At 40.4% G+C, this 288,358-nt stretch overlaps 1 protein-coding gene across 12 annotated transcripts; it reads right to left on the bottom strand.

Annotated features, from left to right (window-relative positions):
- Positions 1 to 45,112: 45,112 nt before the first annotated feature.
- On the bottom strand, positions 45,113 to 261,819 carry MITF (melanocyte inducing transcription factor). Of its 12 annotated transcripts, none has more exons than XM_032867370.1 (10): positions 261,552 to 261,819; positions 132,510 to 132,759; positions 77,079 to 77,306; positions 75,924 to 76,007; positions 73,681 to 73,776; positions 65,982 to 66,099; positions 62,734 to 62,808; positions 57,432 to 57,507; positions 53,966 to 54,113; positions 45,113 to 48,633 (listed from the first exon to the last, which is right to left on the bottom strand). In XM_032867370.1, exons 1-10 carry the CDS (start codon positions 261,653 to 261,655, stop codon positions 48,232 to 48,234), a joined length of 1,581 nt encoding a protein of 526 aa, XP_032723261.1. In that variant the 5' UTR covers positions 261,656 to 261,819; the 3' UTR covers positions 45,113 to 48,231. The 12 variants fall into 12 exon arrangements, with proteins under 12 accessions (XP_032723261.1, XP_032723263.1, XP_032723262.1 ...); XM_032867372.1 differs by having other exon boundaries at positions 62,734 to 62,790; XM_032867371.1 differs by having other exon boundaries at positions 132,510 to 132,756.
- Positions 261,820 to 288,358: the final 26,539 nt, after the last annotated feature.

Genomic DNA, 288,358 nt, shown 5'->3' with positions numbered 1-288,358 from the left:
CTCCCCGCACATCCTATCCTCTTACAGCCCTCCCAGAACCACTCCCAGGCGTTGGTGGCTTGACAGCAGCTGCTCTATCTACATGGAAAGTACTTTGCCCCTTGGCCTACACACAACCCCAGCGAGCTCCTACCCACATCATTCGTCTCCCAGCTCAACTGCCACATTCTGTCTGCTTGGGTTCTTCCAAAGGCAGAGCCTGAAGAAAGCACTTGAGCACAGATGGTTTGTTTGGAAAGTGATCACAGGAAGGCAAGGTGGGAAGATTGAGAAGAGAAGGAACAGTGAAAAAAGCTCCAGTGTCAAGGTCATTGCTGTAGGCAACACCAGGATATCTGGAAACCACACAGAATGTTTCTTACAATTTGTTCCTTTAGAGGTGGAGCGATTGGGAATCTGTCTATGGACTTTCATTTCCTCCATCGGGGGGAGGTGGCCCCTGGGGACATCAACTACCTGGGCAGTTCCCCACTATACTTCCAGGTCCCGATGCATCAGAGAAAGCTCTCAGGGAGAAAAGCTGAGAGGCACCACTCACACCATCAGTGGGTCAAGAGCTAGCCCCTGCCTGGCAGCGAAATCAGAGATGGGCAAAGAGGAGGTGACGAATGGCCCCCAGAAGCACCTGCTACTGGTGCTTTGCATAGCTTTCCCCTACCCCTCCAAAGAATGTTCTCCTGGAGCCCTCGGGGCTTAGTCATTCTGATAGCACTTAGCAGAGTGGATTGTGATTGTCTCTTCATTGCTCTCTCGCGCTCTCTCTCTCTCTCTCTAGACCCTGAGTTCTGAGAGCGCATGTCCTGCTAGTTGGAGCTGTTGGTCTATACTTGAATTTCTCACCTGTTAAATGAATCAATCAAAAAAGTTTTCCTGAAGCCACTCCATCCTACTGAAAGTCTGATTCTACATAGTTTGAACACAGATCAAAAGATAAAACTACCAATTCGTTAACACGAAGCTTAAGATCTGCAGCCCTCCCTGTCAAATACACACCCACATAATTTAGACTCTGTTCAAAATGCTATTGTAAAGTTCTTTGCTTCCTGTCCTTTGTAATTTGAAAAGTAATAAATAACAGAGACAGAGGGAGCAAAATCCTCCAGGCTGAAAGAATGTGAAATGTATACCTATGTATTGTTAAGGTCAATATTCAGTATATCTTTAGTACATTTTTTTAAATTTTTGTTACTGTAAACTCAATGGATAAAAAGGGAGCTTTAAAATAATTTAAGTGGCTATCTATTTTTTCCTATTCCAACCTTATTCAAATTAATTTGAAGACTTTTTTTCTCTACCCTTCTTTTCCTGTTTGCTTCATGGGCCCTGACATAAATTCAATACAAAGACGGGTGGTTGTTCAGAGGGGCGGCCTAGAAACGTTAACTGGCTGATCACGGTAACGGTCTCATCCTAATTCCAGGCAGCAGCGCACCTCCCTAAAAGAATCATGTTCCCAAATTTCTATAAATTTAAAATAGAATTCCAGTGTCTTTGACTGAGTATGCCCATTTGCATCATTTTTCCATTTTATAAAACATATGGCTGGGGAAAAAATGTGCATTGCACACAAAAAGGTACACAACTCATATGATACACAACTCATAAATAATCTTGAAAGTTAGAGCAAAATTTTTGTGTAGCTGTTGACTTTTGGAAAAGCGAGGCATGCCATTCAACAGGTATTCATTGAGCACGTGCTGCGGGCTGGACTTGTGCTGACGGACATATTTCTTTTTAAGCGTGCGGAGCCTTTCTGCCATCTTGGACTCCAAAAGTCCATAGTGCTCCAATATGTTAACATCGGATTCTTGTGGAAAGTCAAAGCTAATGCTATCCCACTAATTATGCCTACACCCGAAAATAAGTATTTTCCCCCTTCGAAGATGTTCACTATTTGTTAAAGGCGCTCGTCACTACAGTTAATGTCTGTATTCAGATTTACATTTCAGTTGTTATCTGCTCTTTTTTTTGCCCAGCAGTATTTTACCCACTTCTGTATATGTATTATGTATTACACATAAAATATGTATTATATGTAAAATATATAAAACCTGTATTATATAGAATACATATATAAATATATGGCATATGTAAAATACACATAAAAGACATACATAAAATACACATAATACATTATTTATGCATAAAATACACAAAATAATAAATTTAACACTATAGATAAAATATACATAAAATAAAATTAATAACTTTAACAATTTTGAGTGCACAAGTCAGTGACATTAAATACTTTCACAATGTGTGATAGTCATCACCACCACTCATAGAGCTCTCTCATCATCCCAAACAGAAATTCTTTACCCATGAAAAAGCAACTCTCCATTCTCCCTCTCCCTGATAACCTCTAGTCTGCTTTCTGTCTCTATGAATTTGTCTCTTCTAGGTACCATATATGTAAGGACTCGTACAACATTTGTCCGTTTGTGTCTGACTTCTTTCACTTAGCATGATGTTTTCAAGATTTATCCATCTTGTAGCATGGTCAGAATTCATTCTCTTCTGTAGTTGAATAATTTTCCATTGCAGGTAAATGTTATAGTTTGTTTATCCATTTACCTGTCCGTGGACATGGGTTGTTTCCATCTTTTGGCTATGGGGACAAGACTGCTGTGAACACTGGTGTGTAGGTATCAGAGCTCCTGCTTTCAATTCTATTTTGAGCTAATTCTTGTACATGATTTAAAGTAAGTCCAACTTCACTCTTCTGCATGCACATACCCTTGTCCCAGCACCGCAGGTTGAAAAGACTGTCCTATCCCATTGAAGAGCCTTGCATCTTTGTTGAAAATCAATCGGCCATATATTTAAGGATCTCTCTTACATGTTTGCATTTAGTCCCAGTGGGCCAGTTGTAAAAATTAAGCACTGGAAAACCATTTGATAAATCTCCCACACTCCGCAAAGAGAAACAATCTTTGACATGGCAAAAAACATGGGACTTTTAGCATGGTATTTGCCTATGTTGTTTAGATACCTGATTTTGAAAAATTCACATATTAAAAATACTATCTCTTTGACTTTTTTTTTAGAGAGAAAGAGAACGCGTGTGTGAGTGGGAGCAGGAGGTGGTAGGAGAAAGGAAGAGGGAGAGAGAGAGAATCTCAAGCAGGCTCCACGCCCAGCTCAGAGCCCAACACAGAGCTTGCTCTCACAACTCTGAGATCGTGACCTGAGCCCAAAATCAAGAGTTGGATGCTTAAATGACTGAGCCACCCAGGTGCCCCTAAAAGTCCTATTTTTATTTAGCTCCACATCTAAACATGTCTTGCTACATGTGAGCTAGAGGAATATTGCCTCACCTTGTCACTTCAAGGTAAAGGTCAGTTTCTTTGTATCTACCTGCTGTAGCACTCTTGAGCTCAGGTGAGCTCAGGAATGATTCTATTAGCAGTGACTTGTAACCATCCTGGATAATTTCACAATGAACAAAACATGTTCTAGAATTCTGAGGCTACAAGTGACAAATGGCAGGATCTTTCAGAGTAACAGGTCCCAACTTCCACACTTAGCTGACTCTACAGTCCAGTTGAATTCAATTCCTTATCAATTATTAGCTAAGGGATCCTGCAGACATTATTACGTTAAGATTAACTTACACAGTCCCTGGACCCAGAAGATGTAATGGAAACAGCTACCTCAAACTTCACCTTGAGCATGGCATTTCCCCTTGAAAACTGCCCCAGGCAAAACAGAACAAACCGAAAACCATAAAAATAAACATTGTTATAAAAATTAAAAAAAATAGTTGAGGCAATTCATGGGTAGACCTTCCATAAAGGAAGAGATTATAAAGCCTGGGGCTCAAATGGGTACATGAAAAGATGCTCAGCATCACTCCTCATCAGGGAAATGCAGATCAAAACCAAAATCAGGTATCACCTCCCACCTATTGGAATGGCTAGTATCCAAAAGCCAAGAAATAACAAATATTGGCAACGATGCAGAGAAAAGGGCTTGTGGACGGTTGGTGGGAATGTAAATTGGTACAGACACTCTGGAAAACAGTAAAGAGGTTCCTCAGAAATTTAATACAGAACTACCATATGATCCAGCAAGCCCACTTCTGAGTTGATATCTGAAGGAAATGAAATTACTATCTTTTTTTTAAAGATTTTGTTTCTTTATTTGACAGAGATCGCAAGTAGACAGATAGAGGCAGGCAGAGAGAGAGAGGGAGAAGCAGGCTCCCCACCGAGCAGAGAGCCCGAGGCAGGGCTCGATCCCAGGACCCCGGGATCATGACCCGAGCCGAAGGCAGAGGCTTCAACCCACTGAGCTACTCAGGCGCCCCTGAAATTACTATCTTGAAGAGATATCTGCATCCCCATGTTCACTGCAGCATTATTGAACAGTCAAGTCATGGAAACAATGTCAGTGTCCATTAGCAGATGAGTGGATAAAGAAAACACAATGTATATAAAAATGATGGAATATTATTCAGCCATAAAAAGAAGGAAACCCTGCCATTTGCAACAACATGGATGGACCTCGAGAGCATTAGGCTAAGTAAAATAAATCAGACAGAGAAAGATACCATATGATCTGACTTATACGTGATATCTGAAAATGCTGAACTCATAGAAACAGGGAGTAGAATGGTATTTGCCAGGGGCTGGGGTTTGGGGAAAATAAGAAGATATTGGTCAAAGGATATAAACTTCCAGTTGTAATATGATTAAGTTGTGGTGATGTAATAATGTACACCTGATGACTATAGCTAAAGATGCTGCATTATATACTTGAAAATTCCTAGTAGAGTAGATTCAAATGTTTTCATCATACACATAAAAATAGTAATTATGCTAGGGGATGGAGATGCTCACTAACTTCATTGTGCTAATCATTTTGCAATAAATACCTCCATCAAATCATCGTACTGTACAGCTTAAACTTATAGAAGACACTATATCAATTTTATCTCATTAATACTGGGGGGTAGGTAAGAGAGAGGGGCGTTGGAGAAGAAAGCAGCTCTTAATAATGCTTTGTGATTTGCTTGGGGAAGAGACAGCAGGAGGCCAGGTGTAGGTGGTAGGGGTAGAAAGCAAGAAGGAACACACTTCATGGCTGCTTTATACAATTCTTTGCATTACCGTTATAAGACAAACATCAAAACATTTTAAAATTTGTGACTTTAACATATTAATGACTGAGAACATTTTTGTTAAAACATTTTAAATGTTTATTAACAAAATGTTTAAAATATAATAAATGAGGGGCGCCTGGGTGGCTCAGTCAGTTAAGCATCTGCCTTCAGCTCCTGTCATGATCTCGGAGTCCTGGGATCGAGCCCTGAGTCCAGCTCCCTGCTCTGCTCCATCTCCCTCTGCCCCTCCCTGCTGGTTGTGCTTGCGCTCTCTATCTCTTCTCAAATAAATAAAATTTTAAAAAATAAAATGTAATACAACATTTATCTTAAACATGCATTGCAAAACAAAACAAAAAGTGACAAGTTTGTGCCATTATTTTTAGCTGAAGTTTCTGAAACCTATCCAGAAAGTTGGTAATATCAAATGATATCATCATGGGTTTTGGTGTTGGACAAACACATGTTTAAAGGTGATGAGCCAACTTAAAATATTTCATCCTTAGTTTCCTAATTTGTAAAATGAGGTTATTAATAACCACTTCAAGGTATGGCTGTAAGAAACAAATGAGATAATAAACATAGAATCACTTAGTACAATGGGTAGCAGATGGTCAGGACTCAACAAACATAGTTCTATTCTGAATACGGTAGTTGTCTTTTCTTAGGGAAATGGTGAGATACATTTATATCTTCTCTGGTTATCTTTGTGGAAAGTGAAGCAAGATAATCACCCATTGCTTTTCGCTTGATACAGTCTATGAAGGTAGCCTGTATTATCTTTCCATCTTAAAAGAAAATTGATAAAGGATAAAGCTAAAGTTATAGGCTGGTTCCAGTCTCTCACTCACTTAAGCTCCAGAGAGGAAAATCTGATTAAGAAAATAAACAATTTGTTAAACTTTATAAAAGGTTTTATAAAACACGTGACTTGGTATATAAAACTAAGCACTTACAAGTGATAACTGTATAACTATATTATATCATTAATTTTTCCCATCACATCTCTTCAAATTTATTGGCAAAAATGTTAAGTAAGGGGCGCCTGGGTGGCTCAGTGGGTTAAAGCCTCTGCCTTCAGATCAGGTCATAATCGCAGGGTCCTGGAATCGAGCCCCACATTAGGCTCTCTGCTCAGCAGGGAGCCTGCTTCCTCCTCTTTCTCTCTCTCTCTCTCTCTGCCTACTTGTGATCTTTATCTGTCAAATAAATAAATAAAAATATTTTTTTAAAAGTCAAGTAAAACTATATTGTCATCCCATTTCCCCCTTATTGGCACTCAGACAAGATAAATATTCCATAGAGTGTGAACCAAAATTAAGCTCATTCAAAAAGATCATTACAATCAGCTTCTTTCCTTACAACTAAGGGAGCTGGAATAAATATGAATTTAAGAAAACAATTTTAGAAGTGGAAACTGTCAGTAATGAGTACATTAAAAAATAACTTCTAATGTAATCCACAAGAAAACAGTGAAGAGCCAGAATTTCAACCAAATATTATTAGGTGAAATGAAAATCACTACTCCAAAGGACCAACTCAATACATACCCCATTTTCATCAATAAACTAAGGTATAATTAGTAAAAATATAATGCTGCCTTCTGGAAGAACTGGAAGTTTAGAGCCACTAGTCTAGCTCTTAACTGAGAGGAGAGAACTTTGAAGGTACATTAGACAAAGAAAAGATCTCACATTGGTCTTATCCAGCATTTAAAGGCTAAGAATAAAGACATTTTTAAAAACCCTCTAAGTTTGATATGATACCTAGCCAAAAAGGGTAAAGTTGAGCCTCCTTGTGTGTATATTCGGCTGGAAAAATGGATGAATTAAATGTATTACCATCTGGTAAAAGTCAACAAATTGAGCAAAGAAATTATTATTATCAAAATCAGTCTATGCCTTGATGACTACACTCTCACGTGGGTTAAGCCTCTGCCTTCGGCTCAGGTCATGATCTCAGGGTCCTGGGATAGAGCCCCGTATCAGGCTCTCTGCTCAGTGGGGAGCCTGCTTCCCCCTCTCTCTGCCTGCCTCTCTGCCTACTTGTGATCTCTCTCTGTGAAATAAATAAATAAAATCTTTAAAAAAAAAAAAAAAAGAAATGATTCGGTCGCAGTTTTTGTTTTCTTTAGCACAGAGAGAAAACACCACACTTACCAAAGGAATGACTTCCACCAAAACATCCCCTTGAATGTCTCATTTTGCTTCTCAGTGTCTGGATTTTGGCGTTTGAGAACTAATGAATGGCCACACAATTTCTGGGCACGGATGTGACCCAACTCTGTGGCATATACAGGAATCCGCCGCCCACCCACATGCCTTTGCCAGGACTGGCGTCTCCAGCCACAAATTCTGCCATGGCTGCAACCATGAGAACAACAGTCTTGCTCAAAGTAAGGAGCTCAGAGTAAACCCTGCATATTCAAGGGAGCACGAGGCACGTGATATCCACACAGAGAAACAACTTCAGGTGAGAGATGTGTAAAACGAAAAGAAAACCCAAAAGCCTAAAAACAAACCAACCCAAAAACAAACAAACAAACAAAAAACTACCTTAACTCCCATGAGGGAAAGCATTAAATCAGTTTTCACTGAAAAATGCAAGGCCATTTACATTTTCCTTAATACCGCCTAAGTGTCTATTACAAAGGTATTGAAATACTGTCTATTTCAGAATCACCCCCAAGTGAAAATGGTTTTGAGGTGTCTTCTGTATTCTTTGCTGGGGACTGAAAAGAAATCACTGCATTACCTTGCATTTGCTCTTACACTCATTAGCCTTCGACAGCACCATCGTTTAAGAAATTTATCATCCCTGCTGTCCTTCGCACAATGTATTAGTGCAATACATTATACGAACACCTCACTCTGATGATGGATGGCTCCAACGACGGCAACATCGGGGGACAAATGGGTCTAAGAATAGATCTGGTGTAAGAGAATAAATGTAGAGCTCCAGCTTGGTAGTGTTACTCCAAAATAAACCAGTATTTGCTATTTTCAACCAACCCCTGGAACCCCCTATAACAATCTTTACAACTGTCCTGATTTAAAAAAAAATTAGTCATGACGTTAAACTGATTTTTCACGACAAAGAGAAAAGGTTTCTAAAATTAGTGGGTTGGTACATTGAGGAATAACCTCGCACGAGCTTGATGATAAATTTCAATCGTGGCTTCCAAGAAAACTCTAATTGAGTCTACCTCTCGCTCACTTAAATTTTTCACTAGATTCTCCAAAGGAGAGAGAGAAGATATTAATGTCTGGGGTCTTCAAGGGTATTAGAACCAAAATTGAGTCACAACTAATTAGTCTATACCAAAGTCTAGCTTTCTAAGTGGCCGATGATACATTTTTTCCAAAGCTCAATTCTCCCATTTTCATTCTTCAAGTTCAGGGTACTGTTCTCTCTATTACTTTGCCTAAATAGGACGCAAATATTTTAACTAACTACTGAAATAAATCATTATGAACATTCAACCTCCAAGAATATATGGCAAATAAAAATGCTTCAATGGCCCAATTCATGCATGCTAGAGGAATCTTCAGGGTCACAGACGTCTGTCTTAAAATGGGTATAGAGTGGGGCCTCTGGGTGGCTCAATTGGTTAAGCGGCTGCCTTTGGCTCAGGTCAAGATCTCAGGGTCCTGGGATCGAACCCCATGTCAGTCTCCTGCTCCGTGGGAAGTCTGCTTCTCTCCCTTTCTCTGCTCCTCCTCTTGCTCATGCTCTCTGTCTCTCTCTCTCTGTCTCAAATAAATAAATAAATCTTTTAAAAAAAAATGGATTAAAAGTGCCTGTTTTACAAACGTCCCAGCACAGTCTGAGCACTGGCCCCATTTTCCCATTTTAAGCACTGTGCCTCTGAGAGTGAGTGCCCAGGGATGCCAAGGTCCAGCTTTCTACCCTATCCTATCAGCCCATAATATTTCCTTAACTGGAGTTTTTCAACATTCCTCATGCTAAGAGAAGAAGATTGGGAGGCTAACATGCCAGGCATGCACCATCTCACAACTGTGTCCAATTAGTCTATTTCCTATAACTGCGTTGACACACCAATCAGCTCGGAGTCCGAGTGTAGTGGACTCAGAAGACCCCACCAGCTCCTTTTACTCCATGCCCACCAACATGAATCTCAAAAGAGACTTGGGGCGCTCTGGTCTCTCAGCCTGCTGTAAGATCATCATATTATCTGACCTTAACAAGCCAACTACTTTCCTCCCACAGGATGTTGTGGAGGGAGGAAAAAAAAAAAAAAAAAAAACCCTGCTCTGTCTAGACCACTCGTCTGTGGTGATCAGGGATGCCTCCGTGCTCTGTCATCTTTTCGTCTCTGCGGGGGTATTTCCCCATGTTATCTGGTACAGATTTACTAAACTACCAGGAAATCTTAATTTGGGTGGAAAAGAAACATAGAGGTAGAAAGAAATGCAGACAAGTCAGAGAGACTGAGAAACAGAGAGGGACAGAAGGAAGGAAGGAATGAAAAAGACATGGGTAAGACAAATAAATTGCTGAGCTTCAAATTGTTTTATATTTAATGAGCTAACAACTATCTTAAATCAGAAATCTCATCCTCAGAAGTTGAGAGAAAATATGTTCAATGCCAGCCGAGCAGCATGGAATATCATCTTCCAGTGACATTATTTCCTTTCAAGAAATACAGAACCTTGGCAAAATAAAATATTTAATTAAGGAACATATCATTGTGTCATTGAATGATATTTCCTCCTTTTTCACTGTTAGGAGTTATGAAACCTTTGCTGCTCACCACTTCCATGGTCCTGGCTTGTTCTTCCATTTTTCTCTTTTCTCTTCCAGGTTCTTTCTGAGAACAGGATTTCTGATTTAAGGAGTCGTGAGCAAATTAAATAAAGCAACGGGATGCCCAGTATTAACATACAACCACTGTATTTATTCCAAGATACCTTGTCCTCCAGACTCTTTTAAGCAAGTGTGTCTCAAAATGTTACTTCACCCAGCAATGCTCAAATGTCCCGGGGTTTAGCCGATTTCATTTTATTTATTTTATTTTTTTTAAGATTTTTATTTATTTGAGAGACAGAGATCACAAGTAGGCAGAGAGGCAGGCAGAGAGAGAGAGAGGAGGAAGCAGGCTTCCCGCCGAGCAGAGAGCCTGATGCGGGCTCAATCCCAGGACCCTGCGATCACGATCTGAGCCGAAGGCAGTGGCCCAACCCACTGAGCCACCCAGGCGGCCCTAGCCGATTTCATTTTAAACGCCATGCCCTCTGCACTTAACTGGAGATTAGCCTGTGGTGTTCTCTGTGGGAATCTCACAGCATCTTCCAGCCCCTTCACCCCTGTCACTAGGAATGGAACAAGCATAGGACCACAACAGACACAGGTCATCTTTCTCTCACCTCCTCCCTCCAACTCCTCTGCAGACCCCAAAAGTCAAGTGTTCTCAAATTATCTGCTCCTCTCTCTCCTTTTCCTCGGTATCTCTCTTACTTTGCCATCAATGCTAAGACTCCAGATTTGCATGGGTAGGAAATAGTCAGATGGAGCCTCTCATTTCTGGAAAACGAACCAGACTTCTATTGGGATTGACCTAAATGGCAGAGTTGTACACTGAGGTTTGAAGTAAAAGTTACAGCCAACAAAAGAGCATTCTGATGATTTCCTTTGCCTCTTCTCCAGTCCACCCTGTAGCGAAGGATAGAAATCAGGACAAAGCAAAATTCAGCAGGGAGGCAGCAGAGCATGATGGTTGAGTGGACCTGGGGCACCAGAGGCTGAGCTGCTTTCTCCAACTTCCATTTCATTCGATTGCATAGGGTAACTTGTTAATAAATAGCACCTAATTTACTATTATTCTTGGGCTGCTTGCCTAATATCATCTCCTAGCCTCTATTTCAATGAGAAAGGATAGGTCTGGCCAGTTTTTTAATCTAGGGCAAATAGAAAAGGTGACTTTGTAAAACAAAGAGACCAAGACATGAAAAACCACAGTAAACTATTGTTTTACACCACGGTATATCAATGACCAGGTGCACATGCAATGATTCCATTGATCGGATACTCATTTAATATTAAGTACCCACTATGTGACTAGACCTGGGCCAGGCACTGCAGAAATACAGAAGAGATATGGGACACAGTTCTTTGAATCAAAGAGCTCCCAATCTAGGGGCCAAAACAAGATGGACACCGAAGACTGGGATTTGGACCTATTAATGATTGAGGAAGGTCTGGAATAAGAGATGGAGCGCTGTGGGTGATAACAGTTGGGAAGAGGCTAAAAGGGAGGAGCTTGAACCAAGGCTGGATGGGAAATTTAAGTGAGACTGGCAGAAGAGAAAAGTGTGGGCATCCTGGGAGGAGGCCTCCATGTGAGTGAAGACACAGAGACAGAAAGGGGCATGGAGAGAGCTGAAGATGGAGAACCAGCTCGCTGCAGAAGACAAGCAGATGTAGCTCGGTTCACGACGGTGGGCAACTACAAGCCACTGAAAGTGACCGAGTTCAGAAGAAGCACAAGGAGAGGGTGTAGCAGAGTTGGGATTCATATTTTTATGTACTGTCAACACTGCTTCCCAGATGTGAGTTGTCATTGGTACCTGGGATGACAAGCGGCGACCCGAGAAGAGAGCTATGATTATGAGGAATAAAGAAAAAGAAAAAATTATTGGAAGATTCCTAGCCTCGGAGACTGGAAATTATTTTGGTAGTTTCCACTGTAATGAATAACGTTTATGGAGGCAACTTCAGGAGAGAGATTGTGAAATTCATTAAGGTTTTGCAATTCTGATGTCATAACAAGATGTTTTAGAATCTAGGGCAACATCACATTAGAGGGAGTTTGGATTCAATTCTTCTAACCATTTTCTCTTTTTTGTTTTGTTTTGTTTTGTTTTGTTTTTCCTCTAACCATTTTCTTAATTTGGGGCAATCATGTGAAGATAGCGACCCCATCCAGCTTTTTTTTTTTTTTTTAAGATTTATTTATTTTCCTGAGAGAGAGAGTGTGTGTGTGTGCCCCTGTGTCCATGATCGAATTGGGGGGAGGAGTAGGAGGCAGAAGGAGAGAGAGAATCCATCAGACTTCTCCCCACTGAGCACGGAGCCTGATGCAGGTCTTTATCCCAGAACTCTGAGATCATGACCTGAGCTAAAATCAAGACTCAGACACTTAACTGACTGAGTCACCCAGATACCCCAACTCAGCTTTTTCTTACAAGAAATGTATCCATGCAATGGTTCCTCCATCTCCAGATTAAAAATAAGTAAAAAATTCTTTAGAGTGACAGAAGCTCTTGCATTTGAAAATGATGACAGCTACCATTTTGTTGTGCTCCCAATTCAGTTAGAATCATTGAAATCTTTAATGATATTCTGGAGAAACCTCCTGGGAAGACAAAGTGAAATGGTGAGATGCTTAAGTCCAAAGGGACCTCATCTGGCTCATTAGAATTGCCTTTGTAATTTATGATGCAAGCCAGAGTACCATATAAATTTTGCTCTGAGAAATGAAATTAGTCCCACAAATGTTCCCAACTGAAAGACCAAAAGAACAACAACAATAACAAACAGCAAGCAACAAAAATCAGCAACAAAGAAACCCACCATGAGGGACTATTAGAAATAATCCATTGTCTCCCTTCTGTACTGGTTGTCATACCACGCAATTACTTAAATCAAATAATGTACATTTAGGGGCCATAATATCATTTGAATTCTCTGAGTCTCCATAGAGAATCAGTGTGTAGAAAATCACTGTATATTCCAGCCTCAACTCAAGGACAACAGATTACTGGAGAAAGAAAATATTTAGGTCGGCAAAATAAAAGATGTTTCTTGTTAATGCGTTGCCTTCCGCAAAAACTACCTCTCAGCAGGTGACACAAGACTCTGTCACCTACCAGGGTGGTTAACACAGGTTTAGATCTCAAAGTCTTTCTTCTCCTTGATAGGAACTACTTCTTTAAAAGTGTTGACGAAGATTTCACAGGTTTCTTTGAAAATAATTATTAAAAAAGAAATGGCTCCCAGGCTTTATTCACGCATAGCAATAAGCCTCCGCTGCGAGCAAGTTTTTTAAGTCAAGATTTTTGCTTCCAAAAAATAGATTTGTAGAAGTGCATTTAAAAACCTTATTAATTGGAACAGGCTACAGGCCAATTACTCCAGTGTCTTGAAAACAATCCTGAAATAATAAAATATATAATAATGCTGACTTTTTCTCTTGTTAATATCACCACAATCTGAGAAATCCTTTGAGGCGTTGCACTAAAAAAATGATTTGGATCCTTAATGACAATTAATTACAGAAAATCAAATGCAAGTTTTGAAAAGTAAAAAATTATAATCGGGTAGAGTAGACATCCATTTGGCATCATTTAAACAAGCTATATTTTTCTGGACTGCTCTTTTAGCGTTTTGCCATTTCTTTACTTTTGCCACAGATGTTTTATTTTATAAGTTGGTATACCTCGTCATCTATATAGACTAAAATTTGTAAAAACAGGGTGAATGATTATAAAAACAGCCAAAGGTTAACAAGGCTGAAAGGCCAGATGCCAGCTTCTTTCATGAAAAGTAAACATGTCGACCAAAAATAAAAGAAAATCCAATACAAAAAATTATGTACATTTCTGACTGAAAATGAAAACTCATTATACTAATTAGAATAGCAGGCAAGGTGTTTTTGTAGCCTCGTATATGCATCTCCTCAGGTCCTCTCTTCCCTTCCTGGCCCTACACACACACACACACACACACACACACGCACACAAGCAATTCTTTCCTTGCACAGACAATGTGGTGAGAAGAGAAAGATCTCTGAAGTCATTTCCCACAAAACATAAAATTCCCACTTTTAGCGCCCTCCTCCAAGGGAGGGCATCATCATCTCCAGAAAGCAAATTCTGACAGGCAAATATCCCAACTAGGAGGGAAAAATATTTCCCTGGCTACCACCAACACTTTGATAACTTGGTTCCGTCATTATCTCCCTCTATGGAACACACGAACTCGCTTCAACCTTAGAGTCTCAATCCTTTCACTGGTGAGTAACAGTGTATGTTTCTGTAACAACGCGCTTCCTAAGGCTGGGAAGGGCTTCCTCTGCAGCGTGCCTCATGGATTGTAGGAGCTCTATCAACAGTGGTAGGTAGGGGGATGATGGTAATGATTTATTATCATCACTATTCTGATTAGCCAGTGGGGAAGGGATAGAGAAGCACCCAGCGGAGGCTGCAAAACCCGCTGGATCCCCCACGGCGGGGTGGGGAGAGTGGGAGATAAATACCCCTCCTTGACAAGTTTGCCTGTGGCCAGGCCTCATTTGCTGCTGCCAGAGACGCCATGGTTTGGGGCTGCTGTAACTAAACAGGCTGGCTTCTAACCGAAATTGATCTCTCACGTCCCAGAGGCTGGAAAGTCCAAGATCAAGGTGGGGGAAGATAACGGTGTCTGGTGAGAGCTCGCTTCCTGGTTCACTGCCTTCCAGCTGCGTCTTCCAATGGTAAAAGCAACAAGGGAGCTCTGTGGGGTCTCTTGTAAAGGTACTAAGCTCATTAATGAGGGCTCTACCCTCATAAACCTAAGTCTTTCCCAAAGTACCCCCCCACCCCCGCAATACCATCACCTTGAAAGTTTGGTGTAAACATGAATTTGGGAGGAACATAACATTAAAAGAAAGGATAAAAAAATAACTTGTAGACCCAAATGTATATATATATGCTCAGTGTTCATTTCTCCATGATTCACCCAGAGATTTGTCTAATCTCATAATTACTCACAACCGGTGCTCAGCTCAGGGTCCTGACCCGGTAGAAATGCCAGCTTTGGCATGGCTGTGATGCACATGGGATACCAAGGCTCCGGATACTCCTTGCCTGTGACTGAGGAGCCCAGCAAGAACTTCCAGAGCCTCCAGTTCCTGGACGTGAGGCAGCATTTTCTCACCAAGTGTTCTAAATTTGAATAATTGTTATGCAAGGTGTTAATCGTGGTGAGAAAGACTGGACTAGTCAGACACACCACCGGACCCCCTTATTCCAAGACTTCTCAGAGCCTTTAATGTGCTCGTATAGAATATAAGCTCTCCAGAGAGAAACTTCCTTGATCATCCAACACCCTTTCCATAGAGCATTTCATGGGATTAGTGGTCTCCTAAACACTTAGGAAAATGTTCCGGCAAGTCCCAAGATGGTTTTCATCTTGATTTGCTTCTTTTGTCTTAACTTGCATAGATTCAGGAACCCTGGTCTGCATTATCTAATTAAGGGAGGAATTTAGAAACCTTGTAATCATTCTCAGTAATGTAGGTATGATGTTTAAGGACACAGAACTCTGAATCTTCAACTGAAGCTACAAGTTCTCGGCAGATGCAGAGAAATGGACGACTCACACAAAATCACACACTTGACTTCTATGAAGAAGTTTTTTCCTCAAACTCCCACATAGACTCTTGAGGATCAAGAGGAGGATCTTGAGGATCTTGGAGGAGAGTCAGGACGATTGATGCTGTTCCCAAGCATACTCTCCATGAGTGGCCCCTTTTCAGGCTCGATGGAGAAGGTAGAGTCTCTGTGTTCATTCTTCTCTCTACCCCACAGAGCAGAACCAGGGCATTTGGATTTGGCTGGAACGTGTAGGCTCAGAGAAAGACAGTCTTTTTGCCTAGACATCAGGCAAATGTGTCCAAGTACAGAATATATTTATATCTGAGGAATTAGGGATCGTGGTCTTCAGAAGCAAGCAATCTCTCGGAAGTCTCCTCATGGTAGCTGAGGGTTGATTGAGCTTTTAATTCTTTCAGCTTTCTTCAGTGACCAGAATGTGTTTTATTTTCTTTGTAGACACGTCCACATCCTGGGGGGGCGGTGGGGGAAATGTCAGAATAACGGCCCAGGTACTCTACCCTCACTGGAAAGCAGGTTACTTTAGCCAATTAGATTTCCTCTGTCCCGTGGATAAAACCTGGAGAAAAACAGACTTGGAAGATGGACAAGTAAAGATTCCTGATGACAGTGTTGGAGCCCTGGGGCCCAGGCATACCCTGAAATGGAGCCCAATCCAAAGTCTCAAATTACAGCAGCAGGAATATCTTTTCTGCCTAAGCCAGTTTGAGTTGGGTTTCTAAAGCTTCGATAAGAAAGAACACTCCTGTTCTTAAAAATTCATGCAAAATTTGCATTCTCCTTCATAATACATCCATATTTGTTTTAAAAGAAAAATATGTTAAATTATTTACCTTTCGGTAAAGTTGACTTTCCAGGAAGATGTACCATGTTTATCTAGTGCCTTCTCACCCACCTGACTCATTGCTAAGGACCCCAGTTTTGAGGTGCATGGTTGTGGAATAAGAATGTAAGAGTGCCTTTCTTAGTCCTTTCAATCTTACTATCCCGAAAGTTAGGGAAGCAGAAGCCAAATAAAGGAAGATGAAGAATTGTATCATAGGGAGACTTAAACACTGACTCGTGGCCTCCTTTGCTTGGATCGCCTCTGACTACAATGGGTCTCAAGTTTACTGAGCAGCTACTATGTGCCCCATGCTTTGCATGGGTGATCTTAATTCTCATAACAACATTTGAGGTGGTTACTATTATTATCTCTAGTTTATAGATGAAAACATTCGAGATTCGCTCAGAGGAAAAAACATTGTGCAAGATTACAAACTTAATAAGAGAGCCAGAATCAAAACCTAGACAGCTAACCATCGTCGTCATCTTTATCACCCCATGTACTGTGCTCTAGGCACCTTGAAGTTTTTACATAAATAATTCATCAGATGGATACTATTATTCTTTATACAAAAATGGAGAGACCGATGTGAACTTACTTGTATAAAATCTCAGTATCTTTCACAACCGGATGGTCTTGCTCCAGAGTGTGCAAACTTGGCCAATCTACCCTCTTCTTTCCTTGGCCTTTTAAGGTAGATAGAAAGAAATAACAGTGCTTCCTTCCAAAATAGAAGAGGCCCCAGCATCCTTATGCCATCCCACCCACATAAGAAACCAGAGCTTCTAAAAAAACAGATAAATCCCAATTTTTCATTGAAATCTAAAGAAGCAGAAAATTTGCCACACAAAACCCCACTTGTCTATCACACACAAAATTGCATCTTTTAAACTATAATCTGATGCATGTCTTCTGATTTGCCTGAAGCATACCAGGACTCCTGTAGTTAGAGAGGAAAGGGGCAAGTGAGTGTATTAGTTTCCTATTATTGCTTTAACCAATTACCATGAACTGAGTGGCTTAAAGTGGCACAAATGCATTATCTTATAGTCTGGAGGTCACACATCTAAAATGGGTCAGGAGGGCTGTGTTCCTTCTGGAGGCTCCAGGGGAGATCTGTTTCCTTGCCTTTTCTCCCTGCTAGAGGCATCTTCTTCCTTGGTTCATGGCCGCTTCCTCCATCTCCAAAGCCAGGGCTATAGATCTTCAAATCTCTCTTGGACTTTTGCTCTTGGCCTCTCTTCTTCACTTATAAGGACACCTGAGATGACAATGGGACCACCTAGACATCCAATGTACCACTGTAAGTTCCTTAACTTAATCACATCTTCAAAGTCGCTTTTACCATGTAGGGTAACACACCCCCAGGTTCCAAAGATTAGAACGTGTACATCTTTGAGGAGATGTTATTTTAGCCACCACAGTAGGCAAAGAAGTTTCAGCTTCCCCAGAGGCCTCCAGACACTGCTTCTAGAAAATAATTTCAAGCTTCAGGCTTTCAGTAAAGTAGCAACTGTTTACTCCAGCCCAGGATCTTGGGGAGAAGGCTGTCTGGGAGGGATCTCGGGCAAAGGGGTGGAGATAATTGGCCCTGGCTCTTCTGGGCCAAAGGTCACATTGCCTTTTAACTTAGAGCCTGTTGTGGTTGGTCAGGTGTGGGCCCTGTAGCCACTAATTTCATCTGCTACTTCCAGATTAAGTTTCCAGAGAGCTCTCTTTAATGATTGTGTTTTAAAACACAATATGAATAATGATTATTTCCTTGTTTAGGTCTGAGATCCCTGAGCTTTCCATGCCTTCTAATAGCAAGTGATTTATTTGTTTTATAGCTAGCTTTCTTGGATCCCCGCCCAGGTCATGTTTGAATGGGCGTTATCAGATTTTTCCTATCTTTGTTTTCTTGGCTATTAGGGAAATGGAACTGAAATACCCACAGTTTTCTTTTCAGCCACTTCTTAAACAATGGACTTCACTTCTATAATAAATAAAAAAAATTAAATCTATGTTCATTTCAGTCTCCCATGCAATTCTGAGATATCGTCACTCCCTTGAATTTCAGATTAAATGAAAATAGTTATGGGCCAAAGTAGACTTTTCTGAAGATTGCAGACAAATTATATACATTTTGAATAAATAATAATAATAAAAAACTCTCCCCAACTACATATTGGGGCAAAATTTTAAAATGTCAATGGTGAGGCCTTAACTGAAGTTACTTCCAAAGCTTTGGCCAAATCCTTAGGCATTCACAGAAGGTCCGGAATGGAGTTTAGAAGACAAGCAAGGGAGAAGTGGATTGCTCTGCATAAGAAAATAGGAGACTTTTTGTTTTTCCTTTTTATCTCCTTAGAAAGCAGTCATAGACAATACATAAATAATTGAAAATAAAAGTGTTCCAATAAACTTAGCAAAAACAGGTAATGGACCAGATTTGGCCCCTGGGCCATAGTGGGCTAATAGCTCCTCTAGTTCTTTACACCAATAAGCTCATTTTCACTCATGGCATGTTTTCCCTTTTTGTTTTAGTAAATTAAGTTCTGGTACTAAATTAAACCATATCTCAATAAAATGGGCTTCCTTTGTGTGTTCTTATATACATTAATTTAGAAGCATTAGAAGCATTTAGAAGCATGAATCTCAGGAATCTTCACCACAGCGTCAAAGAAGCCAAAGCACAAAAAAGGAAAGAGCCGTCAAGTAACACCCCAAAGTGTAAAAGTTTTATATTACGTATATTTCTCAGAAACAAATTATTCCTAAGAGATTACATAGGATGAAATTATAAATAGGTTATTGAAACGGAGTCGCGGAGGTTTAGCAGAAACCCTAAGACATGAGAATGACATCAACGTAAGCAGCATCCATCCCTGTTCCATTGCCTGTTGAGAGCACCAACAGACAATAGAAGAGACAGGCCCCAGGATGACCCCAGTCATATGTCCCAAGTACAACTGTGCTCCCTTTGAGAGACAGCATGGGAACGGGAAACCACAGGGACTTTGGGAAGCATTGAGTCCTGGGTTTGAATCCCACTTCCAACTCTTGGAAGCTGTGCATCCTTGAACTACTTGCTTCATCTCTGTGGGTCTCAGTTTCCATCTGCCTCAACTTCAGAGGGCTCCTAAGAGTTACAAAAGAGTGGATATGGGAAGGAAATGGCAGGCACTCAACGATATGCTCTTGCTCTGCCATACGCTATGGTTATTGGATTCCCTTGGATGACTATTTAACCCAAGAGGCTGAAGCATTGCACAAATGTGTATGAGCGCAGCTGCTCATTTAGCATTTCAGGTTTTTATTAAGCAAACTGATAAGACTTATATTCTGTAATTGGTACGTGTTCTTTTTTTGCCTAATGACACTAATCTGTTTTTATCTTAGTCATTTAACTGAGTTTCGTGATTAGCACAGGCAAGGTTTTAGGGATTTAAATCATTTGTTTGATGTTTTTGCTTTTAGGCATGTTTGATTATTTATTAAAATCGATAAAATCAGCTGTGTCAACTAGTTATTAAAACTATAATTCTTTTATTGGCTAATACCAGGAGGGCTGAAGCAAATGAAAAACTGAAACATTACATGAATTCTTGATTATAAAGCAAGCTTCTATAGGGGTGGCCTACATACTTTGCATTAACTGCAGCCTGTTTAGAACAAGTCTGTTCTATCTTTAGTCAATAAGGAGAGGACCAAGTGGGTAAGCATATGCGCGACTCATGTTCTAATTTATGCTTTAAAATAAATACAAGTTTGAAAGAAGCAATGTGTTCTGGTCTTCAGAAAAGAAATATGAAATACGTGCTAACAGAGAGTAGTGAATAGTATCCAAAGATGGCTTCCATCAATTTCTTCCATTCCTGGGTGCACATGCCACACCAATGACCAAGAGGTAGATTCAATTTCCCCTCCCCTGAATCTGAACTGTGATCTGCTATGACCAGTGATAATGGTGGAAGTGATATTCTTTCAGCTCTGTTCAAGGCCTTCAAAGGACCTCTTAAGGGCCTCACTTTCAGTGTAGGAAGCCAGATGTTAAGCTCTAAAGAAGTTTAGGCCAGAATAGTAAATGAGAAGACACACACGGAGAAAGAAAGGACACATGGAAAAGTACTGAACTGGAATGCCAGACAAGCAGTCACATCTTCTACATTCCAGCCCAGCCCAGCCCAGCCCACCCATATGGAACAGAAGAACTACCCAGATGAGCTCTACCAGAATTCCTGATGCAAATTTCGGGAAGGGTAATACTTCATAATTGTTTCAAGCCACTAGTTTGAGGGTGCTCTGTTACTAAAAAATACATAACTTAAATGGAGGCACAATGGATCAGGGAATGAAGACAACTCTTCATGCAAGTGCTCAAAGTCAAATGCCCGGTTGAATGAGTGAGCCTTTATTGACCTAAGATTATTTCTTCCCTCCAAAACAACCTCAGAAGAAAGAGTACCTCTTCTGAAACATTGTAGGGGAAGAGAGAGAAATGCCTAAGGTGTCACACAGTTGTGGAAAAGTTGGTCCTGGAGTTGGCCATGTGAAATAAGAGTGACTGCCAAGAATGGTTTAAAAGCCTTGATGTCATTAATAATGTACTTGTCCATATGAAGAGTTAATTTTTTAGCCAGAAACAGCCCTTAGATCCCTGTGTCTTTGTGTGTGCAGGGACATACCTGCAAAATAAGCAGATCCATTACTAAAAACATAGATCCTACTACCTTCATCTCAATTATGTGAATATTTTAGCCTTTCCTTGTCTCCTGAAAAAAAAATTGCTTTTAACTTTATAAAGAAATTAAATACCTAAGTGAAGAAAGAGAATAGGTAGTAAATACATAAAATATATGCAAATTAAAGCAGTATGATACCATTATCACTTGTCAAACTGGCAAATTAAAAAAATTAATTCCCAATGAAGGCAAAATAAAGACATTTTCATTCTAAAAGACTAAAAGAATTTGTCACCAGCAGATGCTCACTAAAGAATATATTAAAGAGGGTCCTTTAAATGGAAGAAAGATTATCCCAGATGAAAGAACAGAGATGCAGAAAAGACTGAAAAGCAGCAAAAATGGAAAATAGGTGGATATGTCAAAATGGATAGTAAATATACAAAACAACAACTTGAATGTTTAATTTGCTTTTCTCATGTATAAGATTAAAGTGCACAATGTCATATTAATTCATAGGGGATAAATAGCATTAAAGTGGCTAGCATTAAAGTCCTCAGGTTATCCATAAGCAAGTTAAAAATACTAATAATTTACTTTGTTAAGTCAAGAATAGATGTAATAACCATATAAATAACAGAAGAATGTCAATAAAACTTTCAAACTCCTAGAGAAAAATATGAGATGATTTGGAACTCTCTAACCCAAAATAATATTATAAAAAAAAATAAAGGAAAAGAACAGGCTAGACAAATAACATTCTGTAATATATCAATAATTACATTAAGTATAAATGTACTAAATGCTCTATTTAAATGACAAAGACTATTTGACTAGGTTAAAAAACAAAACAAAACAAATTCACTACAAGCTATTTACAAGGGATAGATTAAAAGCAAAATTTTAAAGAGAAGAAAATTTTATGCCATATAAACTAACAAAAGGAAAGTTGTGAAATAACAAAAAACACACTTAAGTCAAAAATACAACTAGAGTTGAGGAGGAACCATTTTAATAATCAATATGTAACCCACCAGGAAAATACAACTATTCTAAATTTATATGTACCTAACAACTGAGCCTCAGACCATGTGAAGCAAAAACTGTCAGAATTATAAGAAGAAATAGACAAATCCAAATCATAGTAGGGAATTTTAACATATCTTTCTCTGTTACTGACAAAGAAAATCAATAAGGTTGCATATTTGAATAGCACAATGAGCAAACCCAATTTGAATCAAGTACAAAGAATACTGCTCAAAAGCAGAGACCATACTCTTCAAAGACACAGAGAAATGCAATGATAACTGAACATACAGGGGTCCATGAAGCAAGTCCCAGCAAACTGGAAAACCCTGTAACCATACAGACTAGGTTCTCTTACCACTAGCAATTAAACTGGAAATAAAAAATATAAGTAGAAAATCCCACATATTCAGAATTCAAGACATACATTGAATGGCCTCTATTTCTAGCTATGATGGTATTGCTTGTTGATACCAATCGTTTTTACAAACACTTGCAAGAACTGAACAAAAATGTAATGACAATGGGCGGATACAATTCTACCACTGTGGATGAGACGATCATAAGCCATTTGGTGGTTGGCTTTTTTGTGAGTTTACATTTATCTTCCCCGTTTTCTAAGTTCAGCAAGCCTTCCATTTTCACTTGACAACCATAAAGAGTTGTTACAAATAAAGCATCGTTAAAACTTTTCCATTACTTATCTTCTTGATCGATAGTTACAATAACACAATCATCCTCATGTGAAGGCCTTCAGCAATGTTTGATGTTATTAAAAATGTATAAAAATATCCTTTGACCCAGCAATTTGACTTCTGGAAATTTATCCCCCAAAACATATTCATGTATCTGTCCAAAGACGGCTATACAAGAGTATATTGTGTGTGTAGATGTATATTCTGAAGTAACTGTGGACGAAATACCAGAAACATCTTAAATGTCCAGTAGTAAGCGACGGCTCAAGAAACTACGATCCAGGCATTCCCACTTTCTGAAACTTTGCTTTATGCCCCTTCGCTTTTATGAATGACCTACATTAGTACTTCTTTTTGCAAATCAAATGAGATCTGAAGAGGATTTTCACTTTTGCTAGAAAAGTTGAAAAGCGAAAATCGTGTTGTGTGTTTTGCAGGGAGCCCTTACAGAGGCAGCACGTCCTGCCCAGGGAGAGAGACCCCACCAGCCCAGCTCCTTCCACGGGAAACACACTCAGCCTCTCAGCATTCAGCCGCCATCGCTTTGAACTGCGTCGGCGAGCCTCTGTGCTTTATCTCCATTTATTTTGTTCATCTGTTAGAAAGATGTGTTCTCAGGTATTGGAAAAGCCTAAGAAGTTATCTTTGGGGTCTGGGAACACTCGAGATTTTTCTGTATAAATTATATGGTAATTGTTTCTTCATTTTACACCACTTTGGCTTACAAAATGTTTCATAGGATGCTCTGCTGTCAGATAGTGGAGGCAGCAAGTACACGGATAGACCCGGATGTCTTTCAGATACTAACAAAGAATGAGATGGGTGTATGTATGCTGATAGACTGTATGTCTTGGGCTAAACATCTTGGGTAACAAGCAGCAGAGATCAATTCTGGAGAGCTTGAGGGAAAACGAAAGAAATCGGAGCATCATAAGTCACAGAATGGCCAGGAGGTTGGAGAGAAGATGACAAATTAGTAGCTCCAGACCACTCAACTTCAGCTTTCACTCCGTCACGTTGTCTGGATATCGTTGTTTCAATCCTCAGTCCTTTGGGTTGAAATTCACTGTGAAGAGAGAGTGAGCTTTGGTCCGGGGTCTCGCACCCAACCCTTGATTACCAGGTGATTTACATTCCCACCAGGAACATGCAAAGTGAGAAAGAAGTGATTCCCCAAGATAAAATCAGGGTGTTATTTGAAAGGGAAAAGAGAATGTTGTACAGAAAAAATTTTAAAAAACAAAAACAAAAACAAAATCCTCCACATATTGTTACAGGAATAAAACAAAACACAAGAGTGTATGTAGAGTAAATCACCACTTGTGTGTTTAGAAATGGGAGAATACATATCACGTATCCGTATTCGCACAGGAGCTCTCTTAAAAAAAATTTAGAAACAACTTAACATCTGTATCCCCCATGAGGGGAAGGACCGTGTCTATTTCCAATGACTAACACACAGGAGACTCAGAATAACTAGATGCAGAATGAATAAAAGAACGTAATTCGAAGGAGGAGAGCAGGGAGAGACAGAGAAACTTCCCTTTCATACATACGTGTATTTTTTGTTTGTTTGTTTTTGGTCCAGTGCCTGGAGTTCTTTCGCAACTACGAAAGGAGGTACAGAGAATTGACAAATAAAACAATGCATACATGTCTGGATTTGAAAATTCCTTACTCTAGGAAGTCTGGGAACTGTTGTTATCAATGACCTGCCTGTCCCCGCCCCCCCAACCGCTGCGTTGTGTACGTGCCCAGAGAGAGGCTCGCAGAAAGGCTTCATTGTCCAGTGGAACGAACCAGTTTCAGCAGGGGAAGCTCCCCACCCCCCGCCCCTGCCCCCCAGCCGCACACGCTGCAACTCAGCTACTCGGTGGCGGGAAATAATGCCTATGGAAAGATAAACAGTCAAGGGTGATTTGGTCATCACACTGGGGCTCCAACTCTTTAGAAGTCTGCACTGATAGCAAAAACATTGCTGAGTGTCTAAATAATTTGAATGATATTAGTAGGGAGACCCTGGGTAGAGGAAAACAACAATGGCTTGCTGACAGCAACTGACAATGGAACAGAATTTTGTGGGCTGAGATGATTGTAAAAGCAAACAATGGTGATATTGTCCTTCTGGTGTTATTGTGTAACGCTGTAATTTATGGATGAAGTGGAATTTCAAACAAAATAAACAGACTTGAATTTGTTAACTAATACAGTAAGCAGAGAACATTCTGTTATGTGAGAAGAGAAATGGGAATGTTTTCTCTGCCCCTGCTATTTGCTAAACAGAAATATGTTTATATTTGGCATAAAGTCTTGCTTTCCATTGTTTTCGCTAGTTTTTCAAGAATATCCTTTTTCATTTCGTCTTGAAAACAGAGATAAAACGTGGGTGAGGGAGGAATATTGTCAATATAGATCACCATACAATTATGTTATAGTTTCAGGAGTTAAAAAATAAAAGATGGTATGTATCACCAGCCGGAGAAAACTTCCCTGCACGTGTCAACTAATTGCCTCTTTCCCTTGAAAATGCAATGCGTGTCTTATCACAGACGCGAGGTGATGGGATGGCTCTTTTTCTATCACAGACCGTTTATGGTGTCATGTAGGACAATTTGCTTTCCCTTACACTTATAAAGGAGGAACCGCTTCTCTCTACACTAAAAACGTCAGGCTTGTGTCTCAGGAAGCATTAATAGTAAGTTATTACTTAAAATATCATTGCTAATGATAAGTTATTATTTATGAACTGTTTATTATATCCTAAAATTATTATTTATGAAAATTAGGATGCTGGACAGAGGGCAAATTACATCTCTTGTGCATCAGTGCTGGAAACAGCATCGGGCATGTGGTAGGTAACCAGCAGATATTTGTTGAATGAGTAAATATTTGATTCTTCTATGGGCAAGGTGTTGTTCCCAGTTGGGGATACATCTGTCAAAGACAAACCTAAGTCTGAGACAAAATGAACAAACACTATTTATTCATAAACTTGCAAAAGAACCCATCAGCTGTCACTTTTCTTTCAGTAGAGATTCAAGGGTGTTAGAAGGGAGAGTGAGCTTTAGAGAGTCAAACAGGGAAGGCTAAGACAACCTCCGATTGGTCAGGGTTCTGTGAAGGTGCGATTTTTGGAAGCCAGGATGATTTTCTATAGATATGCGTGGTGGTTCTAAGTTGGCTACTAATTTGGGGACATTGCTGAAGTGAATGCTAGGGGCAGAGAGTTTCTTGTGGTCAGTCACTTCCTAGAACACTGTGGTATTCAATGGAGTGTATTTTTCATGGTCAAAGTCCTGTGATGTTCCTTCAGGGGAAGCTGCCTGTCACCTGCGTTCTCCCTACCCATACCTCTCTTTCGAAAAACACCCCAAAACCAAAAACCAAAAAAATGCACAAAACCCAAATAAAACCAAACAAATTCTGTCTCTAAATTGGCAAAAAGCCTCCTAGAAAATCCAAAAGTTAAAAAATAAATAAATAAATAAATCCCAAGATTTATATATTCAGAATAGAAAAATGACACCATCACCCCGAAATCCTAAATGCAACAAAAATAAATGAATGATATAAATACAACTATTCATGAGAATTCATCAGATGTAAGTGAATGTGCATTTTTATATTCAAGCCTTATTTCATGTGATTTCAAAGCAAAGACAAAGTTCAATATTTTATTGGAATTTAGATAAGATCAGTAAAGAATGTACCAAAGAATCAAGAGCATACTTTCCATTGGTGTCGCTATGTTTACTGAGCAAAATAGCCACCGTAAAACAAAACAAGACAAAACAGAAACAAAAAATAAAAACAAAAACAAAAACAACTTCCAAATGTTATTTGAAGTTAATTGCAAGGATTCACAACCTTTCTGATGGCTCTGACTTTATTTATAAATTTATGAAACTGCCATCTGGGGGACAGTATTAGTGACCATGGGAAATTTTGAGAAATTAAATAGACCCTTGGCCTCGTGCCCAGAAAAAAAATGTCAGTCCTACACAGAAAACCAGGCAAAAGATAAAAATGATTCCATTATATCTATAACACAATCTTCTTATGGCTTTAGTACAAGTTTCTTCTCTGCTAACAGAAGTCCCTGCAGAAGGTTTAAACAATCTCAACAATTTCATTATGTGAGCGTAGCTAAATCCAATAATGTAAAAGGGTTTAGAGAGCCTTCCCATATGCTCAATTCCATACCCTTTCCTTCTAGGGGAAGTCAAAGAACTTGGCTCTCTGGAAACTGATTCTACTCCGATGGCCCGGAGCACAAATCTTGCTTTGTTGACATCAACGTAAGCTCTCCTGAGGACACACAAAGAAGAGAAGAAGCCATTAGAATTTCTCGTGACCCTGCTCCGGGCCAAATCCAGCTTCGCTTAAATGAATGAAAATGCTTGTTACATGGCCCAAGAAGCCACTTTGTCCATTTGAAAATTAATTAGACCATAGCTGGATGAACAACAGTATGATGCTTTCACAATGTTCTTAGATGGATGACCCTGGCTACGGGCCCAATTTTAACAAGTTTACCCTAACGCTAAAACATGGCCTTTTGGCTCAGCTAGTGCCTACAATTATAACGCTTTCCTGAATGGTAGCCAACCACTAGGCACGATCCCAAAAAGAAAGGAAGCAAAGAAGAGAGTAGCTACTACTTTTCCAAGCAATCGTAATAGAGGTTGTTCTTGAAGGAAATTTTTTGTCTCAAGGAGCCAATTTAGTTACCCATTGCACAGCTGGGTTTGGAGAAAATGGTAAAATCTTATATGTCATGATCCACTGTAGATTATGTCTTCTTAAGAGCAGAGACTCTGTTGTTCCCTGTAGTACTTTTAAGTACAGTGGGACCACATAGAACTAGAAGCATAAAACACAGGCCTGCGTATAAGTCTGTTTTCCAAAATGTCAGGAGGAGAGTGCCCATGGCAGGCTGTGGTTAAGAGAGAAACGTTGGGTGTATAAGACTCGGAGCCGCTCCACTCCCGAAGAGACTAATGGCTATTTTTAAAAGTAATCAGTATGTCGCTACAGTGAAGAAGGTTGTTAATAAATATCAGACATGACAATATGACTGATGCTAATTATCTGTAATGTGTGGCTGAGGCCAAGATAATAGGAGTTGGACCCCTTGTGTGGAAAATAACATCATCACAAGAGAGGAGCAAAAATAGATTTTGGAAAGCTTGCCCAGTCCGCAACTTCTTTATCGATAATAACAGGTCTCAAAAGTTGATTCTGTCCCCCTTAGAGCTGACTAGGGCAAGGGATAGACATCCAACTGCAATGGGGCTGGTTCGTTGGCTGATACGGACCAAGTACATTGCTTTTCTGTCTCCACGGGGCTCTTTCAATCTCTTCTCCACATGCTCTCTCTTTCTGGGGCAGACAATGGAGGGTCCTTAGGCATGACCAAGATGACTAAGAAGGGACGCTATTCGGCTTATGAGGGGAATAGTTCAGGGGTGGAGAGAAGGACAAAGAAAAGAGGTCATGTCAGTTTTAGTTGCTTAGTACTTAGGAAGATTATAAAAGCTGAAGAAAAATAATGGAACAGGCTATCAGGAATCCTCGAGAATTCCTTCCTCTTGTTTACCTCCGACCAGGAATTTATACAATTCAAGTGCTGAAGCAACAACACTTAAATAGACTTTTTCAGTTTTCCTAATGTAGCTCATTGTTTTTGGACAGCTCTTCCTGCCCTCCTGAACTCCAGACCTTCTGTACGTACTTGTACGGCCTTAATGGTTACCAACCATCATCCCTCCCAATGCTCCCTCCATAACAAAGTAATTAGGTCTGGGCTCTGGAACATCTAACGTGGTCAGAAATCTTTTGGTGAGGTGGTTGTATGGGTGTCAAAGAACAGGTGACTCTGGAAAAGAAGGACATTTCATAGCCCTCCTACCGCTTTCATGGAGAGAAAGGACTGGTGTTGATTTATATAAATCTGGTTCAACAGGTGATTCCTTGAATTGAGTACAGAAATCACATTGTGGGGCACCTGGGTGGCTCAGTTGGTTAACCAACTGCCTTCAGCTCAGGTCATGATCCTGGAGTCCCAGAATCGAGTCCCACATCGGGCTCCCAGCTCCAAGGGGAGTCTGCTTCTCCTTCTGACCTTCTCCCCTCTCGTGCTCTATCTTTCTCAAAGAAATAAATAAAATCTTAAAAAAAAGAGAGAGAGAGAGAGAAAGAAAGAAATCACATTGTGCCCTCCTGCGGAGTCACTGGATTTCACCAGATGAAACCTGTCCTAAGTTACATGATAGAATTGGCCAGTTTTCTCTAGAACCTTCAGGAGGTCACCCCTGCGAGCACGAGAATAACCTGATTTCCTGAGGGCAAGCTGGCTATTGTGGGTTTGCCGAGCTGCCGCTCTGTCCTTTCAAGGAAGCCTCCCTTAGTTAGGCTGCCTGTCAGGCAGATTCTGTTTCCATACTTTTGGCCAATAGTTGGAGTGTTTTCATCCACCGCCCAAATGAAAACTTTCACAGAACATTCAACAAGTATGCAAAACATTAGATGGCGTCAAGTTCCTATCTGCTGTATTTTCTCTTCCAGCTAGAAGAGAACTGGCAGAAGGGACCATTTTGACAGAGTGGACTGACCAGCAAAGGATCATGAGGGGGCAACACGGAGACTGCCAGGCTGGCTAAAAGGTCATATAATAAACAGGAAAGGGACACCTGGGTGGCTCAGTCAGTTAAGCATCTGCCTTCAGCTCAGGTCATGATCCCAAGGTCCTGGGATGGAGTCCCAAGTCAGGCTCCCTGCTCAGGGGACAGTTTGCTTCTTCCTCTCCCTCTGCCCCTCCCCCTTTCCGCTTGGCTTTCCCCTCCCTTTCCCCCACTCCCCTGCTTGTACTCTGTCCCCCCATCCCTCTCAAACAGATAAAATCTTTTAAAAAATTTTTTAAAAAAATGAACAGGAAAGATTAAAGAGAAAGTCTTATCTGACAAATACACAAATGAGATTCATCACAGGCAAACTAAAGTATTGAATGTAAAAACAAATCAATAGGGACACCTGGGTGGCTCAGTTGGTTAAGCGGCTGCCTTTGGCTCAGGTCATGATCCCAGCGTCCTGGGATCGAGTCCCACATCGGGCTCCTTGCTCAGCAGGAACCTGCTTCTCCCTCTGCCTCTGCCTGCCACTCTGTCTGCCTGTGCTCACTCTATCTGACCAAAAATAAAAATCAATAATAATAATAGCAATTTGTATTTTTCACGATGCTTTACAGTTTTCAAAGAACTTTCAAGTATGTTCTCATAGTGGAATCTCACGACACACAGCAAGGAAGGGGGTTGGTATTATCACGCCTAGACTGCAAATGCAGAAGCGGATTCTCCAAGGAGCCGGGAAATTCTGCCAGAAGAACCAAACAGAACTGTGGTAAGGGCACACACGATAAGGCAAAGAGATATAGGTTGGAATTTTGGCTCCCACTTTTTCTTATCCAAAGGGACTGGAGCAAGTTGTCGAATCACTCTAGGCTTCGCTTTATTTATCTCTAAAATTGGGCCAATGTACAACAGCCAAACACTGTTCCAAAATACACTAATTATTTTCTCTGCAGCCTCATAACATAGAGCCCCCATTTTTCAGATAGGAAAATTGAGGCAAGTAAAGATTAACTCGCTGAAGATGACACAGCTCGTAAGTGGCATCAGTGGGAATCGGGCTCAGGAGGGCAGCTCATGCCCACGCACCCCCACCGTGCTCTCGTTGGCTGGTGAACAGTAAATCACATCATGAGACTCTGTTGTGTTTGACATAGTGAGAGCTCAACATAAGGTAAGTACTCCTTCCTTGTAAAAAAAAGCTTCTTGTATTTATTAGCTGTCTTTTTTATGCAACGGGTTTCCGCAAGGGGACAGGGGTCAGTTTTGCCCACCATTATAGCCCTAACGCGTAGAACAGTGCCCAACCCAAAACAGGGGCTCAGAAGTTATTCGTTGGTGAATGAATGAATGAGCGAAAGAGTAAATGAAGAAGGTTCAAACTCAGAAGTCTTCTTTGAGGGAGGTGGGAACCAGAACAGAGCAAGAGCTATTCCCTCTGAACACATTGTTCCAGACTGGTGCATCTCACAGTTCCATAGAAATACCACTCATATAAAAGTTAAAAGTCTGATGAAAAGGGGTCTTTGGAAGCAGAGTGAAATACGTGGTTGAGACTTCAGAGGTCAGTCCCCGAGTCAGGCAGAAAGGTGGCAGAGGGCAGTTTTGGGTATGTACACACCTGTTCACCTGCCACTGCTTCCCTCCCCTGCCTTCAGCCTTGCACGTACCCCCACCGCAGCCTCCCTTCCCTCGAGTTTAGAATCTGGCTGTTCCCCTGCACACACCTGGAACCCAAACCTCCTGACTCCTATCTCAGTTTCCTATCATCCCCTGTGACCTTAAATGCCCCCAGAAGGATCCCATAAACGGACTGGGATCCGAATGAAACAACTCGATTGAACTTAGGCAGAGAACTGAGAGTGTCCTTTAAATGCCAATAGGCATTGCCTTTGGCATAACAAAGGAGTTAAAACATAATTAAGATCTGAAGGCTGATTACAGAAATGGGTATGATTATTTTTATTATTTTTCCTCTTTCTATCTTTGTGATAGCATGTGATCAACCTCTGCCATGCTCCGTTGCTTAGTAGCAGACAGTCGGAGTTTTAATTATATACTAAAATAAGCTAAAGAACAGAAAACTGCTTTATGTCTAATACGTATATATCAAGAAAGGCATGTGACAGCATCTAAATTGCCTTAGTCCCTGATAAAGAGTGCCTCCGGTAGGGTTGTCATGAAAAGATCACGAATGGAGTAGGAAAGCATTATTAATAAAGCTGCTACTCTATTTATATGTCCTCCATTGTTTGTGATTCCTTGTTAGAAGCGAGAAATGAATTTTTATCTACCACTAATTTCATCAGGTTTTTCTTTTTTTTAAGTCAGAAGGAAAAAAAAAAAAAAAACTTTTGTCAATTGCACTGCCAACCCTGGTCCTCCAAATAGAATTCTTTTCACTCCTCCAGATCTGCAATTCCCAAAATATTGTATCTCGCAATAAAAAATTAAAGAATTGGTTCATTCATTCTTTCCCACATTCCACGAAGTTGTGTTCCGGCAGCAAACCAGCGGCATTCTCTGCCCTCACAGAGATTAGATTGGGGAGGGGAGGGGAAGATAAGCAATCAGTAAAACAATGAAAAGATCGTCACAGACTATAACAAGGGCTAAAAAGGAGAGTGTATGACTTCAGATTAGGTTTAGCTGCAAGAGACGGAGGATTCAAAATCATTTTGATTAGACCGAGACTGTGGTTCAGCCACAGCAACTTCTTCGCATGGGTATCCCTTCCCCTTGATCCGTGCCTCATCTCTTTGCTTGGTTCAGGTTAATACACTGGACCCGTTGCTCTATGTGTTGAATAATGATTGTGGTCTCAAAAGTTTATTTCTCCTTTTACATTAAAGAAGGCTCTTCAAGGGACGCCTGGATGGCTCAGTTGGTTGGGCGACTGCCTTTGGCTCAGGTCATGATCCTGGAGTCCCGGGATCGAGTCCCCCATCAGGCTCCCTGCTCAGCAGGAAGTCTGCTTCTCCCTCTGACCCTCCCACTTCTCACTCTCTCTCTCTCTCTCTCATTCTCTCTCTCTCTCTCTCTCAAATAAACAAATACAATCTTAAAGAAGGCTCTTCAAAATGGATAAGGCACATGGGATATCTGGGTGGCTTAGTGGGTGAAGCGCCAGGCTCTTGATTTCGGCTCAGGTCATGATCTCGGGGTTGTGAGATCAAGCCCCACATCCTGCTCTGTGCTGGGCGTGGAGCCTGCTTAAGAGTCTCTCTTTTCCTACCCCACCCCCCCAGCTGCTTGTCTCCCTTTCTCTGTAAAAAAAAGAGAGAGAGAGAGAATGGGTAAAGCAGCTTCATGAATTCATCAAGGACCTAGATTTGTTGTTAATCATTCTAAACACATGGCTTCTACTTCATGGTCCAGGATGATGGTGGCCTGGGTTTCAGCCATTGCAACTATAAGAAGGACAAAGGCAAGAAGAGGACCATAATTCTCCCCAACACTTAAAGATGTTTTGGTGTTTCTCCCAATAGCCAGATGCAGCAAGAGAAGCTGGAATATGTAGCTTTCATTCTAATTGATAGTTTGCCCGCCTGGAAATTGTGCAGTATTTATTACCAGGGAAAAAGGGAGAGCAGATAGAGAGACAGGTACCAGATACTGCCATGCAGGGTGATGTGAGGGGCAGTCAGTGATACAGAAGGGGCTGTGTTAACTAGGATAGTCTTAGGAAGGAGTTATCAAGCTGAAACCCAAAGGATGCAAGTGAGCTCCCCATATGGACAGCAGGGAGAGGACACCCGGCGGAAAGAATGCCTTATTTCAAAAGAGATTGACTTAGGCTCACAGAATAAACTTGACCTTATTTTACAAATAATATTATGCAACTAGTAAGTTTTTCTGGGCTGGATGATAGTCTCTTTTTTTCTGTAATTCTTAGTTCTCCAGATTTCAAAGCATGTTACGTGATGGGAATTTTCGAGTTACTGAAACAGCCAACTACTGGCACCCAGTAACTTTGAACCAGGTAGGAAGAGAGTTGAGAATGCATTTAGTACAGACTATTTGATGTATTATTTAGGGGTGTGCCTCTTGGGGGAGGGGAGGCAGCCAAGCCAGATAAAGTGTGCATCTAGTATGTCTTAGAAACCACCGTGCGTGGTGTAAATAATGCTAGATTCAAACAAAACTACCTACAAATTAGGGTATTAAATCACAACTCACATTACAATAACATGATTTGGTTTGGTGTTCACTGGAATAGAACTGATCGTATGGAACTAATGTGATGTTTTGTGTGAATGTCACATTAGTTATGCATTTGTTACATGAGATCGTGGGTGCCAGAATGTAATTCATTGGAATAAACAGAAGAGCCTAGTGGCATTAAAGCCTAAAGCTATAAAGGGGAATTTGCCTTCATTAAGCCTTCTCATACTGTAATTAAGGTGACATTACATCCAGCGCATTTTCTTAATAAATATCTCACACTGACATCAAACAAAGGAAGAAATCAGTAATACTATTTATTTCTGCAGATTTCATGCGAACAAAGATCATTATATAGTAAGTGGTTTTTGTCTAAATATATCATGCAATGACAACACATCCTAGCACTGAATAGAGAGGTGGTGGGTTTGGCTGCATGTGTGTGTATGTGTGTTTCAAGCCTTTCTCTTGACTCTGTTGACCAAACCATGGAAGAGGGAAACTGTGGCGATTCTTATTATGCTTTTGGAGCAAGAAGCTCTGAGGATGTGTGTGTCTTTTTAATAGATCACATTCCCCTCATCTATATGTGTCTAGTTGTAAACCTAAGACCTAGATATGAGACCAAAAAAATCATGTCTGTTCTAGAGCTGTTACAATGTGAGCTTTATTGTCATGGGCAAAGACTATGGCCTTATTACGTCTGTTAACTCCACTTAAAATAAGGTTTGACATAGAGTAGTGGCTCAGAAAGGTTTAAATGAATGAATGGTAACTATCACTCACAGTTTCCACTTATTCAACAGCTAAGTCTCTATCAATGTATTTGATGGAAATGCAATACATAATAAAACTCCAACAGAAATAAGAATTGATCATAAAAAAATGCCATAGAGAATTTTTATTGCATATATCTACCTCTCCCCAGAGACTTCCGTATGAAACCCGGAATATATCTAGTGAACACGGATCTTGGTACCCATCTTTAGGTGTGCAAAAAAGGGAGAACTTGTTTCATTTTTCTAAAACTAGATTTAATTTCTCCTTTGAATCTATCACCTCCTATTAAGGAAGATTAATCTTTGTCATCGGCGAGTTCCCTTCCTTTTCCCATGGGGTTTTTGTCTAAGTTTCCTGCGAATATAGAAAAGAGGCTTTGGACAAAGCAAAGCACTGTGTCTCCATGGTACTCTCTCTCGTCCTGGGTGATGGCTCCATGTGGGTAAATGATGAGTCTTTTCTCATCCTCCTCTGCAAGGTCCTTCCCTAATTGGTTTATTTCCTTCTTTGGTTCCAGGTCTTTCTAGTGGGTGATGCTGTCGAAAGCCCAATCCCACCTCAATACTGCAGTCATCATGTTTTCCTCTAGAACACTGCTTCTTCTCCAGGAACTCACCTGGGAAGAGTTTCATGTCCTCTCAGCTCTCAGATCCCATAAAACTACTTTTGGTTATTTGCGGTTGCCTTAGCTTTTAACTAAAATAACAATGCACAAGACCTGTCTTTCTGTCTTTGCTCTCATTACTCTCCCTCGGACCCCCTAAGCAGAGAGTCTTTGTATCCAAATATTTACCCTATGCAGTGATAGTCTTTTCTATTTTCCTATGAAGAGCCTCCACGGCTTTTCCATTTCTGAAGAAACATTCCTCTTCTGTGTCCATAAGCACAGGACCGATGAGCTTCAACGAGTGTGGGTAGACCAAGGAGAAAGTTACAGTATTGAGGGAAAGTCAGCTAGCATTACAAAAATATTATTCCACTCAGTGAGTGTTCTGTAGGCAGATGAGTGGGACTGAACAAAGGAGGAGGAGGGCAGGGCTGGGGAGTGGGCAGAAACAGGGAACGCTGTCTGGGCTGTGGAGGGACCAAGTGAAGGTTGCCAGAGGCATGTTCTAGAGTTCAAATCTTAGAGGTTGGGATTAGTCAAGGGGACACAGCAGCCAGGGAAGACTAGGGACCACTCACCAGAACTCGAGTAACAAGTTCCAAATAGAGCCAGATTTATAAGAGGAAAGTTTTACAAAAACTAAAACAAAAACAAAACAACAAAAAAATAAGACCTCAGATCTTTGCCACTTGCATCCAGAGTGCATCCATGTTTCCCTGCTCTGGAATCAGAGAAAACCTGGGATCGCTAGATCAGCTAGCTGAGTACCAGAAATAACACTTTCAAAAAAAAAAAAAAAAAGAAAGAAAGAAAGAAAGAAAAAAAAAAAGAAATTAACACTTTCTGACTTCCAAGGCCAGGTCACAAAGAGCCATGCTGTTTGGGTTTTTGTTTCTTTCTTTCTTTCTTTTTTTTTTTGAAACATTTGCTCTGGAGTTTCTTCTTCTCAGAAATGAGCCACCATGCTGGGAGAAACCCAAGCCACGTGGAAAGGCCACGTGTGGGCACTTCGGTCAACGGTCCCAGCTGAGCCAAGCCTTTTGAGTCACACAGGCCAGGCGCCAGACTTGTGAGCGAAAGAGGCTCCAAGTGATCCTAGCCCTTGGCCATTGAGTCACCACCAGTCCCTGGACTCTTCCCAGCTGAGGCCCCAGACAACACGGAGCAGAGAAAACACAAGCCATTCCAGCTATGTCCTGTTCAGATTCCTGACCTGCAGAGTCTGTGAGCCTAACAAAATGAATTTTGTTGTCTGCCACGATTTGGGGCTGTTTTTTGCCTTTTTTTTTTTTTTTTTTTTTAAGTGCAGTAATGGATACGTGGAACAGTCTGGAACCAAGAAAAGAAACACCAGAAAAGTAGCAGGCTGGCTGGAGATGCCCATTGCTTTAATAGAAGGCCCACCCAAGAAAAAACAAAAAACAAATCAGCCTCCATGGCACAGAAGAGCTAACATTTATAGACTATCAGTCCGTGACAGGCACAGACCCTTTGAAATGTACTATTTCAGTGCCGTACGCTGTGCAATATAAGGAGTATTACTTACTGACATTTTATACAAGAGGGAAAAGAGGCAAACAGAGGTTCGATATCTTGCCCCAAGTGACTCCTCAAAGTGGAAGGCAGTGAATCCAAACCCAGTCTGTCTCCAGCACCCATGTTCTTAAACACATTAGAGAGCCTGGTATATGGGCCAGAATCTGTGTGGGTCCCGCAGAAAAATCTGCAAACCTAGAGAAGTTTCTATTAGCACTGTTGATTTATAAGAAAAAACAACTACTGGCCTTTTCCCTCAAGAAACTCTATTTAAAGGATAGGAAAAACCACGTTTGACATTCTCATATCATTTCAAACACTATGATCAAATGCAGGTTGGGCTTTACGGCCACTAGGATATGCGGGCTAGTAAGAGTTGCTTTTTTATGGAGAAAAGACAACTCTGGATTCAAAGAGAACACTGGGATATAGACACAACTGGAGAGAAAAATCACAACAACCGTCAAGTATGAAAAGATATATTTTCATTTCATTTCATTTCATTTCTCTCATGAGACTTCACCTCAGTCCTCTGCAACGGGCCCTGTTACTCCCATCACCAGGACAAGGAAACTGAGACTCAGAAAGCTGAAGGTATTTGTCCAAGAACGTATCACATACCCCATAGCCTTATACAAGGATAACAACAACAACAACAAAAATGCCTTTCTAGACCTCTTTTCCTACAGCGAATCACAACCCACAGACAATGAGTTTGTACAAGTTTTCAACGCCTCCTGTATGATTTTCAGTTTTGTGCAGTGTGTGTGTGTGTGTGTGTGCATGTATGTGTGTGTGCATGTGCACGTCTAACACTCTACGCTCAGCAGTTCCTCATCTCAACCTGGATGTGATTAAAGTTCCGCTGACAACCAAAGAAATAGTCAAGGCTATTATCCAGCCTTTTATAATAATCCCCATAAACAGAAAAAACCTGCCTGCAGGTCTCGCTAACCGAGGTGAGATTACATTTGCCAAGCTGTTTTGCTTCTTGCTGTTACAAAAGGGCAAGTCCATCTCGTGAGCTCCATTGTGGAAATCCACAAAATCCTTATCCATCTTTTCAATTCTATTCCATGATGCTCATATAAGCCACAAAGGGGGAATTTGATTTGCTGTTGCTTAAGCAGGAAAAAAAAAAGAGAGAGAGAGAAAAACTCACTGATTTAGATGACTTGAGTAGGAAGGCCAGTAGGAAAGGGTGAAAATCCTGAAGTAATGTCATTGAAGAAAAGGATGAGGAAGGAGAGAAGGAAAAACAGGAGGACATGGAAGAGAGAACATTTCTTCCTTTGAACCATAGACCACAGAGCATATAATATCTGTGAGTATGACTAAACTGTAAGATCTCAAAATAGAGACTTGAAATAAGTTTCTATCTTGTCCACACAGCTGTCCAGAGCCTGGTGGGGAAGCTTTACTATTGTCATCAGGGCATCTACTCCTTCCAAGGAACGGAGGGCTGCTCACATCTTACTATCCGGAATGGAATAACCTGGTTGCACTGAGTCACAAGGAAGCCTGGAAAGAAAGCAAGCCAGCAGTGTGGCTAGGATCTGGGTGAAAACTCAAAGCATTATATTACTAAAAGGAAGAAGAGACAACAGATATTGGGGGGGCAATGATCAATTTATGCCACGGTCCAGGGGTTGGGAAACCATAGTCCAAATTGGGCCCACTACCTGTTTCCGAATAGCCTGGGAGTTAATACGGCTTTTACAGATGAATATTTACAGTCAATTATATGCTAAAGGACACTAACTTTGAACCCCAATTAAGCAAAATGTTACTCCCTCCCAAAAAGGGATTTTATTCTTTTCATGAGTAAAACTGTGTTGCAAAAATTATACTAGATTATCATTATTCATACTTTGAACCTCATTCATACAAAATCCATGGAAATTTGTTTTCCCCTTCTCATTCACGTTCCAGGATCCTACCCTTGATTTTTCCTGATGGCCCAGAAAGCCTACAGTATTTTCTACCTGGTTCCTTAGGGAAGAATTCGCTGACCACTGTCCTCATCTGGACTGGACTAATTTAGTGACACTTCTGCAACGCGTGGAGGGAAGAATGGGCTGTGGGTGGTATAGGAACCCAGGAGCCTGTGATCCCAAGGAGTCTGGCCGGGGTTTCTAATTGTAGTAAAATGTCCTTAACCAAGTCACAAATCTAGCAACTTCTGTTAGCTCAAGCCCTGTGGGAAAGAGGAATGTAAGAGAAAACAGTCTCTGCACAGCCACAGTCAAAGCTTGAAAGCTGTTCTCTCATGGTGCTCCATGGTGCAGTGCCCTCATATAAGACGCAATTCCCTTAACTGTCAATGACTTGACTGGGTTAGCCCATCTCCCAAACCCATGGCAGGGCCACAGCAGTACACGGGAAGGGGTTGGGGAGGAAAGAGGACTGGGTAACAGCACTGTCTCTAGGGCCATTAATACCAGGGACCACAACCTCCATTCCAGCTCTGAAGTCCCCAAGGACACTACTGTCTTACAGCTCGGTGAAACAAGGATCTTACAGATGACCCTGGGCCATCAAGCTCAGGTGGAATTATGATCATTATATTCTGTCTCAAAAGGCAGGGAATAAAACACTTGAGAAAGTCTATCGTCAAAATAGTGAAGAGACAATTTGGGCCATTTAAAGACACAAGTTAGATTACTTAATTCATATGGAACTCGTACTCTCCCAAGAACTCACGGGAATAGGATGTGATGATGTCCTTGTAAATATATATATTTTTAAAAGATTTTATTTATTTATTTGGCAGAGAGAGACACAATGAGAGAGGGAACACAAGCAAGAGGAATGGGAGAGGAAGAAGAGGCTTCCTGCGAAGCAGGGAGCCTAATGCGGGGCTCGATCCCAGGATCCCGGGATCATGACCTGAGCCAAAGGCAGACACTTAAAGACTGAGCCACCCAGGCACCCTGTAAACATATTTCTACAGTCTCAGCAAACAAATTCTTTCAACCTAATATTTTTTTCCAATCTTATTTATGTTGTGTTATTTAAAAAAGACTGCATACTTATTGATAATATTGTGGCAAAAATTGCCAGTACTTTTCCACTGATTGCAAATATGATTATTTTATATATAAGTGACTGGAAATCAGCTCATTGGTTTAAAGAAAGGAGGAGGAGGCAGAGGAGGAGGTGGGATAAGGCGGAACAGGAGGGGGAGGAAGGGATCAAATGGGCTGTGAAGGAAATAAACAAGATGGCGTATTAAAAAAGAACAAACAGAACTTCCTTTCTGAAAGGTTGTCAGTGCCCTCTGAGGAGGTAAACGTTAACCTGACCCTAAATGATAAAGAGTCCTAGGGTGGAAGAGCAAGAGGTAGGCACCCACACACGAAAAGGACAAGTGAACAAGGGCCATTGGAGGACCACCTTCCCAGTTTTCAGGGCTGTCCCTCTCCCTTTCAGAAGGACAGAGACCACCTGACTCAATGGGTGGAAACATGATGAGGCATGACCTATCAGTCTGTCCCATGCCCCTGGCAACAGTGATGGGTCCCGGGATAAGCACACTGGCCAATCTGGGCCAAGGAGACTCTAGGAGGAGAGAAACACCTCTTCCAGGCTGGTTGATAAACTGCAGGGGTGTGTTTGGGGCCATGAGTCATCCTGCCACATCACCAGGAGAGCCTGCGTGTGAAGGAAGCCAACAGAGAGGACAGCCGAGGTGAGTAGGAGACACCAAACCATTCGTGATATTGTCATTTGAAGATCTGAGGTCACCATGCCGAGTTTCATGCATGGGGTTTTTTTTGTTATGTGACCAGCAAATCTCCCTTTCCAGTTTGAGCCAGACAGGAGTTTGGTTTCTGTCACCTGCAAGAGAAAACACCCTGACAGCAAAGGGGGTTTTTGGAAATAATGGAAGTTAAGAGTCCTTGTGTATTGAGAGGTACTTGTGCTTCAAGAGTCCTCTCAACATCTTGTTGAAGAACTTGGGTCTTAGGATCTCCATGTGGGGGAGGGGTGAGAGCTAGAGAAGTGTTTGTGGAAAACTAGCCACGAATGATGAGGAGGGAGATACAACTCTAGGGAGTGAACACCTTCTTTCCCTCCCTTCCCACTGTCCTGCCATTAAGGTAAAGAAAAATCAAATCGATGCATGTGGGAGGAGCAAGAGACTGGCAGAGGGAGAGCTTGCCCAAACCTCTTGAGATCTACACGCTGGACTACTTGTAGTTTTGTCTGCCCACAATCTCTTTGGCTCAGCATCACTCCTGGCAGTCTGGGTGAATTAACCCCACCTTCCTTTCCTATGGTTCACACAGTTTAGGACGGCTGAGGGAATCTAGAGGAGTGGACTATGTGACCCAGACCTGGCCAATCGGCGTGTTCCATCTCCCCGCCATGGTGCTCTTAGTGGCCTGACCAGAACTGATCCAGGGACCTGACCAGGGACACTGGGAAGGAAATGCTGGCTTTCAGCTGGATTGTTAGGTCCACATGGAGAAGATTCACCTGCAAAGAGGAGCAGAGGATCAAGAAAATGAGAGACAGGCTGACTGAATGCCTTTAAGCCCTTAAATTCAGACACACGTGAAGTGACATTTACCATTTCAACTTTGTGGTCCTATAAGCCAACGAATTCCTCCATCCCTCCAGAGCCAAGTTCCTCTTTTCACCATTTATTTCCAGGCAAAGCGTGGAGGCTGAAAAAAACAAATCATAAAAAAGGTGTTGACTGAAAGAAATCTCTGATCTCTTTTGTAAGGGATAGAAAGATGTGTTAATGTGTTTTCCCTCAGACTTTGTAATATGGCTATTTAAATTCTATAACATTCTTAATACTATAATATACCAGATCCATGACAATTAATGTGGCTTTTGTGGGTTGGCCTACAACCAATTAACTGAACTTTTGAGATATAACCTATCTGATAGGATTTGCCTGCATTTGAAAAAAAAGATATCATTGAGGATCGCCTGGCTGGTACAGTTAGTGAAGCCTGTGGTTCTTGATCTCAGGTTCTGAGTTCAAGTCCCACTTTGGGTGTAGAGATTACTTAAAAATAAAATCTTAAGAAGGGAAAGAAAAGGACAGGAAAGGAAAGGAAAAAGAAAAGAAATGAAATGAAATCACGGAGAAGATTCTGTAAACTCTGAATACCATATAATTCTTCTTAACTCCCTTCCACCAATAATCAGTGAGCAGGACCCAAAGTTATAAACCCCTTGTACTGTAGCCAAGATCTGCCCCCTTCTTCCCACACATCAGGTATTTGTGTGGGATACATGCAGTATGAGGGACTACTTTTTACCAGTCATAGAAAATATATACTGAGGGCACCTAGGTGGCTCAGTGGGTTAAGCTTCTCCCTCTCTCTCTGCCTGCCTCTCTGCCTACATGTGATCTCTGTCTGTCAAATAAACAAGATCTTTAAAAAAATAAAAAGAAAAAGAAAAAAATGAAAAGATACACTGAATGTGAGCATAAGAAAATTTGTATTTCCATTATAAATGATGACATAAATTACTTTTTAAATTCAGGAATAATAATATTTTAATGGGAATAGTTCCCTTAACCAGAATGTTATATTTGCAATGGAAATCCAAACCTCAGCTAATCTGCTTATTCAGGAAGAATTCTTCGGTGACAATGGTTTTTCCCCATAGAATAATAAATAAATGTAAGCATACTTAGGAATAAAAGAAGTTATCTTTTATCAGCTCTATATAATTTCTGTAAGATCTCTGGAATTTCCCAAACTATGTTCTTTGGAACCATGAACAAGTGTTTTACACACACACATACACACAAAATCCTGTGGTCAAATAAGATTGTGAAACATTCAATACTACTGTCAATCCGGAAAACTCTCAGGGCATACTAGCACATTTGAAAATGTGAGAAGTCTCGCAGTACAGATACCTGTCCAAATGTGTTTCACACAGCATTTCCCAACATTAAGTTCCTCAAAATGAAATACGGTGTTTTGCTTCCTATCCCAACCTCCAAACCCTAATTCCCCAAAGCAACTTTGGAACAGCTTGTGGAACTAGTTCCATAAAGCAAAGTTTGGGAAACACTAGTTGAGTGGTTTCTATCTACACAGATTTTGCTGTCTGAATAATATGGAAGACATTTTGAGTGACAATTACACCCATTTGGATTTAACTTCAACTGACTCCATAATTAGAAATTTAAAATGCAAATTTTTCAAAAGCAAACTGCCTTTACCATTTAGAAATGTTGCTGAGACTTACTTGGATTTGCGCACAGTTCTATTACTTTCCAATATATCTGGTATAGGTAATAGGCTCCAAAGACCTATAAATATTGAACACAAATAAGATTAGCCATGTCTAAATTTTATCTCTAAACAAGGGTTTGACAATTTTAATATGGCAAATGTGCTCTGGTTCTTTCTTTTCTTTCTTTCTTTCTTTCTCTTTCTTTCTTTTTTTTTCTTTTTTTTTTGTACATGCCTCTTGGGAAAACTGGGAATGGAATGGAAGCTTTTTCATTTACATTCTGCACAAGATGTATATTATGGATTCATGTTAGTATGAGTGAGGACATGAAGCCGTTGCTATTGAGCCTCAGATGTGGTAGCAAAGAATTAAGAGATCATCACCATCTCTCACTAAATATAATGAAAATCTAACTTTACAACACTCCTCTTAAACGAGCTTGCCTCATGCTACTTGGCTATGCATTAAATCTTGGCATACACAAAAAATAAAAACAGGGTAGTTCTAAAGGTTCATTTATGTTGGCTGGATTATGAAGATTAACTCCTCAGATGGTGTTCCAAGAAAGTCATCAAATGTAAGTATAATTGAAAATAAAAACCTAAAAACCATTTAAATATTGATAGGAAAGTGAACAGACAGGATATAGTCAAGACATCGCTCTTTAGATACATAACATCAGTGTCTATCATAAAGGATTAAAAAGTTTAATTCTCTAGGGAATATAATGGAGATTTCAACTTCAGTAAAGCGCATTTCCTGGGAATAATATAGCATAATTATTCTCATAGCAGAGGCACCCGTGAAGATTATACACATTTAATACAATTTAAATTTTAGGTCATTTGTGCTGATGGTGTTTTTAAAAGGTGATAAATTGGGTTTATTATTCTGTAAAATATTCTAACCCCGGGTCCTAGATACAGGGCAGTCCTCTTCTCAAAAGCACCCTGTGGCTTCTGTCACCTTGCTGGTTCACAGGAATATTAGCTCTGTGCTAAAACGCAGCATTTCTCACAACGCATGCCACCATTGACACACACGATGACTTCGTGAGGTCCAGGGAGTGGGCGCCATTTTCTTAATGGAGGATATTATGATCATACAATCACAGCTACCATTTACTGAGCATTTACTATGTGCAGCCAAGCAAAAATTCTCGTCTGTTTGAATGGACTTCACAAGACCACCACGTGGTCGCCGCTGTTAGGACCGCCGAAGAACGGAAAGGAAATTGAGGCACTGAGAGGCTAAGTAACTTACTCAACACCACAGAGCTGGAAATGGGCAGAGGCAAGACCAAAATTCAGATCTAGCTGCCAGTCCATGTTTCGTCACTTTATGAATAGATTTATCGGTTAAGTGGGTTCACTTAATAGAAAATTTAATAAATCTAAATCTGTGAATATGAAATAAAGTCACACAAGCTGTAGGCAAATGTGTGATGTTCAGGTCACAAGGCTTTAACATATAGGATGTGGGTTTTTTGGGTTTTTGTTTTTGTATTCCTTTTGGCAGGGGTTAGCTAAAGATTAAGGATCCTTAGAGCTTGTGAGGTGATCGTGAAGAGGCAAATGCCAGGACAGGGTTACGATTCTGCTGCAGACCTCCTGAGATGAATAGCTCCAGCCTTCAGCTTACCTGCTTTCGAGGTTGCCCAGAAAACTTCTTCTTGACATAGGAAATCTTCCTACTTTTACATGTTTTTAAGGCATCACATAATCACTTTTCTATGGGAAATAGAAATAATTCAAATAACTCTGAAAAAGAAAGGGCTTGATTATTGTATATTACAATTTAAGGGAAAAAAAATCTAATTTAACAAAAAGCTGACAATCAGGTCAGAAGCATTACGGGAAGTTTCTTGCTCGTTTTCTCCAGAGGTTAAACCAGAATATTTTTAAAAGAGGGCAGAAGTTTAAGGTCTAGCTAGGGAATAAAGACATGTTTTGTCTGACACTTCCCAAGTCAAATCCAACATTTATCAAATGATTCTTAAGTGCTGTATTTAAAAAAAATACAGCCAGGAGCTGGCAACCTGGGTATATTAAGCTTTCATTATTGTAAATTTGTATTTTAAAAACCCAATGTCTTTTTCGTAAATATGCAAGGGCTTCTCTGACAATTTCTCTTCTTATAAAGCCACCTCTCACTAAAACATGTTAAATAAAACTCCTGTACCTAAAATGAATTCTTGGCATCTGGGAGTTTAAAATCTCCCCCAAATTCAGAGGTAGCTGGGGGGGGAAGCTGTATAATTATAGTTCATCTGAGTGCAAGTCACAATCAAAAATGTTGAAAACCGAAAATAAGTATCTTAGAATGGCATTTCAAACAAAAAAAGTACTTACTGGCATTTAAAAATTTTTCCTGCAATTCGTTATTCGTTCCATCGGAAGAAAATGTGCACTGCCATTTTGGATAAGGCAAACAATACTCAAAATTGTCATTAACTAAAAACAACTGGCCACCACTATGTGAAAAACCAAATGCTTTAATGAGGCTATCAAGAACAACAGTTCAATTGTTTCATTAGATACATTAATATCTATCCATAATATACAGTGCTATGGACCATACAGAAATGATTGCTGCGTCCAACAGCAGGGGACTATATTATTAACATTACAGTACCAAGCGTCCGCAAGAGACAGTCATTTGTCTTTTTTTTTTTTTTTCAAGAAATAGGGTCTTTTAATATACTGTTATCAACACCAACTTTTCCCCAGTGCATTTTTAAAAAATATTAATAAGTGCATTCCTTTGTGCTTTATTTTATATCTCTTAACTTCCTATGTATTTTATTTGTTCTTATTGCTTTATTATTTAAAAACAACCAGAAAGAACTTTGTCATCCTGTGTATGACCAGGTTGGTTGTAAGGGTTTTTGGCAAAGTCAAAAGGTTTGGTATTTCCATGGCCTTACCCGGAGGCAGGTGGACAAGTTTGGCATTTTGGTCACTCCATACGGAGGCCCAACCCCGAGTCACAAGTGTGCTCTCAGGGACGGGGGGAGTGGTGTGGATCATTCTCTTGTGGTCACAAACGACGACCCCAAACCACCGCTTCTTGGCTTAACTAGTCCCTAAAACAAATCCACACTCGATTTGGCAAAAAAGAAATAAATAAAACCACCCCCCGAGGCTGCAGCATTCTCCTGGGCTTCCTCACCCGCCACTCCCAGAAATTGTCTCTTAAGAAGAAGGGGATGGGGAAGCAGGTGGCAGTGAGCTCAGGAGTTGCGAAAGTCAGGACAGTGGTACGAGATGCCATGCTTCCTCTAACAGAGCTTTGTGTAAGGTCACTTAACCCTGGCCATAATCCCTGGGCCAGGGGCTCGTCAACCTTGCTCTGTTTTCAAGAACCCTCACCATCAGCTAAAGAAAACAAGCATCATACCGTCGCGATCTTTGATTTCTGCACCCAGCTCCCCTCCCCCCATATAAATATGAAGAGAAAAATAGACAATGCTATGATTGTATCAGTGAACACTATGGTACAATTAGCTGTTCATGCAGATTTGCATCACTATTCTAGGAAAAGAGCTATACAATTAAGGGGATTGAAAGAATGGGAATTAATTTTCCCTACCCCCTTTGGTAATAAAGCTATAAAACTGATCGCATCATCAATGTTTCCAAGGATTCTCATTGCCCGACGTGCATGGGAACTATGCAGTTGATTATTTTCATGGAAGCCATCCATTCATACACCTGACAATCACACCTTCTCTTTGAACCATCCAATACCCATCCGCCAATTCGTATTTGACATTTAAACTCATTTTCTTAAAAAAAAAAAAAAATTCCTCCTGAATAAGGTTTCCTGATGAAAAAAGTTGGCACTCTGTCACTAAAATATATTTAATATGAAAAATACCATCTTGAAACTGTCTCCTATATTACGGTTCAGTCAGTGCTAGTCCAAAAAAGACTACTGCTATATTTAAGGCACTTCATTCTGAATGGATATGCTTTATGCCACTTGCTATTCAATTGTAGGCTGCTACTGAGAAATTCCATTCAACAGCCTGGCTCTTAACACCATATGTCAGCTGTATAAAACACGTAGGCCAGATAGATTACATGTAACACTACTGTTATAACAAAGGACCACACAAGTAGATAATGCACTGAAACTAACTTACAACTTTGCTGCTTGTTGAAACACTGTTACCCAGTAACAGTAATTTGCCAATACAGTTATTTCTCTCCTTCTAAAAATTCAGCAGCTGTTTGCTGAAATAAACCCCAATTTAAATGACCATAATGGGCGTATCAACGCTATGGTGATCATTCTCCAAGAATATTGCTACTTTTATATCACTAAAAATAAATATGTAAGTTTATTTTCTCTAGAAAGCCAGTTTTCGCCTATTAATACTACACCTTAAACGTGTGGAAAAAAACAGTTCCAAGTGAGACGGTAATATACAAAATATTCGCAAAGCTCTCTTTAAACACAAGACCTTGCATAAAAGTTTTCTTTCACGTGGGTACAAAGAATGCGGAAAACCACCAGTGAGTTGTAAAAATATTGAAAACTTTCCATTTTAAGATGCATATTCTTACAAATTAATACAAACATACTGAAAAGAACGATGATAATAAAGAATCTGTACAAATCAAATGAACAGTAAAACATAATTTAAAAATAAAAATAGGAAAGCCAATTAGAAATGTGCCCAGTTTGGTTTTCTTTATCAAAAGTGAAATGGGAGAGAGAGAGGAAAAAAATTTTAAAAAGGACAACTTTCAGTGCTCCTCAATATTTTGAGAGGACACTCATTTCCTTTCGAAATAAAATATATCTTATGGAAAACTGAATCACACTAACTGATGAGGAAAACTGTAACAGAGCACAGAGTGAAGGACAGCAAGATTAGGGCCCATGTGTCAGGGCCTCGCTCTCTAACCCTTCAATATCACTTGCACCTAAGTAAGGGATCAGCTACATTTTCTAACCAGACAATCCTCATGAAATTGGGTGCACTTTTTTTTTTTTTAACAGAATATTATATTGCCTTAAATAGCTTGCAGTAGAAAGACTAAATGCTGTTAGTACGATACTGGATCTTTAAGGCAGTACCAATGAATCAATACATTTACAAAGTAAAAAAAGGTTAGTGTGGATTTCTTCCTTTCTTTCCTCAATCTCTTTCTCTCTGCCTTTTTTTTTTTAAATTTTTGGTTACTTTACATTCTTTCAATTAAACTTTACATTTAATTTCCAAAGATGTCACAGGCATAAAAAAAAAAAATCTCAAACCAAGTTTCCCCTGAATAAAAATGGACAGAAATTTCTCTGATGCAAAATCCTCTTGCTCAGAAAGCTAAAGTCCAGGGTGAATTCAGTTCGCAGATACTGTACACTCATTGTACAATACTTTGGAGGCATCTGTAGTTGTAAAATAGAATATACAAGTCTGTTTCACAAAATTCTAAAAATAAAATATATCCTGGGCTATTGATAAAGCATGAAAAAAACTTTCATATTAAAGGAAAAATTATCAAGAAACCCCCTTCGGGGAAATTATGAAACCTACGAATCAAGAAAGGAAGCAGTTTCGGAAAGTGCAGGGCAGGGCGGCCCGCTAACAAGCGTGCTCAGCTTCTTCCATGCTCATGCTGCTCCTTCGGCTGCTTGCTTTGGAAGCTCCGGGGGACACTGACGAGAGCAGTGGGTCAGTTATGCCAACGGGAGAAAGAGTGTCATCCATCAGGATGTCTTCCAGTTTGGATCCCATTTTCGTGGGGACGCTATAGGCTTGGTTACCCTCGGTCCCCGCGCCAAGGCTGTTGTTGAAGGTGATGGTGCCGTCTGTGAGATCTAGCGTCGTCGTGCAAGGTAGGTCTGCATGGTGCTGAAGGAGGTCTTGGTTGCAGTTCTCGAGAGTGGGTTCTTGCTTGATGATCCGATTCACCAGGTCGGGGGAGCAGAGGCCCGTGGATGGAATAAGCGAAAGTCCGTGGGCTCGAGCCTGCATTTCAAGCTCCTAAAATGAAAGCGAAAACCCGATGTTTCAAGAGGATTTTAGGGCAATCCAAGGACTGTATGTGGTACTATAAGGGGGTATATGTGTCGTTATGTACTTGTTCAAACTCACAGGCTGTACAACACCGACAGTGAACTCTAAGGTCAAGCAGGGACTTTGGGTGATGGTGTCATGCAGTGTAGGTCCACCAGTTGTAGCAAATGTACCACTGTGGTGGGGGGCGTTAGTGGGGGGTAGTCGCATACCTGTGGGAGAGCAAGGAGCATACGGGGAGTCTCTTTACCTTCTCCTCAATCGTGCTGTGAACCTAAAACTTCTCTAAAAGTAAAGTAATAGGGGAGTCTGGGTGGCTCAGTCGGTTAAGCATCTGCTTTCAGCTCAGGTCATGATCTCAGGGTCCTGGGATCGAGTCCTGTGTAGAGCTCTCTGCTCAGTGGGGGTCTGCTTCTCCCTCTCCCTCTGTGCTGTCTCTCGCTCTCAAATAAATAAAATCTTTTTTTTTAAAAAAGTCTTTAAAAAATCTGACAGAGGAAAAACAATCAATTATGAAAATAATTTTTTTGCTCTTTTCAATTAATAAATGCTATTTCTTCCAGTAGAGTATAGGAACCACCGGTAGTACATGACATGAGTTTTAAATGCTACACAGATTTCATTAGGTATTAATACAGAGACTGTCTCCCCCAGATGCTCATATTCCTGAAGATAAATTTTAAAAACACAGAAATAAAAATAAATATAAAAATAAAATTTCAAAATGTGAGCTGATAAAAGAAAATGTTTGGTAAATAATACAGTCCTGGGGTCCCTAAACTCTGAACACATATCCAGGGGTGCTGCAGTGAACTCACAGGGCACTGTGACATTTTCAGATAACTGGAGAAATAGCACACTACTCCAAGAACTACCAAACTCAAGAAGCCTCATGGTCTCAGCAGTAAACTGTGCGACATGCTTCTCCATTGCATATCATTGTAAAGCCAGGTCTTTGGTGGTCGCTGTGATAAAAAGTAAGAACTGCATTAAAACAAACACGGGATGAGAAATGAGGACGGCACTGTCCAACTGGATTCCGTGGCTGGAGAGGTTGTGCAGTGTGCAACAGACACACACAGCCCATTAGTAGGTAATACAGTTATTAGAACATCAAATAAAAATGCTGTTTTTCTTTCGGCTTATATGTTTTGTATTTTCAAATAGCAACTGAGTTGTTAGGACCTCAACATTCATTAAGTTGGTTGGACCTAACAAAGAAATGGTAGGTACTCCTTTGGCCTAGTGCACAGCTAAAGAGTTACTAAGATACGAAGGGTATCATGACCTAGTACAGTGGGTGGGAATGGCAAAACTTGTGGAAGTTGTATACAAGGAACTTAAATTGGAGAAGTGTTGCCTAACTCATCTTACCAGGCCCAAGGGAAGTGTTGTGCTTGGCTGGTTTGTTTTTTTAATTCCAAAAGAAAGTTTTTATAAGGAGGATGAATAATTTCTCTCTATACTTTCTCCACATCCTTCCTATTACGGGCTGAATTGAAAAATTTGTTATGTTCCAAGGTGAGGGTATCAAGCCCCGCATCAGGCACCCGGCTCAATGCCCAGTCTCCTCGAGAGGCTGTCCCTCTGCCTCCCCACTCCACTGTGCTCACCCTCTCTCTTGTTCTCTCTCCCCCTCTCTTCTCTCTTTCTCAGTCTTTAAAAAAAAAAAGAAAAGAAAAGAAAAATTCATATGCTCAAGTCCTAACCCCCAGCACCTCAGAATGTGTGTTTTGAGATGCTGTTTTTTAAAGGGGCAATTAAATTCAATGAGGTCATTTGGGTGGGCCCTAATCTAACCTCCAATAGGACAGATGTCCTTAGAAGAAGAGATTAACATATGATCTCACCGATATGTGGAATTTAAGAAACAAGGCAGAGGATCATAGGGGAAGAGAGGGAAAAAAAATGAAACAAGACGAAACCAGAGAGGGAGACAAATGGAAACAAACTGAGGATTGCTGGAGGGGTGGGGGTGGAGGGATGGGGTAACTGGGTGAGGGACTTTGGGGAGGGCATGTGATGTAATCTGCACTGGGTGTTATGTAAGACAGATGAATCACTGACCTCTACCTCTGAAACCAATCAGACATTCTTTGTTAATTAACTGAATTTAAATTTTAAAAAAAGAAGAAGAAGAGATTAGGACACACGGACACACCTAGGTTAAGACCCTGGAAAGCCTTTCCTGGAAAACCAAAAGGCAGCCTCCCAGAGAAGTACAGAAAAACTAATTCTGCCCACACCCTGACCTTGGGCTTCAGCCTTCAGAACTGCGAGGAGACGCATGTCCCCACCTGACCTGCAGTATTTGTTAGAGTGGCCTGAGTGGACTAATGCAATTTCCAAGTGTCACAGCCTCCCCAGGTTTCTCTTTGCAAAATGCCTTCCAAGCAAGCTCTTTGCACTCTCCCTGAGTATCCCTGGACCCTCCTAAAATGAACCCAAATGACTCTCGGTGAGTGTTCTATGCTTTTCGTACTCGAATATAATAACGACAGAATATAAATGTGAAGTCACCTTGCCACACGAAGGAGGGACAAGCAGCCTCTAGCGCGATCCAGCCACTCAACCGTTGCCCACAAGCCTAGAAACGCACTTTCCTGAAAAGTCACGTCCACTGTGTAGTCCAGATTGTTCTCTGGACGCCGGACACATAACAGACGGGAGCCCGAGATGTCACAAAAGTACGTTCATGTTCCTTTACTCGATCTCCAGCAACACAAGTCTCTTTGGGCGTCATTTTAAAGCCTTGGGCTGTTTAATAAAATTACGGTTCCAAAGATATTAAGGCTTCATGCTCTTTCTTCTGTGAAAATTTCTGCATGCATCACTTGGAGTGAAAATGAAAGGGAGCCCTTAGGCCCAAGCTTAAAACATGCACTATTGTAAATCTACACCAACATGCTAATACGAACAGCTCCCCCACATGTGTAGTTTGTTTTAAAAAGAAAAAAGTTGGATGAAAAGAGGCAAACATCTCATTCTGATCTCTTGTTGTTTAATTAAAAATGTTTATCAGCTGATTAAAGCATTACTTAGATTTCTAAACAATGTGCTAAGTCTCATCTGGAGAACTCAGGCTCATTGCATGGCGGGGCCTCCCTAATTAATAATGTTTTCCGTGATATGCGTTAAGTTCTAGAGGCTATCTCATGCTGTCACCGGAAGAAACCTATGATGCTGTCACCGTGGCATTTCCAATCCCCATTTTTCACAATATTCATATTCCACACAAAGAGACGAGTTTGGATGCTGAAAACAAAACCTAGTTCTCTTTCAAAATAGTTCCTATGTTTTAACAATTGTATAAGGAATAACACATCAGTATACGCTGCTTTTATAAAAGGGTATGTTAAGTTCAAGAGAAATGGACCTATGGCTACTTATGATCATACGAACATAAAACAAACAACAAAAACTAAAAAAAAAAAAAAAAAAGGATTTTCAAATGACATGCAACCTCTGCTTCACTGTGGACATTCTAAGATGCACCCCCTAGAGGAGAATGGTCTTCTGCCTCCCTGCTGAAGATCACTGTCATGTCATGAGAGAAGTGATATTGGGAAATGTCAACCATCTTCTGGGGCGTTCAAAAGGTCGGAGACCATTATCATAAATGAAATACTCTGTTAAAGAGGTTGGGTGTCCAGGATTCACACCACCAGATGGAACACACTGCTGTCTGAAGGGTCAGGCTTTGCTGGCCACAAACAGTTGCACTGGAAACCTGAAAATATGGTAAAAGGCGGGTCCATCTACTCAAGAAGAAGGTACTCTGTTGTCTCTTACTGGTGGACTGTGCTCAAGGTCAGCAAGTAAATGAAAATTACTCTTGCCAACTCCTTTGGTCATGAGCAGGGAGTCCATTTTTCTTTGTCTTCTTCAAGACAGTTTCGGTGGAAGTTATGGTTATGCCCTTACCCTCAGCATGAGAGCCCGAGTGCCTAAGAGAAGTACCATGAGCTCATACTACAGAAGAACTGCCCCATTTCACACTTCATACTACCATGTTTACTCAGTACACAGAATGACAGATGAATTCCACATAACAAAATTAGTATCTCTCCCTCCAAGAATAAGTAGCATGAGTTAAAGACAATAATTTCACTGTCTGCAACGACTTCTAAAATTTTTATCTTGGTAAGATCTTCTGGATGTCTCCAAGTTCCTTATAAACATAGGCTTTGACCATCGGCTGCATACCCCCACCGAATACTGAGGCATCTTGGTATTTAACAACTTCAATTCTTATTCTTTGAAATAATTTTTGCTATTGACTGAATGTTTGTGTCTCGCCCCACTCCAAAATTCCTATGTTGGAATCTAATCCTCAAGGTGATGAATTTGGAGGTAGGACTTTGGGCAGTAATTAAGGTGTGAGAGTCCTCATGAATGGGATTCATGCCCTTATTAAAAAGAACACCAGAGAGCGCTCTCCCACTGTTATCACGGGAAGACCCAGGGACATCGCCTCTGTCTATGAAACAGGAAGCAGGCTCTTACCAGACACTGAATCTACCTGCACCCTGAACTTGGACTTCCTAGGCTAAGGAACTTTGAGAAATAATGTTTGTTGTGTAAGCCACCCAGTCCGTGTTATTTTGTTACCACAGTCCAAATGCACTAAGCCAGTTAGGTTCTATAAAGTGGCTCTGAACCTTGAATTAGTATGTACCAAACGATTGCTTCTAAAAGAAATACGGAGTTAGGTTTCTAGGAGTATCTTAGTCACATTTTCATTAAGAAGTCAACATGTAACCTTGTTCTATGTTTAAAGACACCTTAATACACAATGTTGATTTATTAATATGGAAATCATAGCCAAGAGCACTGGAACTTACCTACAAAGGAAACTTATCTCCAGAAGATACCTCCCAGCCTTTTCGTGCTTAGGAACACCAGACAACTTCAGTAATACTCTTAGGAGCCATTTTAAACAGCAAAATTCACCCATAAAACCCACAGAAATGTGAAAGCCTGGGACTAAGGACCATGAAAAGGAAGCTTATGGTGTGAGCTAAAACAAGACAGCAGGTCATTGCCTTGTTCAACCTTAACTCAGATTAGCCACTCTGCCCATGTCCACGAATGACCATGAGAGCACCATGAATGTTGATCTTGGGCTTGTGGTAAATTTTTATGAGTGGCAAATTCACAAAAAGGCAATCCATAAATAACGAGTAGCTACTGTATTAGGATCATGTAAATCAAGTCTCCCATGGCTCATTATATCCCCTTTCCTCCCACCTCCAACTCAGGGACGTATCGCAAACCCCTCACAACACATGCCCCGTACCTGTATTCTGAGCAACAAATGCCGGTTGGCGTGCTCCAGCTTCTTCTGTCGGTTTTCAAGTTCTTTTGCGCGCTGCTGTTCTCGCTGCAACTTTCGGATATAGTCCACAGATGCTTTTAAGATGGTTCCCTTGTTCCAGCGCATGTCTCTGTAACGAAGAGGAAGAAAACAACCTTTTTCGGGATTCAAGGCACAATGAAAATTCATCATTCCAGGCATTTGATATCTAAAGATACCATAACGATGACACGAGATGACAGGTACCATTCACTGAGTGCTTGTCCTGTGCCGGACACTGCCCATCTCTTAGACATTATCCTACTTAACCCAGACAAGCACGTTGGAAGGGAGGGGCGTGGTGCACGGGCTGAAACAGACACTGTTTGGAGGAGTATGCCCTTGTTACAGAGCCACGACACGGTGGGGTCAGGACTTAAATTTAGTTCTGTTGATTACAAAATTGATATTCTTAAAAACCATATTAAAGAGTTACAGGTTTCTAGGACTATCAAAGTTAACTCATTCAGGCAGGCAGAATAAGCTACAGTTTAAAAAAAAAAAAATTCCGTGAGATCCTACTACTTGACCATGTGAAGCATAAAAGTGGTATCCTTGGATTTTCTCATGAATATTCCCGGCCAAGTTCTCTAAGCTCTCCCCGTCTCCTCATCTATAAAATGGTAATACTACACATGTATGAACAGCCTCGCATGTACATTACTGAACTCTAAGGAGGCCTCTTAGATGAATGTGCTATGAAAAGTCTAGAAGGCAATTCAAGTAACAGCAGACACTGTGTTAAAGGTTCAACAGAATAATTACAATGGCTATCTTTAAACAACATTTACTATGTGCAAGGTATCTTTTAAGGTTTTTTAGAGCTCATTTGATCATATCACAACCACCTCAGTGGCTAGGCACTAATATTGTCTCCATTTTGTAGGGTAGGAAACAAAGGCACAGAGAGGTGAAGTAATTTACCCAAGGTCACACAGCTAGGAAGTGGCAGAGCCAGAAACCTAGAGGATCTGGCTCCAGACTCCAGGCACTGAACCATTCTGTCATTTTTCTTATGTGACTGAGTCCTCAAAAGAACCAGACTAGGAAGGAATATTCTGAACACCCTTGCCTTTTTTAAACAGATGAGGAAAATCAACTGTCTTCCCCAAGATCACACATCTAGTAAGGGACTCTTCTGGATTTCAAATCCAGGCAGCCTGGGCTTGGTGCCTTTCAGTTTTTCATGACTGTAACTGTAATGTACTCATGTATATGAGGAAATTAAGAACACCATTAAAATGTAGGTAAAAGTGAGCTGAAAAATGTAGAGCACTCCAAAAAAATAATTAAGAATGTAATTATAATTACCTAAGTAGTATTTCTGGGGCACATTAAATTAATCTAAGCTCTTTCATTGACAGTGTTCATGATGACAATGACAAGGACAATGAAAAAATAAACAAAAACATCTTCACGATGAAAACTCTTCTACCCCACAACCTACGGCTGCTGGAGGAAGATCGGAAGTATCAGCAGGCATGTGTGAATGGAGGGTCATTAAAACAAGTCACCAAGTAATTGATCCTCCTATGGATTAGATGAAGAACAAAACAGAAGTCCTCCCCTGAGAGGCAGACTTACAGACCCCAGAGAATTCCCAGGGTTCGATCCCTGGGGTCTGAGCACTGAAGATGGCTACCCAGGGAGGTGCCCTGAGATACGGGGAGCACAGAGCTGACTTGTTTAATGTTCAGGGCTGAGATCAGAGTAACAGACACTGTAGCAGCCAGAGAGAAATGTAACCATAATGAAAGATGCCTTAACTAGGCCAGTGAAGTTGAAAAACCTGTACTGACCCATGACACATGTATGCAGTTACTCAGTTTCTAAGAAGTGCCTGTTCCAACCAATTATCTTACTAGGTTTTGCCTCCTTGTGAGACCCAATCAATCAATTATGCTTTTAGGCTTAACGGCAGGGTATTCAAACTTTTTTTTTCCTCGTAATTAGAGAATTACCCTTTTTTTCACACAGAAGTATTAAAAGATCCCCAACATAGAAATCAACAATAGGAGATCTGCTATGGCGGAGGACAGCATATGGGGCAAGACCCTGGTCAGCCGGACTATGTTCCTAGAGCAGCCCCAGAACCTGTTCCAGAAACTGGTATGGAAAACCCCCATTAGAGATTATAGTCCATTTATCTTAAAACAATGCCTACAATTAAAGATCATTATCAGTTCAGATTATAAACACGTAAGTATTCTAATACAATAGAGAAAGAAGATATGCAAATAGAGGCTTTCACTGCAGCCCCATAATTTCATAATACGTTGCTAAAGAGATTCACATGCTACAGTTTAAAAGAATATGCTAAAAAGTGAAAGCTGATAAAGAACAGGAAAATGGGAATTCAATTTCAACTATCATGCAAGACTGACTATAGGAAATGAAGGTCACAGCCCCTTAGTAGGATAAATTTGTGCTGCAGAACTGAGAATCTGAATGTTTTGAGTTTCAAAATGGCTTTCCTTGAAACCTGGGAAAGCAAAATGTTGATGATGGAAATTGTGCTTGAACATCCATCAAGACCACCTTACAATGGGCAATGATTTTATTTTATTTTGTCACAAATTCCCTGACAATAATGTGAATAGCAAATTTAATAAGCCTTGCATGAATAATGCTTGATTTCATCTTTACATTTTATTAGGTAGCTAAAAGGTCATATTCAAAGGCTAATTTCATCGGATGCCTGTGGGAGCCATTAAAATGTATATACTCTAGCCCCTTACTTCAAATGGGCCACTTTCTAATGGATAAAAATTGTGTATTTGTTGTCCTACTTGCTGACGTTGCTGGTAGGGAAATTATCTTTACAACTGTTATCTGTCTGAACAGGGGTGGGAGGTGAGCAGAGACTGGAAGCTGAAACCCAAATTAGCTGATGTGTACTTAAAAGAGAATGAAAATTACTTTTTTCCAGGTTGGTAAAACACAGCGAAGGCATGCAAGTTTTCAAAAAAAATTTTTTTGACCTTTTATCTGTTGACTATTGTTAAACTTGAAGTCTCTAATACCAGCTCTCAGGGCCCATCGGTACTGTATGAGTTGCCCACAAGTAGCCAGCAAATGCAGTCCAAACCACTACTGAAATCTCTGTCCTGCATGAACGGTGAAGAGAATTTTTCTAGCAGCTTGGGGATCATTTGCCAAAAAGTCTCAGACTTCAGAAAGCTACCTCCTTCCAGTAACCTTTGAATGCAATTCAGTTGATTTCTCTCAAAATTTTAGTCTGATGAGACTAACCAAAAGAAAGATATGGGAAATATACCAGCCATGGAACCAAAGGCAGAGGGGGTATTTCTTGACTCTAGTTTCTGTAGCTGTGCACTTTTGCAACATATGAATAAACATTAAGGTACCAAAAAATATATGACGCAGATTAACATGGAATTGTACTCACGGATCATTTGACTTGGGAATCAAAGTACCTAGTTCTTTAATGCGGTCATTTATGTTAAATCGTCTTCTTCGTTCAACTTCAAGAAAAGAGCACAGGAAGGGACGATTAGTAACAGGGCCACATACACATTTAGTAGATCTTGCTAAAGCCAAGTGTGCCTTAACTGTGCCGGCCCAAGGCCATATAACCCAAATAGGTATCTCCCCATTGTTGTCATGTTTTCAGTACTGAGGTTAAAGCACTTCCAAAAAATGGGCTACCTTTGCATAGAACATTATCATTTACAAAGTCCCAAGACTAATTTCTCATTTGATCCTGTAACACCACTGAAATTAGAGTTAGTATTCTCAATTATAAATGTCAATACTACCTGGGGGATATTAGGGACTTGACAAGGACACCTAGCAGTTAAGTGGGAACAGCCAGGACTCAACCCTGAGTATTCAGATTAGGGGGCAGCAAATTTTTACGGGGCCAGATAATGAGTTACTTTTGGCATTGAGGGCTAAATGGCAAAATTGAGGATATTATGTAGATACCTAAAGAATGGAAGAGAAAATACATTTCCATAGACTTTTTTTTTCTTTACTGACAAAATTCAAAATGTGGTAATATTAACTGGATACAATTTTTTTTTTTTTTTTTTTTTTTTTTTTTTTTTTGTGCCATGCAAGTCTACAAGAAGCCCGGGGGGCCAGAATTTAGATTTTATATAGTTTCTACTTATCGCAGAATATTCTTCTCATGGCTTTTTTTTTTTTAAGCTATTTAAAAATGTAGAAAACATTCTTAGCCTCTAGGCTGTACAAAATTCCCGGCTCTGGGCCCAGTGTTGCCCAACAGAAATACAATGCAAGTATTATATTTCCGTAATTTTCAATTTTCTAGTAGTCACACTGAAAAAGTAAAAAGAAAGAGGTAAAACTAATTTGAGTATTTCTGTAAACCCAACAGAGCCAGAATACCATCACTTCAACCTGTAATCTATATAAATAGTAATAAATTAAATACCGAACATTCTTTTCTTGGCACTAAATTTTTGAATCCAGTGTCTTTTTTATACTTCCCAGTGCATCACATTCGAAATGGCCCCATTCCCTGTGCTCAACAGGCAGCTGTATTGAGTGGCGACAGGACTGAGTAACACAAGCTTAAGAGTCAAGCCCAGCTTGTTTCACTACACTCTGTGTCCTGGTGGCATCCCTGTTTTATCAGTTCAGTTGCATCGTTAGCTAAATTATCATCTTCTCAGGGGAAGGTGAAACAGTAAAGCATATGCGTTAATAAATGTCTCTAATTTACCTACTCTGGCAAATAAATTCCAAATAACTTAAGGTCTAACAAATTGGAATAAATATGTTAATATTTCACTTTCAAACAGTATGTCCAGATACATATTTATATTTGACCAACTAGCATTCCATACACTTAGGTAAATAATATTACATGTTACTTTCCCAACAAATTTTTTTTTCCTTAGCTGAGCCATCACTTCTAGGATTCAATCAGTTACTTAAAGTACTGCCTTATCATTAAGCTTTTATAAAATAGAAATAGTGATACTCAATGGTTCTAAAGAAGGAACTTTTAGACCTCTGATCTTCTGACTGAGCTCCTCTAAAACTCTGATGCATGACATGTCTTCTTACTTTTCTAGGCATATAATAATCATAAAGATTCAAACAGCACTGAAATACATAAGTAAAAGTGCCCTATGATCCAGATATGACCACTGTTAAGCTGCTTATAAATCCTTTGGGATGATTTTTTATTCTCCAAACATGCTGTGTACGGGACCCTTTTTGATCTACACTTGCTTAGTGGTGACCTCATTTAGTCTCATGGTTTCCAATACCACATATACGCTAATGACCTCCCAAGTTGTCTTTCCAGCTCAGACATGTCCCAAAACCCTAGACTCATATGTCTGACTACTAGATGTTTCCACAGGGATGTCTAATAAGCAGCCACAATACTCCACATACAAGCTCCTGGTCTTCCAAACTCAAATAACTCTACCTACAGACTTGTCCACCTCATTTAATGTAACTCCCTCCTTCAATTACTTAAGCCAGAATGTTGGAATCAATTCTGCACCTCTCTTCCTCTCCTATCCCGTATATGATCCATCATCAAAATCTGTTGGCTCTACTTTCAAAATATTTCTAGAATCTGTGCACTTCCAACGTCCACTCTACCTGAGAGAAGCCACCATCCTCTTCGCCTGGATGACTGCAATGCTCCTATCAGCTATCTCTGTGCCACCCATGCCCACTGCTTCTTACCCACTTTGATCTATTTAGATTCTGTCAAAACACAACTCAGAGCATCCAAGCCCTTGCTGAAAACCCGCCAATCATTTCCCACCTCCCCTAGAACAAAAGCCAAGTCCGACAAGGATCTGGTTGCTCCCATCCCTCTGACCTCATGTTCTCTTCCTCTGCCTCTCTGACCACACCTTCTGTCATGACCTATGTCCCACCTCCCTTCAGTCCTATGGGCTGCTTGCGAGTTCAACCACTTTAGGACTCTCCACTTTAGGACTTCATACTGCTCTTCACCCTGTCTGGAACACTCTTCCCCCAGATATCTGAATGGCTCTGCCCTCCTGTCCCTCAGGTAGTGACTCAAATTTACCTACGAGCCTCCCTGACAGCCCTATTTAAAACTGAACCACCACCTTGTCCCATGCTCATCCTGACACTCTGTCCCATTGCCTGCACTTTGTCTCCTCACAGAACCTTCTACCATTTGTTTGAATATACACATATAAAAATGCATATTTATTCATCGATGCATTCCAAGTACCCGTATGAATTTGGCACCCAATAGGCCTTCAGTAACTAAGTATTAAACAAAGAATGATACGCTTAAAGTAGGATTACAGTAAAAATGAATAGTATATTATTGACATCATGTAACATTTAGATACACTACACTTCATTGAATGCAATGCCTTCCCTCCCCAGTTATTTTTTATTATAACTTGTAAAATGTTCCAAAACACATAAAAATGCATAAAGAAAAAAGTAAAAGTCAACTTTTTATACTATGCAACACCTATATGCCTAAAGAAATTATCAATGATAAAGGTAAACTCCTAAATCTTCTCCCAGCACATACACATACACATACACACGCACACGCACACACACACACACACACACACAACCTTATACACTGTGATCTTTTTATATAATGAGATACCATACATATTATTCTGCCACCTGGCTCTTCTCACTCAGTCATATATTGTGGACATCATGTAAATCAGGTAAAACAGACCAACTCGCTTCTTCTTAATAGCCAGTGAGTATCCTGTATACGGACATCCCATCATATACTTACGAATACTCTAGTGATGGATACTTAGACTACTTTCAATTCCTCTCTTGCTGTCAACAGTATAATGATCATTTTGGCCGGCGCTCTCATGTACATTTTATTACTGTTGCAATTCTTGCTCCTTACTGGTAACACCACCTAACTATATTTTTTTGCTCATCTATTCTGTCTACCCTCGACTCAAATGGAAGCTCATAAGAGTGGGAAGCCTGTCTGTCTGGTTCACTTCTGTAGAAAAATGCCTCGTACAATATGGGGGGCTCAATAAATAGTTACAAGTAAATAAACAAATATATTATTGTGCATGTTTTGGCAGCTACTTTCACAAGGTTAGTTTCTAGGAGAGGAAAAGTTATGCCAATGGACAATCTAACCTTGAGTGTTCATTTCTAATGGTTAAATGAGATTTTAAAAGGTTTTTTATAGCCCTCAGAATGTGACCTGATCAGGTGTATACTTTACTGACAACCCTAAACTTGAGAGTTCAGATGCCTAAGTAAAGGCAATGTTTTTGACAAGATACAACTTAGTTTCCCATATTTCAGTCAGCAGTAGTTTTGGATAATGCTTAATGATCTTAATTCTAAGTTATCTGAAAAGAAGAAATACATTCATTTGAGTCCAATTCCTTGGAAGCTGGAGGAGACCTTAGAAGTATTAGTGCGAATCTTTTGGTGGAAAGGAGCAAAGCTTCTTGTACCTGATATAGGAACTGAGAAGGGCAGAATCTATTAAAAGAAAGAACTCAGCCCCCTCTGGGACAGAGCGATTCCGTTTCTCAGTATCTAACCTGGAGAAACAAACTCCTCTGTACACAGAGAGGCATTACGCAAATGTTCACTGTGGCTCTATTTGTAGCTGGGAGAAACTGGAAGCAGTATCAACACTTGGTAGTAGTAGGATTATTGAATGTCACACAGTTATGCTGTGGAATAGTACGCAACAGTTGTTAAAAAGGACACAGATAGAGACTAGTAACAGCAAAAGTTCTTCAGGATGGACTGCTGAGTAAGAAAGTCAACAGCAACAAATATGGTTAACATGATACTGGTTGTGTTACAAAAGACACCAAAAAAACACTATTTATTCGCTGTGTGCATGTGTATGTGTGTGTCTTCTTATATACATGGGCAGAGGCTGGGAAGGCCAAGAGCAAACTGAAAACAACAACAATGGTAACAATGAGGATGATGGCTCCAGGGGCCAGAGGAGAACTCTAGCTTTATTCTGTCATTTTAAATTCTGGCTCATTCTATCGTTTTTATGAGGACAAAGTATTTATATGTAACCTACATTCTTAAAACTCAATTTAGGAAGAAGAGGACAGGAGGCCGTGAGAGGAAAAATTCACACACTCGCCAATGACTTCCCACTACCAAACCCAATCTTTTTTTTTTTTTAAACTGTGTAGCCTCTTTTACTTTTGTTTATGAAACAAAAATCTTAAGTTCTCACAGGAAAAAACTTAAGGATTTGATTGAGGAAATTAAAGACATAAAAAATAATTTTAAATGTTGGAAGATTTTCTTTAAGTCACAGTTTAAGTCAGAAATTGGGGAGGGTACCTCACTCATAGACTCCCTTCCATTTCATTTATTTTTTCTTTCAAATCTCACTGGAGATGGTGATCCCATAATCCCCTTTTGTTAATAAGTTCCAGTGTGAGCAACACTTATAATTGGGTAGTTGGGGATCAAGTGTCCCTCTCACCAAACACACACACCAAAACTATTACTATAAATAAGTAAACACTCTTCAGAATACTGGGGGAAATTTCAATTTGATGAGAGATAAAATACAGGAAAACCTTAGTTTCTCTTTAAAACATTTTTTCTTCCTTAAATGTACCTTTAACAGCTATGCATATCAATTTCCTCCCACAAGATTTCAAACAATTTTGATATAAGTGGGAACATCCACTCCAATATCAAACATCATGAACATAAAACCAACTTACTCAAATTGTGATTGTCCTTTTTTTGCCTCTCTTTAGCCAACGCTCTCGCTTCAGATTCTGTGGGAAAAATACACGCTGTGCACGTGAATGAAGTAATTAGAAATGGGAACTGTTTAAGGCACGTAATGACGTATACTACAAAACATCTCATTTTCTAGTTAGATATGGAAACTTACCTTACCACGCTCTAATAATAAAAAAATAGGGTTTTTAAAATCATGATTCTTTAAAAGCTTGTATTTTTTCAAAAGCAATATATATCAAATAAATGCAAAGCCATGGCTTCTATAAAATGGTACAAGACCAGTAGCAAAGGTGTCTAACATACTACGAACATACAAGAAGAAAAGTAACTAGAAAACTATGGAAATTTGCTGTTGATATTCTGTTATTAAGAGCTGAATTTTCTTTTCTTTTTTTAAAAGATTTATTTATTTATTTATTTCAGAAAGAAAGAACATGAGCAGGAGGGGCAGATGGTGAGGGAGAATCTCAAGCAGATTCCATGCTGAGTGCAGAGCCCCATGTGGGGCTTGATCCCACAACCCTGAGATCATGACCTGAGTGGAAACCAGGAGTTGGATGCTTAAGCACCCTGAGCCACCCGATGCCCAGGGAGTCAAATTTTCTTTTCATGCACAGAACTTTTCGTTATTTCTTCCATGCCTTTGTAACACACTGACATGAAAACTGAGGAGAGAAGCTATCATGTCAGATCTCTGACGGTAGAAATGGACTCTTTTTTGTGGGGGGAAACTTGGAGCTAGGTTCCGAAAGAACTTGCTAGAATGAAATGATGACCCTGAGGAACTCAGACCCTACTAGCCTGAGTTCCTAAAAACAAAAATAGGAACAGGGTACAGAGGTGTTTGGTGGCAACTCCATTTGAAAAGATACATTTGCAGTGCAACTTCTGTGAGATCTCTGTGGGGGGATGACTTTGCACCTTACAGAAGGCAAAAGAAAGCAAAAGGACAGTTGTTTGATTAATCCTGGCATTCTGGGACCTCTGTTACTTTCTTTTCACAAGTGACACCTGAAACATTACACTACCACCATTCAGAATTTGTACCCAAAATTAGAAATCTTTTTAGCATAACTCATAGCCACTGAAGCTTATATATGTATATATATTTATTTTATGTGTATTATGTATACCTATATACACATAAATAATTCAGAGCCTGAATTATTTCATTTGGGATGATCAATCCAAACCATTTTCTATTTTTTTTTTATCACATGAGCATTATAGTCAGCTTTTAATTATATACCCTCCCCTTCAGTATTTTAGGTTTTTTTTTCCTCTTTTCTTTTTTTCTTCAGTTTGCCAGCCCTACAACCACGGTTTTCTGCCCGTCCATCTCAACCCAACAACTGTGGGCCAGCTTTGGTCAAGGCAATCCAGTGAACTTCTCCGGCATCTTGTAGCTTCACCCACATCCTCCCCAAGGGGGTAGACTCTTGGCCTTGGTGGGGGGTTGGTTCTTTCCCAAGCATAGAGAGCCCCTCTACAGCCTCAGGATATTCTATAGTATTCTTCCTCTCCTAGTAGCTAAATGCCCATACACGGTTAACAATCCTTCATATTAAACCTTTCTGGTTTAAATCACTATGTGGACTCTGCTTCCTGACTAGATAGATCCTAATGCAGGTGGGAAAGATAATTTTTCCCCTTAGGTCAGACCTGACTCCCAAGCCTTTTCTCTTTTGGCTACTTCACGCTGCCTTTCAAGCTAGCAGTGTTCAGAACCCCAATTCCTGTCCATTTATTCCTTTTCCTGGCATTTTACCCTTTCCCTGTCTGGATTGGTCATTTTCTAAGATAAAAAAGTGATTCTAGAAGTATATAGTTGATCTGCTTCTTTAAAAAAAAAAAAAAAATTTATACCCCCTTACCCATTCCCATCCCTGGCCTTTGTTGTTTTGTTTTTGAACAAACAATCACACATATAATTCCAAAGTCTACTTTGGGGGCACCGGGGGACTCAGTCAGTCAAGCTTCCGACTCCGACTCTTGGTTCCAATTCAGGTCATGATCTCAGGGTTGTGAGACTGAGCCCCACGTCAGGCTCCGTGCTCAGCTCGGACTCCACTTGAAATTCTCTCCCTCTTCCTTTCACTCCTGCCCCTCTCTCCATTCACGCTCTCTTTCTTTAAAATAAATAAATTTTTTGTAAATCTAAAAAAAAAAGTTTACTTCGCACGTAAGTTGTAAGAATTCTGTTCATGCCACATTAACCATATTTTATCATTATTATTATAGATCTCATATAGCATTATTTTCTGAGACTTCACGGTACTTTTCCTTTCTGGGACGATACCCACTTTTTGTTGACTTTCAATGGGTTTTACACAGTAATTAACTTATTACCTCTTTTAACACCCCAAATTGTTTTTTTTAACTTCTCCTGCCACAATCTTCTGAAATATTTTTTTAAAAAAGATACCCTTGAACAAACAGGAATTATTTTGCACCAAATATATAGTTCATATTCTCAGACCGTTCACCTAATCCTGCAGGATGCAAGGACCAAACATTAAAAAGGGGGATGAGGTGAGGGCCATAAAACTCATCATGGTAGAATGCCAGTTCTAATGGAGTTTTGTCATGTTTTAATGGCCAAATGTCTTCCCTAAAGCATTGAACAAAATGGCGAAATAGATAATTTCACACTTGCCTCAGGAACAAACTATACCCATCGCTCCATTTCATAATCTATTTTTTTCTCTGTGTAATAAATCTTTTGCACATGATGTAGCAAAAATAACAGGAGGCATCTAAAGATGTAAGAAATTCATTCTTACCCTATCCTGACAAATGTGGGCTTGAATGTGTGTAAAGGAAAATTCAGACCACGGTTCTCAAACTGGAATGCCTCTAGGGGCTTGGCAAGTAACACAAACACCAGACTGGGTGGCGACATTTTATAATTAAAAGTGTTTCTTTCTGCCTCCCCCACCCCAAAGGGGACAGCAGCCAAAGACACAACAATGGGTGTCATGGCATAACAGTGATGCCTTGGAGTGACAGCAGCCCCAACTCCCAGTACCTCAAGAAATACCGGAAACCAGGATTTCCAAGTATAAATCCTCCATCTTAAAAAATGGTTTCACCACTGCGCAGATCTAAGAAGAAAAGTATGTCTACAAACTGGGAAGAGTCTGGAGGTCACAATTCTGATAACTTTGCTTGCCAGAAAATTAACAGAAAATCCCCAGGAAGAGGCACACTTGCCAGTATTTACCTGTGAGCTCCCTTTTTATGTTGGGAAGGTTGGCTGGACAGGAGTTGCTGATGGTGAGGCCTGGGGGCGGCAGGCCTTGGTTGCCATAGAGATCAATCAGATTTCCAGAGACAGGTAACTAGAGAGAGCAACAATAACAGAACTGAACTGCTTGAAGAATTCCTAGGTTATTCATCTAGAACCCAGATCTATTCCAGACTTGATTTAAAAGAAATGGTTTGAAGTTTGAAAAAAAAAATCATGTTTTAAAACAGGAAAGCATAACCTGTTTACCTTTCCACTCACTTAGATAATGGGGACCTTTAGCTTATTCCTCTGAAAGAAGAAAGGACACAGAATCTCACCCCCATAAGACGGTTCTATGATCAGCTTACAGTTCTATTTTGAGCATGGAGGCAATGGACACTGTGGCAACTCATTATCTAGCACATTCAGCAGCACATAGATGTTTAGGAAATGCTGGCTATTACTGTAAAATGGGGTTCTATGTGGCCTGAATTCTTCACCAAATCAGGTTTTTCATCAAAGTCACCTTTTTTCCTTCCCTCTCTTGCCCTCTCCATTTTTTTTTTTAAATCTCTCTTTATTTTATAAGGAAAACCAAGTGCAAAGTGTTTTCTACTGGAAAAGAAATGGTTTCCTTATTGCTAAAGAAAAGCTCTTTTCCTTGAAACTGAAATCTTTCGTAGAGCCACAAGAGGGAGCCCACTGACTTTAATAAAAATAAAAATTTACACTAAAAAAAAAAAAAAGTAAAGAAATATCTAGCCCTCTCAAGCTAGCTTAGGAGTGCTTTTTTCTCCATTCTGAACTGAATATTTTGAAGTGGTAAACTTTCTGCCCCAGATGCTGATTTCCTTTTTCCGTCTATGCATTTCCCTGCACCTTGTTCATTGAAGGAGTTTGAGGACACCCATGTTTGTGGACATCAGAGGTCCCAGATATTTTGTCTTCCTACCCTCTGAAATAAAGTTCTGATTATTAACAAGAGGGACGGAGTTAAGTGACCTCACTACCGTCAGTGCAAAAGTTCCCTCTTCCCAGCTTAATTCAAACAATTCCTGTAACTATCATTACCAAGGAAGTCTTAGAGCATTTGGCCCATCCTTGATCGGACACTCTAAATTTTACTCTACATCTGAGAAAAGTAACTTGAGATGGCATTCAAGCTGTTTAGTGACCAAGAGGTATCAAGAAGAGATTCTACTGCACACCTTGCCTTCCAATTTCTCCAATGGCCACTAACATACAGATAAAAATACCCACAAAATACAGATACAAATATGTTTCCTTTCACTGGTTGCCCTCGACTGTCTATTCCCATTGCGGCTTCTAGAGAAGTAGTCCATGAACCCAACCCCAAGCTAAAGAGGAGGGAGACGCCTGTACTTTCTGACAGGTAAACTGGACACTTGCTCTAATACAACTGGGTCTGAGAACAGGAAGGACAGACTGATCAGCGGAACGGGTCTCTCTCTTGTCCACTCCAACTTTTCTTCTTTTTGAAGGCAGGATTTATATTACGTATATAAAATGTAATACACTTATTCCACCTCACAGATGCATATAAACAATGCACTGTGAGCATTTAGAATGCCCTTGAAGCACAAGTCAAGCCCCTCTAGCTAAAAACCTGATGACCAGTGACTTTGATTCTTAGCTGTCATTTTGCTAAGTGGTTTCATTTGAGGTAGGTCACCTTCCTGGGGTCAGCCTTGCTCTGCGAGTGCTCAGTTCCATTCTTGTACAACTTAAGACAGCAAAGTGAAATGTATACAAATGTCTTAATACAGCACTGTGAAGACAGCATTAAAACTCATAAAGCCTCTAGGACATCTCGTAACCCGCTGCGGGACTCCCAAGATTTATCCTCTTATCCTTCGGGACTTTCAGATTCTGGAGGAACTACTGAGTGTTAATAAGCCAAGAATGTGGTTTCAAAATTCAGCGCAACAAGCTAAAAAGATATATCCATATGTCTAGAAATACGAATCATAGCTATCATCTTTTCAAATGCAAACTGTAAGCAAAACAATGCAACTGTGTTATGATGATGATTTGTTAGGGAAAATGTAATAGGCAAGAGATACATACAGTAAACTTTAAAAAACAGAACAAAACAAAACCCCTCTAATGCATTAACACTGAATGGATAGATATCTAATTATAAGCTTCTCTGGGACAAGACCATGTTCTCTAAACATATTCTAAAGGAAATGAAGTGCATGTGTACTTAATAAATGCAGAACCATATGAAGGGAGGGAGGGAGAGGGACAGACAGAGGGCAAAAGAAACAAAAACTGGGAATGAGACAGAGACAAAGACACAAGGGGAGGGGTGGGAACTGAAGAGAGAGACACATGTACATAGAAGGGGAGAGAGGCGGACAGACGGGTGGAGAGGCATTCAGGATGGGGGTGGGGAAGAAGAGCACAAGACTGGGGACACCCAGACACGAATGGGATGGGCAGACGCGATTGCTGTGACTGCCATGGATTGACAGCCCTGCCTACCTAGAAGGGAGACGAATTAAAATCTCTGTAATGAGATGCCTTATTGGACACTCTGCTGAGCTCAGACGTCATTACTTTCAGACCAAAAAGCAGCTTATAATCGTCTCCCAACTTCTCTAAAAGATTTCCCACTTTGGCTGCTTTTCCGATACTTGCTGATTAGGAATTGGCAGTATACATCCTGCCAGAATATTTTGCTGCGGAACATTTCTCTGTGGCCTCCTACTCTGGGTCAGGCACAAAACTAGAAAGGCACTTTGTATATGCTGTCTTAATTGATTTTTACAAAAGAAAAACCATGGTTCTAGCTATGTCTGAATAGAGCTTTGTGGTAGGAGGTTTGTATACTGTGTTAATAGCAATATTTGGGGGGCAGGGTCAACTGCTGATAAACCAATTCAAAGCTGCAATTTTCAATTAATCTCCAACTAATTCTAAGCAAATAAAAACCCAGCTGCTCATGAGCCAAGTATGGACACTCAAATTTACGAATTAACAGTGCAGGCTGGCTCAAGAGGCAGAGAACTGGGTTAAAACCTGCCTGTGTTACTGACCTGCTGGGTGATACTAACCTCCCTGAGGCATGCCCCGCCACACACCTTTGCAAAGCGGCAATCCTATTGCCCACCTCACAGGGTTTTGTACGAATCAGAGGTCAACTGGGTGAGACGCTCTATTTAAGTGATCAGTACTGCCATGTTTAGTAATATAATTTTCTACAAAGTACTGTATTCCTAGTCTATTTTCAACAGTCAAGCTGATTTCCACTTTGATCGACTGCACCACGTGCCATGTTCATTGCTAAGTTAATTGCTGTCAACTTCTGCACCGATTTTACCAGACTGCAAAGCAAATCCAAACACGGAACTACAGGGTTGGGGTAACCACCCAGAGTTTGAATCAGGGTTTCTCCATTGTCAGTGGAGGGCATCTGTCAATTGTCTAGAGCCATTTTCAGGTGTCACAACTAGCGGGGAGGGTACCACTGACATCTAGTGGGTAAAGGGATGCTGCTAAACGTCCAACAATGGGAAGGACAGCCTCACAAAAAAAGAACTATCCATCTCAAATATTAATCATGCTGAAGGTAAGAGACTCTGCCTCGAAATGTGCCTTACGTTCTTTATACTAATGGCTGCCATTTGTTGAAGCTACTAAAAGGAAGGTTAGTGAAAAATGGCTTTCTAATTTAAAAATCAGTCACACAGGGGCACCTGGGTGGCTCAGTGGGTTAAAGCCTCTGCCTTCGGCTCAGGTCATGATCCCAGGGTCCTGGGATCGAGCCCCGCATCGGCGGGGGGGGGGGGGGGGGGGGTTCTCTGCTCAGCAGGGGGCCTGCTTCCACCTCTCTCTCTCTGCCTGCCTCTCTGCCTACTTGTGATCTCTGTCTGTCAAATAAATAAATAAAATCTTAAAAAAAAATCAGTCACACATATTTAAGAAAGGATTTTGTGGTTTCTCTTCTGGGTTAGAAAAACTGCCCCATAAACACGATAACTGGGTCAAAATAATATCTTTGGAGCTATGGAAGAGAAAGCGGCACCTTCTGCTAACATGGCGACGCTGTGTGTTTGCAGGGTTTTTATCCAGCACATTCACCTGACTGGCAAGACCTTACCTCCAGCATACAGAGGACGGAAGCCGCAGCCTAAGAGGGACAAAGAAAGAGAAGGTAGACACGTATCTGTGTCCCCAACTTGTTCTGAATTGAGTTCTTCAATGTGTTCCTCCACCAAAATGAATATTTTTCCAAGTAAATGATCATTGTAAAATGTTATTATTTTTTTCTTTCTGGATGTTCCCCTTCACTGAATATCAATTGAGCACTGTTAGCACAAGTAAACTGGGACTTTTATTCTTTGTTTGTAATGGTACAAGAGGGCCCTTGTATTCTCAGAATAGTTATTTCTAGACTCCAATTCCCTTAGGATAGTTTCCTCTCTAAGTGCTCCCTCCACTTTAATTTTTTTTAGGAAGTTAACTTGAAATAAAGCATATCAAAGAATCAGATAAAAGGGGGAAAACACCCAACATGAAGAACATTAAGTTTAAACGCGATTGAGGGGGAAGAAAATAAAAATGTTAGTGAGTTGTTGGTAGCTTTGTTATTTATTTTGACAATCCAAACCCAGATTTATCAAGAATAAGAGCTAGTAATTAACATTTAGTAAGAACACATCAGAACCAAGATTCTTCTAAGTGCTTTTTGTAGATTAGTGCTTATAATTTTCATATGCATCCTATAGTTTTAGATGCTATTATTATTCCCATTTACCAGACAAAGAAAGTGAGGCAAAGAGGTCAAGCAGCTTACTCAACAGCAGGCACTGAATTGAGCTATCTGACTCAGTCTGTGATCCTGACCTCTATTGTATACTGGGTCTTCTCTAATAGCAAAATGCTAAAACGGCTTTGTCATGGGCTGACTCTGATGGGGCTACACCTAGACTTTTTCGGGTGGAAATATAAAAAAGTAATGAATGCCTGGACAATCAGTGATATCTGAGGGTGGCTACGGGTTACTCCTCCCCAGCTGGCAATTAATTCAACTCTGCCCAGCAGATCTTTTCTACCTAAGAACACCCTTAACATGGTCCTTCTGCCCCAGAGTTATCCTCCTCCATTCAAGGTCTAACAGGGTCTCCCCTTCCCAGACTGTAAGCCCCCTGAGAACAGGAAGCACTCCCTACTCATCTTCATCCACAGCACCTCGTCTAGGGCTGGTGACATATTAGGTCATTTAATAAATACTAATTAAATCCTAATGTTAGCTTAGAAGCAGTCAGATTTCCATTCTAATGTAGAATGACTGAGGAGGAGACATGGGTGTTTAGTCTAAAGGAGAGAAGCAAGTGGGGGTCTTGAGAACTGTCTTCAGAAGGGTTGTCATGAGGACAAGTTCTCCATGAGGGCAATCTGACCCATGTTTGGAATTCACAGAGAGACACACTGTAAGTAATATCTGGATTATTACGTATATTGTTATTCTGAAGTAGAGTTGGACACATTACAGATGCTCAGGACTATCACCTGAATAAAATACTGTCAAAATTATTTGCTGTTGTAAGGAATTATACTGAATTGAGATATTGTTGAGTACAGCTTAGGTTTCCGATGCTAAATGCTATAGTTTATGAGATGACCATGGGAGGTAGGTACAATTATCAGTCCAATTTCAGAGATGGAGAAATGCAGAACTTTAAGAAGCTAAGTAACATGCTAGACCACACAGGGAATGGCAGACTTTAGAGATGAACTGAGATACACTCTCACATCTCCCAATTTCTAACCTCTGTGCCTTCCAGCCTGTCTTGCGAATTCGTGCATATCCTCCATTGGAGGCTTTCCAGAAGATGGACGTCTAGTTTTTCTGTGTATGGGGATGGTGCACAGAAGATATGCATGAGGATACTAAGGCACTGAGTACTTGATTGGCTCAGACAACTTCCAAGGTCCTCACCATTGGAGAAAATTTTAAAGATCATTTATAAAAAATCATATTAACTTTATAGTCCTCCTAATGTACCTAGATACCACCCGACACCACTGGCAAAATGACCACCTTCATCCAGCAAAGTTCGTTTGGGATGACTGGGCCATTGCTAATGATTGCTGCTAGGGCACTGAAAACACCGTAAATATACCCACGCTTCTGGGTATACTTACAAATTTCACAGTGCAAGCTCTCCCAAGTGTCTTCCTCACACTGGTCCTAGGATTCTGACCGCTGACAAGTACAGTCTGCCTCACAAGAGGCACAAAGTTGGAAGCAGGAGGGTTCTACAGAAGCAAACCAAGGGCTCAAAGAGGGTGGAGAGAGTCCGACATGGAAACATCTGTCAAGATGGTAAATTTAAATGGGTAAATTTAAATGGGCAGGAAGTTGGAGGGTAAAATCGGAGGGTAAATTTAAATGGGCAGGAAGTTGACAGAAACTAAAGATCCTAGAAAAGACTTTGGAGTTTTAAGGGTCCTCCTTACCCTTCAGGTAAATGAACCGAAAGAACTGGACCAAGATGGAAAAAAAAGAAAGTACTACCTATCAGACTTAAGTTCACTAAGAATTTTGGTGTACATAAGAGTAAGGGCTATCATATTCCCTGGCTGAGAGAATTTGTCATGTGAATTTATTCTTTAAAAAATTTTCTATTGTGGTAAAAACACATATGACATAAAATTTAGCATCTTAACCATTTTGAACTGTACGGTTTAGTAGCATTAAATCTATGCACACTGTTGTGAAACAAATCTCCAGAATTTTTTCTTCTTGCAAATACCAAACTCTATACCCACTGAAGAACAACTCACCTTCACCCCATCTCCCCTGTGGGAGTCAATCTTTGCAATACAGGTTATTAAAGGCTATGACAGTCTCATGGCATTGTTCTCATAGAATAGAGGAAAAGACTGGACAAGGTATTCAAAGCCTACTGAGAAGTCCTGACTCTGACACATCGAAGCTACGTAATCCTGTGCAAGACCAGCTAACCTTTCTTAATCCTAAAAATGAGGGCAATGATACCACCCCAACTTGACTCACAGAATTATTGCAAGGACTAGATTCGGAGACTTATTACAAGGACTAAATAAGATCTACGATAAGACTTTGGTAAAATGGAAACATAAGACACCATTGTAAGGAGTGAAAAAAAGAGAAAAACCCAGTAGGGGCAAGGTTCCTAATGACAGAGAGAAATAAGTTTAATAAACCACTGATTTATTAACCAAAATCAGAATAAATTTTGCTATTGAAGAAAGGCAAATCAAATATCAGTCACTCTATTACTCGTGAATAGTAAGATACTGCCTTTTTAAAAACTGCACTCATTTTTCAGGCCAACTAGAATGCTAGTGTAAATAGTACTATCCATAGTATTTCCCTTGGGGGCAGTGTACTAAGTTGGGCATTAGATGTCAGGGGGAATTGGAAGGCCTAATGTCCTATTGAAAGTGGACTTGGACTCCAGGGAATGTGGAGCTTTATCATGGGGTTACCAATAAACCCATGAGAAATTCTTAATTTCTGATGTCAAAGTCACTTATTTGCAATCCTGACATAATTCTCTGTTATATTCTTAATAAGTTTCTCAATCAGTAATTTGAGGAAATAACCTAAGAGATCAGGAAAAGGAAATATCTGGAAATATCTCAAGATTTTCTTAAGAAAAAAAAAAATCACCAATACCGTATTTGCCATTTGCAAAGCAGGATCCATCAATCCCAGGATTTCTTCATTATAACTTGATTCTAGGCTAATGATGTCATCGATTACATCATCCATCTGTAGGAAAAAGGGCAATGTAAGAGAGATCAATAAAAGCAAACACTGTGCAAAGCCACCCAAAGAGAGACCCATGGTCTTTTCTTACCCTAAGCACTAATGCTCTTCAGTTAGATGCTAAGAAATTACCTCCCTCTTCTTCCCAAATATGAACATTATTGTTAGGTCACGGACACTAACAGGGGATAAGGATGCCATCTGCAACCAGCACTTAGTAAGGGATCACTAGGTGCCTGGCACTGGATTTAGGGCTTTGGATGGGTTAAATTATTCTCCCCTCAGAATACCTCTATCAGTGCAGGTACTGTTAGTAAATCAATTTGCCAAGTGACGTAAATGAGAAGCATCTTGCCCAAAGTCATACACGGAAGAGGGTTAGAGACACAACTTGAACCCATGCTCTCAAGTGCTATGCTTAACTGCCTTCCCCAAACAGGAAAAGTGAACCAGGAAACCTTATCTTGAATGATGGCTGCCATTTCTCTTTTTTTTCCTCTCAAGACTATACCCCATAGCCTTTGTAGACTCTCCCTTCAGTAAGACAATCCAGATGGTAGTTTAGACCTTCACTCTCTTAGGCACATACGGGCACTGCAGCTCTCGGGCTGCTGGCTGACCCTGCACTGATCCTGCAATGACTTGTAAAATAAGTTTCTCCTTGTACAGCTGCCAGTGTGCTCGGTACTCCTAGAGGAGTACAGCAGGACGAGGTTATCATTACAGTCATGGAGCTGACATTCCCACTAGATCAATTTTATTCCTGAAGTACCAAAACATCAGTTATGATAATAAACAACAGTGATTACATGTGCATTGCAGCAGTTGCAAAGACAAGGCTGTGAAAACATTTCTTTGTAAACACCTGATGTATTTGAGCTGGCTAGTGTGTGTGTGTGTGTGTGTGTGTATGCATGCAAGCACAGATCTAAATAGTGCTTCACAAGTACACAATGAAATCTCAAAACTCAGAGGAATGCTCCTTTACATGTTTTTACCATTTTCAATTAAAGGGGACAGGTTCCAGTGTCACAGGGCTTGAATCCTCATTCTCCCACTTTGTGTATTAGGGGCAAAGCCCTCAATTTTAAAGAGCCTCAATGGGGCCAATATGGAATATGGGGTTAATAATACTCATTGCCTTACTGGATTCTTGTGAGATTTCAGGATAAACCATATAAAGTGTTCAGAGTGCTATGGCTAAACATCCCAAAAAAATGAGGGTCATTAAGTGACCCCCTTAAAAAGAGTAATTGCAGGTCAGTTTTGATTAATTGCCAGTGTTTATTAAGTTTCATTTCTAGATACACCAGTTTTGTTTGTTTGGTTTCAAGAGATGATTTTCTAATTGAGCTGGACAGGCAAATGGGTCAGAGTACTTATGATCAAGTCCTCTTTCCTTGTAAATTTTTTTAGGGAAATAAATTTAGTGGGCTTGGTGTGATTGTTTTTTAAAATAATTTTTCTTATAAAAAAGAACCAATAATGCAAATTAATAACAGGAAATATAGAAAAGCAAAAAACAAAAAGAATTTTTCAGTGCTTATTCTTCTTTCTCTTATACATCTAGACACTTATTTTAAAATACATAACTATGTTAATAAACGTAGCGCTATTTATTTAAGTCTATTTAAAAGGCTGTCATAGAAGAATCTCTCATCACTTGGGAAAAAAATCCATGAAGTATTACTAAATTAATAAAGTTTGAAATGCGTGTTTCCTGAGATTCCATTTCATAAAACAATATATAGAGCTCTTTCTTTCTCTCTCTCTCTCACACATACACACACACAATCACATGCATATCGTGGTTTTACTAAGAGCCTTTTGAAGTTGCTACCTTACAAATTTGTGTAACACATTCATGAATGAAGTACAGCATTATTATATTTTATGTACCAAAATTTATGTATTTCAAGTACTTTTAAATGACTTGAAGCAACTTAGGGAAAGTGCATTTTAAGTTTAATTTCCCTGAGTTATTTCATCATGAGACACTATGAAGAAAATGGTTCTGTTCAAAGCTTTATTTAAAAAAAAAATCAATGGGGGGAATGAAACCCTTGAGTCATCAGGAAGGTGTGATGAGCCACAAATATAGATTCTCACTACAAAGTGTGACATCCTTGGGCTGCTGGGTCATTCAGTACCTGCATGCATGATGCTCGTGAATGCGTGTTCATAGTTGGGCATTCGCTTTCCGCCCTGTTTTGCTCTTCAAACTTATAAAATCCCTGCAAAAACACAAGCAAAATCAGCCCATGACTTGGATTGGCAAATGACTTTTCAATGACATGTTCACACGAGGCTGATGGTGTGGCAACAAGATGGACTAATAAGCTTTCAAACAAAGTGGAATCTGACCGAGAAATAAAATAGCGCAGAAAGAACTTCCAGCAGATCAGCTTGAGAGATGACAATTATGGAGAGAGAAAAATCAGACAGTTGGTTTGGGCACAGGGGAAAAGACTTAGTCCCTCTGGGAATTAAAACTCAGCAACCTCAGAAAAGTCACCTCTGAAATCCCATGAACATTTCAGAGTACAGTAAAACTCCATGAAAATGAGGCTTATCATCTCATAATTTGGAAATGACGGGCATTAAGTCACAACCCTCCCCTCGGGTATTTTTAGGCTTCAAATTTTGATGCAACAATTAGCTTGAGGTGTGTTTGAATCTCATCTCCAATCCGGCCTTTACAAAAGCAGGTTTCACGGCAGCGGCAATCTTATTACGAAACGGAATTTATCTAGCAATTAAAACCTTAGCTTTTCTGTTAAATTCTCATGCGCTACGTTACTCAAATCCGTCCACGCACATGCTGTGCTTTTTTTTTTTTTTACTTCAACTCAGAGAGAAATAAAAATAATATTCCAGACATTCACAACAAGCGGAACTTCTAAACCGCCTGTCCCACACCTTTTCTATTTTTGCTTTTCCTTCTCCACCTTGCCTTCTCCTCTCTCTGCGTTTTTCCGGCTTTGTAAATGGAAAGGCATTGAAGAGAAGAGAGCACTCAGCTCACAGAGTGGAAACAGGGTGCGGGGGTGGGGGAGAAAGTGTCCTCCTCGCCTCCATGTCCCACTCTGGAGTGCCCAGGTGTCCCAACCTGAGGCACAACCCAACAGGACCCGGTGATGGCGTGAAGAGGCCGGAGTGCGGTGGCCACATGGCAGAATGTGGGACAAAGGCTGGCACAGGTGGCCCCGCAGACAGACTAGAGTCCACAGTCAAGTGTGGGAATAATAGCCAACAGACATTCATTTAGTGTAAGAAGACAGGAGAGGGGAGGAGACATGAATTACCTCTTTTTCACAGTTGGAGTTAAGTGTGAGCATAGCCATGGGGCTGTTGGGTGCGCTGCTCCCCGGCACTGGTGGCATGACATGATCGCCAGGCTGGTTTGGACATGGCAAGCTCAGGACTTGGTTGGCATGTTTATTTGCTAAAGTGGTAGAAAGGTACTGCTTTACCTGCTGCCTTTGGGCTTGCTGTATGTGGTACTTGGTGGGGTTTTCGAGGTGGGTCTGCACCTGAACATAGCCACGGAGGGAAGAGAAGACAGCGCCGTTATTTGTGAGTTTCGGTCGGCTCTTTTCTCACGCACAAACATGAGACTGGCCAAGTCCACCAACAGAATAAATTATTAAGCCCCTGTTATGTACCAGGCACTGTGCTAATGGATTTTGATATTACTGAAGTTTAAAGGCTAACACTCAGGATTTGGAGTAATACTTTGCCCTGTTTTAGTTCCCCTGCTAATTAGCTGCACATCTCTTTGAAACCTTGTGCCCTTTTTGCTCATGTCCAATAATTTAAAATTCACAACCATCTGGAGGGCAACACTTTCCCCAACCCGACTGTCAGGGTTTACTGAGATCAGAAGGACAATCTAGAAAAAGGAGCCTAACAATTTATTTTACTTTCCTTGGCAAACAGAAGAGCTTTCTGTTTAAAAACAACAACAACAAACCTCCTTAAGAGCCAGCTGTAAATGGTTGTAGAAAATAAACAGAAACATTCTGATGATTAAATCAACTAGTTGTAGATTAATTCCTCCCACTTTCATTTGGACATGATTATTCAACATTTTAATTAAGATCTTGAACTCAACATAAAAAGCAATTTACAGGAAGCAGTTTCTTTCAAAATGCCTCACACTTACATGTATGTGTTTTTCAAGGCATGACTGTGAAGCCACCAGGATCTTTTTCCTCCTTTCTTAGAGAAACTAATACAGAATTAAAAATGCTTTTTTAAAAAAATCAATGATACTCAATTTAAAGGCACTTTTTCCTTGATAAACACAATTTAATCTTATGAGCTCTGAACAGGAGCTGATGGAGAGAGCACAGCCAGGCACTAGGGGAAAAAAAAAAATACCCTACTAATATTTACTTTGTTCAAAACCACATTGAATTACCTCTTACGGTATCAAATAGTAAACAGCGTTAAACTAGTAGACCTGCACTTATTGGAAAGAGTACAATAACATGAAAAGGCAAATTACTCAATTTACTGCATTACATTTCAGACACTACATATGAATAAGAATAAAGCTCACCTGATAGTGATTGTATTCTAGCATTTCCAGCATAACAACGTTTTAGGTGGCCCCAGTCCAACGAGAGAAACGGTAGACTATTCACTCCCTCTACTTTCTGTAATTCCAGTTTGAAGACTGACTGGCATAGAGAAGGCACTATAAACAAGGTATCCCGAGACACCACCGGAAACTTTATCACAGCAGCCCTGCTTATAATAACCTAAGCTAATTAGTTATGCATGTAAAAAAAAACCCATTCGCACAAGGGGCTTTTTTTTTTTTTTTTCTTTTGGAAGTCCTACGAGTTTGGTCTTCAATATTGGTATCAATTTTCCCCCCTGGCTTGACGTCATGCTTTTTTCATAAATATAAAAGAACCTTTTTAAGTGATGAGCTATCAAAGTCAAACTCACTGTCAGATCAAGGCCAATTCACTATTCATCTTTAGTTCCAGTAGTATTAATAGACAATGGTATTTCTCTTTCAGCAATAGGTTAAGAGCTAGATGCCCCCTTTGGAGAAGACACCGCCTAAAAGCTACTGTTACACTTGAGACTTTTCTAATGGCCACATAACGGTAACTGCCAACTGCAGGAAGAGTGTCTATGGAGGAGTCTCTGTGCTGCACTTTCAAGTTCAATGGCCTCATCCTGTACCCTGGTTTCAGTGAGCATCTTATTCTTAGCTGCATGGAAATGTAACTTCCCTACTGACCTCACATCAGAAAGAAGGGAAAGTAACACACACGCGCACACGTATAGGACTGGATGTGTATTTATGCAGAGAATAAGAAATAAATGTCTCCCCAATTTAACCAAGTTGGGAAGCATGAAAACTTTTACTAAAAATCTTTTATTATAATTCTTAGGGATAGAGAAGAGTAAGAGTTATCATATGCACAACTGATGTATATTTACTCATTTACTTGTTCCATTATTTACTGTTACTATGTGCTGAATGCCAAGCAAGACACGGACTAGACATTGTGCACAAACAGACCTGACAGCTTTATGAAACTTGCAGTCTGGTGTGAGACAAAAGAAGAAAAAGGCAAATGAGTATATATGTAAAAGGATAAATGATCGATATTCACTGCTGAAATAGGGAGATATCTTAAGGATAAAAATTTTGAAATTCAGTAATTTGATCCAAATGCCCAGGAAAAATGAAGTCCTTTACGTTGCCAATCTCAAATTGTTTCAAATGACTGATCTAACATGCACACAGAGGTTCAGAGAGACATTTTAAGTGTACGAAAGGGTCCAGACACGATAATGATGAGGACAACAGACATTACTAAAATAAACCCAAAATGAGGGCAATGGGTGTAATGTGCTTATTTCACTATTACACTAAAAAAAGAAAGGGCTACACATTTAAAAATAAATGTTAATTCACTGGCAGATCCTTATTCTTTAATGAATTAAAATTTGATGCTTCAGTATGGAAGGAAGAACCTGCTCTGTGTTCAGCGTTGACAGTGGGCTCTTTACTATGTGTAGGTTGGGGTAATCAGAGTGGAATGTATTTTGTCCCTTTCTGCCAGTGTCTTTTTAGTTTGCAAATAAGCTAGGTACAGTTTGGCTACCAACACTATACAGGAGGTAGAACATCTCCAGCTGTTTCCAACCTAAACACTGAAAACAGGTAACAGCAAGGAGGAAGGTGAGCTTGAGGTAATAGGGGGTGGTGAGGTCTGTGGCAAACTAGGACACACACATCTAAAAGAAAAGAGCTGACATAAGCTGCAGCTGATTGTGGCCATATGGGTATACCACCCCAGTCTAGACCTTTCAGTTTCGAGATACAGCTGGCAAAGAAAACTTTTTTCGGTTAAGTCTCCCAGATGGGAAAAAAAAAAAAAAAAAAACAAAAAACTGATGCCTAACTGTTTGACTTCTCATCCTGCATGGGACAAGGCAAACATACCTGTGGGCTGGACTCAGTCCGTAAGCCAGAATGTGGTCTCCGCTTCACACCGTCCTTGCGGATAATCCCCCATCTACATTCTCTGGGGCAGGATGGGGGGGGGCAGGTTCTGAGGGCAAGTTACTGCCTACATCCAGGCATTTCCTGGCGCCCCCCTGACAGTCAGCATGCCTGAGAGTATACTCAGCAGAAGACTTAAGGATTAAAAACCTGTGTTCGAATTAAAACTTTGCATCTTCACTGTTAAAGTGACCCTTTGCAAGTCACTAACTCCTCCAGGCTTTCATCTTCTCCCATGCTCAAGAGGGATGGTAACTGGGCCTGCATCATGGAGGTATTACAGCATTAAATGAAATCACACTTCTGACAGGCTTATCAATATAGTAGTTCTCAAACTTTTTTTCATTTGTTTGGTTTTGGTTTTAAAACCATTTTCAGCCCTTCAAGTTTAGATTGTCTCTGTAAGTTATATCCATCAGTGGTTACCATTTTATGAACTAGAGAAGCAAGTTTTAAAAATGTACACAAGCATACATTCCACTGACCATCAGAAGAATGACATTTTAACGCTCGTGAAGTCTTCGTAAAACTCTTCTGTAAAGTCACAAGATGAGCATGAAAGAAGGAAAAGAAGCACTCTGTATTATTAAGAAAATAGTTTTGACCTGGCAGAAGCACTGCAAAGGGTCTTGGGAGACCCTCCAGGCTCTCTGACTTTGAGAACGGAGGATCTAGAACCTTATCACCTCCCCGTCCTAGCCATGCTAGTCACCACTGTGCAGCAGTGGGGTGTGACACAACCTGTGTGTCTTGCCTCCCTTGGCCGGAAGACACTGGAGGAAGGCACTCAAACCTCTACCTTCCTCACAGCAATATTATGAGGCTCTAAAGTCCTATGACAATTTTAAAAGCCATATAAATAAGATCTTCTGTCTTCAACCATCCTACACCATAGCTTTTTAGTTAGTGACTTCCCCTGTGTTAGTTTCTAAACAGCCAACCAAGTGAGCATACAAAGGAAAACAAATATGTAACATTAAACATCTGAATGATTTCCCGAGAATTTCGGCATGGGGTTGAGCTTCAAACTAACTACCTGACTTAATGAATTCGGAGAGCAAAGTTTGGTATTGCTGGGCCCTTGAAGCACAGTCAACAAAATAAAGCTAGAGCACTTCTGACTCCATCAAGAGATACTATTTTGTTGATAAAAGGGATATTTCGTATAAATCAAGTATGTTAGCTATCTCGTTGTAGTGCAAAACTCCAAAGGCTGTGAAACTCTTTGTCCTTGTTACTGCTACTATCTTTTCGTGCCTTTTCCTTTCTTCATTCAGATCCTGAACTGATACCCAGAGAAGTGGAATGGATCACCTTCTGTCACACTAGCTGTGCCACTTCCCGGGTGACAATGTCAGGTTATTTTCCATCAGTTTCATTCGAAAGAGAACCGGGAGCACATCAGTGTGAGATGGTGCCTGGAGATATTACCATCTTGAGTTACAAAAGAATTCACCGCAGGGGGGAAAAAATATCCCATCTTCAGGTCCACGGTTCTTCTATTCCCTCTATTTGGAAACCAGAATGTAAATAAAACTGAGGGAAGATTCCCGTAATTCTTTTAGCTCACAAATTTACTATTTTTTTAACACGTCAATGGAAAGTTCAGATTTCTCATTTAATGTTTAGGGAGATGATGTGTCCTGTTGCTCAATAAGGTTCAGGAATCTTAAAGAGATTATAATTAACTCAATTGCTATCCACTACTGACTGCCTCCCACTACCAGTCTTTGATATTGTTTTTTTTAAATGACAATTTATAGAGATGGTCAGTTATGCAATCACCATCCCTGAAAAACATGGTAAAACAGAGAAAGCTAGCTTTTAAAAATGACTTGGGCCAAGTCTTGTCCAGGGTCACATTTGACAGCTGCAGGGCTCTTTTCAGTTCCACAACTGTAATGTTACCATTACAGAAACCTCAAGCCCAAAACACACGTTTTCAGACACTTAGTCATGTTTTTCTGTACAGACTATATAAAGGTGTCCTTAAGAGAAAGTAAGAGTGAGGATATGAATCCTGACCTAAAAGGATAAAAAAATCGGATGCAAACAAAAAGCAAAACTAAATAAGAGTCACATAAAGGAGAGGTACAGGGGATCAAGGCCTGATGAGCCCAAGGCCCTCTCCCTAGCATGGGGGTCTGCCCACCAGCCCAACTGGGCCTGCTCCTTATTTTTGTACAGCCCGTAAACTAAGGATACATTTTATATTTTTTAATGGTTGGAAAAGAATCACAAGGAGAAAAGTTCATGATACATGAGAATTATGGGAAATCCAAATTTCAGTGGCCATACATAAAGTTTTCTTGGCACACAGCCATGCCCATTCATTTACATATGGCCCGGGGCTGCTTTCTCGCTGCAGGGCGGAGATGGGTACAGCCTGTCTGGCCTCTGGAGCCTCAAAACCTCCTACCTAGATTTTTACAGAAAAGGCCAACCTCTGCTCTCTAAGGAAGTCTTACCTAACTGGAGTTCGGCTTTCTTAATAAATATGTTTTAAGAAAGAAATGATGAGGTGCCTTTTCTAAGGAGAAATAGTGTATGGAGATACAATTTTGTAGTTGTTCCACCAAAAGTTGTCTGAAATGGATAAGCAGCCATGTAGGAACCCAGGATATACTTAAATTATCCTTGTTTTAAAGATACACAGAAACTCTGAAAAGAGAGTTCAAAGACGTGCCAGGGTTGGAAATCAAACCAAGGTCTTCATCATTCCGTCGCCCTTGGTCACTGATGGATTTTGATCTAGGGCTTTAACTTAGTTAAGGGGGAAAGATAAAACTATGTAAATCCAGAGGTATAGTCACATACTCTATGTGTGCACACACAAATATATATAAATTTGTATACCATTTCTCTGGTCTGTATCCTCTCACACAACTTCCTATCATATCACTTTGTAGGATCATTAGGCTTCTGAATTCAGAGATATGAGTTATAAATGTGTACAGAAGGAGAGGATGGCAAATCCAGTTTTCTAAAATTATGATGTGTTAATAGAATAAACCAGACCAGCTTTACCAAAAATTCCTAACAGCTCTTTTATCCTTAGCTGATGACCTATAAAACAGTGTGCTTATTATAAATATAAACGACAAGGTGGGTATGCTTTGGGTTCATGGCTAACAATATTTAGTAGCCTTAGGAAAAAGAGAGTATTATTGTAAGTAAATTTCTACCATATACATGATCTTTCCTCTCCCAGACTAAAATAAACCAAAGGTCTGAGTATAAAAAGAACATCAAGTGTTATCTCATCCAAATAGAAATATGAGATTTAAGAGTGGTAGCTGTCTGCCTGCAGAGTATTTATAATCCCAGAATAAAAAACACCACTTTCAGAATCAAACTCCTATGAGAGAAGTAGCAAAACCCAATAAATGTAACGCTTTACTCACTTTAATAGAAAACTACGCATTTACAGGTCTTATACTCTGAAGGTTATATCAGTCATTGTGCATGTATATGTCTTAATAAACAGCAAAATTTTAATACATATATTAAAAAGAATTAGCGTTCATTCACTCAGAATTCTCTACCCTGTACCAGACACTGGGCATTTTACATTCGCTCCAAGTTTAGGTCATTTAAAAACAAAACGAAGAAATCACTTGGATAACCACAAAGATTTCTTGAAAGCTTCTTCATGAAGTTGTTTTTTTTTTTTTTTAATCATATGATAACTGATTGAATCAGAAGCAACTAAAAAGAAATCTCATTTTGGTAGTTTGAAACTCTTACTTTGAGTCGCTGCTATCTGAGCCTATATCCAACTGCCTTCATACCACAGACATCAAGAACTAAATATAGGTTTGAGTGCAACCTTAATGTGTATATAAATCACCTGGGATCTTGTTAAATGCAGTGTGATTCTGTAGATCTGGGGTGGGACCCGAGATCCTGCATTTATAATAAGTTCCCAGGGGATGCCCACCCTACTGGTCCATGGACCACTCTATACCTTGAATGCAGTGCTGTAAATGTTCTCACCTGGACTTCTCATAATGCATTCAATAAATATTACCTAAGTGCCAACCAGACGCCAGACAACCGCCCTCATCTTACCCAGGCTGTTCCTCAGGGAAGGTCCTACAGAGAAGGGGACAGGTAAGCACAGGCCAGAAGGTGGGGAGGAGACGGGCCGGGCAGGTCAGTGGGAGGACCATCCCAGCAAACTGCAACAGTCCTCAGGTATGAACAAGGCTCACCTGCTCCAGGAACAGCAAGAAGGCTCCTACTACACAGTCCTCTCCCGGCTTCCAATTTAACACAAGCACTTCGTTCTCCTCTTACCTCTTTCATCATTCCTTTTCAGTCTCCTTGGCTAGTTCTCTCTTCTGCTCTTAAATCTCAGAGTGTCCCAAGGCTCAGAGCTTCATTTTCTCTTTGGACGCGCACAGCCCCAGAGAGCTAATCTCAGGGATTTCAACGCTCGGTTTGGGTATCTCCAAACTCCGGATTCACTTCTACCTGCCTAGACCACAGCACCATTTGGAGCACTGCAGGCATCCCGACCTTTACATGGTCATCATCCCCTCCAAACCAGCTCCTCCACCATCTTCCCCGTCTCAGTAGATGGCAACTCCGTCTACACAGGAAATCACCTTTTTTTTTTTCTTGTAGGTCAAAAAAGTGGTCCTCCTATGGTTGGACCTAGCTGCACATTCAAAAATTGGTCATCTTTGACTCTTTTTTTTTTTTCTTCATACCCTCTATCTACTGCATCAAAAAACTGTTGGCCCCTTCTTCAGAATATATCCAGAATTTAACAGATTTTCACCACCTCTACGTTACCATCTGATCCATGCCATCATCATTTCTCACGTGGATTACTGAAAGTCACTGGACTCTTCTACTGGCTTTTGTCTGTGCCCTCTTGCAGTTTATTTCAACACACCAAAAGAGTGATCCTTGTAAAATATGTCAGATCATATCAGCACTCTGGGGGGAAAAACCCTCTGTAATGGTTCCCTATTGATCTCTGAGGGAAAACTTAAAAAAAAAAAAAAAAGTACTTACAATGGCTATTAAGTCCCTAAACCAGTGCCACCCCTCATACTTGTTAGAAACAGAGCCTCAGGCCTCACCCCAGACCTAGTGAATGAGACTCTTTGGGTGGGGATCAGAAATCCATGTTTTAATAAGCGATCTGGGTAGATTCCTCTGCACATCAAAGTCTGAAGACCCCTGCCCTCTTTGCCTACTTTTCCCTTCACCCTGGGATCATGACCTGTCTGATTTTATCTCCTACAACCATTCTAAGAGTTTTTTCAAAATCCCAACCCATTCCCTGCCAGTGCTCCTGATCACCATATAACCTGCTCTCCTGTGTACAGAACATGGCTTGGCACATAGTAGGCCACTCAGCAAGAATTTGGTCAATCAGTGAATGAGGGGAGCAACTGTGGCTGGAGGGCATGAATGTGGGGGAGAAGGGAAGCTACGGACAAGGAGTCAGACTGTGCAGGGTTGAAGGCTAGGATTCTGAGAGCCTCCAGAAATGTTCTGAGGAAATGGAAAAGTGAACAAATGCCCTCTCTTCCTGACTAATTCAGGAAGCTCTGGAGGAACTAAGTACCCAGGCTAGGCAGTGATTCACAGCTGGCCTCCCTACTCAGAGAGATAAAGGAGACTTTTCTCTTTAGGGTCTTCCCAAAGACTGTCAATTCTTAGAGCTTTCATCTATAAGGCTTAGGGTCCTGAGGGTCTAGGACACATGGCCAGGAGCCTGGAGATTTGCCTCCATGTCTAAACCATGGCACACCATCAGTCACAGTTAAAGCAGAGGTCCCCAAGCACGTGGTCCATGAGCACAGTTCACAGGTGTGGCTTACAATTATCTCAGTATTTAATTAAAAGCTGGGAATTTTCACACCACATTTTGGAATTCTGGTTTCTCTGGATAAATCGGAAGATCTAGCAACACTAAAGCACATTCTAGTGGGCCACCAATGGACAGAGTGGAACGGCAGCTTCCCTCTTTGGATGGGCCACTTACTCTTCATTTTTCCTGTGTTGTACCACTCCCTGTGGCCACAGTAACAGTTGTGTCCTCCACTCACCAATCTCCCTGACTCCTGAAGGCAACTGAACTGCAAACCCTGCTTATCCTTTAAACACTTCCCATTCCAAGGGTCGTTCCAAGTCTGATAGAATGGGTAGCATACATATGCTTACAAAGCCACATTAAAGGAACAGTCTTATGTGATAGAGGAGAGAATATAAAACAACTTGGTATAACCTGAATACATAAAATAAACAGTTGTAAACTTCCTAAAGATACATGCATGCCCATTCAACAATTAAACAATCAAACATTTTTCTAAGGAAAAGATACAGGAAAAGATTTAAGTACAAGGATGTCCATCAGAGCATTAAGAGAATGGTCAAATTACTACCCTAAAGCCCGTGGCTGGGTTCCGTAGTAGTTTATGAGGATACGGCCATGTCCATTTGTTTGCATGTAGTCTGTGATGGCTTTCAAGCTAGAACAGTCCTAGAGCAGACTTGAGCAATAGACCTCATGTCCCCCCTTTACAGAAAGTTTGCCAATCTTAAATCTTTAACAACAACAACAAAATGGAAACAAAAATCTAATAGCAGGCAATGGGTTAAATTAATTACAAGATGGCCACGTAAGTTCAGAGTTCCCCCAACCTTGGCCAGTTGGCCCTGGGGTCAGATACTTTCCTGTTAATGAGGCCATCCTACAAACCATAGGACAGTCTGTAGCATCCTTGGCCTCTCCCCAATAACATGCCAGTAGTGTCTTCGCTGCAACACCCTTTGTGACAACCAAAAATGCCTCCAGACATTCCAAACATCCTTGGGGGAACAAAACTGCCCCCAGTCAAGAACCACTGCATGTAGATGGATACAATACAGTCATTAAAAACCATATCTTACAACACGATTTAATCAGCAGGAATGTTCAGAATGTACATAGAAATCCAAAGCAACTTAGAAACACTAGATACCCTGTGATCCTAAACTGGCTTAAAAATGTTACTTATATACCAGCATAGGCAAAAAAAGACCAATTACCAATCATTCAGCGACCTTAACCATGAGTATTCTGGGATGATGCAATTATAGGGGGCTGTTAATTTATAGGGGTGTTCCCCCATCTTCTATAATCTATGGGGCATTAATTGTGTAATTTAAAAAAATCTAGGGGTGCCTGGGTGGCTCCATCATTGAGTGTCTGCCTTTGGCTCAGGTCATAATCCCAGGGTCCTGGGATCGAACCCCACATCGGGCTCTCTGCTCGGTGGGAAGTCTGCTTCTCCCTCTCCCATTCCCCCTGCTTGTGTTCCCTCTCTCGCTGTGTCTCTGTCAAATAAATAAATAAAATATTTTTTAAAAATCCACAAATTGCACAAAAACTAAATTTTGCGGATCTGGAAGAATAAAAATATATTCAGGCAGAATTCCTCTACTGAAAATTTTGCAAACAATACATTAATCCATGAAGTTGTTATATAATGATGAAATCTGTCTCATTTCAATTTTCCCTTTAAATACTTGATCAGATTAAGAGGACCCTGTTATTCATGAAATTTTTAGTCCAACATTCAAGCCCAACAGTTTGAGTTTGTATAATATTTGACACATTTTTATGGTTTTGTAAAGGGCTGTGATTACGTGGTCCAGTGGTACCCTAATAATAACCCATTGTGAGGGCTCCTAACGGGAGCTGTGAGTGCAGCATTCCACGTGCTATAATTTTTCCATCTGCCCCAGTTTAGCAGGGCCTCAGAACTGCAGACGCCTTTTTGTCTTAGTATTTCCCCCCCAAAATGCCCCCATTGTTTGCAGTTTATCGGGTATTAGAGATCATTATGGCACAGGCAGCAAAACTCCTTTTCATAAGGGCCGGCACTCTTAAGAAACTGGCAGTGGTCAAGTTCGTCAAAGATGAAAACATTGCCCTGGGCTTAAGCAAAAGGTCAGTCAGAAATGAGAGCTGAAGGCTGCCGGTTTGAAGGTCAAGTCCACACTGACTGCAAACTGGCAAAAAGCAGCGCCTCCTAATAACACAGACTTCAGGGTCCAGATCATAAGACCGAGGGGTCTCCTGGTTTTTGAGGAACTGCATTGTCTTAAGAAATTCCTAAGACTTGTTGCCTAGATTATGGGAAGAGGAAAACCTGGTTTGGAATAAACCACCCCATGGGAGGGCTTTCGGGGCATGCTGGGCTCTGCACTGAGCCCTTCAGAAGGAGGCACTCGGACTCAACCCTCCTTACCTCCTTGTGCTTTCAGGCAACCAGCACACACACGGGCACTCACTGAGCGTATGGAGAACAGCAACTGCAGCTGGGCTCCTGGCCCCACAACACACCTCTTTAATTTGGGGAAGCAGAGACAAGTGCAACGGAAACAAGTGGACAAAGAGAATTTCACACAGTGACTCAGTGCATTGCAGACAATAAAAGAAAGTTATTGGGAGAAGAGGCTGCTTGGTGGCGGTGGCATTCCAGCTGAAGCCTGCGTGATAGGAAGAAGCCAGGTACGTGGAGAAGCCGAGGAGCTGAAATCCCGGGTGGGAAGCAGCCCGGAGCATGGGAGAAGCAAGGATGTCAAAGCAACAAGAGTCCAGCGGTGCTGGAGCGGTGACCAGGTCAGCATGTGAACTGAGACAGCCAATCGGGGCCCCCCTGATATAGGATTTTGTACACTCTGTGAGGAATCTGATTTTTCTTCTCTGCTACTTACAAGAAACCTTTCTTTCTTTGAAGGTTTTAAGCAGAGAAGTGACATGATCTGATGAACATCTGTAACACATCACTCTGGGGCTGATGTGGGTGGGAGGTAAGAACGGACACCAGAGGAACAACTCAGAGCCTCCTACAGCCCCATATATGAGAAAGAATAATGACCTCGACCTCCAATATTAAGATGCCATTGAATATGAAACATATGTTACCAGGTCTCGTGTCTGGCTTGCATCCAATTTCATTTAAGAAAAGCACATACAAAGAACTAACAACAACAAAGAAGATCTTACACGATGCTCTGAAATGTCTCACACCACCACCAAGAAGTTAGGGTAAATGATGCATATAGTTATAAAATACCCCATATAGACCAGTTTGGGGCCCACAAGCTAAGTGTATGGCCAGTTGTCAGAGTGCAGTGGAGAGAACTGATCTACTATGGTAAATATCTGGCTGAAATTTCAGATAGACCTGAGTTCAAATCCTAGCCAGGTTCTTAAATGCTTTGAATCTCAGTTTTCTATTTGCAAAAATGGGATCATGGATATGTACCTGGTAGCTGCTGAGCTTAATTAGTGTAAGTGACAACATGCATGAGAAGTGCTGAGCATGAAATAAATGCTCAAGAAATAAACACTGTTCACTATTATTGTGAGCCCCAGATTTTTTGTTTTCCCATTCAAGCAGACCGGTATTAGGTCATTTAGCTCATCCATATCGGGGGCAGGGGGAGTAAATCCACCTCAAAGGAGAGGAGAGGGCAGAAGGGAATGGGGGCCATGTTCAGCCTCTTCCAGGCAAGCTTTTACGACCTCCTTTTTAGCTGACTCAAGTATCACAGATGGATACTAAAGGTAAAAGTAGACAAACAACAATCTTAGTGCCTGGGACACTTGCTGGCAGGAATGTCTTATGGAAGGCTTTTGTGAAATTATTTCTCTCCTCTACTTGCCAAATCGGCTAGCTCAGTCACTGCTTTTTAAACTAGGCTTCAGGGAACCTGGGAACTCCTGAAAATGGCATGCAAACTTTTGAGGTGCATTTTTCCTTGGAAGACGTCTAATAAAAGAAAACAGGCAAAGGTGAAATTCTGTCTAGGATTTACAAGGGAGAGGGAGGTAGTAGGTACATGAGACCAGATGAGCCCTAAATTGTCACTGTTGAAGCTGGGGATGAAGACGTGCAGGGTCCATTGATTCTTTTTTTTTTTTTTTTTAAGATTTTATTTATTTGACAGACAGAGATCACAAGTAAGTGGAGAGGCAGGTGGGGGGTACGGGGGAAAGCAGGCTCCCCACTGAGCAGAGAGTCTGATGCAGGGCTCGATCCCAGGACCCTGGGATCATGACCTGAGCTGAAGGCAGAGGCCTAACCCACTGAGCTACCCAGGTGACCCTACACTATTCTATTTTTATATGAGTTTGAAACAACCTATAAACATTCACGTACAACGTACATATTTATGTATAAGGTATTTCATGGGTACTCATTTTTTAACTTCATTTCCTATAAAAAGGCAAGTCTTATGGTAACATATTTACTAAGCAAGCACTTAGTTAATCCATCAACTTATCATAAGCATAAATGTCTGTTTTTTTGTTTTTGGGTTTTTTTTTTCTTGCTTTTCTGGACTTATGCCCAAACTTGCTTCTCAAAATGCTGATTTTATGTTCTATGAATTGATCGTGGATTCAGTATGGTCCCTGCCATTCCTCTGTGGTGGTGTCAGCTTGAGCAACTCTCAGAGAAACATCTTGTTTACAAAAGTAATTTGGATCTGTCCATGGAGTGTTCTCACTGATCAAAGCAGGAATGTGTATTTTAGCCACAAATAAGACATTTATTTGCACATAGGGTACAAAACTGAATTCAGACTGACCTTTTCAGATCAGGATCTGGACTACCTCTTTCAAACAAATGTCCAGTGATCTGTGTTTATGTCAGATAAGAGACGAGCAACTAAAGCTTAAGTTTATAAAGGTATTTAGAAGGAGTTGTTTTTATTCATTAAAAAACATTTGCAAAAAAATGATTCATCACACTCTCCAAAGCAAATTCTCAGAGGGACTTGAAATATATATATATGTATATATATGTATATATATATATATATATATAAAAAAGTAGGAGGCACTTATTATAAAAACCAAAAAATGGGATAGTCCTGTTTGAATTTTTGTGTTTGACAAAAACAATGAATAAAGGGAGTGAAGGTAAAAAGGACAAAATACCTCTTTGGGAAAGAAAGGTGAGAATTTTACAAAGTATAAGAAAATGGGAATATACTGGGACTTCTCACAATGAGGATAAAGAAATAAAAAGTGACACCGAAATAATGATTAGCACTTACTAAGTACAGGGATTTTTTCTAAAAGTTTTCAATGGATGTGCTCATTTCATCTTCGCTCCAACCCTATGACATAGGTAGGAGCTGTCATTATTCCCATTTTAGGGAAGAGAAAACCTGAGAATTCTTCCTAGCCACCGCCATGTTACGAGTTATCTACAGAATTCATTTTTCAATGTAGTATTTCTGGTTTTGATACTGTACAGTTTCTGTAATAACTACTTCTTTTGTATACATGCTTTCACGCTTTTGTTATAAATAAGGCTCTCTTTAATCTTTGATCTTCTACCTAGGTGGACACGGGGCATTTAAACCAAAGTTCTACTCAGTTCCTAAATGAACAGATGCAGGCGCTCAGGCCAGCAGTGGGTCAAAGAAGACAGGACTTTACAACAGAGAAGTTAAAGAGAACATTTGTTACGGGAAAACTGCCTCAGGACTCAGTAATTTAAGAGCTGATGCCTTTTCTTTCTTTTTCTTTTTTCTGGGGGAGGGGGAGGAGGCTGGGGGGGGCAGCAGGCAAACAGAATCTTCCAGACTCAATAGGAATTTTGTTAACCAAAAGCATCTAAGTATCATGCGGTTTCTAAAGGAAAGATTAAACTATTGTACAATATAGTAATTCTTTTATGAGAAAGAAAATGGGCCACTGTATTAGAGAAATGCCAATAGCCACACACCTAATTATAAACCGTTATCAAAATAGCTAGGGAAGAAGAGAAATGTGCAGATCACCCTTTTGTAAAAAAGACCCACTGGCTGCACTATATAGTTTGGATAAAAACAACAAAAAGTGATGGTTTTTGTTGCACACAGTAAATGGAAAGAAAGCCCTCAATGCGAAAGAAAATCCCTCATTCCTGTCCTCAAGGAGCTTACAGCTGTAGCATTAGTGACAGTGGGAGGAAAAGGACACACACACACACAAATTTGTACTTAAGGTGCCCCTACCCTTTAAAACAGCGGTCCTCAACCACGAGTGATTTTGCCCCATGAGGAACATTTTCTGGTTGTCATAGCCGGGGGTGCCAGGGGTTGGGGGAAGGCTGCAGTCCCCCAGTGGGTAGACAGGGGCGATGATGCCACACAGTATGGTACCCAGCACAGCTTCTCATGGGAGGGAATTACCTAGCCCCAACATCAACGGTGAGAACCCACAACTAGGAGGTGGGGGGTCACTTCCTAGCACCAACCCTCTCAGAGGTAGTTTCAGGAGAAGGCAATGAAACCAGTCAAGGCACAGGAAGGGCACAGATACCCCATGAACCACAGATGTGCTTCCTTTTGGTATCTGGGCTCCGCAGTGAGCCAAAGGTCACTTCATACCCTGTCTTGACATGCAAAGGACAACTTCTTTGTCAATTGTGAGGAGGAAATGTCATCACAGTGAATCGATTAATTCAAAATCCTTCATACTGGGCACCTGGGTGGCTTGGTCGGTTGAGTGGCTGCCTTCGGCTCAGGTCATGATCCCAGGATCCTGGGATCAAGTCCCATATCAGGCTCCCTGCTCAGTGGGAGCTCTCCCTCAGCTCTCCCTCTCCCTTTACCCTCCCCTGGCTTGTGCTCTCTCTCACTCATTCTCTCCCTCAAATATATAAATAAATAAAATCTTAAAAAAAAAAAAAACCCTTCACATCAACTAGACATAATGTGGGAATGAAAAGTTATGCTAGAACACAACCATCAATTCAACACAATAATAAACTATCCCTAAAGCTATGCAGAATGAACATGGATGATTCCAATTATTCAAAAGCCTGCTGGGAACCTGCTTTGGTGTTTCTGAACATGAACTGTCAATCTCATGGAGTGTCACTCACAAGTCCCTTCTGTCCGACAAAATACGGAGTAAAGGAACATGCCAGTCCTTGCAAACAAAGTCATTTGCTAGTGCTTAGTTGTACAGGGCTTCGTGTAAGTCTTCTTTCTCGTCCCAAACTGTCAATAGCAAAACAACCATAGTTCCTTGTCTATTCATTTTCTACAGTGTAAGGTGGAATTATCCTTTTCTTTTTTTTCTATTTTTGGGGGAGGGGCGGGGTTCTTCAAAAATAGTTTTATTTGAGTACAGTTAACACACAAGGTTACGTTCATTTCAGGTGTACAACACAGTGACTGGCCAAGTCTGTAGGTCATGCTACTCTCACCCCAAGTGTAGCTACCCTCTGTCACCATACGGTGCTATGACAATATCATTGCCTATATTCCCCAAGCTGTGCCCTTTATTCCCGTGACTTATTCATTCCATTACCTGAAGCCTGTATCTCTCTGTCTCTTTCACCCATTTTGCTCATTCCCCCACTCCCTCCCCTCCGGCAACCATCAGTTAGTTCTCTACTTATAGATCTGATTCTTTTCATTTACTCATCTGTTTTCTTTTTCAGATTCTACATATGACTGAAATCATATAATATTTGCCTTTCTCTCTCTGCCTTAATTCACTTGGCATTATATCTTTTAGGTCCACCTGCGTTGTTGCAAATGGCAAGATCTCATCCTTTTCTGTGGCTGCATGATACCCACTATGTATTCTTTTCGATATATTTTTGAGAACTTTCGAAAGCCATTAATTTACCATTTTGCATCTGACACACGGTCTTTATTTTCTAATTTCTTTGAAAAGTACAAATGGAAGTGTAGAGATACTGACAACTTTTAAAGATGAAGAATGGGAGAGAAAGAGTCACACTGGGCAATTCTTCCCACTTCCATACATATTAGAAATTTTCCAGTTATAAAAAAAAAAGAAAAAAGTATAAAAGACACACACACACACACACACACACACACACACGCAAATGCGGCCATGTGTGTTTACATAAAATAATTTAATCCTGATGACTTCAATGGCAAATTCTTTGTGGTCTCAAGGATTTTAGATCTAGCTTTATTTTTCTATCTGCCTCCCCATCATCTACATTAAAAAAAAAAATCTACGAAATGCTCAGTAAGGAAAAACAAACAACTCCCTAAAGTTGTAGAAACAGCACAATTAAACAATATCCTTCCCACATAGTTCGTCTCAAAGGATGTCTAAAAGAGACAAAATCACCCCAATGACCTTAAATGGACTTATCTTTTAGCAAAATGACAAGAGGTTTCAACTGACAAACTGAAACTTCTTTGTATTAGGTGTTTTATCTAATTAGCACTCCAGGAAATACATTTGTGGCGACCAAATATGAGCATTCCCTTCTCTTCCGTCGGCCTTAAAATATGGAGGGATGCAGTTACACCTCTAATATAAAATAGTATGCGTGTGCAAGAGAAAGTGCTCTCTTCAAACGAAAGAAATGGTTAAGGAAAAGTGCATAATAAAAGGCGAGGTAATATAGTAACTTTGACTTGTTTTTCCTTTAGATAGAGCATGATTATTTACTTAGCAAGAAGCCTTTTTCCATACTCAACATGGTCATTGGAGTGTATGAGAATAAGTTAACAGTACGATGTTCACCCTCTCTGTTCAGGGAAAAATTATTAGGGAAGAAAATTAACTTCTGCTGAGCATTTCTTCCATGTCAGGCATAATACAGGCCTTCAAATACATCAATCTTATTTGATGCAACCAAGGTAAGTGCTCTTGCCCATCTGCTCTTACAGATGGGAGAAACAAGAGCAGAGAAGTTAAATAACCAGTCCTATCCTACCTGCTTGTTCTCATACAGTGACAGACCTAAATCTAAACCTAAACCTTAGCTTGTTGGGCTCCCAAACCAAGTGAAATACCCAGGATGCATTATGGCTTCACTTCTCGGGAGTGATCAGTATCCTGCCAAAGTAATATGGTAAATATGCTTATTTAAAGACCACCAAAATTGTTACTGCAAAAAGGAATGCACTAGAGAAAATTCACCAAGGGAATTTTTTGAATTATTATCATCTTCAAACCTAGGGACCAGACAAAAGTTTTATGACTTTTCTTATTAAAAATGTAGTTGAAGATAATTTAAGGAATAAAGGTGAGCAAAGGAAAGGAAAAAAATATATCACAGATAATCCCAAACTGAGAGATCAATCCTGAAAGCATGATGGTGTTTATCTTTCTATAGGTCAAAGTAGAACTGTAATGTGGTCACCAGGCAACGTTAGCAGGACTAGAGAAAAATTTCTCGTGTTCAAAAAGAGCAAGGTTCCTGCCTTCCTTCCTCCATCTTTCCTAAGGGGGGATTTATACATAATTCTAAAACAGAAAACATACTTGCTAACCTACCCCCACCGAGATCAGCTAATATTATACTCAATTCGATCTCTGAAAGTAGAGTTCAGATTTGGATTATTAATTTAAATTACATTCTACTACTCCTGACTCTTTAACTACATGTTGTAGGGTCCCCATCCTAGAGAATACTTGGGGCTGTAATGAGCCCTTTGCTAGGTATCAAAGGAGTAGAAGTGGAGCCATCGATGTGAGGAACACAAGGAGTGTGCTGTAAGGAGAGACTTAGTGCTGAAAAATCCTGGGCTTTTCTCCAACCCTTCCACTTTTGCTACGCTAATGTCTTTTCTACACCGTGCCATAAGTGCAACTACCCTCACCCAAGAGAGCATTACAACCTAGACTGGGTTCAAGGGCTAATCATGGTCAAAAAAAGGACAGAAACTGTATCAAGTCAAATATACCCATATTTCAAAGGCAAGAATGCTGAGTAATACCTAAGCATTTTCCTGAGTTCTCTGAGACCTGAGTTCTCAAACTATGTACTCTAACTTAAATTCCAGTAACTTGAGTTTGCACAGATGAGATTCTTTTGGTCATTATTCCCAGCAACAGTCCACTGAGGTTTTTCGAAAGCATCCACACACATACATTTCCGTATTATAAAACCACCTCCTCGACAGAAGCCGCTTGACAGCAGAACAGACTTCCTTCTCATTCTTGTACTCTAGTACTCAGCACAGCTTCTGGCACACATGAGACAGGTAATAAACACATCACAAATGAACAAGTGGTGACAAGAGAAACTCACAGGATAGAGCAAGTCTCCTAAGGATTCAAAATGGTAGACTGACAGATTGACCAAAGAGGCTGGCTAATAAGCCATGGTATCATTTAATTCTAAAAGAACCCACTTGTAAATACTGTAATTGATTAATATTCACAAAGTAAAGACACTATCTTTTTTTTAATTTTTAAATTTTTTTAATAAACACATAATGTATTATTAGCCCCAGGGGTACAGGTCTGTGAATCGCCAGGTTTACACACTTCACAGCACTCACCATAGCACATACCCTCCCCAATGTCCATAACCCCACTCCCCCCTCCCAACCCCCCCTCCCCCCCGCAACCCTCAGTTTGTTTTGTGATATTAATAAGGACAATATCTTTCCAATAAATGTAACCCTGATAAAAATGAACATGTTTTACTTTAAAAAATACTGAGGCAAGTGGTGATAGTCACAAGGCAGCCATAAGCTTCTTATCATGCACATCAAACTAACTCATCTAGATACAGGGTACTTATTATTAGGTCATGTATTTGTATTCCTAATATCAATTTTAAAAGCACTGCTATGTGGTAAATGTTTGACTAACAAACAAAGCTTGCCTATGCCTGACTGCCTTGGTCAGAAGAGCATTTGACTCTTGATCTCATGGTACTGAGTTCGAGCCCCATGTTGGGTATAGAAAAAAAAAATCAACTTAAATAAAATGTTTTAGAAGTTCAAACAGCCTCAATTTTAACTCACTCAATTGTGAACCTATAAAATGTCATATCAAAAAGAGTCAGAAATGTGTCTACATTTAAATAAATTACAGAAAGGTATAAATTAAATATACTGATTTTTCCTATTAGAGAATGGAGAGGTAATAAGATACATCTCTGGGTTCTTAACCCCTAACATCCAGATGCCAGAGCTTTAGATAGGAACATCTTCACCATCATTTTTCATAATGGTAAAATGCATCAGCAAGTTCCAACGTTTAGAAAATGGCAAAGAACATTTCATTTGAATTATTATCATGATGAAATTATTTCATTTAAATTATTATCATTATGAAATTATTAAAATGATACATATGGAGAGTATACTGTGTAAATACACTTTATGTGAAATATAAAAACACATATGATATTGGAAAAAAACACAGTAAAATTTAAAAAGCTATGATTCCAGTTTATTAGAAATAAAATGGAAGGTTAGAAAAGATTAAGAAAAGTGCTTTTGTTGGATTTTTTTTTGCTTTTATTTATTTATTTATTTATTTATTATTTTACCTTTTTTTTTTTTAAGGTTTTATTTATTTATTTATTTATTTGACAGAGAGAGAGAGAGAGATCACAAGTAGGCAGAGAGGCAGGCAGAGAGAGAGGAGGAAGCAGGCTCCCTGCCGAGCAGAGAACCCAATGCAGGACTCTGGGATCATGACCTGAGCTGAAGGCAGAGGCTTTAACCCACTGAGCCACCCAGGTGCCCCTTAAGTTTTTATTTTAATTCTAGTTAGTTAACATACAGTGTAATATTAGTTTCAAGAAAATTGAATTTTAAAAGAGCTTTGTATCAGAAGAACAGAATACGATGACATTTTCACCTTTTCTACTTTCCAGAATTTGCCATATGACCATTATAATAACAATTTGCCAATTTCTTTTTTTTTTTTTTCTTTTTTGTCTGTAGAGTCTGCCTCTTACCGAAGACAGTGGGGAAATGTAGGTATTTCTTTTCTGGCCTCCCTTGCCACTCAAAGTGAACACATGAATTAGGATTCACCCATCAAATGTGCCTGAACTGGAATGGGGCGCTAGAGAGAAGTAGAGGTACAACCCTGGATGTTCATGTTGCAAGAAGATTCAGTTCCAACAGAGGCAATGGAGCAGGCTCTAGCAGTAGTTCTCCAGACCAACTCTGTGGTCTATACACTTGGAGGTTCTGCACCATGCCACACTGCTCCAAGCCTGGTTCTCCTAGCTACCTCTGCAGATATCCCTACATCCTGTCTATAAATTTTTTTCTTTTAAAATTAACCAGAGTTGCTTATTGCTGCTAGCTATTAAAAACTCTGACACAGGACTAAGATTTGATTACTTTTACAGATACATATATCAGTGTGTTATAAATATGTATTTATTATAAAATACTACATATTTAAATGTATATGAATATATGCATCTATACATACAAATATATTTACATAGATATAAAGAGGAATTATTATTCATTAATCTTTATGTAGTAGGAACTTTTTACCCAAACAAGAACTGTTTGGCATGATTCATTTTTATTATGTTTGATTATGACTGTTTGGGTTTAAGGAATACAAACTCGAGTTTAGAAACAATCCTAACAATATGGGAAAACTGCAAATGAATCGTTCTCTTGGATTTCTTCCCATTGGAAGCAACTGAAATTTGCTGTTAACATTTCTCGCTGGGTTATATGTTACGATTCAATGTTAATATGTGAAAGCAGGCAGTATCTCTGATTAACATCGGAGGAAAGGGTGATTGATCATGTTTAATATCCATGCTCGTATCTATGTATTGTTCAGTGACCCAGAGAACATGAGTTGTTTGTTACATAAACAAGCACACCCATTTTGGGGTGTTTACCTCAGAACTTACTAAACTAGGATTTAGATCCCCTCCTACTCTTAATACATTACACACGGAAGGTGTTCAATAAATATCGATTCAAATACTGAACTGATGTGAACTTTCCCGAATTTGTTCATTACCTTTGAAGCTTAAGTCCCCCAGAAGAAGTCAGGCTCCGGGTTCCTCTTCCCAGTCTCCTATTCAACAACCGGCAAACCATTACAGCCCATCCCCGTGCAGACCAGCCAGCCCTGCCAATCACCCTTTCCCACACACTTTCTCATCCGCCCCTGCACAATGATATCAAGGACCCAAAGCTCCAGCGGAGCAGGGAAGAGGACTGTCTCCTCACAGGTGGGCAAAGCACCCCTTCGAGCCAGTAACAATGTGTCCAAAGACCCCAAATGCACAACAGGAAGGCCAAGGGAGTGTACACTGCACGGCCCAATCCAAACAGCCTCTTCTAAAATCCACATCGTCTTTTAAAAGCAAAATTGTTCCCTTCTACTAGCAAGTATTGATGAGTATGAATTGTGTGTGGGTGTGTCTGTCTGTCCAATAAAGGGACAGGAGACGAGGGTAATCACAACAGAAACACACGAAGAAGGCCAGGAAAACTGCTTCTCCCAACAAGAAGCATTTTATTAATTCACATTTCAAAAAGAGACAGCATTCCCTTTCTCATTTAAAGTGCCGTAACCCACAGCATCACGGTTAATAAAAAGCGCAATATCAAACCGATACGGCATTCGTGAAAGCCAGTTCCAGCTTTATATCGTCCCGAACAGGGAGAGGTTGAATAGGCACCACCACCAAAACAACTCAGGGCCCTTCATTTTATCATGCTATTAACACGTCTGTTAGAATGCTATAAAATCACTGGCTTAGTTTACATGCTGATGACACCCGCGGAGCTGCCGGGCTCTCCCCTCCTGTCCAGTGAACTGTACTACTATTTATACCTGGAGAGAATGGACTGTATTATCATAAATGAGACCCAGCCCATCACCATGCACGATGATCGAGTATCTCAAGGGCTGAAATCTGAGTCACCTTCATGCAAACTCAGCAATCCACCATTGTCATGGCTCCATTACCTCTGCTTTTTCTCTGGAACCATAGAAAAAACTTACATTTCGAATGCAGGGCAAATGAGAGCTCTCAAGGAAGAATTCAACTGCTAAAGAAAAATAAGGACCTATAACATGACACGCAACTCGTGACGTGCTTCCTTCACATACTTAGAGAGAAATGTCACCCAACCATTAGCAATATTGGTGGGTTGTTAACACTGATAAAACAAAAGCTCCTTAAAAAAAATCTTAAAACAATAAAGACAAACATACATCTAGAAGGAAAGCCTGTCCCACCTCCGCCTTTTCTTTTATTTCTACTCTCTGCAAGTGATTAGTTTTAAAGTCTATGTGCATTTTCAATAGTTCTAGCCTAATTCAAAGAGAATTACATAAAAATGTAATCACATCTATAGGATACAGGCATTTAAAACAAACACCTGGTTGGGTGATGCCTATGTTCCTGCAGTTTGCTTTCTTAAAACAATAACAATATTTACAACTTGATCTACCCCTCCCTTTTAAAGCAGCTACCTAGTGTTTCTAGATTTAAGGACATTAAGACAGGTTCCCAATTTTCACTATTATAAGCAACGTGGAAAAAAAAGTAAGTAACGCAGATGTATATATCACTGCATTCATGAATATTTTATACCATCATATGAGCTTTTATCTTTAAGGTAGAGGACAGGTGAACAAAGAGAATGCCCATTTTATATTTTAAGAGATGCTGCCCAAATTCCCCACGAAAAGGCTTATATTCCTAACAGAGGATCCAAGTGCCCTGAATCCAAAAGGTTTGAGAAGCTTTCTAACAACTTTTGTGAGCACGTTGAGAAATGAGCGTCACATTTTTCCTTAGGAAAATATATGAAGTTTGACTTCAAAGAAATTGCAGGGAAAGCTCCTGCCCCAAAGATAATTACAGTATAAGGGAAAATTGCAAAAAAGAAGGCAATTAAAAATGGCACTCAAGGGAGCTAGCTAAGCAAAGACAGTATGACAAGCTTCTGTGATAAATACTTTAGTGGTTTCTTTAGTTGAGATAAGCCTCAATGCATTTTTTTTCTCCTTAAAAGGTGTTTAAAAATTTAGACAATTTAAATTATGATTTTTTTAATGTTTTATTGAGATATTATTGACAAATCTCTTAGTTTCAGGTATATAGCATGATTCAGTAAACGTATATATTGTGAAATGATCACAATAAGTCTAGATCACATCTGTCAACCCATAGTTAAATTTTTTTTAAATTTTTTTAATTTGTACAGAATGATATAATAGCAATCTTCCCACTCCCGGAAAGAAAATATAATTAAAATATTCTCTGTTTGTTTTGGATTAAATATTAGAAATAACAGTAAGTCCCTCATATTTCCTTGTCCAGTCCCATTCCCTTGTCTTTCTCCCCAGATGCAACTGTTACCCAGAATTTGTTGTGAGTTCATTCAGTCTCTGTCTTTATACATCTAAAACATAGCACCTATAAAATATGTTATTTGCTGTGATCTTCTTTAAAAAAATACATAAATGTTGACCATATGTATGACTGAGCCAATTTGCTTTTATCACTTAAGCATTACATTTCTGAGATCTGTCCAAGATGATATACACATATCTAATTTGTTTGTTTTCTCCACTTTATAATGTTGTGTGTAATCCATTCCTGTACTGATATGCATTTAGGATAACTGCAATTTTTACAATCACAAAAAATACTGAGTGAGCATCCTTACGCATGTCTCCTTTATGGTTTCTTTAGAGGAATTGCTACATAGTAGGTTCCATGCATGCATTAAAAACTTCATTAAATGTTGCCAAATTTTTCCCAGGGTATTTGTAGAATCTGTGACCTTGCTAGCAATGTATAAAGGCTGTGATTTCTCCGTTCTGTCCAAACATGGTATTATCAGGCTTTCTAATTTTTGCCAACCTGATTGTATGTGAAATAGTGTCTGGTTATTGCATTAATTTGCAGCTCTCAGATTATGAATCATGTTGAGCTTTTGCAAATTGTCTCTGTATATTCTTGGTCCTTTCTACCCAAAGCTTTTCTCACTGATTTCAGGAGTTCTTTATTTATTTCATGTGCTAATCCTATGCTTGTTATTTATGTTATCAACATTGTTTTCAGATTTATTGCTTGTCTTTTAACTTTGTGTTTCTATTTAACTACATCTACCTTCCTTGAAAAAAGGATCAGGAATAAAAACCCTTAGGAAGAGATCTTCCATTGTCATTTATTACATTTGAACTGTGCATTCATCAAGCTGCCAAAGTAAAATTTTAAAGAGTTTAAAAAAACAAAGAGGGGCGCCTGGGTGTCTCAGTGAGTTAAAGCCTCTGCTTTTGGCTCAGGTCATGATCTCAAGGTTCTGGGATCGAGCCCCGCATCGGGCTCTCTGCTCAGCAGGGAGCCTGCTTTCCCTGCCCCCTCTCTCTGCCTGCCTCTCTGCCTACTTGTGATCTCTGTCTATCAAATAAATAAATAAAATCTTTAAAAAAAAAAAACAACAAAGAAAGCATACCCTGATTTTAAATTATTTCCCAAAAAATATTTTTATAATCTTATTAGGAAACTAATCCATAAAGATTATAATAAAGGTGTCGATCTATAAAATCTGGCTTCTTAACAATGGAAAATCAGCTTTTCAAAAAAGATTTTATTTATTTATTTGAGAGAGAGGGAGAGAGAACACGAACAGGGGGAGGGGCAGAGAGAATTTCAAGTCAACTCCTCACTGAGCACTGATCATGGACCTCCGTTCAGTGCTTGATCTCACCATCCTGAGACAGCGACTTGAGCTGAAACCAAGAATTGGACGCTTAGCCAACTGCACCACCCAGGTGCCCCATCAGCAGATTTTTTTTTTTTAAACAAGAACTTCTGTATACAAAAAAAGATTCACTATTTAAACACAATCACTCAGAATGATATTCAAGCTTAATATAGAAGATTAAAACCTTATATGATAACTAAGAATCACCTCTGTGGCAACTCAATTTGCCTTTCAAGTTCAAAGTTACAGAATCATAGCATCAATGTCCCAACTTTTATAATACCGTCTCTTGAAAGTGTAACTAAAAACAGAATTTAGCAACCGGTAAAGGAAATCACCATACCCTATAATAATAAGCATCAAAGACATATTTTCTAGGGTCTAATTTCATACTAAACATATTTTATAACATAAATAATCTCAAGTTAAAAGCAGAATTGACACTACAAAGGAACTAACTCTGATACAATCTTCAGAAATTGTGTTTGCTCAAGTACAAACAAATACTCTCAGATTGTTCCTTATTCTTTTCTCCAGAAGGGAAAAATAAGCTCTACGTGAAATTACCAGATAAAAGGATAATGTAATAATGAAGCTTTTGATGCATTTTCCCAAATTTTCACCACAAAAATACCAATTTACACTGTTACTGGCAGTGTGTGAGTAGCCATTTCCTCACATCTGCATACGAGATTGAATTGCAGTGTTGTAAATAAACCACAAACATACAGATAATAATGTGGCAAACAAAAACTCGTATTCTTATTTTATTTTGATAATATTTAACATTGTTATTTTACCATAAGCTTTTTAAGAATAATGATTTGTTATGCTTGTTAAAGAGCAACCATTTTTTTTCATTGTCAAATTCTTAAAAAACTGTAAGACCCAGTAATTTTTTTTTTTTAAATGGGAAGGGACTAAGAAAAGGAAATATGAGTCAGTTTTGAAACTCATGCCAAATCAAGGAGTGATATAGCATGTAAAATAGTTTTAACTGGTTTTGTTTTTAAAATTCCATCAGGCAAAGCAAAAAAATGGAAACCATTCTTCACCACTCAACTGCACTGGAGACAGGGAGAAGACGGAACTATGCCCAAGGAAAGCAAGTCTCCCTCTAGAATGTTTTCTTGCTCTTTAAAATAATACGAAGTTGAGTCATGCCCCCAGAGTTAAGTGGGTGGCCTAACCAACCACTTTGGACATTTCTCCGTTATCTTTCCATCTCATGTATCCCTCCTGGATGCCACAGCAAGACTGAAAGGCAAGAGGGAGGGACAGATGCAGCAGGACCTTCTGCAAAGGAGTATTAGAAGAATAAAGAACTGGATATTTTGGGTTATTTTCCTCACTCTTGAGATAAAACCGTTAAGATGATACACAGATCATTTCCTTCTTCCTTTTAAAAGTTGTTTTTAATAATTGTTTTTAAGCTTCTCCTGAGTCAACTTCGAGAAATCCTCTTTGATTCCTGCAGAAACGTTTTCTCCTGTGTTCATACAGACACTATTTATTCTCAAGAGCAATTACTCTGTTTGGGGGAGTCTGCTCTCAGACATTTAAAAGGCACATACATGGAGAGATGAGTGGTCTTGAGGAAAACTTGATGCTGGGCAGTACAGCCAATGATCTAAGTAAAGCAGATAGTCTACTCAACTAAAAAGAGCACTCAAAACTGCCAGGGACAGACAAGCTGGGGTCTTCTGCCTGAAATCAAAGGTAATTCCAACTTCAAGTCGCTGTAAAGGCCATTAGCCAGGGATCGGAGGAGGGTACTACATCCAGCTCACAGCCTAAGCCGGCCAGATTACCTCAAAGTTGTCTATCATGTGTCCCTCCTCATCAGAATATAACCTTCACTGAAGAAGGACCCTCGTGTTTGTTTATCTGACTGTTTCGCTGCTGTATACCCAGTATATATTTGTGCCCGGTACATATACGCTGATTTGTGTTGAATTACTCAATGAATAAATGATCCGTTTGTATTGACTCAAGCATCTGACCCACAGGGCCCCATTTCTAAATACCATGAGACTTCTTCATTCAGTGGTTCAAAAGAGAACATTTTGGACATAGAAAGTAGGAATTCCAGAGATCAATGGCCTATTTAAGTTGCATTTCAAGTTTTGAATCCCTTTCATTCTTTCAGTGCAAAGGGTATAACAGCACAGTGGTTAGGAACAAAGAGTATTTGAGGAGGCAGGGGAAGGATCAGATACAGGACCCATCACTTCTAATTGTGTGGCCTCTGACAAGTTTCTTAACCTCTCTCCAAGCCGAACCGGCAGTGATGGCACCTACGTCACAGTGACAATCGAAGTAACAAGTATAACAATTTGAAAGAAGTACTTAGCATGGTGACTGGCATATATTAAGTAGCCAAGAAATAAAAGCTGTTTCTTTTATTGTATACATGTGGTCAAAGAAGCAGAAAACGGAGTGCATTGACAGCTCTTATTATAAATCACACCCAACAGACTATAGGTTGCCAGTCTTCATTCTAGACTCTCTCCACTTGGGCATCTTATAAAACAAGCGAACAAAAATAAAACCCCGGCCCTCCTGGTCGGTTTCTGCAATCCACTTCCAAAATTACCCAGAGTTTGATCAGTCTTATGACAAGCTCTCTGAAGTTAGTTCTTAAATGTTAAGTAACTATATTGTTGTAGGCTTTGTAGAATAAGGCTTAGAGAAAATTAAAGATTAAACAAATGGACTTGTACATAACTCATTCCTCAGCTATTTGGGAAAACTCTGAAACATCTCAGAATAATAAGAAATAAATTATCTTAAGAGAAAGACACCTAGTAGAATGCCAAATCATGGCATTTATTAACCAGAGTGATAAACAAAGTTTCAATTTCACTTCTCTAAAGGCTGACATCATGTACACAACTATTAACCATTAAATTCCACTTATAAAGTAACAACAGAAGGACGAACTGAAGTGCCAACATTACCTGTTCAAGACTTACGGTAAGACAGTCTGTATCAGTGTCAAGACAAATCAGCAGAAAAAAACAAAGTACAGAAATAGGCCTACGCATTTATGACCAACTGATTTTTTGAAAAAGATACAAAGACAATGTCATAGACAAAAAAGATCTTTTCAACAAATACTGAAAAAACCTGACATTCATCTGTAAAAAAAATATTTATTTTAACCCATATCTTATAACATAGATGCACAGTAACTCAAAATGAATGATAACATTTCACATGAAACTTCTAGAAGAAAATTGCTATGATCTTAGGTTAGGCTGAGAGTTCTTAGATATTGCACCAATACCACAATTAATAAAGGGATGGATTGATAAATTGGGCTTTGTTAAATTAAAAACTTCTGTTCTTCAACAGACACCACTGAGAATGAAAAGATACACTAGAAACTGGGAGAAAATACTTGCAAAGCAGACATCTGATATAGGACGTCTTGATTCAGAACAAATAAAGAATTCTCAAAATGTGATAAAACAAAGAAGCTATATAAGAAATGAGCAAATGATCTGCACTGACATTTCACCGAAAGAAGATCTATAAATAGCGAACAGATACATGAGAAGATGCTCCACATGATCAGTCACTCAGGAGACGTGAATAAAAACCACAGTGCGACAGCATTATACACCTATCGGTAAACACACCTCTCAGAAATTAAAAAGACTGACCATAGCAAGCGCTGAAGAGGATTTGAGGAAATGCAGCTCTCATACACTGCTGCTAAGAATACAAGTGGTACAACCACTTTGGAAGAAAGTTAGGCAGCTTCCTAAAAAAGCTTAAAAAGTGAAACATGTGCCTACTGTATGGTTCAGCTGGTCCCCTCCCCAGAGCTGACCCAAGAGAAAAGATAGAATGCATTCATGGAGATACCTGTACACATGTTTAGGCAGCATTATTTGTAATATTCCAAAATGGAAAACAACCCCAAATGTCAAAAAATAAATCAATTTTTTAAGCTATCATTTATGTTTTGTCTCTTTTGTTCACCACCGTATCCCCGGTGCTTAGTACTCTGCTCGGCACATAGTCAATACTAAATCAGTATTTGTGAGATGAATAAAAATTCCAGAAAGGACGAAAGGAGACAGTAATTAGTAAACAATTATAGGTAACACTGCCTTAAACCAATGATGACAAGTTGTCTCTAGAGTTTTAATTCAAAATTTGTAGTAATAGGGTTATAATACCAGCCATTAACAATAACTACACACTTACATTTTTACACAAAGAGGCATTATTTTGTATCTCCAACACCTTTACATCGTTATCCACAACAACCTTCCAGTCACTGTTTTTACAATGTGTTGTGTTACAACAATGATAATTATTATTGCCTTTTTGCCAAAGGAAAAAGAGAGGCTCTCAGAGGTTAAGTAATTTGGCAGCCGAGATCAGACCCTTAGTATGTAGATAGGAGAGGCAAGACTGGAACCAAGGTCATCTGATTCTAGCACCTCTTGACCAGACACTCCCAAAACATACCCAACACGAAGGCAGAGTTAAAAGCTATGACTTCTAGAAGGACATGGAGTTTCTGAATTCCAGCTTCAGTAGATACTGGAAAGGACCACTGAATCTTGCCTAGTAGCAACTCAACAACATCCTTCTGCTGACCACTGATTAAAAAAATAATAATAATAAAGAAGCCCCCAGTGATAAGGCTGCTGCTTGTCACAGTTAACAAAATGAGCGGCCTTTAGAGAAGATGACCCCAGTCACCCCCATCATCCAAGAGTTGGTCAGGGTCAGAAGCAGGTCTCAGGTCACAGAACAGAGCATACTCAATAGGCCAACAGACAAATCATGCCAATGACCTTGAACTCATTGATCCAGTGTTCTAAATCAGACTTTGCTTATTGTCAGAAACCACAAGGGAGTTGTTGGGGTTTTTTTGTTTTGTTTTGTTTTAATAAAGATTGAAAGAGTACTTCCACATCCTATGTCTGGGCCCAGCTATCTTTACTTTTAAGAGCTCTCCAGGGTATCCCAATGATTTGGTAGTTTGGAAATCACTGTCCTCAACCACACACCAGACCACATCCCAGGGAAAAGAACTGACACACATTGAATCTTCATCTCTATGGTCTCATAATAATTGAAACTAAGACCCATAAAATGTGGTCAACTTAAAAGAGCCATCTAATTCCTAAACTCTTTGAAGTCTTGGAGACCATAGCTTGTAAACTCCACAAACAAAATGGGAAATGATGAAACATGATAGGAAAAAATCTTTATTGCATTATTTTCACTATTCTGTATTTTTGTAAAACAAAACCAAAACAAAGTAACTTACATTAAAACTCAAAAACAAACTCACTTGGATTTTTTTTTGGGGGGGGGGGTTTCATCTTTAAAAAAAAAAGTATATGTTAAAATGTTCTATCCAGAGGCAATTCCACTTAAATATCATGGACCGCCAATAACCAAGTCAAAAAACAATCTCTCTAAAGACAAAGAACTGAATGTGTTACCATCTCAGGGTTCCAGAGTTTATGAGTATAACTAAAGCAACTATAAGTCGTATTTTTGTCAGAAGATCAAACTAGCGTCATATACTTAAAAAAAAAAAAAAAAGGCCTCAGGCTGGTTTTCAAAGGGGTCTATTTTATACAAGAATAACCTATGAGCTATCTGTTTAACTTTCCTTTGGAGGAAAACATAAATCACCCAAACAAGCCCACTGGACAACTAGGTCACTCAAACATAAAATCATGGGATGAAAAGTAAGCCATGAATTCAACTGTAATTCCACTCCAAAAACACTTATTGAGCCTGTAGTAATGCCTCAGAACTCTCTAGGCAGGGAGGCCCCAGCCATAAGCTAAGCAGACAAGATCCATGTTATCATGAAGTTAAAAACAAGCTTCAAGTATAAACCTATTAAGTATAGAATAGTTACGAATTTATATGCATATAAAGAAAAGATGAAGCACAGTGATCCATCATTAAAGATGCAAAAGAAAAAAACTGAAGAAAGTAACCATCACACAACATGAATGTTTTTCTCTGTGGTAGATCTTATGATTCCAATGTCAAAGGTCTCAATTCCACTGATCTTAATTTTCACCAAACATTCGGGACACAATCTAGAAGGAACGTCTGTCTCCCTCTCTACTGCCCACTGGAATAGGGCCATATATCAATTTCCAATGCAAAGCAAACGGAACTACCACCCTTTGCTCCCACCTTGCCAGACTGGGCCAGGCTTCCATCTGCCTCTATTATCCCCATGTGCTCATGGAACGGACAGCTCCTGGTGAGTGCCTGCAAGGCTGACACATTCTGGGATAAACAGATCAATTAATTGCCTATACCATGAGCAATTAATGACATGGGGATGGGAAGCTACACTCAGCATATGGCACATCTTGGAGGCTCAAAGTACTACAGATAGGTGGTGACATGTTAAAGGCCTGGATTCAGAATTTATGAATTCTGAATTCTATGATATCAATTAGTTTCTTCATCTAGCTGCAATTTATGCGGAAGTGTAGGGCTATTCACAGGATAGGACCAGCTGCCTTGTCTCAAAATGACCATGGGCCACGGGGAGAAAAACAATTAAGCAATCACTAATCTCCATGGTCACTATTCATTCTGAGTAGACTCCGATGAATGAAGATCATCTTAAAGAAATACAAACTATGGTGGGTGGGAGAGGGATGGAGGAGGAGCGGAAGAGTGGCCAGTGGCACAATGGCGCAAAACTTGAGTTTCTAAATTGAAAAGACTGTGCTCAGACCCATAAAATTGATCTAAACCTCAGCAAAATGGCGATGGCAAAAACTGTTATTAAAAAAAGAATGAAAAAAAGACTAATAAAACTTGCATTATTAATAACACTGTTCATATTTAGAAAAACAGGCTCTGAATGAAGCAAAATACTACTGATTTTAACACACAGGCAAAGACTTACTTCACATGTATCAAATTTTTAAACATCACGTCAAGTCACATGACTGCTAATTTAATTAATAAGCAATTCCTTTTATCTAGCTGGTCTAGGAGTATGCTGCTTGAAATTACAACCCAAAACCAAAAAACAGATAGTTAAATAAAAGTTACACTGTAGCAACTTTCATCCAAAGAGCTCAATGTACTTCACACATATCTCACTCCATCCTTACAAGTTTTTTTTTTTTTCTTTTTAATTGAAACATCTTTTCTGGGGAGACTTTAAAAGGGGCAGGGGGTTTCTGGTGTTTACAATACTTTAAGCCCACTTTTCCTCTGTTAAGTATTACTTTTCCAGGCAAATTCTTCTCATTTTAATAGGTAACAAATTCAGGACTTTCACTTTTATTAAATCTAAAATAGACACTAGACACTAGACACTCATTTTTCACTTATCCATCGACCATATTTGCCCTTAGTGAGTGCACTCCCCCACATCCTTTGTTTGCCTTAATTATGTTACTTTTGTCCTTGAACAAATCATCTAGTCAAACACTCAAAACACAATTTCCTCTTAATATATTCACCTAAGCTCCTTCCTCTTTACTAAAGAAAGGGCTGGTTACAGGTTTCTATCTACCCTTGCCCCTCTTTTATCAGCTTTTGTTAACTTCAGCTCAAAAAGAAGGTCACTGTCTTGCCAAACGTCAGCCAGTGTCACCTTCTGAGTCAATCAGGATGAGCATTAAGAACAAAGATGTGGGAGGTGTTTGGTTAACCAGCGCCAGGAAAGATGAGAAGAAATTCAGGTAACTGCACCACGCATTTTTTTGCAAAACTAATTAAGAAAACACTGTTGGAAAAAGAGGGAGAAAGGGTTTAGGAACAGGAGAACATAGGCATGAACAAGACAGGGAGGTATCAAGATTTTTTAATTCTGTGGAAAAAGATTATCAATGACATAAAAATACACCAGTTGCAATGGGCCAGTTGAGGTGAGCCTTGACAGAGAAAAGACCACCCATCCACCCACCCACTGTGATCAGAAGTACAGCAGAGGAAGCCTCCCTACAGCGTCATTTCTCATTCTCCATCCAGGCCAATGGCGATCACATTCTTTTAACACACAAAGATTTCTTGGCGGATATCATGTAAGTGAGATACTCTTTTTGGTTTTCTTGATTCATCAAATCTAAGAACAGGAGTGCCAGAAGTAGGGAGGGGTATAAATGCCTTTTTAAGAGAGAGGTCTTTGCTATGGAAAGAACCTAGATGTCCATAAATAGATGAATGGATAAAGATGTGAAACACACACACACAGGAATACTATGCAGCCATCAAAAGAAACAAAATCTTGCCATTTATGATGGAACTAGAGGGTATTAAGTTGAGCAAAATAAGTCAATCAGAGAAAGACAATTATCATATGATCTCTCTGATATGAGGAATTTGAGAGGCAGGGTGGGGAAGTCATAGGGGAAGGGAGGTAAAAATGAAACAAGATGGGATCAGGAGGAAGACAAACCATAAGAGACTCTTAATCTCATGAAATAAACTGAGGGTTGCTGCAGGGTGGGGAGGTAGGGATGTGGCTGAGTTATGGACATTGGGAAGGGTATGTGCTATGGTGAGTGCTGTGAAATGTGTAAGCATGATGATTCACAGACCTGTATCCCTGAAACAAATAATATATAATATGTTAATTAAAAGAGAGGGAGAGAGAAAGAGAGAGAGAGAGAGAGGGGTCTTCGGAAACCCTTCTCTGCTTTGCACTCATGTCCCAAGACAGAAACCCACCAGTAGTAACTCAAGCCCAAAGCCAATGACCCTCAAAATCATTCCTTTAAGAAGTCACCTGTATTTTTGTCTTTTTGCCTAAAGTTGGGTAAACCAGAAATTCTGAGCTCCTGATAACACTGTATAGAGTCAACATGGATAATATTCTCCTTGGGAGTATTTTCTCCAAGTGATTTCAAGAGAAATTTCCATGCTGTTTGCCAGGCAGGTAGAGGGTGGATACGAACTAGTGTTTCCCTGAGCAGCCTCACAGCAACCACTCCCAGACAATGGAACTTTCCCTTGAGTTGGGAATCTTTCTCAGGACTGTCTGCTCACAATGGTTCAGAAGGGTGTAACAGCTTCACCTTCTCTCTGTAAATAGTAAGGTATACTTCCTAAAACTTAAGTCTGGTGAAGTCTAGTTGGCCTGGTCACTCCCTTTCAATGGCGTTCCACTGCTCTTGGGATGAGAATCCTTAAGAGGGTCTACAAAGCCCTGGATGTTCTGGCCCCTGCCCACCTTTTAGCCTCACACTGTACCATTTTCACCCTCGCTCTCTGCACACAACCACCCTGACTTCACTTCTTCCTTCGTAGAGCTGCCGAGCCCTCCAGCACCAAGACCCTGGCCACAAGCTGCTTCTCTGCTCTCTGAAATGTTCTCTCACCACAGACTTCAGAGCTAACACCTCTGCTTCCTTCAGCTCCAGGATCACTTGGAGGATTCACCCCTGCCCAAACTACTCCCTTTTCCTTTGCTTCCTATTCTCACAGAACCCTTTTCTTTCCTTCATAGCACTTTCCTTAATTCACTTTTTTGGGTGGTGCTGGGAAGATTATTTGATTAAGTGCCCATCCCCCTCCACTCCCACCCCTGCTTAACAGTTGGCCCCAGAACAAAGACCCTGTCTGATTTTGGTCAACACTGGATCCCTAATCCACAGATGTTCAATAACTACTTGCTGAAGAAGTGAATGAATATAGACTTGTTTCTGTTTCCTCTCTGCTCACTCATTCAACAAATTGACAGCTCGACGCACCCCCCCCCGCCACTACCCAGTATCTACTCTTTCAAAGTCACAGCAATCTCCCAATGGAATAATCTAATGCACACTTTTCAATCCTTAATTTCTTGGACGTACACGCCGTATCTGCAACTGACCAGCTGTTCTTTCACCTCAAAACTTTTCTGCCAGACGGATTATCCAGATTTCGTTCCTAGTTTTTGTATCTCTCCATTTCTCCATATTCTGTCCTTCCCTCTACTGGTGTCTTCCAGAGTTCTTCCCAAGACCTAGATCCCCTCTCACAACGCTCTATCTGGTAAACCCATACTCTCTCTGGATTAAAATACTTACTCATGAGTCTCAAACTTGTAGCTCAAGTTCAGACTCAGCTCAGGAAGCCCAAGGACTCCTGATCCTGATCACAAGAGCCCTGCGCATCTCTCCAGTCTCACCCCCAGCATAGCTAGCTTTCTCTGTGTCCTTGGCCTCCTTTCACCTGCCACAGGGCCTTTGCACATGGATCTCCTTGAAATGCTCTTCCCACATCCCAACACCAAATTAAAATCTACTCACTCTTCAGACTGCAGGTCAGGTATAACTAGGAAAGTCCTCTCTGGCTTTTTATGCTGAATCTTCCATCTCTAGCTCCCCTAGCACTGTGCCCCTCTCTTTTTGGCTACTCCATCAACAGTGCAACTATGTATCCATTTCTGTGATTATGTGATGAACATTTGTCTTCTATCAGCAGTGAGCATCATGAGGGCATATAAAAATCCTCAAACCAAGAGCAACACCTTAAACGTTGGTGTCACTTAATAAATACTCATTTTATATATTAACTGCTGCTCGATAGCTTTATAAGAATGAGAAAAGAAATAAAAGGCTGTAAATAGGTAGATTTAACTTTGCTACTTTGCTCGTTCATTCAGTCATTCACATTATTCATTAATCCAGCAAGAGTTTATTTATGAGGCCTTACCATATATTGGACACAGTGTAAAATGCTCATGATCAGAGGTGAACAAACGAGATGTCATCCCAACTCCCAAAGCCTGGAAGCCTATGTCCACAGACCAGAGGTCAACAAACTCATTTTCTATAAAGATCCAGAAAGTAATTATTTTCAGCTTCGTGGGCCTTGAGTTCTCTGTTGCACACTCATCCCTCCGCTATAAGGCGAAAGCAGCCAGAGACCGTTTGAAAATGAATGAGCACGCCTGTATTCTAACAAAACTTCACAGAAATGGGCAGAAGGCAGAAAATGGCTTGTGAACATTGTTTGCCAAGCCCTGGTATAGACCAATGTCTTCATCTCTACTACGTTCTCCTCTGTATCAAAGGCACACAGTATTACACTACCTTCCTTCTCCTTTCTATCTAACAAGGTTTGGCTCACTTTAGCCCTTAAGGTTTTAACCACTGCTTTCTACTTATGTCTTCTAAGACTTCTGGAGTCAACGCTTTCCTAATTTATTCCCCAAATTATTTTGATAGCCTCCCCACCTTCTACCATATTCCTCTAAAACTCAACCTCCCACCTCCACCAGCTCCGAGAAGCATCTCTCTAAACATCCCTCTTTTTCTCTAAAATGAAAATATATGAACCAACCCAGAGAAACAGATAGAAATATGTGCCATCAGGGGCTCCCCAGCACCCGCACCACCAGAGCCGAGCTCGGCAGGGTCACACACAGGCCCTTTGTGGTTCGGCGCCTGCTGGCCCGTCCCGCTTCACCTCCCAACTCACTCTAGGCCCCACCTTCTATCAGCTCACATTTCACTGCTCCACACCAAGAACCAGAGCAGTTATGGTTGCCTCATTCCTCTCCTCATGCCACCCTCCCTGATCTTTCTAGCATGGCCTCCTTGTTCCTCAGGGTTCCACTCAACTTTAACCACCTCACCTTGGGGGGCGGAACCGCAGTCCCTCTGCGGGCTCACGGTGCTTCGCCACCGGGCAGACCGACTGCCCTCCCAGCGCTGGGAAAGTGAAGGCTTCAACGTTAGAAGGCTTTCCTAGTGCTGGCTAATATTTACTGAGTTCCTTCCTACTTGTCCTTCAGGCCTCCACTCAAAGGCAACCACCTCAGGCAACCACCTCAGGAGCTGTGCTACGTACATACATTAATTCCTTAAATGACCACAGCTGGGGGTTGATTCAGGTGTTTCTGCTCTAACTTCATCTATACAGTCCTGAAAAATGTCACGTTCTGCAAAATCACACACTGTAAACAGGGCGGCATATAGGAAAAGAGGTTCGAGGCAGACCTCTCCAAACTTCTGGACCTTTGTAACCAGAGCACGAATAACAACAATCAGTAAACCCTAATTCAACACGAGCTGGTTAAATTTCTACCGGCATTCGCGACCAGCTTCACAGACGGTTTTTAAACCCTGAGACTCCTGCTTCCACCCCTCAAAAGGTAGAGTACGGAGGGTAAGTGCTTCTGATGGAGATCGTTTCTTTAAAAATTACAACCTGGAGCGCCTGGGTGGCTCAGTGGGTTAAGTCTCTGCCTACGGCTCTGGCCATGATCTCAGGGTCCTGGGACCGAGCCCCACATCGGACTCTGCTCAGCAGGGAGCCTGCTTCCCCCCTCTCTCTCTGCCTGCCTCTCTCTCTCTGCCTACTTGTGATCTCTGTCAAATAAATAAAATCTTAAAAAAAAAATTACAACCTGATCCTGAATATGGCCTTTTTTTGTGAGTGACTGCGTCACTGTAAAGAGAAATATCTTAGCGGCTGCTTCCTCTGCACGCTCACCTTCTCCGGAGAGTGGAGCATGGTGGGAAAGGCAAGCAGTTCCAGGAGCCTGGATTGCACGAAACCTCCAAGAGGGGCTGACGCTTTGTAGACAATCTGCCTATTTTAAAGTCTTCAGCTATGGCTAAGGCTTTCTCTATGATAAAGCTTGCCCTTAGCTGCTTCCAGCATTTACATGCTGTGGAGGATGAATTCCAAAGGAATTCGTGTTACACCAGCACAAGTTCTTCATTTACCAAGAACACCAGAGGTACGCACGTTAAAGAAACATACTGCAACAGGATGGGTGGGGTGTACTGATACTGCGTCCATTTTACAGATAAGGAAGCTGAGGGTTAGACTAGAGATTAGATCACCAGACCAAGATTACTAAAGACAGAGCTGGGATTCAAAGACAAGCTGCATAATTCTAGATCTGTGCATTTAAGGAAGAAGAGAAAGAAGGAGGAATTGCAGTATCACTGAAAAAGGAAAGCCTTTGAGAGAAAACTTGAAAAAATACACACTCTTTCTCTCTCAAGAGAATTCAAATCAGTATTAATATATAAACTAAAGTAAAATTAATAAATCTATAGAAGTGAATCACACACTCCATAAACAAACATCCTTAGCCTCCACTCATTTTCTGCTTAGTATAGGGAAGAAAATAAAAGCTAGCTATTGAACATTCTGCGACTGCAAATTATGTCAGACAGGCACCTGGGTGGCTCAGTGGGTTAAGCATCTGCCTTCGGCTCAGGTCATGATCCCAGGGTCCTGGAATCGAGTCCCACATCCAGCCCCCTGCTTGGCAGGGAGCCCGCTCCTCCCTCTCCCACTTCCCCTGCTTGCGCTCTCTCTCACTCTCCTTTTCCCTCTCTGTCAAATAAATAAATAAAATAAAATATTTTAAATAATTATGTCAGAAATGAGTTTTCACATTAGAGATTCAGTAATCCTGAGATTTAAATATTTAAAATGGATTTCAAGAAGTTTGTGCAAATAAACTCATGGCAGTTCTGGGTCCATGCTCATCATCCGGTCCTATCACAGCTGGGCTCAGTCTCTGCTCAGAAGCCCTCGGGAACATCTCAGAGACACGGTGAGTGATTCATCAGTAGTGACACTGTTTTTATTATTATATGAAGTAAAGCACACATAGGCAAAATAATAGAACATCTAAATAATAATACAAGAGGTTTTCCAACTCACCTTTCGCCACCCTCAAGGAGAAACTGGTCACTTTAACTACAGTGGAACTGTAAGCCTTATATACACTGAGGTCTTTGTCACAGTAGCTGTTCTGTGTATATCATGCTAACAACAAACCTAATGTTTCTTTCAAGGGCTTTCAAAGTCCTTTGTCCTATTCATCTCACCATGAATTAAATTCCAGCGATGTGTAGGTGGGCCCTTCTCAAGCAAAAAGAGACAGATCACTGAATGCCAGTGTTAGGAGGCAAGTCTGAGACCAACTAGTCAGATGTTGAGACTGAGGCCCAGGAAGGCAACTTCCCCAAGGTCATACTACAGGTCAATGTTTGGTTTCATGGCTGTAGTTTTGATTGTGAAGTAGCAAATACTGTAAGTTCAGCTGAAGACAATGGCCCTTGGTCTTATCTCAAGATAATACATATCATGGAAATAAGATAAATGGTGTAATAGCAAAAAATGAAGGTCAGTAAGTAAGCTAGTGTTGAGTGCAGAACACTCAAGGTGACACATGTTTCTAAGGAAAAAAATAAAAAGGAAAGACTAAAATTTTATCTGAATTGTAAGAGATGTGGTTAGGACAGCAGGATCTTAGATAAGAAAAAACAGGATATATCATGTAAGGAAGAAGTCAGGTAAACCCAAGGCATGTGAGTCAAAAGACCTGGATACTAGAAAAAATAATTATGACATCTGATTAGCAACAAAAATCTTCTGAACACAGAAGCTGGTTTCCACCAGTTGACTGGCTCCATAAATCAGGCACTAGGGCTCATGGATGAGATGCTGTGATTAAATGTTTTGAACCTCTACTTACTTAAATATAGGAATGCCTTCAAAAGTGAACAGTTCATAAAATCATGTATGGTCACTTATACTTAACCAGAACCAAAACTGCTAAATCCTCAGCTAGTAAGTGAAAGTTTAAACTCAGAATCAGGGAGCAATTTTGATAGCCTGATACCTATTAATTTTATTTAAATCTAGCCCCCGGGTATACAAGTTTCCCCAGGATTTTCCAAAAGAAAAGATTTAATCTTTACTGTCAATCATCAAATCAGTTTCTAAGAATTTAAAGTAATGGGTGTAAAGTAATTTGGGGGGAGGAGGGAGTGAAAAACTGAGCCAAGAATCCCACGATCTTTCCCCTCCAAGAAAAAGTCACTGTGAAGCGAACCCGCATCACCAGATGATTTTTAAGAATAAAAATTCCTTGCCGCGGAAACGTAATTGAAGAGTTACCAGTTAGAAGGATCTTTATACATCCCATAGACCGCTGGAGAAATTAATTCCAGATTGTATGTAGAATCAACTTTCCTTGCCTTTTGCCAAAGCATTAACCTATTAATCATTTCTCAAGCACCTATTATGTGGCTGAGTCACTGTGGATGTGGTGTGTGCCCCTGGGTGAAACCGTGACGACAGTGATCAGCAGTAACAAGTCCTGTGCCAGGTACAAAGTTAAGTGCTTTGCAAGCATCATGTCACTGGCTTCTCACAGTAACCCTATGAACGAGGGACTTCTATTAACCTTGTCATAGAGACAAGGGAACTGTGGTTCGGAAAGGATCTGGTCACTGCCGATCTGACTTGAGATCCCATGCCGTTCCATCTGAGAACAGGAACAGCACATAATCAAACACCTTTAGAAAGGAGTTCTTTGAGTGATTTTTAATTGAAAAATGGTAACTCCACTAGAAAAGCAAATTTTTGGTGCAGAAATTTGCCAGGGGCATTTTAGGGTTGTTTCTGATTTCCTCCTCTAGTAGGAGGAAGATAAGAACACAATCTTTATCTTCCGGTGGAAACAAAGGGCACCTGATGGCTCCTGTGTGAGCCAGGCCTCTCTGAAGGCTGGACTTAGGTCCATACTCTGGTTGTACAAGTAAAGAACTCCAAGCATCAGAACAAGCTGGTCTTTCCTGTGGAGCTTCCAAAAATGAACCTTTGTTTTATTCCAACCAGAGGGCAAGTTGGCCGCCTGCACTGCCTATACTGCCTTCAGGCAGAAAACTAATACTGGAAAAGAAAAAAGAAAGAAAAACACTTTCTGTTGATGTCAATGCTCCAGTGTGAAAGGCAAAGCCAAGACCATGGTCACGTCAGTAAAGACCTTTGATGTCATGGTCTGACCCATCAAGGGCCTGCTTCTTGTGAAATTATAGATGTTAGGGTCCCTTGGACTCTGAAAGGCCATTCTGTGTTACCACTTAACTAAATCCAATTTGACAAAAGGAATGTAGTTTCCAAAAGCAGAATTTAAGTAACAGTTGATAGTTAATGTTTCTTAAAAAGAAATAGCTCTTAACCTTTCTTAAAAGTCAAATACCTTAAGGCCCCCATTTAATTAGGAACTGGGCTTTTCATTTTTGTTAAGAAAATGAACAGAAGTAAGGGAAAAAGGAATTCCATGGTGCTTGTATCAATTTGGACTTGGTTCACACAGCAGCGTCAACGTTTACTTGAAGGACCGATGTACGGTATGTATGCAAGTGAGATATAAATTTAGTTGCCATGTACCTGCGGACGGTGGATTTTTTTTTTAATTTCTTTTTAGTGTACCAGAATTCATTGTTTATGTACCACACCCAATGCTCCATGCAATACATGCCCTCCATAATACCCACCACCAGGCTCACCCAACCTCCCACCCCCCTCCCCTTCAAAGCCCTCAGATTGTTTTTCAGAGTCCATAGTCTCTCATGGTTCATCTCCCCCTCCAATTTCCCCCTACTTCCTTCTCCTCTCCATCTCCCCATGTCCTCTGTGTTATTTCTTATGCTCCACAAGTAAGTGAAACCATATGATAATTGACTCTCTCTGCTTGACTTATTTCACTCAGCATAATCTCTTCCAGTCCTGTCCATGTTGCTACAAAAGTTGGGTATTCATCCTTTCCGATGGAGGCATAATACTCCATAGTGTATATGGACCACATCTTCCTTATCCACTCATCCGTTGAAGGGCATCTTGGTTCTTTCCACTGTTTAGCGACTGTGACCATTGCGGTTATGAACGTTGGGGTACAGATTGTGGACAGTGGATTTATTGACCCTTCAGAGCTCCTCCAAAAGCACAGTGGTTTCTGTAACTTAAAGTAGAAACCACTGTGTAATTTTAGAATTTCTTATTTCTCATCTCTGAGGGATTTTATAGGATTAATCTATTTTTAACAACTTTGCACAAGTATATGCATATAATGGGATGTACCCCACATACAGGTGGCTCTAAAGGGCCACTGGATCACTGGATATTTTGCAACTTCTTCTCTCGCTCTAGCTCTCTCTCTTTTTTTTTTTTTTTTTTTTTTGAGAGAGAGAGAGAGAGCACATACATGCATGTGCAAGGGGTGGGGGGAGAGGGAGAAAGAGGATCTTAAGCAGGCTCCACACCCAGCACAGAGCCCGACAACAGGGTTAGACCTCGGGACCCTGAGATCAAGACCTCAGCCAAAATCAAGAGTCAGACACTTAACCCACCAAGCCACCCAGGCATCCCTGTTTCACAACTTCTACTTATCTATTTTACCTGAAAGCAACAACTAGTTTACTTGCCTTCCTCCTCCCCTCTCTTCTCAAGTAAGCGCCTACCTATTGTACCACTCTTGGAAAGTTGCCACAACTCCTTACGTATTTACCATAGATCTAAGAAGCCCTACAGGAAAGAAACTTGGTTGACTTTATTTGTACTAGCATTTCCCAATTTTCCTCATGTTTCTTACAAACTAACTTCCAGACTTCCACAACAGTGAATTTCAAACCTGAGCATGGCATTAGAACTTTCTAGAGGACTGGCTACAACAGAGATTAACAGCCCCACCCTCAGAACTTCTGGCTTGACAGGTTTAGAATGGATTCAAGGAATTTGTGTTTCTAAAGAGCTCCCGGGCATTGCAGGGCCTTTAGGTCCCCTGGCCACACATTGAGAGCCACTGATTTACAGAATATTCTTCCGGAAATACCATGTAGGGTTAAGTTCTACACACATTAGCTTCACATCAAACTGAATAAAATTTTTATGTCAAGATTAAATGTCCTTCCAGAATGTTATGGATTTCCTCCTGTCTATGAGATATTGGTGGTCTTAAGTGTCCATAAAAATGGTCACAATGACCCATACTCTTAACACTAAATTTATGAATTCTATCAAGATTATGTCAATTAATGAGTTGAAAAATTCTTGAGGTATATGATTTTAATATAAACCTGGAATGCTATTAGGAAAATTGAAAGCAACTTTATAATGGCTTATGTGTTTATTAACTTACATCAAGATGATAATAAAATAAGTAATAAACATTGAGAAAATACATAACTCCAAGCTAAGGCAATCATAAAATCTAACAACACAATGATTTTTCTTTCTGGAAGTCACAGCATAGTTAATATTTTTGCTCTCTTGACTTTCGTGCTTGTTGTAATTGAACAAGAATGTTACTTTGTAGGCTTTTAGTATTATATAAAGAACAAATTAAATCTCTCCAACACAGTTTAATTCCAGTATAATCAACTCATTGTTCTCATCAGGAATAACAAGGTATCTAATAAAATATAAGTTATCATTTTAGGTGTATTATTTCTGGTTTAGTCAAAACTGGTATCAAAACAGAAAACATGGGTTCCCAATGAATAAGAAAAGGAAGAAAAATGGTTTCATTGAATTATTAGCTGTGTTGAAAATGCCTAAAAATATACTTCAAGTTAATGGAGAAAAAGCTGCCTTAGCAACATGAGCATGGACAGAAATCATGTAGAAAACCCCACCAAAAAAAACTAGTTTTCAATAACCTACATGTTAATTTAGCTACTAACGAATATATAGTACATTAGTTAATCCTAGGATTAACCAATCTCCTTTTACTTCAAAGTCTTCTTCTGCATCAAGAACATTTTATCAATGTTAAAATGCTTAAATATTCCTGGGGTTTGAGACATCTTGAACATGCTAGACAGGCGCTAGGTAAGTGTGACACATAGAGGTTTGAAAAGAAATCAGGTTGAAAGCACAAATAAGACGTGTGACTCACAAGTCAAGAGCTGTTACTGGGCTCAGGCCTGAATGGAAGGCTGTTGGCAGAGGAAGGTCCAAATGCCACGTCACCAAGGGTGACTCTTCACTGTGCCTTACTGTGAGAGGCTGTTTTTGACATAAAATATCAACCATACATGAGGTATGTCAGCTAACGTGGGCTCCAAGGATTGCAAGAAGGAAAATATTATTTTTTAGGGTCTCTTTGGTGGGGAGGGAGGATGCGGGGAACCAATTTTACTGGGCAGGTGTCATGGCAGCATAGAAAGATGTCAATGTGGAGATATTAATTACTGTATTTTGGTAATTAGTAACTATAAATTATTGTATCATTTACTGTCAGCAAAAATAAGGCAGAATCTTTTACTGAGCACTTTCCACCTACCTGACGCTGTGTTAAATGCTTTGGGTCTGTGCTAACACAGAAGCCGCACTGATGGGCTGGAAATGTGGCCACTGTGATGAAAAATGAATTTTTTACTTTTATTTCATTTAAATCCAAATTTAAAGACATATACTCAATATAGTTATCAGAAATCTGTTAAGTATGTTTATTTAACATAAGACAACTTGGGTATATGAATCTACTTTTTCAACCGTAAACCTCAGAGAAGTTAAACACAGACTGAGTAATTCTGATGAAAGTTTAGCCTCAAACTGAAATGTATTGACAGAGGGAAAATACGCAATCGATTTTGAAGACTTGGTATGAAAAAACCTAGTATGAACCTAGCATGAACCATGAAAAATAAAAAGAATGAAAAGATCTTGTTAATAATTTTTATATTGATGATATCCTGAAATGATAATACTTGGGACATACTGGGTCAAATAAAATACATTATTAAGTTGCTTTTCTCTATTTCTTTTCACTGTGTTTAATGTGACTACAAAGAAACTTAAATTGCCATACGTGGCTCACATTCTGTATCTAGTGGGCAACACCAATTTCAGTGTACAATCTCATTTAATTCTCACAAAAACTTCCCCAGAGGAGGTACTAAGATCTCCATTTCACAGATGAGGTCACTGAGGCCCAGAGAGAATAGTAAACTTGCCCCGTCACCCAGTGAAGTGTTGGAGCCAAGCTAATCCTAGGTTTTCAACAGGGAAGCTGATTATGATTGCATCCCAAAGCATGAAGGAGCAGAGCAGTTGGCACGAATGGAAACTTAGCTTCCAAATAATAATTTACTACATTGTATGGATCCCAAGACTACAGGGCTGAAGTCACAAGGTGCTGTACTTCTCATAAATGCCATCTTTTCAGATTAACCTGCCTGTCATAAATATCACCAAACACTTAACAATACAGGAGGAGCAAAGGCCATTACTACAGCCCGTCTTACCAAACGAGGGATTCCAATTAAATTCCATCAAACCACATTGAGCCAATACACTTTGACAACCACCTCACATCCAAGACCTCCAAGAGCCTGGAATTTTTTTTTTTTTTTTTTTCCTAATTTGCTCCCCGTTTCTCTTCACCGAGAGACAAAAGAAAACCCAGTAAAACGCTGAATGGGGCAAAAACAAACACAACAAAGTTAACAGGGGCCTATAAATGGCCCTTCAGAGGGCGCATTTCCATCACTGCACAATATCGCTTTTGTTTAAGAGCCAACTCTCAGGCTTGAAACGTGTTGGTAATAAATCAGCAGGCATTATTTTAAATCAACTGGTTTTATGAAATAAGCCAAGAGTTGAAAGAGGCAGGACTAATTACCAACATTCCTTGATGAATTACTTAGCGGCGTGTGCTAAGTCAATGTGCGTCTACGTCTTGATCCCCAGTTTTATCCCATACTTATTTCCCAGGAGGTAAAAAGAACATGTGGCTAATTAAGGCACCGATCTCCACAGCCAGAAGTACTCAAGGTAAGATTTCTTTCAAAAAAAGAAAAGGTTCTTTGCCTGGTACTTATTAATCTAATTTTTACTACTTCACTAGAAAAACAGAGCTAATCTTGTCACCTTTAGGCAGTCTGAACTACCATGCAGTGCTCAGAAAAAAATGTTACATATTTGTAATTTAGCCAATAAGAATTTCTTAAGCCCTTCCTAACCAGCAGGAATGTCTCTGGTTTGTCGCTTCTAATTAAGTCTCAACAAAATTTCTAGCTCCTAAATTTTAATTATACAAAACTCAGGGCCAACAGGGGAGATTATGACAAAGCTATGCCTAGTGATAAGGTAGCAGAAATCTGAATTTTGCTTTTCATGTTGGGCCTCTGAACTACTTTTGAAAATTATTCACAACCTGGTGATTCAAATCCTTTTCTTCATGTTAAATTTCCAGGACCTGTACACCCTGCGATCTCTCCTGCGGGAAAGGCCATGAGAGTTACATGATGTGTGGAAGTCTAGCCAACTCACCTGACAGACCAACTCTACTGCTCAGAAAACTGTGGGCGAAGAGAACTTTGTCAAGGATCCTGAATAAAATGCACTGGAGACACTCACTTTACATTAAGAATGTATGCACACACTCTTCTAATAAAAAAAATAAAGCCTCTCACCACCACCACCACCTCCAATCCCAAAACCCGTTCCAGAGGTGTATGCTTGTACATTTGTACATCTGTACATCTGTATATTTGGTACAGATTCATCCAGACCCTTCACTAAAACATTAGTTTTTAAAAGAATGGTTAAAACGATTCTTTTTCGCAAAATAAATCTCTGGCAGCCTCCAACTTCATCTGCTTTATGTGCTCCAGTTTTGAGTCATCTCATTTGTGCAAAGTTATAAATTAATATGCAAAACATCCAACTTCATAAACAAGGTCTGAAAGACTAGTGTATCGTCAGGAACTACAGTGTCCTTAAAGTTCAAGGTGATATCCAAAGAACTCAATAAAAAGAGACATATTCAGGACAAGAGCTAATATTCTAGTCCTGATTACAGTTACACCCTTGCATAAAGCCACAGTGCTGATTTACATAATTTTAAACACAGGTCCCACCCACTTATTTTAGTAGGGCAATGGTAAAATTAGATTGCGCTTACTCGTGTCCACAATCTCTGTTGTTAAAGGGCATATTTATAGAAGGTAGTCTTTCAAATCGAAACCCTTCCCCTCATTGTTGGGAATGAGTAAGTAACATTCGTGAAGAGGACTTGTGACCTTTCTGTAGAGTGATGTAAGATTTATTACAGCTGACACTATTCACTTAAAATCCACTTGAAAGCCAACAGAAAAACAATCAGAATTGAAGCTTCAGTTTTAAGTGCTAAAATATAGCAAAAGCTATTAATACTGCAGGGGGGCAGGGTAAGGAAAAAAATAATGCAACCATAATTGTAGGAAAAGATTCCTATTTTTCTATTTTTATTTTTTATTAGCATATAATGTATTATTAGCTCCAAGGGTACAGGTCTGTGAATCGCCAGGTTTACATACTTCACAGCACTCACCATAGCACATACCTTCCCCAATGTCCATAACCCAGCCACCCTATCCCTATCCCCCTCCCCGCCGGCAACCCTCAGTTTGTTTTGTGAGATTAAGAGTCTCTTATGGTTTGTCTCCCTCCTGATCCCATCTTGTTTCATTAGGAAAAGATTCCTATTAAAAGATATGTGTGAGTCCATCGAAATCAGTGTTTCAAAAGCAATTTGCTGCAAAACAAATACATTATTAAAATGTACACCGCTATAAAGGACATGAATTGGGACAGCCTGAGCCAACAGGATCCTTAGAACATAAGCGATCCTGAGTTACGATTTCTGGATGTTGTCACAGAAACTTTCACTGTAGTGCTACATTAATCAATAATGATACTATAACTAAACCAAAAACTGCCACTGTGGTCACTGTGGCCAGGCAGTCTTTTATGAAATAAGAACATATTCAGATCTTTTATCGGGCAAATCATGGAGACTCAGGAATCTGCTCTAATTATTCAATATAGATGGCCCCATAATAATCCTAAATGCTTCAGATCATGTATCCTTCCATTAAACCTATAAAATTCCTCTATAGTTTCTCTCTAACCTCCCACTTTGTTCTAACACACTCTGTTACTGGTGATTCCTTAGAAATGTTTACAGTATGTCCTTGAACTCTATAGAAAACCACAGAGGATATGGTTATAAGTAACAGGGTAGGGTGTGGAGCCTGTGTGACAAGAGTGCCTTAGTTTCCTCATCTGGAAGATGGGGCTTATCCCATCAAGCTCCTAGGGTTGCTAGAGGAATAAATCAGATATAGAATAGGACGTATTCAGCCTCCGAGCCAATAATCGATGTCTGTATAGTCACTGTCTTTCCTCCTCCAAGTTACTTTAGCCAGTACTGCATTTACACCAGTCATTCTTTTTTGTTTACTTATTTATTTATTTTATTAAGTAAACTCTACCCCCAGTGTGAGACTCGAACTCACGAACCCAAGAGATTGAGAGATGCACGCTCTACTGACGCTATACTGGCTGGTACCCCTCCTGGCCGGGCACCACTCCACCAGTAATTCTTATTAAAATTTTAAGCTGTGGCCTGAAGTTGTGCAATAAACATCTGCTGCAGGCCCTAGGCTACGATGTCACTCTAGAGAGTAACAATACTACTTCTCCCTCCTGAAGCTTCCCAGGCCATTTACTCTAAGAGAGGTACTACCACCAGTGGTTAAACAACCTGAGCCACGGAGTCTTAACTGAGCAGGTTCATTTCCTGACTGTACCACCTGCTTCCTCGACTTTGGATGAGCTGCTTACCCTTTGCCTCAGTTCCCACATCTGTGACTCGGGGATGCAAATGCTAACTGCCCAGAGCGGGACACAACAACCATGACCGATACCCTAACCGCCCTCCTAGGGAGACACAGACTGGCTGGAATGTCGGAGTCCCATCAACGAGAGCCTTGCTAAGTGTTCTCTAAACAAAGAAAGGAATTGAGGAAAGTGCTAAGCACTCTACGGGAATATTTCTCAAGACTTTTTTTCATCATCACCAACACCCCCCCACAACAAGGAGACTTTTTAGGCATTTTTCCCCCCAAAATTCCCTCTCCTAAGTCCCACACCCATGAAATTTTAACAGGCACCTAAACTTGGTCTACGAGGGCTCCTTAGAAGCCCAAACCGCTGTAACATCTATGACTTCTTGCCTTCCAAAGACCAAAATTGGCCCCTTGCCCAACTGGGGGCAATATCATTCTTGTTGGGGGCACACACTCTACAGAGCCAAATTTTAAAAGCCTACTTCAATTTTCAGGCCCCACTCCTAGGCCCCCTACAATGCTATTCTCCGTAAGATGCTACCCTAGCCTCCACTAGTCCTGAATGAGGAGAACTGTGTTAATGAACAGACACACGCCTGTCAGCATGGTTTCTTATAACAGCAGAAAGAGAAGGAGCTGAGCAGGCACCTGTGCACACAAACCTACAAGAGGACTTCGGTAGCTCAAGATGACAAACAGAGATCCTTGTGCCTAAAGAGAAGGTGTCCCTCCCAAACCTGCGTGGTCCAGGTGTCCACTGAGTGCATCTGACCCATCTACAACCTAAGGAAATCGAATCACCCAGATTCTACTGTATTCCTCAGTCACATAAAAAGGGCCTTGTGGTCAAAGGAAGAGAAACTACTTACATTCTGTGCTAATATTACCAGGTGAACAGGTGATCAGAGCTGATGTTTCAATGTTTTCGGAAAAGTGGAATAAATTCATACACTCAGCTGTGTCAAGACTAAATATTTTGTTTTAGGTAGTGGCTCCCCATAGGCCCGCCCATTTAAGCGATGAAGCCTAAAAAGCTAAGCAGAGATCAATCTCTTCTGTCAGCATATCATCACTGGCTCCTAGTCACTGAAAGCAGTGCAGACAGAAAACAGTATCTAAAATCAATCAATGTACATTTACAGATATTCTTACACTACTTACTTACCGTGTTAAGTTTGAGTTTACCAATCTAAGAGAAGCCAATGGAGCCGCTCCCTGTGCCAGTCCCAAGATGACTAAATTCTTACCCACAGGGATTTGTAAGGCAGCATGGGAGGCAAACAGTCTGTCAGTCAGTGCCCATGGAAGCTGGCACACACCTGTGTCCCCGGAACCATCTAACTGCTTTCCAGCACAGAGGAAGAAGTCCCCGGGGACTCTGCTTTAAGAAGAAAAGTTTGAAGCAAGAGTCTCAAAGTAGAGAGAGTCCCAGAAGAAGAAACTCTGTTTCTTTTGTTCTGTTTATAAATGTGAACAAAGAAAGGCAGGGTTTATGACTACAGATCAAAGCTGCCTAATATATTTCTTCAGACCTCGCTCCCACGAAAGGCAACTGTAGGGTGGGAAAACAGCAGCGGTCAGGGAGGCCGTACCCTAAACTGCTAAGAGCAGCTCCTTCCAGGGAGCTTGAGGGATGAAAGCGATGAGAGGGAGGAAAGAAGGAAGAGTTTCCAGCTGGATTTTTCTTCCCCGCTGTTAAAATTGGTTCCATGTTAACAAACATGGTCTATGATTTTTAAAAATCAATAAAAATGAGTTTTGAAGAGAAAAAAATTTACCTTATGTGTCACGATGAGCATATCAAAATGATACAAACAGAAGACTCAAAGACCCTATAGGGAAATGAGGTCTCTGGGAGGATGAGAAGTTGTTTGAACCTGGAATCTGTTTGTCCCCCCAAAGAAGGTGTGGCCTTCCAGACACCAAGTCTGATCCAAAAATGAAAGGACCCCAAAGTTTATAAACAGTTCTGAAATCGGGCTCACAGAATGTCTATGTCACACCATCTAGTGACAAAAATATATGATGGACCATAGATGAACAAGAATAAATATGGGATGGCCCAGACTATGGTAACAGAATTCTCAGATGTCCTTTCTTTTGGGGACAGCACCTGTAGCAACAGATTTCGTAACTAAGAGGAACAATGGGAGCCCATCTGAGACCCCCTGCACCTGTTTCTGCTTCTTGTAGCCACCATGATGCTCATAAGGTTCTGTATTCCCGGCTCAATAAATCAGGAACAAAATTTACAAGCATAGTGGAGTATGGAAATAGTCCCTTTTGCTAATCTATAACCCACCAACCCCCAGGAACTCCACATATCCTTTTTCATGTTTTTGTATTCACCTAAAGGAGAAGCAACACCTTAAAAATGCTACACCAGGTCTTCTTCATAAGTTATGGACAAAAGGCCAGCAGATAAGTCATGCAGCTTTCCCTGACTAGCGAAATCTCATGGAATTTCAGTGTAGAGCAAGGTGACAAGGAAGCAGGACTTCCATCCTGACCTACCAGAGTAACTATCTAAACAGTATGCCACATTAATACACAACCAAACAAATGCCAAATAAATTGAGTTGACAATGTAGCAGCCCCTGGTAAACTGAGTGTACGTTTCAAGGGACACCAAGCACCATTTCAAATTTTGCAGCAATCTGCTCACTTCTTGGATTATCCGAGATTTTAAAAAGGGAAAAAAAAAATTTTAAAATATAGGCTTGCAAATGACTTAAAATATCCTAAACCTTTAAATTTTTAAATTCCAAGGTGAAGAGAAGAAGGGGATGGAGGAAGGTAGGGAAAACCTTGGTGATTCCCTACAAAATTCTGAACAGAGAAATGTCTTCAAACTATAATGTTTTCAAGTTATGAGCTGTCAGAGCCCTTCTTGTGGGAGGGAACGAAGGGAAAAATTCTGATGAACTTGCCAATCCAAGGTCAGGGCAACCAGGCGCTCCTCCAATCAGTCCGTGTTACAGATGGGACAGTGAGAACACATGCCTGGTGTGTGCAGATGGTAACACAGTACATGGTACTGTGATGCCTCTTTAACTGTGAGTCCACCCCTGGTTCCTCTGCTTTTGTTTGAAAGAAGCCAGATCAAACCGCAAAACTAAGATATGCATGACTCCCATGTCACCTGTGGAAGAAACTGCTTCCATTAATGGTTCTTAATGATTTTTTGGTTAATTCATACTTTGAAATACGAGGTGTGCTCGCTGTGACGAACAATGCATTATGTACGCTAAGTGTTGGTTAATTTATGATAAAGAGCATCCTTAATTATAATACCCAATGGAGTCAGGTTGTTTTTAAGAAATCCAGACGATATAGCTAATATTTAAATATACAGCAGTAAGACTGATCAGTCTGTATTACCCACCATGAGAGTCAGTAAGAAGAACAAAGCCACAAAGTAATTAAATAAATATAGAAACAAGAAGCTAATCCTACAAAGCTTTGTGAATTTACAGACTAAACAGTGAAAATGTGAGGAATAAGTAGTAACGCATATTTCCAACCTCTAATCTGAATTCCAAAGACTGGACCTAAGTTTACAGGAAGCTGTCAACAATTTTTAAACATGCTTTAGAAAGCTCCATTTTTTTAAGCCTAACTCTGCCAAAAAAAGGAATTAATCTGAAAACATGAAGTTAGCTTTTCAAAAATCATTCAACCCACTGATAGTAAAATGTTGGTAATGAGTTTGCGTGTGTGATCTTCCATCAAGTTCTCGAAAACCAGTAGGAGATGGGGAGATTTAACCAGGATTCTCTAGCACTTGTAACCACGGCTGAGTATACACATCGACCTCCACTGAGAAGCAGGTATGTTCTGTTTTGACAATTTAAATCTTAAAAGTTTAATGAAGAATTTACTGAGGCTACACTATGAAGAAATATTTGTTCAACATAATCTGTATCATAATGCACTCAATTACTAGACTTGCTATTACTCATTCCTTAAAAATGTATATTTGTAGAAAGAGTCCAATTCTGAAAAAATTAACTGTTTCTAGTTAATTTAACCATTTAACTTTACAAAACTATGCTTATGATTTAAAAACCATACGAGGGAAAAGAAAGAAAAACATTTCTCTCACTTACCTTTCTATAGTAAATCTTTCATAATATTTTCATATATAAAACTTTTGAAAATATATAAACTATTTTTAAGTAACAAATCTTCAAATATCTGGGGCCATCCCTTACATACTACCCTCCTCAAAAATATTATTTGAATTTCTTAGAATGTCATTTTATAGGCAATTACATATTTTACTTGGTCTTTCATCAAAGGGTACTCCAATTTGTCTAAATAACTATCAAACCCATCCGCAGTGCTATGCCAACTTTTTAAAATATGATATCACTACTTCATACACTGAAATATAAAAATGCACAAGTCAAAAAACTATATCCAACTTGAAACACCAATTGCTCATTTTTAGTTAGACTGGGACTTCTACTTGTAATAAATTTATTTGTGCTTCAACTTTGGCATTTTTCTGTGATACCTAACTTGAAGGTTGTAGCTCCAATCACCGTTACCAGGACACAGCAACATATAAGGAAAAATGGGTGTATTATTCAAACCACATAGTACAGGTTTTCATTCTAAGCATTTTCAAAATAACATTTTAAGTAATAAAAACATTTAGGAATGATGTCCATTTTTAAGATGATACAAAAACGGTATTTCAATGCATTTGCATACGGGTGATTTCTGCACCGTCACATGTAATTGCCTGAATAGAAATACTGTTTGCAAGTAATATACTTTAATACAATACGAAACATTACCTTTGAATTGGACACAAATCACTACTAGCACAAATCCATGTCATCTCTTCTACTATGTATCCTTCAGATTTAAAAAGTAGACTATTACGGTGAATAAAACAGACATATTTCTCCACATTTTATTATAATTTAATTCATATAACTTTAAATTCATCTAACTTTAAAAGACATAGACAAAACAATTGATTCCTGTGAACACCAGACAACGTAAATCTTAATTATAAAAACTTAGTTTTTGTCAATTTTCACCCAAGCAGAACGGAAAGATTTAATGTATAGTCTAGTCCCAAAAGAAAATTTGTCTTTATGGGGGCAGTGGGGAGGGGAACAAAATAGCCATTAATTGCGGCAATATCTAGAACTTCAACCACATCAGAGTAATATTTTATGCTAAACTGTTTGGATCTCTTTTGCCCTCACCAAATTTCTGCTTGTTTTCTTCATGAAAGAGCTGCATTATTTCATCAATACATCTTAATAGGGTCTATGCAAATAAAAAACAATTGACTTTAAATTTGTTTTTCAAGAATCTTTGCCACTTCCTGGTAAGAATGATATATTGCTTCCAGTTATAACACATCATCCCTCTATTTACTTTCATTGTAAACTTTAAATAGTGGGAGATGTTTTTTATCTGAGCACACGAATGAATGCGAAGACCAACAATGAATCACCAGAGTGTAAAGTTCACATTGTTTAATGAACACTAACACTTGGGACTCTTTCGAATGAATCAATTAGGGGAATGGGTTTAAAAAATGTTCTTTTAAGTAAGGAAGTTCCCTTACTTTCCTTTTAGCTTTCCTTGTCTCCGTCATATTTAAGAGTTGGAATGTTTATCTTTAAACAAGGAGCGTGGCCAACGTGAGGTGGAGGGCATGTGTGAGATGGAATTCTATTCTTAGACTTGTTACAGTTTTCCCCAGTAATTAGGAAGCTATATGTCCCTGATAGAATGATGTTAACAAGCTCCTGCAGTTTCTACTCTAGCAAGAAATCAAAGAGCCCCCAAACAGACCACTTCAGTTAAAGGATTATGCATTCTGGTTATTAAAGTGAAGAAAGCTCTCCTACAGTTTTATCCCAGAAGAGACTTTCTAAACCAGTCAGATTCTACAGCCAAGCTTACTTACTAAATAAAGAAGAAAATTAAAAGGCTCGCCATGGAATGTATGGAGGGGGGAAAAAATACATTATTAGATGAGATTCATTTCAGGTAACATGTACATTTTTTAAATTCTCCCAACGAAAAAATGGAAAGGTATCATTACAACGGATGCCTATTCCTACCTGCTGTTTCTCATGCAACATCGACTCTCTCCCCCCGCTTAGTGAGGGCTACTACTCCATTCGCATTGACTCTGCGCCCTTCCTTGAACATGCAAAGCCAGGTAGCGTCAGTAGAGTTGGCATTGACAAGACAAACAGGATTCAGATGGGTTAATCTGACCAAAAACACATTCAGATAAATAAAACACCTAGGAAATGGACAATGTTGGTCTGGAAGAGGGCTTGGCCCAACCGACAAGAGTGACACTCACGTACCTTGAGGACTTCCATCGGCACCTGGGTGGCGGAGGGAAGGGTGGTGGGCACGCTGACGTTTATGGCTGGGGTCTGACTCACAGGCACTCTCTGTTGCATGAACTGGGCCGCCTGCAGCTTCTGCTGCTGCTCCCTGCGCTCCTGCTCCTGCATTTGCTCACGCATGAGTTGCTGGCGTAGCAAGATGCGTGATGTCATACTGGAGGAGCTTATCGGAGGCTTGGAGGCCCCAGGATGCTCCTCGGAACTGCTGTGGGAAAACCAAAAAAAAAAAAAAAAAAAAAGGCACAACATTTAGTTTCCTAATGAGACCTTTCGTCGGCATTTTAGGGGGGATCCTAAATTGCACCAAACTATGAAATGATCCTGTGTGAATATAATCAAGTCGCAGAATGGTACTCCACATAATTGAAAATCAAGAGGTGACAGGATTTAAGTCATTAGGAGTTGAATTAAAATAAGGCAGCTTGATTGCATCTAGGCATTTTTATCATGCAGCTTAATTTTTTTTTAACATTTTATACCACATACTACTCATCACCACCAAATATAGCGCCGCCATATGAAGTGCCAAGAAGCAGTGCGTCTTAATGGCACCCAGATTTCCACATTTAAAAATAAATTGCTTGATTTGCTTTTTCATAACTGACTCTAACCAAATAACTACTCCTACACATTATCTAAATTCCTTGAAGATGTCGAAGATGTTTACTAACGTGGAATAATTTCAAGAAAAGGTGAACTTTGTCATGGGGAGATTCGTGAGGAAACGGGAAGTAAAAACCATTAAGGAAAGAAGCATTTGGACCAGGAAGGTTAACCCTGGGCTCAACTTCAGGCTTCGGGGAGGGGGCAGAGGACAGGCTGGTTTGACAACACAGTTCTCCGTCTGGTGCTCTTTGTACGGTCTTTTCTCCTGATTCATCTTGGCAAGCTCTCCCCTACACATGTCTGCGAGATCCCCATGCGGCCTACTTCTGATGGTTTTGGTGCTCACTCTATCCAAAATTACAGAAAAAGCTTAAACACTAGTCCTAAGTTAGGAAGAAAAGACCTCCTAATTTTCCTAAATATGGGTTGCGACTGCTTATCTTGCCAGCTTTACGGCATCAACAAGTTTATTCAACCTCCCTCTGCCTTAGTTACCTTATCCAGAAAAGAGGGATAATAATAGTTTTTTCACACATTTACTCATTTATCAGAGAAAGAGGGGGTTTTAAAAACTTCTGTTATGTTCCTTATATTTTATGGTCCTACCTCTTCGGGATTTGGAGACGATTCAGTAAAATAATGCACATGAATTGCCTAGTGCAATGAGGGCCATGTAGTACTACTTCAATAATTGGTTTCTCCTTGCTATTATTACTAGCTAGAATTTTTCATTGATTATTTACTCCCAGCAATTTGGTTTTCTTTAAAAAAAAAAAAAAATTCTGCTTAGGGCAAACAGTGCAAAACCTTGGTGCCTAGAAATGGAAAAACAGTAACATTTGAGAAAATAGTCACTCTCAAGGAAGTCACTCATCAAGGGAAATATGTAAGGCTTTAGCTTCCTTCCTTGAGAATAAAACCCCAGTAAGGTCTTTACCTTCCAACAAAAGACAAAATAAAGCCTTTAAGCCATTGGCCATCCTCATGAACTCCTTAAAGACAAGAACCTTCAAATTCTGCAGGTAACAAAACAGATGAGATGTTTGTGTTTCTCTCTTACACAGTTCCAGAAAACTACATGATAAAATTATACCAGCAGTTAACTTACTACTCACCACAGGAAATCAATTCAGGGAATTATGATAGGATCAAATAAGGTAATACTATGCAGCCATTCAAAATGCTGAAGAAATAATATGTTTATGGTGTAGTTAAATCTATACAATATAATAAACTTAGAAAAGTCAGCTGCAAAAAAAAAAAAAGTATTCACGGTATGACCCAATTAAAAAAAAAAAAAGTTCACTACCAATACAAGTGTACCAATAATGCTAGTCTGAGCCATTGCTGGCACAGTCCTTTAAGGCATATTAAGAAAAGCACAAGAAAAACAACTTTATCAAAAAGCTTTAATATTCTTTGGACAATCTGACTCAGAAATTTCATTGATGGACAGTTTTCCTAAAAACATAATTCAAAATGTGGAAAACTTGACATTGCAAAGCTATTTACACATTGCAAAATATTCTGAACCTTGGGGCACCTGGGTGGCTCAGTGGGTTAAAGCCTCTGCCTTCGACTCAGGTCATGATCCCAGGGTCCTAGGACTGAGCCCCACATTGGGCTCTCTGCCCGGCAGGGAGCCTGCTTCCTCCTCTCTCTCTGCCTGCCTCTCTGCCTACTTGTGATCTCTGTCAAATAAACAAATAAAATCTAAAAAAAAAAAAAATTCTGAACCTCCTAAATCTTCCCCCTAATATGAGAATGACCACATAAATTATTAGGGGGGAGCCTGGTCAAAAGGCACAAACTTTTAGTTATGAGGTTAGGTTCTAGGGATCCAATGTTCATCAAGGCAACTACAGTAACAATACTTACTGCACACTTGAAATTTGCTATAAGAGTGGACCTTACTCATAGCAAAAAAGAAAAAAGAAAAAGAAAAGAAATAGTAACTACACGATGGATGTGTTAATTAGCTTGACTGTAATCATTTCACAATGTATACACATATATCTAGTCATCACGTTATACACCTGAAACATATATAGCTTTTTTCAATTACACCTCAATAAAACGGGGGAAAAAATAAAGCCATTTATGAGATTTAAGCATAAAACTGGTTCTAAAAAAGTAAGCTGTTAATACATGAATTTGATATACTACTTTAAAAAAAACTGCACAACTACAGAGCGAGTAAGTATATAAGGATAAAATAAAAAGTAGCAATCAAAAGAGTATTTATGTTTTAATTTTAAAATAAGTAAAGTGTGTGTGTGTGTATGTACACAAATACACATGCCTAGGAGGGCCTGTATCAGGGTGATCTTAGCTGTCAGATGGAAAGCAGAACTAGAGGTTAATTTCTTTCTTTTCTTTCTTACTTTCTTTATTTTTCTTTTCTGTTCTTCTTTTTTCTTTTCTGCTCTTTCTTTCTTTCTCTTTCTACTACCCCCAAATTATAAAAAAGCCAAAATATTTTTCTCAATGGCAGAATATGTGTCTCTAATTTAAAAACATGAGGAACATGAACTAATTTACGAACATGAAGGAATGACTTGGTAATCAAAGTCATCCTTTGTCTGGAGGAAAAGAGACAAGGTCCATCACAGACTGTATTTTGACAGTAGGAAGAGAAAGTGCTGAGAGTATCAGTGCCTTGGTTCTCCTGGAGATCTTCAGCATTCCAGAAGACTTAAATCCTCTGTCCTTTACAGTTTCCTATAGACGCACACAGATTAAACGATGTGAATACCCCACTTATTTTAATATCATGTACTCATCCACACAGTAGGAACACCTAGACGTTACTCAAAATAATCGATTCACCAGGTAAGGCTCTATTTAGAAGAGCATAAAAAGCAAAGGTATTTTCACATTTTTGAGCGTGTGTTCAAAGCTCAAATGCAGCTTCTTAAACGAAAAAAGGAAGGTGGGGGGGAAGAAGGGGGCCAGAGAACAGCTCTTAAAAAATAAATAAATAACCAGCCTTACTATTCAAAGCCTGTCAGGTTAAAACATTCCCAGAGAGACTGATCCTTTTGATAAAAACAGGAGCAAACCTTTGTGCTGTAGCAAATGCAGCTGTGGAATAATCGCACTAATTAGCTGCTCAAGACAAGCCATTGGCTGTGATACTGGGGGAAAAATCCTTTCAATTAACAGTAAAGCATTCTTGAGACATCTTAAATTAAAATTACCAGTTATCAACCACAGTAAGGCTTCAGACTTTATGTTCCCAACAATATCATTTAAAGCATTTGCTGAGATACCCGATCAGAAAAAAAAAAATGCATATTTATACAGCATACCCCTATAAATAAACTGAAAATCCAATAAGGAAAATGTAGCAGAGCTTAGCTAATTGAAATTATTTTAATAAATTTTCTAAAAAAAAAATGCAAAAGGAAGACTGTAGTCACTTCACTGCACACACTCCCTACAGGGTCTTTCTACATTATTAAAGATGACTCCCAGATCCTCAGCTTTATTTGACCATTTCTTAAAGACCTCTGTCTCTTAGAATTAATTAAATCAGCAATCATAGACAAAAATGAAGATATCTACCCTTCAAAGTGGGAGCATCAGGTTTTAAACTCAAAGTCGCGGCTTATGTGAGAACATCACATGTGGCTACAAAAGCTTATGTTTAAAATGGGGACCTGATGCTTTCGTCATTAAAGATAAGCAAGGAGAGTTGTCCAGAAGAATTTAATTTTAAAAGCTAATTGCACTCATCTGGGGCGCATGGAGCTCAATCTGCATTAGGTAATCCTAATTCTGTGAGTCTGATTCCTTTTAATCAGATTATGTAAAGGTCATTTATTCAACAACTACTCAGGGAGTCTTCCCTCTGTGCCAGGTGCTGCGGATACCTGGTTTCTAACCTCACACTGTTTTTCTGAGATGCCCTAAAATTAAGTCAGTTACCCAGATTGTCGGACTCTTAAATAGTTCCACCTGGGAAGGTGTATCTCTCACTGTAAGAAATCACCCCTTCACAGCCAAGGGAAGGAGAGGCAAACGCCGTTACTAGCATTTCCCTGAAGCAGTGACGCCTGACACTCAACTTCCCGAGAGCTGCGAATTTCTCAACGGGATTCAAGGAGGAGGGCCATCAACTGGACCCAAGTTCTAGCTCAGTCACTGCTGAGCAGCCTGATCTTCCATGAGCCATTCCACCGCTCTGACCCTCTCCAAGCCCCACCTTCCTAATGCATGGCTATGACTGAGGGTGCCAATGTCACCAACGTTAAAGTCCGCAAGACAGCACCCGCTGGATGAACACCAAGCAGCCACACACGTGACCTGAGTTCCCACTTCTATGGCTGTATTTGTATTTAAACCTTCAAAGCTTCCCCCTTCTCTGGGATGGTATAGGTATGTGGATATCTGGTCCAAAATGTCTTGTAAATTCCTCAATTCACACAGTCAATTCCACTTATGAAATCTGTGACCATGGCCAACTCGGTCAATCCCTCTGAGCTTCAGTTTTCCTTATTTATGAAGACTGTTTAATACACCTGCCTATCAGCGCTGTGATGAGGATTAAAATCTATGACAGATGTAAACAAAATTAGCATGACTGGAACAGAGTCCATTAAACTGGAACAGAGTTCAAAAATTAATAGTAGAAGAAACAGCAAACCATGAACTTGCTACTTCTTCTTTGATGCAAAGAAACAATTTTGTGGGATGCCTGGGTAGCTCAGTTGGTTGAACCACTGCCTTCGGCTCAGGTCATAATCCTGGAGTCCCAGGATGGAGACCCACCTCGGGCTCCCTGCTCAGCAGGGAGTCTTCTTCTCCCTCTGACCTTCCCCCTCTCATGCTCTCTCTCTCTCAAATAAATAAATAAAAATAAAATCTTTTTTTAAAAGCAATTTTGTATAAGCCCATATTCAGGTTCAGATGACAGCAGATTTCTCTCTTAAGATTTAGGGAATCCCTGTTTAATTCAGAGAACAGGACAAAGTTTTGCAGGGGTGGAGGGAGATTATTTATCCTGCATTCTCCCCTGAGATATAAAGTAAAAATCCTAGCATTTTCCTCCAGGGAAAATTAATCTTCAGTATAATCATTAAGTTAACAGAGCTCAAAGCCTAGCGTTTGCCTGTACACTTAGAGTATAACGTAACGATGTTCAGGAAGGCACAACGGCTGAGGTTCAAATACACAGTGAAGACACAAGAAGGCTCAAGTGAGAATGCCAGGTCAAAGTCAGGTTAAGGCACCAGAGCTTCCAAATGTACGAGTGGTTGCCAAAAATTTAGCTGAGAATGCTGTTCCAGTCCTCATCTCTAGAAATTCTGATTTCAGGTAAGGTGAGGCTCAGGAATCAATATGTCTATAAAAACTCTGCAGCTGATTCTGATGCCTGACCATGTTCAGAAACTAAGAGTAAATTAATACCTACGGAGTTTAGTAGGCACTGAAGCTCACACCTCGTATTCTTAGATGAGAACACTTTCTTCCACATCTGAGGAAATTCATGCCATCCCCCACCTCCAGCAAGCCTGCCAAGAGCTCAGAAGTCTTTATTACACTGATTCCAACATGAGGAATGGAAGGAAATGGGGACTACTCACTCCTGCCAAATGGGCTATAAAACCAAACAAATAAAAACATCCATCCAAAAAGTGCCAGTGGATCTTTATATGGTTACAACACAACTACGAGATCCTAAGAAAAAGGAACCAAAAGGCTGAATTTACAGAAAGTGCCCCCCAAATCAGTTGGTTCTGTCAGCAAAAAGAAATGATTAAGAATCTTGTGTGAGTGCCTCCAAGTGCAGAAATCACTGAAGAAAGAGTTGGTCAGTGGATTTATCTTTTTAAATGACAGTCTAAGTATTCAATACTTCAGAATGATCAGCCTTTCCATTATCTTAACCTTCCCATTCCTTCTCAAGTAATCGCACTGTGAATATAAGGATGACTTTTCACCACTCATGGTAGAACCAAGTGCCGGTAAGAAAAGATTTTGTTACTTGTACATGTCAGAGTACTAGATTTCATAGTTCGACTTCAAATACGGGGATCTTCTGGACTTCTGTCATCAACAACTCTGGGTTTTAGTGGTCAAGGAAAAAAAAAATGAAAACCTGCCAAAATGTTTCTGGTAACATTACCAGCTCAGATAATACATACTACAGGTTTCTGGCACGGAGAAAAGAAAAAGGACTGCAAAGTACACCTTGTCTTTCTCCTCTCCTTTCCTTCACCAAATACTTGGATGCTTCCCAAAGGTCAGGTTCTGCTAGACAGGAGGGAGATGATGGTGTCCTAAGTGGACAGCACTTCTGTGCTTTGAAGCTCTGTACCTTTCATTGTACGAAAGGAAGAGAACATCCTAAAGAATCACCACTAATCCCATATAAGTTAAAATCTGCAATCTTGACTTTTCCAAACCTAAGCCCTAATTCGTTGGTAAAAACTGGAGACTCTCTGCATCTTTTCGGGATTAATATTCTTGAGGCTGGACCTCCAGTATCAGGAAGGATAATCTCGGTAACTGATTAGGTCAAAATGAAAGAGAACTCTAAGAAGACTCCCAGTATAGCAATATTCTTCAAAAGAGGGTTCAAAAAATGGTATTCTGGGGCTCAGGAAGAAAAGACTAGAACACTTCTTTACATACATTTTAGCCATCATTTTTATTTTCTACTTTTGTACATATTGTATAATGTAATGTAATTATAATATAATGTAACATAAAGTAATGTGTATAATATATAAACATTATAAACAGGTTTATAATTTATAAATAAAAGTATGTTGAGAGAGTTTGCTTGAAAATTTTAACTAGGAAGGATGACCAAAAATGTTCAAGAGACTTCTGTAACATATGACCAATGTTCTTATAGGCAATTTTCATCATCAGACTTTTTTTTTAAGTTGATTATTTTCCCCACTCCCAGAGTTTCTCACTTCTACACACTCTAACTAAAAGATGACGTCGAATGATACAAGCATGCCATTTCCTCATTTTATGACCACAAATGTTCTCCGTTTTCCACAGATGCCACTACAGCCTGCATAATCTTAACATTCAGTTCCCTTCAGGAATTGCCTCTGAGAGCCAGGCCATCAAAAGGTTTTAAAGCCAGTAAAGTTAAGGTGCCCCACACTCGAGCTTTCTTTCACATCAAGCTTCCTTCCACTAGACCACATTCTAGAATTCTCGCTTACTCTGTCCAACTATGGAAGCCCATTCACACACAGCTGCCATGTTTTAAAATGCTCTGAAAAACTCATCCCTTATAAGGTATAAGTAATTTGTATGGCATGACATGATAATGTACCTACAATGTTTCAAAATGAAGAACTCTCTTGATGCATGTTTGGACATAGCTACCGCCAAGATGCAAAGGTTGCAAAACGGTGTGGAAATCAAAACAAAAGTACAAATGATGGCCTCAGGAGCAGCCTAGCATCCTGACCCACTTCTTTGGTAAAGCACCTTGATCTCACCTTGAAGGACCAGGCTCCTCACTTTCAGCTCATGAGGTTATGATGTGCTACTAACCCCAGACCAGACACAGAAACACAACCCAAGATTAGCCAATCAGCATATCCACCAAATGGGCTTGTGCTCCAAGATGGTCAAGTAAGAGGCAGCCCTACGCCTTTGACTATAGCTACTGGGGTAAAAGAACTCTCCTTATACAAAGATTTGGAAAGATGGTGGGATGTTAAGTCTACAATTTCCTGGGCCAACTGAAAAGAAAGCCAGACTAGGTGAAACTGTAATGTAAACTGAAAGAAGAAGCAGAGGACGGAGAACAAGAAGGATGACATTGAGCATCTGAATGAAATGATCCTTGAAGCCCTGAAAACCCTGAATACTGGACACTGACTTGCAAAGACCAGTCAATCTCCATTTCTATTAAGCCAGTTTGATGTGCCCTGGGATACCACAGTTGGTTTTTGTGACACTTTAGAAAAATATCAGTCATACTGAAAAAGATAAAATTTCAGCCTAAAATCTACAACTCAAAAAATCCAATATTCATTTTCCTATTTTCTCTTCATTTTAGCTAGTATGCTGCTACTCATGACATTTCCCAGATTTTCAGGAGCTAGATTAGCTTCATGCCTAAGTTCCACCATCATATCTCCTGGACTTTGGCTGTAATGACTAGAGTCCAGCAGCCACTCTGGACTGTAAGGATGAGGCCCAGACTTAAGAATGGAGCTCAAATGTGCATAGTCCTTCATGACCTGGTCTCCATGAGGACAGGAATTTTTTATATTTCATTCACATATACCTTCCCCAGCAACCAGAGGACTACTTGGCACTCAGTAGGCTCAAATAAATATCTGTTCAATGAATTAACGCAGTGTTTCTATCCTAATAAATACCCCACCTCTATTAAAATCAGATATTAGAATCTTATTGTTGGAAGACCTCTCATCAAACCATTTTGCTTGAATCATCCAGTGACAGAGAAAACATTCTTCCAAAGAGCTCTGGGCTCTAGAGACCTACTATATTTCCTAAATTCTAAGACAAACTTTCCCTCTACATTTTAAGATCTCTCAATTTAGGATGGATTTCATAATCAATGTATATATTTAGTAGATCTTTTCCCCAAATAGATGCCTTCTAATTATAATCAATAGTGAATTGGATATAAGGAAATATATTTGATAGACAAATATGGGAGCAGTGGAGGAACTGTGCCCTCCAAAAGCTCAAATGAGTAACCGTTGGAGTAATTCAGGAATGTGTGCATTGGAGAGGTCCTCTCAATAAAAAGGCAGAGGAAGAAACATCATTCATTCAGGATCTTAAATGAAAATCCACAGAGTGTAATAACAGAGACGAGCATAAGTCCTGGAGTCAGAACACCAAAGGTTGAAAAGCTGGCTCTATCATTTCTCAGGTATATGACTTGGGTAGGATTTTTTACCTGACCAAACCTCAATTTTCTCATCTGCAAAATGGAAGTAGAAAAAAGCACCTTTGTCACAGAGCAAATATAAAAATTAAATGCTTTAGTACAGGTAAGATACTTAAATGGTGGCCGGCACACCATGGACAAGAAGTAGACATTATACTACACTATGTTCTAATTCTTGATTTAGGATCCTCTGAGCATCTTCTTAACATCTCGACACTAGTGAAAACTGACAAGTTATTTTCTAGGAAGCCAGAACTCTTATAATGTTGCCTTCTGCTATGGTGTCCCTCTGCTTTCCTAGAGGAAAGTACAAAGGAAACAATTAATTCACAGGGAGTGCACTTCCTACAAGAACAGGAACAAAGAAGTTAACAGGCAACAGCTCAGTGAAGAGTTCTGTCAAAGACGTGTGCTAAGGACTTCCTTCTCGGAATTTAGAAGGGAAGCCTGCTCCTATGGTGAGTATTTCCTTTAACCAGAGAAAGAAATTCAGAATCAATTAAGCAAAAGGAGTTCAAATTAAGAATTAACTGGTGTAAATTCAAGGGTGACATCACTACTGTCCTTAGGCTGCATCAGAACGGCATGTTTTATCCATTCATGCCATCCACTAATTTGTATAAAATTAATATTTAAAACATTAGTAAGTTAGATACATTCTTGGGTATGAATCACACAGAGCAGCCATCATCTCCTTAACTATTATCTGGTTTGCGAAGCAGAAACTTATAACCTTTCTAGGATAATGGCATTTTGAATACATAATTAAAATACATAAACTGTGTTCGTAAAATGCTCTATCGTTTTAGAGAGGTAAGTATTTAAACTGTTTCAATGACCTATAGAATGAAAACAGTATCAATGAAAACAAACTCAGTACAGCCAAAATAGCACAAGAAATTAGAAATCATAAAAAAAGCTACTCTGAGAACTTCTAAAGATGTGCGTACTGAACATTAGGAACTTCAACCGCACTTGAATTTGTGGGAATTTATTTTTTAAGAATCAAATTCTAAAAATAGTTCTGCTACATTTAGTATTTTTCCATGATTCTTGCCGTCTTTAAACACACCTTCACAAGCTGCTGAACATAATGCTTTTCTGACTTAATCAGAACCTCTCTCCTGACCCAGGAACGTTCAGTAAATAATTATTAAGCTCCAGAGGTGGCTTTTGCATAAGTTGATTTGCTTGAATGCCTATTCACTGAGGGACACAGCTCTTAGTATTGTTTCCAAATCTTATCACCTAACACGGAGAGTAAATGTTGGGGGGGGGGGGCTATCATCTACTTAGTCTTTCTCTTTTTAAGTATTTCTTTGAAACTGCCCATCGCAAACTTGTTCTACATTGATATGCCAGGCAGATGATTCTGATGTTTGGATGTTTTGTTTTTCTCTCAAAGAGAAAAAAAAAATCAATATACAGAAATGCAAACAAGATTATTTATAAATGCAACTGCTATTATTCCACAGTTAGGTTAAAAAAAAAAAACGAGCGAGAGAGAGAGAGAAAGCAAAAAATCCGAAGTGTTTGCAATAGGACAATTCTGACAAGTGTTATTCCTAAGCACACTCATTTTCCTGAAGAGAACCCTTTTTTATTCATGACGAAGCTGAGCTGTAATCTACCCCATAATCATAAATCAAGCTCTGTTCTCAGATTTTTCAAGCGGTTATTTTTTTGGCATTATTCATTTAAGATCAACATTCAATTTTAAACAAGAAGACAAAGCTAAGAGGCCAGCATTTTGATCCGCCACCCCCCCCACTCCGGACAAATTAGTTGTTATCCTTGTCATAGCCACATACTAGAGGCTACAGCTGAAGCTGATTAAAGCCACAGTCACAAAGTAACAGTTCCAGTATTTTTAACTCCCAATAAAACCTTTCCGTTCTCTATCCTCCCCCTTAAAAAAAAAAAAAAAAAAAAAAAAAAATCGCTCCTGTTAAGTGGTCCTGGGATTATTTCCAGAATAAAACTTCACTTACAGATATAAGCTTTCAAAGGAGCAAGGCATGAACATCTGAACTCTAAGCGCCTCCATCTTTTTTCCTTTAAGGTGTTCTGCAAGCCCTTGGCGAAGAGTGAAAGTCAAAGTTAGTTCTGGCACCGGCTGTGTCACTAGGGGTGGCTCCTGATAAGGCCCTGGAAACTCCAATCCAAACACAGCTCGTGCTAGAACGGTGCCTGGTGTCTGTCTGCAAGAGCAGACCTGTTTAATCCAGTACCTACTGTACCTGCAGGACAGAACTGCTGCCTCACCCCTGCATGGGGGGCGATGCAGGGACCCAGGAGGCCCGCAATTCACCCCAGCAGTCAGGCGAGCACCTCAGGATGCTCACTTAGCCCTCCCCAGCACAGGTGCTGGTGGAGGCTTGCAGCGGCTGTGCCTTAGTAGAGAACTTGAAAGGGAGGTAATTTCACATCCCGGTGAATTTTTAACACTTAATACAGTCCCAGAATCTAGGAGGGCTGTGAGATCGCTTGTGTCCCTTTTCAGTCTGGGCAATCTCAGACATTTTTGGAACTGCAGCTGGTAATTGGCCATGCTCTCCTGCTGGCAGGCTAGAGATCCAGACAGCATTCCTCACTCTCAGACCCCAAGAATATGAGGGGGGTCCCTGTCCTGTCCTACTAGAAGCCAAATGCAAGCTGCTTCTAACTGTGGGCACCGTCTTCTAGGACGGACACATCTTTTAGGCCGTATATCTGTGTGCTCTTAGACTGTCACCCAATTAATTCTGGACACACCGGTGTACAAGAAGAAAAAAAAATAACAACACATGTTCTCCGATAACACTTTAAAAATTCCAACATGACAACATCAATATTATCAAATATTGATGGAGCTCCTACAGACTCAGCACACCAAAGATGTCCTGTAGAGTTATGAAAATATGTATGTTTCTCTTTACACATCATTCAAAGGTCAGAACAAAGATATGTGACATGAGCTAGCTGTGTGCCCAGGACAAGTGACTTTACCTCTCTGTGCCTAAGAGTTTATCTCCAAAGTAAATGATTAGAAAACAATGCAATCTCGACATGCCATAATCAAACTGAATTCCATAATGTAATGAAATTACCTTTGTCTTAACTTCCCTTTAATAATAGGAAATCTCCAGCCAGGAGTCTCAGGCAACTACTTAGACTTTTTAGTCTTTGCTCATTTGTTCATTCATTCATTCTTTTGTTTAATAAATATTTATGGGACACCTACTATGTCCCAGGCTTTGGTAAACTCTTGGAGTTTATGGATTAGTGGGACACATATTAAATAATACGCAAACAGATAAAGATACAAGTAGTAAATGCTACAGGGAGCTAGAAAGGCTTAAAAACTAAGGGTCAGAAAAGGCTTCTCTTGGGCAGGGACCTCTGCACTGAGATCTGAGTGGGGGCACCAGCCGGGGGAAGGAGGACATGGAAGAAGAGTCTTCTGAGCGGTGGTAACAATATATACATGCAAGAATCCTGAGATGGGAATTAGGAGAATGATCCATTATGGCTGGAGGACAGAGAAGGAGGGAAAATGGTGGTGTCCATGAGACTAATGCAGTGACCAGAGTCAGACCACACAGGATCTGGTAGGCCAGGGAGAAGGAGGTGATTTTGATTCAAGGTGAAGAGAAAACCATTGAGAGGCTGTATGAAGGAGAACAAAGGGCTCAGAGATGAGTTTTTAGAAAATTCCCTCTAGGTGCTATTTTGAGACTCAACTAAAGGAGGGCCAAGATTGGCTACTGCAATAGTCCTGGTAGGAGGTAATGATAGTTCATGGGAGGTGCGGAGCCCTGAGGGTACAAAGGGTGAAGAGAAGTGCAGAAAAGTGAACAGAGTACTGGCAAAAATAAAGACCAATAAATAGAAAGACAAGGGGGTAGGGTAGGGCATACAGGTTCCTAATGCAATAACTGTATTCATTAACTAGAGTTACTGAGCACTTCCTACACACCAGGTATTGTGCTGGGTAGGGGAGCAAAGAGATGACTAAGAGGCTACACTATTCCCCTTACTAACCTACCCAACCTCTCTTCTTCTAAGTCACAAATGGCATAAAAATAAAGGACACAGGTTCTGCTGTCAACTTATCCACGCTGAAATTCTACCACTTACTAACTCTGTGGCCTTGTGCAAATTTACCAAACTTTCTGTGCCCCAGATTCTTCACCTGAGAAAGGGAAATGGAAAGTGCCTATCTTATATGTTACTGTTAGAACTGGAGAAGATAGATATAGTGATATGTTTGGCATAGTCTTTGGCATATAGTAAGCTCTCAATTAAAAAAAAACAGCTCTTAGGGTTATTATGACTGTGGTTAGGGCTGTTATCCTTGATTCACAATGACTGATTTAGAGAACTAAGGGAAATAGGACAGAGTGGGGAAAAAATAAAAACAGAGAAAACAAAGAGGAAGGGGTAAGAAACAACTATATCAGGACCTTTAAGGGATTATCTTGTAAAAGTCTGAATTGGACTCTCTCTCACTTTGGGCACTATTTGAAATTGCATTAAGTTACAAGGTACCAGGTAACTTTTAGAACTGAAACCCTGATTTATTACATGCTTACACACAGGGAAAATCTGTACCCTCCATGGGCTCTCAAGTGTTGACCATGAAACCAATGGTATCAATTCCAGCCATTCCAGCAGGGACACCAAGTGGTGCGCCAAAAGCTCCCCTGGCATGTTCAGCCAATGACATCACCTTGCCTTTCATCCCAGATAATCCACCACCCCAAGAAGGCTGTCCATTGACTGTTTACATAAGTATTTAAATAAAATTACTTTTAAGAGGCATGTGTTCCACTATTCATGGTACTTTAGAAAGACCTATATTATACTAGAGTTCTTGGAAAATCCTCTTGGCCGCAGCAATGAAATACCCACCAGCCAATGGAGTATAAAGCTTGACTGAAATATGCATATATGCCACCATCTACAAAATTCACGAAACCTTACATATATCACCCTAATACTAAAATACTGGTCTGCTAAACACCAAAAATAAATAAAAATCTAATATAAAAATGGGCAGAGAACCCAAACATCTTTCCAAAGAAGATATACATATAGCCAACAGACATGTGAGAAGAGGCTCAACATGGCTCACCATCAGGGAAATGCAAATCAAAACCACAATGAGATATCATGTCTACCTGTCAGAATGGCTAGTATCAAGAAGATAAGAAATGACAAATATTGGGAAGGATGTGGGGGTGGGCTGGGGAAGGCACCATTGGTGGGAATGTAAATCACTGTAGCCACTATGGGAAACAGTATGGAGGTTCCTCAAAAACTTAAAAACAGAACCATATGATCCAGTAATTACACTTCTGGTATCTACTTGAAGAAAACAAAAACACTAACTCAAGAAGATATATGTATGCCTATGTTTACTTAAGCATTATTTAGAATAGGTAAGATATGAAACCCTAAGTGTCCAATGAAAGGTGAATGGATAAAGAAGATGTGGTGTGTGTGTGTGTGTGTGTGTGTGTGTGTGTGTGCGTGTGTATGGAATGGAATATTACTTAGGCATCAAAAAATAATGAAATCTTGCCATTTGTGACGATATAGATAGACCTAAAGGGTATTCTTCTAAATGAAAGAAGTCAGAAAAAGACAAATAACATATAATTTCACTTATATGTGGGATCTAAAAAACAAATGAACAAACACAAAGAAACTGACTCATAAATACAAGAAAACAACCTGGTGGTTACCAGAGGGGGAGTGGGTGGGAGGATGGGCAAAACGGATGAAGGGGATTAAACTTCCAGTTATCAAATAAATAAGGCAAGGGTACAGAAAGTGCTGCATGGAGAACAGAGTCGACAATATTATAATAACTTTGTGCAGTGGCAGATAGTGACTATACTTACCATGGTGAACACTGTGATGTATTTGTCAATTCACTATGTTGTACATCTGAAACTAATATAATATTGTATGTCAACTATACTTCAACTAAAAATTTAAAAATAAAATAAAACACCAGTCCTCAAGCAGCCACCCAGTTATTCAACAAATGTCTCAGAGCGGCAGGAACCATGTCCGCTTGGTTCACCACTGTGTCCCTAGTGGAATAAACTGTCAGTAGTTGATGTTCAATAAACATCTTTAAAATGAATTAATCTACAACATGAAAGTAACTCTCTTGTACACAACTATATTATCCAGATGAGTATCCTAAGTGCATCTGCATATGTATACATATGTATATATGTGTGTATCAACATATATAGATGGATATAGATATATATATATAGATATATATATACATATATGCCCTAAATTTAAACATGAACTTTCAAATGCAAGTGGAAGAAAAGGAAAAATAATATTTAAAAAATAAAACACCGAATGTGGACTAAAAATATTACCTGTATTTTAATGCATTAAAATCTTAATTATTATTCCTTGCCCCAAATTCCAGCAAACCAACAAGAGTCATCAGAATTCTTACTGACCTCTCCAAGGATGACCTTAACTAAAATGGAACTATCAACCATCCAAGTGACAGCCAGATTTTTCTTTGGATGCTAAATTTGGGCCTTGGAATCTTTTTGGAAGGAAAAATTCAATCACTACGTTGAATAGGTGAGAGAAGAGATAAGAGGTTTTACTTGTTACTTGTCCAAAACTTGGCTGAAGAAAAGTAGAACCATTACCACGGTCAGATTTCTCATTTTATTTGGATATCAAATGTTTTATTGCCCCCCAAATGCACCATTTTCTTCTACCTTTTCTTTTGATAGTCATTGCTCTTTTCTGTAAAATCGAACTTCTGCTCATTGGCCTAATGACAGTCCACGGTTGAGGGCTTATGATGTGCCCAGCACCGTACTGATGCAAGAACCACCTCCCACAGCCAATTTAGGACACATCTAACCACTCTTCAAATGTTTCATTATGATCGCAGCCAACAGTTCCCAAGCCTGTCTTCCTATCAGAAGCACCTGGGAATTCCTCTCCCCACACTACTTCCTTGGAGTCAACTCCGGAGCACTCAATGTCGAGGATCTTGTCCCAAACAAATGACTGAATGAGACTCCCCAGGTGTAAAGTTTGGAATTCTGTGTTTTTTAAAAGATTCTCATAAAAGCCAAATGTGAAGTCAGGCCCAGGAACCCCTAATATATAATGTATTATAACACATACAATTAAATACAGTCTATTCTATGTAAATCATCTAAAAGAGGCAGGAAATAACTCCAGAAGGTAAGTGCTCTTTATTTGTTGCATAAAGAAGTCTCTACTTGTAGAGTTTAATCCTTTAAAGCATCCAGCTGGAATTACTGTGAGTATGCTTTCAATGTCCAGTGACAGCCTTACTATGAGGTAATTCAAGAGTACCACGAACATGACTATGAAACTCAAGAAATACTCTCAAGGTAACATAGACACCCCCTCTTCTCCCCACATATCATCATGCTCCATTCTGGGAAAAGTCAAATGCACTATAAGGCCCTGTGACACAAACACTGACTGACTGGCCCAGCACATTTGAGAGGCTCCTTCCGGCGCTGTGTGCAAGACGAAAGTGAAGAAGCAAGGGGCTCTGGTTTTCAGGGGCTCCCGCCAAAGGAACCCAAACTCCCATACACATGCCTATCCGAAGACTGGGCAGAAAGGACATTGCCAGGGGCCCTGCTCTCCCTCCTCCAATGACTCTCCCATGGCTGGCTGCCACTCATCTTTCAGAGGAGGGCTTTACAGGTTTGACATTTTTCCCTCAGAGAGATCTTTCCTACCCTCCCTACCACAAGCAAAACAACCCACTTCTGGTTGATTGCTCTCCAAGCAAAAATTTGCTTCTTCCTTTCATAGCATTTAATCCAACTAATAGTCATTTTATTTGTCTTTTGTCCTTGATGAAGGCAGGTTCTTTTGTATTTACTTTATTCTCAGTGCCTGACATATAGTAAATGCTCAATAAATATTTGCTGGATGGATGGATGGATGGATGGACAGAAGCAAGGAAGAATGGATAGAGGAGTGACAAAATGAGGAAAAAAAGATCAATAAGAAAGGCCCTCCAAAGTAAAGCCTGATGGCATTTTATTAATTAGGAGGAGGAGTGGACAGGCATTAATGGGACAATTACATACTCTGGAAGCTTCTGGTTACTGAACACAACAGATCTTCATGAGTGAGTACTGTGATACAAAGTTACAAGAAAGGGGTCCAACAGTTCTCATTTGAAACCCTCACATCCTGACTGGAGACTATTTTTAATGACTACCTATCTGGAGAAATACCCGGTCAGTACCATTCAATCACGATTATCTCTTTCATCCTGTTTCTATTTCCTTCTACCAAGAACAGATCTCCCTGTAAAAATGATGGCACAGCATCTTCTGAAAGACTGCTCATTGTACCTGGCACACAAAGAAGTGTTTTCAGGTTGATAAGGAAAAGCAGATGAGACCAAGACGACCCCAGGTAAACTTGATTTAGGCTCACTGTGACCTTAGTAAAGAACTATTTAGATGCTTATGCAAACATCCAGAGAGAAAAACTAATGCCTTTCAAGACTGTTTAGAAAAATATGTCCTGAGAATAAAAATATAATTGACAGAGTTATCTCAAATGTTGTCTGAAGTCAATTTTTAAGCAATTAATGAAGGGAGAAATCCATGAAATAATAGTTTGTCCTTTCATTTAATATAATAATCAATACAACAGATTAATTTCCTCTCTTGAGCCTTCTGATATTCTCTCTCTTAGGGTTCACTTCAAAAGAAATATTTGTTCCTGAATTAAAGGAGATTAAGAGGCTGTTTCTTTGTTATCTGGGGTATTTTGCAATAAGCAGACCACAATCTACAATACGGCCAAGTTCCTGAGACAACACAAAGCTGAGGAGGCAAACACAGACGAGATTATGTCACTTTGACTGGCATTTCTTCAAAAGAGAAATTAAGTAAAAGTGCAATTTACTTTCCTTTATCTAGGTAAATAAACAGGAGAAGATAAGGCTGTCGCCATTGTGGCGGCCCAAAGTTAGTTACAATGTGACATCAGGATAAATAAAATCTTCCACTTCAGGAGTTTAAAATCATGGTGTCTTTCTCTCACTTTAGGGACTAACTCCAGACTCATCAAAAAAAAAAAAAAAAAAAAAAAAAAACCTTCCCTTTTTTTTTATTCACTTTTTTTTTTTAAAGTAATTAAAGACTGAAGAGCGAACAGGCATGCAGGATGTCCTTGCCATCCTCTTAAGGGTGCTGAGGACTGACACAGGAGTGTGTACCAGTCACCACTATCTAAGACTTCAGCTTCTTTCTTCTTAAAAGCAAGAGTCAAGATATTACAATTTTAAAAAAATATTTTATTTATTTATTTGACAGAGATCACAAGTGGGCAGAGAGGCAGGCAGAGAGAGAGGGGGAAGCAGGCTCCCCGCTGAGCGGAGAGCCTGATGCGGGGCTCGATCCCGGGACCCTGAGATCACGACCTGAGCCGAAGGCAGAGACTTAACCAACTAAGCCACCCAGGTGCCCCAAGATATGAAAATATTTTAAGGTAACATCATATTCAGCTATTAGAAATGGCTTCCACAGACCACCTGAGATGCTAAGGAAGGTGAATCCATCCTTCCCAAGGTTCCCTCTCTGAAAGAGGTATCAGGGCATCAACAACTCAAAGAACCACCTAAATCCTTTACAGTCCACAGAGAAGCTAGGAAAGGAGACAAAGATGAGAAGAAAGGGATGGATATTTTGTCAGCTAAACCTTCTAATCTATTCATGTAAATTTAATACTTGTATTCCAAAAACTGAGCTGAAGGTAGGGATAGACTGCTTCTGTGGACAATCAGGCTACAGTGGAAGGTGGTATGGAAGTCCACAGAGTGAAGTATGGAAACTCCGGTTTGTACAAGATGCGCTAAGGCCCCAGAAAAGTGGTTTCTATATAAATGAATGAATAGTTGTTATGTCTCTCCTACAGATACAAACAGAACCATTTTTCAATCAGAGACAACACAGTGTGGTGGTACAGTGTAGAGAACACACATACAAACACACACACACACATACACACACACACACACACACACTGTGTTGACCTCATAGTTTTACCTAGAGCAAGTCATTTAATTTCTGAGTCTCAAAATTTGCATCTGTAAAATGAGGGCATGAATATTATCTGTTTGATAATTAATGTAATGACGAAATGAGGTAATGTATGAAAAATACTTAGCACAGTGCCTGAAAACAATCACACTCAACCAAAATTCTGCAAGGAACAGAGATTTGATTTCAGAACACTGTAAGGAATGAGAAATCAGCCTTTGGAGCCTCAAAAAACTTCTAAAAGTTATTATTTAGAGGCAACAGTGAAGATACTTTTGAAAATTGATATTTGAAGAGGTTATACAGATTAAATATTCATAAGCTCAGGAAATATTTGTGAATAATATATTTGTGATTTTTGTGAATAGTATATTCATAATGAATAACCAAAAACTAAGATGTTAATAATCTGTAACTTTTGATAGTGGACAATTTACTGCCTTTGCAATGGTTGTCTTAGCTATAGGGAAAAATTCTAGCCCAAGGAATGCTCTGCTCTGATTCAGTATGTCAATTATGTTTTTAACTTGTATTTTTACTATATAAATATGCCCAGAAGTTAAGCAGGAAATCATCTATTTAAATAAGCAAAACTCTAACAAATAGAACCTCTTTGTGTTCAACAGATCACCTTTTGATAAATTAGTTTTACTAGTCAAATTTCCTAAATTTCTAAAACATCTCAGTACTGACTCTTATTCTAATGACATCCTGTTTTGGTTATGCTGAGCAAACAGGATTTAAAATGAGAAAAATAATATTTGCACATAAATCCTTCCTGTCTGTTGATTAAATCCAATCAATCATAATAAACTCAATACATATTAGTGTTCTGTACCTAATTTACACCCTAGGGAGTCTTTCCTATAATCAAAGTGTATATTTATGTGGATAGTAAAATGCTAAAATAACCAATATTTTAAATTAATGGCCTGTGTAATTTCAAGTAATACTGCCATAAACTAACAAAAAGGAAAAAAAATTTAATCTTTGCTTTAAAACATTAAGTCATGTGTCCTTAAAAAAAAAAAGAAAGAAAGAAATAGTGCCAACAAAGCTACCTAATTTCAACATCTAGTAAGTATTAATTACCTGCCAGATATTACAGGCAAGGATGGCAAAGCAGATGCAGAGAATAATAACCATTCTTAGTCAGGATTTTCTAGCTTCTAATATCAAATAACATTGGCTCATTTTTAAGAGATGTGGATGAAATCATGAAAGGAAAAAAAAAGGAAAACTCAAAATATTCTCATTAAAACTCATTCCTTCTAGCAGTTAGGGACCATGGGAATAAGCCCCAAGTGAAAAACATTATGCATCTGGGACACTTTCTGTGGGCATCAGGGTGAAACTACTTCTCTCACCAAACAGAACCTGGATATGGCCAAGGATACGGCCCCATACACAAGCCAGACAACACTGAGGACCCCAGCTCTAAAAAGCACCAATGAGCTGCCTGAGTTACCTGCCAATATCGACCTTCCCACCAATCAGGAGCGGGCACTTATTTTTTTAATACCTCTACCTCATTAGCATAGTGGACCAGAGCCGAGCGGGAACCTACCGGAGAGAGAACTTTCTATATAGAAGCAGGGCCTCCCCTCTGTTCTGGGAGGCTGCCCTGATCATTCTTGCTGGTGCTGTTTCCCTTCCACTTGAGCTGTAGCCCCACTAAAGCCTTGCTTGTGCCTTTGACTTTTGGATCTGGTCTCCTTTCCATGGATGGGAGGTCCAGGAACTCAACTCTGTTAACAATTCAACAAATACTTTCTGAGCACCTACTATGTCCCAGGCACTGTTTGATATACTAGACATAAATCAGTACTACCAGGGACCTTAGAACCTGGACAGAGAAATGCTCAAATCATTTATTAATTTACACAGACAATTTGAAAATTGTGTGGCTTTGCAATCTTCAAGCACTATCCACAATGATACTCCCATTAACAAGGATGTTTGCTAATACTGGATCAAAGACCAATGTATTTTCATTTACAAGTGTGACAGGCAGGGAATTTGAATATTTGGGGAAAATGACATCCTGTCTCTCTCTACCTCACTTTTTAAAAAGTTGGGGGGTTGGTAGACAGAAGACAGAATGCATCATATTGTCACAATGATAACTGTACCTTGTATTTGCATATCACACCTTATGTTTATCTAATCTTTTTTTTAATTTAAATAAAGACACTGAGGGACACTTAATGAGGTGAGTAGCTTGCCCAAAGTCAAGATGTTAATAAGTGGTAGATCTGAGGTTTGAAACTCCAGAGCCCACACACCTTTTTTAATGCTCCTATGTTCCAAATTTACGTGAGCCACCCAACAATCACAGAAGCAAACTAAGTCTATAATTAGAACTGTGCACTACAGTCGTCTCTTTCGTAGTCTATGCCCCACATCCCACACTAGATTCTGAATTCCATGAAGGCATAAACCATGTCTGTTTAGTTTACCTCCTCTCTCTTGAACAAGGTACCTTTCCAGATCCAGAGAAGGAGCCCAATAACTATTTGTCAATGGGCTAAGTGATTAATTAATTGACCATGGTGCTTTTTCTGACCACTTCTGACTATGATTTACCTTAAAAAAAAAAAAAGGGAATGAAGCGTGCTTTCCTGCTTATTTATGCCAAGCATGAATTAAATTAATGGCATTCGCAAGAAGGAAACATAAACACACAATTTTTGTCCTCAAGTTACTTTATCTAGTTGGAAAAGAGAGTGAGAAAATGTGGGATATCAGCACAATTTATACTTGTTAATGGAGGAAGAAGTAAGGAAGTGCTCAGAAAAGTATTATTTGAAAAGGCTTTTTAGGGGAAACAAGGCCTTTTGGAAATGAGGAAAATGATGAAGTTCCGTTGGCAAAGATGATAAATCTTAAGCCGTCTGCCAGTGTGGGACACAGATGATCTTAAATCCAGACGCACAGACTCCACAATAAATAACCATGGAATTACACAGTGAGAAGGCCATTCACATTTCTTTCATCCCAGGAAAAGTCTCTGTTTGATGCTAAAATATGTCTTCAATCTCTCAACACTTGCCCTTTGTAACCAAAAAAACTCCAACCTCAGGCTCAGGCACTTCCAGAAAACACACCTTATAAGAATCTGACAGTTTTCTTCTAGTTTTGTTTTATTTATTTTACGTGTACTTCCACTTGTGATTTCCATTATATTAGTTCTTGAAAATACAGTCCTCATTTTTTAAGCCCCCACAGAGTCAATGGGGGCAAAAGTCATGAAGTTTGTGTGAAAATGGCTGAAATTTGGGAAATGCTGATCGAAAGAAATGAAGACTGTGCCATTCCTTCCATTCCTTCCGAGGAAACAAGATTAAACACAACCAAGAGATAGGGGCCTACTCCATGGCAGTGAGAAGCTCCCAGCTACAAAGAGTTTCAGTGTGATCAAGAAAATCATCCAGGGTTCAGAAAGCAGAGTAAGGGGGCCAAGCCCTCATCGCTCACCTAACTGTGGAAAATGAGCATGACTCTCAGATATGATTCCATACTGGAAGAGTGGGGATCTGGCCAGGCAGGATGGAGAATATCACAATGCAAGAGACATGCCATGTTTGTTGACTGTGCCTGTAAACAAGCCCTCCATCCAGGAGGGGGTAAAAGGCAAGGCTGTTAGAGCAAAATGTCAGGCATGCTTGATGTTGATGTTCCAATGTATAACGACTTCTCCTCTCTCCTCTCTCCTCTCTCGCTGTGAAGGTCATTTCTGCCTGTGTTACCTCCTAGGGCACAAATACAACTTGTAGTCCACTTTTATTTTGGTCTGGTTTTTTTTTTTTCCTAATTTCATAATGAAATACCAAGAGATTTTTAGTACAGTTTTCCCCCCTAGCTGTATAATACTTTCACACACTAGATGGAGCCAACTTTATAATGCTTTGGGATTCATGGACAGGTTTGTGTTGCACTTGAAAAAAAAATCCATGCACAAAGTTATGGGAGAGCTGTGTACACCGAAATATATTTTAATTTAAATTTTTCAGATTTTAATTTAAAAAAATCAAAGGTTCCATCATCTTTACCAATGTGAATATTTTCCATCACTCCTAGGCCCAAATCAGTATCAAACTATCAATAATGCTATAAAATGTATACTTAAAATATGTGCATCTTATAGTTTATTGGCACTTCTAACTTTGATTTTTTAACATGTACTTAATATGTTTTTTTTAATGATAGTAAATCTCAAAAATTACATGCTTACATGCTTTTTTGTTTGCTTGGGGAGAAATGGAACCAATTCGTAAATGCAATAAGCATGATTTGCTCATCAGGCCCATAAAAACTACCTTGAAGGTGGGAGGGATTAGGGCAAAGAGAGATGCAGCTAGACAGAAAGTAGACTTATGGTCCATGGGAATATAGAAAACAGTCATCAGCACTTATAAGAGAAAAAGGCCCATCTCCAGGACCAGGAAAGGTCCACTACCAAAAGACAAGAACGTACCACTGTCCACGGCCACCTGGGGCTGGTGTGGGGCAGCACGGAAGGAAGGAAGGTTACACAATGGTTCTCTCCTGTCAGTCCCAGAAACTCAATGCCTCTTCACTGAATCCTAACACTTCAGAGCAGTGGTTCTCAACTGGGGGTGATTTTGTCTCTAAGGAACACTTGACAATGTCTGGAGACACCTTCAGCTGTTACAGATGGAGAGGCAGGTCCTACTGGCATCAAGTAAGCAGAGGTCAGAGATGCTACTAAATATCAGATAAAAGATAGTTAAACTATGATGAAAAGCAAGAACATGATTAGCCTAAAATTCAGGATGGCAGTTAGCTGGGTAGGAGTTAAAGAGGAGGATGTGATCAAAGATGAGACTTCTAAAATATTCTGTGTCTGTAGATACAGTGGGTACATGTTTATTCATTTTATTGCTCTTTATAAACCAACAGGTTTTAGATATATTTAACAACTTTAAAAAAATTACAAAGTATGAAGTGTAAGGGAAGGGAAGAAAGAGAGACAGCAAGCATAGGTCACTCATTAAGGGTAACAGTGAACTTTGACATGACTGGCTAACATACCACCAGGTCAGAGGTGTCTTTTACTCTTTGCCCCCTTAACCTTCGACTGTCCAGTTACTTATCACATCTTTCCCATCAACCATCAAATTGCATCTTCTCTGCCCTCAAGGTTATTCTGCCATGATTCAGCTCTGGCCTGGACTGCTAACCTGTTCACTCTAACTGCCCTCAATATCTTCTGTGCTACTACTAGAGAATGCTTCCTAAAGCATGGCTTGCTGTTTTCATACAGCTATTTTAATGAAATTAATGTGTCGTCAACACAGAATAAGTGAATTTCAGGTTTCTTTTTGAGACTGACAATCAAGGCCCACTTACCTCTCTAGTCTCAACTACTGTAAGTATTCCAAGCACTACAAACAACATATTCACTCCCTCATCCTAGCTACATGCTCTTGCTTGGGATGTTCCTCTTGCCTAGAGCACCCTTCATATGCCCACAATCTCTTTCTATGAAAAATCATATACAGTCCTCAATAAAATGAAATAGAGATGCATTACCAAACACTGGCAAGAAATGGAGCAAGGAGAACATCCGGATGTTGTTGCTGAGGGTATAAACTGGTACAAAGACTTTAGAAATTTTTTTATATGCACCTCTATGTGTGCTTCAGCATTACTCACAATAGCCAAAATATGGAAGCAACCTAAATGTCCACTAAATGAATAAAGAAGTGGTACACACACACACACACACACACACACACTTATACAAACACACATGCACAACAAACTATTACTCAGCCATAAGAAATGGATGAGATCCTGAGGGTTGCTGGGGGTAGGAGGGGATAGGGATAGGGTGGCTGGATTATGGACACTGGGGAAGGTATGTGCTATGGTGAGTGCTGTGAAATGTGTAAGCTTGATGATTCACAGAACTGTACCCTGGGGCAAACAATACATTATATGTTAATAAAAATAATTAAAAAAAAAAAGAAATGGATGAGATCATACCATTTGCAAATATACAGATGGACCTAGAGGGTATTATACTAAGTGAAGTAAGTCAGTTGAGGGACACATGGGCGGCTCAGCTGGTTAAGCATCTGCCTTTGGCTCAGGGTCCTGGGATGGAGGAGCACCTGGGGCTCCCTGCTCAGGCAGGAGTCTGCTTCTCCCTCTCCCTCTGCCACACCCCCTGCTTGTGCATGCTCTCCCCCACGACCCGTGAAATAAATAAAATCTCTAAAAAAAAAAGAGAGAGAAGTCAACTGAGAAAAACAAATAATACATTTCACTCATATGTGGAATCTAAAAAAAAAAAAAGAAGAAGAAAAAAAAGCAGAATCAAAAAATACAAATACAAAAAATATAAATGACCGTTTCCCGTGGGAATAGCCGTAGGGAGGGTACACAAATGAGTGAAGGGGGGTGGGAGATACAGGATTCGTACCTGTATTGAATACCAGTTATGAATAAGTCACAGAACTAAAAGACACAGTGCAGGGAATATAGTCACTGGCATGGTGATAGCATTGTATGGTTAGATGGTAGCTACGCTGGTGGTAAGTACAGCAAAAGGTATAGAGAAGCTGAATCGCTAGGTCATACATCTGAAACTAACGTGATATCGTGTGTCAAATATACTCAAAAAAAATGGAAAAGACAAGTGAACATACGCATACCTTACAACCTAATAATTTCAAAACCTTTGGGTACATATCACACAGAAATGGGTATGTGCATTCACCAAAACTATATGACAATAATGTGCATGACAGCACTGCTCATGATAATGCAAAACTGTAGGCAACTTAAACACCCATCAACAGAAGAGATAAATAGTGACGTATTTTTATAAGGGAATATTCCATGGGAATGAACTATTGCCACATACAAGAGAGAATGACTCTCACAAAAATGCTGAGCAAAACTATACAGACACAAGAGTATATACTGTATGATTCCATTTGCATAAAGTTAAATGACACATAGACATTATTAATCGATGGCGTTAGAAGTCAGGATAGTGATTATTTGGAGGGAAAGGCTGCCTACCAGAAGGTACAAGAGCGCTAATAATGGTCTCATAGACTGGATATTGACGACTTGGTGGAAACTGATCAGGCAGTACACATATGACTTGTATACTTTATTGTAGAAACAGTATACTTCAATTAAAGGTTTGTTAAAAAACATTTCAAAACTCTACCCATTTTTCAAGATTATTCCTTAAAAAACCTCCTACACTTTTTAAAAAATAAGCATCCATGATCCCAATTAGCTATATCGTCTACCTAAATTCCCATATGATAATTACAACCCTAAAGTTATCTTAGAGTTTTTTGCACTTGTTTATCAAAGTCCAATTGTTACACTACTAGACAAGTATTCCCTTTATGGTTTCCCATAAAATACTGCATTATAGCAGCTCATCAATATTATTTATGGGATTTGAGTGACATGCATTACCCTTTCAAAGCAAGTCCACACTTCTGAGTGTTGGGTAAATGCTGGCATTCCCTTTTTGAAATTATTTGGTTTGTATTTTCTTATACTAAAATTCATCTTTTTGGTGTACAGTTCTGCAAGGTCCAAAATATACAGATTACTATAACCACCACCACAACCAAGATACAGAACAGTTCTATCACCTCAAAACACTCCCCCGAGATGCCCTCTGGAGTCAAAATATCACCCACCCCCAACTCCCAGAAAGCACCTATTTCGTTCCTACAATTTTGTCCTATCCAGAATGCCATACAAATGGGACCAAATGCCTAGCTTCTGAGTCTAGCTCCTTTCCCTCACACAAGTACATTTGAGAGCTTTCATGTTTGTGCAGGTGTCAACAGCTCCTTCCTGTTCGTTGCTACTTAGCATTCCACTGGATGGTAGACCCATGGCTTGTAATCCTTCCACCAGGAAAGGACATTTGGGCTGGGTCCAGTTTTTGGTGATTATAAAGAAAGCTGCAATCCACTTTAAGGATTTTATTTTTAGTAGCTACTTGGAAGCAACTCACTCAAGGTCCTACTGTTACCAATGATAAAGAGAAATAATATAAACCTTTTTTTTTTTAAGTGGGAAAAGTAGGAGTCGACAGTATTTTCCCTTATGGCAATGCATCCAGCTCACAATATTTTTTCCATAAAGAGATTTCGAGCTATCTTTTCTATATTTAGCCCACATTAATGGGCCAGAGTTTGTAAGTAACCCACTAAAGCACTTTTCTAAGGGCAGCTTCTTGCCAATGTGACCCTATGGCCGTACTATTAGAAATAATGTGTATGTCTTGATCTACGCACAGCTATTCATCAGTGTTATGTAAATAAGCGAGTATGCCCTGCTGCCTTCTGTCTTTCATCTGACCTATTGGACTCTCCTGCGATGCGTAGAGGGGACAGCAAGCGACAGCCTTGGTACTCCGGAGCTCCAAAAACATGTGAGCAAAAGGCCTACTTCGACGATTATGGAGAGGGGTGGCTATAACTGCATTTTTTTTCTGTTGATTTCAACACAAAAAGCATATGTCCAAATCCTCAGGGGCAGAGTGGCCACATCACAAAATTTCCATTAGCTGGCATTCTGGGGGGGTCCGTCGGAGAGGAGCCTCAGCCACTGCACAGCCAAGGTTGAGGCCGTGGGCAAAGGGTATATCCAAGAACATTTCTGGGAGGTGTCTGAGCTGCAACTGCCACCATGACCAGAGAAGTCATCTTGGTTTGAGCCTTTAAAACTCAAAAGCGGCATGGGAACTCTTTTTGTAGTACCCCATGACAGTCACTAGGAGAATCATAAGAACCTCGTCCTTCAGCCCTTTTCCAGTGCTCTTAAGTCATAATAGCAGCTAATTATGGAAGGTATGCTATGTACTCTTGTACTAAGCATTTCCACGCAGTACCTTGTTTTAATCCCCAATGAAACCCTCTCGCTTAAACACTATTAGGATGTCCCTTTTACCAATAAGGAGAATGAGGCTCTGAAAGATATTAGCACTTGCTGAAGGAATTTCATTCACGGCAGTCTGAATCTGATCACATGTTCTGAACCGACATTCAGACGTTCTAGCACCCCAGAGCCCAACCAGTAAATACATTCATTCATTCACAAACTCAAAACATCTATTATTATATCCATCCAAGGAAATAAATATGAGTAAGATATGCTTCTCCCCTCCAGGTGTTCATTACTTCGGGGAGGGTGCAGAAACCAATAAACAATAATACCTCAACCTTTTTGGTCAACTCCTTTTCTGAGACTCACATGAAAACTGCGGAAAAAACTCTCCAGAAAAAAATCACACAGGCAGACACACAAAAGTCAACCAAATTCTTGAGCCACAACCTAGGATTCCCTGGAATACTTAAATAGCAGACTGTTCGCTGAAAAGGGTGTTGGTTAAGCTAGGAGCAAAGTGTTATGTGAACTCAAAGGAGAAAGCCAGGGCACTGGAGTCCTGAAGACTGAGAGGAATTTACCAGACAAGAAAGGAAGGGAGGAAGGAAGAAAAAGAAGGAAGGAGGGAGGAAAGAAGGGGGGCTTCTGTGAAGAGGTCCTTGCTTCAGAAAGCCTAGGGTCAGGGAAAAGATCCAAAGACTCTCGAAAGAGGAGGGAAGCAGAGGAATAAGCAGGATGCTGAAACAATCCAGGCAAGTTTTCCTCTTTCTAGAAACAGTGTGGTGAGAATAAGCTGTGAGCCCAGGCTCTGAGGTCAGGAAAAACTGGGGTCAGAAATGACTGGGTTCAAATCCAAGGTCATTCCTGTCTTGCTTTAGCTGTGCACCCAGGGGAAAAGTATTATGACCCCCTCTGAGCTTCAGTTTCCTTTTCTGTAAAATGGGGATAAGGAGAGCCCCAACATCACAGGCTGCTGTGAGATAACCCGTGGAAAAAAGCATGACAGGCACTTGGCACAAAACCTGAAACGGTGCAAGCGTTCAATACATTGTAGCAGCTATTATTACCAACCTTGTCATCACCGCGGCCTGATGCTAACACGGCCCCACGGAAGGAACTCCTCCATAACAGCAATGGAGCTGAGCTCCTCCTATATGTTTGGGTCAGCCTGCTACATTCTTACACACATGAGGTGCTGCAGAAGGACCTCTGCCCCCCAAAAATCCCAGTTCCAAAAGCCACCTCTCAAAATGCTCTCTGTACACACTCACACCTGATTTCTTACTCTTATTGATCACATCAAGACATGAGAGGCATATTCTAGAGAAGACGGTAAAAAAACAAAACAAAACACAGAAATTATGATGACTGTTGGAATACCTATGGTGGGCTTGTTTTATATTTGTCACATCATCTGTGTCTGCTCTTTTCTTAAGTGAGATTAGAGATCATTATCAACAGCTAAAGAGATGTTGCATGCTGTTGTCATTACTACCGTGTCCATAACAAAAGTCTGAGAGCATTACGTTCTTGCAAAGTCCTTCTGCACCAGTCCATCTATGTCACTATTCCTGGCATGGCATTACTATGCAAAAAAGAAGAAAATGGTACAAATATTCTACTCAGTTCTTAGTCACCATGTGTTCAGTAATATTTTATCTTAAATTCTTCATGTGGTCTAGGAGCTAACATAAAAGTAATATACTGGAATCCGTCCATGAGTGCTCGAGGAAATGTGGAGACTATTTTGTTGTGATTCCTCAGCCATGGTAATAGACAGAACATTCATGAAACCCTTGCTCTTAAAAATGTTCCATAGCCAGACAATATTTGCCATAGTGATACTGCCATATAGTCAGCACTGGAAAAATAAAGTCATGAGAAACACAACCAATCCCATCTTCCTCCCAGAAAGCTGGCCAGGATATCTGCTTCTCTCTCGGCTGTCTAGGCTGACAGCATCCACAAAAATCAGAACGTTCTCTCACTTTAAAACACACAAATCAAAGGAAAACATAGGGATTCCAACGATCCTTCCTGAACCCAACAGACCATTACAAATTCACCAAGCTTCCTTTCAGCTTTAAATCTGTTCTCCTGAAAAAGCACTAATGCACATGAGTTCATTCCATCAAAAATAGAAATAAGCACTAGAAAACCCAATTGTCCTAGAGCAAGCAGAAGAACGTGTTCATAAGGGGGGACAGAAGGGAGGAATCAAGGCCGAAGAGAAGAGAGTATTTCTAGCACATCATTAAACAGAACGTGACAGGAAGAGCTTATAGGCTGCGAAGCTAGTGGAATGCGATTCTGACGAAAATACCCAGGTCTTACCAGCATCAAAAGAAGATTCATGTTATAAGGAAGGGGTTCCCAAACGGCTTCCAGAAAATCTGATAAGTTCTTAAGAAACTGAACCAAAGCACTGTTTGAAGCATGCACAAGAAAACGAGGGAAGTGTGAGTGGTGAAGGAGACCTTTCTCTCCATCCAAAACCTGTCAGATGTGAAAGGAACTTTGACCACAGAGAGCACCAGCAGTGACCGATGCCACCAGCAAGGTCCACTTAGCCCCAGTGCATTCTCTTCATGCTTCTCTTGCCACCGTTGCTAGTTATACTTTCCTGTGAGCGGCACACTCTGGGGGTTAGGGACACAACCCCTGGACTCAAACTACCAGGCTGGGCCACTTCCTGGCTCTCAGGTTCTATTCATCTACAAATGGGCTAAGTAACTAAATGAGTTAAAGCAAGTAAGACATTAGCACTTGACACCATTGTAGTTTTTTTTTTTTAATTTATTTATTTGACAGAGATCACAGAGAGAGAGGGGGGAGTAAGCAGACTCCCTGCTGAGGAGAGAGCCCAATGCGGGGCTCTATCCCAGGACCCTGGGATCATGACCTGAGCCGAAGGCAGAGGCTTAACCCACTGAGCCACCCAGGTGCCACCATTGTAGTCTTTTTGATCTTCTCTAGCTCCGGTATCTTTCTTGGGAAGCAAATAGAAGGTACAATATCCTTCCAATGTGACTCCCACTGGGTTATAAAAGAGTTGAAAATATATGCTGGCTTCAATTTTATTCACTCTTTAACAGATATTTATTAAGCTCCTATTATGAACCCACAGGTACTATGCTAGGAGTTGGAAGATAGCATAAACACCGGATATGAAAGCAAAGACCCAGTCCCTGCTCTCTGTTTACCTCCCAGTGTGTGCAGGGGCCAGGGGCAATATCTAGTAGAATTTAAGGAACTGGCCCCTTATTGATTAGGCTTATGCCTTTCAAAGGAAAACATCAAAGAATCCCTGTTCCCTTTCCTGGGTCCTAATAGTCCCTAGTTATACTCTGTAGATGTGCCTTATTAAGCATAGAGACCATTTAAGAAAAATTCCTTGTACACATGCTTCCCAGCTGGTCATGTCACTAATGTATGGGACTGTGATATATATACTTAGCTAAGAGCCTGCTTTGGAAATGCTTTATATGCTCTTAAAACCATTTATGTGTCCATCTTTAATTGGACATATATTTAGCAAGAGCCAAAGACCAGATGTGACCTTGGGTAGAGACTGGAGAGAAAGGCATGATCTTTCTCTACTGTAGCATCTTAGCGTTGCAGAGATGAGCTCACAGACGTCCAGAGAGCAAAACAACTAACCCTAATTCCCACCATTAAAGAGACCCAGCCCTGAAATAAAAGCCACGTCTAATGCCAAATCCAAGCGTGTTCCCTTCTCAGGGATTCTGCTCTTGCTACTCTCCCCACAGCCCACGATGCTCTCCCCCAGACAGCTGTGTGGCTCACTCAACTCACCTCTTGACTCACAAGGAACCTCAGAGGTGAGGTCCAACCTATCAGGCTCAAATTAAATAGGAACCCCTCCAGGTGTTATTCTTCTTCACAGCACTTATCACAGCTTAGCAGAAGGTCAAGTCCAGTCAGGCACGTATTTTTGTCTGTTTTATTCCTGTGCTCTTCGTACACAGGAACAGCACCTGGCCCAGAGTCAATGCTCCATAAATACTGTGGTATGAATGAGCCCGGGGTGCTTTTATCTACAGCTCTATCTTTATGATACTCCTGCTGAGGAAACTCACAACCCTGAGACAGGGGGGAGGAAGGGCAGTAAAAATCCAACTCAGGAAATGTGAGTGCTATGAAAACAGCTGATGGCTGGGAAGCACGTGGCATGCGACGATGGCAGGGAGAAAATGTGCTGAAATATGAGATATACTTAAGCAGCAAAATGAGTTGGAGTGGTGCCTCAATGGGCCATTAAATAACAATGGGTTCCAGATGAAGGGATTGGAGAAATTCAGGGTGACGGCGTTCTGCCTTAATGTCATCGAGCTGACAGAGGTGGACGGAGACAGTGAACAAGACACAAACCCGTCCAAGGGCAGATGTTGGCTCATTCCTATTGGATCTTCAGACTTCTCAAAGGAATATGGGAATCGTGAATTATATGTGAAAATAAACGTCCCCACATTAATTTAGAGTTGTGTTCAACACTACTTGGGCCAGCCTAACATCTAGCATCAAGATTCAGACCAGTGGCACCTACTGTCTACTCCGGCCACTTCCCCAGGACCCACAGTAGTGCCACATGTAGGACATGAAATGATGCCTTCTCGTGGTCTTTGCAATTGGCCAACAACCTCCAAGCAGGTTCGTGGCATCCTAATCCTCCCTCTTAGAACTGAATGAACAACTATTCTCACAGACTTAGCTTTGCAGTTCTTAAACGCAAGATCATGGGAAGTCAACCCATCTTTGGTACAAAACAATGTTTCTCGGGGTCTCTCTGAAGATTCACAAGCAAACAAATGTCAAATAATTATGGAGCTTTGAAGGGTACTAGCACCAGGTAGGCACTAAAATAAGCCAGGGAAAGAACTGAAGGCATTTTAAACTCCTGTTAGATAAAAAGTTAAAAATAGGAGAGTGGCTTTTCTCTCTTCCCATTATTTTATTTTTTATCTGTTTCTTCCCAAAAGGACTTAGAACCTCTTATGTAAAAGCACACAATATGAAGACAAAACAACAACAGAATATTAATGTGTGTGGGTGAAGGAAGGATAATTCAAGAAAAAAATGTAATGAACTTAATAAGATTAGTAAACAAAATACAAGTAAGAGTCAGCATGTGTTTTAGAGATGGGTCACAAATCACTTTCTAAGCTGGGGACAGAGTCTAATGTCTACAGGGGCCAACCAGTTAGAGTAAAAGAATAAAACAAACTGAGTGTCTGTTTTATTTTAAGGAAAACGGCATTATATTACTAGCTCCCAAGGTTGCCATGGAGACATGTGAGCCCAGTGTTACCAGATCTGATTTTTCAATAGATGCTGGAAATTCAAACATACTTGTGTGAAATCTTCCCGTTTTCCAATGTTGGTGAGCTAGTTTTTCTTCTGGCTAAAAAAAAAGTACGTGTGAGTTAAAGAAAACAGGCCTGTGACCATAAAGAGGAAGAAGACATGATCAGTTACATGACTAACTATATCCATAAACTAACCCAAAGCTGCAAAGAAGTGCAGTCATTTGTGGTATCAAAACCAGAAAGACACTTCTCCCAAGAGTCTAAAGAGGACACCGTAACATCCACAAGATAAGCACCCCATACAATCAAGATGTATAGGGCTAAGAGCCCTATCTCATAACGATCTTCAACAGAGGCTAAGGGCATAATACTAAGTATAATTTAGTAGAATCAACTGCCAGAGTAGACAGGTGGCAAATTCTCAGGTATAGAGACTTCTACTGGTCTCATTTATTTCAAGTACAGATTTTATAGATTTCCTTTAACTGATTGTTAACCAATTACCCTTTATAACATTTGTAAAATTCTCACCCCTTTCTTTACTGTTATTTCACAAATCCAAGCAAAAACCGTCTTGGAAAACAATTTTTCAAACAGCATTCTCCTCTTCCCACAGTGGTTTAGAGTATCCAAAGAAAGGGAGGAAACCTTTTTCAAACTGTAACCCCTAAATTGTTTTTTCACAGCAGCTTTTTGTAAGTATTGAGTAATACCATGCTCAAGGTTAGAGTCCCTGACTAGGACTCAACGTGAGGTATTCTATGCAGCCATTAGGTTCAAGGCCGTTCACTTTAATGGACAGTCCATCTGGCAGTGGGACTGAACTTTGTGAATTGCTGAAGGAGCTGGCACACCTCCAGCCACTGGCCAAGGAAGGATACACACGTAGGACTAAATGTCTCCACAAAAAAAGCATTGTTCTATATCTGTCCCAGGTCACGAACAAAAGGACAATCAAGTTCTATGCCACACAGCGATGCTTCACAGAATCCCTGGGGTGGTGTGGATAGGGAGGCTGCATTCCAACCTGGGCCCTTAACATACCTAGAACTAGTGCAGCTTTATTTCACCTCTCTCAGCTCTGCTAGAAAGCTTCTTTCTAAAATGCAGATTTGTTCAGATGTGACGGTTATGTTAGAGGACAATTTGCCCATAACTCAACTGAATTTTAGTTTGCCGTGCGTTGTTTTGTTTGCAAGAAACACGAGGTGAACACAGAAAATGCACCCAGCGGAATCAAGCCACGTAGGCACACACAAAACGCATGCACTGCAAACATCTACCAGCTACCATAGTTCACCGTGCACACGACGCACCACACTCATCCACTTCTAGAGGCACAGCTTTCCATCGATATCAGATAGGGTTCCTTGCACCTCTTCACGGTCATGTACAAGCTGCAACCCTTCTCACACCCACTGCCACAAGCAAACACCAGGTCTTTTCAAGGCAAACTACCAAGTTTATTGCTGTATTCATATACTGCTTACCTACTTAACAAATGTACAACTGTCTACTGTTTTTATTAGGTTCTTGTCCTTTCTTCTTCTAACATGTCACTGACAAAGTTTGTAAGTATGGTACCCCTAATCCTCTTTTTCCTATAGATTCCGTGATTTTGCCAAGCCTCGTGATTTTTTAGAAGTGCCTAGGTTGTGTTACAGCAGAAATGACCATCTTAGAATGTACATAAAATATTTGAAAAAAGAAGTTTTGCTAAAATGTAAGTTCTACACGAAGCTAACATGCTCTGAACTCCAAGGGACACCACTTATATCATATTTTATGTGTATCCTCTTTATGATCAATTAATTAACCTGGCACTCAACAAATAATTACATGAAGCCTCATACATGTCATGAAAGTACTACGTTCCAAAGAATGTACTTGCTCACTTTGGAAAATTAAAAGAAAACCAAAAAATGCATAAAACTAAAAATCTTTCACCATCTTATAATGCAAATACTTTCATGTTTTTTTCAGTCTTTTTTCTTCACATACGTACTACTACCATCCCTCCTATGTGTGCTATTTCATTTGACCTATCTTAATTTGGCTTAAAAATTGACTTGCCACTTCTAAATCAAATATGCTTATTTTTCTGGGTGGAAAAAAAAAAAAGGCATTGCCAAACTGAGTCAATCACTTAACATTAAATGAGCACACACCACCCACTTAGCACTATGCTCTGTGACATACAAATTAGAATAGTCAACAGACTGTGCTTAACAACCAAAAGAATTTCTGTAACTTTCCAAATTTGGCATAATTACAACATTTCCTGCACTTAAGATTAATCATTATTTTCATTTGTGTTCTAAGATTTGTTAAAAATATAAATTATATAAATAGCACATTTAGAAAAGAAAATGGACTTGTATTATTAGTTTCCTGCAAATTACAGCTTCAAGAATTGTAATCTGCCCTTTGCTCTGTCACCTTTTTGAATACCGTACCACCAAAATTACCTACACAAAACAAGCTGCGTTTGAGTATTTCTAAGTAGTAAATACACACATTAAGGTCTCATGGAGACTGCCTACTAATTTTCCCTCTTTATTTTTTCCAGCAGAATTATTTTAAGATTTGATTTTTTATAAATATAGATTATAAAAATTTAGTAAACTATGTGTAAAATATAGATATACACACATGTATATACATATGTATATATGTGTCTGTATCAAATACTGGGCTCAAATATATATATTTATATATATATACACAACATGGAAGATTATACATATAAATATACACATGTATTACATGGAAGATGTAGGTATATAAGTGCAAGGCACAGACAGATACAGATATAAATATACATGTATATGTATGTATGTATGTATGTACGTATGTATGTATGTATCATTCAAAGATCAGGCTCAGATATATATATTCTTGAATTTTCCTTACTACAAAATGTGCAATATGTTTGCCACTGTATCTGTTTAAGCAAAATTCCCTAACTAGCAACAAGCAACTAAGAGTAAAAAGCTGTTTGGGATTTCATCCCCTCTTGCGCTTTGACAAAATGCTCACAAACAGTAAGAAATGAGGGCAATAGGACAGAATCAAAAGAGGCTAAATAATCCATAACACACACAATAATTTTCTTGGCAATCACTGATAAATGATTTCACTCTTCACTTTAGAAAAAGGGGGCAGGGGGCTCTTGGCTAAGTCACTGGTCAAGTTGCAATCCAGGTATAGGGAGGGAACACTGGAAAAAGTCACAAGGCTATATCTTCGGGTGCCCACCTCCACATTTGACTCTTCTCTCTCTCTTATTGAAAAAGACAACTGTCATGTAACTATAACAATTTCAGGCGGAGGTAGTTAAACCTTTAGTCCTGATTCCTCCCTGTGTGTGCGACATGATGGATTAAGTGTTCCAGCTCCCCCTGGGCTGTAACTTCCCTCAAACCTCACAACTGTTCACCTTGTTTTATATATTCCTGGGGAGGCTGTGTTTGAGAAGGGCAGAAAGTGAACACTGTAACTTTTCCGCCAAAGCACACCTCACCACACAGGAGACACACCCTTGCCCGCAGGGCTGAGAGCAAGGCCTGGGAGCAGGGTCTGAATTCACCGTCAGTGAAGGAGATGTCTCTTTGCAGCCTCACACTTTATCTCACATTCTAGTCCATGATATATTCTTGCTTTTTACCAACAGGAAAAAAAATCCTAAATAACTGATCAGCTGGATTACTGCAACTTTTGCTCCCCTTCTCCAAATATTCAAGAACAACTGACGGTCCAGAGAGATGAGCCCCGTTTACTCCCTCCAACTTCACGGAGCCCTTAGCAGAGGTCTTCAGTCTTCAGACTCTACGGGCTATAGATATTTCTAGGTGACACACACAGCACTAAGGACACGGGTGCTTTAATTTTTAAAGTCTATTTTATAGTCTCCTAATGTGAATGTTTTCCTTTTTTAAAAAAATCAGCTGATATACTCATTTTTATATACCCATCTTTGCTGAGGTAGGACCACATTTAGAACGAGATCCGTTTTCTGTTTCCTGTGTACTGAACATAAATGAACAGAAATCTTGAGGCAAAGGCCCTTCTGAGCCCGCAGAGATGTCACTGTCACTCGGAAAAGCTAATCGTCCACCACCAACATGGCCCAGCCCTCACATCACAGTGACCTCCTGGCAGCCTGAAAGCAAAAAGGGGAGAGGGAAGGGCAGCACCTCCAACCCCTGGCTGGCCAAGGATGCAACCAGGCTCTTCCACACCCTCCAGCCCAGGCTCCTCTGCAGGCTTTTCCATTTAGAGAGCGGTCAGACCCCTCTTATTCATCAGAGTGTCCTAAAAAGATACAAGAAGATAAAGTCCTCGACTGTGCTAGGCACCGGAAGGAAAAAAGCAGCCACAAAATGAAAACTGCCTTTTAAAAGTAGCTATGGTTAAACGTTAAAAAAAAAAAAAAAAAAAAATCACATGCTTTTGCTCCCCATACTATAGCTAATGAAAAGGGGCATTTAACATCCAGTGGGAAAAGCAGTGTTTTTATAATTTCAACAGCAATTACTACAAAGCTCATTTGTAAGAGCTTGGCGAATCCTCACTTATTCTGACCTCAAGAACCCACATTCTCTGGGGTTAGAATCCAGGGACTTATTCTAATGTTGAATGTTCTCCCGAGTCCCTTTAAGAGGGGGAAAAAAATGAACTTCACATCGAGTGATGCATGACACTGTTTTAATCCAAAAAAAAAAAAAAAGTGCAGGTTGAAACCATTATAACATGTCATAAAGCATCAGTAATGGCCACTCAGCAATAGCTAAACCATTTTTAAGGTCATAAACAAGGACATAAAGTGTGCTACACTAATTTATTGGAAACATCCTCTTTAAAAGAAAGGGTCACGAAGGGCTTTGGCTCAATCACATTGCTCTCTCACACCAGCCGCCAGCCGCAGAACTTACATATGACCTTTGCAATTCCCCTTGCAAATTCTTTCAGCACTTGGGCATTCCACTTTCAAACTTAGGGGGAGGTGAGGCAAAGCTATAAAAATCAGCCGCGGGAACACTAGAATATGCTGGAATAGGATAAATGTCTTTCTCATAGGAGAAATGCAGGCACTATTAATTTACAGAATCCAATGCAAAAAAAAAAAAAAAAAGACAACTCGTCAGACCTCCTTCACCGCTTATTTTAAACCCAGAAAAGCAAAATCAGACTTACCCTGGGAAGCCATCCTATAGGCTGACTCAGAAAAGGAGCCTGTTGACAAGCCAAAAACAGCTCCAGACCAATGCTCCAAAAACTTGCTGGGTTTAATCCTCTCTCATCCACCTACTAACCCCTGCTACTACGTATGCATCTGGCTTTTGTTAAAGAACTTCTGCAAATGTACAGTGGATGAGTAATCATTCAGACTTCGTAAAACATGCCAAACCCGTCACTAATAACAGTAGTTTCATTTACTCATCACATTTTTGAGTGCCTTTATTTTATTTTTCTAAGCGAAATTAGTGTTTTTTGCTGATACAAATTCCCTACTGCTAGGACATGCACACATCACCCAAAAAGCAGTAGTTTGCCTGGAGTGTACCTAACTTTCTGGTCCTTGTCAGCAGTCAGTAATGTTGAACTAAGACATAAAGGCACAGCCTGCTTGACAAACTATCTTTTAGAATTAATATTGCCACTATTTCCCCAAATAAAGAAAACCTCCAGCCAATTCTACTTGTCTTTTTTTTCCATGGAGAAAGGCAACTGTTTTATCATCATCTTTATTAGAAAAACCGAACAATAGGAAGCATAAATTCATCCCCCGATGATTCCCCATCCAATCCCTGTTCTTAGAGGTAATCACTGTCAAAAGCTTTTAATGTATCATCCCACAAATTTCTACTTACATATTACACATGTGTATTCACATACACACTTCAAAGACACTCTTGGGGACTGAGAGCTCTTGGACATCAGAATTTTCCACATTTTATAAAGGTAACCGAACATACACAGCAGAACATCCCCAGTGAGATGGGGCAACAGCTCAGAATCAACTGCATTAATATTTCTGCTGGGAAACATATGAATATTCAACGAAGTGAGATAAAGACTTTAAATAGCCTCAAGTCATTTCAGGTAATTCTGCCAAACGAAGTAAAAAAAAAAAAGAAAACTTCAATATTCGGACTTCTGGATTTCAGAATTGTGGATAAGGTACTTTAAACCCATAGCTTTTCTCCCAGCTACTTACCAAATTTTCAAGGTTTTTTTTTTAAATTCCAAATGTTCACGATAGGAAATTTAGAAAAAACAGACATGAGTAGAGTTAAAGTTACCTGTAAAATCCTACCATGCAGAGAATTACATTTTTATTCACTAATCTATCAAGTGCCTCCAGGGAGTACAGACTCAGTATCCTATGGGCAGGTTAAAAAATCAAAGCAAAGGTAATTCCTGTTTTCATACCAGGTCCAAAGTAATACCTGTTTTAAAAAATTAAAAGGCACCGTGCTACCTAAGTTCAAAGGAAGTGTTAGGTGGACATGTATTATTTTTCAGGCTACCCAGCTCCTTTTAAGACACTGCCTGTGTTTTGGAGAATTCCTTTCATGGTTTTTTTCTTTTTAAGATTTATTTTATTTTTATATTTTTAAAGGTTTTATTTATTTTTTCAGTGTATATCAGAAATGACTTTTTAGTATTATTTGAAAACAACTTAAATTTTGTTTAAAAATTTTGTCAGAGAGGGAGAGAGAGAGAAAGAGCACACGCAGGGGGAGCTACAGGTAGAGGGAGAAGCAGGCTCCCCGCCAAGCAGAGAGCCCAATGCAGGACTCAATTCCAGAACCCTGGGATTATGACCCAAGCCCAAGGCAGGCGTTTAACCGAATGAGCCACCCAAGCATCCCAGATTTTTTTTTTTTTTTTTTTTTTTTTTTTTTGAGAGAGAAAGAACGTGAGCAAGTTGGGGGAAGGGTCAGAGGGAGAGAATCTCAAGCAGACTTCTAGCTGAGCATGGAGCCTGACATGGGCTCCATCTCATGACCCTGAGATCATGACTTGAGCCAAAATCAAGAGTCAGATGCTTGACCGACTGAGCCACCCAAGTGCCCCCGGAGAATTCCCCTTCCTATGAGTTCAGAGGAACACAGAGATAGCTGCCACAGTGGAAGCCAAGTACTCATTTTCCCAGACTCCCTTGCAGCTAGGATGAGACAGGGGCCTTCCATTTCAGAGATCCGATGGACCTGGGTCAGAATTTGTAGAACTGTACTCCAGTGAGGAAAGAAGCAGCTACATCTAGAAGGTGTAGGGGAGTGGGGCTGGGATGTGCGGTTTAATGGTCTGGGGTGGCTGGGAAAATGGTGCAAGCCACAATGTCTACACCCAGAAGCAGCTACATCAGTGTCCTCACTGGATCGGTTCTATGGTGTGCTGGGGTATGGGTCCTCACTATTCAGCCCCAAGCCTGCTCCACTGGCCTCCCAGGGGTCACAGGCTCCTGAATATTCTGTAATAAACTCTCTTTCTACTTCAACTATACAAAGTTTAGTTTGTTAAAAAAGTGAAAAAATGTGACTGCTACAAGGAGAAAATCTCTTTTAACAAGGCAAGGCAGCGCAATGCAGTGAAAAGAAAAGATAAATGAAAGCCAAAGATAGCAGCTTTCAAAATTTGACTCCTAATTTCTACCCTATGCCAAGTGTCTCTGGGAGCATGGGCAAGCTCATTAGTTTGGTCTAACAGCAATTTCCCTATCTGTAAAGTAATAACATTCACCTTGCAAAACCGCTTCTGAGAAAGAAATGAGCGCTTTCATTTATTCAATCATTCATTCAGCCAAACCCTTTGTTGAGTTTCTATAATGCAAAAACACTGTGCTAAATATCAGGCACTAGGGTGGCCAGATGTAGCAAATAAAACTATCAGCCACCAAATTGCATCTGAGTTTCAAATAAACCACGAATAATATCTACTATAAGCAAGTCCCATATTTGGGATATACTTATACTTTAAAATGTCCTACATTGGGAACACACATATATTAAAATATCGTTTGTTTTGCTCTGAAATTCAAATTTCTCTGAGGCCCTATATTTCATCTGTCCTATATTTCATCTCAGTAAAGAACAGTGCTCCAAAGAGGCAGAGTTCCTGTTGCCATGGACCCTCAGTCCGGTAGTACGGGGTGAGAGAAGGTAGGCAGACAAGTAACAAATGGGCAAACAACTACACAGTGTGAATAAAGAGCTGCAAAGGCGATAAATTGAGCAATAAGATGGAAATAAAGAGGCAGGTATATTTAATTAGTAGGATTATTAAGGAAAAGCTTGTCTAGGAAGTTGAATCTGAAGGGAAGATCACGCTGAAGGAAATTAAAAAAAACTTCCTTACGACCAGAAGACCCTGCACAAGGTCTAGCACACAGCAGATGCTCAACGTTGATTTCAGTCCTTAGCAGAACCCGGACTTCCATCTGTTTCTCACCCTACATCGGCCCCGGCCCTGTGGGGGTGCGGAAAGAGGCTAAGAAAGGGTAGAATTTGACCATCAAAGTCTTCCTGCTCCTGAGGGGATAGAAGCCACCCTCAATCCACAGCATCCTGAAAAACTCTAAGCCAGGACTTTCCAGCCCAGTCCTCCTGAATGCATGACCCACAGAGACCACAACAGAAAATGAAATGAAAGTTATTTTTTTCAGCCACTGTATTTTAACAGGATTTGTTATGTAGCGATAGTGACCAAGCGTTGGCAAGAATGGGGAGCTTTCGGAACACGCAGACGCTGCTGGTTCGATTGGGACAACTGCTTTGGAAGACTGTTCAGTAGTGCTTACGAAAGCCAAACATACATCCTCCCCATGTACTGCCTGGCTTCCACGGCCAACAGCACGGTTGCAATTCTGATTCTAATCAATTCCCATATGACACCCCCTCCCTCTCTTTTCTGCTGGATTTACAACACTCCCTCCACCAATTATACACAGTCCCCAGGTTAAGCTTTCTAAAACTAAACCTTCACCACATCATTCTGCTTCTCAAAAAGTCCTCCATATAAATACTTAACAAGTCCTTGCTGATTGATTTTAAGATTCAAATCTGGGGAGTTTTACTAACCTGCCACTGAGGGGGGAAAAGACAAAAAACAAATAACCCAGGCATTCAGAGATTTAGAAGGCGGCTCCCGGAAATGCCCTCCAAAAAATTAAGCCTTTGCCAGAAATTGTGATCATTGTGAAACATGAGCGGAAATACGTCTCAAGGAACCACGCTAGTTACCTGTTGCGATCTATTCAAACAGAATGTTGCACAAAAGGCTGAGTGCTATACGGTGGTGACAGCCACCATCACAGTGCACAGCAAAGAATGAGTTTCAAACCTGAAGGTCTTCCAGTGCACAGCAAGGGAGAAAAACAGTTGATTCCCAGCATGGGAGAGGAAGAGGTGGAAGTCAACGAAGGAATGGGAAGGGAAGGGAAGACGACCTTAATCTCCTCTACAGTTTCCTCTGATGACGGTCTGCAACTGTGTCATGGGCGGTGGTGATAATGGGTGGGAAAAGGCATAACTGTCACAAGTGCCATTTGCTCTGTGTCTGACCTATGCTAGAAACCATAAGCTAGGGGATGGGGTGCACACAGGGCAACATGAGGACCCTCAGCTGAACTGGCCAAATTTAAGCTCCATGCTGTGCACTCTGAAAGGGAGACTCTGATCCCATATTTATTCCTTTATTCATCAACTACTGAATGAACACCTACTGTGTGCCAGACATTGTTCAAGGTGCCCAGGATATAGCAGTCACCAAGAGGCAAAATCCCTGTAGAGCGTCTGTGGATAATAAACTCCATAAATAACTAAGTCACAAAAGATGTTAAAGGCGTACAAGTAAAGCAGAGCAAGAAGCATCAAAAGGACCAAGATGTGGGCAGGAGACGGATGTGGTTTTAAATATGGTAGTCAGGGTAAACCCAGAGGGTGACATCTGAACAAAAGCCTAAAGGAGGTGAGGAAAGGAATTCTGGGGATGGTTGGAGACCAAGCATTCCAGATGGGACCGTGCCAGGCACACTGGAGCTGCTGGGAGGAGACCAGTCTAGTCACTGCAGAAAAGCCCAAGGGGCAAAATAAGAGGAGATAAAATCACATTAAATAATAGGGGCCAAACTACAAACAGCACTGTAGGCCCCTGTCCATCAATGATTCACCAGCCTTAGCGGTCACAGATCACTTGCAGAAGCTGACGGAAGTTGGGGCACTTACCCCAGAAAAGTGCACGTTCAGTGTTAACACCTCCCTGGTGCTTCAGGCTAGACTCCCAGGACCGGAACACGGTCCTGCAAAAGACCATTGTTCCTCCTGCTGGACCAAAGAAATGCACTCAATAAGAACCCTATTTAATGGCATCCCAAAAGGGGACAGTGATTCAGGACAGTAAACAAGCACCTCCCGTCTCTGAGGGTTTATGTGTTCCAGCATCCTCACCAGTCTGGGGAGGCCACACCCAAAAGCCTCAATGACCCTAAGGGAAGCCATCCATACCTGTCACCCGGGGACTCTTTGTCAGCCATAGCATTCAGACACAAAGCTACATCAAGAGTGATCTTACTATCCAAACAGAGGAAGGTATGCATCAGTAGCCCAAGTGGGACTGGATGACACTTAGAACCCATCAACCAACTCACAGTTCATGTACGTGTATACATATGTGCATGTGTGATTACAAACATATTCACATATTTTAATTCTTTTCATGTAAGTTAAGAGAGCAGGATTATACATCTGTTTTGTTATCTCTGAACTCCAAATGCTTAGAAAAGTAACTGGCACAAAGGAGATGCTCAGTAAATAATGGTTGAATGAATGCATAAACCCAAAGAATTACTTCTTTGCAAATCATTCCAGAAAATAAGCAGATCAAAATGTCACCATGAGACAGACAGAATAGTTATGCTAGAAAAGTTAGGAAATATGGCTATATTAGGGATTAGAAAAGCCCACGTCATAAGAGTCACAGTATTCCACGTCATAAAGCATGTCTATGGAATATTAGAAATTATACCACCTTTTCTGCCACAGTGATAGAGGCTTCTTACTAATGTTTCTAAAACCAATTGTGTCACCAGTTTGTCTGTTTTCTCAAATACATCACAGACCAATACCTTTGTAAAAAATAAATAAAATAAATAAAAATGAATCCTCAAACAAAAAGAAAAACAAAACACACACACAAATATGCAAACCCAAGTTCATATCAGATTCAACAGACCTAAAATTACCCCTTTCAATTGCTACAGACATTTCTAAACATTCCCAATTTTTCTTCTTAACTTACTGCAGACCAGCAACACACAGCTCATGAACCAGTGCAACTCATGGGTCCCACTTAGAATAGCATGAGTCTTAGATCATACACGTGTACACACACGCACACACACACATGTGCACACACTAAGAAGTCCAGTATTCAATCCAGATGCAAATATTTTGCTCTCCAGCTGATAATAAAGAAAAAATTCTTCTACCCATTTAATTTGTCAAATATTTATTTCAACTGTCAAGTTCATGATGCTCATAATATTAGAATCCAAGAATCTGTTAATATATGGATTATGCCCTTCTTCAAATCAACCCAAGATTTAAACAAGAAAAATTAGGATCAGATTGTTCATTTTGTAACAGATCCCACATTTATAGTAATCGTAAGGTTGACTTTATGTACTTTAATACCATGGTGATTTTAATCCATTTATAAAATATAATCTTTATATATTTATCTTCCATATTTATGTATATGCAGCTTTATAGAAACATATTTATTGTGTAAACTAGTAATGATGGGGTTTTTTAAATGCTATTAAAATTAGGTTCACTTGGACAACAGTGTTTTCCTTTCCTTATTCTTGGTTAGTTAACATTCTCTACTTGAAAATTATCCTATCCAATCCAAATAAAATTTGATGAAAAATAATTTATAAATAAAACTAACATATGACTTTCTAAGAAGCAGGTTACCCTTTTTGTTTTCATTAAAATAGCTCCAGATTAATGAGGGATGCTACATAATCTTCTTAAATCATCCTTCATCTAAAAAAAAAAAAATACAACCTTTGAAACTGCATAAACACAATCCTGAAAGCTCTAGTCATTCACAAAGCTTTCTTAAGTCAGGATGAGTTCATGATTTTCCTCAAAGTCCAAGTTAAACATGCATTCCAGGGTCACCTGGTGACTCAGTCATTAAGTGTCTGCCTTCAGCTCAGGTCATGATCCTGGGGTCCTGGGATCGAGCCCCACATGGGGCTCCCTGCTCAGCGAGAAGCCTGCTTCTCCCTCTCCCACTCCCCCTGCTTGTATTCCCTCTCCCACTGTCTCTCTGTGTCATATAAATAAACAAAATCTTAAAAAAAAAAAAAGTTGCATTTCAGAGAAAAGCATGCTTGAGGCCATGCAAGGAGTCAGTATGGACCAACTAACTTATCACCGAGTACTCAGGAAAGTAGTGTTAGTTTTAGGCCAAATGTAAATAAAAGTGAAGATATTCTTGGTTATATTTATAGCATGAATTTTCTAGAAGCAGGATTCAAGACCATAGCCTTCAAGCTCTATAGAGCTTCTATCACATCATTTAGAGAAGGAATAAATATTTACTGAATAAGAGAATGAAATGGTAATTCCCCACTTCTTTCAGTCTGCCAACAAATTGGGAATTATATGCCAGACCCTATCTACAAAGGCAATGACTCTGCTGCCCCTTCTCGCCAAGTCTCTTCCTACTGACTGCTCCTTCCGGGAGATTATATTTCGCTCCCACTGGTACCAGGCTTTGCCACTGGCGTCTTATGGCCAATGAAATATCTGTAAAAGTGACATGTGCCACTTCCCTGGGGAAGTTCTAAGAGCCAGGGTGTGATTCCACCATTTCCCTTTTCCTTGTGTTTAAGGTAAATATGTCCCCAATAGTTGCTGATCTTGATGCATTAGCTTCAGAAGGAAAGAGGACTAGAACATAGCCACTGCCAAGATGAGATTTTTTTTTTAAGTCCCTAAAACTTTGCAGGGCTTTGTTAATGCGGCAAAATTGGTTGCTGACTAATACAGTCACTTTCTCTCAGTGTGTATCCACGTCTTTGGGAGAAAAGCCCGTACATGGTATTTGTTGAAGACCTAATGGTAAAGCGGAGTTTTCTTAAGCTCTTACTATAGGAAGAGCTGACGGTCACAGGTCTGGAGAAGGACTACCCCATCATCCACAGGTAGCATAGATTATACTAGGGAAAAGCTGAAGCAGAGCAGTATTTTCCTTCAGAGGCTGGTGAGAGGTGAGGAGAAAGCAAGCCATGACAGTGGCAATAAGGACGGACATCAGCAAAATTTAAGGTATGCGGCTGTTTGCTCAATTGTCCTCCTCTATCCACAGACCAGGAATTCCAACAAGCAAGGCCCATGCTTGATGGAATATTTCCAGAAGTGTAATATGCAGTGATGGCACATGAAGTATATTTGACAGCAAAGGACAAACACTTCAAATATTGCTACAAACTCCTTACTCCAAGGACTTTGTATCTTTGCAAAAAGTACAGTAAAAGAAAGTGAGCTGATTAAAAGCAAAATAAGAGAAAACGTAAGTGAATAGCATTATAATGGTGAACCTCTATGGCAAAAACTGAGAAGATAACTTGGTAATGAGTAGTGTCTTAAAAAAAACTCTGTTCTTCAATCTCTGCCCCGATACCTGGATTATAACAGGCAGGTAACAAGTGTGGCATGGAGGCAGGGAGAGGGAAGAGAAAGATTTTAACAAATCCGGTGCAACCTCTAGGAAAAAAAAAAGAAAAAGAAACACTGAATACAAGCAAAAGAATGCAAGGAGTAAATTATGTGGCTGCTTTGTTAGAATTTACAAAAGTTTAATTTAAAAAACAACTTCCATTCTTTGAGTACTTATTATATGTCAAGCACTTATGCAAATCATTCATTATTTCATTCATGTCTTTCCAAAGCCCTGCAAGACTGCAATTCGTATGTCCATTACAAACATGGAGACAGACTCAAGGATGTAAAACAAACAAACAAACAAAAAAATTTGACCAAGATCACACACAGTTAATGGTTTGTCCAATACCAAGCTTGTGCCCTTAACCTCACAGTTGGCAGTCTTCCAATGTCCAAATATCTAAAAAATAGCAACAACAATGACAAATGTTCATAGGTGCACTATTTGTAAATACTCCAAACTAGAAAATGCCCATCAAAAGTAGAATGGATAAATAAATCCCAATAGGTTCATAGAATTAAATACTATATAGCAATAAAAATGAACGACCTACAGCCACAACCACGGCAACACGGATGAATTTCACAAACATAATCATGATTAATGGAGACTAGGCACAGGTGAGTACCTATTATATGACGATATGATATTCCATTTCTAAAAGGTATAAAGCAGGCAAAATTAACCAAAGCTGTTAGGAGCCAGGATGGTGGCTATCTTTCAGAGACTTAGCAACCAAAGGGCACAAGAAGGCAGTTTTTGGGGTGCGGGTAACATTCTGTTAATTTGGCCTGAGTGCCAGTAAACATGGGTCCAACTTATAAAAAATTCATCATGCTATACACATAATAAGTGACCTTTCCTCCACATATGTTACACTTCAATAAAGTATTTTTCAAAGTAAAAACATGAGCACCTACTCAAGGCATTTTCTAGTTTGTCCTTTTAATGTGTTTAAACTTAAATATTCTTTAATAAACATACTATATTTTCTTAAGCTTTATCAATTGTAAGTATGAAGGTAAAAAATAAACCATCAGATTTAAAAGTTAATAGGTGGGAGTTGGGAAAAAACGACAGGCTCGGGTTCAAAAGATCTGTCTTAGTGTCTTCTTTTGTTCTCTAACTGGGTGCATACTCGAGAGCAAGGCACTTGACCTCACCTTAGTCAGTTTCCCCATCAGAAAACTGAAGGGATCAGACCAGATAATTGTTAAGGCACCTCATTCTTCTGTCCTTCTTTTTTTTTTTTTTTTTGAGTCCTATACTTGCCATTATCACATTGCTACAGAAATCACACAGAAAAGGGGAACAGAAGAGCAACCAACCGCTTGCAACCTATCACAAGATTCTCGCATAGAAGGAAAGAAACTTGACATGTACAACTATCTAATCAACACTTGATTATCAATGTAGATCTGCACTGCTCTGCAGACAATTTCCAAAAACGGAACTACCACTCACCAACTGGGTCCCATCAGCAGCCTTGCTCACATATTCTAAAGCTCCCACAAAAAAAAAAAAAAAAAAAAAAAAAAAAAAAGGAAAGAAAAGAAAAACAGAATGGCCAATTTATCAGACAAAATCTTTTATGGATATTTTATTCTAGGACCGTGAGAACCACTAACCTCCTCCTTTACTATAGATAATTGCAAATTCCCAGAACTCCATAAGATTTGTTCATATGATCAGAAGAATGCAGAGAAATATATAATAGCCTATGGACTCTTATTTCATGCTCCTTTGTACAAATCCATTAGACACTTCTCACCTACATGCTTTTTGCAATGCAAGCAAACAACCTAAATCCATTGGTGGTACCCAGTATTAGTCAGGGTCCAATCAGGAAAGAAACTACACAGTAATTTAAATAGGGAAAGTTTAATATAAGGAATTCTTAACTATAACAGAAATAGCCAGTAAGACATCAACAGAAGGGGCACCTGGGTGGCTCAGTCAGTTAAGCATCTGCCTTTGGCTCAGGTCATGATCTCAGGGTCCTGGGATCGACCCCCGCATCGGGCTCCCTGTTGGGCGGGGAGTCGGTGCTTCTCTCTCCTTCTGTTCCTCCCCAATCCCTGCTCATGCTTCCTCGCTCCCTCTCTCTCTCTCTCTCTCTCTCTAATAAACAAAATCTTAAAAATGAAAGAAGTAAATAGCATTCTAAAGAAGGTAAGATTGGCAGATATATGGAGAAGCCATATCCCTCGTGCTGAGACACAGTGCCCAAGGGAGAGCCTCTCAACCCCAGGGCTGAGATCGAGGTCCACTGTGCTCACGCACGGTGAGGAATTCATTGCGACGTCGCATGTGTGAAATTTGCCGGAAATCCACCCTCTAGGGTGCCAGGGAAAGCTGTTCACAGACAAGTGGTTCAACAGAGGCACACTGCTCCAAAACCACCTAAGTGGGGATACCAGAGGAAGTGGCTGGCTATTGACCACGGCCCCGGCCACCATGCTCTGCGGGAGCCTGACACCACAGAAGCCCCCAAGCTGTAGGAGCCAGGGCATGGGAGAGGCATGGGTCCTGCAGGAAACAAGCACTGGCGGTGCTTCTCGTGCTGTAAGAGTCAGGCGCTGGAGAAGCCAGGAAGGAGAATTCCTTCCTCCAGAGTGCTCTCCCGACAGTGCTTAACATCATGCCAGCTGCCAGAGGAAGAACATTCAAAGTCCCGATCCATTTTCACAGAGCAGGCGAGAGAGGGTGCACCCGGACCTGAAAGGCGATAAACTGATGGCCAGCTCAGACCCTACAGCAAGCAATTGCAGTATGTTCTAATAACCCAACACGCAGGCGTGCCACTGATAGGAACTTGATCCCGTGAGTACTACCCTGCCTACAGATGACAAACCTGATTTAGAGGGAGGAAAATTCTCAGGTCAAGAAGCAAACAAGTCCGATAGTAAGCACAGAGAATAGTGCTATTTCTGGGTCAAGTGCAGGGTTTTTGTTTCCTGGAATACAGCTGAATTGTCTCCTTCTTGACTGTGTTCTGAGTTTGTACTAAATCACTTCGTAGATGGTCCTTCACCTGGCACAGACGTTGAGAATACCAGTCTTCTGACAAAAGATGACAGGCTTTGAATAACAAATCGCTCACTGAGCCATAAATAATGTTGCTCATATTTTGACCTTTGCTTAGCCATTTACATGAATGTGGCAACTGTTTTGTAAAGAGATAATTTCAGGCCTCTATATGTGTCAGCCATGGCCTTTTGTCCAAGCTCCGGTCATTCTAACCAAAATGCAGGCTAGAGGGCATATTTTAAACCAGAGAAGAAATCATACTCGACTACTCATATGCTTAGAAGGCCAGCATTAATGGTCACGTAGAGTCACAAAGGGTTCCCAAAACAGGAAAGACCCAAAATGAAGGGAACTTGCCAAAACTCACTTTGGTAAAGATCACAAAATGCAGGCTTTACAGAGAACCTGAGATGTAGAGAAAGATCCTGATGCTAAAATAAATAAATAAATAATCATAATCCATTATCTCCAGAAAGAGGGGGGAGGGGGAGCCTAAATTCTAATAACCCAACGCGCAGGCACGCCTAACTTCTAAACCCAACTATACACTATTTGACTGAAGTTCTAAACCCAACTATATGCTACATTCAAACAGTGAACCTGAAGGAGAAGGACACAGAAAAGCTGACTGAAAAACAAAAGGATGAAAATAGACCTTGTGGGCACTCACCTGAAGCGCCCCCCCACCCCCCCCCCACCCCCCACCGGAAGCCAGGACTGAATAGTGAATTTCAGTTGGGGCCAAAAAGCAACTTTGGGAATAAAGTAACAAAGAAATAAGGAAATCACAGGGAAAAGCAAACAAGTGTTTTTTTGTGTTTGTGTGTGGGCGTGTGCAGGGCGAATTCAAAATCTGGGAAATAACTTAGTCACCATTTCACAGCACAGTCCAAGGGAGGCTTAACAGCGGGTGAGATGCGCAGAACTGCCTCTGGCATTATTCCCTATCTCACACTCGGGGGCTTTGATTTCCCAGCCCTTTAGTTTCCAGTTTCTTATTTTCCCATTTGATTTGGTCAGGCTTGGTCTTTTTTTTTTTCTTTTTCTCCACGGGAATGTAAGCTCTGTGAAGGTAGAGATGTGATTCTTTTTTTTTTTTTTCCAACTTGATTATCCCCAATATCTAGAACAATGCTAGGAACAAAATGAATACTCAAGAAATATTTGTTGGGTGAATCAAAAAAAAAAAAAAAAATCCAAGAAAGGTACTTTTCATTTGATCACATACTGAATATCAAGGGTCGCACAGCAAGCACATTCAAAACCAGGGGTCAGCAAACTATTCAGGTAAAGGGCCTGGTAATGCCTTTGGCTTGGTGGGCCACATATGGTATCTATTACATATTTCTTGTCTTGTTTAGCTTTAAATGGTTGAAAACAACTATGGCTTTTTCCTAAATATTTTATAAAGAGAGACAGAGAGAAGGCATAAGCAGAAAGGGAGCTACAGGCAGAGGGAGAAGGAGGCTCCCTGCTGAGCAGAGAGCCCAATGTGGGACTCGATCCCAGGACCCTGGAACCATGACCTGAGCCGCAGGCAGAGGCTGAACCAATTGAGCCACCCAGGTGCCCCGAAAACAACTATTAATTGTAAAACCATTTTTAGTTCTACGGCTGTACATAGAACAGGTGGCAAGCTGGATGCCAATTATGGTTCCTAACCCCTACTGTACACTAGCATATATAAACGCAGAATATAAGGTCAACATATTTTCAAATACACACACACATACACAATATTAAGAAAATCTGGCTTGTACTTTTGTTCTCATGGGTAGATTTTTTTTCCCCTATTCTAAATGGGGAATTCAGGATCTCGAATTAGCCTCAATGACTATCTACTTAGGTTTTAATTTTTTTTTTAATCCAAATCTAACTAGATGCTATTGACGGAAAAAAATAAAGTCAAGGTCCTGGAACAGGAAAATGCAAAGTGCGCAGGTCACTGCAGAGAAGCTCGCATCCACGCCTCTGTATGGTCCGTGCCATCTCTCATTGTTTCCCATACATCTTAGCAATTAGATTTTAAGTTTCAGCAGCCTCATTAGTTTTTCAGGCTTTATGACTCAAGCACAGGGGTGGGGGAGAGGGCAGCGACCCACAAAACAAAGACTTCAATGTCTCCAGAAGCTGAGAAAATTCCAGCATTGTCAGGGCAGACACTATTTATAACCCGTGTAATGTGTACGCTCCTGAATGCATTTTCTATGGAGACTATCCGACCTCCACTTCTGAATTCCTGGCTTTAGCAATGGTGAAGAAGTCAAGCTGCTAGGAGTCTGACGACTGAGGGGGGATCGAGAGGGGGAGGTGCAGTAAAGAACTCCTTGCTATAAACTATTTTCTGAAATCCGGTGTCATGTGACAGAATTAAAAGGTTCCTGTTTTGACTCACCTTTGACAAGAAAGTACCTCAGCGCTACGAGTTTTGAGTTTAAGTTACTGGGAAAATGTGGGGTCAGAAAACATCCTACAACTAGGCTGAAAGAAAAAAAAAGTTGTGGAAAACCCATTTAACTTTTTTCTAGAAATACTACACACACTCACATACACAAGAATCAATGCCAAGTAATGTTACTGGATGTGTGTAAATGTGGCCTACAATTATGCATGTAGTCTATGTGTATGTTTACCCTTTTCTCTTTTTACATGAGAGTGGGGGGGGGTGCGTCTCTAGGAAGGTATCTTGACATGATGCTGCCCACAGTGGAGGGTGCTGGGCCGTCTAGCATCGCAGCAAAACCTCTGCAATGATTGATTACATGGACTCTTGCAAGCCTTGCTCATTACCTCCATTCCATTCATGGATCCCAACCAAATTAATTTTCTCCTGTGCCAATTCTATCACATCCCCAGGGTTTACAAAGAAGTTTTACTAGGCCATCAGAACCCAAAAGGGACTGAACATTTTTGTTCTGGCAGAAACTTAAAATAGAGCTTAAAAATAAAACAATGAGAATGAATTTTTAGCTCTGCAAAGCTCTTAGTTTCTAGAAATTTCTTCCACAACCAAAAAAAAAAAAAAAAAAAAACCTACTCTTGCTTTTACTGCTACATTTAAACCACAAGCTACTTACAAACTAACCAAGAAATTCTACGATTTTAATTCTGCATTGGACCTAACATATTTCAGAAAAAATAGTCAAATCAAAGTATAAGCTGGACAAGGTTTACCAGGACATCCCTGGCAAAGACTGTCCTGCGAACACCACTGTCTAGTAGAAATACAAAGCATGACACACATATAAATTTAATTTTCTTGTAGCTGTTTTTAGAAGGAAAAGCAAATTAAAACAGGTCAAATTAATTTTATTTTATTAATAATAATAATAATAATGTGTCCAAAATAATGTTTCAACATTAATCAATATTAAAAATTAGTAACCAGATATTTTCATCCTTCTTTTCTACTGAGTCTATGAAATCTGATGTGCATGTTATACTCACAGCACATCTCAATTTGGACGAGACACATTTCAAGTGCCCATTTCAACAGCCACATGTGCCTAGTGCTACCATATTGGACGACAAAGCTCTTAAGGCTTCTTTTATGCTTCTTTGAGCTTGCCCTTCCAACCCAGTTGCAGTGACAAGGCTATCATTGGGAGAAGATATTCTGAGAAGTGTTTCAACTTCTTGGACAAGTTCACACTCAAGCTTCACTCTCTGGCACGTCCACGCTTGGGGCCATCTGTTACAATGGAACAATGCCCACCCGAAAGAAGTTACCAGCTTCCAGAACCAGACACGCAACGACAGCAAGAAGATTCTCCTAGCTTAAGCAGTTTCAAACTCTGAACTTCTGAACCCCATTTTTCCCAGGTGCTGCATCTGGACATTTCAGCAGGGCTTAAATTAGTACCATTTTTGAGATACTGTCTTTGAAAGAGAAAAAGAAAAAAAAAAAAAGTAAAGCTGAACCTTTTTTAGGATGGGCCTTTGAGAAAGAAGGTTACAGGAAACACAAGCTAACCTGGGAGGAGACACTGCACACTTTATATGGCATTTTTTAAAAAACAAATCGTGACTTTTAAAAAGTCCCTTCAGTGTGAAGCTTTATTCCCATCCTCCCTTCATCTGAACGACAGCAGCTTTTCTCAAGCCATTATAAGGTTCTAATCCATAAATCTTTATTTTTTTCTTCTTGAAGGTGAATGAATCCTCTTATTGAAATTTCAACCTATTAATCAGATAGGATTAAGGAAAAGTAGAGCTGACAAATGCTGCTTTTTATTTTAAACATTCTCCTTTGATTTTTTTCCATATCATGTGCTACTAGTAAGAAATGTTTTAATTAATTTATTTCAAGAAAATTAGCCTATCAGTGCCTATGGATTCTAACAGTGCTTCCCTTGTGAGTAAACACTTTACTTCTCTGACTTTAAAACATAGCTCTGACCCCAAATCCACTTTTATGTTTTATGAAAATATTCACAAAAATACTGCAAGTGTTTTATTTAGATCCAGTACCTTCCATTACTATTTTTAAATAGACAAAGTATGTAAGCCAAAAGGTTAAACTGGACTTCATTCATCACAGATATCTTCATTTACTGCCTAAGTTACAGCAGACACCATATAGATGCTACAGAGGTGCTGGGGCAATGGAAACAAAAAACTCAACTTAAAATCTAAACTGGAAAGATGACCAACTAGTAATGCCAGTAAGGATATGAACATTAATATGGCGGAACTGTACAACGTAAAAGGATGAATGGATAGATAGGGATACAGAAGCTAAGGCCTAACAGATGTACAGCTGGGAAGAAAGTGAGGGAAGGAACAAGAAACCTGAGAGGAAACAAAAGAAGAAAAAGGAAGTCAAGGATGGTTGGATGACAGAAAGAAAGAGGAGATGATGGTAGGAGGCAACAAGGAGGGGTGGGTGCTTGACAGCCACCCTTAAATTATAGCACTTTGTCCTCACACTGAGAATCCATCCTGGGCTTTTAAGGTTTGAAAGGTTTGAGGGAGGGTGATTGAGACTTGGAGCACAATCCAGCCCAGGAAAAGTTTCTTGCAGTCTGGATCCCCAAAATCCCAACTTAGGTAGACCACACACCAAGTTACAGAGCTACAAATACATATATGGGAGGAAAGGTTTAAGTTTGTACTGTGGAGCTATCCCAGGGTAAAACACAATGCAGAATACTGTCATAATACCCCAAAAAGCCTTGATAAAACAAGGGGTGCCTGGGGTGGGGGGGTCAGTTGGTTGGGCATCTGACTCTTAGTTTCAGCTCAGGTCATGATCTCTTGGGTCATGGGATCGAGCCCCACATCAAGCTCAGTGCTCAGGGTAGAGTCTGCTTGGGATTCTCTCTCCCTCTACCTCCGCCCCTCCTGCTGGTGTTCTCTCTCTTTCTAAAAAATAAATAAATCTTAAAAAAAAAAAAAAAGCATTAACCAAGGCACCAAAGCAAAGATTTTTAGTTCCAACTTGAACATTATGTTATTATATTTCTTTTCTTGTATTTCTTTTTAATGTTTTGTGGTGTGTGTGTGTGTGTGTATCTCAAGCATACAGAGAAGAATTTAACAAACACCCATTTAAGTACCATCCAGATCTTAAGATATTACTCTGAATATCTGATTCCATTTTTTTTTCAGAAATAAAACATCATGAATTCAATTTAAGACCTTCTTGTATTCTTGCCTGCTTTTTCTCTCATTCATTTCTCTTCTCAGAAAGAAACTGCTTTCCTGAAGTTGATGTTTCTTTGCAAACAAAGTTTTTCATACACACACACACACTTTCATTAAGAGCATACGGGAAAGTTCTATATGTATTTTAAGGGCAACCTATCCTACCCATCATACTGCAGTTTGTATGTTTAATTCAATATTTTTAAAACATATGCATCAGGACTATTTGAGGGGCAGAGACAGGCTTTTTTAAATGATGGAACATTTCAGGTGTCCTAAAAAATGAAGACAAATATAACAAGCATATCTACCACACAGCTTAAGACATAAAACACTGAAGATATGATCAGGCTGATTTTTAAAGGCATTCTACACACAGTGTCCAGTTTTGTACCCTGAGAGGCTATAGGAGTAGCTTCAGAACAATCATCAGCTCTTCTTACTATCATGCCTGGAAGTCATCAGTGCATTTTTGTGTAACTTCTCTGACAGTTCTGCAGGCAGAGAAAAGGAAAAGTGTCTATATTCTCTTTCACCCTATCCCCCTTTGGTGACAACTAACTGCCAAAGACTTGCAGCACCTTGACTTTCTAACATAAGAATAGCTTGCTTTGTTTTTTGTTTTTTGGGTTTGTGGTTGGTTTTGTTTGGGTTTTTTTTTTTTTTTTTTTTTTTTTTTGCCATGTAGCATCCTCCTTTAATGATGCAAGTAAAGCCAAATGCCACCAAAGTAAATACCACCATCATCATCATCACCAAAAAACGAGCTCCAGTATTTGTCAGGAGCTATACCAAGCATTTTACTCGGGCTTTCACAAATAAAGCTCATAAAACCCTATGAAGGGTTTTTACAGATAAAGCAAGTCAGTCAGGGAGATGTTAACAAAATACCAAGGATCAAGAGATGGTCATGTTGGAGACAATTCTGAACCACATACGTCTGATTCTCAAGTGCTACTCTTAATCAGGACATAAGAACTATTAGGAAAAAAAAAAAAAATCCACTTCCAGCAACACAGAGTAACTGGTACCAGGTTATCTCTTCCCCTGTAATTAACCGGAAAAAAATTACTCAGAGAAAATACATGAAACAATGGTTTTCGGTCATTAAACAATAGGCATGTCGAGACGATGATCCCTGCAGGAAAATGAGATGAGCAGGATGACCAGCCAAGCTTTCTGCCTAGAAGTACTTCCCTGACGGTGAGGCAGAGGGGGTCACCTGGGCAGGGCAGAGCGTCAGTGCGTTGAGAGCAAAAGGGCTGGAACTCGGGGAGAATGAGGTGGTTATGGATATGTACACCAGAGCACAAGAAAGGAAGGAACTAGGCAAAAAGAAAAAAAAGGGGGGGGGTGGTTTCTAAAAATCTTCATAGGAATCTCCTTGAGTCTTTAGCTACATGGCAAGATATGTATGCAGAGGGTTAGCCCCTACAAGGCTGAGCAAAGCAACGACCAGAGAAGGAAAGACAAGCAGTAAAAAGCATCTGCTGGGAAGCTATTAGCTGAACAACCCTCAGAGCCCACAGAGGGCTGGGAGATGGTCAGCATCCAAACTGCCAAAGTGCAGAACCTCCATTAAACACCTGCACGCATTCAACAGTGACTCCTGAGAGTCCCTAAATTGGGAGAAAGGATAAACTAGGCCGACAAGAAGGCTACTCTGGTTTTAATCTCACAAAGATTAAAAACAACTTAAAAAAAAAAAATCAAGCTGTTCCTGGGCAAATTAGTTGCCTGCCAGAACAAAATATGATAGTTCTTTGAGAAAGACAACAAAATTCAGAGACCTAACAGCATGACACTCACAATGCCTACCAATAAAATACTGCTAGACCTGTGGGCAGGAAAGCCTAAACTAAGCAGGCCCAGATTGCTCAAACCCCGCACATTCCAAAGACAAGTCTGTCTTCAGGACTGGCTTTGGTCGCCTCTGAGGAGATAACCTCTGAGCCCTGGAACATTCTGCTTGATCAGAGAGTGTTTTTATGCCTAAGGCCTTGGGCCATGCTGTACCAGTTTACCAGTGGAGTTTCTCCTAGAAAAGTCTTCCTAACAAAGTGATTTAGGGTGAACATCTGTTTTTGCAGTATTTTAGCTATAATCCTTCAGTATTTTTGCCTTTTGTTCATTACACTGATCAAAAACAATGACAACAACACAGCTACCAAAAAAACTCGAAAAACAAACGCACCCTCTGCAAATTACTGGTTGTTCCCTGAACTTAATTCTATAAACTTTAATTGATTTGTCGGTAAGTTTTTTAAAAAAGAATGGTATGGCATACCCCATTCATTCTTGACTGGAAATAATAAGGTTCACACCTTTTAAAGAAATCTTAAATATTCAGCAGTCAGGTAAGTCCATAAAAGCGGCCAATAAAGAAACCTGTTTTTTTGGGGTAGCTCAGTTGGTTAAATGACTGCCTTCAGCTCAGGTCATGATCCCAGGGTTCTGGGATCGAGCCCTGTGTCTAGCTCCCTGCTCATAGGGGAGCTGATTTCTGCCACTCTCGCTTGCTTTCTCTCTCTCTCTCTTCCTCAGATAAATAAATTTTTTTAAATTTTTTAAATTTAAATCTATTAAAAAAAAAAAAAAGAAAGAAAAGAAAAAGAAATCTGTGTTTCAATGGCAGATCTATGAACAGCATTTGATGACCTTCCTTTTCCACTAAAGCAATACAAAACAATTTGAAATGCAAGGAAAATGGTCTTTCCAGCAGTAAAATCTATCAAACTTCCTACACTTATGTCTCTTACATAAACCAAATGTGTCCATGGCTCTGAGAAAGGGAATGATATTAATGCCCAAATGTATCAGGAAATGTAACAGCATTTCCAAGAGAGCAAATTATTCCACTTGGTGTCAATAAATACAAAAATGTCTGGAAAGATTTTTGTACACATTCTGCCTACTGACTGATCCAATCTTCCTTTTATTTTACCTTATCTGTCTTAGTTACCTGACTGTGTCAATGAAAAGCTATCTTCGAGAGTACGGTGGAAGGATGAGAAAATCTTGCCTGAGTCAGGCTTAATGGTATCCAAATGCTAAACATATTCATTGTAGGGCCAATTCCCCTCAGTCCTGAACTCTTGATGCCCTTACTATTTCAATTATAAACCTTTCCCATTGTCTGCCCAACCCACTGAGTGGGAGACAACAAAACAAGCTTACGATGTACCAACTGAGGACAAGAAGGAAACCGACCAACTAAATCGTTTGCATACATGACCCAATTCTTGCTCTCCAATGAACCCAAAGGAAAAAAAAAAACAACTTTTATCATTAACTCATAACACAAAAAACTCTGTTGCCCCTATCTACAGCAGAACTTCATGAAAAAAAAAAAAAGAACTATATCTAAAAATATGTATTAGAACAAATCCAGGAAGCAATTCGGGCAACAAATAAGTAGAAGTTTAGAGAATGAGATAATAACCATTGGAGAAAAAAAAAAACCAACCAAGCTACGAAAATTAATGACAGAGTAAAGAAGTGTACCATTTACAGTTAAATCCACACTTAAAAATTTGGTCCTATAAGCATATTTTATAACTCAGTTTCTCTTTACTCTATCTGTCTCTGAGAGCAAACACCTCAAAACTCACATTCTCCAAGTATCTGTTAACAAGGCAGTCCCCTCACGGACATGCCCCTTTCCCTTTTCAAAGCATTTCTACAATGGCAATCTAATTTTTTACTACACCATCCCTGTGAGGATTGCACCATTCCCATTTTAGACAAACCTGGACATGTCAGCCACCTTGGATAAGGTCACTGAGCTATTCTGGGACAGAGCTAAGACTATAACTTATTATCCTCATTCTTTCCACAACCGTGCACAATTTTGCTTATTCTCCCTACCCCGTTTCTATTTTTATTATCGTCCCACTTGTTTCTCAAAAGGGTCTACTAACCTAACATCCTACTCCACGTATACAGGGTTGCAAAGGGCAGAAACCCACTGGAGGGAGTACGGGGAAAGAAAAATGATAAGGAAATGGCAGATGATAGCTGCCCAAGGACAAGAATTAAATACAGCCGGGGCCCTGGGGACTCGACCTGGGATGAAGTCAAAGACAAAGCTCTCCTTGCCATCACTCTCAGGGGTCCTCGAGAGGCCTTACAAAATCTGTGTCCCTCTCCTCACACCTTCTCTACATAGTTTCTCTCTGTGCAGTTGGCCTCGGTTCACACATGATCCAGGGTGATCATCTAGGTCCCCCAACCCTTCTGAAGCTTCTCTGCTTCACACACTATGACAACACTGTAGCTTTACTCAAACTCTCTCAAGAGTGAATTAGCTGTCTGTTGGCCCAGTGACGGTCTGGCAGGCTCTGGTTAGATGTCTACCACTGGTCTGGTTAGCTTTGGCGAAGGGAGGGAACAAGGCAGCAGGCCAGGAAAGTCATTCTGCTAACAGGTAATCACTACACTATAGCACAGCAAGATACAAGCACTGCCAGACACCGGCCCTGTACTTAACCAAGCCCCTGCCTCTCAAGAGGAGAATACTGATGTCTGAATGCTAAAAGGACTTACCTAAGGTGACAGAAGCACTATGGCAGTCATGCCTACAGTCCATGTATCCTGGTTCTCCGAAGCCACATATTTCATTCTGAAACCTATCATTGAAATTCTACAATCCATAGCTAATGGTATAGCTCCTCTCTCACATCCAGCTATCATCTTGATATACAAACAGTAAATCTATGATTACCCATAATGTATAAATACTCATAAGATATACTCATAAGATATCCCTACCCATAAAGCAATAAGTCTCTACCAGAGCGACCCATTAGAATCATCTTAAAAGCTTTTTAAAAAATACCACTGCCTGTGTCCCATCCTAGACCAATTATATCAGAATCTCTGAGGACAGCCTTGTGACACTGGTATTTTAGTTTTTTAAAAGCCCCCCAGCTCATTCTAATGTGCAGTCAGAATAAAAAATCACTACTTTTAAAACCTTAAAATTCAGGGGCAAATGCATCTACAGAAATTCTTCAATAGCCCGACTTTAATTCAAATTCAAAATAAGGAAAGTTCTTAAATAATTTAACAATGTATCTTAGACTGTAAGTTTTAGAAAAATTTTCTATAGCGACAGAGCTACCATTTGTTGATCACCCATAATGTGCTTTACAAAAATTAAGCAGAATATAACCTCCATGAGGGTGAGGGTCTGGTTTGCTTCGATCATATTCCCATTGTCTACTATAGGGCCTTGCACAATGTAAATGCTTAAGAAAGACTTGTTGAAGGTACAAGTGAATGAATGGTCTTATTTACCTCTCACAGTGGCCCTTGAAGGTGGGTGTTATTATTTCCTAGTCACTACTGAGCATTATTCAAGCTCAGATAGACTCTCATAAACTTATAGCAACACGTGTGCTCTATTTACACACATAATGTTGAAATTACATGTGTTTTCAGGGAGTTAATCAAAACTGATCTTTTGATCAAAGATCAAATCTGTCATGTGAAAAAAGTTATCTTGAATACTAGCTCTATTTTTTAATTTCAAAAGCTGAGCATACTGCCATCAAATAAATCTTTGGACTGTTCAGATTCATCGCGCATAATAATCAAGGAACAGAGTTTCAACTCAAGCCTTATTTCTAACTTAGTGTTTTAAGAGTTGAATGGAGGGGCGCCTGGATGACTCAGTGGGTTAAAGCCTCTGCCTTCAGCTCAGGTCATGATCCCAGGGTCCTGGGATCAAGCCCCACATCAGGCTCTCTGCTCACCGGAGACCTGCTTCCTCCTCTCTCTCTCTGCCTGCTTCTCTGCCTACTTGTGATCTCCATCTGTCAAATAAATAAATAAAATCTTTAAAAAAAAAGAGTTGAATGGAAAAAACTAACCGCATTTAATCTAAAATATGACTCAATGCTTAGTAAAGTAATGAGTTGGCAAGCAGGAATCAAAGCCACCTGAATTATCCCTGAACCCCGGCCTTGGTCATTCTCAGTGTTAAATCCTGCAATGAGATACCAAAATCATACTAAGCTTCTGAAAAATAATATCCAATTCTTCTGGCTAGCAAATGCCAGGCTCAGGATGAAGGACCAAAGATAGATGAGCCTGTTTAAAATACTCAGTTTAAAGAAAACCAAAAAGGGAAGACACTAAAAATTAAAAGAAAATTAGAATTTTTAACAACATCCTTCCTCACCTCCAGTCACGCGAAACTGACTGCTAATGGAAACTGAATCTGTCTCAACTGGGGTAGAAATTTCATAATTTGCCAAGACATAAGAGCTCAGCAAAAGAAATGAAAAGAAACTTCTTCCTCTTATTTAATTGAAACAGTATTTAGGGAAGAACATCTAAGATACCATATTAGGAATTTTAGAATGTCCTAAATCGGATATTTAATATCTAAGGAGTAAAGAGAATTTTTCTTATGCTCATATAAATTTTGATGTTCTTAGCATAGTATCTGAACTAAGAGTGCAGGAAAGCCCCAGAGGTAGACCTAAAAAGTGTGCTTGCCATATCAGCAACAAAGGCAGAATGAACAAAACAGGAATCCAGAATCTAGGAGGGAAGCAACCTACAATATGTCATCATTCAGCAAATATTCAAACACTAATGTTAGCCTGATACTATGCCATTTGCAAAAGCAAAAGTCTTCTATGACATGATGTCCTACAAAGAAAGATATACTTAGTTCACTGGTGTTAATACACACTCACGTGACCCTGTGGGTTTTTATTTTTAATTCATAAGCTCTATTACATCACACTTCAATAAGAGCAACAACCTTATAAAAGAACCATGTAATAAACCAGTTGGCCCAAGGTCTAAGATGCACCCTGGTCATGGATGAAGCATTTGGGAATCTTTCCCTTAACCCCTTCGATGCACTAAGGTATTATTTAGAAAATTACCATCCTGGCCTCCTAAATGATACCTTAGTTCTGCCCTACAGGCTAGTTGAGAAGAGGTCAGGGTAAGAAATCAATGACACAGCAGTACTGGTTGGGATCACACTATAGTTCAACTCTTGCATAAGAATGTAAAATGTAAAAAAAAAAAAGGAGGGTATGTGCTCTGGTGAGTGCTGTGAAGTATGTAAGCCTGACAATTCACAGACCTGTACCCCTGGGGCTAGTAATACATTATATGTTAATTTTTTTTAAATGTAAATGAATAAAAATAATTTGAGGGAAAAATAAAAAATAAAAAAAATAAAAGAATGTTTAAAAAAAAAACAAACTATACTTTCCCCCCACATCCAACTCATTCCTTATGCTACTCCTCCTCCACACACTCCACGGCACCTTGGTGATCTTGAAAAGTTAAAATATCTCTGAGTCTCCTGAGCTGGGTGCAGGACCCCACAAAGGAGCATGGAAAACGTTCCTTTCGTGTAATGCCCCTGGCAGGCCCCGTACTTTAACCTTAGCTAATACTCGCCTTAACGATCACTCTCTGCTTCCCAATTTCAGTCCTCGGTGTTTCAGTACAGATTTTTGTTCAGTGCATGGAGAAACGTTTATAGCGCATTGTAGAATTAAAAAGAAAAAGTGTGCTGAACCACAAAAGGGGGGGCAGGATATTTCTGAGTTTCAAACTTCTTAGAGATGATCTCCAGTCGTTCAGGGACTAACAGAGAAGTCAGTGAAGTCAGCTCTGTTCTGTGGTTTCTGCTCAGTGCTCCCATTTTTAATTTACAAATCGGGTTGACCGGACACACGCAAAACAATTTAAAACACCTTCATTCCCCATGTCTCCAAGGGCTCTGTTTCCAAGCTCTTTGAGTTTTCCTCCTAAATCTCTCTCGAATCCATCCACTTGTTCCAACACCCTTGCTAGTTACCAGCCCAAGATAAAGTCGCCACAGTCTCTCAGCTGAACTGCAGGAGTTACCTAACCACCCTCCCCAGATTGACCCCTGCTCCCTGCCCTGCTTCAGTCCAGCCATCCTTGCTCAATCTCTTCTTCACTCTGCATCCAAATGATCTTCTCAAAAACCATATCTAATCATGTGATCTACCCACCTACCTATTATATAACACCACAACCACCTGTTAAATTCCATGATGGCTTCCCATTTCGGTGAGGGTAAAGATCTTGATGCTTCCAGGCAAGTCAAGGCCCGGTGTGGTGTGGGCTCTACCAAGCTTCCCAGCCTCAGCCCTCTCTGCGCTGTGCACTGAGATCTGTGCTTCAGTCATTTCTGGTCTTCTTGTTTTCTTACTGGGCACACATATGCCTTCCCACCCCCAAAAATGTCTGCACACGGTTTTTTTCCTTCTGATATATTTAATCGGTACCTTCTTCCAGATCTCAGCACATTAATTTAATTCCTTAGGGAGGTCTTCCCAACCCCACGACTAGGTCAAATTCCCTTGTATCACACAGTCTTTTATAACGTTTTTACAGCTGTAAATTGGTATTTATTATCTGATTATTGAATTAGTCTTCACCTCCTCCACTGACTGCAGCTGCATGAGGACAGAGACCGTGCCTGCTTTAACTAAGGTGACCGTTCCTCCCAGTTTTCCCGGAACAGCCCCAGTTTACACAGTTGTCCCAGAGTAATTATGAAGAGTGCTACCTCGGCCTCTTGCGGGTATTCACTTGGGCTGAAGTGGAAATCGTTATCCTAATTGTAGTTCATCCTTAAATCAGCAACTATACAGTCAGAAAATAGCAACTGTATTATTAGTGAATAAAAAAGTCTAATTTTATATAGCTATATATTCATATTTTAGAAAAAATATCTACCAAGTAGCTTTCCAACAGAGTCGTTGAACAGAGAGAACCATCAAATATATGGCCAACTCTTAAGTCTCTGGCCTTCAAAACAGCTAAGTTAGTTACTAACTACACGATACTTCAGATCAACCCTAGAGACGCACCTTCGTGTCCATATTACGCCCAAATAGGTCACTGGAAGATTAACTGCTTCGATGAGGTCAGTACCTCAAAGGCTGTATAAAGAGCACTTTGACGTAAATAAAGGTATCAAAGTGGTTATCTACCACAGAAGGGCAATAAAGTGTCCGGCCTTAATTACTGCACCGAGTAAACAAAGGTGCTGCCTGTATATATGTCATGGAGACTCACCAAATTCAGCCATAAGCGTAAAAGAAATTAGATTTCATTTCCATTTATTAATTGGTTTCATCAACATAAAAGGCCTTTGTTAAACAACTGTCTTAGAAGCAGGGCAATGCAAAAGTAGACCCAGTTCATGCATCTGCTTTGGGCACTAGCCAATCTCTGATCATTAATTCCATCAAAGCAATAATAGTTCAGGTGATCTATCTCCTAATACAGCTCTGAATTCCCCATTAATCAGAATGAAGAAGTAAGAGATCCACAGACAGCCCAAGGCAAGAACATAACATCCAAGCATTCCTTGCGTCTGAGGTGGACTATGGCATCCCTAGCAAGGCTCCATGAGCGCTATCATTCCCCACAGGAATTTTAAATAATAGACAAGTCAGACAATAAGACCACCAGCCCTCATGCTGGGGGAAATCACGTAAGAGAGAATCTGGCCCAGGCAGAATTAATTTGGAGGGGGGGCTCCACCAAAAAAAGCAGACCACTGTGTTTTCCTTTAGGTTGTAAATTCTGAACAATCTATGCAGCCAAGATAAGAATCTTCAACAGAGAAGTACACAGGGATGAGTGTGTAAAACCCTCTTCAAAAGGAAGCTGTGCATCAGAATTTCCTTGCATTACTCATTTTACTGGCTTGTATTTTTTTCCTGTCTTAATTACACATGGAACCAATCTAACAATAATTGTGGTTTTGATTACAAGTCCATAAGCTCACAGAGTTTTAAGGAAAAGAGCTCCGTCTTTAAACTACCACAGTTTTGCTCTTATACAAAGCTTCAGAGAGAAGAGTCCAAATTCTTAACATGTGGGTTCAAGGGTCCACATATAAAGGTCCATAAACCTTACTGTTCCATGTACACATTTACAATAGACTATTTTTCTAGGGAAAGAAGTCTTAGCTTCAAATTCTAAACTGGCTCTTGAGTTAAGAATCTTTTCATTGTTATAGGAATTCCTCACTTAAAAAAGAATCTCTGTTTAAAGAACAGCGAAATGAATCTCTCAGTTAAGAAAATTGGGTGCAGGTAGCCTGCACCCAAAATTTGCTTTGCAAGGTAGATTTTTACATAAATAGTATACATTAAATGGGCTGAATTATAATAACTCTATATGCCATGCTTCTAAAAACACATTTCTTCACTCAATAAGTATTTTTTTAGTATCTATTATATATCGTGCATATTTTAGGTACTGAGGAATAAACAAAATTTTAACATTCTTCCTGTCCTTATAGCATGTATAGTGTATTGGAAAAGATGACAATAAACAAAAAAATAAATGAATAAAATACATAATAATTAATATTCTTAATCACTAGGAAAGAAACCAACCAGCAGCTGTGATCAGTTATAACATCAAGTGGTCAGGGAAGTCCTCATTCTTTTTCCCTCCAAGCAAGAAAAGAAGAAATCTTCAAATGATTGGAACTAGAGAGGACCTTATAGAGATTCTTGGTTTTTTGCTCAGAATACCTTTAAAATATCAAGTAACGAGAAGAAAAAAAGTTTAAATTAAATTTAAAATAAGTAGATAAACAAAATATCAAGTAAGCATTAAAATTTTAGCTAACTAGTTAATAGTTGTTACAATATCCATTACTTTAAATTCTAGCTTCTAGCTAACGAAGAACAAAAATTACAAATCGGGAAGAAATGGAGAGAAGGTGAAGAAACATGTGGCCATAGATGAATGTTTTTTTCTAATTTGAACTGATTAGCTAAGAAGGCAAAAGGAAATTGTATGATCATAAAAAGCAGCAAGGCAAAATTATGTCATCTTAGAGACTCAGTTTCTTATGAGTTTAAATGGAACGTGGGTGAGAAGTCAGAGAAGGACTCTTATAGCCTCTGGTCTTACAATGCATCTAGAAAATGACAAGCTTTATTTGAAAATTAGATTTAGAATCACGAACACCACACATGTACAAGAGATACGTGAGCTCCGTGCGTAACCCAACGTGGCTTCCTTGTTCTAATGAACAGTACCCGGTGGTTTCCCCGCTTTTTCAATTCACGGGACAAAATCCCACGTGGCAAAGTCTCAGGACTGCATCATGCTGGCCTTCCACAAGACGGCCAACACTCCACACCTTCCTTGCACTCAGACCTCCCTCGCTGAAGACGGTCTCTGCTTCTCTGGGGCCCCTCTGAGAGCCTTCTCTGAGGCTCTTGAAAAGTAGAACCAAGAGAAACATAAAGAATACACATTAGGGCCAAATTAAAAATCTGGTCATCATATATCACAAAAGCAAGTCACATTTTCTAACTATCCACTCTCAGTTGCACCTGTGTACCCCAACTTTCCAAAATTCTAGTAACAAAAATAAACATGAGAATAAGTGCTAGCAATATACAATTTCTTTTTTTTTTTTAAGATTTTATTTATTTATTTGATAGAGATCACAAGTAGGCAGAGAGGCAGGCAGGCAGAGAGAGAGAGAGAGAGGGGAAGCAGGCTCCCCGATGAGCAGAGAGCCCAATGCGGGGCTCGATCCCATGACCCCAGGATCATGACCTGAGCCAAAGGCAGAGGCCTTAACCCACTAAGCCACCCAGGCGCCCCAGCAATATACAATTTCTAAGAGATTTAACCATAAAAACTTAGTAAGTGCCAGACATGGAAGAATCGTAGGAAAAAGAGAAAAGAGAAGTAGGTAGTAAAGAACAGGAAAAGGAAAGGAGAAACAGAATAAAAAGGAGGCCTCAGTCCTCAAGCGTGCAGAGTGCTCAAAAGAGATTAAGTGTTGACAGGAGGAGAGGGGAGATGAACCAAACCGGCAAAAATTGATCACGCAACAAAACACTATACTAGCTGTTGTGACAAATGGTTATGCATTTTTAGAACTTCAGAAAGATCGTACAGTTGGCTGCTCCACAGTGAAAAAATTCGATTGTTCAGACAGTGCAAGTATATTCAAACTGTTTAAATGGCTCAGATTACGCAGGGGTGACCAGTGAAACCAAGCTCCATGGCGCTCAGTTCTTCTCTATGTATACCACCAGGTACACCAAAGACACACATACACACATACACACTCACATACATACAAACACACATACACACACACACAAACTCACACATACAATACCCTCACACATGTATACACATACACAAACACACATACACACATACACATATACACACATACACTCACATATACAGACATACATACATACACACTCATACATATACACATATATACACATATACACTCACAGAGATACACACACACACACACACACACACACATACACTCACACACAAAAAATATACCTACATTACCCTAGCTCATCCGTGATGAACATATGCTTCTAAAAAAGGGACTTCCCAGCACTGGGGGAAGTTTTTACCTCTTCCCCACTATGGGAAAATTTGTGGTTAATAAAAAAATCTTTAAAAAAACACTGAGGTATTGGGTCAATGGAGTTCATAATAATAGCAATAGCAGCTTTTCTTGCTTTTTCATGGGATAAAAGTACAATCTGTTGAGAATCAAGACCTTTTTGAGGTATGTGTGTACATATTTGCTTTCCATCAGTAAGAAAATTTCTATTCAAACACACATATTATAAAACAACAGAATCACTTTGTCCCAATTCCATTCTTTTTTTTTTCTTTTGTAAGTGAAGCATTTGCTTTTGTGAGGGAAATTAGGTATTTGATGCTTCTGCCCACAAAACCCAGCAACGTAGCGCATATTAAAAGTAAACCACAGGGCTCAGTAAGCATCCAAGGAGGAATCTTGCTTCCCCAAGAATTAACCTCAATTCCAGAAGTCATCTGAAATCCAGACCAAACATCTCCTGTTTCTAAAAAGATTTTTACTGGTAATGAGAATGATAAAACTGCAAATTCTTTCTGAGGGCTACAGGAGGGCTTCTGGAAAGATGAACAGAAGGCAGATTTCCTTGAGTGTACGGCATCAGGACCTAACACAGTGCCTAGCGAGAAGATGCCAGTGAATGGCCGTGTTTGAGCTGTCAATGAATAAACAAAGATTAATGGGAGGGGTGGGGTCCCAAGCAGACAACTTCAACAACTGGATTTTCATATATTGAATATTTTTTTTTCTCTTATGTTACATTTCGAAAATGTTCTCTCCCGTTTCAGGGTGATGTTTGGCTAAAGGAAGAGAAGCTGCATGAGAACAGAGACCATCAACTAGCACAGAGCTGATACTCACTAAATACTCGGAGAATTAACGATCAACACATAAATCAATAGAGGAATATCCAATCAGTACAGGAATGAAGGGTAGAAAAATAAATGAATGGCATTTCCCTCCCACATCACCTTGGTTTCTCAGGACCTGGCCTGTCACCCTCCCCATAGAGGCATATTTGAGTCTCAAGGCATGAGGCTATCTTAAAGGGACTTGTCAAAAACTTACTTCACTCCTTGGATTCTCAAGAAGAAATGGAATGGTTTCAAGGGGAAAATATAAACATATGATTCAGAAAAGTTGGTTCAAATCCTACTCCTCTACCTAGAAGGTCCATGACTCTTCACCAGGGTTTCTCAATCTTGGCAGTATTGACATTTTAGGCTGGATTATTCTTTTGTTTGCAGGCTCTGCTGTATACTGTGGAACGTTCAGCAGCATCCCTGGCCCCTAACTCACTATATAATATTATCACAGTGCACCCCGAGTATAACAACCAAAAGTTGTTTCTCTAGACATTATCAAATATTTCCGGGGGCGGGGGGGAAGAGTTCAAAATCATCCCCAGACGAGAACCACTCCTGTAGGCAAATCTCTTGATTATATATGCCTCGTTTTCTCCCATGAAAAATTAGTGTAATACTACTTTCCTCAAGTAATGATGGAAATAATTAAAATATAAAATAACAGCAATTATAAACAATTCTGACCACAACAAGGTTAATATTTATTGGGTGCCTGTGATATGTCAGGCCCCAAGCAATTACCTACAGTGATCCCCTCCAAACCTCACAATGACCGTAAAGACTGCAGACACTCTCCTCTTAACCCTAATCACACAAATAGGAGCTATCCCAACCAAGATCCAATTAGAAGCCATCTGACTCCAAGAGCCTTAGCTCTCACTCTCCATACTCTACAGTCAACCCGCAACACCACTTGGCACCCACAGACCCTCAACAAAAAGTTGTCGCCTTCCAACATTTTTCTTAATTTTCTCCTCCCAGAATAATCAGAGTTCAGTATGCTTCCTTACTGCAGGAAATCTGGGAGTGACACCTTCTACTCCCACATCAAACATATCATCATTGCCTCTTCCATCCTTATCCTCACTGGCTTCCTCCTGCCTGGTATATGCTCCAAAAACTTCACAGCCCTGTATCCACAGGAATCAGTGCTGTCTGGATTCAGCTATAGGTTCCTAAAGACCAGAGACCAGTTTCTCCACACAACTGAAGTATTCATTACATGTTTGTGGGTGATGGTGGTGATCATACATAGTAACCAAAATACATAGTGTTGATTTGACATTGTCTAGGTTTATGATGAAAAGGCCATATACAGAATTTAGGAGGGGTTAGGACAGCTGAACTTCAGTTTTTTAAAAAATACTTAACTATATCTAATGAATGCAAGCAAAAGAATCTGTAATTGTTTATACTTCCTGGAGCTGGGCCTTAAGGCATGATGTTTCATCCACTGAAAACAACAGAATAAAAAATGAGGTTGTCTAATGTTAGCAGAGCCTTTTCTACAGGATTTAAAGGATCTTATAAGATTAGCCTACAAATGAATAATCATCGTGGTAACAGGATATGAAGATTAAGCATTTAAAGTTGAAAAGAAAAGTTAAACAAGGGGGAAAAAAACCATAGACAAATTTTTATTACCCAACTTCTTTTTTTACTTCCCCCCCCATAATGATAGGCTTCTGTAATTTACACATGAGAATATTTACTTGAGGCTTATTTTGGTGGAATAAATCCTAATTTGTAGGCCAGAACTACCATTTTCTGGTTTAGTTACTTTCTCCAAGCACATCCTTTCCAATCCTAAAGTAGTATTTCAAACACTGTTCAAGATTCCCCCAGTCCTAGAAAAGGCCCATTTCGAAATCCAGGTCCAACAAAAAAGACAAGAAATATCGTTTGTTCTCAATGAAAGTAGAGGGGGAGAGGGACTAATCACGGCCCACCAGAAACCACAATTTAAAGAGTAAGACACAATGGCCACTCCACACACACTATAATAGCAATGATCAAAAGACTGAAAACAGTGTTGGCAATATGGAGAAACTGGAACTGGAACCAGTACCCATCTGGTGGGAATGTAAAATGGCACAGCTGTTGTCAAAAATCAGTCTCAAAGTTCCTCAAAAGTCAGAACATAGAGTTTCCACAGGACACAACAATTTTATTCCCAGGTACATACTCAAGAAGACCAAACACAAGTCTACACAGAAGCTTGAACAAGAATATTGAGAGCAGCATTATACGCAATAGACAAAAAGCAGAGTAACTCAAAGGTTCATCAATTAAGGAACGGATAAACAAAATGTGGTATATCCCTATGATGGAACATTCTTTGGCCATAAAAAGGAATGCTTCAGCAAGGAAGAACCTTGAAAACATTATATGCAGTAAGAGAAGCCAGACATAAAAGGCCCCACGTTCTGTGACGCCATTTATACAAAATATCCAGTAAACAAATCCATCAAGACAGAAAGTAGATCAGTTGGTGCCAGGGGATGGGGAAGAGGGAAATTGGGACCAACTGCTTAAAGCTTCAGGGCTTCTTCTTAGGGGGATGGGAACATTCTAGAATTTGACAGCGGTAATGATCATATGAGACAGTGAAAAATACCAAAAACCACTAATGTGAAAACATTAAATTGCTGAATTTTATGTAATGAGGGTTATATCTTAATTTAACATAATGTCGAAAGGAAAGGTCAGAGACCGTGAAAGAAAAACACTAAACTTCCAAATGTATAGATGGTTCCTCACCCTTGGCAACCACTCAGCCCCCCACAGAGAGTGAGTGGTCTCTTCCCCAAAAATGAAAGTCTCCCTGTCCATTTAAGTGACAAGAAAGACGGAGATGAGAAGCAAGTGCTAAAGCTTTAAACAATTAGAAATGGTAAGGAGAGCATGGTAGTGGGATTCGAATCTACTTCAGTGTAGAGAACATATATAAATTTATGCTTCTTTTTGTGTATTTTTGACAGAAGAAAAATAAGACAGTGAAAGCAAATGATAAGGGGGCAGGAGTATCCTAGCAAAGCAGGACAAAACAAAGTCTAAACTGCTATTGTTTCTTTGCTCATTTTTGGTATTTAAGTTTGTGTAAGTAAGTAGACATGGCATCCTAGGGCAAAAGTAAACACTGTAAAAACAGATTAAAAAAAAAAAAAAGCAAAGCTGACCAATGTGTAAACCAGACAAATAAGAACTACAGCAGAGGAAACAAAAGCACAATTTTCTATCAGGTCACTTCTCAGTTATTTCCGCTTTCCAGCACTCCCCAACTATTTCCTACCCTGCTCTCTCCTTCCTCCCACATTCCTTCATTTCCATGTTTACCCTCTTGCATAAACACACTGCTCTTCCTCCATGGAGGGCCGGACCTTTAGCTAATCTGTCTTCTCTGCATGTATTCTCCTAGGATCAAGTTCACACCCCACAACCTCCTCTCTCTCCTCGAAGGTCGCCCAGATATTTTCTCTTAACTGTGTCAGTCGTCCAGTTGGTCACTCCCTCCCCTAGCAAATGAGTGTGGTGGGGCACCAAATGAAGATACAATGACAATCCAAATCTGACATCATCTCTGCTCTATCAGAACCTAGATTCTAGGGTGGGACAAAGAATTCATTAAATGAGCACACATAAAAGGATAAAATGACAAGTGATTTAAATAATTAAGTACAAGGCAAAGTTAAGGTTAAGTACAAGGACCCGGGAGTATATTTAAAAAGAACGGGTGGGTAGGCAAGTGAAGAGGAGGTAGAAGGGGAGGGGAAAAGAGGACTGAACTAGCCCAAGGAGAAAGCATAGATAGCATATGAAAAGGCCCTGTGCAAGGAGTAGCATAACATGCTTTAAGAAATAAATGAAGTCCCTGGTAGCTGAAGCACAAAAAGAACTGTAGGGATACAACAGGGGAACAGAGCAGGGAGGATAGGCAAAAAGACCAGTTGGGCAGGCTTTTTGTGCCAACAGAGGGACAAGGGTTAGAAAAGCTATTTCAACAATACAGGGAGAGATGATAGTAGCTGGGCTACGGAAATGGCATATATACTTAAATAATAAAAACAATCACAACAATCATAATAACAGCTGTGGCTATCATTGTTGCCAAATGCTTATAACATGCCCAGACCCGTGCTGCTTATTTTAAATATATTATCTTTTTCCCCCCTCCCAACTCTAAATGATAAATATTGTGATTCCCAGTTTGCAAGCAAGGAAACTGAGACCCAGTGACTTAAATCACCTGGCCAGGTGATTTACAAGGTTTACAAGGCCAGGTGATTTACATGATACACAAGAAACTGAATGAGTAGTCTATCTGCCTGGTTTCTACTAACACAACGTAGTTTCCTTATCATAAAAGGAATAAAAATACCAACCGCTATAGAGCCAAGAACTGTGCTGGGATGTTTAAAATCAGTTGGGCTTTCAATCGTCCTAACAACTGTGCCATATGGACAGCAGTAACCCCACTTTGAAGAAGGGGAAACTGAGGCAGAGCCAGGTCGGTGGTGGGGATTCGCTGGGTACTAATTGTTCCTAGGTCACAAAGTCACAAAATGGGGAATTGGACTGTTCAAGGCAATAAAATTCCAGAGGGTTTCTCCTTCTCAATGAGGATGCTGATTAAACTAAAGTTCTGAGGATTGCCTGGTTGGCTCAGTTGGTTCAGTGTCCAACTCCTCCTTTCAGCTCAGGTCATGATCTCTGGGTTGTGAGATCGAGCCCCGCGTAGGGCTCCATGCTGGGGCATGGAGTCTGCATAAGATTCCCTGTCTCCCTCCTACTCTCCCCCTCCTCACCTTTCTGTCTCTCCCTCTCTAAAAAATAAAAACTGTTAAAAAAAGAAAGAACGAACGAACGAATGAACCTAAAACTCTGGGATATCCCTTTATCTGTTGATAAAGGGTAAAAACCCTCTGTAAAATCTAAAGTGGTGTTGCTTCTGAAATGAACATTCATATTTTTATTGTAATCTCTGACCCACAGCATCGGGAGTTCCAGATTTATATCACTGCATGTGTCACCTCATCACTGACGGCTCATAAAGATAAAAATAATCTCAGTTACAGATGAAAAACATTGAGTATTTCCACCAAAATGGGCAGAAGAAATGACTCTGACAATCAAGTCATCTATGAGGAATCATATGATTTTCACCAAATGCATCATGAAAGTATCAACACTTCAAAATCAAGACCAAAAACAAATGTCGCTTACCACCAAAGAGGAAGATTTTAGACTGAGAATTCAAGAAAACAGAAAGGAGTGAAAGAGGCTCCCTGAATTCCTAATTCCCCTATCATAGCCTGACCCCCTCAAAACTCTAAGGCTGCACGTGGATTTATGTATCTGTGTCCCACTGAGTCTAACAAAACAGAAAATTCCTGCTGTTTGGTCAAAAGAATCCTTTTCTTCCCCCCATAATCTGTTCACTCCCCAAAATATTTAATGAATGATCTCTAGTAAAATAACAGATACTGTAACAAATGTTCATTTATATGACTTGTACATATTGCCACTCAGGCAACAAATACCTCTGTGAATACTATTGTACAAAGTGAGAACAAAGGTTTAAAAAAAAAAAAAAACTACTTGGACACAGAGATTGTATTTTATGTTTCCATCAATCAGGCTAACCTTCAGCTACTGTGACAAGTATAATCCAGTTAGTTTTCCATTTACATGTGGCATTAAACTGGTTTGATGAAAGCCAAATAATCATAGGTGTACCTTTTGGGTGAAAATACAGTGCAAATTACTGCATATTGTTATTTTTAAATAATCTGTAAACTTAAGAGAGCAGCAGACTTTCCCTTTGCTACTGCATTTAGCTTATATGCGAGTTAGAAAACTTACAGTAAAAACCTTCTATTCAATGGGTACGGTTTCTGCAACCTTTATCACCTAAACGTGGTCTTGGTTCATCTGCTTGAACAATGTAACCCCTAGGCATCTTTGTTTGTGGCATTTGCCCAAGTATTTTGAAATGTTTAGTTTACTGCCAAGGCAACAGATGAGGACTAAGTAACAAGTCAGTCCCTCCCAGTTTTTGTTTCACAACTATCCTAAAGAGATGTGGCTTGTCAGCTTCGCAGACCACAGTGAATCCAAAAGGCACTGGAGTTTACTACCTGGAAAACTATTTCAAAAGATTCCTCACAAGCACTGAAAGAAAAACTCCTGCCAGACCAGATCCTCTTTTTCCATCAAGAAGTAAAATTGCCATACTCCTCAAAGGAATAACAACTAAACCCAAGCCTCAAAAACAACAACAGAAAATTAATTTTTTCATAACAAAAGATTTTATATAAGTTAGGATGTCAGGGACCAATGTTCTATATGAACTGTTATGGCATGAACACGAACAAAGGTGAAGAGAAATCAAAGATCACCTTAAAATTTGTAAGGTATATTTAATAATTTTAAAATGTGTGAACATAAAATATGTAAGACTGATTTATTAGCTATGTATAAACATTCAAATTTTATAAACGGATTGATATTAATTGATGTATGAAAATTATCTTTTTTAAAACAAAGGTGATCTTATTTTTTTATTATGTTAGTCACTGTACAGCACATCATTAGTTTTTGATGTAGTGTTCCATGATTATCTTTTTATCATATGAAGAGTGATTACATAATTATTTTTTTAATTGGAATTGTTCTATACCAGGCTTTCTTTAAAAGAGGCAAAAGATCAAATGTTGGTTGATTACACTAAGTTCAAGAATAGGTTAAACTAAGTCACAGGTCAGACAGGTTCAGACAAGTGGTTACTGGCTGAGAAAGGTACCTGAGAACCTTCTACAGTGCTGTAAACAGTCTAATTCTTAATCTGGGTAGTAGCTACATGGGTATGGGGAATGGGGGCCGGGGCATAAATAAATAAATCACAAACACAAAGCAGTTTAAATGACATTCCATTTCTTAAGTGCCTATAAATTGTAATGTTTGCATATTACCTTGACAACCAAACACATGACAACTGTGTCTCCATCATCTTAAACTCTCAATTAAGGCCAAAGAAGGGACATACACATGGCTTATTCCCCAGCCCATAGAAATATGAGGAATCTTTACCGTGACCTATTTTTTTAAAGATTTATTTATTTATTTTACAGAAAGAGAGAGCATGAGCAGGAGGGGCAGAGGGAGAGGGACAGAGAATCTCAAGTTGACTCTGTGCTGAGCACAGAGCCCAAGGCAGGGCTCAGTCTCATATCCTGACATGATGACCTGAGCCAAGACCAAGAGTGGGACACTTAACCTGCTGCGCCACCCAGGAGGCCCTATAGTCGCCTATTTTAAAAAGGCATTAAGTCAAACCAACACAAGGCCATGTGACTTTCTGTAATAAACAAACAAACAATGCTTTGATCAGGGGTCACACTTCGGATTAAGGGCTTGATGCCCAGCTTTGTTCAGATATGACAACACACACCCTAATAATTTAGCAAATCACCCATAAAATGTCATTTGTAAGATATAAAGCAACCTAAATCATACACAATGCATCTCTTCCCAGAAACACATCATGCATGGAAAGTAGGGAGCCCCTCAATGATATGCCCAATGCTAGAAGCTGGAGTGATTTGGTAGGAGAGAGATAAGGGACGGGGGGGGGGGCCAGGTGACTGGCTATTTGGGCGCCACTGTCTCCTACACACTTGAACTATCTGGAGTGCCAAGGGCAGAACTACATGCACCACCGGAAGGGCTTGAACCCCAGTCGAATGAAATCATGCACAACTCACCTGTCATTTCCGTCTCCTTCCCATGGTTCTCTAATTTGAGCAAGTGTTGCCCCAAATACAGCCAAGAAATACTCAAACTGTTTGATAAATAGAGCACAGATTATAAGTAAGGACCCTGTTATATACATTATACACCATAGCAGTGCTTCTCAAACCAGGGGGGGAGGGGAATTTGCACCCCCCACCCCCACCCCCGAGAACACTGGCAGTGTCTGGTGACATTTTGGTCATTACAACTTGACATGGGGGTTGGCATGTTTCTAGAATCTAGTGAGTAGAGACCAGGGATGCTGTTAAATGTCCTGCAGTGTACAGGACAGCTCCCACAACAACGAACTATCTGGCCCCAAATGACAAGAGTGCCAAGGCTGAGAAACTGCACTGAAGCCTAGATAAGCCAGCATGCAAAGATTCCAAAAGGCAAATTAGCAAATTAGAAAAGCTAGAGATTTAAGCTCATGAAACCAGATGAAAGTATAAATAAAAAAAAGTAAAATGAAAAATAAGCCTGCCAACTTTCCTCTTCAAGTATCACACAGGGTCAAGGCTTTTCAAAAAAAATATGAAAAATAAGCAGCACTGTTCGGTGTTTCGGGGGGCAGCGAGGGGACCTGTAAACAATCTGAATCAATCAACAGGGGATTATGTAAATAAATGATGATAAAATTATACCATGAAATACTCCAATGCCATTAAAAATAATGGTTTTTAGCTAAATGTACTGATTTGGAGAGACACCCATGAAACGGTATCAGGAAAATAAAGAAAATTACAGAACACTGTAGACAGCAGGAGTCTCCTTTTGTAAAAAATTAAACAATCAGATATAGACATAGATATAGATATAGATATAGATATAGATATAGATACATACACGCACACATAGTTTTGCATGAGCGGAGGAAGGACTGTTGATACAAACCAAACCATTACATCTAAAGACCTAATGAGGTCTTTAGAAGGGTAGGATTGGAGATGGTGAAAAGGAAAATTAGTAACTTTTTCTTCAGATGATACTATTCTTCTGCAGTTAAAAAAGCCTTATCAAGGGCACCTGGGTGGCTCAGTGGATTAAGCCTCTGCCTTCGGCTCAGGTCATCATCTCAGGGTCCTGGGATCAAGCCCTGCATCCGGCTCTCTGCTCAGCGGGGACCCTGCTTCCTCCCTCTCTCTCTGCGTGCCTCTCTGCCTACTTGTGATCTCTCTCTCTCTGTCAAATTAAAAAGAAAAAAGCCTTCTCAAGTCAACTGAGCTTAGGAAAGGAGGGGAGGAGCAAATAAAGGAACGAGCAGAGGAGAAAGGAAAAGAGAGCCTCATGCTAAGAGTTCATTGGGAAATCTGAGTCTGTTGTTCCTGTTTTTACCAGTGAGTGCTGCTGTTGACCAATTTAACAGATACAAGCTGTGAAAGAAAAATGGGGAAAGCAACTCCAAACATCCGTCCCTTTGTTCACCATCAGGCCCCTTCAGCCAGCAATGCACGGTTTCGTTCAGCTGGCATGTTTGGTCTGGTTTCTCTGACCCACTGTTCATCTTCAAAACTTCTGTACCGCATAGTGATGGAATCAACTCTGGTCATATCTCTTCTCAAAAACAAGAGACACCGACTGTGCTAGATGACAGCCTCACTTCTGGCGAGAGGAGATAAGGATTCGGCACATCAGTTTTCTTGGAGGAGCAACTCAGGGCACAAGAACGTAATTACCCAAGTCTCATTACCAGAAAATTCTTTGAATACCTCTCGGCCACCAGCACTCGAAACTAAGGGCTCCTCTACTGTTGGTCACTATTAGTCAAAGCATCAAACTGTATTTTCCCAGTTCTACTGCACAAATGAATTAGACCCAGCATGCACCATAGCGGCACTCCTAGTAATGCCTCACACACACGTACTTACACGCACCCATGAACGTCAAGCAATGTGTAACCTTGAATAATGTCTGGCCAACACTTTTCTAGTATTTTGTTCCCACTTGCAATGGACACCACTAGCCCTATCTTGAAAGACAACATAATAATATTTAAAAGATACAAGATAAAAAGTTGGGCCAGTTTGAACTTTTTATACTTTGCACAAGTAACCATTCTTAACTTCCCATAACAAGTAGGCCCTTGGGTCTGTGTATTTCTTTTCCTTTATTTTTTTTTTTAAGATTTTATTTATTTATTTATTTATTTGACAGAGATCACAAGTAGGCAGAGAGGAAGGCGGGGATGTGGGGTGGTGGGGAGCAGGCTCCCAGCCAAGCAGAGAGCCAGATGCAGGGCTCGATCCCAGAACCCTGGGATCATGACCTCAGCCCAAGGCAGAGGCTTTAACCCACTGAGCCACCCAGGTGCCCCTGTATTTCTTTCTACTTGCAGACAGCACAGAAAGAATAAAAAAACACGATTTGTTTTTGCTTGTAGAAATGATTTATTACTGTACTATTAATCCAGTACTAGTAAAATGAACTAAGGAACATGTATTTATCTTTTCTGAGTTACGACAGTCAAAGATCCACCACCACGCTGTTAAGAAGAAAAACAACTTGGAAAACTCTTGAGCGGTCGCTGAGCTTTCTTTCAACCCCAGAGCTGAATCACAGTTGCGGCCGGATTTCACAATCCCCCCAGGGTCTGTGAAGACACTGGCGCCAATCATAGCATTTCCCCTGATTAGCAAACTGGCTTCAGACCATCAAAAACTTTCACATTTGAAATTTAACACATCTATATTTAGAACATGAGTTGTAGGGCAACATTTGCTGCAAGCAAAACAGCAAAGGAGGAAAAAAAAAAAAAAGCACTGAGGCTGTATTTGTTCCTATGGAAAGAGGGGTCATAACTCTCGAACCTAAATACAGAATGGGCCACTTAGAGATTAGGCACTAGAAAATGAAGTAGTTAGTGTAGGACCAGTGAGTGTCCCCAATGTATTCTTAGGAGAGGCACCTGAAATTAAGGAGTTTACTATGTTAAACCTACCAGTACCATGGCCAACAAGTTAGGATAAATCTATGAGGAGTTGGGTCTGGTATAAGAAACTAGGGAAGGAGAAAAAGGTAATCTGAATTTCATGCCCAGTCTAAAAAGAGGCTGACTATGCCTCAGCTCCAGCCACTTGGTGATTAGACAGAAATGTGGATCCAGACTTTCCAGATTTTCCAGTTTTCCAAAGGAAGCTAATTTTATGTGAAATTTCCTAATTTTTTTTAAATGTTAACCACTAATTCATATTTTGTCAAAAACAGATTTATGGCTCCATCCAAATGTGTCTGTGGGCCACGCTCAGCCTGTAGGCTTGGGGTTTGCAACTTTGACTACAGAATGTTCTAGTAACTCCATCAAGCAGTTAAATCAGCAGCAGTTTCTAATTCTGTTTTTTTTTTTAATTCTGCATTTTTAATTCTGGTTAAACACACATACACACACAATTTACCATCTTCTAAGTGTCCAGTTCCATCTCCAAAACTTTATCATCTTGCACAACAGAAACTATACTCATTTTAAAAATCCCCTTTTCCCCTTCCCCAAACCCCAGCAACAACCCTTCTATTTCTGTTCCTGCAAATTTGACTAGTTTAGGTACCTGTATAAATGGAAACATACTGTACTTGTCTTTGGGGGGCTGGCTAATTTCACACACGATAATGTCCTCAAGGTTCATCTGTGTTGGAGCATGTAACAGACTTCCTTCCTTTTTAAGGCTAAATAATAGTCCACGGACAATTGGGTTGTGCCACCTCTTGACTACTGTAAATACTGCTGTTAGGAACAAAAGTATAAAAATATCTCTTTGAGACCCTGCTTTCAATTATTTTGGATATATGCCCAGAAGGAGGATTGCCAGATCACATGTTCATTCTATTTTTAATTTTTTTGAGGAACCACCACACGTTTCCCATATCATGGGCACCATCTTACAATGCCTTTAACAGTACACGTTTCTGATTTCTCCATGTCCTTGCCAGTACTTGACATTTTCTGTTATTTTAAGAACAGCCATTCTAATAGGCGTGAGGTGATACCTCACAGTGGTTTTCATTTGCATTTCTTATGACTTGTGATGTTGAGCACCTTGTTCACATCCCTGTTGGTCATCTGTATGTCATCTTCAGAGGACTGTCCTTTGCCCATTTTTAAACTGAGTTATTCGGCTTTTATAGAAGCTATAGAAGTTCCACATATACTCTGCAATTAACCCTTTATGAGATATAGGATTTGTAAGTATTTTCCATCATTACATAGGTTGCCTCTGCATTTTGTTGATTGTGTCCCTTGAGGCACAAAAGTTCTTTTCAGTTTAATATAGTCTCACTGGTATATCATTTCCTTTATTGTTGTCTGTGCTTTTGTTGTCATATCGAAGAAATCATCCTTAGCTAAGTCCAATGTCATAAAACTTTTCCCCCATGTTTTCCCTTAGGAGTTTTATAGTTTTTGATCTTGTGTTTGATCTTTAATCCATTTTGAGTTAATTTTTTATACAGTGTAATACATTTTTTTGGTATGTGAATATCCAGTTTTCCCAACCCCACTGGTTGAAGAGACAGTCCTTTCCCCATTCTGTGGTTTTGCACCTCTATCAAAGATCCTGTGGCCACGTGGTGCCTGGGTGGCTCAGTGGTTTAAAGCCTCTGCCTTTGGCTCAGGTCATGATCCCAGGGTCCTGGGATCGAGCCCTGCATTGGGCTCTCTGCTCAGCAGGGAGCCTGCTTCCTCCTCTCTCTGCCTGCTTCTCTGCCTACTTGTGATCTCTGTCTGTCAAATAAATAAATAAAATCTTTAAAAAAAAAATCCTGTGGCCATACATGTGTCAGTTTATTTCTGAGCTCTTTATATTCTATTCTATTGGTCTTTTTGTATGTCTTTATGTCAGTATCACAACATTTTGTATACCATGGCTTTGTAATATACTTGGAAATCAGGAAGTGTGATGGGGCTCCTGGGTGGCTCAGTTGGTTAAGCATCTGACTCTTGATTTTGACTCAGGTCATGATCTCAGGGTCGTGAGACTGAGCCCCGCATTGGGCTCCACACTCAGCACACAGTTTGCCTGGGTTTCTCTCCTTCTCCCTCTGCCCTTCCCCCCATACTTGTGCATTCTCGCTCTCTCTCTCTCTATCAGATAAATAAACAATAAAATCTGAAATCAGGAAGTGTGAGCCCTTCGACCTTGTTCTTCTTTTTCGAAATTCTTTTGACTCTTGGGGTAGATGCAAATTTTTCACGAAAGACTCCTGGCTCAGGTTTTTCCAAGGCTCATGCTGGTAAAAGCTCTTTCAATCCTCTACCACTACTAATACACACAGAAGCACAGAACTTCGGAAGGACATAAAGACATAATAAAACTTCCCAGGAATTCCAAACTTAACAAAGGATGGAGCACTCTGGAAGCATCCTGGCTTTGCTGGTGGAGGGAAAAGTGGTCAAGAGACACAAAGTGGTCAAGGATCAAAAAGATCTGTGTTGTGGCTCCACCATTTCCTGTCCACGTTATCTTGTACATATTGTTTAATCTCAGTTTCCCCATCTGTAAAATGGAAGTAATGAGAGCACCACCTGCCCAAGGCTACTGTGATGAACAAACAGAACAATTCATATACAGTACTTAAAGTACTTAGAGTGCTTTCTAGGCACACAGTGAACATTCATTCCACTAATGGCTACTACCAGCCTCCTGGAATTTATGACTCCCGATATTAAGCATTCTATTTTTATCAGTGGTATAAATTTTATAAAATACAATGCCAGGCACCTATGAGACCCATATGGAAACATAACTTTTTATTTACTAAAGCAAAAAGTTCACTGTCAGAAGCAAGAAGATCAATACAAAGAAAAAACAAAGTTAGGGTAATTTTTACTACTTTAATGAAACTCAGATTCATTCATCCAAAAGGCTTTTGGCACAGAGAACCACTGGGCAGATATGCTTTACAAATCAATACCAAACACCAGGAATTTCCAACAACCTAAAAGGAAGAGAATCCTCAGTTTGGTCTGGTGTAGCCCACACTACTAAGAACTTGAAACTAAATCCTTAAAACGTTAAATCTCAATCTAGGTCTTTTATTCATTAAAAGGGCAGTTTCACATGTAACTGTTAACATGAGTGTACAAGAGAAAACTATCAGGTTGTGTCCTGAGTCCCGAATGTTTATATCTACACCCGTTCCTGATTTTCCTACAGGATCCAGAGCTCCTTTGAAAAAGGTCACTTCACCTTCGAATCCACGTGTGGAATAGAGCACCACTGCATTTTCCAGTCAGCCTCAACCCATTCCCACATCAAAGGCATCGGCTGATAAACAGGAACATGAGTTGAGAATGCCCAATAAGAAAGGCTTGATTTCTTCCTTACTATTCTAAAAGAGCTTCCCAGAAACATGTCTGTCTGTCTGTCCTCTCTCATTTGCATACTCTTTCTTTCTCTGGATATGGAGGAGGGAGTAAGCAGCCCCAAGAGTATTTGGTACTCTCCTGACATTAAGTAGAACCAATGATACACTAAAGGTGACACTAAAGTGGACAGGATCAGAAATGAGACACGCTAGGCCTCTTAGTAAAACCAACCACGAAGTTCAAACCAACTCTGAAAGGACCTGGACTCTTCCTCTAAATCAAACAAGAAATCTTTTTTACTTGAGTTGGATTTTATGCCATTTACAACTACACAAATTTTTACCTATACACTGATAAAATCTAATTCTAAAACAAAACTTTAAAATAACATACACTTCCAAGAATATATGCCCCAGATATGTATTTAGGTCTCTGGCCTCAAATATTTGGACATCAAAAGGATAAGACCATACAAACAAACATATGGCTCTCACGGTCTTATGGGAAACTCAGTATCCATGTTAGGCAAGTGACTATCACCCATCATCTCAATGCCACCCGTAAGCACTTGAAGATTTAACTCAAGGAGGCTAAAAATATTTTGCAGATATATTTCCTTTGCTCCTCTGAGTAATCTAAGGCTACTGAATCTGTCCTGCTAGGATATACATTCATTTTTCAATGTTTACCAAAATGAAGGAACTCTGGATATGCAATATGACATTAGGAAGACCTTAGACATCAGCAGCTTCTTTCGTCTAAGGAGCCCAAAGAGCTTTATGCTCATTTACTGTCAACATTCCTATAAAGTAGATAGAAACAGGTATTCATGCCCCTGGAGGCAGCAAGATAAAGCTCTGATGAAGGTCACTGGGCACTGGGCAGTTACAAAACAAAGGCAGACGCTCAGGGAGTCCTTACTCTATCTTGAAAATAAATCATGTCTTAAACCTGTGTTTGAGGGGTCAGAATAAAATGATTTTCTTGTTTGGGATTTCCCAAAGTACACACTGGCAGATATTCTCCCTCCAAATCTCCTCCCCCAACCAAAAAAAAAAAAAAAAAAAAAAGGCGGGAGAATTCTGGAGTCAAGTAAGTCTGAGAAACACAGGGCAAAGACACACCAGTTTGTTCATTACTGCCCATTTCAGAACCTTTAATATGTTGATGTACATTATGATACTTGAGAAGGTTAAGTGAGTAAACATAAATATAAGTAAGAACTCAGAATACATGAGCACATGTATATGCGCTCAACGGATGTCACCAGAAGAGGCAACAATAGAAAGAATCCAGTACCTAGACCCAGACTGCCTTGGTTAGGCTCCCAGCTCTACTACACAAAAGCAGAATGACCTTCCTTCACTTGTGAAACTGGAATTAAAATACGGTTGATCCTAAAAAACATGGGTTTGGACTGTGCTGGTGCACTTAACACGTGGATGTTTTACAGCACCGTGGTGTAAATGTACTTTCTCTTCTTTATGATTTTCTGGATAATTCTCTCCTACAGCTAACATTATTGTAAGAATTCAGTATATAATACAAATAACACACAAAACGTGTGTTAATCAATTATTTATGTTATTGGTAAGGCTCCCATTCAACAGGAGGTTATTAGTAGTTAGGTTTGGGGGGGAATCAAAATTACACATGGATTTTCAGTTGTGCACGGGGTGGATGCCCCTAACCCGTGTCATTCAAGGGTCAAGTGCAATGCCTACTCCACAGGGGTGGTGCATACAAAGGGCTTACAAGGAAGCAGTAAATTTTAGGTGCTGTGGGTCCTTTTATTGTTGTTGTTCCCTAAATGGGTATTAGAGTATATAGTTCCCCAAATTTACTTAAGCACAGTACCTTTTGTTTTGTTTTGTTTTTTTCATACGGCATGAATGATTATCTGGCTGACCTTTTAACTCTAGTTCTTAAATTCTATTTACTAGCCCTCCTTCTTCTCCCTGAAGGTAGATATCACCCTGGGTACGTCCACCTGCCAATCCCCTTCTCTCTTACCCAACCCTCCTCAACCTTTCACCCCAGAGGATTCCTTTTTTCTACTGACCATTCAGGAAATGGACATGGTTCCAGGCGGAAGGTCAAGCTCAGTCTCCCAAGGCTGAACTTTATGCAGTCCTATTCCTTCTCACTCAAAACCTGAACTCATAAAAAACAAGAATAGAGACTCTCCAGGTCCCTGGATCATTAAGTCAAAACTGCCAAGTAAACACTGATGACGATGATGTGATTTAAGAAGAGGCAGGGAACCTGGTGACATGGTGCGCTTTGGTCAAAGAGAGTATAGTGCAGCTTTGAAAGGCATGAGTTGGGGGATCCAAAAGATCAGGGTTCAAGTCCCACTTCCACTCCTTGCTAGTCCCATGACTCTGAGCTTCTGCCCTGTGACATGGAGATGACATGGTACTCGGCTCATAGGATTGTTGCTGACTTAAATGAGATCATGTGTGTGGGGCACTTAGCAGAGTACCTGGCACGTTGGAAGCCTCAATAAATGCTAGGCTGGTGACTGCTATTAAATTGCCACCACTGCTGTTGTTATTTCGGGACACAACTGCCCCAGCACGCCGTGACTCACTGCTCCACTCAGCCTGCCCTGCCTCAGCCCTTATGAGGAATTTTTGAGCCCCTCACGGGATGACCCGAATTACAGTCCTCACCACGACGGTCAGCCCAGCTCCGCAGCCAAGAGCTCTCTGCCAGTACACAGCTTTCATGAAGAGACACAGCAGGAAGAGAATAGATTTGTACCATTAAAAAAAAAAAAAAAAAATCCAACCACAGCACTTTGACAAAGATAACAGGCTCTCACTTGTATTAACCAGCCCGAACAAACAAAACCCAAACAGTTAGCTGCTGGAGCCCACAATCCAGGCCAGTCTTTCCAGATTGGGATACAGAGGGTCCTTGAGGTTTACCTGGGCCGGGGGGGGGGGGGGGGGGGAACGCGTTGGTCTCCAACGGAAAACATACCTTGGATTTGACACTTCAGAAAAAATCATCACAAAAGTTTCTTAACTTTACAACACTTAAATTATGATTGCCCTGTGTTGTCAAGTCTTTTACAAAGAAGGACCTGCCTCTAAAATCGTCTACATTAATACACCCGAGTATCCATTCGAATCACCTGAAAAATGCCTAACCTCTAGTAATCCAACTACTGATTTGCCACGGATGAAAGTGAAGAGTTTGCTAGTCCAGCTTCTCAACAAAGCAACTTCTCTAATATGGGGGAATGAGGGGAGGACATTCATTTGTCTGAAATATTTTTAGTGAAAAACTTCATATTTTAAAAATTCACTCAAGACTCTAGTTTCATAACTCTTTCCAATACTTAGAAATCTTAAAGTCCTTAACACTAAACACTGAGGCAATCATCTATCACTATCTATTCTGAGATACCAGAAAATCCTTCAGAATGATTTCTCAGAGAATTCTGATTGCCTTCTCTCACCCTCAGAAGACGCTTCTGTAAACCAGAAATGTCTGTACTAAATTCTGGGATTTATAAAAAGGAGGAATCACAAATTGCTGGAAAGCACTGATCATAACAACCACTAGCAAAGAAAGCCATGGTTCATCCTGAGAAAAGAACAAACAGCATGTTGTTCCTTCCTGGAGATCTGCTATAAAGAATAGCCAGTATTTAAAACAAAACAAAACAACAACAACAAAAAAAACTCTTCCCCAATGGCTCCTTTTATACAGACCACAAAGGAAAAGATGGAATTGTGATATTGCTGAAATTAGCAAAAGCCTTTCATGAACAATAAAAAACATAAACCATCAGAACAACTCTTAAAATAGTTTTCTTTAATATATTTGAGGGAACGGGAAGAGGAGGAGAAACAGGCAAGAAGAAAGTAAAGCAAAAAAGATAAAATTAAATTAAATCTTTATCCTCAGGCAGTTTGGACATTTTGGACCGCGGCTCTCCAATTGCAGTGGGGCAAAGACTCACAGAAGAGCTGAGCAAAATACAGTGGTCCCGAAACCCTCGAATCATAGCACTAGAGTTCCAGGACCCAGGAATTCATATTTTTAATGCATTCCCAGATGACTCTGACACAGGTGACCTTCAAACTACGTTTTGTGAAACAATGCTTTTAGACACACAAGGAAAAATATATATCCTGGGTAGATTATAACATCTTTTATCAGAACCTTGCAAATAAGTAAGGGATCCCATAGGCCCTAGCAAATAGTTCAGTTAGAATTGGGAAGTCCTCAGTCAATATTTGAGGTGCTGAAAGCAACATATCTGACTTGGCATTTTAACAGAGGCTATACCTATACACACACACACACATATATATACGCAAAGGTACACGTATACGTAAGTATGCATCTGTCTGTATATGTACATACTTGACTAAGTCTACTGTAGTCAAATAAAGCACCCTGTCTTTCTTTTCTACTTGTTCAACATAGACTGTTAGTCAAAAACAATGAGAACTTTGAGAAAGATGACTCTATCATATTGTGTGCAACTTAATACGATACAGATGGGCAGGTGAGGCGAGAAGCATCCAAGCAAAACACAATTTCTGGTACCTGAACTTCGCCATAATCCGTCAGAGGATACCCTGGTCTCTGCTTCCAAACCAGCATTGTTCTCACACCTGGAAAAGAGCCTGTCTTTTTATACACATAAACTTAACTGACAATCACTCTGATAGAGAATCGTAGCTGCTTCCTGGGAAAAAAAGAAAGAGCATTTAAAGGTGCTTATCAAGAGAATGGTCTACCCCTCTCATCACAGAGCACGTTATACCGAAAGCAGTATAAATTAGATGAGACTAATTTTCCTTATCACTGGTAGGAAATTCTCTGGTGATGTGTAGGGCTCTCTTCTCATCTGTGTCAAGGAAATGAGTTAATTTTTATGTTCTCTTAAGGATCTGTAAAACACACAGCTCGAACATAATCCCACTCACCATTTGCCATTTGTAATTTCAATTAATTCAGATTGCACATTCCTAGATTTACTTAAATAGAAACCAATAAAACTAAGGGAAGGCCTGGTGGTTACTTTGAAAAGAGGTAAGAATCCTGAGAGAAATAAACACAGGTGGAAAATATTTAATCAGAGAATGATCTAGAAGAAAGAAAAGGTCTCTGACAGACTAGGCTTTGAATGGTGAGGTGTCCTATGTAAGCATTCCTCTAAAAGTATAGTGCACACCCTATGAAATGGTGCTTTGGTTTGGAAATCAAACAGACATGGGATCAAATCACAGCTTGTCACTTAATTAGCTATGTGATTATGGGCAAGTCACACAACCACCCTTAACCTCAGTGCCCTCGTCTGTTAAATGGAAGAATAACAGTAACTATCTAATAGAGTTGTTGTGAAGATAAAATTAGATAATGCATGCAGAGTTCTTAGCACATAATAAGCATTCAATAAATGTTAGCTTATTATTATTCTATTATAAGGGTCAGGTGTGTGGGTGTATAGGTAATTTGACCTTGGCTTCCACTGATTGGCAGGGAGGATTAAAAATTAAACAAACAAACAAAAAAACATACAAGCTTATGATGCTACAAATTAGGGACCCAAACAAGTAAATCCAAGTGGCTCACGTACATAAAAACTCAGCTGTACAAACATCTCTTGTTTCAATAGTTAGAGCAGACTGAGGTTCTTACAGGGCATGACCACTTTGGTTGTACGTGGCCCAATGCCAGGGGCTGCCATTCCCAGACCATCATCAGAAAATGCTCTTACTACGTGTTGAATTATGTGTCCCCAAAATTCATATGATGAAGTCCCAATCACGAATACCTCCAAATGTGACCTTATATGGAAACTGAGTCCCAAATGAATCTGACTGATGTTCTTATAAAATGGGGAAATCTGGACACAGACACGTACGCAAAGAGAAGTCATGTGAAGACTTGGAGTGAGGGTACCACATGCTAAGAACTGCGGGAATTCACAAAAGGAGGCCTAGAACCTATCTCTCCCTAGCACTGACAGAGGGAGCATGGCCTGGCTCCCAACCCATGCCTTGATCCTGGACTTGCAATCCAACCCATCCCATCCCACACCTTGATCTTGGACTCACAACCTCCAGAACCAGGAGACAAGAAACACAATGTGGCAGCCCTGTCTACAGTCCACACCTAGCTTCTAGAGACGTAGACCCCCAAACCTCCAGATCTTTAACATAACAGACCGTGCTAGTGTCTGTTCCAAATGTGCTGACGTGCCCACAGATGAGACAGGCAATCCATTCTGCATGCTTCAGAAGCGGAGCTCCGTGAAAAGAGAGAAAGGACACTCAGGAGATAACCTGTCAAACACTAAACAACATGTACTGTCCCTGCCACACTGGTGTCACTGGAATCCAGGAAGACTGACTAGCAGGAAGCTCCGTATAATGCCGGCCAACACCAGTTGCTATGGCCAGAAGGTGTACAGTTTGCCTGGGAGACAGAACCGTTCCACACAAAGCTTCTACCTTTTCTGATTTATCTGAGCAGTGCTTCTGAAACTTTCTGGGGTGTCAGCGTCAACTGAGATTTTGATTAGAGCCAACAGCCCTCTATTGGAAAGATATACTTGACCCCAAAATTTGCACACAGGTTCAAGAGTCTGAGCAGAGCAGGCCTGAGGGGCAGTGAGCTGGGTAACTGCATAGGGCCTGGGTATGGTTAAATACCCTGCTGTTACTGTCTTGAAGTTGTTAATTTTTAAATAAAAGAGCCTACATTCCCATTTTGCACTGGGCCCCACAAATTATGTAGCTGGTTCTAGGTTTTAGGAATACAAAAGTACCAAGAGAATGGACCCTGTAGCTGTACCTATTAAGGCCAGGAAAGATTTACAACTCCTATTCAACAGATTTTATTTGAGGGCTCCTTTTCTGAAGGGCTACATGGTTAGGGACACAACATTAACAAACTGGTTACATATGTGAAAAACACACTCTCACCAAAACCAGCGCAGACCTGTCTCATCACTTATTATTATTAGTTTTTTAAAGGACTGGAACCCAAATGACTACAAATGATTTACATGTCCAAAGAAAGACCTTATACTAAAAACCAAATTTCATTAGAATGAGTTACCATAAAAAAATTTTTTTAAATGATGTTTTCCCCCAAAACTTCAGAGGAACATGAGCTAGCAAACAGGATAATTTGCCCTTTCTGGCTTATCTTAATAAGTAATGTCACCACCGTGTGGACATCTTAACTTCAGCTGTAGGTAGTCTCCAACAACAGCTGGAGGTTGTCTCCAAGGATGGCCTTCAATCAACAGAACCAGGCTTCTCAGTGTTCATACCCTTGTGTAGTCCCCTCCCACAGTGATTCTGGCCTGGCCTCTTGACCTGTGTTAACCAGGGGAATGTGGCAAAGGTGATGCTCCTAGTCATAAAGGAGACTAGTAGTTTCCACTTACCTTTTCTTGGAACATTCATGGTGGAGAGGCCTGAGGCACCAGGCAAGGAATTCAGTGACCCTACTTGAGAGATCACACGGAGAGGCCATAAGAGACCATGAAACTATGTCAATTGTCTCAGCACTCAAGACAGATATTCAGATTTCTTCAACCCTGGCCATCACCTAACTATAACTACAGGAAGGACCCCAAGCAAGACCAGCAGAACTGCCCAGTTGAACTCAGTTAACCCTCAAAAACTGTGAGGGAGACTAAATCATTATTGTTTTGAGCCGCTTAGTTTGGGTTGTTTGTTACACAACAGCAGGCAACTGAAATAAGCTCAAAACATTTCTGAAATAAGCTCTAAATATTCCATCGAGAAAACAGAGGGTAGGAACTGGGCATCCATGGGTGAATCTAGCCCACAAATGAGTGCTAGTTCATGTGCATCCTTCTCTCTCTCTTTTTTCTAATCATATTGGGTAACATTTAAAATTGGGAGATCTCCGATAAAAATCTAGATTTCAGGTTTCTGAGAAATGAGAACAGCAGGCACATTGGACCTACATTCCATCACGGTAATAACAAACAGCAGCAGAAGAGTATTTGCCCCTCTACAAAGGGTTCATGGTCTTGTTAAGTCTGAGTTTCCACCTGGCCTCATCTCTGTTAGATCATCTTTTCACCCCCACAGTACTTAACAGAGTGACTGGAGCACTAGTTGGTCCACACTTGGTTGAGCAATTGCACAAAGTACCAACTGGCCTTATCATCCCACGTGACTGCCAAATCTTATTGTTCTTACCTCAGTTATCCCCTCCTTTCCAAACCCATCACCATTGTCACCATGCCCTCTCTTAGATCATTGCAAGAACATCCTATGGGTCTTCTAGCCTCCATGTTGTACTTCCAATCTATTCCAGTCCATCCCCACTAGGACCACCCACTTAAAACACTGACTGAGCATATCACAGACTGTCCTTAGAAGTCTTCAGCTGAAGGGTACCTGGGGGGCTCAGTTGGTTCGGCAACTGCTTTCAGCTAGGGTCATGATCCTGGAGTCCCAGGATCGACTGCCGCATCAGGCTCCCAGCTCCACGGAGAGTCTGCTTCTCCCTCTGACCTTCTCCCTTCTCATGCGCTCTCTCACTGTCTGTCTCTCTCTCTCAAATAAATAAATAAAATCTTAAAAAAATTTTTTAAAAAGTCTTCAGTTGGTTTCCTTGTTGTGATATTGTATGAGGTGTCACCATTGTGGAAAACTAGGCAGGCACATGGACTCCCTCAGGATGATTTCTTAAAACCATGTATTTTAGGAATCAGAGTCCACAATTATCTCAAAATGAAAAGTTTAATTTTTAAATCTATGAAAATGTTCAAGGTACATATTCTTTGACCCATGAAGTCTACTTCCACCAAAATTCAATTTGTACATAATTTTTGAATGTCTTTGGTTGCTCCCCTACATCTATACCTATAGAACAAAGTCCAAACTCACTCAGCCAGACTTCCAAGGCTTTCCTCATTTTTGTCCTTTACTGAAAACAATAAATCCTTGGAATCCTCAAACACATCCTACATGCTGTGTGTTTGCCCAGCCTAGGACCATCCTCCACCATCCAGTAAACCCTCTGCTTTCTCCAACATGGGGTTCAAATTCCCTCTGCCACAGAGCCTTTTTTAAGTTTCCAAAAAGAAATTAATCTCTCCCTATCCTACCCCACCATGTTTTGTTTGCACCAGGAGTGTGTCCCAGCCTTGTGCACAAGCTATTTCTGTATATATGCAGATGTATATCATCCAAATTCATAAAATAAACCAGTTCAGAGAGGTTAAGCAATATTCCCAAAATCACAAGGCAAAGTGGCAAGCTCGAGATGCCTCTTTCCAAAAATCTCTCCTATTCTGCTATACCTCAAAACCTGGAAAGTAATTTCTCCTCAGCACTGCTGTTAGCTAAAACAATCACTAACAGAATTCTGCATATATTAGGTGAGAAGACTTTCTTGAATTAAACTAGAGTAGAAAACAAATATTTGCACCTTATGATACCCTGAATAATGTTACCTTCGAAAAAAAGTGAACAAACATTTCTCCTTCCTAGTTTTAAACACAAAATGATTATATCCTTCAGAGATACCAAAGTCATAGTAAAGGGTATGACATTTTCCATCATGCGTTCCCTGATTTTACATGCACATAAGTAAGGAAACGCCAAATGGAACTGTCCTCGTTTGCTCTAAGCCCAAAGAGGTCCACTGAGAAATTAGGGATAAGATTTGGAATAAATTTGAGAAAAATGTCTTTTGTACATTGAGAATTTTAATTGGACAGGAAACAAGATGAGTTTAATATATTTTAAAACAATTCAGAGTTATAGGTGTTTGAAGGTAGCTAACAATTATATAGTGGAACTTACAAATTTACATGTTAATGAGAAATTGCAGCTTGGGGCTGACTGCAGAGTTGAGAGAAAACATCCACTGACACTTCCCACTCATGTGATTAAACTCCTCCATGTCTTCAAACATTTCATACCCCTCCACCTCTTACCAGAAACCTTGGTGAGGCAAACCCAGCAACTATTTGCAGATATAAATTCCACTTCCTTTGTTTGCTACTAACAGAACTAGAACTTGTTCAGGGTGGCAAGTGCCCAGACACAAGATGCCATGTAACACAGTTCCAGCCACGGAGATACAAGGAGACATCTACAGCCAGGAAAGCCAGGTAGAGGGGGTGGGAGGGAAAAGAGGGGAGCTGCTGGTACCTGGGAAAGCCTGTGTTTTCTTCCTGGTAGAGATGCTACTCCTCTTCCTTTTCCCCTCTTCTAAGCAGATGTGATTCCTGGAGGAGAGGCAGCCATTTTGCAACCATGAAGTAAAAAACATGAGGAAAAAGCCAAGACAAATGGCTGTGAGGATGGTTCTGACTCTGGGGAGCCACTAATGGCTGTGGTCACAGACCCCCTGGGCTTCCTGCAGGGGAGATGAATGAATCTCTATTTGTTTTCAGGCATGAAAATGTAAACCTGATTGAGAGCCATTCTTCTTTCCTCACTCTCTTCCCATCTAAATCCAACCAATCACCCAGGCCTGTGCTTCTTCATCTCCCAGTATCTCTTATTTCCACCCCCTTCTCTCCATCTCTCCAACCACCAGACAAGTCACAGATAGCACCATCTCCTGCCTGCACTTCACTGGTCTTCTTTGTCACTACCCTCTGCAGCCCATTCTCTATGGCACTGCCACAGTGACCTTTTCAGAAACAAACAAAATCCCATAGCTCCTACTTAAAATTTTTCCATGCCTCCCTACTGGCCTTGGAACAAAGCCCAGCCTCCTAATCATAGATTAAAAGTTCTATGGCCCCTATGACACTGAACTTGAATTAATTTCTCCTCAAGGATCCAACCTTCAAACCATTCTCATATTCTCAGCAGATATTTGCACATGACTCCAAGAAAGCTCTCCCATATACTTTTGATTAAATAACTCTACACATCCTTCCAGAACACAATGTAGGAATTTCATTAGCACTTCCATGTTTGACTTGAGTATCTTACCACCTAGGACTGGTACAACCATTTTTGCTTCTTTGCACATCCAACTGCACAGTGCCAGCTCCCACCTTCCATTAAAACACAGGGACTTGGGGGAAAATGCTTGTCAAAGTCCTCCTTTTCTCAAATGCCATTTATAGCTCTGTACTATAATCACTGTTTCTCCTTCCCTACCTTATTTTTTTAGAAAAAAGGAAGTTGAACTAAAGATATATTGCAAAACAACACAAAAGTTTAAATACAGATACTGTAGAAACAGTGACCCAAATGACTAAAATGGAAAATGTTACCAACATTGGAATCAGTGTTTATCCATTTCCGGTGATGCACGGTTACGATGCATGGTTATCAGTCATAAGTGAGATTTAACATCAGAAATTTAAACAATGTCAAAACTTTATTCTGTGAACACAATCCCAGTGAAGATATGAAATAAGAAACAGACTTGATTTAAACATGGTTAATGTAATGACTTTTTATTTCTTTATTTTGGAAATTTTAATTCCTAATGTTTCCTAGGAGTCATTTTCCATGAATATAATACTGTCCACGTAACATTGACCCTGACTGACTTCAATCTTTTGTGACCTATAAAATCATAAATGCATGATTGTAAGATGTTTACTGAGTATTTTCAAGTTCCTGAAACAGCTCCATTTATATAGATATACCAACAGTAACAAAAGACCTCAACATTATTTCCTACATATGAAGCATGTTGATTTCCAGAGAGGGTCTGTGGAATCCATCTTACCATGTAAGTTCTATATAAGCCAGAGATATATTACCAGTGGAATTAAAAATAATAGAAGCAGTGACAATTATAAGAAAAGTCTTCACTGTAGTTATGACTTAATTATTTTCCACGTGCCATTTCCTACTCTAAGCACTTTACACATGCATTATCTCATAGATTTCTCATAAAAACTTGGCACTACAACTGGAATTATTCTCATTTAAAAAAAATAAAGGAAAATTAGTCTCAAGGAAGTTGACAACTTCATGTTGGTAAATCTGGTCCATAACGGAACCTGACTTATGACCCTAAACCATCAATCTGCAGGCTTCTTCATCACAACTGCAAACATTTACATAGCACTTCACATGTACCAGAAGCAGATGTTTATTTTCAGGACAACCCTATGTAGCAGGTATTATCACTATCCTCATCCTACACATGCGGAAATTCAAACATGGAAAGGTCAAGTTACGAGGTCAAGGTGACCCAGCCAATAAGCTCCAGATCCAGGAGTCAAACCTAGACCAGGACCTCTGGAATCTATGCCCTTAACTACCACCCTATTCACCGCACTATCCTCCAAGTAATAATTGTATCTCTGGGGCATTTGTAATGTGCTGGGCATTTTGACCCTTTCCCTATATTATCTCATGGAATTCTCTCAATTACCGATGTAGGTGGTATTTTTATCTCCACTTGACCAATGGAGGTTCTGGGACTCAGAGAATTTAATTCAGTTGCCCAGGGTCACACAACCAACAAGTGCTACGCTGGGGAATGTAAAGTAGCGTTGTTTGGGTTTCACTCCCCACCTCCCCAAATTTTTTCCTGAGGCATGTCTGTCTGGGAAACAGTAGGCATCAGATTTTCCACCTCTTTAAAACTGTTCAGTTCGTGTAATTTAGGGTGTGACTATTCATAGATACTGTTGAGCTCATCTTATGGGAGCCAGTGTAACCGCAATGCATCCTGCAGAACAATGCATGCTTTCTCTATAAATTACATATGCCAGCCTGGCTTAGGAAAAGCCCATCTTTGTGATATGAACGCACAAGACAGTTCAGTTTTAGAAATAAAGAAGGTCCACTGTGGATGCTGTTTTTCTTTTATACACACAGTAGGAAACTTTGCTCTTTCTTCTAGAGAAAGTACAACTTAGTTTTCTATTCCTACCCTCTTAAAAGCTCCATTATGTAAGCCAAAATAAATCCCTCCAAAAAAGCATTATGAATCCTATTAAGAAAAAGCAATAGTTCTCTATTCATTTTCAACAAATAGAATGGAGGAGGATCTAAAGAGAATTAAAGCTCATTTCTGGAAACAGAATTAAGGAATAAAAATGCAACTACAGCAAAATAAATTGATAAATCATAGCCCAACATGTCAAGCCTACACCAGTTAAAGAATGCTGAGTTGTATGTGTCATTGAGTTTTGGTTTTTGCAGAGACAACTTTAATAAAATTCTGCAAGGCCACAGACTTAAGCTGGAGACAAAAATCACATCTTCAGCATCCTCAATAAAATGCAGAGTCAATAACAGTTGTTACCCTTAACCAGGATAGGCAGAGACACTTAATATGAATAGACAAGAGAAAATGCAGGGTCTGCCTTTTAATCATTTTATTCTTTTACTTAGGGACTCGCTTAATCAACAAATATTTATACAGTGCCTATGTGTGCAGGCCATGGGCTAACCTCTGGGAATACAATAGTGAACAAAATCACTGGGTTGCCTGGCCTCATGAAGTTGTTAGACACATACTGAACACACAGACAAGTATAGGATAATTATGTATGTAATTAAGTATGTGAGAAGGCAGTAAGAAGAAAAAAATCAAGAAACCATAAAGGAGGGGGCCTGGGTGGCTCAGTCAATTAAACATCAGACTCTTGATTTTGGCTCAGGTCATGATCTCAGGCTCATGAGATTGAGCCCCATGTCAGGCTCAGTACTGGGCATGGAGCCTACTTAAGATTCTCTCCCTCTCCTTGAGTCCCTCCCCACCCTCTCTCTCCAGAAGGAAGGAAGGAAGGAAGGAAGCAAGCAAGCAAGCAAGCAAGCATAAAGGAATAGCACAGCTACCTCAAGTAGGGGGCAAGGAAGTAGGTCAGGAGGCAAACTTTTTAAGTTGACACTGAAAGATGGAGTAGAAAGTAGAAAGGAGAGTGGTAGAAAAATTTTCCAGATGGCAGGAGGAATGTGTGAAAAGGCCCAAGGTAGAAAAAAATCAAAAGGAAGTAGTGTGACATCAGAGTCAAGAGTTCTTGGCTCTGTTCCCAGCTTAGGTGCTAAAGGGTTAGCTAAAATCAGGATGTTCACAACCATGGTAGCTGTCCTCAACAGCAAGGCCTCCAGTGCCCCAGAATATGCCAGGAGACAGCTGAAGGGCCAGTCTGAGCAACCTCTTATCTCCTGGGGAGTTGTTTCCAGAATCCTCAACCTGGAAACTTGCAACATTTTTTTGGCTGCCCAAAATGAAGCCAGTTAACAGAATACGAAGAACAGATTGCCAGTGGGTGACACAACTGGGGCCCCACCTGACTCGTGACAGAGCACACACTGAAGACCTGAAGGTAAAGGCAAGGCGAGGGCGCTATTTCCCCACAGGGGAGGTGAATAAGCTGGCCAGCCATTGTCTACCTGAAGCACCAGTCTCTAAGGGCACTAAACTCTCACAGGAAGTGGAAAAAATATTCTGATGGAAGGGAAAGGACTGAGATGCCCAAATTCTTAAGTAACAAAAGATGGTCCCTAAACTGCCTTAGAGACAGTTAACTCTACAACTTTGACGTGCTAAGCAGTGAGATGCAAGTTTGGGGCAGAGCCAAATTGCTCAAGGCTGTGGAAGAGAAGCTGCTGGGTCCCTGGCACTTCCTATCCCACATGGTACTAGGTCTAACTGGCTTGGGGGTGGAACATACTTAAAAATACCAGTGTGACAGTGCATCTGGATATTAGTCTACGTGGGACTCCCACAGGCCTCAAGCTGGCTATGCTTCCTGCCCTAAAACTGCTTTGTGAGTCGTCCCTTAGCCAAGACTCTCTCCTCCTACTCGGCTCCCTGAGGGGCAGAAGCTGTGCTTTGTTTATCACTCTACCTCAATTGATAGCTCACGGTAACACTCAATAAATTAGCTCTATTTCTGTAACAACAACAAAAATAGCATTAAGGTTATATGAGAAAGCATATAATTAGTATTTACCCACACCATTTAACCTGCAAGGAACCTTTAATGTCAATATATAAAATTACTTCATATTTGTAAGGTTTTCAATGTGAGATGTTTATGGAAATTTTCAAGAAATTAAATAAAGTGCAGTAAGATATTTCACACACTGAGGTCCAGCTGTGCATACTCAAAAAGAAATGTAATCAGCCACAAATATGAAAAGCTCACACACACTGAGAAGGAGGTAGGAATCAATAAATGCAGAGAGAGTATCAAAACCTGCAAGGTCAATAAAAATTATCTGGTCCATCAGCTTGCTTTACAAGGAGTAAGGAAAAAAAAAAAAAAAAGAACCCAGAAGCTCAGAATGCTGAACAAATCTGCCTCTGCACAATGACAAAACTTCAAAGAACCTCCAAATTCTCAGACCCACCATACTGAGCTGTGACCTGAATTAAGCAGGTCACTTTACTCCTCTAGCTGGAGACCTGCCATGGCTCCCCATTTTTAGTGAATAAAGAGCAAGGTCTTTACAAACCCTTAGAGTGTCTGCCTCCATTTGGATCCCACTTCTTCCCTGACCTCACATCCTGCCTCTCCCATTACCCTTCCCTTTGCTCAGCCTGTCCCAGCCATTACAGATAGCATGTGGATCCTGAAGGAGGTACATTCCTATCCAGGGCCTATGTACTCATCCTCCCCTCTGTCTGCTGAGCTTCTCTTCCAAATGCGAGCATGACCCACTCTCTCTCTAACCTTCTCGAGATCTTTCCTCAAGTGTTATTTTCTCGGGAAAGCCTTCCTTGCTACTCTATTTTAAATTACAAGTCACCCCCAACCCATCCATGCTTTAACTCCTCCATAGGACTTATCACCCTTTATCATAGTATATATTTTACTATTTATACATGTATTTATTTCTACAGTCCTCCCTTCCCCCACACATAAGCTCCATGAGTGTAAGGATTTTCGGTAGTTTGGTTCATGGCTCAACTCCTAAAATCTAGATGGGTGCCTGGCAAATACTGAAACCTCAGTAAATATTAGCCGAAAAACTGGTTATATGGATTGATGGATGGAGTTCAAAAGTGGCCCAAATCCAGAGAATTCAAGAGCTGTGAAATGTCTGATAATGTCTGGCAGCCCCTGGGAAGCAGCTTGTGGCCTGGGTGTCATCTACTGTCGCTATGTGCCCACTCTAGAATTGGCATTCACTGATACCCTGTGGGAAAGTCAGGAAACTAAGAAAGGAAGTGATATAAAGACTTGTCAAAGCAGTCCCTTTTGAGGCTGCGTGACTCTGGGTTGAAGAGTGAACTAATAAGCCAATATTTTTTTAATCAGAAATAAGATGCTCTTCCATGTATAGATATATGTATAGATATCGAAATCTTTTCTGAATTGCTTCCCCATGGCCTTAAGCTTAAGAGTAAAAAGGGATGGTTTGCTTAGATTGGACATCCCAAAAAAGAGACCAGATTTCAAGAACTTTCCGGCATGAACCAACATTTGCTATTAAGCCTGAATGGCTGGCACAGCTAAACCTCCATGCATCATTCTAAATATAAAACACCAAGCTTCAATTATAACTTAATGACAGATATATAAAGGAAGATACTAAGAGAGGCCAAAAATAAGGCGGTAAGAACCAACAGTAGATACTGAAACTACATAATATTTGGCCCAGCCATGAAGGAAAAAAAAAATAATAATAACAACATTCATACTGACTCAAACGGACATAAGCAGGTGATGCTCTTTCATGGATAGGAACCCCGTAAGGGTTTACATCCAGGCGTCATCTTACCCCACCGGTACCTGAAATAGCAAAATACTCACAAAGCAGGACCTGTCAGAATTTGAAAGACAAAGGTTAATCGTAATTTACAAAAATAAAATACCAGGGGTCACTGCATGCCTTGCTAATCTCCAGTCTAATTCAGAGGCTTTTGGCCCAACATACACACACTAACTGAAGACTGGACTTTTCCATCCCAAAGTCTCAGTAGTGTGTCTCGGGCACTAGGCAAACTGCCAATCCACTGCTCTTCAAGACGTAGCCTTTTTAATCACTTTACAACATGAACACCCCATCAGATGTTAATTCATGTGCCAGAGAAGTTGGGTGGTCTGAACAAGTTCGGAATGCTGGAGCCATTTTTAAGTGGCATTCATTTCATATGTAATCGTTTTAAACAACAACAACAAGAAGTACTAGGAAAGAACTGTTGCAAAATAGTTTAGTATTTCCTACAATAGCAATGCTTATTCTCAGGGAGTCCAAATGTCCATGGCTACATCTCAATTGGGAACAGCTCTTCCCTGTCATCTACTACGGCTGAAGCCAGTATGTATGTGTTGCATACCATCTGCAGAAACCTTCCCATCGGCTAATGGCACACTACAGGAGAATCATTTGGGACCATTCAAAACCATTAAGGCTATTAACTCTGACTTGGGCCAAGTCTAATGAACCAGTGTCATCCCAACAGGAAATGAGTTAAGCTGGCCTTCAAAGTCATTTCAGCAAATACCCAAAGTCAGACTGCCTAGTAAGAAATCCTTCTGCTGTTTTTGCCCAGTTTAAAGCAGTGATCACTGGGAATGCATTTCAGGGGAAAAAAAAAAAAAAGTTCATTTTGTTTAAAAATACTTAAATAAACTTTCCGTTGGTTTTAAGTGACCAACTGAAAGAGTGTCTGAACTTGCTTAAGTCCTTCTGACCACTGCATACATAGCAACAGCAGGTGCACAATAAATATTTAAGAAACCAACATGGAACAAATCCAGCTCCACCTACATAAAGTCAAGTTCCTAATCCAGAAATTCTAGACCAGAAACAGTCACTCATGAGAGAAGAGGATGCAGCCACCTGCCATGCTGTATATTTTTTGTTTTTGTTGAGTCTAAATAATATATTCATTTCAAAATGTGTCCACCCCCAGGTCTTTGTTAATGCTAAGCCTATACCTAGTACAAGTCATTTCGCAAATGAAATCATTCCCAGCTTTGAAGAGTTCTCTCTCATATGAACCTCTAGAAAGCCACTCCTAATAGAGTATGTTCCTACTCCACTTGTTCTTTAGAATTAATCATTTCTTACATTCAACCATCTGGGACCTGGCATTACTTCCCTTAGACCCTGCCCTTATGTATTCTGTCTTTTGTCGTAATTGTTTCTTGCCTTGCTGCTCCACTGAACACTATGGTTTTTGAAGGCTGGGGCTGTCTTTGCAACTCCTCTCCACTCCTATGCAGTTGCTTTACACCCAGCAGATACTCCATACATACGGGCTGAATTGAAAGGACCTCAGTCTTGGATTTAATTCTCTCAAAGTCTCCAAACAGTCTAACAGCTTAAGGACCAAACCTACCTAAAAATTAACTTAAATTGCAAGTACAATAAAATTATTCTAAGTTATTAACCTAACCACTTGATATGCTTATTTTCTTACCTGGAAAATCAGGCCAGCCACAGGAAATGAGATTCCCTAGATCAGTGACTCAAAGAGTAATGAGGTAATTTCTTTCAAAGATGATTACGTTTTCAGGATTCTCTGGAATGCATACCTATCCCATTAATGTGTCATTATTAATATTTCCCTCTGGGTAGAACCAACACGAGAACATTTCAGAATTTTCAAGCAACTTCGTACTATATGCTCAGGTGTCAACATAACCTCAATTTGATAGTCCTACTGCTTCTATGAATTAGGAGACAGATTTACTAGAGATACTAGGGGATATTCCATCAAATTTGGGTAACTATTTCTAGGTTCATGCTCTAAAGGTATCATTCATTGTGCTTGTCTAAGCATCCATATACGTCTATCTCAGAAAAAAAAATGGATGAGAAAGTGAAGGGGTAACTTTTACCCCAAAATTAGAGTTGCCAGATCTAGCAAATAAAAATATAGGATACCCCATTACATTTGAATTTAGATAAACAAATAACAGTTTTTAGTGTAAGTATCTCGTGAAATATTTGGGGCTTACTTATACTAAAAAACTATTCTTTGTTTATGTGAAATTCAAATTTACCTGGACATCCAGTATTTAACCTGGCAACTGCACTCCAAACCTTGAAATTTTATTTTATTCATTTAAAAGATTATATTTATTTGAGAGAGAGAGAGAGGGAGCACAAGCAGGTTAAGGGCAGAGGGAAAAGCAGGCTCCCTGCTGAGCAGGGAGCCCAATGTGGGGCTCCATCACGGGACTCTGGAATCATGACCTAGCCCAAAGGCAGACACTTAACTGACTAAGCCACTCAGGCACCCCAAGTCTCCAATTCTAAAAAAGGAAAAAGGAAAGCACATATGCAGGTTATAAAGTTTTAATTTTCAAAAAGAATATAAGTCATCAAATAGCATTACAGAATATTTTAGAATGCTCAATAAAATCATGGTAAGAAAACTAAGTAAGGTAACACTGGGTCCTAACCATGTACCAGATACCACACCAAATCTTTTGTGTACATTATCTCATTTAATTCTAACCACATCCTTATGAGGTAGGAATTACTACTACTACTACTACCACTACTACTACTACTACTACTACTATTACTACTACTACTACTACTACCACTTCTTCACCAATAAGGGAAGCAAACTACAAAGAGAACAAGTTGCCCAATGTCATGGAATAGTAGAGCAGATATACAAACCCAGGCGGGTTTAACAAAAGGGCTTCCAAGCTTAACCGTGACCTCATTTTATAGATGAAGAAAAAAAAACTCAGTGATTTGCCCAATTCAGACAGCTGCTCATCAGTGCAGATGGAATTCAAGCCTAGAACAGTCTGACTCCAGAGCTTCAGCACCAAGAATATGCCACCTATACAAGCCAAGCCAGGCAAAATGGGAAAAGTGCACTTTCCACCTAAACCAACTGCAATTATCATTGTAGTAAGTCAGAATGCTTCCTCTTCGAAGAACAGTGTTTGAACCTAGAACGGCTTCCCCGGAATTTCTACCAGATTCCCCCAGTGATATTATGACTCCTTATAATCAAGAGATTATCCTGAGTTGGATGGAGAATGTGGAGATTTATGTGTGGGGGGAGAATTTGCTGTTACTGCCATTTCTGTACCAAAATGTGAACTTATTTTAAAGAGGTATTTTGGCCCCTTTCGACTTTAAAATAAGTCACTTATCTAATGTCAACCAGTCTTGCTGCCCTGAGGCAAATTGTTGCTACTGCACATGAACCTCAAACATTGGAAGTGACCTGGAACACGGACATGAAGACCAACTTGAAGCAGCCACCAAAGCCAGCAAGGACCACAAGAGCCAAGAAGAGTTAAGTTGTAAAACATGAGAGTTTGGGAATGTAAGAAGATATGTGGAGCTTTACCTGGAGCAGACTGACCTTTAGGAACCTTCATATGGCTTATTTAGGTGCTTGTCTACCACTGGAGTAACCGCAGATATCTTTAGTCGGGGTGTGTGTGTGTGGGTGTGGGTGGGTGTGTGCGCATAAGCACGGGCAATACAAGGCATATACAATACAGTGCTTATCTCAAATTATCCTCAAAACCCACTCTAGGGACCAGACAGCAGGGTGGTCAGGGCATGAGTTAGCTGAATTAAAAGGGGGTGGATCTGTGATAGGACGGACACTTAGAATTCTTCTCATGTAACATAGAAAGAATGCATACTAATATGTCACTATCTGTTTACTTGACCATGTCTCCATTAGAATACAGGCTCCTTGGGGGGAGGGACCATGTCTGTTTTATTGGCCATTGTATTTCCCAGGTGTGTAGCACAGAAGAGGCACGCAACTATGAATGAATAAATGAATAGGCAATCACTACTGTCACTAGTAAGCAGTACGCACACAGTCTTGCCTTGGCCTTCAGTGCCTGTATAATCTGGAACCGATGTTTGCATCCTCTTGCAATCACAACCACTCTTAGGGCTGAACAGTATGTGTGTATCATCATTTCTCACAGAAACTGCTACGCCGGAACCATCCTACCCGGCCTCTGTGACACCAGATCTGGCCATCCTCCAACCCATTCTTCATTTGGCAGTCAGAGTGCTATTCCTCTGCTTCAATCCATCCGTGCTCCCTGGTGTTCCGGTCATGCTCAAAAGCTCACACAGCCCCAAAGGCAGCATACGGGGCTATACCTCTGTGTCTCCCATCTACCAGGAATGCCCTTCTCTCCTCGGCTTGGCAGTCAAATTTTGTTAATAAACTCAAATTTCATTCCTATAAGACTTCACTCTTCCCTCCTCCCCCCAGAGGAAGTGACCCCTCCATCCTTTGTCCCCAAAGGTACAATTACAAACATAGCATCATATTCATGTTGCTGTGAGTTATAAGGCAGAGCTCACGCCTTATGGGCCAGCCATCTTTCCACTAGCATAACGTCTGGCACGCAGCAGGTGTTCAAAAATCACTCCCTAGATGGATAACCAAGCTTTGGAGAGTAAAAGTGAAAACCCTTCTTAATTTAATCATTTCTTGATATCTTACTTGACTGGAGAAATATGGTCTGGAATCATACATTAAGTTCTATCTGTAGCTGCCAGTTCTACCCGAAAATGTTTTTCAAGGAGAGATGACGGTGTATGCTGTTGTTATTCCATTGTTTAAGCAAACACCTGCTCACCACGGAACGTCATCGAATATTTCCGACCTGTAAGTAGGCTTGAGGTATCAAAAAGAAAATGATCCCAAACCAAGGAACCATAGTGAGGGACCTGAGAGAGATAACAAGTAAGTCTGCCATCTAGTATCCACGACGGGTTGTGAAAGCCCGGTACACTGAATTCAGAAGGCTCCAAGGCACCTCCTGGGATCACGGGACAGAGCAAGGTGATCACTGGCAACCTGTGCCATGGTGTGGCTGGGGAAAGGAGCCACAGAGTAACACATGGCCACCCTGCTCCAGTCCTTACCCTACGATGTACATGAGAGGAGACACAGTCCCCGCAAGTGGTTAACGCACGGCCACGCGATCAGCTGCTGGCACAACTGCGCCTGAAACCAGGCTCCCAAAACATCCATTCATTAAGCGTATATTCAGTGGCTACTAGGTCTTGCGTGGTGCCACTTGCTGGAATGAAACAAACAGAAACAGTGACAGCCATCAACCTAGTAAAAGGTGCCGTGTATCTGACGCTTCAAACACAGTTCCTCTTACTACCTCATGGCATGTTTCCAGCTCCCTCTTCCCCTCAACTATTCATCTCCCAAGTTCTTATATGGAGTGGCATTTCCTAGATAAATATAAAAGCTATTTAAAAAAAAAATAATTCATGCCAAACAATTAAGCTGATTCATAACTCTTCTTTCTTTCCCCCACCTGTATTCTATTTATCCAAACTTGGTGAAATTCACATTTAAGCAAAACTCCACGGTGATATTTGAAATATTTTGCTGATACCTATACCATTCTCACCTCAATTCCAAGAATTTAACATCACAATGTTGGGAGGAAGTGCTGGGTAAGAACATACAGATGTGCAGTGCACATTTTCCAGAGACGGAAAAACTGGAACTTATACTCAAGAACTCAAACCAGACCTGAAGAGTTTCTACAGTAAAGAAATTCTATTTTTATTCCTAATCCAAAGCTAACCACTAAAAGCTCCACTAGATTCACTCTATCCTCAGAGACAACAGAAGAGTTCAAGTCACCATTTTGCATCTTATGTCAAATAGTGTAGAACATGTGATTCTGTCCTGTAATTCTTCTGTTTAATCTCACTTTCTCTTTCAAAATTAGAAAAATTAACAAGTGGGGAAGATTCACCAGAAAAAGAGACTGCTCTGAAATCTCAAATAATTTAGTCAAAAAAATTTTTTTGAAAGAAAGTGACCCAAAATGGAAATACAATTTTCACTGAGGAGTTTCCATTTTGACTCTGAAGTAAACATAATTTTTCAAATTCATGTTGGTTTGCAAAATCCCAAGTCACCAAGTAGCACTTATTTCCATAAAGTAAAAAGACACATTCTGGTCTTATTCTAAACAGGACACCAGAAAACAAAACTAATACTGTGAACAAACAAATCTTAGCTAAAACTCATTGAAATAATCCAAATGGTTTCCATTCCAGGGAAAATAGTAAGTCAGCAGTTTGCATACGGCTGCCTTTTCCAAATACACAAAATAAGCAAAAACACCACCAGAGGAAAGTGCAAATGCTGAACCCGTTCTATTTCCGTTTCCACGGGACTGCAGTCCGCTCGATACCACGGCGGTGCACTGCTTGGCCACCATTTACACATACTTCCAGGTGGCCTCTGATGTCCCGCCTAGAAGCCCAGAGAACTACCAGGACAAGGTTCAGAAAGCCATCACTCAAACCACAAAGAGAAGGACCAGAAAGCCTGCATCTCTGAGGTTCCAGCTGCTAGAACAAGGACTTGGAAAGTCAGAAAAATAAATGTTTGAGGGTGTCAAGCACACTGAATGCTCAAAAAGAACATATAGATTCTAAACAAGAAAACAATGGGGACAGATCTCAGCATTCCTTGGAAAACAAAAGGCTCTGGAAAAAAATTACAAATGAATCACAACCCTTCACCTAATACCAGTAACCGTCTGGAGTTGGCAAAAGACTGTTGAGTAAAAATATTCTATATAAGGAAACTTACTTACAGGAAGTATTCAAAACCCTTCACCCAGGATAGAAGACAACTCAATGTGCAAAATCATGAGTGGGGCAAGTCTGCCAGGGTTATAAAAGGGCATCTGCAAGAGCATCCTTAACCCAAAATCATTTTTTGAAAAACAACATTTAAAAGAAGAAACAAAAAAAAAAAAAAAAAAAAAAGGAAAAGGAAAATTGCTGTCCTGACTTCAGGACAGGGAACTTACTTCCAAATCCCCATCCTCCTACAGGACTTGAAAGGACAATAATTAGTCAAGAAAAAAGCAAAATGAGGAAGTGGTATTCTTTTACAATTTCTGTTAATCCCCACCAGCTGTAATTTAAGAAATTCGGTGACATCAGCATTTATATTTGCTCCAGCAAGAATAAGAGCGACAGAACTACAACTGCAGAATCATATGAGAGGGGGAAAAGAAACTTGGGGGCAACTGGAAAACACATCTGAAGATGTGGAAAATTAATTCACTTTGCAGTGAATCACTTCAACAGCTTCAAACACCACCACTGCCAAAAATAACAAAAAAAAAAAAAAAAAAAAGTGGAAAAGGAAGCTTAAGCACTCCAAACCTAATCAAATGATCCAGTGGAACTTCTGAAAAAAAAAGGCCACTCCAACAAGTGAACTGAACATTTCTGAAAACAAACAGCAAGCGATCTAAGCCACTGATGAAGGGTAAGAAACCCAGACTCAGTATTATATAAAGATCACCAGTCTCTTAAAAAAAAAATCTGCTATACAAGAACTGTCGACCGAGTGACTTTAGTTAGCGTCTGCATTACCTTCTTGAAGACAGGCATAGGATGGATTCCATGCTCCCCTTCCCCCAGGGAGGGAAATCAGTTCGTGGGGAAACCACCGCAGTGTTCTCGAGGTGCCCCATTGAGCTCACAGACCTACCGGCAGTAGGTCTGAATTCCCAATGTAAATGCCAGCCATCAGCTTTTTACTCAGGTCAGAGTCAAAGGGAGAAGAAAACCACCCGGAACTTGACCTCCCAAACAACCTGTACAAGAGAGTTGAAAACACTCACCAGGGCCACCTCGGCCCTTTGGCTGAACATTGAGTCCGCTGAACTGTCTCAGAAAGGAGATTATTACAAAGAAGATGCGATGGCAGCCGCTCTGCCACACGCTTACACGCACCTTCTCTCAACACTAGAAAGGCTAAATTAGAGATAGAGTGATAATTAATAGGATCCTTGGCAGCTGGAGCCGGCTTCTTTAGCAAACCAGTAATTGCTGCTTACTTACAATGACAGGGGGTTGAGCCAGGAAAGGAGGGAGGTGCTAATGATGGGAATCATAAAAGGTAAAACAGACTTTACATCAACAGGTTACTTGGCTCCCATTCAAAACTACCTCTTTATCTATGGATTCAGTTGATAATGACAACAATCTATTCAAGATCAGACAAAGGAGGACTAGAGATCAATCACCCTTCCCAAAATATCATCACAAATGCAGGGAAATCGGGAGAAAACAGATCTCCCCTCCACACACTCCCCCACTCCAAAAATGATCTAACTTCCGAAGGTGATCGTGAAAATAATTATCCATTTGTAAAAGATACCATATAAACGAAACAATTTTTTCCCTTAAGTGATATAGTTTGACTTGGACCTCCTTTGAAAACACCCAGTTTGGCGAGAAATTTTTAGTAGTGGCCATAGACAGAGTTTAGGCCCTCTATTTTGATATGAAAGTAATGTCCTAGTTGAGAGCTTCTCTAGGAAAGAAAAGGCATTGAGCTCCCAAATTGTTTGCTGGAATGGCTGAAGAGGCCCAGCCGGAAAGGTAAAGGAGAGTCAGCACCCGGTGTCTCTGGTTTAAACCTCCAGCCCCAGGAAATAAGACAGCACATCAACCTGTTACACTGACGACCGACCACGCGTGCAGGCGATGTTCCATCAGAGGAGGCCAGTACCTACCATGCACTCCCCAGCAAGAAGCAAACCAATGTACCTCTAACATCTTTAGATGCCTAGAGAGACAGCGAGAGATGAGGATTCAATCTTCTGCCACAGGGAGATGTCTACAGATAAACCAGGGCAGCAAGGTACATAGTTTCACAATGACTCATGCTGACCAAAACTCTTCATAAAATCAGCTCCATGGGTAAAGAAACATCTCGTTTGCTCAGGACGTCCCTGGCTCTCTAATGGTATTGCAAAGATGCCCTGATGGCTCTCTTAAAAAAAAAAAAAAAAAAAAAAGGAAGAAATGATTACAAAGCTAAGGGCTTTCCAACAAGATGCAGCCCAGAAGTCCCTATTCCAAGTATCTCATGGAAATCTCCAGCAATTGTGGTAGTTAGTGAAAGATGGATGTGAGAGCAGAAGCACTGGAAACTCAGATGGTTTACCTTTCTCTCAGTACGAATAAAAATCAAGTGCCCCCCCTCATTGGTCTTTTTCCCCTCCCACCAATAAGGAGTGAGAATGTCTTTATCTTCATTCTATGAATGTCTAGCCCATTGCTGATGGAACCCACTAAATATATAGCTCACCATTAAAGCCACCGACTAGTATTTTTATAACTTCTTCCTCTCTATTAGATCATTATATCCTTTTATTGAAAATATTTAACTCAATACTTTGCAATGACTAATGCTCTTAACACCCACATGCCAAGGCAGAAGTTATGTTCATTACACAACATTATGATGTTTCAAGACCTTTGGCATTCAAAGATAAACAGTCCAGAATGGAATAAACTGGCTATAACTTTATGAAGACACACAGGAAAAGCAATTAACGAGTCAGGTTGAAGAGGGAGGGAGCGATAAGAAAAAGATAAGTGAAAAACATCAAGATGTCGGGAGCTCTATGTTCAGTGGCAGACCATAAGTACGGGTAGGTAGATAAGACTTCTTGATGTCATCAGCAAGGAAAATCTGAAGATCTTTAATGAGGAATGAGGAACATCTACAACTTACATACCATATATCCTTGTGAATAATTGAGCGTCCACCATCCCATCTTTTGCTACCTTTCTTGGAGCCTTCAGCACCAAACTCCTTCCTTTCTTTAGAAACAGCTTTGAAAACAAAGGACTACCTTTAACAGATAGACCTATTTTTCTTGGATTCAGATGTTCAACCACACCCAGAGTCTCCTATCTTTACTTCATAAGAAACCTAGTCCTCTTTCTATTCCAAAATCAACAGGAGTTGTCACCCCTCATCACTTCCCAGCCTGCCTCCCTCTCTGTACCCCCATATACACACCAACCACTGCAGTATGGCAGTTACGAAGGTGAGCTTTTAAGTCAGACAGTCCTCGGCTTACGTCATGGTTCCACCCTTATTGGAATGGCTTTAGGCAAGTGAGTGAAGATGGCCAAGCTTAGTTTGTTCACCGATAAAATGGGATTTTACCTACTGCATATTAGAATTACATTATACAAGGCATTTTAAATGTTTAACACAGTACCTGGTAGATAGGAAGTGCCTTAATATGTTTGTCCTTGCGCAGATCTAAATTATTCATTCCTTCTGCTTTTTTACTTTTCTAACACAGGAAAAACCTAGGGAAAATATTTACATAGGTACCTTCCTGATCCCAGGCCTCACACACACACACACACCCACAGATGTGCACACATGTGCACACACATAGAGACAAACTGAACAAGCTATTCTTTTTATCCTACACATAAATACAGTATGAAGATCCAAAAGGCAGGCTACCTATGACAGGCAAAGCAACAGGCAACTGGAATGACTTTAACCCTACTGAGCTCATCTTTTCAAAGTTTAAGAGGTGAAAGTATCAATGCAAAGCACAGCCCACAGTAAGGACTTGAAAAATGCTAAGTGCCGCTGTTGCTATTGTTGCTGTTTGGGTTTCTTTGTTTTTATTAAATTATGTGATCTGCCTCCTAGGCAACCTAAAACCACTGGCCCCACTAAAAGTAAGTCTTCTCTTCTCTCCTTAAAAGAATTCCAAGAACAAATACTCAGGTAATGTTTATAACAATGACATGGTTCCAATAACAATTGCTGATCCTTATAATATGCTAATTTGCAATACACTGAGAAGTAAGCTGAGCCCAGTTTCTTGAAAAACTGCCTACACCATAATATCTACCTCATTCTACCGCTTTCTGCTAGGTTCTTCACCAGTGGCCCCGGTAATATCTCTGCTCTTTTTCCAGGGCCCCACTCCCACACTCTACTTCCTAAAGAACAGTTGGAATATATCAAAATAAAAAGTAACATATCTGAACAGTCCCACTCAACTTCAAAAATTTGGAAGTAATGGACCGTTTTTATTGGCAAATAAATGTAAAAATGGGAGATCGGGTCCTTAGAAAAGCTTTGTTAATGTGCCTTCACGTATAATCCACAACAACGTTGGAGCAAACACTGAAAATATTTTCCCAAGTGAGCACATTTTTAAGCTCAGAGAAAGAATTGCTAGAGTAACAAGACTGAAGAAAACAATTTTTTAATATAGCCAACCCTCATTGTTTGTGGAACCCCCATTTGCAAATTCACCTACTTACTAAAATTTACTTGAAACCCCCAAATCAATATTTGCAGCATTTTTGCGCTCGTTTGTGGATACATGCCAAGAGGTGAAAAAGTTGAGTCATCCAATACTTGCATTCCCGACTGACATCAAACAAGGTGACACTCTGCCTACTTGCTCCAGTTCTCATACAGTAGACAAATGTCCTTTCCAAGGCTTATTTAGTGCCATGCTTTTTGCATTTTTGTGTTTTTGTAGGTGACTTCACCATTTAAGACAGTCCCCAAGACTAGTGTTACTCTGCATGAGAACTCCGTGATGTGCCTCACCCAGGAAATACAGGTGTTAGAGAAGGTTCAATCAGGTATGACTTATGGCACTGCTGGCCTTGAGTTCGATGTCAGTGAGTCAAATATATATTAAATAAAGTGTCCTTACACAAAAACACATAAAACAAATTTAGGTATTAGTTAATTAACAAACGTGTTGTGACCAGAGACTTCCAGGAACCAAACTGTGCCTTTCCTCTAGGAGCAAAGGTGTAGTGTCCTCTAACCAAATGTTCATGGTGGTTTAACAGAACATAACTACCAAAAATAACAAGAATTGACTGCATATTTATTTCATCTCTGAGCACCCACAGGAGCAATAACACCGATGGCCCCTACTAGCTTAACGGAGCGTTTACATACACTTGGCACGTTACACATTACCTTCTACAACCTTCACAGCTATGTCAAGAAGGAACACTACTACCCCCATACTTTAGGTGAGAAAACTGAGCCTCAGAAAAACTTCAGGGCCCATAGCTAATAGGAAAAAAAGTCAAGATAATATTTTACACACTTTCCTGAAAGTGCTTTAACAGAGTTCCTGAAAGGGACTGATTCCTTCTTGTACATGAGAAACACATCACCCATTTTGTACATTTTTATTCGGCATTTGTTTTAAAGATTTTATTTATTTATGTGAGAGAGAGAAGGAAAGCACAGAGAAGAGAAAGGATGAAGAAGACTCCATGCTGAGCAGAGAGCCCAACATGGGACTCGATCCTAGGACCCAGAGATCATGACCTAAGCTGAAGGCAGACGCTTAACTGACTGAGCCACCCAGGCGTTCTAGTCAGTGATTATTTATCAGACACTAGCTATCCTGGATCATGGAGATGCTCAGTGAAAAAATTCTCCATTCCCACTGGGCGTCTTTCAAGTAAGAACTGACAGACAATAAAATAAGTATCACCATCAGCCTATTTATAGGTAGAAGATGCTTGATTTCCTAAAATAGGCATCATCTTTTAAATACGAGCATCAAATGAAGTGACAACTAAAGACTGTCTTCAGAGAGTACCAGTTTAAAGTACATTTCTTTCGCAGGGTAACTGATGTGACCAGCAGGTGGGTTCTTTCCCACTTCCAGAAAGAGTTCCCCTGGCCCTTGATGGCCTGATCTGGGTTCCACACCATCCCTTGGTGGCCACCCATTTGTCAAAAGTGACAAAGGTTCATGCTCAACATTATCTCCTGACTCCACAGTGGGCTCAATGAATATTTACTGAAAATCATTTTCACCTCCTAGGGCAAGGAACATTGGCCCAAGGACTTTGCAAATCATTCCCAAACCATGACTCTGAAAAAACAAGGGTGTCAGATATCTTAATATTCCCCTATTTAGATGACCAAGAAACAAATCTACTCTGAAAACTTCCAAAACCGCCTTGTCCATCTCCCATGGCTGGCTCTTCCCCTACGTATGGGTGTGTTAACTCTCAACTCCATCCTACACAGCTGATTCATCCTGCTCTCTCACAAAAAAGCAGAACTAAGAAGGTCTTTCAACTGTCCACATCTGACCACCCTTCCCAGGCTTCATCTGCATTCTCCCCTGTGCTCATGACTTCTCAGAGCACATTGGTTCTTACCCTAAAGCATCTAACTCTATGGTCCTTTGCTTCCGTGTGTGTGTGTGTGTGTGTGTGTGTGTGTGTGTGTGTGTTTCAATCACATGGAAAGAGGAAAACTGTCATTTTCTCTGTTTCTTTATAAAATTCAGGACAGGAATTATTTAACCAAGTGATTGGTCATGATAATACCAGAGAAAAGATGCAAATACTCCATAAAATGAGGCCTTGAGAATCCAGTATGTGTTGGTGTGAATGTGTGCATAGATTCTTATAAAATATGTCTCCCATTAATTGTTGATCAAATTAGTGCCATTCCTCTGCACACAACAGCTGAGAGTTGGGGAAAGTGGCCTGGCAGACTCGGGGAGAAAAATGAGTGCTGGCATGTGTCCAAAAACTTGCTGCATATATTCCCAACTTTTGAGAACTGACTATCTGATCGGGGGGGTTTTAAGCTATGGGGAATTAAATTATTTATTTACTCCCCAGTGACAAACAACAGAGTCAATAGCACTTGCACAGATTAACCACTTCTTTGCTTCTTAGGTAAATCTCTAAATTCTTTTTTTTTTTTAAGATTTTATTTATTTATTTGACAGACAAAGATCACAAGTAGGCAGAAAGGCAGGCAGAGAGAAAGAGGAGGAAGCAGGCTCCCTGCTGAGCAGAGAGCCCAACCTGGGACTTGATCCCAGGACCCCAGGATCATGACCCAAGCTGAAGGCAGAGGCTTTAACCCACTGAGCCACCCAGGTGCCCCAATCCCTAAATTCTAATGGCAGTGACGCGAGCAGCAGCACATGGGTGCACTGGGGTCCAACACAGGCTTCATGGTCATGCAGCAGGAATGGTAGGGCCATGGCTCACCAGCAGAGAGCCAGCATCTACAGCACCCTTCCTACAGGAAGTCCTCTCAGTACCTCACTGAATCTTCACAGCGATCTGATGAGGCAGATAACCCGGTACCCAGCTAACACATCAAAACTGTAATGATGAAGGCACCTACTTATGTATGCCATGTCATGCATACTTGTCTCCTGAGACAGAAAGTTACTATTTGGGCTCATCCCCCTTTCTGCTTTCTAGTGACCAGGTTAGCCACTGGTTTGGGGGAGAAACTTTCTGAGGCTCAAGAAAAGCAAGCTATTTGATTGTGGTATATGTTCATCAAAACATCTAGTTGTACACCTTAAAAATATACGACCCTTATTTGTCAATTATACCTCAATAAAGGTAGGAAAAATAAAAGACAAGGAAGCTATCATATTGATTGGATAAAAAACATTTCAGTTTTATCACAGGATCAGTTTAACCAATAGATGTAAACCCAAATAGATGGTTAACTGAAATGGCCCATACAGATACAAAGGACTAGAGGAATCAAGTTTTCAGAAAATTCAGGATAAAGGGTAAAAAGCAAGCATGAAATGAACAATTTTTTTGAAAAAAAAAAATTAAAACTTCGCCTCTAGTCTCAAAAATAGCCATACTTTGCTACAAGGACGGAAAAATTCTGGAAGAGTAAAAGATATGAAGATTTTGAGGTTCAGGAACACAGGGCATCACGGCTTACTTCGGATAAGGACAGCTATATGAAGAGACTGCCGAGTTAAATGTGAAGAGATAAGGCAGGCACTCACTGGAGGCAAAGTTGAAAGCTGACAGTTAGGAATGGCAGATTCCCATGTGGAAACAGCGATATAGCTCGGCTGCTAGACTGCTCAGTGTTGTGAAATCTCCATCAGCGCATCTTATTATTTATTTTTCCACCTGGCTATAGTCTGTAATTATGATGAAAGGCAACATGTTGATAAAGACAAAGATTGTTCTGGCAACAAAGGGAACGCCTTACCTGTAAATAGCAGGTGCCATCTTTAAAAAGCCTCCCTGCTAGGCTTCCCACAGTTCGCCACTACTTGACTTGCTTCAGCTCTCAAAGATCCTTCTGCGGATTCTCCAGCTTTGGGATCATTTAAGGCCTCCCCCTTCTCATCTATGGCCCTCTCCTTTACCTCCTAAATGACTAAAAAGTCATTTCAAGTCAAAACCCTTATTGATGCTATGGATACAAAGGGAACCAGAATGCTCAGCAGGAAGAGCCAGGTTTGGGGGCTGAGCACTTCACCCACCTATTTCTTTTAATTCGCATGATTAGTCCATAGCCTAGATCATATTAATGTCCATGAGCCCCATTTAGCCTGCTACTGACATAAAAACTACAAGAAAAACTTACCATAATTAAAAAAAAAAAAAAAAGGCTAAACGTAGTCAAATTGGAATTCAAGTTACAAATGTGTCTTATTGTAAAGGTTACACCCAGAACTTTAGACTTCAACTGGCGAGGGCTTTTAACCAGTTTACACGAAGAGATGCAGGCCTTTTCTCTGGAGAAGGTCAACATACAGCAAAACAAAACAAAACAAAACAAAGAAAAAATGCTTGGGTCTAAGTAGATTAGGGGTAAAGGTTGAGTTTCCTGCTAAAGTAAGTAGTCTGGCAGTTCTCTATAGGCTCTTTTTGTCTGACACAACCTTGGCCTTGTCCTTCCCTGTCGCGGTCTATACCTCTCCATCAGATAAGTGAATGACCCGGTGAGATTCAGAACAAGGGGAGTGACTCCATGAAGTCAGGACGCCCTTTCTGTGACCAGACAGAGGCTGGTGGGTCCCAGTCATTCCATCCCCCTGTTCTGGAAGCTCCTACGCTCTGCAAACAGTCTGGAATTCATTAAGACAAGAAAACAGGCTGAAAGCCGTATTTCAAATTTTATTCAGCAGAAGTTTTGTGAAAAACAATTTGGTCATGTGGGCACGCTCAAAATCATCACCCTATTTCTCAATCAAATCTTTCAGTCATGTGACTGCACACTCTTGGAGTCTGTATCACAACCCTGTCTTGAGGTACGGGCCAAGTCTCCTTAGGGCAGTGCACCTAGGTTAACTCCAAGTCACCCAGAGATCACATTCAGAAGATCAAGAATCCTTCCCTGGTTTCATTAGGGTAGATCTAAAAGTGAACTTTTTAGAAGGGAAAGTTTTTGGGTTCGGGTTTTTGGTTTTTAATCAGTGCAGAATGACTGCCAGGGATCACCCCTAGCCTGATCATAACAAGCAGCACCCCATTTTTTTTTACTAAATGTATTCTAATCCCGGAAGTTGTTCATTCCAAAACAGCAATATAAGCACAACTCCATATGGAGACAGAGGATTTATGGTGACAGCATTAGGGTAGTCTTTCTCAAACATGAGTGAGCACCACCAACTGTGGAGGGCTTATTAAGACACAGACTCCTGGGACTGCCCACCAGTGTCTGATTGAGTAGGACTGCGGTAGAGTCTGAGAATGTGCATTTATAACAAGCCTGAGGGCCACATGTTGAAAAGCCACTGCTCTCAGGTTGTGGTGGTGGTAGATGGGCTGCTGTTGAAGGGAACTGGGGTGGTGATTTTACTCAATGATGTAGAAGAGGAAGCCCTGCAGAAAGGTGGGATTCAGACAACACAAAAGCTTGGAGAGTGGGATTCAGACAACACAAAAGCTTGGACAGTCTCCACGCAGGTGGCAGAAAATCCAACTAACCATGTATACTTAGAAGAGGAATTTATCGGTTAAATAACAGAAAAGTTCAAAGATAAGCCTAACTAGGCCTACCAAGGAAAGCCACAACTTGATCTGGAGGTGAAACACTCCTAATAGGATCACAGCAAAGATGGCGGGCCATCCACCCAAAATGCACACTTTTCTAGCACACAAACATCGCTGCCCAGCTGACATCTGTATTTTCTAGCTCCCACCCCTGCATCCAGACACAGATGGGAGTCTGGTCCTTGTCAATAAAATCTGAGCAAAAGTGAGGCCTATCACTTTTGGACCTTAGTTATGCCTTCTCCTCTTCTTCTTCCTTTCTACCACCAGACACGAAGGACTCCAGGGTCCTAGGAAAAGGGAGAACCAGAAGACAGAAGGAGTCTGAGTCCTTGATTTGCCAGGTGGAGGAAAGCTGCCTGCCAAGCAGGAACTATTTACACGTACGACCGTTGCACGCCACTTTGCTACACCAACTAACGTTAACTTAATTCGAGAACTTGCTTGTTCTCTGCCTATGAGGTATCTTTATTCTAAACCCCGACATCTCCCCCAATGTTCAAGATCAATGGAAATAAAAGGAGAATCTTTCTGTTAGCACCCTAATAAAATCCTGGGATTCATTTTCACTAGTCAACATGTACCTCCCTAAAACCAATCTCCATGATAAAGAACCGTGGCAGGGCCTGTGTCAAATTCTCCACTCCTAGAATGGCGAAACTGAAGCAGATGGGCTGAGCATGTGGGAAGGGGTTGTTACTGGAGTTTGGAAAGGAGACCATGAGCAGGCAAACTAAAGGTGTCCATTAGAGAAAACACATAAAGAAAGGGAAGTTGTCTGCCAGTGAGAAGTGACTAGAAAGATGCCAAGTATATGAACCCAAGAATGAGAAAGAAGGGTACAGCGGACCAGCAGAATGACTGACTCAGTCAGTATCACTGACTCCAAAAACAAACCCCAATTAACTGTCCTTGTCATTCAGCCTCCTGCTGTTAAATCACGCCTTTCAGTGATTATGATGCTATGACCAAGTAAGTGCCATCAAAACTTCTGGCTCATTTCTGAATCAACAAAGACTTCAAGCTTCCATATGCAATCAGTATCATTAAAACTGCATTCCAGGATCCCATCATTTAGCATGTACATATACAGCCTTTATTTAGATAAAACATCATTAGTGTTTACCCACCTAAAGACAAGTGGACAAATGACCTTGCTAAGATGATGCAAGGTATGGTTCCAAAAAGTCTACACACCAATTATCCAACACGCAAGCCAGTGCCAATTTCTCACAAACAGTTACTCTCCAAACATGCTTCCTTGCAGCAAATGGACAAACTTTTATTTGGAATGTCAGGAATCGTGCTAGTTGCTTATATTTTTAGGTACTGTTTCACTAAGCTATTGCAAACTCTTCTTTTAAAACTAAATAAATGGAATTTTCAAGAATGCATGGCTGGTGTCATCCTCTTCCCTTGAAAGTAAATGACCCTAACTGGCCAACACTATTTTAATGTTTATTCATAGTTATTCTCTGCCAAAAGCATTATAAATTAGTTGCAAAGGGTTCTACCGGCCAAGGTGCCAATGTTCTAAATTTAAATGGTGCTGTTATGCAGGCTCAGTAATACAACAAAGCAACAGCACCTTTCCATCTTTTGCTGAAAAACTATAAAGGCTAAAAAGCAAAACAAAAATGTACCTGATTCTTTTGATGGAGGAGGGATTGTTGCATTATCTGTGTGGCTGTTCACTGACTCAATTTTAGAGTACTCTCTCCAGCTGCTTGGGAGAGATGCAAGTAAGACAGTGTGGCCAGATCTCACTGTGATCCTCCAGTAGGCTTTAACGGACTGCGCTAGGTTCCAAGCTCAACAGGAAATCATCTTAAGGGTTTCTGCTTGCTTTTCCTTTCATCAAGTTTCAAATCTCCAGTTACAAAACTGAAATGTATGCTCTGAAAAACCTGTGTCTTTTTTTCTTTTTTTAGGATTTTATTTATTTATTTGACAGAGATCACAAGTAGGCAGAGAGGCAGGCAGAGAGAGAGAGAGGAGGAGGAGGAAGCAGGCTCCCCGCCGAGCAGAGAGCCTGATGTGGGGCTCGATCCCAGAACCCAGGGATCATGACCTGAGCTGAAGGCAGAGTCTTTAACCCACTGAGCCACCCAGGTGCCCCAAAACATGTGTCTTGAAACCAGTTTCTATTTAGGAACATTTTATAATAAAGGTACCAAAGGAAATGCAGCATTCCTATCTGTCAGTTTGTAATTTCATAGATAAACTCTGCCATCAGGCTAAATGAATCTTCCCAACTTCAAATCTTCTTCTCACCCAAACAAGTTAAGCTTCCTAGAAGGCAAACGTTCTACAACGTAAGTTCTACATTCCCAACAGTGGAGAAAACCACTTTTCCCATTCTGCCTTTGATCACGGAGGAACACAGACAAATGCGTGTGAATGATTCAGCAAGTTATCCCACTTTGGGGAAGGGGCGGGGGTGGCGAGGGTAAAGGCCACAGATGCCTTCCTGAAGTTGCTCAACAAACCACAATTTTCTTATAGAAGGACAGGATTCTACCCGTGCACTCCACAGACCTGTAACCCACTGCATTTGGATTTAAAGTATTTGTTCTCACATGACCCAGGATTTTTCCTTTTGAAAGTCACCACTCCATGAGTACTTGAATCAAAGAACACAGTTACTGGAATTCGAATGCTTTGAAGATTTTTGTTTTAAGTTGTTGAATTAAAAACATGCTATTGCCTGTAGATGTCAACACTGATGAAAGCTTGAGGTGCTGTGTGGGAAGAGAGGCTTCTTGAATTTCCATTTCTGCACTAACACTGACATTTTCACATCAGTGTGAAGAGGAAGCGTGATCTAGGGGCTGAAACACAGGACTGCAAGTCAGGAGTTCCGTAAGAACTGTTCGTGGTGTATGTGTATATTGTATTAAGCTCAACGTTTTAATTCTAGGGCCCTTGGCCTTCTCCTTTATACCAAAACTTAATTCAAAATCCAACCAGAAACCATTCCTACGCAAAGCCTGGTCAAACATGAATGATCTCAATGCAACAACAGTGAAAAGAGCAAGGGGACAACTCAAGTAAGATGATCCTGGAGGAAAGAAAGGATAATAAAAATAACAAGACCATCTCCACTTTCAGTCCGAGCTTAGGTTTATAAAGACAAGCATAAATCTGTGACTCACTCAACATTAGGAAAACACTTAAATCCAAGTTATAAACAGTTACAGGGAAGATTAATGTCTGTATTTTTCTCCACTATTCATGAATGGCTTTAAACCAGTCCTGTGTGTCTCCTAACACCTATGAGGTGAAGCCTAATGTTAGTGGCTTTATAGGCAATTCCTTTTGTCCACACAGCAACCCTACAAGGTAGCTACTGCCCCCATTTTACAAAAGAAGGAACTGAGATTCAAAGAGGTTAGGGAACTGACATTTGAAGAGGTTGGGTAACTTGTCCAAAGTCACACAGCTAGTGAGTGGTAGCACCAAGATCTGCACACTTTTTTTCAGACACGCAGGTCTTGCCTCAAAATCCCCTCTTCCGTGAGGTCATGGGCTCTGATAACAGATCCAATCAAAAAATCCCCTTCTTTCCCAATCACACTGTATCAATTGCACCGTGTTGAGCAACAAAAATTATACTGTCCATTTATTTGGTACATTATTAACTATGTTCCCATCTCCAGAATGGAACGCCATGGTAGCTGGAACCTGGCCTGTCTGGTTCTACATTTGATTCCCTGCGGCCAGCACAGAGCCTGACGCACCATTGGCACTTAATAAATAACTTCTGTAAGGAGGAAGAAAAGGAAAAACAAATAAATTGAGGTCCTTCTGACCCAAAGTTAGACAGCCTCTGCTTAAAGTGACTGAGGGATGTTTTAGAAACACCTTGGGGAGGACACTAGGGTCCTCCTGATTCTGAGGTTCCATTTACTTCCCTGTGGGTTTTTCTCTCACCTTTGCCCCACTCTTCCCCCTGCCTCAACTTCACTGCAACACACTTGGGGAGCGCCCATTGTTTGAGAAGCCCATGGAAATTTTGAAACTCGGAGACAAGGACCTCATGGTTCTGAATCTCAGGACAGAGGTCTCGCATGAACACCGCAAAGGTGTATCCCTTTGTTCTTCGTGGCCTGCGTGAAAGGCCAAAGGAGGGAAAGAAATAAGGAAGCCATGTTCGAGAATCAACCTAGAGAAAGGACGAGCCTGGTCCTCACCCCAAGACCTCAGGAACAGAGAACAGGATGTGGGGGGGGGGGGGTTGGGAGGAATCGCAAAAGAGATTCAGACCTGCCTGCAGGTCTTCTTGCCCTCAGCCTATATCTGGCTCCATAAAGACAGACTTCATGACTCAGTGGAATCCCCCGCCCTAGAAATGTTTGCTAGACTCACAAAAACCATCTTACAAACTGCGACTTGTCTTTACACTAACAAAAGCCTGTAGTAATTCCATTTAATATCTCTGACCCATTTTCTTGATTATTTTCTCCAAATTATGCATATAACTGGAGTGGAGTCAAACATATTTTTGTAATTTACTTTGGTGAGACAAACCTAACAGCAAAGTACATTTCATACTTAAAACACCCATGCAAACACATACACAAAACAAATGAAACTCCTGCTTACTGTCCTTGAAAAATGCCCCCCGAAAAAAAATAGCTGAGTGTTTTTTTTTTTCCCCTATTATTTATCCTAATACTGCCAGTTCTGAAACAAAGCAGTTGGAGGGAGAAATTTAGTAACTTTGATTTGTCCCAAGATACATTTTTTTACACTGAGGTCCTATTCCTGACAGTAAGCACATGTGACCTGTTCTAAAAAAAGGATATTTTCCACTTCTTGCACAACTGGAGCAGATATAAACATCAGCCTGTGCAAACTGCACTGCAGAACTCAAAGGCAATTAAAAACACACACACATACATACACTTAAATAAAGTCCATAAATAGCCACACTCAGGAAAAGGAAATTTCTAATAACACGCAGAACCAACACTTACAATCCACTTTAATCAAATTTCCCATCTAATCATACCACAAAACTCATTTGCATAATAAGACTTGAACACCTGCCAGTGTGAGGCACCTCGATCTTGCCTATTTGGCTTCAGATTCACAGATCTATACGTGTCTGGGTTATTGTCATAAAGAAGAACAAAATGTCCACGGTAAAGTAGAAAAGAAAGAACTGTGTTATTAATATGTGCTAGGCCCTCCGCAAAGCACTTTAACAGATTTTATTTCCACTTTAAAACTTATCCCAAAAGTAAGAGAATGGTTCTCTTGACCCCATTTTACCATTAAAGAAACTGAGGCCCAGAAGCTAAGTGTCTTGAACACACATACAGCAGTCACGTGGCAAAGCCTGCATGGAGCGCTTCGTCATGGCTCCCTCTGAAGCCACCACCAGGCGCTCCCAGGCCCTCAGGAAGGTTCGGGAGTCTGCTGAAACATTTAAAAGGCAACCAAACACCCCAGAAGTCCATGGAACTGGACATGTCCTCCAAGAGGTCTAACATTTTATTGAATGTTGTAGAGAAATAATGCTTGAGTATTGCTTGACCTTCAAGGCCAAATGCAAATATCCCTACCTGTTCCCAAAACTGGCTTCCAATGTCCCTTCGTCTGGGAAAGGCCGATTGCTGACGCCCACCTCCCCATAAGCTCACACTCTGCCTCGTATGTTTAGCTGGGGCATGTGTTCTTTCCTTCCCCCGCTGGGAGCTTTGGAGAACATACAGATCTATACAGTGCTGCATTTGCACGGTTGTGCGTGCTCCTCTTATGTGGCTAGTGCACAAGAGCTTGGGGCTAGAGCCAGGCAGTCTCAGGTAAAAACCAGGCCCATCCACTTACTATATCCCACTTTCTTTCCCTGTAAAAGAGGAATAATAAGGGGCACCCAGGTGGCTCAGTCGGTTAAACATCTTGCCTTCAGCTCAGGTCATGATGTCTGGGTCCTGGGATGAGACCCGTATCGGGCTTCCTGCAGGGAGTCTGCTTCTCTCTCTCTCTCTCAAATAAATAATATTTGTAAAAAATAGGAATAATAAAAATACATACACCCAAGGCTGAAGGGAAAACTAACTGAATTAATACAAGCAAAATATACAGTGTGGCTGGTACTAAGCACTGTGCAAGAATCACAGTTTCAAAAATTATAATTAACATCCTAGTTGTTTTTATTCATTATTATCATCTCATGCAAGTTTTTGCAAAGACTAAGTCCACATACATAAAAACAGACATAAAAACCCTGGCACAGGGTATGTGCTCCATGAATGTTAACTATGTTTATTGGTGTTAATTTGCACATACCAGAGCTCAGTAGACACGTGCTGAATATGAGGTTTGAGGCCACAACTGCTTTTTTTTTTTTTTAACCAGCACAAATAAATTTTTATGGGTTGGATCAAAAATATAAAATGTGAAAAAATGTCTCTGAATATCTCATTAAGTGGTGGTATTCATTAGGAGACTGGTGGTTGTTCACCAACAACTCTGGCCTTAGGGAAGAAAGCCAAAGAGAACCAAAGGCAAACACCTTCTGGAATGTCAGAACTCAGTGCTTAGTAATAAAGAAGTAATAACTAATAACCAGAACACCATTTGCTAGCATTTTACTGAACCCTTACTATGTGCCTGGCACCATGCTAATACTCTCCCACAGTCAATGTCACGGCTACTGTTTTTAAGACCCCTAGGATGCAGGCCTCCATTAGTCAGATGAATAAACTGAAGGCAGGGGTCACCCAGCCTGACCAAGGTCACCCAGCTAGTTAGAGACAGTGATGTCAGAATAATGCTGGCAGTTCCCGGCAGATCGGACAGACAGAAAAATCAAGAAAACTCTCAGAAACCAGTAAGAGAGTGACAGTTTTGTTTTGCCAAGAATGTATTATCATTTCAAAAAAGTGTATTTCTAAAAATATTTTTAAATATATTAATATTTTATATTAAATATAGTTAATAAAATATTTAAAAAGATTTTAATCAGAGAGATTTCTCTTTCAAGTAGAAGTTCGAACTGATAGATCAGATGGAGAGCCAGCTGTGTTCCACAAGTTCGTTCAGATGTCCACGTTCCTTCTAATCTTGTCTTTTCAGTGTTCCCTAGGGTATTGCCCTTGGCTTTATGGTTAAGCAAAATAACTACCACCGTGTCTGGGTCCCAGCCTGCAATAAGAAGGAAAGACAGAGTAGAGTACACGCAGGTTCAGAAAGGGTATTTTTAATAGGAAGACAGGAGACAAAATCTCAGAATAAATCCAAGAAACAGCAATGGACTTACACTAAAACGTGTGAGTGTGAGTGTGCATGTGCGTGTGACACAATAGTCTTTGTCTTTCTCATTTCACCACGAACCTGTGAAAACTTCACACATCTATGAATCAGCATTTGGGAACTACAGCTGTATCCTATCTTGCCATAATAAACCTAAGACTCACTCTCCTTCCCATTTCTAATTTGCAGCAAGTTAGACAACAGTTACCTCAAATGCAATTAAATTTTGGAAGAGAGGAAACTGGAAATAGATTCAGTCAATTCTGGTGTCTGTCCAGGAACGGGTCACTAGTGACTACAAAGCCACAGAATTTCACACCTAGTAAAGTGAACGAGAGAACCTTAACCCTGAGAGATGTGACCATGTTTTAAAATGTTTTCAGATCCCAAAGCCCTACAGAGAGTTCCTGCACTGCTAGGAACGCACTGAACAGCTCCACATGTGTTTCCCTGATGGGACTGTGCCCATGTGTGAATTCTGGGTTCACCCTTGATATCTGGCACTTTTCCCCCGCCACCCACCGAGCTCATTCCCAGGAGAACACACAAAGGCTTCAAAAACCTTGCTGGGTGATGCAGGGGTGGGTGCCGAGGTGACTCGGCTCAGGTCATGATCCCAGGGTCCTGGGATCAAGCCCCCGGGGGGGGGGGGGGCTCTCTGCTCAATGGAGAGTCTGGTTCTCCCTCTCAACTCTCTCACTCTCTCTCTCTCTCTCTCTCTCTCTCTGTGTGTGCTCTCTCTCAAATAAATAAAATTTTAAAACAAACAAACAAACAAAACCTTGCTGAGGAAACCAAACTGCAAGCAATTCTTCCTTAGAACCTTCCCTCATGGCATGTGCCTTCCTCAAACACAGATTTGCCATTGAATATGACCAAAAGGGGGTTCACGTGATCTAAACCCAGAAGCATCACACTCCTAAAGGCCAGGAGGTCTGGCTTAGGAATGAAACTGTCTTTCCTCATGAAACACCTGCACATCTGAGCTTAGCCTGAACAAAGAGTACATAAGCTCCTCTTTGGAGAGACCTTGGCGGATACCTGTTTTAAAAGGCTGCAATATTGAATGCAAAATCGGAACCAAGTACCCCATCCTAAGTGGAGTCCTAAAGGAGAAAAGTAACACCTGTTCAAACAACGAACCATTACTGTGCCAGGCAATGTCCTAGGCCAACTGTTCGGAAAGAGGGGTGACTGTGCCCCCGTGGGCATCTGGCAGGGTCTGGACACATTTCCAGTGGTCACAACTGGGGGCAGAGGGTTACTGGCCTCGAGCAGGCAGAGGCCAAGGATGCTGCGGAACGTCATGCAAATGCCCAGAACTGTTCCCACAACAAAGAATTACCCAGCACGAAACATCCATTGCACTGAGGTTGAGAAACTCTGCTCTAGATTCTAGGAACACAACAGTAAACAAGGAACAGACAGAAACCCTGCTCCCTTGAAGCTGGCCGTCCACTGGGGAGAAACATAAACATAACATATTAAAAACGACAGAGTCAGTTGTAACATAAATATTATGGAATCAATAGAGCAGGGCAAGGAAGATGAGAGTCTGGAGGGAAAGCAATTGTACGTAGCGGGATGGGCTTGCTAAGGATATTAAAAGTAAGACCTGAAGTTGGTGAGGAAGTGAGCGCTATGGCTCTCTGGGCAAAGATGGTCCACGCAGAGACACCAGCAAGAACAACATACAAAGGCCTTATGATGGAGGGGTCTGGAGTGTTCCAGGAACAGCGATGAAATGAGCTAGGCGACAGCACATGAACTCAGAGCTGACAGGGAGCTTGACCATATAGGCTGCCTTTTGCCAGTTAAAGGATTTCGAGTGATACTGAAACTAGGAGCCACTGGAGAATTTTAAGCAGAGAATGGCATGATGTGGCATGTTTTAACTCACTGTTTCTCAGCACTGGCGATGACCATTGAGGGCCAGATAATTCTCTGTTGCCGGGGCTCTCCTGTGCATTACAGAATGGTTAGCAGCATCTCTGGCTTCCATTTACTGAAGACCAGTACCAATGCCCTTTCATTCGGACAACCAGAAATATCTCCAGACATTGTCAAATGACCCCTGGGGGGCAAAAATCTGCCCCCCTCGAGAACCAATTTTAACGGGAACATTAAGGCTTCCGTGTAGAAAATCCACCAGAAAGGGTATAGAGGAGAAGGCAAGAGAGCAGTTAAGAGACTACAGCAATTACCCTGGCACAGGCTGGTGAGGACTTGGACCAAAGAGAGAGCAGAGGAGCTGCTGAGAGGTGGGCCGACTCTGAACACATTTTCAACTCCAAGACACAATCCAGAGAATATAACTGATAGACGAAATGGCTACGGCAGTCTTAACCTTTCCATTTCTGCTTTTTCCATCCAACACTTACAAGAAGGGAGGTGCCCTGGCAAAGACTTCAGACAAAAAGCCATGAGGAGGCCCCCAACAACATGTAGCCCTTTTAAAGTCACACAACAGATGCCGATGACAATAAGTTAGACAACTGTGGAAAACAGTATAGGGAAATTTTGCCAACCCCATATATTTATTCACAGATTTTATTTAACTGGTTTATTTCAAAGAGCATGTGTCTGCTCCACAGACAAGTTTTACAACAACTTTTTTAATTTAGCATTCCTCTCCATACCGGTTCTGTCCCGCACCTGTTTCTAGCTTCAACGTGTGAAGCCATTGCTTCCCACGTACCCACATTTTTCCTTACACATGCTAGCTAGCTACCGAGGACGTTCACCCTTGCAAGTAATTTTTTGCCGACTCTGAAAAAGAACAGGCCCAAATCCTTCAACATGAGTTTCATGGCACTCATTTGGGTTTTTCCAGATGGTATTTTCCTCACTCTCTCAAACTCATTTAATGTTATGTATCAGCTCCCATCAAAAATGTTCCAAACAGTCCGGTTAATTCATTTCTTTCAGGACTACACACACACACACACACACACACACACTCAAACACTCACTCCCTCATTCTGGCCATGTAAGCATTTGCTTATAGAAGCAAAAGCAGAGACTGCTCGGTAAAACACTGGTCCCTTCAGCCGAATGCACATAAAGCCCCAGTGAGCATAACCAACAATACCCTTTACACAATATTACTCAAAACCCCCCAACCCCCAACACACACAATCTATGCTCACACACAAAACGGCCATTATGAAGAGAAACCATCAACTAAAGGCTGGTTTTAGGCATCTAGCTGCATTTCCTTCCAATCCCCTTCAAGCATCTGCAAAGAGACTGCTTTAGCAGCCCAGTCAGTGGGTATGTCGTTCCCAGATTTTCTTCTCAGACTTGGATTCAGAGTCTTGACACAGCCCTGAAGGAAAACGAACCTGGTGCTGCTTGCCACCAGAGCAAATACCAACCCCACGCGCCCCAGAAGCAAAGACTGTACTACTTCCCTCCTGATTCAGTTGCCCTTCTCTTCCTCCACCCTGATTTCTGGAACCTCTCGCCCTCTGCCAGCCAGGCCCCTTCACCCAGACTCTGCCCACTGCGAGGGGTAGGCAGGAAGGTTTGAGATGGGTACAGAAGCACTGCTGAAACTTCCCGGTAGAGCCTCATCTCCTTTCTCAACTGAAAGGGGTGGACATAAATTCTTCTCTACTATCACAACCTCAAAGCACCATCTCCCCCTTGGTAAACAGTGGAAATGCCCCGAGGGACCACAGGACAGAGAAAGGAAGATACCCAACCCATTCCGACGGACGAGTGGAAATGGAGGTAGCATAGGAAGTGGGCACTCGACGCGGTGGGGCGCCAGACCAGCGGGTGTCTTCACTTCTCTCCAGAAAGTTTTGGAGCAGTCCCCAGCGAATAAAACACGTGTCGCGGCCAAGCAGGGGCCCTGCCAAGCAGGTGTGTCCCAATATCCTCCAGTTCCAAGGCTTCTTCCCCTCCAGGGAAGGCCTGGATTTGAATGGAACTCTATTGCCTAGGGAGTTTAACCTGGACGAGAGACACGCCCACCCGCGGCCCCAAACCGGCCCGCGCGCGGGTGGCGAGGTCTGCAAGGTGAGAGGCGGGGCTCGGGAAGCATCACCTGGAGGCGGCCAGGGGCGGGCTTTCCCAGAGGAGCCCGACTCCTAGGAGGCGACAACAGACGAACTAATTGCTTCCCTCGCGCCTCAATCCACACCAAGCACTCCCTCTCTGAGTCCTCAACCCGCTAGGATCTCCAGAAAAGGGGTTCACGAGAAACTCTCTTTTTCCCTCTTTCCCACCCGGACAGCGTCCGGGAGCCGCGCTCCTCCTCCCCCACCTGCGCGCCAGGTCCCTCCCCAGCCCCCACCCGATCTCAGCAGCTGGTATCCCCGACAAGGGACCCCTCACCTGGGCCGGCCGTCCCGGGCTGCCCGCAGCGCCCCCGACGCGCACTTGGGCGGAACCCCCCGGGGGTGTACCGGCCCGGCAGGCGCGGCCCCCAATTGCGGGGGGCAGTTCGCCCTCTGCCCCCGGGCAAGGACACGGGATCCTTGTCCCAGAGCCCGGGCGAGCGGCTTTCCTCGCCCCAGGGTGTGGGGCGCGGGGGCCCCCCAGCCGCCCGCCGCGCCTCCCTCCAGCTGTCACCACTCACCTGCTCTTCAGAGGTTGACTTTTGAGTTCGTAATAGGTTTTGGGCTCTTCGTGAAACTCCTCCCCGACTTCGAAATCCGGCACGATCCCCGATTCCGACTGCATGGCTCCCGCTTCCCGTCCTTCCACTGCTCGAAAGTGAGAACAGAGCCCCGGGGCAAAGGGAAGGTGACGGGGCCTGGGTCCCCGGAGTGGTGCGCCCCGGCCAGTGCCCAGCTCAGCCCGCTCGCCCGCTCGCGGCCGCCCGCCCCGGCGCGGCGAGTTTACACTCGCACCCGGGCGGGAGGGGCGGGCGGTCGCGCGCTGCCTGGGATCTGTAGTTCGGCCCGGACGGGGTGATCCAGGCTCGCCAGGGGAGCCGCTCCCGCGAAAACTACAACTCCCAGAAGGCCAGGCGGGGGCAGAGGCAACGTGGTGGACACCGCTATTGCAACTCCTGTTTGGATTCATTGTCAATGTCAGCAGCTCCTCTCGCTCTTCTCTCCCCACTTGCTTCAAGGGTACAGACTTGGCTATTTAATATTAATAAGAATGGACTCAGCCTTGCCCTCCTCCCGTCACCCCTACTCCCAGCTCAGACATTTGCGAGGGCACGCCAGCTCCGTAATGAAATAAAATATATATATTTTTTTTTAATCGTGAAGGGTTTGGGCACTGGAAAGTTTTAGCCTTCAAGCCTGCCTTAAAATAAAAGGACTTACTATCAGGCTGTATGCTTCCCAGTGTTTCTGCGACATATCAGCTTGTCCTCGGATTGGAATGGAGTGAAGGTTTTTGCCTTCGTTTTATAATTAAAACATTATTGTAAAATTTTTTCTTCTGCATTCCTTTTCTATAACTCAGTCTGGGCTTTTACAATACTATTCATCCTGCTGAGTGGCTCTTTTCCCTATATCCGGTTAGCCACTTTTAATCTAAAGCAGCACTTGAAAGTTTCTGTTAATTTTAAAAGGCACGAAGTTACAAAACAACGTCGTCACTGTCTGCCTCTAATTTCTCAGTTGGCTGGGAGTTCAAACGAGATTTTCCTAGCAATTCAGGAGTGAATTTGGGGGTGAATGAATTGTTCAGGTGTCTTCCTCCCGCCTGAGCTTTCTGGCACCCATTTAGGTAACAAAATAACAGGCTTAGATATGGCTCATTTGTACCTCCAGACCTTCCCTCTGATTAGTTCCAAAAGGATGTGTTCCTTCTTTTAAAAATGTTTAGAGGCATCAGGGAGGCAGTAGAGTTAGAGGGTGGCATTTAAACTTATGAGACTCAAAGTTGAAATCCTTAAATCCCTGTCTAAAGCACTTTGTAATCTTGGGCATGTCACTGATGATTAGAAACCTCAATTTCTTCATCTGTAACAGAGGAGATTGGCAAACCTGTCTTAGAAGATGTTGCAAGGTCAAATGCAAGGGAAAGTGATTTATGGTCTATAGAAACGCTGCCCGATGATCATTCTTTCATCTATTGTATCTTAAAGATATTCCTCTCAGACCAACACTTCATCTGTGTGTTTGTCCTTCCAGAAGTAGTAAACTAAATGATCATCCTTGGATAAAACTCTAAGGAGGCTGGACCGATGATTGGACTTCTCCCAGATTCCATTGACCCCTTAAAGGTTATCAAGAACTTCATGTTAGAACTGCAGTGTATAACCTCTTTAGAACTGTAATGAAATAGTCCATTATGTCACTCATTACATCAAAGCACTCTTTGACCAACGAACTAGTAGACCAAATGAACTAAACCTGAAGGGGGAAAAAGAACTGTCGAGAAAGCTAAGAGCCCTGAATTTACTTCCAACAAAGTGCACCTTCCAGAGAGACCTGTAGGGTAGGGCTCTGAGCTAAGGTTGCCCTGAGGTACACACAGATAACCGGTATTTTTTTCCCCTACACCTTTTCTTCTGGTCTCATCTGCTCCGGCTTAAGGAAACGTTCTCTTCTATCACATGTGACAGAATTATTGATTAGAATGTCATCTGCCACCTAATGGGAGTGGGTATGTGAATTAATCCTGACCAATAAATGGCCCCTTTTCCTTAGCAACAGCGATTCCTTTAGAGATGGACAGAGGACACTAACATGACTAAAAGTTCTCCTTTGAACTTTTCTGTAGGGCAACCAGGAAAGACCGATGTGTGAAAGTATGATGTTCCAAGGAAGACAACTTAAAACTAATTATTTATGGCCACATAGGGAATCTGACCAAAACTGAGACCATGAGATAAGATCAACAATCAGAGAAACAGATACTCTTAGGTTTTCCAGAGATACAAGCCTAAAATTCTTTCTTTTTGCTGATACTACTATGGTTTAGATTTTTGTTACTTGCAACCAAAAGAGTTCGAGTAATCAATCACTCTAAAAACTTTTCACTCCTTTAGACACTTCCCTATGGGAAGCCATACCATTAATCCACATAATAAAAAGTTCGCCACCTGATAGATGGCACTGTAACCCCTCTTCGATAATGATTTAGCCCTAGGAATAGATACCTCTTCTTTAAAAAGGTGATAAAAGTCAGTATCTTCATACATTTCGACCAGAGATTGTGTCTATTGAAAGTACAAAAGAAAAAACATACAAAAGATTATAATTATTGTCACACTTACCCATATTTTAATACTTTACTCTTTTGCAAATGCTTGTCACACACACCTCTCACTTTTTTAAAAAGATTTTATTTGTTTATTTGACAGAGAGAGAGCACAAGCAGGGGGAGCAGCAGAGGGAGATGGAGAGGGAGAAGCAGGCTTTCTGCTGAGCAGGGAGCCCAACTCAGGGTTCAGTCCCAGGACCCTGGGATCATAACCCGAGCCAAAGGCAGATGCTTAACTGACTGAGCCACCAGGCACCCCACGCCCCTTTCATTTGAGCTCGTATGAATCCAGCAATAATAGGGGTGCCTGGGTGGCTCAGTGGGTTAAGCGTCTGCCTTTGGTTCGGGTCATGATCCCAAGATCCTTGGATTGAGCCCCACATCAGGCTCCCTGCTCAGCAGGGAGTCTGCTTCTCCTCTCACTCTCACTCTGTGTGCTCTCGCTCTCTCGCTCTCTCTCTCTGAAATAAAGAATTTTAAAAAAAAATCCAGCAAGAATAGATGGACAAAAGGAGACTCTTCTCTCTCTCCCTCTGTCACTCCCCCTCTTTGTGTGTTCTCTCACTCTCTCTCTCTCATTCTCTCCCAAATAAATAAATAAATAAAATATTTTAAAAAAATAATAAGAAGAGACGGGCAAGGGTCTTCACTTTAATATGCACTGAACACACACAAGTGACAGACAGAGGCCTATGTTAAGTATTTAACCTTTTCTCTGCCCTCAAGAGACTCATAGTCCAGGAGTTGAGTCAAGGCTTGTAACCCAGGGAGAATGTGATGTGACCAAGCTTAATCTATTAAAAAAGAAAGAAAGATAGATAGATAGATAGATTTTAAAAAGAAAGGAAAAATCTAGGACATAAAACATGAAAACAATCTAATCAAGCCCCTAGATCTAACCACCAATTTACAGGAAAAAAGGGAGAGGAACATGTTAATAATGCCATGAGGATGTGACCAGACAATCCCAGAAATTGAGAAATTCTACAAGACATTGGGAAATTCTTCAACAAATAAATAGCATGAAATAAAGAGGAAGGGGGAACTGCTCTAGATTTTCGAAGACATAAAAGACCTTCATCCATGTGAATTATATTGAAATTTTTAAAATAAATTGGAAAAAGATACATATCACTCAAATACATTGTGTGGACTTTATCTGGAGCCTGATGTGAACAAACTAATTATCAAAATTCATTTCAGAGCACACTAGGAGAGTATGAATATGGACAGGAATTGGATGTTAAAAATTATTGGCAATTTTATTAGGTGTGATAGTGACATTGTGCTTATCTTATTTTTGAAGTTCTTATCTATAGAGATACATATAAAGTATTTATGGGTGGAATGATATGATATCTGGGAATTGCCATAAAATACTCCATCTCCTCTCCCTCTATCCCCAATAAAGTGGGGAAAGGAAGGATGAAATGTGAATAAACGCTGAAACCGGGTAATGTACTATGGAAGTTTACTACAGTACTCTCTCTACTTTTGTGTACATTTGAAAATTTCCATGAAAAATAATAAGCAAAAAAGAAAGAAAAAGAGGGAACTGTCAGTATGATTTTTTAAACAGGGTAGAATTTCTGATAACATTAGATAAAAAGGCATGTCATTCAGAAAGAGAAAATGGACTTGGGAAGATGTGGAAGCAAAGTTGCCCTTGGTATGTTTGCAGGGAACAGCCAAGAGCAACCGGGTATGGTTAATATCAGCAGAAAGCAATTTCCTGAAAGTGGGCTGAGGCGCTCCCAACCCTCCAGAAGGGCAGCAGGGCCTGGCACCAAAGCTGTACAACCAGGAACATCTCTAAAATCTATGCCATAGAACTGGGCTGTTGAGGCCACCACCAACACCACCTCCGTGTCATGGGCTAACCATGACAGCTTGCGCCTTTGACGCTGAACATGGCATGTTGTCGAAATGCTGCCTCTGGGACCTGGATAGAGCCACAACTGCCCACCACCAAAATGGATTAGGCTGAGTCCCGGCTGCTTCACCTATTTGATTGTCCCACCCAAGGTCAAGACTTGATCGAAGTTTTGTGCCCAAACTCTGACCGCAAGGATGCATACCCAAAACCGTTTCTGCACCTTCTTTCCCTCACTGCTTTAGAGACTTAAAATAAAAAACGATTTATTTCGCAATCTCTCTGGGAGCATTAAATTCAGTTATGTAGACAGAAACACATAAAGCTACTCTCCCGCCCCTTTTAACTTGTGTGTTTCTTACGTGAAGCACATTCTGAGGAGCACAGAATTGAACAGTAATGAGGCTGTACAGTTACTTCCAAAGAAGGTGAGACAGGCCCGGATGATGAACAATGTAAATGAAAGAAAAATGCTAAGGTAAAGGATGATGGGGGAGGGGGAAGGAGGTGGTCAACAGGCAAGTCTCCTGCACCACCCTTCCAGGGTATGTTCTCCTACCTGTGCCAAGGCAATGGAATGTGCACCCAGACATGGACCCACTCCAAGAAAACAATCTCAACTACACAAAATTCAGACATGAAACATAGCAAGTGGAAGGATAATTTTCAAGGCACAGGTCTGTTTAATGGCTTTGTATGGCTGACTTTGTGGATGGTGGATTTCTTTGAGAATCTGATGAAAGCTAGAGACCTTCTCACCAGAAAAGAGAGCATGCTCAAATATCTTTGCAACTTCAGAGGTACCAGGGACCACCCAATGGTCATTTACTACTCCTCTGGAGTCTGTGGATCCTGGTTCTTACAAGTGCTGTCTAATGCAGTTTTCTAGAGCCATTGAACAGGGGCCAGGGGAGAGGAAAGCGTGCTATGCTGTGTAGACCAGGAGAGGAAAGAGGTGTGTCCTTCTCAAAGTGTTGTCCATGAACCACGTCCACCAGAATTACTCAGGGCACCAATTACGATGCAAATTTCCAAGCCCAGAAGCAGAATGAGTAAATGAGGAAGGAGTGGGGATTGAGAATCTACATGTTTAGCTAGCTCCCCAGCTAGCATTATGCACCTGAAAATTTTAGAACCACTACTTTAGGAGATGTCATAAAGCCAGAATGAAAGAAAGCACAATAAAAATGCAGCTAGGAAAAAAAATGATAAATAAAAATACTTATTAAAAAAACAATAAAATAATTATTATTCCAAAGCAAAATTTGTGAAATTTGCATGTGAATATAAATGGCAACATAAATGGATTAGGAAAGAGCTGGCTGGGATCTGGAGGGTGATGTAAATGACTTCAGGAACCGAAATCTGATAGGTCTCAAGAAAAGCTGATTGCAGTGGAGTCACCGGGGTTATGAGCTGAGCAGCGGGCTTGGGGATAGAATTACCCTGTTAAAAGCTGTTCAAGAAAAAGTTATTCTGACACTTACTAAAGCACTCTAAGGCCAAGTTTATTCAGGGCCTACTATTGTGATATGTATAGGGACCATTGCAATGGGGCTTTGCTCTGGAAAAGAGAGACTGGACGCAACTCCAAATACAACTAGGAAAAGTTGGGGATTTATAGGCAAGAACAGAATGTGGGTGGGATGGGGGTGAAATGTGGGTAGAAAATTATTAAATGACTAGTGCAATTCTTTGCTCATGTGACTGAACAGGATTCTTTAAGAAAGATTTTATTCATTCATTTATTTATTTATTTGAGAGAAAGAGCAAGAGCAGGAGGGCAGGAGAGGCAGGGAGGGAGGGGCAGAGAGAGAGGGAGAAGCAGACTCCCGGCTGAGCAAGTAGCCCTAAGCAAGACTCACCCCCAGGACCCTGAGATCATGACCTGAGCTGAAAGGAGAGGCTTAGCTGACTGAGCCACCTAGGTGCCCCAAAACAGTATTCTTGCTGAAGGCAGATAAGGGGACTGGTGGGAAATGAGGAAGGTGATCAGATATCAAGGATGTGGATGATGTCTAAACCATCTCGACAGGATTTTTGCTAAAACTGGTCAATGTAAATGGAAGTGTAGAAGTCAAGACCTATTTAGGAAGAGGATTCAGAGAAGAATAAAATTTGGTCCAGAGACTCAAAGCAAAGAAGTACCTTTTGTAACCAGGCCAATAGCAGCAGGTGACTGTCACCCTACAGCTACAAAGCAATGGTAGAAGAGTGATTAGACTCTGGTGTGAACTTTGTGCCCAAACTCAATGCAGAAAAATCAATAAAAGTCATGCCTTTCATTCTCCTTACAAGGTATCTGCAGTCACAGAAATTAGAATCAGAAATACAACACAAAATGTTCCATGAGATAATACAATGGAAGATGGAATATACACCCCCACATTGGCATTCCTGATTTCTGTCTTCCTCTAAACAGCTACCAAAGTAGCCGATTACCGGCTTTTGTGTAAAATATTTTTTAAAAATGTATCTTCTGGGCGCCTGGGTGGCTCAGTGGGTTAAAGCCTCTGCCTTTGGCTCAGGTCACAATCTCAGGGTCCTGGGATCAAGACTTGCATCGGGTTCTCTGCTTCCCTTCCTCTCTCTCTGCCTGCTGCTCTGCCTACTTGTGATCTCTGTCTGTCAAATAAATAAATAAAATCTTTAATAAAAAATGTATCTTCTTATCATAAAGTAAAAAATATTTATTATTCAAAAATCACGGGTTGCCTGGGTGGCTCAGTCAGTTAAGCATCTGCCTTTGGGTCAGGTCATGATCCCAGGGTTCTGGGATGGAGTCTGGCATTGGGCCCCACTCTCAGCAGGGAGCCTGCTTCTCCTTCTACCTGTGGCTCCCTCTGCTTGTGCTCTCTCTCTTTCTCTGACAAATAAGAAAATAAAATCTTTTTTTAAAAAATACACGCAAATAAATAATTAAAAAATAGAAATCACAAAATTCAGCTAAATAAAAGAAAAAAACTGAACTTCCATCCCTGGGACAAATAACACATTATATGTTAATTTATAAATAAATAAATAAATAAATAAATAAATGTTTACCCCCACCAATAGGGGGTAAATTACCCCCCTTTTAAAAAAGAAAAAAGAAAAAAACTGAACATCCCTAATGCCACTATCCAGTGATGTCCATACCTAGGTACATGTTATTCAGTATTCAGTGTATACATTATACATGTATATATGTATGAAAGTCTCAATAAACATTCACAAGGTCATACTGAATATACCACTTTGTCACACTTTTCCATTTCATGTGTCATGAGTAGTTTCTTTATCCACAACCTCATTTCAGTGTTTCTAAAATATACTTTCCATTTTATATATTGACTAAAATTTGTTTTTCTAATTTCTGCCTTGTTGGACCTTTTTGCTGTTTTCAACTTTTCTCTAGTAAAGATAACTTCACTTCTATCTAAGTCGCTAAATCTTTGCTCCTCTTCACATGAATTATCTGGAGGTTTAATTGCTCAACAAACAAGGACGCATGTTTTCAAAATTTTGCCGAGAGAGATCATTCTAGAACACAAATCTCACCTTGTCTTTTCCCTACTTTAAGACCTTTTAGGACTTTAAGACCTTTTAGGATCCCCACTGCTACCGAATAAAGGCCAGGCTCTTTAATATCGGATATCCAGCTCTCCTTGCCCTGGATTCTCCCACCCGTCTCTTCCTCCTCTTAGATCACTCCCTGACTTCCATACTAAGTAGCTGCAGTAACTCCAAACTGCTTGATGCTCCTGGAATACGTCACACTGTCTGGAGAGCCCTTTTCTTTCTCTTTTGCCCAACATCCTTCTTTAACCTTTAAGAAACAGCTCAGGTGTGTTACCTTCATCAGGAAGTCTTGCTCTACTCCGTCAACCTTCACCAGGTGCCCAGATTGATTTAGGGATCCCATGCCTGTTCCCCAAATTCATTTGCTCTGTGCAATATACTACATTAGATTTATTTGCCTAGCTTTCTATACACATCCACCAGCTCCCACCCCACTGCCACCACCACCACACACAGAAACTCAGCATACCCCTACCCTTGCCCAGACTGTTGGCCCCCATGCCCACAACAGATATTCAGTAACTGCCGAATAAACAAATGGGTTAGCCATCCAGTAAAAGAAAATACGTTTTCTCGCAAATTTACATTGTTCCTTTTTGTAATGATAGTGATGATAATGCAAATAAAAATAAGATTTTAACTTTGGTTTTCCACCATGTCCATTTGTACATCAGGCAAGTATTGATCAAACAAAATAACTTTCCATCACTAGGGCTCTCTCCTAGTCTAAATTGATTTATCATAGTAGAATTTAGCCTGTGTCCCAGAGGCATTGCTGATAAGGAGGCTGAGATCTCTTCATTAGAACAACAAGCAGACAGGTTCAGACTTGCTGATGGGTGGTTTGGAGAAATAACATGCTGGAAAATAACTGAATGAATCATATTTAGCACTTATTAAAAGAACTAAAATCAGAAACTGAAATAAACCAAGATGCATGCCCATTTCCTGTCGTGAAGGTTACAAGGGAAACCTCAAGGGTTTTAATGTCCCCATCCATGTTAACCCAAAAACTTGTCAGAAAGTTTGAAAAAACAAGGATTCACTTATCAGGTTACAGAAGAAAATACATTCATCTTTGTTTCCCCCCTTAAATCCAGTAGAAGTCAGGGTTCAACAATACTGCAGTCGAATTGATTTGCACAAGTAAGATGCTAAAATATCAAGCCCCAGGGGTCAAAAGTCAAGTAATTGGAAAAACAGAAAACTTCCAGCCTGTCTCAGGGCAAGTGAAGAAAGGGAGATCCCCAGAGACTTCCTCTTAGAGATGAATTAGAGTGTTCATCAGGGGACAGTCACAGGACTGCATAAGAACTAATACTTGCAGGACACGTAGACCGTAAGCCCATGCTTGCCACATGATAGGCTCCATACAAGATGTTAGCAAAATAAATAAACTTAATTGCTTGACATATTTATTCATTTAGAATGCATCTATTTATTTTTATTTTCTTTTCGTTCATTTTCTAATCTCGAAGTCTAGTTGCTAGTGTCAGTCGCTGACTGGGAAATCCTGGTTGATCAGCTAAAGGTTTCCCAAGTTTGTTCAATATAGGCAAAAATAAAGAGGTGAAAACATGTAACAGTAGTTGGACTTTCTTTTCTGCATCAGAAAGGCACACTGGCTGGCTTCGAACCCTGGCTAAAGCCAAACACTATCCTGTGTGACCTTGGGCAAGGTACCCAAATCACCCTAATTCTCAGTTTCCTAATTTATGAAAAGGGGACACTCGAAGCAAATTAGTTGTGTGAAGAAGGGGACACTGGAAGCAAATCAGTTGTTAAACAAGGAAATCAGTATAACTTACTGATATATAACTGATATATAACAATATAACTATACTGATACATAACTTAAACAAGGAAATCAGTATAAAGCACTTAGCATTCTATTTTTCCGGAACTCATAAGAACTGTTGGCTAATTGTCTATCATTATTGATGTTAATTGTTGCTGTTGTTGTTACTCTTCATTTGACCATACTTTCGATTAACCTTTAGGAATCGTTGATCTACATTTGAGACCTAAAAGGCAATAGAAAACTTTCTGTTTCTTTTTTCTTTTTTAAAGATTTTATTTGTTTGAGAGACAGAGAGAGTGAGAGCAGAGGGAAGGGGAAGAGGAACAAGCAGACTCCCCACTGAGCACAGAGCTTGGCCAGACCTGGGGTTCAATCCCAGTACCCTAGGCTCATGATGTGAGCCAAAGTTAGACGTTTACCCGACCAAGCCACCCAGGCACCCCTGACTTTCTGTTTCTCATCTCAATTCCCTTTTGGTTAAAAAAAATTTTAAGACCATTTTCTTGCAATTATGAAATGTATTACGCTTTGGAAAAGTGCATAAAACATAAAATGTGTTCTTTTACCAGTGATCCTTATTCACTCACACCGTCTTCTTTGATGGTAATCATTGCCCTTTTTCTCCTATAATTTTAACACCTAAGCCTACCCCCTAAGCAATATAGATATTTTATGCCTATTTTTGGACTTCAAAGAAATGAAATTATGGTTGCCAGCTTCCAAGATGGCCCCCAATGATGCAAGTCTCCTGATGGTCTCTTCCTACATTGACTCAGGGCTGGTCTGTGTGACTAACTTCTAAGCCTGTCATAAAAGTTTACTGTGGTTTCTGCCTAGCTCTCAGATTGTTCACTCTGAGGGGAGCATGAGGAGATTCAAGTGGTCCTTTGAAGAGACCCTCGTGGGCAGGAACTGAGGCCTCCTACCAGCAGCCAGCATCAACTTGCCAGCCTTGTGATTGAGCCACCTCAGAAGTGGATCCCCAGACCAGTCAAACCTTCAGATGACCATACCCCAAAGAGGCGTTTGACTGCAACCTTCACCTCAAGAGCAACCCTGAGGCAGAATTGCTCTAAGCAACTCCCAGATATCTGACCCACAGAAACCATGAGCAATAATAAGGGATTTCTGTTGTGTTAAACCAAGCAGCTTTGGAGTAATTTGTCATGCAGCAAGAGATAACCAGAGATTATACTGTATGTGTTCTTTTGTATCTTGATTCTTTTACTCAATATTTTTTAAAGATTCATCCATGATACTGAATGTGGTTTATTTGTTTCCATTACTGTATAGAATTCGATTGTATGGATGCATTTTGATTTGATGTTTGTGAACATTTCTGTCTGTGGGGGAAATTCTGAACCTGTAGAGCTAGAGGAAAGGTACTTTTTTAAAAAAAAGGTTTTATTTATTTATTTCACAGAGAGAGAGAGAGAGATCACAAGTAGGCAGGCAGAGAGAGAGGGGGAAGCAGGCTCCCTGCCGAGCAGAGAGCCCGATGTGGGGCTCCATCCCGGGGCTCTGAGATCATGACCTGAGCCGAAGGTAGAGGCTTAACCCACTGAGACACCCAGGCACCCCGAGGAGGGGTACTTCTTGATGTGGGGGTGGATCTCTGCAGATTCAGGAGGGAAGAATAAATAGCACTGACCTGGCAAAGTCAAACTTCTTAGAATGATCCATACTTCTCTTCACTGTCAAAAAAGTCAGCTGGAGGCCACCTGGGTGGCTTAGTTGGTTAAGCCTCTGACTTCAGCTCAGGTCATGACCCCAGGGTCCTGGGATCAAGTCCTACATCAGGTCCCTTGCTCAGCCCCTTGCTCTGCTTCTCCCTCTACCTTCTGCTCCCCCCTTGTGCTCTGTCTCTCTCTCTCTCTCTCTCAAATAAATAAATAAAATCCTTAACTTTTTTTTAAATAAAAAAGAGAATATTCACTGGCTCCATCCACCTTTGGTGAAGCAGTGTTTGCTCAAAAAAAAAAAAAGTCAATTGGCATCCTAAGTGACAACCTTAGTATCACTCATATTGCCTCAAGTAGTCACTGGATCTTTCTGCTTCTCAAATAAACATGAGAAGAGAGGATGAGATGGAGACACGCACTCTCTCCCAGGATGTATTTTCCTCTGACCAGTAATTAAACCAAAGCAAACATGCTAGCTGCGGTAACTCAGAAAGTCATGTTTTCTTAACACTGAAGCTGTTTGGTCAAGCAGGAATCCCAAGCACTTCCAATCTCCAGCCAGCAGGACAGCCCAGCTGCTTGCCCTCTGCCACTGTTTCAGTAGGACCCACAGGTTAACTAAGAAATGGGGTTGGCGTGACAGGTACCTGATGAAAAACGAAGACTAAGAATTACATTTCTCGAAATCTCTACTACAGAAATACTCTCACGTAGGTGCAAAGATGTATATACAAGAATTTTCATTGCAATATTTTTCATTACACTGAAAAACTGGATCCACGGCTGTAGATAAATTATGTTGTATCCTCACAGTTGAATTCTACGTAAGTGTTAAAAACACTATAGAAGTGTTAAAAAAAAAAAAAAAGATGAGACTGAGCTCAATGACCAGACATAAATGCACAAGATAAATCTTACATGGGAAAGAGAAGCACATCGCAAACTATATATGTCAATTCTCTTTTCATTTAAGAAACAATGTGTGTGTGTGTGTGTGTGTGTGTGTGTGTGTAATGTTGTACATAGATTAAATCATTAATGGCTGTGACAGGGGCTAAGAAATTACAAAGAAATTTCACTTTCAAAATCACACATTCTTGTAATATTTTATTTTGTTACAACATATACATATTGCTTTTGAAAGGGGGAGAGAAATGGTAAATTTTTAATATGCAATTTGCATCAGTACTAAGAACAGAAAGATTATGATGAGAAAGAGTGATAAATGACAGATATAACCCTTTGGATTCTCCTTAATGCCTGACCTAGAACCTTCTTTTATCTATTCTTCCCAATGGGAAGTAGCTTAGTTGGTTAAGCATCTGACTGTTGATTTCAGCTCAGGTTATGATCTCAAAGTTGTGAGATCAAGCCCCATATCAGTCTCCATGTTGGGTATGGAGCTTGCTTGAGATTTTCTCTCTCCCTCTCCCTCTGCCCCTCCCCCCATCCACTGTGAGATCTTTCCCTCTCTCCAAAACAAAACAAAAAAAAAAAAAAGAAGAAGAAGACGACAAAGGAAGGAAGCAAGCAAACCACACAGCAAAAAAAGGCTGAGCTATAAGTGACCAAAGCATGTATTTCCTTTATCACACCTTACTATCTTTAAAATTTCACAAATAATTTGTGTTCATTTTAGGAGGATACAAAAATAACACAGCAAACAAAAAGAAAAAAATTATCTGTCAGAAAAAAATTATCTGTCATTGATCCACCAGAGAGGAATGCTTTTAGTATTTTCCTGACAACTGTCCAAGTTTGTTTCAAATGCTATTAGACAGACAGACACACACACACACACACACACAATTTTCTTTTCGAAATAATGGATAATAAATACTCTGCATTGCTTTAAAACCCATTTTCTTTACACAATATATTTGAAACAACCTTTCATATGAAAACCATACTCATATCATAATGATTAAAACTACACAGTGTTCCATTACATCAAGAGTATATAAAATAGTATGAAATGTCTCTGGATTTATATGTAAACTTTTACTGGGTTTGCAAATATCCAAAACACTGAAGTTGCATGCAAAATATATGTACATTTTTCTGGAAAGAGAGCTCATGTCTCTACTCAGATGCTCTGAGGATTCCATAGTTAAGGAAGAAGAAAAAAAGAGTTGAGACATGGGCTGATACACCTGCAAAGAGAAGGCGTGACTTATCTAACCAACCTCTTCTCCATCACTTTGTTTCCAGCTTTCACTATTATAAACAGTGCCACAGGTAAATTTAGGAATTTTCAATTTTGCTGTTTGGGAAAACAAGAAAGGCACGTAATACTGTGATATCACTGAGACTCCATATGTTGAAAAACAGATGTATGTGCTGCAGTTCAATCATCCATCCAGAAGGCATTTTCTTGGTCATCAAAGAAGAGACCAGAAACCCTGTGACACTGAAACCCCACCAGCTCAGTTAAGTAACGCCCAGCATTGGCTGCCAAACCCAGGACACTGATAGGCAAAAGACAGCAGAAAATTGGGAAAATTCATAATAGAAAGTAAGAAAAATAAGGACACAGTGAGGGAAAAGGAAGAAATTCATGCAGTGAACATCTGTTTTTTATTGTGTCTGTCTTCCCTCCTTCTTTACTTCTCCTAAGAGCACCTCCCTTTGCCCTTGGGTATCTGCCCAACCTCCATCATGGGTGGGTTTGGTAGAATTGTCAATCAACAATATCCAGCTCCCTCTGGTCAATGGAGTGAACTGCTAGAACTATAAGCTTCTCTCTCCCAGAAAGCTGAGTCTTCTACAGAGAAACTCTAGGAGGGACGATTGTTAGACCTGAGTCATCCAATGGCAGAAACCTTTGAAACCAACCCAGGAGATCCTGCTACAGACATTCCCCAAGAAGCCTTCGTTTCTGCCCTGCCCCAGACATGATTTTTTTCCACTCTTCCCTCTGGTATCTGAGCTGTACAATATTCTTCCAATTGGTTCTTTCTTCTTGTTTTGGTTAGCGAAAGTCCATGTCTGCTGTTTACATCAACAATACCACAAGTCCTAATATAGTTAGAATTAGACCCATAGTTCCAGTAAGAACATATGGCTCACGACTTGGTTTCTGTTGTTGTTGAAAAAAAGACAAAAACATACAGAATCAGTAATGTCAAGATATTTGGCTAAGGTCTCACAACTGTTAGTGGTAGAGGCAGGACCAAATATAGATGTTTCCTTAGGCTGCATGCAAAATATGTACAAAGCATGTATATGTACATGTTGTAACAAAATAAAGCATTATAACGGAGGTGTTCAACAAATGATCCCTGTTAATGTTTTTTATTTTATTTTAATTACTTATTTGACAGAGAGAGACACAGCGAGAGAGGGAACTAAGCAGGGGGAAGTAGGAGAGGGACAAGCAGGCTTCCTGTTGAGCAGTGACCCCGATGTGGGGCTTGATCCTAGGACCCCTGGGATCATGACCCAAGCTGAAGGCAGACGCTTAATGACGGAGACACCTAGGTGCCCCAATCCTTGTTAATGTTGTGTAGTAGTAGTGATAGCTGTTTCCTGATTTAAAAACAGGGAGAGGTGTCCAAGATACCTTATTTACTTTAAATAAAAAATCAAGTGACAAAAAATGAGCTCAAAGAGGACTGTCCAGTCCATCTGTTGAGAGTTGTTATCTCTGGCAAGAGAAATAAATGCGCAAATTGTTTCTTATGTTCCCATATTATTTGAATTTTTTGCGGCTTAAATATATCATTTTTGTGATTCAAAAATGATCATTTGTGGAAAGAGAAAAAGGGAAAAGAAAAAAATAAATGATATAAAGTAAGAAGGAAGGGAGTAAAAAGAAGGAAACGGAAAAAGGGAGGAGGAGGCAGAAGGGTCGTAACACTCCCTGGTGACATTCTGCCACAGACTTGTTATTATAGTGATCATTAGGGCTGTTCACCAGCATTCCATCTTCCTCCTTCCAGACACATGGTGAGATTGAACTTACCACACCTTTGAAGATATAAGTGACCATGAGTCTTGCTTTTACCAACAAAACGTGAACGGAAGCAACGTATGCCACATCCAGGCAGAAGCCTCTAGTCAGTCAGTGTGTGCCAGCAATCACACTACAGGTAATTATCCAACAAATACAAAAATACTCATCCAAAGGGATACATGCATCCCAATGTTTATAGAAACATTGTCAACAATAGCCAAACTATGGGAACAGCCCAAGGGTCCATCAAATGATGAATGGATAAAAAAGATGTGGAATATCATTTAGCCATACAAAGGAACCATGGAATATTACTCAGCCATGAAAAAGAACAAAATCTTCCATTTGAAACAACATAGATGGAGCTAGAGAGTATGATGGTAAGTGAAATAAGTCAGTCAGAAAAAGACAAATACCATATGATTTCACTCAGATGTGGAATTTAAGAAACAAAACAAAGGAGTAAGTGGAAAAAAAAGAGAGATAGAAACCAAGAAACAAACTCTTAACTATAGAGAACAAACTGAAGGTTACAGAGGGCAGATGCTTGGAGGGATGTGTTAAATAGGTGTTGGGGATTAAGGCGTGTTCTTTTATTGAACCCTGGGTGATATATGGAAGTGTTGAATCACTATATTGTACAACTGAGACTAAAATCACACTGTATGTTAAATAACAGAGATTTAAATAAAACCTTTAAAAAAATAAGTCAGTGTGTGATGTCACATTCCCTTCCCTTGCCTACAGCAATAATTAATGGTAAAGACCACTTATGCCCTGGGTTCCTGAATGAAGATAGTAGGAACAGAGTCCCTGACAAACCATGATGGACATAGAACATAAGTGAGAAATAAACATTTATTTAAGCCACAGAGATCTAGGGATATTTATTTTTTTTATAACCTCAGCATATCAAGTCTATCACAGGGTATATCTATCCCATTATATCCCTATGGACTGAATATTCATGCCCCTCCTCCAGAAATTCCTATGTGGGTGCCCTAAATTTATGGATGTATCTCTAGAGATGGGGCTTTTGGAAGGTAATTAGGTTTAAATGAGTCTGTGGGGTTGGGGATAACAATAGGACTAGTGCCATTATGAGAAAAGACATCATCTCTCTCTATCATGTAAAGACCTAGGAAGAAGGCAACCTAGTAAGAAGCTAGGAAGAGAATCCTCATCAGAATGCAACCATGCTGGCTCCCAACCTTGGACTCCCCAAGCTCCAGAACCATGAGAAATAAATTGCTGCTGTTTAAGCTACCCAGTGTATGGTATTTTTTTTCATGTCAGCCTGAGTGGACTCATTCAATTTCCTACAGAAAGTCAACGTTGAGTCAGTTTCATCCCAAGAGCCCAAAACTCTCTCTCTAGCATTGCTCGTGCTACTCTCTCTCTCATACCAGGTACCACCTCTACCCCATTTGTTCAGCCTGTACGATTCTATGAGAAGTTGCTGAATATTTAATGATGCTACAGCTATGGTTTTCACTTTCTTCTGCATGCAACTGGACTTTATTCTCTCTGAGAAGTCTTGTTAGACTATCCCATCCACCCACATACAAGTTAAACCTAGCTCTCCTTCATAAGAGGTATGATTCCCGCCCCCCGCCCCCAGGGCTTGTCACTTTGCACATTGTTCTTGGTTTTGTTTGTTTAATGGGGGAGTAGTTGTTTAAATATTTGGGGGGGGATAATTGCAGATCTGCAGAAAAGTTGCAAGGGCAGTACAAAGGGTTTCTATATCTCATTCACCCAGCTTCTCCTTATGTTAACATAGCTGGGGTACATTTGTCGAAACTAAGAAATGAACATTGGTACAATACTCTTAATTAAACCATAGATTTTATTCAGATTTCAGCCTTTTTCCTACTTATGTCTTTTTTGTGCTTTAGGATCTAATCCAGGATATCTCATGACATTTATTCACCAGGTGTCCTTAATCTCCTACGGTCTGTAACAATTTCTCAGTCTTGTTTCTTTCTTTTTTTTTTTTTTTAAATTAAGCTTTAGACTTCTGGAGAGTACTGATTGGGTATTTTGTAGACTGTCCTTCAGTTTGGATTTGTCTGCTATTTTCTCATAACTAGTCTGGGATTACAGGTTTGAGGGGAAAATACCACAGGATGAGATAAACTGCTCATTACATCTTATCAGGAGTGTGTAATATCAACATGACTTACACTGGCAATGTTAACCTTGATTACTTGGTTAAGCTGGTATCTGCTATATTTCTTTACTTTAGGGTTACTACTTTTCCCTTTCCATATTTTTGTCTTTGGAAGAGTCACTAAATCCAGTACACACTCAAGAAGAGGAGAATTAAGCTCCGCCGCCATCTTGGTTGCTCTCTCTCTCTCTTTCTCTCAGCTGTGGGGAAAGTCAGCTGCCATGTCATGTAAGCAAAACAATGGAGAAAGTCATATGGCAAGGAACAGAACCCTCCTGCCAGCAGCCACATGAGTGACTTTGGAAGTGCATTCTCTAGCTCCAACCAACATCTTGACAGAACACTGATGAGAGACTCTGAGCCATAAATACCCAGCTAAGCTGGTCCCAGATTCTGATCCTCAGAAACTGTGTAAGCTAGTAAATGTTGGTGGTTTTTAACTGCTATTTTGGGGGCAATTTGTGGTACAATAGGCAATGAATTCACTAGACAATACTTTAACTTCTTTGTCTTTTCTCTCTTTGCATGTAATTCTTTTTGAATTTCATGCTCTTGGGTGAAATGACTACTTACATCTTCCCATGTAAATCTTCTTGGTTCAAGACACTAGAACCCCCTGAATAGCATTCTCTCTGTTGTAAATTCTGGGGATAAAGAAACTGGCCCCAAATGAGTCATGCAATGGACCACTCAGGTCCAATTATTGTGGATGAAGTTAAGTTGTATAAACATGGCTACTTGGGGCCCCGTCTTCTGTATATATGGAGAGAGTCAATCCTCAGAGGAAGTGAGGTATTTAATATGGGCCTGACAAACTCCCCACCAGTATCCAGCTCTACATGCCTGATACACTCAAAGGAATGAAAAATGAGACAAGAGTTTCCCACTGGATCCCATATTCAGGAACTGATGGTGAAATGGGAAATATGCCAAGTTGGAGGACCTCCTCAGTGTCTTCCATTTACAACCATATGGCAGAAAGGCTAATATTTTTATAAATGAGGGATAACCTCATAGACAAATGTGTGAAATGCCACAAATTATGTTACAAACGATGGAGTTCACGACTATGTAGTCTCAGTCTCCACTGACATCCAGGGATATTTTCAGCCCAAAATCTACTAAGTCTCTGATGTGTTTCTTGGTAAGGTGATACGTTCTTGCAGCGATTGGTTTTAAAATAAATACACTGTGGGTGAACTCCTTGAGGCGAAGCATGAACAAAAGAACAAGCGTCAGGATGAGTTCATACTAAGCTCAGAAGGCGTTGCCTGAGGATTTCCAGATGTTGAAAAAGTCTAGCCCACTTTTCTAGTTCGTGTCCAGCAGTAGCAGGATATTAATGGCCAGTCTTTTTGGAATCTACCTCTCTGCCATGAGGCAATGGAAATGACAAAACCTGTGTAACCAGTCACACTTTACAAGTGGATTCAACTTCTGACACTGCATAGATGAACTAAAATCAGCTTTTACAATGTAAGAACTGCCTAGGATTTTCAATTGCTTTGATAATCTAATCCAAAGGCAATTAAAACACATGCACACACACACAAACATATACATATATCAGAGTGACTGGGAAGGTAATAAAGCAAGCAACACACAAAATATTACTCCAAATTCAGAATCCATCCCCACCAGAGGTCATGGGAAAACATTTATTTCAATTCTAAATAAAATATCCTTGAGATTAAGGATGCAAGGCGCATCCTTTTCAAGTGCAACGTTATCTAGTTCAGTTCACAGCTAGCCTCCTGTTAATCATTCCCTCCAGATCTGGGAGAGGGCTGATCACATTGATAATCAAGATTTGCTAAAACAAAACCCCCCAAAAAAATCTTCTGAGTCATCCGGTTGTAGCTGGAAAACGTTAGACATGAATTGCAGAGTTCTATGAGTTCAAAAATATCCTTTTTACTTTTAAGCCTATTCTCCTGAATTTGACTATGGAATTTCAGTGCTTCTCTTCTCCTTGCTCTTACCTTTAAGAGAGAATCACACCCCAAACAGAGGCAATCATACATGTCCACCTCAAGAAGGGACCACCTACAGAGAAGAGACACCCTGGAGATGCCACAGATGAGACCGAGCAGCTTATATGGTTTGGCCCTTGCTGGTCAGTTCCCTTTTGCTCTGGGCTCCATTCCCTAGGGAAGTGCATTCCTTGGGTTCTGTTGCTCTCTGCCTTTCAGGTGGTTTGGCCAATGGGAGGCACCGGTACAAGACTGAAGGACAGGAGGAGGAAAGAGCAAGAATACTGCTCCCCTCTCTTTTCCATGGGGTTGCTGGTGATATAGCTGTATTTCCTTTGTAGCTTCCCTTTTGCAGGAACCTGATCCTAGTTGCCACCTGTCAGCCTATTATCACTCCAGCTTCCAGCATATGACCCCATACCCTGGGATTTGGTAACTTAAATCCATCCTTTCTCTCTCCAGTCCTAGACCTGGTACTAGCTTCCTACCATTGCTAACCTCAGATCTCTTCTTCACTTTTTAGCTCTTCCAGGGGCTGTGTAGCTAATTCCCTATATTAAATCCTCTCTGTTTGGAATACCCAGAGCAATTACAGATTCCTCTCTGGACCTTAAATGGTATAGGGACACAAAACCAACACACATGCATTCAAAAGTCAAAAGTAACAAATTATATGATTAAACAAGTATATTGGCTAGCCTAATACATGTCCAAAAAAAGGCAAAAATTATAGAACCCCAGAAATTGAGCTTTTCTGGGTTTCATCAGGGTTCCCAGTATGACCTTGCTTCTATATCTTGGCCTTTCAGCTTCAGTTTCTTTAAGTAATGGACTTTCCTCTGAGTATTAATAAGTCCCATTTCTGGGGACTTACTCATATCATTCTTGGCATAGGGTGCTGAGTAGTCTGCTCACTGCTCCTTATAGTCCAACCAGCCATGGCCCCAAAAGGATTGAACACCACGATAATGATAGCTGACGTTAACTGAGCATTAACTCTGTGGTCAGGAATCTTTAATCCGTTTTCTCATTTACTTTTCAAGACAACATCATAAGTTAGGCTGCTTAGGCATTTAAGGCTTAGAAATTAAATAATCTGTCTTCAAACGTGGTTTCCCACTGCTGCATCTTCCATGAAGACTGCACCTGCAGTGGCCCCTTTCCTTCTAGAAGGCCCAGGAATCAAAGATTCTAGTAGATACTGAGGACAGTGGAAAATTTGGGGATTTGTTTTTGTTTTTAATTGTACCTGTTCAAAGTAAGGACCTCTAGGGTTTTGAATGAGTCAGCAAAAAGCAAAATTGAGCTCACAGTCCACAACACACACACACATACTTACACAGGTGTATGCCTCAAATTGACTCTCCTGTTGGAAGACAGAAAATGCAAACCTGCATTTCTACCCAGTAATCTGTCCGAGAGAATGAAAGATAGAAATAAGAATTTTAAAACTACTGCCCAATGAGCACAGGAGTCTCTTAGCAGTCCCAGTTGTGCAGAACCACAAGCAGTCCAGGGAAGCCGATCAAGAAGGAGGAAGCCACATGGCCAGGCTATCACTGGCAAGACCACTTCCAGCACCTTGGAGCAGAAATTCTCTATAGAAGGATGGGGACTCAGGTTGGAAAATAGAAAAATCCCACTTTCAAACTTGATGTGTGTCAAAAAAAAAAAACCAAAAACAAAACACACATACAAACACACACACACACACACACACACACACACACACACACAAAATGTGTCTTTTCTCCTTCTCGTAAACAGGATGTCTTATCAAAGAGTCAGGGGGCATTTGAGCACCCATGGTTTAGAATTTGAATGCAATCATGTGCTATTTCATATTATGAGGGGGAATTTTAAGAAAAGGTAGAAGGTGCATCTGAAGCTGATTAATTTCAAAATTCAAGTTCATTCCCTTAATTTCCAAAATTCATGTTGTCATGAACAGAACTCTACTGAGAAATCTAGGCTTATCTTTAGCTCTGCAGCCTTGGCACGTTATTTGATCTCGGTTTATAAAATGGGCATAATCATGCCCACAAGCAGGGAACATGGTGCTTATATATAGAGAGAAGTATTCATTTGTACTAGCATGTTCTAATATGGCTGTACCAAATGTTAAAAATTATAGATATTTATGCTGTGGTTAAACTGCATCCTTTGACCACGCGCTTGATGACTATCTCCTACCTGATACCCTAGCCATCCTGGCTCATTTCTTAGAAGCCCTTGGCCTGGATCTGGACCTCTCCACCCACTAAGAACCTGAAACTTGACCCTGCAGAAGACCCCACCCCTGAGACCCTGCTCTACTGCCGATGCCAATGTGGGTTCTGGTCTCAAGTATCAACTTCGAGGTTGGTTGTGCGGATGGAATGACGTCATGCAACCGGATACACTTTTATAAGCTGTTAAACACTCTTTTACATGTTGGTTACTGACCTAGACAAAAGCTGCTTCTTGTGTAACCTCACACATAAGAGGATTTGCTAAGTCAAAGAATAATTTGAATCTTCAACTTCAAGCCCAGTGACATCTATGAATAAGGTATTTTCCATTCTGCGAAGTCAAATAAGACAGAGTCCCTGCCTTCAAAAAGCTTTGCCCAGTCCAGAAACTAGTTTCGAGAGAGGTCATAGGAACTAATCCAGAAGAGCTCCCAATGACCAAAATGGGGCAATCTGAGCAATAAAATTCATAATGAGGCTATTGGATTATAAATCAAAGAATAAAATAAAAATATTCATTTTATGGATGGGGAGAAGAAGCACATCTTCCCCTGCAGAGGAATTTCCAAATAATATATATTGCTGCTCCATCTCTCAGCTTGGGAGATTCTTTTACTACAGGGTCTTATAGTGGGCAGTGGTTATCTGGGAGCAGCTGAATATTCAGTCTTTCCCTCTCCCACCTGATCATGCATTTTCTAGGTAAAATTTTGGTCTTCTTTCTAGAGGAATTTTCCATTATTTGTAATCTTGGGGATGATGGAGAAGATGGCTTTTCCCAGAACCTACCCCTCACTGCTCTTTCCTATAACAGACACAGAGGAGACCAAGTCCTGCCCTCACCCCAATATACACCTGACCATGAGCCCTGTTTCACACTTGGAATCTCACATGCATGATGCAAAGATGGAAACCCCCGAGGCTGGCAGTTTGGTGATATCTTGACCACACCTAAGCTTTGCGGTTCCTGCTGCCAAACCTCTGAGATTTCCTTGTTTTCTGCTTTTGAAGCCCATTTTCCTAGCCTGCTTTCAATTCTGGAAGCTCCTGATATCCTTCTAATTGATTCCCTTTTTACTTAAGATAGCTGGTGACCATGTCTGTTGCTTGCAACCAAGAGGCTGACAGATGAAGATGTTTTATTCATGTTTACCCACCCAGCTCGCACCGTTGTTTGCAAGCGTCTCTGTGTTCCACAATCCCTGGAAGTGCTTGCTAGAAATGCCCCACTCCCAGAGAGCTCATTCAGTGGGTCTGAGGTGGTGCCTGGGAACTGCATTTGAGTAAGCTCTGTAGAGCACAATACCATTACTTGCTGCTTTCTATTGTTATCTCTTGAGCCCTATCTAGGATCCACTGACCCGTGCTCTGTGCCTCATGCAGAGCCTGGCATATAGTAGGATCTCAGGAAAATACTTTTAAGATTTTATTTATTTGTTTGACAGAGATCACAAGTAGGCAGAAAGATAGCTAGAGAGAGAGGAAGGGAAGAAGTCCCCCTGCTGAGCAGAGAGCCCAATGCAGGGCTCAATCCCAGGACCTGAGATCATGACCTGAGCCAAAGGCAGAGGCTTTAACCCACTGAGCCGCTGAGGCACCCCAGGAAAATACTTTTAGACACAAGATTCATCTTCATTCCGACCAGTGTTCCCAGAGGAATGCAAAACTACTTCCACTTCTGTTACAAAGGCTGACCACCCCCCACCTAAATGGTAAATGGTATAATCTCAGAATTCAAAGCCTACTAGACTGCATCCATAAAATATTATATAAAAACTAATTCTCGTGGTCAACTATGTTTGAAAAATGCTCTGTATCAGCATGGCCCAATTGAAATATAATACAAGACACATGTGTAATTCTAAGGTTTCTGGTAGTCACATTTAAAAAAGGCAAAAGGATGGGCACCTGGGTGGCTCAGTGGGTTAAAGTCTCTGCCTTCGGCTCAGGTCATGATCCCGGGGTCCTGGGATCGAGCCCCGCATCAGGCTCTCTGCTTAGCGGGGAGTCTGCTTCCCCCATCTCTCTGCCTGCCTCTCTGCCTATTTGTGATCTCTCTCTCTCTGTCAAATAATAAAAAAAAAAAGGCAAAAGGAAACGGGTGAGATTAATATTGATACATTTATTGAATCCAATATATCTAAAATATCATCTTAAGATGTAATCAATAGAAAACATTTATTAATGAGATATTTTATTCTTCTTTCTGTACTACACTGTGTATTTTCTATTTGCAGTATATCTCAGCTCAGGTCAATCACATAACAAAGATTCAACAGCCTTGTCGCAAGGTGCTACCAATCAGACAGTACAGTCTATGCACGACATGCTTCCATTAGGGATGTATACAGTACATTAGGGCTCTGAATAATTATCCTAAGATCCTACTCTAAGAAGATCTGCTTAGCTTTCTTTACCACAGAATTTCTTAAACCCATGTAATCACAGAACACACACACACGCGCACACACACACACCCCTGAACCACATAATCAAACCCCACAGAATTAGACCCCTGAAAACACTGGTTTAAAAAACATTTTTTTTGACAGATCCAAAAGCAAATCACTCCTTAGATAGCAACAGGAGCAGTGGAATCAGATAACGTGGCGAGGTGGTGCAAAGGAGGGAGGTATGCATGAGGGCACATGTGTATTGTCTGAGAGTATGTGTGGGTGTGAGGGTTATGTGGGAGAGTGTGCATACATGCTGGAAATTGTCAAAGAATTTTTGAAAAGCAAGTTGAAATGTGTTGTTTTTTTCCTCATGATCATCTCTAAGGTAAAGCATTATTTGATTTCATTATTTCCTCATGACAATTACATTCTTCAGATGACTACCTTAAATTTTTAATATATTTTTTCCTAGCTCAAAAGATGAACCCAAGAGCAACTGCTTGGTGAAAAGAAGAGTTGTGGCATGACTTTCTTCTGCTTTTGTAGCTGTGGAAAAATTAATATAGTTAAGGCTAATGGGGGACATTCTAGGAGTTACCCATTTGACAAAAATAATAATTAAGAAGCCTATATTAAACCTCCTTATATTTAATGGTTAGAATAATACAGTATATTCAGGACCTGGGTTTCCGCCAAATGTTCCTTCTTATTTTTTAGGCTTTAACCAAAAAAACCAAACCACTACCACTTCTCAGACAAATCCTAACTCTTCCCCAAAGGCAGCATGTTATTAACTCAATTGTTTTTTTTTATTACAATAGAGTTAGGAATACACTCCAAACAAAATAGGATGCAACTCTCTCAGGGAAGGGAAAATCTTTGAGTTTCCAATGCAGTGTATGTCCCTAGCTCAGTACTTATAATGGGAATGTGGCCCAGCAGGTCCCTGAGATGTTCATTAACTTTAATGGAAGGGACGTGGCCAAGGCACATAATCGGTCTGTAGCTTTTCCAGTGTTAGATTATTCAGGGAGGCCAGTTGTATTCGCATGATCAACACTTCTAGTATGTGTCATTTGGGGACCTCTTCTTTTTCAGAGAGTGTCTTCCTGTCTTTTTTAGTTGGTTTTCACATCACCTCTTTGAAAGCAGAGTATTTCTCTCCAGATAGATTAAAAATGGTAGATCATCTTATCAGAGTTACTAAGAACTAGAAAGTCCTCAAATCTTTTCCTTATTCTTTTTCAATTCAGAAGGTGGGTTTGAAAAAAGGCATGGGATGTTATTGAATCATCGATGGCAGGGTCCTCTGGACCTTACTTTAGAAATATGATGTGATAACAAAGATGACTCTTCTGCCAAGTATTTGGATCACTACGGTCTAGATTTGGTGGAGACCGCTGCTGGCAACTTGAGGTTGGGCTAGATAAAACGTAAGGATGGGACACTAGAGTATAGATGATGTGATTAAGTGTTCTAGTTCTGATACGGCCTCATGACTCATGGTGCAACCTCGAATAACTTCTCTAACACAGTTTCCCTATCTGTTCAATGGGTAACAAAGTCATACATCACAGAATATTAAAACTTCAACAGTATGCATAAACCAAACCTGGATCTCTCTTGGTGTTGTTTATTACTCAGATACTCAGATTTGGAAGCAAGGAAAGATAAAATTCACCACATCTTGAGTTAGAGGAGGGAGAATCTTGCATTTGGTGAGTACCTCAAACCAAGATGGTGGTTTATGATACAGTCTGACGTGTTTTGACAGTTGTGTTAATGACACTAGCTTTTAATGTAATCAGCTACAACAGAAGTCTGAATGACCAATCTTTGACCTAACTGGAAAAAATGATGGTTTTTCAACAACCTAAGTGGCTAGGCTTGTATAGTTCTATAGACATGATGACACAAATGAATTCAAAGAGAAGCTTTTTATGTCATGAGTTTGGGGAGGACAGTAACTAGAGTCTAAACATATGTTATGTAACATTGGAAACAGATCTCTGGGTTTTTTTTATGGCACAGACAAAGGAGCTGACTTTTAGGGCTTACTTGGCACAAATGTCTGTCTTTAAAGTAAAGGGGTCGCTTAATATGTGGGGGGGGGCTGTGGGTGTGTGCATGTGTGGGTGTGTGGGTGTCTGCAGTACCCACTGGTTGGATTTGCTTATGCTGCTACTCTACTGTAAGCACCCAGAGGTCAAGAACTTTGTTTTCAGTACCCACTGCATAGAAATAAATACTTACTGGGTGCTTACTAATGGTTTTTGTTGTTAGTGCTGTGACTAATTATAGCTTCTAAGGTCATTACTGATTAAAATAGCTTTGTCTCAGCCATTGCAGAGAGCAGAAATGTGTTGGGTCAGTGCTCTGGAGTACTCGACAAACACATGAGAAGATCCCAAAGAGGATCTTCCTAGCTCTTAATTCTGATTATTTCTTCTACTCAATCTCATTGCCCAAATTCAGGCTAACAAAATTATTCTGCTTTTCCTATCCATATCTGTCCAGATCTGTTAGGAAGCAGATACCAACAACTCAGTCTGTCTGCTACTGCCTAAGCCC

The sequence above is a fragment of the Lontra canadensis genome, unplaced genomic scaffold (assembly GCF_010015895.1).
Source record: "Lontra canadensis isolate GAN:19392208 unplaced genomic scaffold, GSC_riverotter_1.0 scaffold34, whole genome shotgun sequence".
In the NCBI taxonomy this organism is placed as follows: Eukaryota; Metazoa; Chordata; class Mammalia; order Carnivora; family Mustelidae; genus Lontra; species Lontra canadensis.
The sequence above is the reverse complement of the archived record's forward strand: the minus strand, read 5'-3'. Positions and strand labels throughout refer to the sequence as shown.

What these genes read in the sequence shown, in the direction of transcription:
- MITF (XM_032867370.1), bottom strand. Translation starts at nt 261,655, where the DNA reads ATGCAGTCGGAATCGGGGATCGTGCCGGATTTCGAAGTCGGGGAGGAG. An exon ending in CTTTGCAAATGGCAAATACG is followed by an intron (nt 66,100 to 73,680) that starts GTATTGGTGATT and finishes TGCTCTCTCTAG; the next exon opens with TTACCTGTCTCTGGAAATCT. An exon ending in ATTTGTTGCTCAGAATACAG is followed by an intron (nt 48,634 to 53,965) that starts GTACGGGGCATG and finishes CTTTCATTTTAG; the next exon opens with GAGCTTGAAATGCAGGCTCG.